The sequence below is a fragment of the Tiliqua scincoides genome, chromosome 2 (genome assembly GCF_035046505.1).
Source record: "Tiliqua scincoides isolate rTilSci1 chromosome 2, rTilSci1.hap2, whole genome shotgun sequence".
Lineage (NCBI taxonomy): Eukaryota > Metazoa > Chordata > Lepidosauria > Squamata > Scincidae > Tiliqua > Tiliqua scincoides.
The window spans coordinates 122,775,281-123,046,359 of NC_089822.1; the positions used below are offsets into that span (position 1 = coordinate 122,775,281).

Here is a 271,079-nt window from a genome sequence, read left to right on the forward strand (position 1 = left end):
ATGATTACGGGGCTGGGGCACCTTCCTTATGAGGAAAGGCTACGGCGTTTGGGCCTCTTCAGCCTAGAAAAGAGACGCTTGAGGGGGGACATGATTGAGACATACAAAATTATGCAGGGGATGGACAGAGTGGATAGGGAGATGCTCTTTACACTCTCACATAATACCAGAACCAGGGGACATCCACTAAAATTGAGTGTTGGGCGGGTTAGGACAGACAAAAGAAAATATTTCTTTACTCAGCGCGTGGTCGGTCTGTGGAACTCCTTGCCACAGGATGTGGTGCTGGCGTCTAGCCTAGACGCCTTTAAAAGGGGATTGGACGAGTTTCTGGAGGAAAAATCCATTATGGGGTACAAGCCATGATGTGTATGCGCAACCTCCTGATTTTAGGAATGGGTTAAGTCAGAATGCCAGATGTAGGGGAGAGCACCAGGATGAGGTCTCTTGTTATCTGGTGTGCTCCCTGGGGCATTTGGTGGGCCGCTGTGAGATACAGGAAGCTGGACTAGATGGGCCTATGGCCTGATCCAGTGGGGCTGTTCTTATGTTCTTATGGCTTACACTGTAAGCCTTACAGAGACAAAACTACGAACTTGAATTCTTTTTTAGGACCACTGCAGGCCGGGTGGATATATCTTTTTGGGACAATGAACCAGATAATTTCAGGTAGTGGACTGGAACTGGCCTGCAGGCCAAAGGTTGCCTACTCCTGCTCTCCATCTTCACACTTTGGTTTGGATTCGATTGTTGCTCCACCTGGATTGGGATGAAGTAAAAAAATAATAAAGATGCCAATGTTTTAAGACTGGTAGGAAATCACATCAATTGGACATAATGGCTTATCTAATTCCCAACACGTGTGGGCTAGCTGGGATTACTCAGACGTGCAAGTGTGATCTCAGAAAACAGCTTCCTGGTGAGCTATGAGTTCTGATCAAGTGCCAGCTGATAGGAAAGCATGCTGTCATTTTTCTCTTTTCCTTCCCCCTCCTGACCTCCTTAGCTCTGAACTTTGTACTTTGTAAGAGACATTGTAAGACATTGTAAGAGGAAACAGCATTAACAGCATTTGCTGTGATTATTTTTTTTCAGTCCCTTATCATACAAGAGCAGTGTTTCTCAGACTTTTGATAGCGGAGGCACACTTTTTTGCAACCTTCAGATAGGAGTCCCATGTCACTTATCTTCAGAATTTGTGGGAGTGAGAATTGCCTGTCCTCTCTAAGTTGTCCATCTGTTTTATTTCTGCATGAATCACTGACTTGGACATGTCCTCTGTTCAGAAGGAGGCAACCCCATAGCACTAATTCATGCAGAGATGGTTGGCAACCTTCAGTCTCGAAAGACTATGGTATAAGCCTACAGCACCCGGTATTCCCAGGCAGTCTCCCATCCAAGTACTAACCAGGCCTGACCCTGCTTAGCTTCCGAGATCAGACGAGCTCGGGCATGTGCAGGGTAACAGTTGCTGCCACCTGTCACCTGCAGAGATGAAGGAGAGTAATTTTACTACACCTCTGCATTGGGAATGACTGCCTGATCCAGTCACCCCCAGGAGGTTGGTAGATCAGTAACTCATAGAGAGACACAGCAAGCAACCTTCTCTGTGGCTGGACTCTTGGAGAGTGCCCCAGCACACAGTTTGGGAATTAATAAATTAGTGTTAAGATTATGAAGATAGGATTAAAGTTCTACCTTCCGTATTGTCCGTTGTGGGGATTCAGGGAGCATCCCCATCTTGCTGAAGCCCCAAGATGCCAAACACAGGAAGCTGCCTTGTACTGATTCAGGACCACTGGCTCTGCTCCACCAGAGACAGCCCATCCACAAGGCCCACTGAAGTGGCTGCTTTAGGCAACAAATTGGTGGGAAGCTGCTCACCTCTGCCCCCCCCCTTCTCTTCCACTGGTCCTCTTTCCATTCCCTGAACTGAAAAGGAAAGAAAGGAACAGAGTGAAAGACAAAGTGTGGAGGAAATGAAAATGGTTGGCTAGACAGTGTCTCCAGGATCAGAGACTGGTGCAACACCAAAGAAGGGAGGGGCACCATTTGGCATGGTGCCTCAGGTGCCAGGAGGTATTGGGCTGGTCCCACATCTAACACAATGTTGTCCAGTACTGTGCCGTTTATTTACTGGCAGAGGCTCTCCAGGGTTTCAGTCAAGGATTGTTTCCTGCTCAACCCTCAGATTGAACCCAGAACCCTTAACACATAAAGCAGGTGTTAATGAGCTACAACCCTCTCCCCTAAAGCAGAGGATGAAGGTTGAGAGAGGATAGGGGAAAAGATTACACAGGAGAAGTTGCAGATCTCCTGTAGAGACAGAGAGGTCTCTGCCTGTCCACTGTCTGCTTTCATCTTCAGATAGGCCTCCTGGTCAACAGTAGCCCACTTGTGAGCAAGGCCAGCAGCAACTAAGTAAATAGTTGGGAAAGGAGAGACACAAATAAAAGCCAGAGGAAAGGTGGGAAGGGAAAGAGGTGTATGGTATTTTCCTGACTAAAGAAAGCCACATAAGTTTTGGAAGAAAGTTCCCTTAAAGTTGAGGCCAAAAGGTCCCAAACCCCCCTTCCTTTCCTTACATTAAGTCAATCATGCATACCTGGTATGTAAATGTTTCTAATGGATCTAGGGCCATATCCACTCATGCAGACAACCAGTGAGTTGGCTAGAGATGTGTTTGGTGTTCCTGTGTAGTCTAAACACAGATGGTGTCTGAACAGTTGGAACGGAGGAGCCAGTGCCCAACTTGCCCTCCTTCAATGTCTCCCTTGCTAAGAGCGACTTGAGAAGGGAGGCTGTTCCAGGTGGGTGGGAGCAGAAGGTACAGAGAAAGAGCGAAGAGACAGGAGAGAAAGGAAATGTGCCAAACAGGAGAAGCGTGACACACAATGACAGCGGGGGGGGGGGGTATCTGGTTGGCAACCTTCAGTCTCGAAAGACTATGGTTTAAGCCTACAGCACCCAGTATTCCCCGGCGGTCTCCCACCCAAGTACTAACCATGCCTGACCCTGCTTAGCTTCCAAGATCAGATGAGATCAGGCATGTGCAGGGTAACAGTTGCTATTGAGCATTAAAAGCGTTAAAGTAGGACTAACAGGAATTTGATGATGAGAATGGCAGGGAGCCTGTGTAAAAGCATAATTGATTCATTTCAAGGTTTTTTCCATGATTTGAGCTGGAAATTCCTTCTGTAGAGAGGGTGGAGGTGAAATCGAAGAAGTTGTGCTGCTCCACTGAAAGAATTTTGGTGAGCATTCCCAAAACTAAGCCTGATACATATTTGGCAATGTATCCAGGCAACAGGGAATGGGAAGGATGAGGGTTAAGGCCTGCATCCTGGGCAGAATCCCAGTCAGGTGATCAAGGCTTTCCTTCCCTTCCTGGCCAAGGAATCAGGTGGAAGACAAGAAACTATGAGGGTTTCCCCTTCCCTTGTCACTCATTATAGCAAATTCGTATCTGACAGATCAGGCCTGGGGGAGATGCTTTCCCAAACAAGCCTGGCAAGCTGCTTCCTCACCTCCCCTGCCCATCTCTGGCAACAGTATCGGCAACAAGATGCAAGTGGGAGGTGGTGTCTGAGTGCCTGGCTTGGGGGTTGAAGGTGTGACTGCAAGTGGGTGCCTTGAGGAGGTGAGTGCTGTCTTCCCCAAGCCCAAAATGGTCTTGACAACACCTTCTCCGACTAGGCATCATGAGAAGCAGCTGGGGTATTTTTTTTTTTTTTTTTTTGAGGCTCAGGAATTAGAGTGCAACTGAGGACATGATTATTGCACTCTGTGTTTCTCAACTTGTGAAATGTTCATGGCAGCCCAGAGAAGCCTTCTGATGCCCATGATCTATATCAGTGGTTCCCAAACATTTTAGCATCAGGACCCACCTAAAACAAATGTTTCACATTACCAGCCGCTCAAGCCTCTGTGGCTTTAATGGTGATTGGGCAGCAGTGCTTCCCCCCCCCCCCCCATAGCAGGTTGTATAACCCTTGATGCACATAACCTAATCTACCCTGTCAGTTTCATGAACCATCCAAAATTGGGTCATGACCCACAGTTTGGGAACTTCTGCTGTACACTATTTGCACATGCAGTATTTTCAAAACTGTTCTGCAGATGCAAGAGCAAGCACACAGGGAGGCAGTACTTGCACCCAAGGAATAACAAACAGTCCAGGTCTCTCTCCCCACCATCATCATGTCCAACTCCCAAAATGCTGTTTCTGCTGTCCTGGTAGCAGAATTAGGACTGGACTAGGAATCCCTTCAATTGACTAGGTCTCAGTAACTGCATGTTGCTAGTTTTGGAGGCTCAGGGCCCAGTTCTATCCAACTTTCCAGCACCAGTGTAGCCATAATGCAGTCCCAAGGTAAGGAAACAAATGTTCCCTTACCTTGAGGAGACCTCTGTGATTGCCTCCCTACCACAGGATGCAGCACACGCCCCACTGGCATAGCAGAACCGACACTGAAAATTTGGATAGGATTTGGTCCTCAGTTGGCAGGAACAAAAGAAAGGGTCCTCTCTAGAGCAGTGCCACAATTATGGAACACCTTCCCTGTTGAATTAGAACTTAAATCTTCCCACTGCCCTTCTGGGTGGGTGGATTAAGACCTGTTTATTTCAGGTCACGTTTGCTCTTTAAAGGGCCCAATCCTATCCAATTTTCTAGCACTGAGACAGATGCAATGCAGCCCCGAGGTAAGGGAACAAGCATTCCCTTACCTCGAGGAGGCCTCCCGGACTGCCACCCCATCGTAAGATGCAGTCCATGCCCCATTGGCACCACTGCATCAGCCCTCGAAAGTTGGACAGGATTGGGCCCTAAGATTGTTATTTATAGAGACTGCTTTCTGTTGTTTTGTTTACTCTTTTGACTGTATGCCATGACTGTTGTTTTAGCTCTGATTGTAAGCTGCCTTGGGTCAGTGTACAAGAGAGAAAGAAAGAGAACAAATAAAGTCCCCAGGGCAAATCCAGCCCCAAGCACTATGCCAACTGTCTGACCCCAAACCAGTGGCCAGCCTAGAAGTGTGGAGAAAGTGACATCATCTCTGGCAAGAAAATATACCATGCTGTTGTTGAAGGCATAAGAGCAGGCCAGGCTATTTTTCCCCCCCCTAACTGTGATGGCTAATTAGCAATGCTGTGTTTATGACTCAAGGTGTCCTGGCAAAAAGCAACCCTGATTAACAACATGCAATTATTCACCCTAGGAAGGGCCAATTTGCACAACAGGACAGCATTTCTTACAATACTGCAACATAATGTCATCTTTACTGTATTCATTCTCATAGCAGCTGGGTGTTTGGGGGGCAGTAAGACTGAGAGAGAGACTTCTTTAAAATACCCAGTGGCTCAGTTCAGATGATGACCGTCTGGAAAACTGGAAACAAGTTAAAGGCTCCTGGGCTCCCTCCCTCCCAAGTAGTGTGTGGCTTCTCTCTCTATTTCTTGAGCAGCCCAAGCCACACTGTACCATGACACCCAGATTGACAAACCGTGGTTAGCATACTTCAAACCACGTTTTCCAATTCCACATCGGAGGGTAAACGCTGATTGTTTGCTGATTCAGATGTCACAGCAAAGTACAGCTAGCGCATTGTGGAACAGGAACTGGAGATGGAAGCCACAAGAGGGGAGAGGAGGGAGCATGGAAGCCAATTCTCATTCACAATCCTCCAAACCATGGTTGGAAGAATCATTTGAACTGGGCCAGTGAATTTAGGCTAAACCAGGATCTCAATCCATGTATCCCAGCTCCAGGCTTAACATCCTATTGAACCAATATTGAGGGAAGCTTCTTGCTTTAGCTTTGACATATTTTCTGTATCGCACTGCAGCATGAAGTGCTGAAGCCTGAGAATACTGAGTGCCATTTTTGCATCACTCCATAGACTCTTGTCATGCAAGAATTTTGCAACACTGTAGATGCTAATGAATTCCAGCTGGCTATCTAGCTGATCTCTGTCTTTTTCCAGGCATCTTAGAATTTACAGGGTAGTTACCGAGACAGGGTGGTTACTGAGCTCCTGATTTCCTTGCTTGCACCTTAGCTCGCTTTATGGACAACAAGATGAGGCAGAATCCCAGTGAGCCACTAGGGAAATGAAAGTCTAATCAGCACAGAGCATATCATTTAAAAAAAAAGAAGTCTTGATAGCAGCATGGTTCTATCTCACAAATAGATTCCTGCAAAAGGCTGGCATTATGGCAGCCATTCACTCTTATAGAGAAGATTATAGAATGCACTCAGGGACATTGTTGGAGCAAGGGCTAAACCTGCTCCTTGGCAATCCCAGTTTGGGATTTTGCCCCCTAGCAACAGTGAACAAAGCTGCCACCCAGTATGCCAAGGGGGGAGGAGGCATAAGGCAGTCACTTCCAAGTTCTCCCTGGAGGATGAGGTGCTGGCAGCTTTGTGCCCTCTGTTCCTTCTCCTGTGGAGGCTCCCCTTCAAGGGGGAGCCTCCACAAGAGAACTGAGGGCACCAAGCTTCCAGCGCCTTCCCCAGGGAGAATCGGAGATGCCTTGCACTGCTTACAGTTCCTCCAGAAAGGGAACACTTGCTATGGTGGCTTTGCCCCTCCCCCATTAAAACTTGCTTTCCTCCTAACTACCCTACTAATAATAGCTTTGAGGGACTAATGGAAAGATGGAAAATGGTAGGACAGGAATGGTAAATCCCTCTCCCCCAGCGCCATGACTCCATCCAAATCCTCACCCCACCCCGTTTGGCACTGTGCCAGAGAACGAACAGGGATAACTGGAAAGCTACTGTGGAAAGGGAAGGCAGCAATTCCCAACAGACTTTGCAAGCAAGCAGAGCTACAAGTCCTTTAAAAACATGGCATGGAGGAGGTCTTCAAAGGATACTTTTTGATAAGAACTGAGAAATGGAGCAGGAAAGCAACACCGAATAGTGAATGTGTGTGTGTGGGGGGGGGGGAAATTACCTACTGGCAGACTGGGACCAATGGGAAGCTGTATCCAGGTGATGGGAGCAAACTGGGGAGTCAACATGAATGGCAGTTGGCGCCATAGACCAATTTCACGCATTTGAATCTGTCTCTAGCTGGTGATGAGCATATTGAGAAAGAGAAAAATGCAGTTTTACTTGTATCCAGGTTTTTAATTGATTGGCCATGCAGGAAAGTGATTTACACTTGCCTTCTGCCTTTTCTGTATCACCTGCAGTCAGGTGCATTTCATCTGAAGTGCATTTTTAGTCCTCCCCCCACCATTTTATTTTTTTTAACTGAGTTGTGCACATTTGTTAATGGCTTTTTCCCATTCTTGATCTCTCCTCACTGATCACTATCAACTGGCACCGCATGTTAGAATTACTAGATTTTTCCTCTCTGGTCAATTAAGCCGACAAGGTTGGGCAACAGTGGGGGTTTTGTTGGCACGAACACTCCCCTTCAAAAGGACACATCATCCATTGGCAAAACTGACATGATTTTCTCCTGATCTCATCAGTTTCACCAGAGAGGCAATCTCAGTGAAGCAAAATAGTGACAGGTAGGGATCACAGAAAGGGGGAGTGGTTACCCATTACCAGGCTATCATCATGACAGAATTGCATCACAGTAGTTGCAGGACAGTATATCCTGGCATCCAGAATGGGTAAATAGTCTTCTGCATTAGGAGTGCAGTGCCATTTAAAATGGGAAAAGACACAACTAGTGAATGATGATAATGTGTGTTAACTGAATTGGAGGACGGTTCCTGAATGAACTTTAAAGCATTTGAAAGTATGTATGTGATTTCAACCAGGGTGTTGAAGAAGCCTACAGTGTGTTGAGTGCCTGTAGGCTACTGAATGCTGACCATGTTTATGTCCTGGGCTTTCTCTATCAGTATGTTTATTTATTACACATACACCATACCTTTCCTCCATCATGGTGGAGGTGGTGTGAAGGCCCTTGAGAAGTGGGTAAAGGGGTAATTTTGTACCCAGGCCCAGGGTCAAAAAGAAGGGAGCCCAGAAATTTTCTGGGATCTTACATTTTCTGACCTCGCTTGGACTTGCTGCCCACATGGGATTTTGGGGGGTGCGTGGCAGCGGCTACTGCCACCAGCCATATGCAGTGCGCCAAGGAATGCATACACGATACTCCTTAACACAATGTCAAATTTGGCAGGAAACTGACCTACTACAGTAGCTCTTCGGCTTGTGGACCCTCTAACCATGAAGGAGTGCGGGGCTACAGCTGCTATAGAGGTAAGTTTTGGTACACACAGGACACCCAAACTAGAACAGAGAGAGGACATGAAAGACACAGATTTCCAACACATTTCAAAGATTGCCTCATCAGTGACAGAACACAGGCTGTGAAAGTCCCAGCCTAAAGAGGCCTGTGTTACCTGCTCAGGACTGCCTTTGGGCATCAGGTGGAGGCTTCAATAATTAAATTGGATTTTTCTCTGTAGAGTCTTTCTGGCCAGTTGGATTCTGTTAAGTGGTTTATCATCTGTCTCATTGTATCTGGTATCACTCTCTCAAGTTTTAGTTGGTTTGATTATTTTAATTATTTTTGAATTGCTGCTTCACTTTTTTTTTGGGGGGGGGGAGCTATCTGAAACATTATCTTTACAGAGATATACATTTTTATAGTATAAAACAAATGGTTCTCAAACTTTTTACTACATTGACCCACTTCATTGGCCATGATGGCTATCCATGTCTTGCCCCCTTTCAGATCATACCCCAGAATGCAATGCCACAAGGCACTGCGTGGCACAATGGAGTCAATGAAGTGGGCCACCCACTTCCAAATGGGTGCTACCTGGAAGTCACAAGGCATTCTAGAGCACAGCATGGCCCAGAATGCCTTGTGGCTTCTGTGTTGCGCCAACCCTGCAACCCACCAAAAATTAGGTCACGACCCACTGAGAACCACTGGTATAATATATATAATGTTTGTACTTAAAAAATAATCAATTTCAGGGCAGTTGTCAAATATTGTATTCTGTTCCAAGTATAAGATCTACCTTGAGTGATGGGACCGACTTCTGGCAATTGGGAGAGAAAAGGGGCAGGACCCTACCATGCAGACACCCACCCACCCCTGCAGCCGATGACCACCAGTCCTGATGGGGCTAACCTTACAGAACAAATGGTGCTGCCTGGCACTTACAGAGACTGTGAATAGATTTTGCCATCGATTCCAAGCAAGAGGACAAGCTGTCCTGTTACATAACAAATAGAGCGCAGAGAAGCCATCAGCTTGCAGGGTGATTCCCATGCTCTATAGAGCCTCCAGGTGGAGGAGCAGCCCTTGTTGCTTATTCCTGGCACATCAGACAGATCAAAGTGGGTCCGGAGCCAAGATTCACTCCCCCTCCCACAAAAGCCAGGAGCTGCTCCTTACCAGTTGCTTTTGCAGGCAGGGAGTCAGACATACTGGGGAGCAGCTGAAAGCAGTAGATGTCTTTAGTTATAGACTGGGGGGGATGCTTGCCAGGATGACTCTGGCATAATGCCAGGCCGTATGTTTGCTGCCTGAGGAAGATACTACATAACAAACAGTGTACGGGGGAGGCATGTGGGGGAGGTGGCATGAGTAAGGACTGTGGGAGGACTCAGGGGACACTTGTGTGCATCACAGCTGAATCACACGCTGCCAGGCTGACCTGCGTGATCCCTCCTGTGCAATCACATTTTCTCTCGGGGCATGTGCTTCACGATGGGTCAAAGGGCATTTGCTCTGGGTTTCTACAGCACTTCAAAATGTCCATCACACTTCAACCATTTTCAGGGTTTTCACTTGAAAGACCTTTCAGGCAGTGGGAGAGGGAAGGGGGCGACTGCTGCAAAAAGTAACCAAATAAAACACCCAGACTGCATCGTTTCCCACTATCCCATCTCACCCTTTGCCTCTCTGTGGGGTCAGATTTCTAAAAGGTAACCTCCCTGCGGTAGCTAAGGTCAATTATATACATTCTGGATTGAGAGCTTTCGAGTCTCTCTTCTGTTGCACTGCATGTGTGAAAGACTGATGTGTGGCGTTGCATGAGCCATTATCAGGTTTTTTACTTGGTTGGTGATTGTGCAAGACGGTGGATTAACAATTGTATTTCACCCCTTCTATATTTTTTTTTGTGCCACCTGTGAACAGATGCATTACTTCTGAAGCGCATTGTTAATCCTCCCATTCAACATTTTTTCCCCATAGACATCTACCTATGGGGGTATGACTATCATCACATTGTAACCTGTACAGAAGGGTTGCTTTGGTCCCTAATAACAGGTGTGATTTCCTTTGCACAGTCCAGCAGATTTCTTTGATGACTCCCCATCCCATCTCCTTACCCATGGCCAGTGAAATTGACATGGTTGGGGGAAGAACTTTGTCACATTCGCCAGCTCTTCTCTCTCAGACAGTGGTGCACACAGTCAAACACTGGGACTGTGTGATTAAACATCCAGCAGGGAGCAATATATGCTGCTTGAAGCACTTTTGAGTCTGTGAGTTGGCATTTCCAAAATGCCCAGGGCCTTAATTATGTCACCAACTGTCAGGGACCAAAAGAGACTGGGGAGATTCTTTTGAATGTCTCTCAATTGTCAGGGGTACAGCCAGAGGGAATGCATCACAGGCCTTCGGGGTGGTGGACCTCTCTCCTGCAGAAAGGAGAGAGGTCTTGCGCACCCTCCTGCTTCTCCTTTAGGAAGCAGCTGAAGACCCTTGTGTTTTATCAAGCCTCCCCTGATTTGATTACCTGTTAATTTTTAAATCTCTCAATGTTTCACTGTTTTTATCTTTTTGGTATTTCCCCCCCCCCCCCCGTTAATTATGCTGTTAGCTGCCTCAGGTTCTTTGGGAAAGAGGCAGATACAAATCTCTTCGAATAACACAAACACCTCCACTTGCCTCTAATGCACAGTCTCTTTTGTAGGCTTTGATTGTAAATTGCTTTGAGAGTCAATCTTGGCTAAAAAGCAGCTTATCAATGAACAAAGAGTGTTTGCTGTTTATGCTGGAAACAGTGGAATGTGTACTTCCCTCTGAATTCCTAAGAACAAAATACGTTCAAGTACAGGAAATCAGGGCCTATGAGAGGGGGGTAAAGGGGGTAATTTGTACCTGTGCCCAGGGTCAAAAAGGGGGCCCAGGAGCCAAAGAATGGGGCCCGGAAATTTCCTGGGATCTTACATTTTCCAATCTCACCTAGACCCGCTGACCACGTGGGATGCTGGGGACGCTACTGCAGGTATGAGGGAGCAGCTACTATTGCAAGCTATATGCACTGGCCCAGGAATGCATACATTCCTGGTATCACATTGGGAGGAAACAGGCTTGTAGATCTGCTAGCTCTTGTGGATTCACAAGCTCTTAGGCTTGTGGATCTGCTACCATGAAGGAGTTCAGGGACACAGCTGCAGGACTGCTGCTGCAGAAGTAAGTTTTGGTGCACTCATGACACTTTCCATTCTAATGCGAGCCTAAATATGATGATGCTAATTTTCTGCAATGATTTCCTGTATTTAAAAGATTTTAAATAGACTTAGAAGTGGTGTTTGGTTTACTGTACCTAGCTGCCAATGCTGCACAGGCAGGTAAACCTGGGCTCCAAAGACTAATCTGGCTGTTGCCACCATTCCCCTGTCCAGTTTGGGAAGGGGCCCCCAATAAACTTTGTACCCACTGACAAAATTCCTCCCAGAGGCCCTGCAAGAGATATTTATAATGGGGGTTCCATTGAGATGCGAGCCCTAAGCTTTCAATTTTTTTCTAAAGGTAAATTTCCAGAAGTTCATAGTGGTTTACTAAAATGTGTAAACCCACTTCAGCTAAAGAAAACTAGGAAATCGGAATGGAACTGACAATGTCCAGTGGATGGGGCTTTCTTCACTAAACACAGTTATTTAAAATGCCTTATAACGAACTACCGTGGCATCTTTCTCCTTAGCGTTGTAGGAAAGCTGTTTGCCCAAGTTGCACTAAAGAGGCTCCAGGTACTTGCAGAGAGCGTCTATCCAGATCGCAGTGCGGATTCTGAGCCAACAGGTCCACCACTGATATGGTATTCTCCCTTAGACAACTGCAGGAGAAATGCAGGGAACAACGACAGCCACTCTATAGCCTTCATAGATCTCACGAAGGCTTTTGACCTGGTCAGCAGGGATGGCCTCTTCAAGATTCTCCCCAAGATCGGATGTCCACCCAGGCTCTTCAGCATCATCAGATCTTTCCACAAGGACATGAAGGGCACTGTTGTCTTTGATGGCTCCACATCAGACCCCTTTGACATCCAAAGCGGAGTGAAGCAGAGCTGTGTTCTTGCGCCAACCTTGTTTAGGATTATCTTCGCTGTCCTGCTGAAGCATGCCTTTGGAACTGCAACAGAAGGCATCTAACTCCTGACCAGATCAGATGGAAAGCTCTTCAACCTCTCCAGACTGAGAGCAAAGTCCAAAGTCCAGCTGAAATGTCTGCGTGACTTCCTCTTTGCCGACGATGCAGCTGTCGCTACCCACTCTACCAAAGATCTCCAGCAGCTCATGGATTGTTTTAGCAAGGCCTGCCAAGATTTTGGATTGATGATCAGCCTTAAGAAAACATAGGTCATGGTTTAGGATGTGGACTCTCCTCCCTGCATCAAAATCTCTGCGCATGAACTGGAGATTGTCCATGACTTTGTGTAACTTGGCTCAACGATCTCTGACAATCTTTCTCTCGATGCCAAGCTAAACAAATGCATCGGTAAAGCAGCTACCACGTTTTCCAGACTCACAAAGAGAGTCTGGTCCAACAAGAAGCTGACGGAACATACCAAGATCCAGGTCTACAGAGCTTGCGTCCTGACTACACTTCTGTACTGCAGCGAGTCATGGACTCTTCACTCACAACAGGAGAGGAAACTGAACGCTTTCCACATGCGCTGCCTCCAACACATCCTCGGCATCACCTGGCAGGACAAAGTTCCAAACAACACAGTCCTGGAATGAGCTGGAATCCCTAGCATGTATGCACTGCTGAAACAGAGACGCCTGCGTTGGCTCGGTCATGTCATGAGAATGGATGATGGCCGGATCCCAAAGGATCTCCTCTATGGAGAAATCGTGCAAGGAAAGTGCCCTACAGGTAGACCACAGCTGTGATACAAGGACATCTGCAAGAGGGATCTGAAGGCCTTAGGAGTGGACCTCAACAGGTGGGAAACCCTGGCCTCTGAGAGGCCCGCTTGGAGGCAGGCTGTGCAGCATGGCCTTTCCCAGTTTGAAGAGACACTTGGCCAACAGACTGAGGCAAAGAGGCAAAGAAGGAAGGCCCATAGCCAGGGAGACAGACCAGGGACAGGCTGCATTTGCTCCCAGTGTGGAAGGGATTGTCATTCCCGAATTGACCTTTTCAGCCACACCAGACGCTGTGCCAGAACCACCATTCAGAGCGTGATACCATAGTCTCTTGAGACTGAAGGTTGCCAACTACAGAACTACATAACGAACTAGGACATGTTCAGATATTGACTTTGCCAGCCCTCTACCACAGTGTATACGTGCAGTTGAGGCATCAATCAGTCTGTTTTGCTGGTGAAGCTGACATCACTAAGCACCCCAGACTGATACCGCAAACTAGCTCAGGGCCCAATCCGATTCAACTTTCCAGAGCCAATGCAGCAGCAATGCAGCCTTAGGTAAGTGAATGAACATTCCCTTACCTCGAGGAGGCCTCCATGATTGCCCCCCCCCCACTGCAGAATGCGGCACACGCCCCGTTGGCATGGCTGCATCAGTCCTGAAAAGTTTGAAGGATTGGGCCCTAAAACTTAACAAAAAATATGCATAACGTGGAACGAAATTTTTCTCCCTCTCTCACTATATTAGAAGCAGGGGTCATTCAGTGAAATGGATTGATGTAAAACTGTGGACAGATAAAAAGCAGTTCTACTTCACATAATTAGCCTGTGAAATTCATTGCCGCAAGATGTGGTGATGGCAATTTACTCGGCTTGAAAAGAGGACTGGGTTGAAAGTCATGGAGGATAGGTCTACCAAGGGCTACCATTTATAATGACTATGTGTTATCTCTGGATTCAGCAGCAATACGCCTCTGAATACAGTTGCAGGGGAACAACGGCAGGAGAGACCTGTCTTAGGGCCTAATCCTATCCAACTTTCCTGTGCAGATGCAGCCTCGAAGCAGTCCTGGGGTAAAGGAACAAACTTTCCCTTACCTTGAGGAGGCCTCCATGACTTTAGCACTGGAACATTGCAACAACAGCACTGGAACATTGCAACAACAGAGGCCTCCAGTGCATCAGCACTGGAACATTGGATAGGATTGGGCCCTTATTCTTCTGCTTGTGGGCTTCCCAGGGGCTCCTTGTGGGCCACCATGGGAAACAGATTGCTGGACTAGATGGTTCTGTGACCTGAACTAGGAAGGCTCTTCTTATCTTCTCAGGAACTACAATTTTTGTTTAAATTTGGAGAGGGGTGCACCATCTCTTCTTTGCTGGAGAATACATTCAGACAGGTTTTAATTGGGGGGGGGGGAGGATGGACAACAGCAGCAATATCCCTCCCTCTTGTTACAAGCTGGTATTTTGCCCTACTCATTGCTTTTGGAGCAAGTAAACCTTAGTACACCTTAAGTTCCAATCCTTTGTACCTGGATGCAAGACCAACTGAAAGCAATGGGATTTATTTCTGAGTTGAGATGGCTCAGATTGGACTGCAGGTCTTCAAATACAATGTTTTACAGTCCAGGCAGCTTGTACACTCAAGTAGTCAAGTGTAAAGAAAGCAAGAGATGAATGGAAATGTCTGAAATGTCAAAATAATATATATTTTGTGGCTCTCTATACACACTTTCCCCTCATAATCCTTTGTCTTCTGGATGTATCTTTTGTTTGAGAGAGAGAGAGTTTAACCTGTTTCTTCCAGTGCCTGTCTCTGCTCTGTCCCCTACAGCAGTGTTCTTCAACCTGTGGGTCATGACCCCAATGGGGTCATGAAGCCTCATATGGGGAGTTGTGGCAACCTTTCAAAGCCTGTGCAAGAGAGGGCTTGGATCCAATTCAATGATGGCAGTGCCTTATCAAAACTGTATAATCCTGCATTGGAGAGGACACTCTGTTCCAGAACCACCATTCAGAGCGTGATACCATAGTCTTCCAAGACTGAAGGATGCCAACAACAATAATCCTGCACAGCTGGCTATCTTGCCCAGCAGCTCTTATGGCCAGCCCTGCTCAGGGTGCTATCTCACAGGGTTGTCGTGAAGACACAAGAGGTAGGGGTTGTAATGGAAGATCAGAAGATCATCAGGTGGATGCTGTGGTGTTGACAGCGATTCCATGTTTTGACAGCTGGTTGACAGCTCTGGGAAGGGAAGGGCTGGCTCCACAGCTGTAATCAATCAAGACCAATGGGACTCTGATGGACACCTGAGCTTCATTTGACCTTGATGGGACTTTGAATGGACATGGACTGAAGAGATGGCTCTGCTGAGCCTAATTTGGACTTAACAAGGGGCTAGCAAGGTAGCTCACAGCTGAGCTGCATTTTGGATTATGAGACATCCAAGGATAAAAGGCAGCTTCAGAAGGACCAAAGGCTATCCTGACCCAGAGGGAGATGCTACTTGATCCAGAGGAGACCTGACTGGAGCTTGACCTTGGACTGGACTCTGACTTTTGCCTGCTGCACTTATGAGTTTTAACAAGGGAAGCTAATTAGCCTTAAGTGGACACAAGGCCCAGTGGATTGGGATTTGGCAGAACAGGGGTAAATGGGGTAGGTGGGCAGAACAGGTCCCAGCAGGGGGGCAAGATTGGCAGTGGGTCCCAAGGCTCATACTTTATTTCTTTATTTGGATGGCGGCACAAAAAAGATTGAAGACCCCTGCCCTGTTGCAGGTGTGATGTAAGTCTGTGTGTGTTCCAGGTGCTGTGTGTAGTTCTCCCAGGTGAGGTCTGTCTGTTCTTCTTTTTGGGTGCCCCCCAGATCCCATACACACTTTTCCCAGCTAGGCTTGCCAACTTAACAATAGGGGGGGTGAGTGGGTCAGTGGGCGGAGCAAAGGGCAGCTTTTGCTGAACTGCATTGGAGCCTGTCACCTTTGGGGCAGGCCAGGGGGCTAAAGCCTAGGTGGGGCAGGGGTCCTGGCCTCCTTGCATCAGGGGGTAGATCCGAGCAGTTCACTGGAGGGAGGGGATCAATTTATAAAAGGAACTTAGAACTCTGGCGCACAATGTCTGCCTTTGGCTACAATCCTGCCCACACTTTCCTGGGGGTAAGCCCCATTGATTATAATGGGACTGACTTCCGAGTAGACATGCATAGGACTGGGCTCTGCAATCCTAGCCACACTTTCCCGGGGGTGAGCCCCATTGAGTCTAATGGGACTTACTTCTGAGTAGACCTCACCTCAGCCGGGCAGGTGCCACACACCTGGTGCTGCGTTGGCTGCCCTTTGTTGGGCATCTCCCGGGGTGCTGCTGCTGCTGCGCGCGCCTGGGGGGGGCTCTCCTCGCCTTCCTCCTCCGCGGCGGCGCAGCTGTGCTTGTGTGTCGGCGGGAGTGGGAGGGAGAGCGGGCGGCGCGGCCAGCCAATGGCGGCAGCGCCACTCGCAGGACTGGGAGGGGGGCGCTGGGTGGGAAGGAGAGCGGCGGGGCGCCCGCAGAGTGGCCGGAGCAAGCTGAGCGCAAGCAGGAGGAGGAGAAGGCGAGCCGAGGTCTCCAGCGCGCCTTGCCTGGGGAGGGGGGCGTCGCGGGTTCCTGCCTGCCTCTGAGCGCCCCTGAGCCGGCATGGAGCCCAACAGTCCACGCAAGATCCAGTTCACCGTCCCGCTGCTAGAGCCGCATCTGGACCCGGAGGCGGCGGAGCAGGTAAGTGATCCAAGCAGCAGCTTCGGGGGACGTGCAGCCGGGGGAGTGTGCTCAAGAGTGCCTCTGGGCATGTGCAGAGGGCTTCCCCCCCCCCACGGAAGAACCAACGCACTGCTAGCTAGGGTTGTAGGTTACCTCCTCCTCCATTCAGAGCAGGTGATCTCAGGTGGGCTTGGACCACCACCACACACACCCCCCGCACCTCTGGGTCGGAAAATTATGCTGACCCACTTAGGAAGCTGCCCTCCTGGCACACCCCATATAGATGGGGGAAGCCAGAGGGGTTTAACTTTCTCCCTCTCCAGCATAGTCACCCAGCACCCTAAAATTGGGACCTCTTATATCAAGATCCCCCCCCCCCCAAATTAACCTGGGCTGGGAGGCGATGTCCACTGAAAATGTCCCAAGAATGGATTTTAGTATTAAAAAAACAGACTGGCCATCCATTCTGCTCCTGCCTTGCCACTGAGGGAAGGGTGGTAAGGGTCCATAGGGAAGGGTGACATCTCGTCTTGACTTACCATGGGGCATGGACTGGAGACTGGGTGCAGTTTGAAGGCACTGTGGGGCTGCTCAGGGGGACTAGAGGTTGAGTTGTGGGTGGGCACATGGTATAACCTTGGTGTTCGGCATGTATGCAAGTGGGATCAGTTGTCAGTTGGATGTAGGTCACTTAAGAAATGTGTAACATTTCTTAAGTGAGCTGGTAATTACCAGAGAGCTGGTAATTTGGGGCATATTTACCAGGTTCCACTACTAGTGAATGAAACTGTGTAGGAGCTCTGTGTTGTAAAGCAAGATCCTTTTGGGGGTTACTTATTGTTTAGGGTCTGCATTGTGAAACAGATTGAAAGGCTGTGGGGCTGTCGAAAGTTGGGGCACTGTGGGTGACTGAGCTGCTGGGGGAGGGTGGTTGTGTTTAGGAAGGTGTTTTGCCCGAAGGGGGGGGGGGAGTTGAATTGAGACATCTTGTGTTGTGCAGGCTGAGTTATTTTTATAGGCGCCTCTCCTATAAATGGACTGTGGGAGGATGGAAGGAGGTCAGTTGATTGCCATGTCAAGCCACTTTATTCTGAAAATGCTGAAAATGGGGCATATTACTGGAATCAGTCATAAGCCCTTGCAAAAGAGGTGTGAAAGCTGTAGTGGTTTGCTTTGAGCCATTGTGCAATGAGAACTATTCAGAGAGGCTGTAAACAGAGGGACTGGGTGCAAAAGAGGACACTGTGCCTGTGCTTTTTAATAGTTGCTGCACCTGCTGAAATTCACCAGCACAACTGGGATGGAAAGATGTTGGGAATCTCTGTCCTCTGTCCCATCTGTTTTTACGATTGGCAACTCCTTCTCTTTGATAGCAGCAAGATCTGCAGGCATTAGCAAGTGAGGACGTTCATCACTATGCCATGGAAAGCTTCACCTGCTGATCTCTGCAGATGGAGCTGCTGTTAAAGGCACAATAACAAGCCATGATTTGTTCTGGTCAGTTGGCAACCCTGCCTTAGCTTGAAAGCCTTTTGGGGGCAGTGGCCATGTTCCACCCTTGTGTACTGTATCTGGCATCCTGTTGCCTAAACCTTGTCTAACAGACAAGTTGCATTGTGATGTGCTTGGGTGGCTAGGCAGTGCAGACTGAGATCTGTGACTTATAGGGGTATAACAATTTCGTGCAGAGTAATGTATTTACTGTAGGTACTGTGGGGAGTAAGCAAGTCTGGCGCAATTGGTACAGTACACATGGCTTTCTGGGGTAGCAGTATGCCAAGGCTTCTAGGATAATGGGGGAAATCATCTAAGGGATTCCCCTCCCCACCCCTTGGGACAACATAGGATTCAAGTAAGTCCCATTAAGCATGTTCTTAGTTCTGTTATGTTTGATTTTTATTTCTGAAATAGCAGCTGTGGGGGAGGGGAATTATCTGGGTCAGGCCATAATATAGGGAAAAGAGACTTTTCCCCCTTATTCCTGCTGTGGTCCCAATTCAGATCCCCTCCTCCACCTACTATTTGCAGGGTCATCTATCCAACTGTTTCTCCCTCCCTTGCAGCCTCTTTTAGTGAATATCTGGAATTTAATTCCATGCATGAGAAACATTTCTTTCCTTTTGCTCCATTCATTCATATGGAAGATGGGGGGAGGGGAAATGGTCACTATAGGGAAGGTTCTTGGGGAGACAACATAATTGCCTGCCCTATCACTCCTTGCAAGAAAAAGTGTTGCCCAGGGCAACAAAATAGCTTGAAGCTGGCCCCTGAGAGAGAGAGAGAGAGAGAGAGAGTTAATATTTTGCTATGTACAAAATAGAACCTGTTAAGTCAGCACTGCCCCACAGCTTTCCAGCAGCTTCCTTGCAATGCCAAGTCATTTTCAACTACTGGTGAGGTCTAGTTCTGTGCTGCCTCTTCACTTCCAGAGGTGTCACAAAGTAGAGTTCTGAAGAGAAGCGAGCACACATGTGACTTATCATCATCCTGGGCATCAAGACAGACACAATCTCTTGAATGCTTGTCTTCAAAGTCTCTAGAGCTACAGGCTGGTCTGTCTGCCACTGGTGTCAATGGATTCTCTCTGGAGCAATCATGACTCCCAGAGGAAAGGCCTGCAGCTCAGTGATATGGCATGTTACCTGTGCAGAAAAGTCCTCCCATGTTTAATTCCTGGCACCTTCAGTGCAAGGATCTTGGAAGTAGACTGGAAAAGACATCTGGAGAGCTATGCTCAGAGGAGACTGCACTAGACTTGATGGACCTGACTGATCAGAATTTGTTTCATGGGTCCAAGACTGATGGAGAAGGGCCATAGCTCAGTGATAGATCCTATGTTTTGCATGCTGAACACCAGCTTCAGCACCTGGCATCTGCAGTTAAAGAACTTTGGGTAGCAGAAATGATAGACAGTCTCTGTCAAAGACTTTGGAGAACTACTGCCGGTTAGCAGAGACAGTGCTGGACTTTGTGGACCTGGCTGGTGTGACTTGATAGAGACAGTTCATATGATTTTGCTGCTGCCCACTGAGCTTGGTGACATCTTTTCATGCTCCTTGCATCTGTGGGAAGCAGGGACGTGCAGTGGTTGGGGAGGCAGGTGAGGCAGAGCATCGCCACTGGAGTCCTTCGAAAAGCACCACTACTGTGGGAGGTGTGCAAGCACACACAATCTACGTGCACTGCACACGGGTCATGAGTGCTTGCACACCTCCCACAGCGGCGGGGCTTTTAAAGGATTCCAATGGGGAGTCTGTACCTCACTTGCCTCCCCAACCACCACACATCCCTGGTGGAAAGCCTCATGTTTGGAGTTCTGAAGGGTCCTATTCTTAACTTGGCACAACGTCTGGTCCTAGTCCTTCTTCACCCAAACCTGAAATTGCTCAATTTTGTGTCTCGTTGGGAGGAGACTTCGGCCCCACACGTTCCTCTTGATGGCTGCGAGTGGTGATTTTCCTACTTTGTACTGTCTAACTTTGAGAATATGCTGGGAGCACTTGGGGGAAGGATGCAGAAGTAGGGCTGGCTCATGCAACTATGTGCCTCGCTTGCTTTATCTCGTACCTTATGAGTCAGTGCTTGATGAGTCACAGCTTGAATGTGTGAACTGCCTCCATTGGGAAGTATTGTGATAAACCTGTGTGCAATTTTGTAATCAGCAAAGGATGCATCTGTGAACTGGCCTACATTGCAGGTAAATTAAACCAAGCCCTTGGGGGGGGGGGTTTTTTGCAGCTAGTTCAGTTTTGAATCCACTAGTATGGTCAAACAGGCCAGTGTACAGAATAGGTATATTTTATGCATGGTTCACACTCTCCCAAGGGTGAGCCACGGACTCATCTTTTTCATTTAAAACTGCTGCATCTGCTAAACTCAGACGAAACAGAGTAAGCTGGAAGGCCCAGGAAGCAAAATAAAAATAGACTTCTAGGATTGCTATACAGTATGTTAAAGCACACCTGAGACAGGGACACCTGAAAGCATGATCAGGTAGATACAAAAAGAGACTTGCCCAGATGTTTTAGCAAATGATGGTGCATAAGGAAAGGACAGAATTCTCAAGGTGACTGCAGGGGACTGTAGAGAAGAGCAGAAGTATCACCCTGTACAGAAGGCATCCAGATCCTACAACTGGCATCAAATCTCTTTTGTGTCTGTTGTTCATTAGTTAGTTAATGAACTGATGGCCACATAGCATAATGTTAGCTGTATCGTTTTATCCCCCCCCCCCAGAATTGAGTTTTTAAAAAAATGTCCATCGTAAACAGTACCTATTTATTATGATGATCATGGCTGATATTTTCTAAATATCAATTCCTTCCCAAGGACCTAAGATACTTAAAAGTATTTGCATAATATATGTGTAGTTCTGAGTAAAGTTGCTTTTTCTAGCTGGTTTGTGGTTCTTTCACCTACATCTAACATGTGCAGGGATTTTTCCAAGTTTGGGGGTATCTCTCCTAAAGAACCCACTACTATTGGCACAATCTTCTCCTTGCAAAGTTGTTCAATCTGAAAAGTCTTTATACTGTATTTGATTACTCTTTCATGCTCTTTAATTCATTTGTGAATTCAAATCTTCAATTTGTGAATTCCCAGGTGTTGCCATATCTATGATCCAGATCATTTTCTTTCATACTTCTGTTAAATCTGGTATACTGTGCACCAGATATTTATGTATATGAAAACTTATATCCTGCTTTTCCCATGCTGAAGCAAATGCCCAAGGCAGCTTACAAAGTTCCACAGCAAAATGTACTATGTATCCAAACAATAAGTAAAAACATTAATAAAAAGATAAAACCACGAGGGTGGGCAAGCTATTTGGTCCAGAAAAGGGGCAGCAGATCAAAAACATGATTAAATATTTAATGAATTTTTACCCAACCTTTCTACCACCCAATGGGACATCCAAGGTGGCTTACAACATAAAAGGAACACACAATATGGTAAAAAAAATATTAAAAAATTAAAACCTAAAACAAATCAGAACCCAATGGATCATCAATTAAAACCACATTCATCAAAAAATGAATTATGCTTTTATACCACTATTACAGCGGCACAGAGTTCATCTGTTTAGATATGGCAATCCCACAGTATTTTGACTTCTTCAACAACTTTGTCTTGTTTGTAGTTCCACCATTATCTTTATGCCAAGATTTTGCCAAGTTTTTGGACTGACAGTCAGCCTTAAGAAAACACAGGTCATGGTTCAGGATGTGGACTCACCTCCCTGCATTACAATATCTGCGCATGAACTGGAGGTTGTCCATGACTTTGTGTACCTTGGCTCAATGATCTCCGACACTCTTTCTCTTGATACTGAGCTAAACAAACGCATTGGTAAAGCAGCTACCACGTTTTCCAGACTCACAAAGAGAGTCTGGTCCAACAAGAAGCTGACAGAACATACCAAGATCCAGGTCTACAGAGCTTGCGTCCTGAGTACACTTCTGTACTGCAGCGAGTCATGGACTCTCCGCTCACAACAGGAGAGGAAACTGAACGCTTTCCACATGTGCTGCCTCCGGCGCGTTCTCGGCATCACCTGGCAGGACAAAGTTCCTAACAACACAGTCCTGGAACGTGCTGGAATCCCTAGCATGTATGCACTGCTGAAACAGAGACACCTGCGTTGGCTCGGGCATGTCGTGAGAATGGATGATGGCCGGATCCCAAAGGATCTCCTCTATGGAGAACTTGTGCAAGGAAAGCGCCCTACAGGTAGACCACAGCTGCGATACAAGGACATCTGCAAGAGGGATCTGAAGGCCTTGGGGATGGACCTCAACAAGTGGGAAACCCTGGCCTCTGAGCGGCCCGCTTGGAGGCAGGCTGTGCAGCATGGCCTTTCCCAGTTTGAAGAGACACTTTGCCAGCAGTCTGAGGCAAAGAAGCAAAGAAGAAAGGCCCATAGCCAGGGAGACAGACCAGGGACAGACTGTACTTGCTCCTGGTGTGGAAGGGATTGTCACTCCGGGATTGGCCTTTTCAGCCACACTAGACGCTGTGCCAGAACCACCATTCAGAGCGCGATACCATAGTCTTTCGAGACTGAAGGTTGCCAATACATTATCTTTATACTGGTAGGAAACTTAGGTGCTTCAGTGCCTCTGTGGATATGAAATTGGGCCTCTGAATCATGAGGTAGTGGTTCTGATGTACATGGAAGACTTGCTAGGCTGTGGAAATGTATACGTTTGTAATTTAAAAGAATAGGCACGGGGGGGGGGGGCGGAAATAACCCTGTGGGATTCTAGAACAGCAATTTTCAACAAGTGTGCTGTGGCACATTGGTTGGTTGGCAACCTTCAGTCTCGAAAGACTATGGTATAAGCCTACAGCACCTGGTATTCCCAAGCGGTCTCCCATCCAAGTACTAACCAGGCCTGACCCTGCTTCGCTTCTGAGATCAGACGAGATTGGGCATGTGCTGGGTAACTGTTGCTGCCCCATTGGTGTGACCCAAATGGTCCAGAGGAGTGCCAAGGGAGTTTGGAGAGGGTAATATATTAATAGGGCCACTGGGGGGTTGTGAGCCAATGCAGGCAGCAGTGTGGTGTGCCTTGTCAAAAAACTGATGGTTGGCAATTTTAGCACATTGTTAGTGTGTTATGAGATGAAAAGGGTTGAAAATTGCTGCTTTAGAACTTTATAGAATGTTGCAGGCATATAGACAAAAAACAAAGGTAGAATGAGTTCACCTTGTCTGGTAGGAAGCAAGTTTTGTTTTTACTGCTGCCTTTTGGGGCAGGGTACAGTGAAGCGGATATGGTTCAACTTCGTCCACTGCTGCCCAAAGCTACCCTGACTTTCCACTGCTGTCTTTGCACACACCTCCCTTCCAAAAAAACCAACAGCTCCTCACCACACTTCATCCTTCTAGGATTTAGTTCAAATGAATGCATCCCCTTTAAATCCTATGCAAGGACAGAGTGCAGGGAGGGAAGCCAATGATCTGATTCCTGCTTGCTTTTAGCGAGCATAGAATGGAATCAATTATAGCATTGGCCTGCTCAGTTCCATGCAGTGTGGGGCAACTCGGTCTTGCCACTGCAACCCACAAGGGAGTTGTAGCGTCAGGTCAAAGTGCACACCTGAACGTTCAACCTGCCCTACTGTTTGTTGGAATATGGGGTGCTGCCTACACAGAGCTCTATGGTTAATCCTCTTTCTAAAGCTTAATTAGGTTTCGATGGGCAGGGAGGGGGGTTCCCTCTCTTTCATGTAATGAATAAGATTTCAACAAGCATTGATACTAAGTACAGCCACAATACAAATAGAAGTCAAACAGACACCACCAAGAGATTGAAGCTTTCACAATATAATGAGATAGGAATTACAACCTCCGAGAGGACACGACCTGCATGAGCAGGCCTCTTGGTAGTAAACAGAGCTTGACCTGAGTTTGGAAAAACAGTGTCCATAATTCATATTATGGTCCACTGATATACAACAAACCCTCAATTTAAGCCATTTCTGCCCAACGTTGCATATTCGCAATAGGGACCAAATGTGTGCACCTGTGGGCAGGGCAAAAATGGACTAATGGGGGCAAGAGGTTTCCATCCATTAATACCAAAAGTCCATTAAATCCAAATGCATTTAGGGCAGTGGAGATATACATTCTGCACGTGCATATGACTAGTTTTTAATGAAGCAGAAAACTTCCATTGTTTCTGAAATGAAGGTTCATTAAATCAAGGGTTCACTGTATATCAAGACTTCAGGAAAATAGTCCAGAATGCACTGTTACTGTCAGCAGGAAGAGCTGACTGAAGCTAGGATGTCTGGCATGAATTATAGGCTTTTGAGATACTGTCTGTTGCTCATGGGTTAATACAAAATAACATTAAAAAAATGCAACCGGTGACAGTTTCAGACAGGAGGAAAGGAAAAGGACACCTTTTTCCCCTTTCCTTCTCTACAGACCCCTTCCCCAGTTATATAGCAATAAAATGTTCAAATTCTGGGCTGGCAGCCAACCCCAGTCCTGACCTTTTAATGCTGTAATAGTGCATATCCTCAAGGGTATGAGGAAGAAAAGAGTTGTCCTTTTTCCCCTTCACTGTCCTGCATCACTTCTCTCCCTCCCCAAATAGTACTCCAATTCAGGATTCCAGATTGGCTGGAACCCTTAATCAGACCACTCCTGTTAGGGGCTAGGGAGGCACTCCACAGAGGTTTCCCAAGGGTGCACATCACTTGGTGTAGCACTTACCTGCTTATACATGGTGTTCCAGAAGTTTGGGGGTGATGTAGTGATGGAATTATGTCTCCCCCGACCTTCTGGTCTACTGCATTGCTTTTAATTTCCGCCTCCTGGCCACCTCCGTTCAGCAATCCTCAGCCCTCTGCAGACCACTTGCTTCATGTTCTCGTTGGCGTGTGGCAAAAACATGATCATTGTCTGGAGTGCGAGGCAACTAAGTCTGGAGAGGGCCAAAGATAGCTGAACAGGGGCTCACTCCCTTCTGAGGGTGACACTTGGTGTGGTCTGCACCAGCCCACATCAGCTGCATTGTGATGTCACCGGCACTGCGAATCCCACTAGTTTTTCTTTTGTTTTATATGGAGAACCATTTCTCCAAACCATTTCTCCATGCTTTGGAACATGGTAGAACAATGATTTTCAACCTTTTTCATCTCGCTGCACACTGGCAAGGCACTAAAATTGTCAAGGCACACCATCAGCTTTTTGACAATTGACAAGGCACACTGTGCTATCAATGGGGCCTCACATCCCCCAATGGTCCTATTGATAAATGACTCTTTCCCAAATTCCCGCAACACACCTGGGGACCATTCGCGGCACACTAGTGTGCCACGGCACACTGGTTGAAAATGGCTGTGGTAGAAGAAGCCATTGGATGGCATGTTTCCATTCCACAAATTTAATCTCGTTTCTAGCAAGTGTAACTGTCATAGCTTATCAACAAGCAAGGTTAACTGCCATAGCCTGGGAAATGTCACTTTCACAGAGCATATAGATCTATCCTTTTTCTAATAGCATCAGAATTCTGCCCAAGCTAGTCTTGTAATGAGATTTCACACACATTTCAAATGTGTCCAAATCTATGACTTTAAAGTTTAAACTCTTGGGGGGGGGGGGGGAAAGTCCCTTGATGGTTCCTTTTACCTCCTATTTGAAACCTGCATCCAGCCTGTGTCTGGGTAGGCACCTGATCCCAGCACTATAGAATTCAACTGGGTCCTCAGATTTTTTAGGGCAGTGGTTCTCAAACGTTTAGCACCAGGACCCACTTTTTAGAATGAGAATCTAGGACCCACTGGAAGTGATGTCATGACTGGAAGTGACATCATCAAGCAGGACAATTTTTAATGATCCTAGGCTGCAGTCCTACCCACACTTACCTAAGAGAAAGTCCCATTGACTGTCATTGGTAAAAGCATATACATAGTATCCTGTTAAAAGTACAGAGCTGCAACATTTCCCCAGATGCAGTCGCATACCATGGAAGCATCAAGTCTATTATAAATAAAATATTGAAATGAATGGGGACTCACCTGAAATTGGCTCATGACCCACCTAGTGGGCCCTGACCCACAGTTTGAGAAACACTGTTTTAGGGAATCATGGTCTCTGGTCCAAACCTTGCATTCCCTAATCTGTTCCCCAAATACGGACGCTTTATCCTTGTCTCTTCCAGCCCACAGTTAACACTTCCCCTTCAAAATCTGAGCTGTGAAACTCATTGCACATTCTTAATTTGTCTTTCCACTCATGGTGGGAGGCAACCATTCACACTGTCAGTCTAGGGTATGAACTGATAAGATTATATAGTTTCTGAGCTGCAGTTTGTGAAGAGTTGGAGGTTATGTAAGCTGCTGAAGTTCATATGCATTACGCAGTAGATGGCTTGACAGCTCATACAGTTCAAAAACACTGGCTAAGTCTAAATAACACTGGTAGTCTGAATATAATTATGTTTATTTTCCTTTTATCATGTCCTTTCTCCAAGAATTTCAGGGCAATGTGCATTGATATCCTCCCCCGCCCCATTTTATCCTTGCAACAGTGCTATGAGAGGAACTCAGACAGGTATGTACAGTGATAAACAGGTAACACAGGCAGGCTATTACTGATCATTTTTCTAGAAGGAATTTCCCTCATCACCATTTTACCTGAGGCTGCTACAGGTGAGTTCTTGCCATTATTGTTTGTAGGCCAGTGGCCTCATTGGGAGAAGGTGGTGTATAGATCTTTCAAAGCAATTAAAGAACTGTCCTGTGATCCTTTAGACTTAGAGAGAGTTGCCTTGTCCCTGCAATGGCCCAATCCTGTTTGGGTCTTGCAGTGTTGGAATGTGTACTCCGTCAGCACAAGATCCAGGCCACTGGCATGGCAGCCCTCACAACGGCTCATGAGCCAGGGCTGGTGTTCCCCCCCCCCCACATGAGTCAACAGGGTGCCAAGCTCCTGTCAGAGCAGGTATGTTGGTGGAGAGGTCCTTCTGAGGAATGATCAGGAGGCGATCAGGGCAGGCCAGGGGCATATTGTGGGTGGGCTTGGGATGGATAGCAGCAGCAGACGTGGCACAGATATCCTATGCCAGGGGTTCCCAACCTGTGTTGCAGTGCCTTAGGGCCCACTTACAGGCATCATGGGATGTCCCCAGTGACCCCCCCCTACCTGGGCGTCACCATCTTGGATCTCATGAGATTTGGGCACCGCCATGTTGGGTCTTGCGAGATCCAAGATGACAGTGCCCAGCTGAGCCAGGACCCCAATATGTTGGGAACCACTGCCTATGCCCTAGCCCAGACTCGGAACACACCCTTGAACCCACTCTGATTATGCCAGCCAGAGAGCTGGCAGAGATCCAAGTGGGGCCAAACAGCAGCGGACTAGCAAGCAAAAAAGTTTTTTACTTACCTGTCCATCACTGCCTGGTTCCTAACTGGTCCATAGCATGCAACAGAGGCTGTATCAGTGCCATTGCACACCCTGGGCTGGCGTAGGATAGGATTGGGCTGTTAGTTCATTTGTGTGAGACTTGGAGTTCTCTGCTCTGCAAGCATCATATTGCAGTGTGCCTTGTGAATGCATGTGCTCAGTGACGCATGAAAGTGCACCCACATAGATGCCAACCATGTATGTTCTAAGGATCCTTGGCTTGTGGTGCACTCCAAAGGGAGATTATGGCTCTGGAGTCACAATCTATTTAGTGGTTATTGCAATATTAGGAGGTGGAAATGGACACCAGAGAGGCAGGCAAATGTAAGGCTTTGATGCCAACATGAAACTGTTTGTAATTGGCAGGAGAGATAAAATTGACACTTTATCATGGGGGAAAAGTGCTATTTTTCTGACTAGCAGGTGCTTGTTTTCTTAGAGGAGGAGCGTGAAAGTGAAGGACAAAATTCCTGAGCTTAGCAATAAGAAGGAGATGACTCCAGAGTAACCAAACCTGGAAATATAGGAAGATGGATCATTGTGTTTCTTATATAGGGAGGTGTGTTCAGGAGATAGGAGGGGGAATAGGGGAACCAGAAAGGTTAGCCCAGGGCAGAGATATGGCAGCTGGGAAAGTGGGAAGAAAGTGCAACTGAATCTGTGGCCTACATACAAGAACATGGGAAGAAGGAGCCAAAGTTCAATGTTACTCTTCTCCCTCTCACATAACACCAGAACAAGGGGACATCCGCTAAAATTGAGTGTTGGGATAGTTAGGACAGACAAAAGAAAATATTTTTTACTCAGTGTGTGATTGGTCTGTGGAACTCCTTGCCACAGCATGTGTTGATGGCATCTGACCTGGATGCCTTTAAAAGGGGATTGGACAAAATTTATGGAGGAAAAGTCCATCGCAGGTTACAAGCCAGGATGGATATGTGCTACCTCCTGATTTTAGAAGTGGGTTACCTCAGGATGGCACCCAGAAGCGGGTCTCTTGTTGTCTTGTGTGTTCCCTGAGGCATCTGGTGGGCCACTGTGAGATACAGGAAGCTGGAGTAGATGGGCCTTTGGCCTGATCCAGCAGGGCTGTTCTTATGTTCTTACCTCTCTTTATTCTGCTGGGTCCGTTTCTAGGAGAGCTGGGGTGTGCGGGGGTAGCGCTGGTCCCCCTATGAGACCCCTTGAGGCAGTCACTTTGGACAGGAGATTGCTGGGAGAGCACTCACCTCTATTTGCCCACACGTTTCCACTGCTTTTCTTCCCATTCCCTCGATGGGAAAAAGAAGACGGGGATGAAGCAACAGAGCAACTGTGGTGAAGAGAAGTGTTGTGGGCTAGATCTTCTCCACACTTCTTCATATGCTCCATTTCCCTCTGCCCTTCCCACTGCCTGGACTTGAAAAGGAAGAGGCTGGAACATTGCCAGGAAAGACAGCAGCATCTGGCATGCTGTTTTAGGTGTCAGGAGGTCTTGGGCTAACCCTGGAGGGCAAGAGACTCTAAGTCAGGTGGCCAAGTCCCTGCCGTCTGCCAGCTGTCGATCGTGCCTATGAACTAAGATGTTGTATTTACAAACCTGGTAAACTCTGGGGATCTCAGTGAAGATCCCCACTGAGAAGTGTTTCACTGAGAGGTGCTTACAGCAGTGGGATGAATGGTGCTTGCTAGAGTGTCAGAGTCCATACCCAAACGGCATGGTTTGGGTAGTAGCTTACTGAACTGCAAAGAAATAGAAGTGAGAGAAAGTGATTGTAACAGATGAAAGAGGTCAGGGGGGCAGGGGACAAAATGCAGCAACACAGCATGATGAAGGCTTCATGTAATACAGTTAGGAATGGGGTGAAGAAGATGGAAGAACAACAGGTTCTTCAGCCTGATTATTTATAGGCTTTTTACACCAGGGGGAGAGGAATGATCCTCTGAGCCAGTGTTTCTCAAACTGTGGGGCGGGACCCACTAGGTGGGTCGCAAACCAATTTCAGGTTTGGTCCCCATTCATTTCAATATTTTATTTTTAATATTTTGTCTTGAAACTACCATGCTATGTGGCTGCATTTGGGGAAATGTAACAGATCTGCACTTTTAACAGGCTACTCTGTCTGTATATGCTTTAAACAATGATAGTCAGTGGGACTTACTCCTGGGAATATGTGGGTCGGATTGCAGCCTAAGATTGTGAAAATTTTTTCCTGCCTGATGATGTCGCTTCTGGTCATGACCACTTGTTGTAGGTCCTAACGGATTCTCATTCTAAAAAGTGGGTCCCGGCACTAAAAATGTGAGAACCACTGATCTGAGCCAGTAGGGGTTCATTCTCGACTTTCTTTTGTCTCCCAGAAATACACCTGTTTCCTACGGTTTGGTCCATTGATTGTTTTGAACTGGAGAAAGATAACTGAATTAATGGCAAATATCTCCAACCTGATGAAAGGACTCAAGTATTGCAGTTTTGTCAAAACTTAGATGAAATTGGTGAAGGATCCTAGAGGTACAAGTTCATTGTTTCTTTCTCAGCCTAAATAGCCTTGTTTTCCTGTGATGATAATATGTCCCCAGGTTTGAGTCTTGTCCTGCAGGATGAATTGGGCAAATAAAGCCACCTTTGGGGAAATTTGCACAAGGCTTTTCACACCAAGCAGGCAGAGGGGGGGACAATGTCCTTTTAAATCCAACCTGGTTCCATGCATTCCTAGGATCGACTCTGGACAAGAAGGCATGTGTTCTTGAAACTCCAGGATACAAGAGGGGTGGTTTGTAATAGCTGCTCTGTTTTTGGCACACTATGTAAGATATGAGATGTTGATACATGTCCCCATACTGCTGATGGGGGTTGGGCTGGATGGCCACCTGGTTTCTTACACTTCTATAACATGTGGTAGGGTGTATAACACCAGGGCACTGTTCAATCGCTATAAATTGATTTTGGGTGCAGAATTCAGCTGCTTCTTCAAGAAAAAAGGGGGACATGTTTCTGTTCCTCAAGGACAGGGGTCTCTAAACTTTTCAGTCGAAAGGCCACATCAAATATCTGGTACAGTCTCAAGGGCCCGGGAAAAAAAAATTTCAATAAATACATTAGCGGTGGAACTTAGATGAATAACTGGAATGAATGAATGAATGAATGAATGAATGAATGAATGAATGAATGGGCTCAAATGTCTAGGATTTCTCCAAGCACCAACACAGCCCAAGAAATAGAGCACACACACACTAAAATGGACCCCAATTCCCCCACCTCACAAGCACAACTCTGGTTGTGTTTGGTCAACTGGGCCAGAGGCTCTCAGGGGATCAGAGGCTGCTGCGGGCCAGACAGAGGGTCTCCGCGGGCCGCATCTGGCCCCCAGGCCAGGGTTTGGAGACCCCGCTCAAGGACATGGAGAGGAACTTAGAATACGTGAGCCATGCTTGGTGAAATCTTGGAATCTAAACAGGGTTGCTGACAGGGGTTTTCTGTGGAAAGGGTTGTGGAACTTCAGTGCCCTGTTGAGGTCTTTGCACCTCTCCATTATGCAAAATGAGCCATTGTATGCAAATAAGCAAAAGCAACACAGGCCATAGAATCAAGGACATTTAGGGTGCAATCCTAACCCCTTATGTCAGTGCAAGCACTGACATAAGGGCAGTGAAGCTTCGAGGTAAGGGAACAAACATTCCCTTACTGTGAGGAGACCTCCGTGAGTGATACCCAATTGCAGGATGCCACACATGTCCCATGGCACTGCTAGGGGTTAGGATTGCACCCATAGGGGAGGAAACAGCAGTGCAGAATTGTTGATGATTTTAGCACATGAGTGCACACACCCTTAAATGTATGCTTCTTGTTTACGCCTTCTAGGAAACTGCAGTGGAGATGAGAGTAATTGAGCTTCCAGAATAAGAACATCCAACTCTTGCAAAATATCTGGCACCCCCTTCCTCTGGCTTGGAATAGAAGGGAGATCATATTTCAGGTTTAGGTAATATCCTAGGAATGAAAGGGCAAGGAGTGGGTAGGTGGAAAGGTTGCCAACTATCATAAATATCTTAACCAGTCTCAGCAAAAAAATTGATTTAAAGAACTATCAGTATGGGTGGGGAATGCATCTCCTTGGTCCTTACGAACCCATTGTCTATGCATCACAATCAGAGAACACTCTTATCTACCATGAACCACGCAAGTGCCAGGAAGATCACGATGGTTATGGCAATATACGTAAACAGACTTTTTTTCCCCTCTTTCTGCTCAGGCCCCACTAATGTTACAGGAAAGCCGGATGAGGTCACTGATGTATTAGGTTCCACTGCTTATCTTTGTCCTTAGTCGTTTGCGTATGTTGTATTAGCTAAAGCCTTAGTGAGTAGAAAAGAAATATGGTAAAATCAGCACGAGCAGCATCCAATTTATCTTTAGCTGGATCTGTACTATGTGGTAAATCTTAGATCGAGAGCTACAGCAACAAGGGGAGAGAAAATGCTATCCACTCCAGGACTTTCTAACCTTGCCCTGAATTTTCAGCCAGTGCTTTTATATGGAAAAAGGCAAGCTTCTAGCCCAGTGATTTTCAACCTTTTTCATCTTGCAGCACACTGGCAAGGCACTAAAATGGTCAAGGCACACTATCAGCTTTTTGACAATTGACAAGGCACACTGTGCTGTCAGTGGGGGCTCACATCCCTTAGTGGTCCTATTGATAAATGAACCTCTCCCAAATTCCTGCAGTACACCTGAGGACCATTCGTGGCGCACCAGTGTGCCACAGCAGTGGTTGAAAATGGCAGTTCTAGCCCTTGTACTTCTCTGAGATACAAGAAATGTTCAGGCAATATTCCACTCAGGTCTTCAGTAAGAAGTAGACTTGCTCTTATTAGATTTATTTTATGATATATGTTCTTCAACCACAGATGCTTATAAAGCAAAAGCCCCTAGAACAATAGTTCTCACACATTTAGCACTGGGACCCACTTTTTAGAATGAGAATCTGTCAGGACCCACCAGAAGTGATGCCAGGACTGGAAGTGACATAATCAAGCAGGAAAATTTTAACAATCCTAGGCTGCAATCCTACCCGTACTAACCCAGGAGTAAGTCCTATTGACTATCATTGTTAAAAGCATATACAGAATAGCCTGTTAAAAGTATAGATTCCCCAAATGCCATACCATGGTAGCATCAAGTGTAATATATTAAAAATAAAATACTGAAATGAATGGGGACCCACCTGAAATTGGCTCATAACCCACCTCGTGTGTTGCTGCACTATGTTGTTATTTATATAACAAAAATGTTTTTCCCCATAGGATCCCATGTTATAATTTCCAATTGGTTCTTGAGCCCAGAAATGCTTCCTAAACATTGGCTCAAATACAACACAGAATGATTCCTAAGTATGAAAAATGAGACTCCTACTAACTATTTATGTGATTAAAACCCATTTTTGCCCAGCACACGGGTGTACACACTTAGTCCTTGTTGCGTATGTGCAACGTTGGGCAGAAATGGCTTAAAGAACCTTAGGGCACAATCCTAACCTGCACTGGAGCAGGCAAGCCAAGAGAGGCTTGCGCTGCATCCAATGCGGGATTGCAGCGAGCAGCGGCTCAGCCAGGGGCAAGGGGAAGCCCTTCCCCTTACCCCTGGGTAAGGGCTGCGCGCTCTTATGGGTCTCCTCGGACCCGTGCCACCTCCGGAGGTGGCACAAGTCCGAGGAGAGCGGAGCGGCTTGAAGCCGCTCCCCTCACCCCGAGGATGGGGGTTGGGATCTGGCATAACTGCTGGGTCCCAGCCCCGCCCCGGCTCCCTGCGCGCCCGCCCTCCCCCCGCCCAGTAACGCCCCTTCCCCACGCCCCCCACGCCTACCTATGCTGCTTGTGTTGGCACACTTGCATTGGCACAAGTGGCAGCGCGGGAGCCACGGCGGAGGCTTCTGCCTCCGTCCATGCGTCAGCGCATCTGGATGCGCCGATGCGGCTCCCGCCTAAGTAGGCGCAAATGTGTTTTATGGCACGTTTGCGACTCCTCCGGAGCACCTATACCTGCATAAGTGCCGGTTAGGATTGCTCCCTTAGTGTAACAGTGTAACTACTAGTCAATACTCACCAAATAGTACCAGGGATGTGCCAGAGTCACTTTGCCTGAGTCTATTCTTGAGTCTATAGCTCCATGACTCAACTCATTTGCAAGTCATAGCGTGCACCAGTTGCAACTCAACCTGAGCCATATTGTCTCGAGTCTGAGTCATTTTGAGAAACGGCTCAAGTTGCTGAGGTGGTGAAAAAAAGCAAGCACACACAAAAGCGAGTCTTGACTTGAGTCTATTCGAGTCATGGCTCTTTTCTGATTCACTGCCACAAGTCGTGAGTCAGCCCCAAGTCTTTGGCTTGCTGCTTGAGTTTCCCACAAGTCATGAAAACCTGCTTTTCGCGACTCAAGTCTGAGTACCAAACCCAAGTTCCCATCCCTGGTAAATACTTTGATTAGGCTGTGAATGCGTGGTGGCTGGTGGTATTTTCACTGAGCACAAGATGCAGTGCAAGATTGATACACACACTAAAGCAGTATGACATGCAGTTCCCTCATGCTACAAGGAAAATATGTGGCCATTCTGGTGCTTGAGAAGATGCAAGAAGTGTATCTTCTAGAGTGCCACCATGAGTTCTCAGCATGTTTCCTTCGTCTCACTTGAGAACTACACACCATAGCGTTTAGTGTGTATAAAGCAGCGCTTTACAAGCTGAAAACTTGCATAATTGAAATTCTGCTTCTGTAGTGAATTTATAGATATGAATTTGTATACCATAGTGAAATCTTGTGAAGTGATTGTATAACAAGGGATTGCTGTGCACAGATTCTCATCTATTTCAGTATATGAAATTAGATATTTGGATTCAGTAGATCTGATGTTGTACTTGTGTGCCTGGGCATCTGTTCCACAGCCTTACACAAAAAAGCGAACATTGGAGATTGAGCACTTGCTAGCTGGAAGAATCAGTTTCCAACAGTTAGCCCCTACTTAGGGAACAGACAATCATATGAGATATGAGACTGTTGAAGATCATAGCTTCCTGAAACGATGCATTGATGGAGCCAGACTAGGATGGAGCACCTGGAGGATAGAGCACCAGGACCAGGGATGGGGGGGGGGGGTGGAATCCAGATTCCAATCTCTGCTCAGCCTGAAGCTTATTGAATGACACTGGGCCAATTGCCATTTACCCGCTTCACCCACATCATAGGATTGTTGTGAGAATAAGATGGGCGGGGAAGATTCATAGTGTGCTATCCTGAGCTCCTTAAAGTAAGGATGTGATACAAACTCAAAATGCTTCCACATGCAACCCCTCTGACCTTCACCAGCCAGAAGGGGAAAGGCCCAGCTTGCAGCTGATGGAGCATCTTCTCAAACAAGCCCTCCAGGCTTGTAGGTTCTTAAAAAAAAACCTCCCCCTTGATCCGAATTCAGGATGCAGACAGTTTAACCATCTCATGTTGAACATGTGGTGGTGGCGGTGGTGGTTGTGATAGTGTGTTTTTGCTATGAAATAAATAGACAGTGGCCCAAATAATAGCATTTGCAGCTCTAGACAGAGTTGGGCTCTCTGTATATGGTCCTGTTCTATAGAGCGGCAGTTGCCACCTCAAATGTTCCTTGCCCCAAATGTTCCTTGCCCCATCCCTTGCCAGTCCTTAGTGTTTTCAAAGCTCTTGGTGCCTTAGTTGACCAATGTGCAACTCCCACCTCCACAGATGGGGAGAGTGGTCGTGCTGTTGAAGCAACCAGAAGCAAGGGGGGTTAAGTTGAGGACAGAATGAGATCTAGCTGGGACCAGCTTCGTTTCTCAGCTTTGGTGCAACTGTGCACAGTGTTCTCAGCAGCACCAAGGGGAACAAGCTCGCCTTTGCTTTAATAAATTCCCAGCTCATCTGCCCTTCTCCAGCTGGTCTCACAACTGCCTGGGTGTGATGGCGATGCCCTCTCCAGCAGGAGTCAGGGAAGGAACTGTGGCCTGCTGAGCTCCTCTTCCTCATCTCGCGCATTGTTGTTTGCTCTGCATCGCGCTGTGCAGAGAAGGGCATCTGAATGTCTCCTAGGAATGTGATGCAAATAGCTGATCTCATCATTATCCGGCTGCACTCTGGAGGCTCCTGCTGGTGTTTTCTTTTTGTTATGTGATTCCGTGTGCGGTTTTTTGTGTGCATGTTTTCGTTCTGAAGAATAATAAGGAAAGGCCAGCAGAGCTTCATCTGAGTCTGGGCTCACCAGTACTTAGTCCCCCAACAAGTGCAAACATTAATCTCTGGCGAGTTAGAATAAGAGGAATGCCTCTGAACATGTGCAGAGTTCTTTGCCATAACAACCAAGTATTCACAATCAGCCCTTGCAGGGTTGCCCAAACCAATCCAATGTTCAAAATGGCAACAAATTTCCCTGCCTGCCTGCCCCAAATTCTGCTGCTCATCCCTCTTTCAATGCACACACCAGCAGCACCACCACGCACATGCCAGCTTGTATGCCAGCACCTACCCACACATGCAAGCGTTGCCCTCCACTTCCTCCTCTTCAGCTGTCTTAGCTTTCCTGAGATGTCAGAAGGCTCCTGGGAGTGGAGCCTCTCTGCTTCTTGCATCCCCCCCCCCCACCAGCCACTTCACAAGAAATGGTGGGGAAGGAAACACAGCAGCCCTTTTCCTGAGAGCCCAGGAAAAGGATTGCGGTGGCAGTTAAACTGGTGGAGGAAGAGTCCCTTCCCTATTCTGGAGCAGTGAATGCAGACGGCAAGCCAGGGGATACAGTGGGCAGGTTCAGGTTATTGGGCAACCCCTGCTAATGTGCCACCTTCTCCAACCCCCTACCCCAGAGCTCTTTCCAATCTGGGCTTATTGAGGTCTCCCAGAGTTCGTGGTATTGCCTTCAAATTATCTGTCCTCCGAGGTTTCAACCACAGCACCTCTTCTTGTACGTATTTAGTAAACGTTGAGGACCAGGCCCCTGGTATCAGGGTTTCAGCCTGCAACACCCAGACTCACACTCCCAAGTCTAGAAGTGCATACAGGCTCACCCGTCTTTAAGTGATTTTTAGTAGAGGTCTGAAATGCAGTAATAGAAAAATTCAAGTTATATAAAAATGTGCAGCTAGGGCATAGGATTTAGGCGTATTTGGGAAAGACTGGGATGCCGTTGGAAATCTGGGCAGAAAGCAGGAACAGCCCTGTGGCAGCTATCTGGAGCTCCCCAAGCACCCCTTTATGAACCTGATGAGCTGCGAGCTGCCTGGAGTCTCCTTGTGTTTCCTAAATGTCTGATAGTCAAGCAAGGCCCACTTCCTTCTGAATTAAAATAGGAGATCTTACTTTATCTTACATCCACCAAGGTTCACCTAGTGTGAGAAAGTATGACCTGCTTTGAAAGGAGACCGACTTCGGGCATCCTGTCTGATGGGGCAAACCTGGAGCAGTGACTCATCCAGAGACACAACAAACAACCTCCACCGAGAGTGACTCTACTCTGGCGATCCAGTTGCACCTGATGCAGAGACATGGCAAAATTACCCAACCCCCAAAAGGGCTGATTGGAAGGAACCAAGCCACACAAGTGATTCGTGCAGAGATGCAGCAAGCAGTCTCACTTGTGGGTACTTTGGAGTGACAGGAACCTTGAATTTCACGCAGAACACAAGTTTACCCCAGCACATAGCTTAGGAAAATTACTGCTGTATTTTGTTTGTTTGAATTTCTGCTCAGCCCTATCTTGCACGCTCACAGAAGTTTATAATATTTTAATATTTCCTTGCCTATCTTTAATCCTATATTTTCTGCAGCCCCATCATTTTAAATATTTGCCGAAAAAGGAAAAAAAAATCCTCCCTGCTCAATGCTGGCTTCATGTTTGAAGACATTCTGAGCAAGAAGGTCCCTGGTGTGCCCACTCTTGCCTAAATTGAACCCCCCCCCTTTTTTTGGTTACCATCAAAGTGGATGGGTTTGTAGCAACAATGTTCCAGATCAGCCTTTCTCAAACATTTTACTGTCACAACCCACCCTGTTCGCCGCAGCAGCCACAATGCACCCCAAAATGCCTTGCAGCTTCTGGATCACATCCTGTAATGCAACGTTGCAAAGCATTCTGGGGCAAGATGTGACCCAAAATGCCTTGCGGTTTCCCGGCCATGCCAGTCCCGCAACCCACCAAAAATTGGGTTGTTGACCTACTTGTGGGTCACGACCCACCGTTTGAGGATTGCAGCTCTAGATAACGGGTATCACCTGCCCTGTTGCTTCCTCCACCCCCAGTGCCTTACATAGCATTGAAAAACTAAGGAGGAGGAGAATGGCAGGAAGTAGCCAGAGGTTACAACGTTGCTGCTGCTGATCTACAGAAAATGAAGGAAACTTGTCCCCACCACCATGAAAAAGAGAGGGGTGGCCACTTACTGATGGGCCTAATCCTCCCCAGGGAGAAAAGGGCAGTTGTTGCCATTAGCCCCCCCTCCAAGGTTCTGAGGTCTCAACACCTGCCGTTGGGTGCCCTATCTCTGCCACCCTATTCAAATTAACAAATGTGTGCACAAACACACACTTGTATATCCCCCAAGAATTCTCCCCAGATTCCATTTCCTTCTGTGTCCCTTCCTCATAGTGCCTTCAGTAGCCAATGGATGGCGTTGAACTACCCCTTTACAAGTGGCTGCAGGGCATCTCGAAGATAAAGAGTGCTAGGCTGGAGACAGACAAGGACTCTTATGAGTCAAACATTTAATGACAAAGGAATTGATACCCCTGGTGTGAGCTGTCATTTCTTTTGACTGGTCCTTGCCTTTGGTTGAACACAAGCAGCTCTGCTTAACCAAGAGGACTCTGAGACAGGTGTACACAGTGCTGGCAGCAATGCCTCTTCCTTTCCAACTCCCTGAAATAACTCGGTCTGTCTCCAACTGTAAATGGTTTTGGTTGGGATGTCTGCCAGTCAAAGCCAAATCTTAATGGATGAGCAAGGTGGCAGTCTGCTGGGCTGTTTTGCTCTCTACCACCCAACCCCCCACCTCATGCTGCAGCCAGAATAAATGGAATTGGGGCCAGGCCTGGCTGGTGCTCTTTCAAGGACAAGCAGCATTTGGAGTAGAACTTTGCTTGGGGGGGGGGGGGCAGGCAGGCTTCTCTGGTTGGTTGGCAAACTTCAGTCTCAGAAAGACTATGGTATATAAGCCTATAGCACCTGGTATTCCAAGGCGGTCTCCCATCCAAGTACTAACCAGGCCTGACCCTGCTTAGCTTCCGAGAGATCAGGCATGTGCAGGGTAACAGTTGCTGCGTTGTCTAGCAGCTAAGGTGGATGGTTGCCTGGTTCTTGCACTAATTCCCAAGAGTGAGTTTGCTTGCAAGGGAGTTTGCTTGCTTGTGATGTTGCTGAGGACTCTTAAGAGATGCTTCACGTGTTCCAGATTAATGGACACCCCACTTATACCAGTGTTGTACTCTGGAATGTGTGAAGCGGATTCATTTCTCTCTTCTTTCACAGAAGGGAGCTGCACGCAGCCAACCAGGTGGCACATCTTGGCACTGGTAGTAGTTCCCTTTCTGAGCACAAGGGGTCTTGCCTGTGTCAGTGGGTGGAGCCAACGTGACCCTTTAGCCCTAATTCCTGGTCAGCATGTGGCCCCTGCTGAAAAGCAGTTGCCCAGCAGGGATGTACACATGCCCTTCCTCAGCATGCCAGAAAATGTCCACCTGCCAGAACAAGCAAAGTTATCAACATGACCTGGAGGACTATGTGGATAATCTGAGCTTTCAAGCACTTTGCCTATGCCAGGGGGCTTCAAATTTTGATCTAGCAAAGCCGGCTAAGGCCAGAACACCACCATCTACAGGAGATCTGGGGCTCTGCCACACAGCTGTAAAGTGGCAGGGTGGAGAGATGATTTGATATGGAGGGTAGGAGGAGCTCTTGGCCCTTCCCACCCCCATCTGCCAGTCTTCCCCTGCAATACCTTCCCCTAGCTAAATTCCCCTACAATGCTTCAGACAAACACCCTGAATTGTAGCCTGGTGGAAGGAAGAGGGTTGTGGCAACAGGATGTAAAGAAGCAACAGTTAGGCCACATATTAAGTATCCCATCTCCCACCTTAATGTTTTTCCTCTACCCTTCATACAAATGTGTGCAAAAATGGGAGTTATCCTACGATGCCCCAATACAATAAATTCCTTACTGTGAAGTGTTTTTTGTCACAGATACCAGTGACTGGAGAGATCGTTACATGTAAAAATAAAGCAAGGTTTGGAATTTGGGCCAGAGGGAGGAGAAGATCCAAGAGAAGGTATGCCAATAAAGGTTATTGGATTGGTATTTTTAGATGTGCTGTAGATCTTCTTCCCATCCTCCTCCCTGTATTCCAGCTCGACTCATGCCCCTTCAGCTGGTACTTTGGTGCTGTGGACACGGCGGTGACACATGTGGGTGCCACAGGAAAGTGTAGGACCAAGCTAGGCATTACTCTAAATGTGCTCTCTAAATGTGCAGCACGTCCTTCCCTTTTCCCTTTCTATTGTATCGTTCTCCTGGGAGCCGTGGTATCAGGTGTCAGTTTGAGCCACCAGCTAAGGGCAAATGCCCACCAGGAGGCCCACCTAGCTGGGCCTCCTTCCTGAACATCCTCCCTCTAGTACCGGTCTGCTGCCATAGATTCCTCTGTTCATCTGTGGGGAGGATGGGAGGAGCCACACACTTCCACTGCTCCTAGTAAGATGGGGAGGGTGGTAGTGTGGACTCAGGATTGTAAGAACAGATAACAAATCCATCTAATCCAGCATCCCGTTTGTTTGTTTTTATCATATTTTTATCCTGCCTTTCTCCCCCTAGGACAGGGGTAGGCAACCTTAAACACTCAAACAGCCATTTGGACCCGTTTTCCGGAGAAAAGAAAACCTCGGGAGCCACAAAAACCTTTTGACATCTAAAATGAAGATTAAATGTTCTGTTTTCTTCAGAAACTTTTCTTTTCTTGAATTTATCCATAGTTGGCCTACAGAAGATCGAAAAGCTCTATAAATCATGTGCTGGCGGGTGTTGCATATGGGCAGTTGTAAAGCATATTTGGGGCAACTTACCCACCCCCCACACACTCACACTTACCCACACACACCCTTTCACACACACCCCGCACTCACTCACTCACACCACACTCAGACTTACCAGCCTTTCACACACACCCCGCACTCACTCATACACACTCAGACTTACCCACCCCCACACACACCCCCACACTCAGTTACCCACACCCACCCTTTCACACACAACCCACACTCACTCACACACACTCAGACTTACCCATCTCCACACACACCCCCACACTCACTCACACACACTCAGACTTAACCACCCCCACACAGCCCCCACAAACTCACACTTACCCACACCCACCCTTTCACACACAACCCACACTCACTCACACTCACTCACCCACCACCACACACACCCCACACACTCCTTCTCCCCCCCCCTCGTGCAATGAGCTGGCTGAGCCACGGCGAGGGGAGGGCACGAACAAAGGGGCAGGGAGAGCCTGCAGGCAGAGATCCCCTCCCCAAGCCCGCATTTCCGCTGCAAGCCAAACACACCAGCAGGCAGCAGCGTGTCATGCAACGTGGCAGGAAAGAAACACCCCGTGGCAGGCACTGGGGGGCAGCCTAGAAGCTCCATGTTGTGCCCCCCTCCAGCGCTGCAGCCCCCAGAGAGCAACCCCCTCGCAGCGCAGGCTGCACACCCTGGTACCGCTGCGCAGGGAGCGAGCCGGCTCTCCAAGCGCCCCCCGCCGCCTGCAGGGAGAGGCTCTCCACTGGCGCCAAACTCCCCAAGTGGGCAGCGTGCGCCTCACCTTGCTCCTGGGGGTCTCCAGGGTCGCGTGCTCTCCCTGCCCACCTGGGGGACCAGCACCTTCCTTGCAGGCTGCAGCTTGAACCAACCGCCCAGAGGCGTTTGGGCACGTGACATGGGCGCTGGAAGAGGGGAGCGCGGCAGTGCTTGGACTCCGGAGCCGCAGCAGACAGCTGTTAGAGCCGCATGCGGCTCCGGAGCCGTGGGTTGCCGACCCCAGCCCTAGGAGGACCCAAGGCAGCTTACAATTTAAATAAAAGAACAAAAATATTAAACATAATTAAAAATTGCAATATAATAATTTAGAAAACATTTGAAACAACCTAAGAACCAATGCCCACAGTCACCCACCAAGCGCCTTTGGGAAGTAACTAAAAGGCACGTAAGTGAAATAGCTATCTTCTACTGCTGATCCCCAACATCTGATATTCAGAAGTATATCACCTTTGAAACAAGAAACTTCATTTAGCCAGAATGATTAACAGCCACTGATATACGTAGCCACCATTAATTTCTCTAATCTTGTTTTGAAAACATCTAAGCCGGTGACGATTGCCACTTCTTTTGTCAGTGAGTTCCACAGATCAATTGTGCGTTGTGTGGGAGAAATATGGTGTCGTGAAATTCTGCATTTCCCACCCCACACTGCCAGTGGGGAAATATGGGGCATTCTGATATGATGATATGAGCTGAATTATTCTAGATGCTATTGGGGGGGAGGACCAGACATGTGGGCTGGTTATGTAGGCCACTGCGTGCATTTAGGACCACCACATCTAGCTTAGCTGTCAGAAATCTGGCAGGAATGCACAGTTCAGCAAACAGAGATTCTTGGCCAAAAAAAATTTTTTTCTTTACAAAGACTTCTTTTCCCTATGGAGGTGTGTAAAAAGGGAACTCTGCCAATGTTACTATTGCTACGTGAATAGTGAGAAGGAAGACGATAAGAGTGTTTTGTATGCCTCTCACGTGGGGGATCTCATTTCTGCCCCATGGGAGAAAGCGGTGGAGGCTTTAATTTGTTTGTTTTTGAATGGGTGATTATTATATTGGAGAGCTGATTAGGCTGAATTTGTTTAAATAATTATATCAGCCTTTTTTTGTGACGATTGCATCTAATTTGGAGTTGCATCTATATTGGGGGGGGGGGGTTTGACTCTCAGGGCTGCCAGTTTCCTATCCCTGTCTTATGACCCTGACTCTTTACAGGGGAGTTTCTCTCCCAGGGTTAATAGCCAGTGCTTGAATAACAGGGGAGCAGAGGGGGCCTAGCACAATTACCTTTTGTGATGGTAAGGGCCCCTCTACCTACTCCCCCAATTCATTCATTAAGGGCCCCTCTACCTACTCCCCCAATAATTCAAACTCTGCTAATGACATCTTCGCGGATGATTTTTCAAATACCCCCTCTTCATCCACTGCAGTCCCAATTCAGGTTCAGACCCCAGTAGTGCAATCCTGTGCACATATACTCAGAAGCAAGTCCCACTGTCTTCAATAGGGCTTACTCCCAGGAAAGTGCGCATAGTATTGCAGCCTTAGTCAATCCTTTCATTGAAAAAGATGGTAGCACAAATGACAAACTTAGCATCGCATCTGGTTTGACCCTTACTTTTAAGTTGTACTCTTATTCTGATACAACTCTTGTGTTGACAAGCAACCTTTGAACCCACTTCTGATGCCGGGTCCGATATGGTCTCAGGCTGTCAGCTTCCATCTTCCCTGTCACGCATGTGCGCACAGTGAAGAGAACTCCGGCAGTCTAGCAGCTCTGGCGCCCCTGTTGTGATGATGGGCCTCCATGGTAATTGCCAATCAATGTCGGAAAAGGGTCTAAAAATAGCAACAAATCTCAGCAGCAACACCACATTCCACTTGCCAAATGGGCTTGTTGCAGCTCTAGAATAGAGATGCATCAGAGAGTGGGGGAGACAGGGATAGAAAGGCAAGGTTATCACAGCAGCATGACTCCCTCCTCATGATAGAAAGATAAGGTGTTGAGGGCTCTCTGATTCTATCCCAGACTTGAAGAGCATAGTCAGGTATAATTGCAGGAGCGGAGTGTGTGTGTTCCAGTTTCATGAACACACTGTTCAAGCATGGAATTTTCACTTTAAACCTGGGATTCTGCATAAAGAGCATCACCTTTTCTTCTTTGTTTCAAGTGCCAGTTCAAGTTACTAGACCTTAAGGGTGCAGTCCTAACCCACTTTCCAGCACCAACGAAAGGGCTATGCAACTCCAAGGTAACATTCCCTTACTTTGAGGAGGCCTCCATGAATGCCACCCACCTGCAGGATGCAGCACATGCCCCACTACGACAGCTATGCCAGTGTTGAAAAGTTGGTTAGGATTTGGGCCTCAGATGGTTTAAAAACAAAAAAACCGGTGACACCTCAAAGCCGGCAATAGGTGAGGGATGACCCACGCAGGATCTCCAGTGGTCAGGGAGCTGGCCTTTAATGCCCTGTGTCGCAATTTTCCTTTCTGTATTTATACAGACGGACTTTGATACGTGTTGACATCTGGATGACTTGGGCAGGCTGCAGAATTCAACCTTTCATGCTGCAGAACTTGTGACTTCAATTTATTTAAGCACCGAGCAATCACATTTGTGAATATAAAGTAGAAACGGGTCCTTAGTTCAACACTGAAGGCCCCATCAAAGCACAGTTCAATTGCATATTGAGTTGCCTGCAATTAGCACTAATTTTGCCTATGATTTTTCATGAATCTAGCAGGCAGAGGAGAAGAATAGTAGCTTAGTGGTAGTTTGCATGCTTCCAGTCTCTGTAATTTCTACTGATCTCTTGTTACAGGACCCAGGAGAGTGCATGTTAATCAGGGTTGACGGTACTGAGGGAGATGAGTCCAGTCTAGCCATCTGACTCAGCGTCTCATGTCCGTTCACATAATCTTTGCATCGTTGGTGTGGCTACAGTGCACATCTTTTCTCATTAGCTCTGTCAGGTGTGAGGCCTGTCTGTCAATCCCCCAAATCATTTTGATGTCTGGACTTAAAAGGAAACATTGATAGCCCTGCAGTTAGTGGGTGTACCGGGGACAAGTGACCATTGCTTTAGAACAAGGAGCTGAGTGCTGTGAGCGTCTGTCAACTGTAAGAGAAGTTGCTGGTTGAAGTTGGGGGGGGGGAGCTTTAGGGCGCAATCCTTGCCAATCCTTTCCAGCACTAGCCTAGCGATGCCAATGGGACATGTGCTGCTTCCTGCAGTTGGGTGTCGCTCACAGAGGCCTCCTCAAAGTAAGGGAATGTTTGTTCCCTTACCCCAGAGCTGCATTGCCCTTAAGTCAGTGCTGGAAAGCACTGACATAAGGGGTTAGGATTGCGCCTTTAGTCAAAGTGGACCGGAATTGGGAGTGTAGCACTACCATGTCTGTCTGTGCTGTTCTTGCCTTTAGATTGAGCCCTAAACTGTCTAAAGACACAGTCCTATTGTGCCTCTGCGCTAATGGAGTGAGTGGTCCACTGGTCAAAACTATTTTAAATGTGCCATAAAGCACATTGCAACAGCACAGGAGTTAGTAGTGCTAGTGGGAAAGCCTGTGCTGTCCCCAGGTAGGACCCAGCTTGCATCAAAGCAGGTAAGCTCTGCGCCAAGACATGGAGGGGCAGAGGAAGGGTGGGAGAGGGGTGGAACAGAGTGGGGATGGGCAGATCAGGTCATGGGAGTGGGCGGGATCAGCAGCAGCGCGCACTGTATCCTATCCCCTTTCTCGAGCCAGATCTTCCGGCATAAATTCACTTGGATTTGTACCAGTGATTTATCAGGTACAAGTAGATGTTTGGGGGACAAACATCCCCTTACCTTGAGGAGACTTCCAGACTGCAAAATTCTCTTGCCAGATACAGCTTAAGCCATGCTGGCCCCACTGCATTGGCGCAGGGAGGTTAGGTAGCATTGGGCTATGTGTCATGCACACCTATGTGCCTCCCTTCTGCATGGCATTTTTTTCTTTTTCTTTACCAAGCTTAGAGCTATAAGAGCACACTGGTACCCACTTTTCCACTCTGGTACCCACAACTTGGGCCTCTGTGCTGGGGAAAATCCTCCTGGCTCCCTCTTCATGGGAGCTTCATTGTACCTCCTCCTCCATCGAACTTCCTTCCGATCCCTTCTTATAATTCAACCTTTCTGTGACACCTTTGACGTTAGCGAAAATCATGGAGGTTTGCCCTGTTTATGTCTGCCTCCATCCTCTCCCTTATGTCATTGCCCAGATTGTAAGTCCCTCAGGGCAGGGAGCTGCCATCTCTCATTCCTTGTAATGGGGATGGCAGTATATAAATTAATAACTGTTTTTTTGTTCTCAAGGGTGTTTGCTATTTTTTGTTCGTTGCTGGCAATATTTATTTAGACAGTGCTGCTTTTGCTGCACTGTTCACTGTTTCACTGTGTTGCTGCACTGTTTCACTGTTCACTGTTTCACTGTTCAGTGTTCATGGGTTTTTAATATCTATTATGTGCTGCGCGTCCCTTTGAGCAGTGTTGGTAAGGAGAAACACGGCTCCCAAATGTTATGAATATTGGACTCAGAGGGCTGAGCACACATAGTTTCTCCTTTCAAGAGTTTATTTTTATTTACAGTACTTAGAAGATTTAATAGCCTGCCCTTCTGCTGAAAATAAAACCTCCAGGACAACTTACAGTACATCAGCTAAAACGTTAATAGAAACAACTACTAAAAATAGCAGGGTGGCATTACAAAAAAAGATGTCATTCTCTGGTCTTCAAAATAAATAAATAAATAAAGTAGTGCTTGCGGGGTATTATAAAGCCATTGCCTGATACCACAAAGACAAGACCGTGTGCCCGGTCTGCTAGTCTGAGGGGAGGGTTCCAGAACTGAGGCACCACCACCAAGGAGACCCTGTTGCTGGCTGCCTCTAGCTCACTTCAGAAGATGTGGGCATGGGGTACCCCAGCCATTATGTCAGCTGAAGGGCGCACTGCAGACAGCAGTTTGGAGCAGGTGGCAAACTAGCATGCATGCTTTGGCCACATCCTTTGGCTGGCCCCATGTTCCGGCAACCACCCCATCTCCTCCTTGGTTGCTCTCTAGGCAATTTAGTGGGGGGAGAGGTATCTCGCCACAACCTCCAGAGTCACCACTTCTGTATGGTTGGGAGCAGAGAGGCTCTGCTTCCAGGATCCTCCCCACCACCAGTTTTGAAGAAGCAGGGCTTGAGGGAGACAAGGGCAGCAGTAATGGATGGGTGCTGAATGGGGCATGAGGTGTTGGCTGGACTCAACTGCTGGTGCTGAGGGGAGCTGGCTGGCACTCATGCTGCAGCACATTGGTGAAGCCAGCTGAACATGGCATCATCTTGGACCATCCCTAATGGGGGCAAACAAACAAGGGTTTCTGAAAGGTGCCCTGGAACTTGGCCAGTCCATGTGGGAGTAGACAATCCTCTCACCTGGATTCTAGAAAGAGGGGGTAGCAATTAGTGCACTCGCTATAACTATGCCACAGATTCCCCTTGAGCATCTAAACACAAGGCCAGATCTAATAACACCCTTACATTGAATACCATTTTCTTTAAAGGGCGCTAATCCAAAACAGGCTGAACATCAACTCCCAGGTCAGCGGGGTGATCTGGACTAGTCTTGTCTGGATAGGCTTAATTTTGTTTCCTTCTATCCAGACCATTGCTGATCCTAGTCATCTGTACATCCCATCCACAGCATTACCTGCATCACTTAGGCTGCAATCCTAACCACACTTTCCTGAGAGTACATTGAACAAAATAGGACTTACTTCTGAGTAGACCTGACTAGGATTGTGCCCTCAGTGCTAGCAGAAAGAGCCGGGCATTGTTGGCATACTGATGACATTACACTCCAAACTACTGGATGATCTCATTCAGCAGCTTCACGTAGATGTTAGTTTGGAAGACCAGACTAGATCCCTGTGGGACACCATAGCACAAGTGCCATAGAGAAGAGCAGTAGTTTCACAGCTAGGTAGGAATGGAACCTACCATTCCTACCTAGGAATGGAACCTACCTAGGAATGGAACCTACCATTCCAAAGGGGCTCCATCTGTCATCTTGGAAAGACTTGGTATACTATTGAGAGGGACACCATTGTTGATGGTGCCAGATTTCCAGAAGGATTAGCAGAGTTATACTCCCCTTGTTGTTCTCCCGATTTGCACCCCTCATTTCAACCTAGGCAGTTCTTGCAAGAATTGCAGGGAGTCTTGACTCCCATGATAATCTTGTGCATATGATCCAACCAGAAGCACGTTGTGACCCAGTGGTGGTTTCTGTTTCTTCTTTCTTTTGCTATAGGTGCAGTGGTGAAAATGGATAGCATTGAGCAGGCATTAAAAAAAGTTAAGGGGTAAATTAACTCAATTTCATAATTCAGTTTATAGTATCAGAGAAACATGATGAGAGTTCTGTCAAAACAATCTGTGGCTGTCACTAAAAATAGGAAAAACAGGCATTTTGAAATCCTATTTTTTAAATCTTTTTTTTTCATAAATTAGTGTAACTTTATACGCTAGAAATTCAGGGCTTTCTAAACTGTTTCAATTTCGACAATGCGAATTGCCAATACTTGGGAAACAATGATTTGCATTTGGTGGACAAACTAGACTCAGAAACTAGGGTTTGAAGTGGATTTGAATGCCGTGGTTAATGCTAGTTATTTGTTTGGTATGATAGCTCAATAGACAAGCTGTTCTAGTTACAAGTCTCACTCCAGTAGTATTTATTATGCATTATAGAAAGAAACAACAACCAAATATGAGAAAAAACAAACTTGGTTGTTGTTGGGTGTTGGTGAACACCCAGAACGTTGTGCCATGTCATCTTTGCTGTGCGTGTTGTAGGTTTGCCGTCACTGGTCTGTAGAAATTCCCATGCTTTTTTCCCTATCTGCCTTTGTATTCTGTGTGATTGAGTTCATGTAACTCCCCTACCTTTGTTTAGGTATACCGTATTAACAGACTCAGATCCCAGTCCTGTGCATGTCTACTTAGAAATAAATCCCACAGTAGTCAATGGAGCTTGCTCCCAGGTAAGTGTGGCTAGGATTGCAGCTTCAGCTGCTCCCCGTTTTAGTGGTATTTGCCAAGTATTGCTATGAAGTCTTTTGAGAACACTGTAAAGCATTGCTAGCTGGTTGGCAACCTTCAGTCTCGAAAGACTATGGTACAAGCCTACAGCACCCGGTATTCCCAAGCAGTCTCCCATCCAAGTACTAACCAGGCCTGACCCTACTTAGCTTCCGAGATCCGACAAGATTGGGCATGTGCAGGGTAACAGTTGCTAGCTACTGTTGAACATAAGAACAGCCCCACTGGATCAGGCCATAGGCCCATCTAGTCCAGCTTCCTGTATCTCACAGCGGCCCACCAAATGCCCCAGGGAGCACACCAGATAACAAGAGACCTCATCCTGGTGCCCTCCCTTGCATCTGGCATTCTGACATAGCCCATAGCCCATGTTGTGCCGCTTATGCCTTTTTCCTGGGTTTTATCTATCACTCGGGCCTCTTTCCCTCCCCTCAAATGTTAGCTCTTATGCAGAGTGTGATCACTGGACATTTCCTGGAAATTTCTGCAATTAGATCTGCTTAATCATCCTGGTCACAGAGAGAAGCTGATTAAAGGATCGAGCACAAAGCCTGGTTAACACTTGCAGCGGGATATGGTGGTAGAATCCTCAAGTGGTAGATTATGGCACTTGAAGCTGCAGGGGGAAAATGGATTTTTGATAGCTTGCTACATTAATAAGCCATTTCTGCCCAGTTGGCAACCTTCAGTCTCGAAAGACTATGGTATCGCGCTCTGAAAGGTGGTTCTGGAACAGCGTCTAGTGTGGCTGAAAAGGCCGATTCGGGAGTGACAATCCCTTCCACACTGGGAGCAAGTGCAGTCTGTCCCTGGCCTGTCTCCCTGGCTATGGGCCTTCCTTCTTTGCCTCTTAGCCTCAGACTGTTGGCCAAGTGTCTCTTCAAACTGGGAAAGGCCATGTTGCACAGCCTGCCTCCAAGCGGGCCGCTCAGAGGCCAGGGTTTCCCACTTGTTGAGGTCCACTCCTAAGGCCTTCAGATCCCTCTTGCAGATGTCCTTGTATCGCAGCTGTGGTCTACCTGTAGGGCACTTTCCTTGCACGAGTTCTCCATAGAGGAGATCCTTTGGGATCCGGCCATCATCCATTCTCACGACATGACCGAGCCAACGCAGGCGTCTCTGTTTCAGTAGTGCATACATGCTAGGGATTCCAGTACATTCCAGGACTGTGTTGTTTGGAACTTTGTCCTGCCAGGTGATGCCGAGAATACGTCGGAGGCAGCGCATGTGGAAAGCATTCAGTTTCCTCTCCTGTTGTGAGTGAAGAGTCCATGACTCGCTGCAGTACAGAAGTGTACTCAGGACGAAAGCTCTGTAGACCTGGATCTTGGTATGTTCCGTCAGCTTCTTGTTGGACCAGACTCTCTTTGTGAGTCTGGAAAATGTGGTAGCTGCTTTACCGATGCGTTTGTTTAGCTCGGTATCAAGAGAAAGAGTGTCGGAGATCGTTGAGCCAAGGTACACAAAGTCATGGACAACCTCCAGTTCATGCGCATTTCTGCCCAGCATTGCATATATGCAACAGGGACCAAATGTGCACTCCTGTGGGCTGGGTAAAAAAGGGTTAAGAAAAATATCTGCAAGTAGAAAATTAGCACAGCAGTGAGGCAGCTAGCCTAGAATTCTTCTTCTTAATATACTAGTTTCTTCATTGCTGGAAATTTAGGTTTATTTACATGGAGGAGCGTTCAGGGCTGCTATTCTACAGCCTGGAGTGGCCCAGTCCATTTTACTACCTCAGGATTTTGGCACCTTAGGGCCCAATCCTATCCAACTTTCCAAAGCTGATGCAAGGGAACAAATGTTCCCTTACCTTGAGGATACCTTTATGACTGCTCCCCCATGGTAGGATGAAGTGAATGCCCAATTGGCACAACTGCATCGGCGCTGAAAAGTTGGATAGGATTGGGTCCTTATTTGACTGCAGATGTGTAGAGTGGACATAAACAAGGGGAGCCAAGATGGTATAGTGGTTTGGGAATTGGATTTAGACCTGAAAGATCAGGTTCAGATCCCCACTCAGCCATGAAGTTTCCTGGGTGACCTTGGGCCAGTCACTCTCTCTCAGCCTTGCCAACCTCACAGGGTTGTTGTGGGAACAAAAGAAGGGAAAGAATTATATATACAACCCTTAGCTCCTTAAAGGATGGGCAGTGTAAAAATGTGAAAATAATAGTAATAATCCCAGCATGGAGGCATAAATAGTAATTGTTTTATTGTTTTTTTAATGTATAACCCACTTTGTAAGTAGTCTAAATAATAATGGTTTTTAAGGGTATCTTCCTATCACATCTATTTGGGGGCTGACCTTGCTGTACCATTAAACAGTGATGGAACAGGGAAGACCAACAACATGATAAACTTAGGCTGCAGTCCTAACCACACTTCCCTGAGAGTAAACCCCATTGAACAAAATAGGACTTCTGAGTAGACCTGGTTAGGATTGCGCCCTTAGTGACATCCAGCTGAGCAATGTGATTGAAGACTGGCATATACTCCAACTGCCCTGCCCTGTCCTGTCCCACTTTTTTTTTTATATAGCTAGGAACTAATATCTGTCCCTAGTAAAACATTGCCCCTGTTTTGACTTGTAGGGGAGATATTGGAGATGTCCTTATAAAGCGCATGCACACTGGAATTCTTCAGATTTCAGCCCCCTCTCCTGGGTTGCTGGTTGGCCTGGTGGCTGGCTGCAGGTCAGAGCTGTCACACACAGACCGGAAAGTAGCCAGTTTTAGCCCAGTTGCAGAAGTGTTAGAAGCTGCACCTTATGGGGATGAGGCCATAGCTCAGTGTTGGAGCATTTATCTGTAGAAAGTTCCAGGTTCAGTCCTCAGCATCTCCAGCTAGAAGAAAGATCCCTGTCTGAAGCCTTAAAGAACTGCTGCCACTTGGTATAGACTTGATTAGGTACAGCAACTGTTACCCTGCGCATGCCAGATCTCATCTGATCTCAGAAGCTAAGCAAGGTCAGGCTTGGTTAGTATTTGGATGGGAGACCGCTTGGGAATCCTGGGTGCTGTAGGGTTATACCATAGTCTTTCGAGACTGAAGATTGCCAACCATTAGGTAGAAAGTATCCTCACATTGGGGTGGGGGGACAGACATATACAGTGCAAGTGCACTGCTTCTCTGCCATCTATCTCCTAGCCACCCATCCAAGGAAGGAATGTTGCTAACTGTGTTTGAATTGGAAGCTCTACTACATGCACAGTCAGATTCGTTATACAACAGAAAAGTTAAGAGAGTGTTCCATTTAAAACAAAAACACAAAACACAAAAACATGTTGCTTTGTGAACCGGTGCAGGACAGGCAACTGCAGAGCAAATAAATAAAAACTACAGCATGCAAAGAAGCAACAGATGTGGGGGAGGGGGGAGAGAGATTTGTTTCTGGCTCAAACACTTAGGATGAGGAAAAGATGCTACAGAGACTACACAAGGGTCCCCCCTTTTCATATGTGAAGAGCTGGCATTCCTAGCATAATCTGCATTCAGACTACTTAGAAACCATAAGCCCTGCAGCAGGATGACTGAAACAAGTTTCAGCTCAAATTAATCCCTGATTTTTGACTTGGAGTGGGAGGAAGGGGCAAGGAGTGGATCCATTCCATCAAGTTCAGTGGCCTGATTGACAGGCACAGATTGAAGCAGACCTATAGATGCCATCAATGAGTAGGGGTTACCAGCATGATCCCCTCCAGATCAGAGACCCTCCTTGGAAATGAGTTGCATGATATCTTAATATAGAGAGTTGGACAATTGGTTCTTATAGCCCTTTATTTATTTTGCCTGGCAGCAACTCTCCAGGGTTACAAACAGGATGGGGTAGGGTTTTCCAGATGCGCTATTCGAGATCTTCTCTTGATGTGAAGATACTGATGTGAATTTAACCAGGGACCTTCGGTTTGCACCAGAAGCATTCTACTACTGCAGCCTCCCACAGTTCACACTTTGTGCAAAGATGTAGATTTGATTAAAAGTGTTTCACTACATTGTCAAATTAACAGTCCCCAATTTTACCTCTCTCATTTCATAGCCTACTGATCCCAGTCTGCACAACTCTGTGTGTGTGTGTGTATGTGTGTTGCAGCCCACTGCGGATGCATCTCATGAAGTGGATTGTGGTCCACAAAAGCTTATGCTGGAAATAAATGGATAGTCTCTAAAGTGCAGCAACACCCTCTGTGTTTTTTCAGATCACATCAAGCAGGACTCTAAATGCTTAATGAACTGTTGCACTTTCTTACACATAGGACTGTGTGTCTTCTGTGTAAGTAGGCACATGCTCTTATGATACTGGACATCCTGAGTCCTTCAACTTGGTGTTTTGTTTTCCTGCATGCAGGATGACCAAATTCCAGAAGGGAGATGATGCTTGGTCCTTTAAGAGCACTGAAGTCAAAATATTCTGTGGCCAGCATAGCTCCTTGCCCTTCCCTGTGATAAGCAAACCAGTACAAATTATGCAAAGGCATTATTGCAGAATAAATTGTGAACAAAGAAGAAATGCACAAACTAATTCAATGCGCATAACTTATAGAGGGTGTAGAATTCAGCTTGCGTTGGGTGCCAGACTTGGAAACCCTGGCTTTTATATTCTGGAGCAGGGGTGTCCAAAGTTTTTGGCAGGAGGGCCACATCAGCTCTCTGACACTGTGTCGGGGGCCGGGGAAAAAAAAGAATTAATTTACATTTAAAATTTGAATAAATTTACATAAGTTTACATAAATGAATATATTAAAGATGAATTTATATGAATGAATGAATGAAGGTCTTGCAATAGCTCAAGGCCTATAAAAGGCCTTGTACAAAGCAAGGCTGGCCTTTCCTTTGCTGCCACTACTGCATCACAGATGTGAAAGAGCAAGCAGTGAAGGGAGCCCTCATTCCACAGCTCACGCGAGAGGTCAAACAGTCGCCCTCATGCTGAGAGAAGTTGCGTTGGGCCAGTGCAGGCTTCAACAAATCTCCGGAGGGCCAGAGGCTCATTGGAGACTGGGGGCTCCCTGAGGGCCACATTGAGAGGCCTCGAGGGCCGCAAGTGGCCCCCGGGCCGGGGTTTGGGCACCCCTGTGGAGCATGCACAGCCCCGTCTCAGCCCCCCTCCCCCCAATGTGGGCTGTAGCTCTAGATCTGACTCCACATTAAAGGAATTGGAGGACAATGAATGAGAATGAGGCTTTATGTGATTTGCATACTCGACTAACAAGGACCTTAAGAAATCAAGTGGAAACCCACAAATGGAGTTATTTGTAAATTCCCAAGGGCTAGCCATGTTTACTGTTTTTGCTGTAACAAGCTAAATCTTGTGCCACCCTAAAGGTTGACAGATTAGTGCATGGCAACAGCTTCCATGGCACAAGGAGTCTCTTTGGCTTCTCTCCCTCCCCCTTGGGATGTATCAAAAGGCTTTTTCACATATGTGCCCAATTACTCTTGTCATTGATGTACCCTGTGCAGATAAATATGGGTGTCAAAGGCCATCTCTTAAGTGTCTGTGAAAGTTTCTAGGTTCCTGACCCTGCAGAGTTAATTGATTCAGATGCAGAAGTGGGGAGAAAGGGTTGCATGTCGAAAAAGGCCAGTTTACTTTAGTGTGTGTTTGCGCATGGGAGAGAGCCAAAAAGGGAATGGTTTAAAAGTAGAATCAAGTTCAGCAGATAAGAGCTTTCAGAGCTTTTTTCAGTGTGCGAAAGCAATATAATCTTTGCCTAAAATAATTAAACAAAAAAGTCTTCTTGTGTAGTCACCTGCTGAGACTTAGGTAGATTTACACATGTTTTTGCCCGAGTGAATACTGGCAAATCCTTGGTAGTGGCTAACTGAGACGCTGGGTAATCAGGACATAGTCATTGCTGTGCTCAGCTCCTCACCCTTGCTTTGATTGACTGAAGCTATGTAAACAATCCTAATGTTGCATCATTTAGTTAAGTCCCCCAAACCTGCTGTTCTTGGTGCATAATTCTTATTTATGTGTTTAAGGTACATTCTGCCCTAAACTTCCTGTCCTTGGCTTCTCCTTAACCCCCCCCCCCCCGTGCAAGTTCTACCACACTCACAAAACTCCACATTCTTTGAAAACCTGGATCTCTAAACCACAATATATTAAACCAAGTGAGAAATTCATGCAAAGTGTCGTTCAATTTCTGTAACATATACTGTCCGAAGAATGAATCTGGGCTACCTTGGTCCAGAATTTCTGTGTGTTTTGGCACTGTCTGTGACACAGTTCTGCATTGGGCCAGATAAGCCATCTGTTTTCCTTTGTGTGCTTGGATAACATAGGGCTGAGCTCCTACCAAAGAGATTTCCAAGAACTGGATTGTTAAGATGCTAGGAACATCCTTGGCTTCTGAACTCAAAAATAACGTCAGCAAGAAAGCAAGATGAGTAGGAAGGAGGAGCAGTGTGCAAGGGGTGGATCAGCTATCTTGCTCATACACCCAGCATGCAGATGCCACCCCTGTTTCCCCCAGGCAAGACGGGAGGGATGCAGGCTGGGGCGTTTGGACACACACACACCCCCCACTAGGAGCAGGCTGGCTTCTTCCTTCCCAAGCAGAGGAAAGCGCTGCACTGCCTGAACTTACTTTGAAGCCTGCCAGAAGTGCACCCTGTGCTGATGAGATGCAGCACCTCCGCACTCTTCTCTCCTCCAGCCTTGACCAATCCCAGGATGCCCAGGGCGAGGGGCACACTGGGAAATGTAGTCCTTGGGGCGAATTTGCACACAGAGAGAGCTCCGATGAGATGCAGCACCTCTGTCTGCCCAACCAGCCTTCTCTCCCACCTCCCCCCAGCATGTTTCACAGCCCCCCCAGCCTCACGCTGCCCCACCCACCTCGTACACAGCTGCAGAAAAGCAGCAAGTCAGCAGGCAGCACGTGCAGCTGAGCAGAGCAGCCTCTCTCCCCGAGATGCCTGGTGACACCCCTGGAGGCTAGCCACGCCTCACTAGGGAGGCGGGACGCACAGATTAAATACGTCAGGACTAATGCATTATTTGTGAACCTATTAGGCTTTTCTGGCACTAGTTTCTCCTTTTGTGCATCAGCGTCCTTTAGCTTACCAATTTAATTCTAATAGGCCACCTTGTGGAAGCAGAGCCCTCTTTCTTAATTTTTCCTTTAATTTTTCTTTATGTGGCACAAGTAAAGTGAGGAGCTAAGAGAGAGCCTCTAGTGGAAGGCAACACCCCCATTTTTCTGTTGCAGCTGTATTTTGCAGGTTGCTCCTTTGGCCAGGATGAAACCCAATCCCATGTCCCTTTTTTGGACCTTGCATTACTGAAGTGGCTGTAAGGAAAATGACACCAGTGGAAAGGCTAAGGCTTCCTTGGCTCATGGTGTTGTAAGCCACTCTTTGGAGAGGGAAGAAGCAAGGGAGTTTATTCATAGCACATCTTCGCCTTGTCCAAGCAACGGGTTGACGCAGGGCAGCCCTACTGGTCTGGTTTGTGCTATAAACGCACCGCTGTGGCACAAAAGTGAAGACTTGGTGGACAGATAGCATTGCGTACAGGCAATATGGGTGAGGGGACCTTGCAGTATTATGCAGACATATGACTCTCCATGACATTGAAGTGCAATTGCTGCACCCAACTCCTCCCTTTGTGCTTTGAACAGTGACAAGGAAATCCTGCTGCTTGGGGTGGGGTGGGGAATAAGAAACACACACCCAGCCAACTGAACACCCAGCTGCCAGGGGTGAGCCAGTAGCAATGGGATGGAAGGGGATATGTACAGCAGCAACAACTTTGACAGCAACCTGCCAAATGACAGGTTATGTGGATGGCATGTTTTTCCCTAGAGTGGCTTGTTTTTCTTTACTTGAAAGCAGGTGGGGCAGGGCAGGTGCGGTTCTGGATTTGGACACTGACATGGGGGGGGAGGATGAGGAGGGTTATCTTTGTCATGGTTCTGATCCAAATCAACCCTCCGTGTCTGCTATGAATGGACAAAAAATGAAGCAGGTCCGATCTCATCTGATCTCGGAAGCTAAGCAGGGTCAGGCCTGGTTAGTACTTGGATGGGAGACCGCCTGGGAATACCAGGTGCTGTAGGCTTATACCATAGTCTTTTGAGACTGAAGGTTGCCAACCAGCCAGGGTCATGCATGATGTGAGCCTGATTCCTTGGGCACATCACCAAGCCAAGTGCTCACTTGCTACGACTGGCAGCAGCTGTCCAAGAATGTCCCCCAGTCTTGCCGAAGAACCTTGTAACCAGAGGTACCAGGGATGGAACCCGGAGCTTTCTGCATGCAAATTAGGTGCTCTGCCGCTGGGTCGCAGCCCTCTCTCCTTATTTCAGAATAAGGGAGTTGCAATCCTAGAAAATTCTCCCTATGGCATCCAGGTAAAGTGCAAAGTGTAGGCAAAATGCATTCTGAAGGAACAATGTGACTGGCAAGTTAAGAAATGTGCATTTTCATCTTTCTGTTCTGACCTTTCTGTATTTACCCCATCCATTTCTGTCATTTCCTCTTGGACTTACAGGTCTGTGCGTCTTTCTTTCCACAATTTCACTGTACACCGATCGTAGTGGGGAGAAGAAGCACTTCTAACACTTTCCTTTAAAAATGGTAGTATCCGTGTTACACTCTCTTTCCATGTTATACTCTCTTTTTACTAGGGACATACTGATCTTTTTTTTTTCTTATTTCTGTGGGTTTTTCCACTGTTCCACCCCCTGGTGTCTCATGTTTATAGAAATTCCATGGAGCATTCTGGAGCTGATACAGCTTCAATGCAACCTCAAGACAAGGGAGCAGATGTTACCTTGAGAAAGCCTCCATGATTGCCCCCCCCCCCCGCATCACAAGATGCAATGCATGCCCCATTGGCACAGTTGTGTCAGTGCTGGAACATTGGATAGGAATGAGTCCTGTTGCTGTTTGCAGTTCAGAGCTTAAGGGATATATTGCACAGTGTAGTGCCCATGCAATGGACAGAAAGAGCTCAGTGACACCAACAAGACTGAGAAAACTGTTCACTGTAGAGGTGAAACATTCTTTGTTAATTTCACCTCTGCAGTAAAGGAACTTTTGACGTAGAGCAGGGGTACCCAAACCCCGGCCCTGGGGCCACATGCGGCCCTTGAGGCCTCTCAATGCGGCCCTCAGGAAGCCCCCAGTCTCCAATGAGCCTCTGGCCCTCCAGAAATTTATTGGAGCCAGCACTGGCCCTATGCAACTGCTCGCAGCGTGAGGACGACTGTTTGACCTCTCACATGAGCTGTGGGATGAGGGCTCTCTCCACTTCTTGCTGTTTCACGTCTGTGATGCAGTAGCGGCAGCAAAGGAAAGGCCAGCCTTGCTTTGTGCAAGGCCTTTTATAGGCCTTGAGCTATTGCAAGACCTTCATTCATTCATATAAGTTTGTCTTTAATATATTCATTTATGTAAACTTGTGTAAATTTATTCAAATTTTAAATGTAAATTGTTTCTTTTTTCCCCAGCCCCCCCCCCCCGACAGAGTGTCAGAGAGATGATGTGGCCCTCCTGCCAAAAACTTGGACACCCCTGACGTAGAGATTAGTTGACTAATTTATCAATCTTGCCCTTGCTTTTTGCAGCCTTTGTACACAGAACTCTGAATTGGTGCAAAATGTTGCATATCCAATTGCATCTATTTCCACACACCCCTTCTCCTGGGCAGCATCCCCAAGAGATCTACAAATTACATATTTTTTTCCCTGATGGAAAGTAAGTCAGACACAATAAGAGGGCATAGGAAGAACCTAGGATCCTCATCTGCACTAGAAGAACTATAATAACCACAGGAAACTTAGCCTGGCAAATTACTGCATTATCCTTTTTATTATAGGTTTTGTTTTCATTTATTGATCAGCTGCCACAGGAACCCTTACGGTCTGACTGGCAGGATACAGATGCTTAGATTGATACAGGAGCATCTATCTGTATATTTAAGTATTTCTGTGCTGCCTTTCCTCCCCAGAAGATGACCTCAAGGCAGCTTGTATTAAGATACGGCTCTTCCTCCTCCTATCCCACAAAGGCATTGGATGGCAGTTGGTGGTTCTCTGTGAGGGAGAGGAGCAAACCCTTTACATCTTTAAAAAGCAAGCAGGCAGTGCTGGCAATGGTAATCCCTGCCCTGCTGGTCTTTCTTCGCCTCCTCCCTGCCACAGAGGCAGTTGGTGGCTCTCTGGTGTGGAGTGCAGCATGTGTGCTTCTTTGCTCTTGAGGATATTTGCATTGCAGTACAGTCCATAGTAAGCATATAAAGTATCAATACAATAATCCAATTTAACCAGCACATCAACCACCATCTAATAATTAAAATTAGCTGTATGAAAGCCTTATTAGAGCAAAGTCTAATAATAATAATAATAATAATAATAATAATAATATAATAGTTATTAATCACATTTTTATACCGTCCTTCCTCCAAGGAGCTCAAGGTGGAGTATATAGTTCCATTCCTCTCTCTATCCTCACAACAACCTTGTGAGGTAGGTGAGGCTGAGTGACTAGCCCAGGGTCACCCAGGAAGCTTCATGGCAGAACAGGGATTTGAACCTGGTTATTCCAGGTCTTTACAACTCCTGAACCACATCACAATCCTGACTTTCATATTATCTAATATCTATTAATACTATACACGTGATCATCGCTTAGCGATGTTCCGATCAATGACGGACTGCACATGTAACAGTCTGTCGCTGATTCCTGTCCCCTGAGGACTTCCCTGGGCCTCAGAATGCCTTATAAGGTGTAAAAACGTCACTTCCGGTTTCCCTCTGGAAACCGAAACTTGCAATTTTTCAGACTTTTTGGCCATTCTGAGTGCCATAGAGGCCACGGGCGGATGCCTGTGGGCTCAGAAAAGCATCCAAAGGCAAGGGGAGCGTGGCTCCCCTTGGCTTCAGAGGCTTTCCGCAGGTGACGTCATTTACCGATGACATCACCTGATGACAGGCATGTGAGAACGCATGCCTATCATTAAGTGACACACACCTGTCACTTTATAATATTTTTGCACTTTACACTTTACTAGATATTTACTAATATCTAAAGTACCTGCAATTGTATAAGTACCTATCCAAAAATAAGCTGAAGCAATCCATGCCTGCAGGTGTACAGGGATTCTGACAAGTGCAAGGAACACAAATGAAGAGGATTTGCTGTCAGTTTTCGACTCCCTAAGAGAATTAGAATAAGGGCCAAATTGCACATCATGTTAAATGTGTCACTGAGTTGAGAACAAGCTGAATGAGGAGATTATAGAGAAAACAGCAAGGAAAGGTGAAGCACAGTAAGATCATGGAGAGACATGAAAGTGAGGAGGAAGCTGGCAGGTCTCTCTGAGTCAAAAGTTCCAAAAAATGTGACATTACTAAAAATTTAATTTGGTACAGGGTTTGCCGGCAGGATCTCAATGGATGTGATGCTCATGTGGAGAAAGATGTCCTATGAAATGGTTTTTATCTTCTCATCTTTTTTCTGAAGAAGACTCCACAGTGGAAGGAAGTAGGCAGAAACATTTGGGACTCTGTGACCTTAAATCAGGAATTGATTTTAGTGGGAGTGGTTTCTGCGGAGGGTAGCAAAAGTGATGAGCAGTCTGGAAACCAAGGAACAGTGAAAGCAAGGAATGGAACTTGGTTTGTCAAGAAAAGAGAAAACTAAAGGGAGGTATGATAGGTGTTTGTTATCTGAAGGGCTGTCATGCAGGAAAAGGGGAGGGCTTACTCTTGTGGCTCCTGAAGGCAAGTCTAGAATCAATGAGCTGCCAGTACATGGAAGCAGATTTAGGCTCAATGCAAGGAAGAATTTCCTAACTGTAAGAGCTCTCTGGAACTGAAAGGAAAGGCCTGGATGGCCACCTGCTAGGAATGATGTAGCTGTTGCCTACATTGAGCAGAGGGTTGAACTAGATGATCTCTAAGATTACCACCATCCCTAACATTCTATAAATAATAGGCTGCATCTTGTCTTGTCAGTGCTTTTTTGCTCTTTAGTTAATTATTAGGGTGAGTACATTCTTCACTGCTGTGGGTACCCTCATGGGAAGCAACCTGCCCACATCTTTGAACACTACTTAATGTGCATCAGGGAGCTCCAGCCTGATTGCAGGGCCATCGCTGGGGGGGGCCAGGGGGGTTGCCCCCCCCGAGCCAGCAGTTTGCCCCCCCTGGCATTTTTTCCACACTTGTCATGTAAATGTAGTTGAATGTCCTCCAGTTTAGCTCCTGTTCCTTGAGAGCTCAGCCCCTCCCTGCAGGCAGCCTCCTCCAATCAGCTCAGGCTGCTGAGGCTTAGTAACTCACCTTAGGGGCCAATCATAGCGACCTGCTGATAGTCACAGGACACCAGAGAGGCAGGCATGAAAAAGCTTGGAGGGAATGTGCTCAGTGCCTTCAATCACCTTCCTGGGAGCTGAGTGGCAGTGCAGGCACTTTGCAGGACCCTGGAGGCTGCTGCTGAGTGACTCTGGCATCATTTGGGGGTGAGCAGGCAGGAGATTTTGGATGGACCATTTCTGCTGTTTGGGTCAGATAGGGCCTTTCTCTTTGGGGGGGGGGGAGAGAAAAGCATGGCTCTGGCATCTGAGATTTTGGATGGGGCATTTCTGCTGTTTGGGTCTGGTAGGGCCTTTCTCTTTTTTTTTTGGGGGGGGGAGAGGAAAGCAAGGGTGTAGCCTCTAAGATTTTGAATCTTTCCTAGAGATCTCAGAGTTTTTTTCATGGTTATTGGATATATACACCACCAAAGAAACAGACATTTATTCTGAATAACCTGAGTGCAAAAGAATTAGTGTTGAAATCTTCCAACATGGACCGTTTTGTTGTCAGAACAAACCGAGCTTCAAACTTGTGCAATCAAGAAACTTTGGAAACAACAGGTGGAGACAAGAGATATCATTGCTTCTGCTAGCACCAGTAAGGCAATTAATGAGAAGATTCCTGATGATTTAGCACGAGTAGGAGAGCCTATTAAGCAAATTAAACTTGGTAAATATCCAAAGAACAAAGATGGCAGATCATTCAGATCAGAGTGGTTTCAACATTTTAAGTGGTTGGAATATTCTTCAAAACTAGATGCTGCGTTTTGCTATCCGTGTCATCAATGTGTTCCATTTACTAAAGAGCCAGCTTACATAAAAAAGGGAGTTAGCAGTTGGAAGGCTGCATTGGATAAAACTAAATCAGGATTTTTCAAGCATGCTTCATCTGAGACCCACATGCAGGCTAAGTTAATGTGGTCTGAAAGAAACCAAAGAACTGATTCAAACACATCTATTTCAACTCTAATTAATGACCGCTTTGTGAACTTTTTGTTGGACAGCGGTATATAAATACTGTTAATAATAATAATAATAATAATGACAATGTGCTTGAAAAACATAGGTATTACATTTCAAGCATTGTTGAAATCATTCAGTTTCTTATAGCTAATGAGCTTCCAATGAGGGGAATATACAGCACTGAAGAACATGTGGAGGAAAGTTTATTTAAAAACCTTTTCAAATATACCCTCAAAGAGGACCCAAAACTAGCTGAATCTTATGAAATTATTCCAAAGAATGCCACTTAGCAATCCCCAGAAATCCAAAATGAAATACCGCAGACACCTGCCTATAAGTCGACCCCACAGATAAGTCGAGGGCAGGTTTTGAGCCACTAATCATGGAATTTTCTATGACCCTCAGATAAGTCTAAACTTAGGGGGGTGTCTGACTATAGTTTTGTCTGATTTTACTGGAGGCCAGATCCTGAAAAATAACCTACCACTAATTGTAACCTAAGAACTGTAGTCTCTAATTTATTAAAAACAGTAAAAGATCATAAGATACATTTTTATTCTTTTTTAAATTCTAAATTTTGTAAGAGAAAAAGGTGTTTACCACCTTTTTGTAAACACTGTCAGAGTAAGTGCACTTTACATACCAGTAAAACAGTGGTTCCCAACCTGGTATTCACGTACTCCCAGGGACACTCAACAGGACCTTTAGGGGTAATTGAAAAAGAGTGAAATAATGGCAGAGAAAGGCAGGCCGTGCTCCAGAATGCCTTGCAAGGCAGGAATGCCTTGCAAGGACCAGCAAGGCAGGAAGGGAGGTAGCTAGCTGACTGTGAAAGCCCCACCAATAGCTAGTTTTTGGTCATCAATTCATCTATGAACCGGTGATTGAAAACCATCACAGTAAAAAAGCTGAAACATAATATGGAAAGTGATCAGTCACCCAGAATTTCTCAGCACACTTCTGGTGCAAAACAGTGCAAAGGCAGAGTCTTCTGTTCTTCAAACAGATGAAAGGGGAAAATATGTGATGAATACATGAAGTGTGATGAATACATGAAGCTTTCATATGGAGGAGATGAAGGCTTGTATTATTAATTACAAACATTTTGCTAATATGAAGGGTACAGTTTATGGAAATGGGCTGCCAAGGGATATGCAAGTGAAAAAGGTTGGGAACCACCATGAATCAAATCCACCTTTAAGGTGTCTGGTGTTTTAAGCCAGAAACTCTACATACAGGGTATAACACATAACTAGGAGTGTGCAAGTCAGTTCACAGCAGAGAGATGAGATATTTGCAACCCTTTTTACTCAGAAGTAGACTCACTGCTTTCCATGGGTGTTATTCTGAAGAAATGGTGCATTGAATTGTAGCCTGGGAAGGAGGGTCCCATCCTGGTGTTTCCAAAAACAGACCTGCTTTGCAAGCATTTGCCAAGCAGAACCAGGCTGCAACAGAAGGAAGGAAGAAAAGGTTAACTTTGACTGGAAAGTAACTGGATAGCAACTAAGGAGGCACCTACCGGAACTGAGCAACAGCTCAGCTGAGAAAGGAAACTGTTCAGAGTTGAAAGGCTCTGCCCTCTGATTGACCTGGAGATCAGTCGAAGTGATAATTGGAGCTTGATTACTTGGCAAAAATTTCAAAAATTTGACTGATCTCATTCAAGAGGAAGTTTCCAATGACATAAAGAATGCAGATGTCCCATTTTTTTCTGTCTTGGAGGATGGAACAAAAGACAAAAATCGAGGAGAAAATATAGCAATTAAAGATGATGAAATTTACGAATCCATGCTATCCATAGAGACAACAACTGTTTTGGATGCTGAGACTTTTACAAACACAACTTTAGATACGTTCTGAAGGCATGATTTAAATTCGAACAATCTGTTGAGCCAGTGTTACGATGGAGCATCAGTTATGAGTGGCAAGAAAGGTGGTGTCCAGGCATTAATAAAAAAAAAACTGAAGAAAGAAATTCCATACATCGATTGTTTTAACCGCAGGCTGCATTTAGTTGTAGTTAAAGCAGCTGAAGTTGTGCCAATGGTGAGAGAATTTTTTGGACAATGTGTGGAATTATACAACGTTTTGTCCCTTAGGGTAGTAGCTGCTGAGTAGCTGCTGAGTATGAAGCCAAAGCTCTTTCTTGTCTGCTGGAACAGAGATGGTCAGGACATCTTCAGGTGTGTAGGACAATTTTTGAAGAATACAAACATATATCAGAAACTCTTGAACTAATATCAATAAATATTGGAAAAAGATTTGCTGGGGAAGATGTGGTTCTTAGCACTGGTCTCCATCTTATAATGCGGAAGCAAGAGTTTAGATTTTGTCTAGTGGTAATGAAAAATATTTTGGAAATTCTTTCTCTAGTAGATGAGGGACTCCAAAGTCATGACATTTCCTTGGAGCAGGCCTATAACTTAATTCAAGCTATAGAAGGTTCACTAGAAGACTTGAAACAGTGAGACTGAAATCAGTTCTGCAGGAAACATCAAAACTGGCTAAAGAGGAAGAAGTAAAAATGCCAAGAAAAAGGAAATTTAATTCCTTACTTGATGATTATGTGGTGTCGGAAACAACAGGTAACAGCATGCTTCTGACTTTTTTGAAATTCTGGATGTAGTGCTAGCCAAAATAAAAAGAAGATTCCACGACAATGAAGAGATTCTTCAGGCAATAATTGCAGCAGATGATGAAAATGATGATGATGATGATGAATGAAAATGGTAGGCTTAATTATCTAAAAAATTTCAATATCACCATTCCAAGTAAAGAAGAAATGAAAGTAGTAAAACATTTCCTTGAGAAGAACAAAATTGAAAAGCGAAATTTCTTCAGTGAAATATACAAACACCAGAGTGCCTTTGAAGATTAACCCCTGCTAATTGGGTAAGAGGCACTTTTTCAAGTGGGTGCTCCTCTTTTTTTTTAGCAAGGGGAGAGTGCCTTTGAAGATTAACCCCTGCTAATTGGGTAAGAGGCACTTTTTCAAGTGGGTGCTCCTCTTTTTTTTTAGCAAGGGGAGAGTAACTGGCCCATCTCACTCCAGCAGTGTCTTTTCTAGTGGATGTCTGCTGGTATTCCTTTGTATCTTTTTAGATTGTGAGCCCTTTGGGGACAGGGAGCCATTAGTTGTTTGTTTGATTTTCTTTGTAAACCGCTTTGTGAACTTTTAGTTGAAAAGCGGTATATAAATACTGTTAATAATAATAAGATTGTTACAGTATGTTAGCGGCAGTAAGAACTTTTGCATGTAGCACAGCAGTTTGTGAATCGACCTTCTCAGTGCTTACATGAATTAACAAACCTCAAAGACTATCACTCAAGAATGGCTAATTTAGTATACCTAGCTTTTGAGCTAAAGAGAACCAAGAATTTAAGTGTGGAAAAGGTTTCTAAGAAGATTCAATTCTCAGAAAGATAGGAGAATTCAGCTGTACTAGGTAGTTTCAAATCTTCTGTACCTTGCTTTTTTAAAAGTAATGAATAATGTAAAAAACTAATGTTCCATGGCATTGCTGTATTTTACTTCAATATCTTTCCTCTTGCTTTTAGGTAAAGTAAATTTACTTTTGTCATCAGCAAATGAAAGGCTTTCAATACAAGTAAATACTACCTGTATCATAGTGATATGTTTTACTTTTGCAGTGTTGCAAGTCTGTGTATTGCACTGGTGTCCAAAATGAGAGGACGTTGCATGTTATTACTATGTAGACAAATAGGTTTTTCATTGCATACAGAGATGCATTTATTCTATGCAGATCATTGTTAGATTGCTTTACAGATAATGAATGCATCTTTAAAAAAAACAAAACCCAAAAATATTTCCTCCTATTGAAATTTGGGTTAGTTATGGATCTTTCATGTTTCTCCATACTTATCCTTCATTTTGCACACCAGTATAGATACCTAACATAATTGGCCCCCCCTGAAAAAATGGTTGCCCCCCCACCTCTAGAATCCTGGCTACGGACCTGCCTGATTGGGGTCTCCAGGCGGGTGGATGGGTATCTAAAGATGTGACTCTCACGTGTCTGCTGCTGGCAGTGCCAGTTTGTCCTCAGCAGTCGAGTCAGCTGCGTGAAGTGCAAGGTTGCCCTTCATGTGTATGTGTATGTGCTTGTATCGAGCCAAATACCATGTGGTTGTAATTAGTCTTTCCTGATTGGAGGGGGAGGGAGGGAAGAACTCTAGTTTTCCCTGGAAAAGGGTTTCCCTGTGAAGATTTGATGTGCTTTTCCAGTTGCCGAGAGGTCTGACATATGGCACGGACCATGACTGCAGCCGCCAGCTGTTTCCCGTAAAGGCAGCCAGGGAAGCAAGAACATCCCGTACCACATGGGACAAGGAGACGCCACTCTCTGTCTACAGCTTGTGGGGATGTGTGTGTATGTGCTGGTGGCTGTACCTGGAGTTGGAAGCCAGAGTGTTTGAAAAGCAAGACCTAACTCAATTACACATCCTTCCTGTGTTTCTCCTTCTTCATCCCAAATTTACTCATTACTATGTTCCAAGAGAGCTTGGATGGTCCCATTGGATTTGTCTCTGTTGTGGCTTTTTCTTTTCTTGAGAGGCCCTGTAAGGACACAGGGCTCTGCACCAGAACTACCCTGCTGCCCCTACTTCACCTTTTAAAAATGGAGTTTGTGGGACAGTCAATATCTCTGTCACCAAGTGGTGTTGGGGAAGATTCAGATAGGAAGAGGCAACCCTGAAGCAACCTCTCTTTCAGTGTGATGGGAACCCTCAAAATCCTGAGAGAGCCCCTTAAAAGCAGAGTAGCTGAAGGCTGATGGACTGAACGACAGGTGAATGGCGAGTGAACTTACCCAGACAGGTAAAGCAGGAAAGAAAGGGACACACACAAAAAGGGAAGTTTTTGCTAGCTTTTTTGGCTTTACGCTGGGGTACCATGGTGGAAGAATGTGGGTGAATGTAAGCTAGGAGGTTAAAATGCAAGCTGAAATGAAACCTAAAGCTAATGCATCTTTCTGGACACTTTTTCCCTACCTCAAGTACTCACACTATTTATAGGGACATAGAAAGCTGCCTTCATCTAAGAGAAGGAAACTCTGACCTCAAACCTCCACTGCCTTGTGGCTATATCCAGTTGTGGAAAAGAACTCGTGCAAGGAAAGCGCTCTACAGGTAGACCACAGCTGCGATACAAGGACATCTGCAAGAGGGATCTGAAGGTCTTAGGAGTAGACCTCAACAGGTGGGAAACCCTGGCCTCTGAGCGGCCCGCTTGGAGGCAGGCTGTGCAGCATGGCCTTTCCCAGTTTGAAGAGACACTTGGCCAACAGTCTGAGGCAAAGAAGGAAGGCCCATAGCCAGGGAGACAGACCAGGGACAGACTGCACTTGCTCCCGGTGTGGAAAGGATTGTCACTCCCGAATTGGCCTTTTCAGCCAACTAGATGCTGTTCCAGAACCACCATTCAGAGCATGATACCATAGTCTTTCGAGACTGAAGGTTGCCAACAATAACTCAGAAAGCTGCCTTGTACTGACTCAGTCCATTGGTCCATGTAGCACAGTATTTTCAACACTGACTGGCAGGGATTCAGACTTTCCTCTGAGTCTTTCCTTTCAGAGTCTTTCCTCTTTCCTACCTGTACATGCCAGGGATTGAACCTGGGACTTTCTGCATGCAAACCAGGTACAATACCACTGAGATAATCCAGAATCTTGATCTGTGTACCCACATCTCTGCCTCTGCAAAGGCATAGTGCTTCCAAAACTTTTGAGGAGAAGTTTGGAAACCACTGATCTAGAAACTTCTTGAAATCCAGCACTGCAAGAATCCGGTCTGTGGCTCCCAGAACCCACTAACATTTCCTTTGCTTAGGAGAGAACAGGAAATGTAAGGCATCCACAGTTGCCTGTCAGTCAGCCTGTTTGTTTTTTATTTTGTTCCTGCTGTTTTGGTGCCTTTGATCATGCATTAAGGTGCCAAGTGCACATCTAGAAGCTGTGAGGCATCAGTTCGATGGGTATGACACTGTGATAGCAGTTGGCCCTCCAAGAAATTTTATGTATTTGTTGAGCTTTTTCCAATGTGTTTGCTATCCTCCTGCCAAAAGTTTGTTTTCTTGGCAGGAATGATCAACAGGCCCAAGTGCATCTCCTGCTGAGAATGTTGTTCTTGGGGGCTTGAAACCAAGTCTTAAGTATGGCACTTGCATGCTGCATTGAGAACTTACCCTCCCATTGGCCCCAAATCAGAAAACTGTGCCATAGTCCTGTTGAAATTTGTTCCATTCTTCAAGCTCACCTGTGGACAAAATAGATTAAACCTGGTAGTAGCATTCTCAGGAGAGAATGAAAAGAAAGGCTATTGGGTGCATTTCTTCAACCCACTGATTGCCACTGGCAAATGTCCCCCCCCCCCCGGCCCTTTTGGTGTTGATGTTATGACACAAACATGCAGTTGGGAGCACTGAACTTCTCATAATTTGTAACTCTACTGTTGGGCAAAATAAGCTCACTGGATAACCTATGGGAAGCTACTGTCTTGGAGCTTCATCTTTTTATTTTGTTTGTGCACATACACGCAGTCCATGAAGGATACTGGTCCACCTTACAGGGTTGTTTGTAACCATTTCCGATAATCTTTGGTAAAGAGTTTTTCGGCAGTTAGGAAAATGCTTTATAAACACTGCGCACTGTTGTCGTAATTGGCTGCTGACGGACTTAGCTCTGCATTGCACTAATTCTGTGTTGACACTCATTCGAAATGTATGTGGGTGGGGGAAGCTGCTTCACCAAAAGGTGCTCCCCGTGATCCTAGCAGATTTTGCCCATGTTGTACATAATTCTCGAGTTTCTCCAGAAGGGAAGGCCCTGATGAATGTCTAGTCTGCTTTCTGTTTCCTGGTTGAAGTTACTTGACCTCCTGATTCCGGGTTTTGTCGGTGTTCTCTCTCAGATTGGCTTCCACATTCAGCTATTGTCACTTCAGCTGAGCTCATGGGGAATGCTCTGAGCAAATGCATTTCAGAAGCAAATTTAACGTGTGTTCCTTTTCTGGAACACCTTAAATTTTTGAACAGTAAATTGTAGGGGTCGGGACCTGCCCTCTCATTCTTGGTACGGTGCCATGTGTATGGTTGGCAACCTTCAGTCTCGAAAGACTATGGTATAAGCCTACAGCACCTGGTATTCCCAAGCGGTCTCCCATCCAAGTACTAACCAGGCCTGACCCTGCTTAGCTTCCCAGATCAGACGAGATCAGGCATGTGAAGGGTAACAGTTGCTGTATGGATGGTGCTATATCAATTTAATAGTAATTATAATAAAGAGACAGCTTGGCACACACACATGCATCCAGTGTATATTCATTGCCCAGAAAACAATCTCTGCATATGCAGTTTAAAAACTTGACATCAGCTTTGACCTCTGAAATCAGCTTGGCAGCGTCCCAGGTAGGGCACCATTGCAAGACGGAGCAACAGGCATAGGCTGACGGACCTGGAAGTGTCAGAAGAGAAATTTGGGTCCTTTGTTTTTTTCTTCATTTTGGGGTGCTAAAAGCAGCTGTGTGTTTGCTGGTGTGGTGCGCTGTTGGCAGACCTGTTGGAGTGGGAATTGTGGGGAGAGAATGGTTAAGCCTTAGAAGAGGTGCTGGGAAATGATGTGTATCAGGAGGGAGAGTCATCAGAGTTGAAGTAAGAGTTGGGTCTCTGCCCCTAAGTAGGAGAACTGGATCACTCCCCCCGACCCTGGCAGTGTCTGTCTTTACGAATGACCACAGACAGCAACCCAAGTGACGGCTGAGAGCGCATGACGGCAAAGGATCCCATTTCCAAATGAGAGAAAGACCTTCCCCTGTTCTCTATATCCTCTCTATATCCTCCCTTTCCCTTGCGGGGGGGGGGGGGGTTGTGGAAATAACAATAACTTTGTTCCTTTGTTCCTGATCCTTCCCCACTGCCTGCCCATGGGACCACCCTCCCCTGCCCCAAAACGCCTTCCCCCTGCCCCAAAACGCCTCCCCCCCCAGTTCTTCATCCTGGCCTGGAAAGTCTGGCACAAACTTATGGGACCTGGGGCCCTCATCGGTGCTTGCAGTCCTTGCGCCAGCCTTCCCATGTTGCTGCAAATGTGCCTCATGGCATGTTTGCAACAGTCCCAGGCCAGCACAAGGGTGCTGTAGAATTGCACTCTGAGGCAGTTACTGCAAATGTGGGAGGTTGGTGCAAGGTCAACAATTAGTTCATCACCAAGTAAAGACATCCCCAGTGTCATTTGGGAGGTTGTTTCATACACGCACACATGTGTGCATGCAAATTTTCTGTATGTTGAAAGATAGATATTGGGGAGAAAGCTTCTTGTCATGACAGTATTCCACACTAGGGCGTGGCTGTGCCTGTGTGTCTTTCCTGCAGAAGAACTTTCAAGCCTGGATTCTCTCTCCTGTAGTTTGAAGTGGTACAGGCAAGTCATGAGTCGGCCTGAACTAGCTTGCTAGATCTTGTTTCCTTTTCACTGGGCCCTGGAAACCCTAAAACCATTCATGATCTATGTTGTGTTATGTGTTTAAATCCCAGGTCATTTTAATTGCCAAACAAGGAAATGATCTGTTGGATAAATTTTTTTTATTTTGAGTGTAAATGTGTGCCTGACTGTATGTATATAATTATGGGGTGTGTGTGTCTGTCTGTCTGTCTGTTTGTCTGTCCACTATCTGTATTCATGATTCATTTCTGCCTGGGTTGATTTGATTTGCTTGCTCCGAGATTCTGGTGCGCACCTCAGGTTGGTTGGTTTATATGTTAGACAATAAACTGCTGTCTGTTCTTGTGCCCTTCTTGTCTTCTGCCGCTCACAGCTTGCTTACTTATTCATAAATATTGGTTTTTCTTCTTTATGTTTACACATACAGCAGGATCCTAACTGTCTCATTAGTATTGTGCAGGCAGCCTCAGGTGAGGTCACACACCAGGTGCCTGTGACCTTGCCTAGTGAAATTAGCATGTCGCTCTTCCTTACCGTAATTCCCAGTGCCTGGTGCGCATTTCCACTTTTTCTTTCGGTGATCTTTTTTCCCTCTTCATTTTCCGATTCTTCCCCCTCCCTGTTCCGAGCACTCCGGGCCCGATAAAGCCCAACTACTTGACACAATAGAACGGGCACTGAAAATGTTCCCAACCTGTTCCATTTCAGATTGGCCCATTAAAAGCCCCACAAAGTTCCATGCACATTTGCAGAAAGCTAGGGTGTCGAAGAAGAAATTCTAAGGGCCAAGTTTCTTTGCATTTACTCTCTCTCTCTTTCATTTCTGGTTGCAAGCCAGAAAGATTGAACCAGTGTCGATCCCCTGCAAGTTGACGATGTAGGCACACAGTCCTTCTTTCTCCTCCCCAACTTTCTGCTACTCCTCTAAACACAGCTACAGCAGGGAACAGGACTGAGTTGTGCCGAAGGTTTCATAGGAAAGTTGGGTTTTTTCTTCGACAGATGGAATGAATGACATCTGGTAAAGTGTGACCGGGAGCTACAACTGCTTTGAAAGGAGGAAGGCAACAAAACTGCATTTGACTGAATTCCACATGATTAGGTTTCAGTGACCATAGAATCAAGAGATTCATGCTATGCTTTTTGATCTGCGCCAACATGTTCCCCCCATGGAATGACGCAGCTCCTCACCAACTTCTTTAAAATCAGGATTTTTGGAAGCTAAAATATTGACTCTTAATGAGGTACGTGGGCTAATTACACGCTATAAGTCTAGACGCTCCTGGGATGGCTACATTTATTTATAATCTCCCATGTTAGCTGGAGTATGTACCAGGCCTCCATTCCCCAGCTTCTGTGGATTGCAGGAGCATTATTAATAGCTCTAATATAGCACACTTCATCTCCAAAGCACTCGAGAGCCAGAGAGTATAATTAATTAATCATTTAATGCTTAGCAGCACTTACTGCAGTTCGGCACGCACGCAGACACACGCACTTGCAGAAAGCATGGCATAGATGTTAAAACACTCCTGTGTATTTAACTCGGCAATCCTATCAAATGTAGCCTGGTGCCAGGAGAGAGAGGGGTGGAGAAGTGGCAGCTTCCTGAGCATCTGCATTATGGCTCTTCACTGCATCCAGCTGCAAAGGTACCGGCTTGATCTACATAATCCATTATTTTTCAGGTCAGGTGTGAGGTTTGCAGCTCCTTTGTGGAGCGCCGAGTAAGACTGTTGACTCGGTTCCACTCTGCAACACTAAACTAACTTCACTTCTCCAATTTGCTCCGATGTGCTCCTCTTCCCCTATAAAAGCATAGCTAGAACCACCACCTTCCACCAGTATCTCTAGTGCAAGAGGTGACAGGAGCTAAACTCTGCCTGAAAGTCATATAGGTAGGGCTGGGAATACCATGGTGGGGTTAAAAATTGAATTTCTACATCCTGGTAGCCCAGCTTCTCTCTGCGCCAAGAAAAGGTAAAATCTGCAGCACATGTAAATGTATATCTCTTGAGCAAGTATGTCCGCCTTGACTATTTTTCTTGACTTTATACTGGCTTTGCTAATCGAGGGAGGAAACCAAGCTTCTAACTATTGAAACCTATTGAAACCAAATGAAGGGCACTTGGCATTAAGCACTTTGTGAATGAATGCTGGCTGGCCAGTTCCCTGTGTTAAGAATTTGGGAGGCTGGAGTTTGCGAGGGGGAGTTTCTCTGAGCAGGACACCTCTATTAGGAAGCTGGTAAAAAATCAAGCTGGCACCAGCAGAGGAGCTAAGGTACAAGGCATAAGGTGACTCCTCCCCCTTCCCCCGCATGCCTGGGAGACAGTCTAACAGCCCAATCGTACGCATGTCTACTCAAAAGTAAGTCCCATTAGTGTCAATGGGGCTTACTCCCAGGAAAGTGTGAATAGGATTGGGCTGTAAGACAGCTAAGGGAGAGGGCAAGCCAAGGCACCTTTTGGACTCTGAATCTGCCAACTGGAGATGTAATCTGTTGTTCACAGGAGCACGCTGCCTCACTCCATCTAAATGCGCAAACCAGTGTACAGTATTTGTAATGAAAGCAAATAGTACAAAGGCACCATAGGGCTCCAGCGATCTCTTATTCAAAGGAAGCAGGAACTATGGTTGTGCTGCAGCCCTAGGTATGTCTTGGGGGGGGGATGGTGTGTGCACATGTCACAATATGAAGCTGCCTTATACAGTGTCAGACCATTGGTCCATTTGGCTCAGTATTGTCGATATCAGTTTGCAGGGAGTGCCCAGGTTTCAGGCTCAGGTGTCTTTTCCAACCCTACCTGGGGATGCCAAAGTCTGGACCTGGGACCTCTGCATGTGAAGCACATACACTTCATTTGAGCTATGGCCCCATTCCTGTTGCTATAGGGCAAGTCAGTGTTGTTCTTGACTGAAGCTGAGGAAGTGGTTCACCAAAAGCCACAGACTGAGTTTAGGGCAGTGGCAAAATTTGAACTTGGGACTTTCTGATGGTATAACACTTAGCCAGCATGCATCACCCTGCTAAAGAGAAACTTTTTCAGATGGTGCTCCTCTTATATTTAGCAGGGGGAGAGTAACTCTCTCTCTTTACCCCAGCACACTACCTTTTCTAGTGCCTGTTTTGCTGGTGTTCCTTCAGTATCTTTTTTTTTTTCTTTTAGATCATGAGCCCTTTTGGGACAAGGGACCATTTATTTATTTGATTTTCTCTGTAAATCGCTTTGTGAACTTTTTTGGGGTTGAAAAGCTGTATATAAATATTTTAATAATAATAATAATAATCCCCAACTCTTCTATGTAGACTGCTTGTTGCTTCTCCATTACCTTCTAATCTAAACAGAGCACAGCTACAGTTTTGGGTTCTTTGCCTGATAGCTTGTGGGTGCCGTTGGACCATCCTAGAGGCATTACTGGAGACCAGCTGCCTGCTGAAATCAGAGTCACTTAAATTAGGGTCACAGCTAAGCCAGTGAGAGTTGAGCTCTGTCGTCTTGAGGCAGGGAGAACCCATTTTCATAAACATTCATCTAGCTGCATATGAACCAGAAAAATATGAGCAGTTGTACAACCTGTGCAGGTACCCTTGGCTACTGGAATATCTTACCTGGGGAACCCCCCACCTATCAGGTGTTTATAGGTATTAACAGCACAGAAGATGGTTAGTAAATTTTGAGACTTTCATGCCATGTGAGTAGTCTGACTCGTGGCTATTGAGACCGAAGAGAAGCTGCCAGAGTAAAAGAGCATCAGGTGGCAGAGACAGAATTTTAGAGAGCTTGTCTGGCTCTGTCGTCAGAACTGTGTCAGGCACATGTGCGCAGCGTGGGCTGTCCCCAAAGGGTATTGTGCAATTTGCACCTCCTGGCAGTTGCAGAAGCGCACTTAATGGGAAAGCCGCAGTGATTCAGTGGGTGATAAGCGACGGGTGTGTTGGCTGCCCTGTACTTGGCGTTTACCTTTTTCACGTGCCAGACAACAGTGGCCAGCAATTTCTCGTAGACAGTGGGGAACACCTGCTCTGTTCTGTGGTGTCAAATGCAGAAGAAAGACAAAAGCTGATCTGAGCTTGCAGCCCCAAGCAAGAGCCTTGCGCTTCCATGTTCCATTTTCAAGATAGCTGTAGTTATTTGGTGAGGCCGCTGCAGCCCACCAGGACGTTGTGGAGAGGGGAGACAAAAAATACACAGTCCATGTGCCTGATCTTCCCGCACACTTTGGGTACCTCCTGGGTTGCTAAAAAAAGGGATAGATGTTGTCACTAGGAAGGAAAAGACTCAAAAGGCGGTGCTTTGGCTGATCCTCCCGCCCGTCTAGGGGTGAGCCCAAATGCTAGAAGAGTGATCCAGGAAACCAATTAACCTGGCAACCTCTAAGTCTTCTGCATCCACACTTGCTTTTCATAGCATTTACCCTGAGCAACTTGTCAGGGATCAAGGGGAAATAGCTCTGGCCCAGAAAGAAACAGATAAGTAACTTGTATAGATAACCAGAGTTTATTAAGAAAGGCAAAAATAAAAAAGGGCAAGGGGAAAGGTCATAGCGGCAAAAACTTTGTTCACCTCCAGTCCAGGAGAGGCATGTCTTTTGGTCTGGTTGGCAACCTTCAGTCTCGAATGACTATGGTATAAGCCTACAGCATCCGGTATTCCCAGGCGGTCTCCATTCAAGTACTAACCAGGCCTAACCCTGCTTAGTTTCTGAGATCAGGCATGTGCAGGGTAACAACCACAGGTTACTTCTGTATGTGCTGGAACTAAACTAGTTTGAACGAGCCAGCGACTTAGGTGGGGTGTGGGGAAATCAAGAATCTGCTGTTCTGATTGGTTACTGAAAGTTGGGGAAAGTAAGCCTTCTGTCCTGCATGTGGACTTTTCAGAGGCAGTTGTAGAAAACAGGATGCTTGGGCCTGCTCTCTGTGATGCTTTTGACACTTGGTGGCAGCAGAAGGGACAAAGCTTTAATCTATCTGGCTTTTTCTGGCCTGCCAGAATGATGTTCTCTTCCCTCCAGATGGTCCTCCTACTTGCTTGAAAGGACTTGCAGGTGGGATTGACAGTATGTGGTCACCCATGGTAATGTTGGTGGCTGTACCTGAAAACTGTGCCATCAACAGATTTTATTTTTTCCCCAACACCATCAACGTAGTAGCTGGGAACATCAGTCCCTGACCCTACTCCATATAGTCTCTAATTGAAAAGGTGGTTTTGAAGTGGCTCTCCAGTGGCTGTGTCTCATGTTTGGATAGAGAGGATTGACCAGCTGATTTCCACATGCAGATTACTTTTCCTTGTTTTTATAGATCCGAAGACGCCGTCCAACTCCCGCCACCTTGGTCCTGAGCAGCGACCAGTCATCACCAGGTGAGAACAGATGCATGAGGATATATCATTTGTGGGTTCTCCCTACTTGGAGAAATAGCTGACTGTTCAGTAATGGATGAAGCCACATCTGGAGAGACCTTTGCAGTGTAGTGGGTGAAGGAGGAAGGAAGAAGAGAAGAGCCCCTTCCTTTTGCTTGGGCAACCTTGTAACATTCTGGTGGCTCGGGGGCAACTCTATCCGTGGAACTTTCATTTGCAGGAGGTGGTGGTGATGATGATGATCACGATCACTTCCAGCTTTACTCTTCCCCCACTGTGTCATTCTAGGTGGGCATAAAGAGGGCTTTCTTTCCTCAGTCTGACGGGTGTCATTTTGTAGGGCTGAGTTGAAACTTCTCACAGAAATTCCCAGACACACCTGGCAGTATCGCTTTCGACTGCTTCTCAAAATGGTTGGCAACCTTCAGTCTTGAAAGACTATGGTATAAGCCTACAGCACCCGGTTTTCCCAGGCAGTCTCCCATCCAAGTACTAACCAGGCCTGACCCTGCTTAGCTTCCGGGATCAGACGAGATTGGGCATGTGCAGGGTAATACCTTGTAAAAATATTACTTACAGCCCAATCCTACCCACACTTTCCTGGGAGTAAGCCCCATTGGCTCTAATGGGACTTACTTCAGAGTAGACATGCATAGGATTTGGCTGTAGATGTACTTATTTTGGAAATGTGTACCTTGTCTTTCCATCATCAAAGTAACGCTCAAGGTGGCTTATTCCTCTTATTTATCTGTGATGCCCTCAACTGCCTTCATGCTCTTAGTGGAGTTATTGTATAACCAAAGCTGATTGACTATATGGTGTTGTGGCTTACTCTGTTTATTCCATGACCTCTGATTAGGAGAAATTGCCTGCTAGCTTAATCAAAGAGGCAATGCCCATTGAGTTATTGTTTTTGTGTCGCCTGATTGGCCATGAATTCCTGGTTGGCTGACTGGGTTTACTCATGTGACCAACCAGATAAAAATCAATGAATTTGAGGACTAAGGGCCCAGTCCTATCCAACTTTCCAGCACTGATGCAACCATGCCCACGGGATATATGCTGCATCCTGCAGTGGGAAGGCAGTCACAGATGCCTGCTCAAGGTAAGGGAACAATTTGTACCCTAATTTTGGGGCTGCATCGTTGCTGGAAAGTTGGATAGGCTTAGGCCCTAAATCAGCAGTCAATGGGGGAAACGAAGACATCAGAATTGGAAAAACTGAATATTTACAAAAGTTACTTTTTGTGGGAAAATTTTACTACTACCACCACCACCCTTGTATGTATTTTTGAACTGGGGAAAATTGAAACTGGAGCTGTGTCATATGCTAGCTCCATTTCCAAGGAACTTTCTCTTGCTACGTGCTGTCGTTCTAGCCCTTGGCTCTAATCCTACAGTATATCACTGGAAGAAGTTTCCATCATCCATGCAGCCCTTTCTTCCTCCCCCCCCCCATTTTTCAGTCCTGTCAATCTCCTGTAGCTGCCTCTACAGTTGACCTGCACAAGACTTGACAGTCCTAGTCCCAAGGTGCTCTTTGTCAGCTTTCCTTGCATGCTGGATAATTGACCACTCACCTGACCTGTTCATCTCCATGCTTCCTTGTCTGTCAGCATATTTAGGAAGTTGTTGGGGCAGATTGTTGATCTGGCAGATACCCTGGGGTCAGGGGATGCCAGCAAGTCAGGACTTATTGATGTCAAAAGACAAAACCCCTGTGCCAAAAATAAAGATCTGTAGTACAGCACCCAAATTTGGAAAAATTATAAAGTATTGGTAACAGGAAGTTCCAGGAATCTTGCCGGAACTGATCGAGTCATAAGAACAGCCCCACTGGATTAGGCCATAGACTCATCTAGTCCAGCTTCCTGTATCTCACAGCGGCCCACCAAATGCCCCAGGGAGAATCAGCATGGCTTCTGTAAGGGTAAGCCTTGCCTCACAAACCTTTTAGAATTCTTTGAAAAGGTCAACATGCATGTGGATATGGGAGAACTTGTGGACATTATATATCTGGACTTTCAGAAGGCGTTTGACACAGTCCCTCACCAAAGGCTGCTGAAAAAACTCCACAGTTAGGGAATTAGAGGGCAGGTCCTCTCCTGAATTGAGACCTGGTTGAAGACCAGGAAACAGAGAGTGGGTGTCAGTGGGCAATTTTCACAATGGAGAGAGGTGAAATGGAGAGAGCACCTGGGACCAGTGCTCTTCAACCTCTTCATAAATGACCTGGAGACAGGGTTGAGCAGTGAGGTGGCTAAGTTTGCAGACGACACCAAACTTTTCCGAGTGGTGAAGACCAGAAGTGATTGTGAGGAGCTCCAGAACGATCTCTCCAAACTGGCAAAATGGCAGATGTGTTTCAATGTAAGTAAGTGTAAAGTCATGCACATTGGGGCAAAAAATAAAAACTTCACATATAGGCTAATGGGTTCTGAGCTGTCTGTGACAGATCAGGAGAGAGATCTTGGGGTGGTGGTGGACAAGTCAATGAAAGTGTCGACCCAATGTGCGGCGGCAGTGAAGAAGGCCAATTCTATGCTTGGGATCATTAGAAAAGGTATTGAGAACAAAACGGCTAATATTATAATGCCGTTGTACAAATCAATGGTAAGGCCACACCTGGAGTATTGTGTCCAGTTCTGGTCACTGCATCTCAAAAAAGACATAGTGGAAATGGAAAAGGTGCAAAAGAGAGCGACTAAGATGATTACTGGGCTGGGGGACCTTCCTTATGAGGTAAGGATACGGCGTTTGGGCCTCTTCAGCCTAGAAAAGAGGCGCCTGAGGGGGAACATGATTGAGACATACAAAATTATGCATGGGAAGGATAAAGTGGATAGGGAGATGCTCTTTACACTCTCACATAACACCAGAACCAGGGGACATCCACTAAAATTGAGTCTTGGGAGGGTTAGGACAGACAAAAGAAAATATTGCTTTTTTCACCACTATTGTAATCGGGGCAAGACTGCAAGCAAACCTTAAGCTTATGCACACTCCCCTTCTCTTTAGAACAATGAGAAGTGAGCATCAATCCAAGGAGTTCTTGCATCTGTTTCAACTTGAGGTTTCAACATGAGGGTTTTCAAGACCCTGCAAAATAAAACCTGAAGTGAGATTCTGTCTTCTTATGAAAGGGAGAGTAAAACAGGGGTGCACAAACTCCAGACCCAATCCCAAATCTATCCCAGGATTTCTCAGGGAGGCAGTGGGCTTTGGTCCTGCAAAATCCTTTCAATTGAGCCATTGAGAGTTAAGTCTGCTCCTGTATGCACCCATTCTAGGTTCAATTTCTTATTTATGAGAGTGGATATGGAGCAGAACTTGAAGGCTAGGCTATGTGGGTTGTGTTTTTTTTAATCAGGCTGCTAATCATTGCTGTTGTGTAATTTCTTGTAGTAAACCTTTCGTTTTCTTTCTCTTTCCATGCCACTAACGATTTTAAAAGCCTCTATCATGTCTCCGTTGTTTTTTCGGAACTACCTCAGAAGCAATGGCCTGGTCGCCTGTGTTTGGGGGTGGCTCAATGCTCCTTGATCCAATCCATGCTGTGATGATTACACTGCTATCCCCATTTGGGATACTGGTTCTCTCCAGCAAGCTGACAAATGAGCAGTGACATTCTGCTGAGCATAACAGGCGTCTTAAAAGCAACTTTCCTTAGATGATCAAATATGAATGAGTCCCTCCATGGTTTCAAGGAAAGCTCCTTATGACACAGCACACTCGTGTTCTGGTTTTCCAAAATCTTCAGAGCTTGGCATGCCCCAAAGTAGTCAACAGGCAGCTCAATGAAAAGCCTTATGATACTTATTTGACTTGGGAAACCTAATTTTGACACCAGGTCCAGAGAGGGTGTAAGGGGTAATTTGTGCCTGGGACTGGGGGCGGTCAAAAAGTGGGCCCAGAAGCCAAAGGAGGGGGGTCCTCAAATTTCCTGGAATCTTACATTTTCCAGCCTCCTAGCCTGGATTGGATGCTGGGGTTGCTACCACAGGTGCATGGTAGCAGCGGCTGCCACAAGCCATATGTGCTGGACTGAGGAATGCATACATGACACTCCTTAACACAGTGTCAAATTTGAGAGGAAGTTGGCCTGCTATAGTAGCTCTTTGGCTTGTGGACCCACTTACAATGAAGGAGTATACAGGAGCTCAAATACACAGCTGTGGGACTACAGTGGCTGCAGAAGTATGTTTTGGTACACACATGCCACTTTCCAATTCTAGCGTGAGCCTAAAAATACCACGATGCTAATTTTCTGCAATGATTTTTTTATATTTAAAAGATTTTAGAGAGACTTAGGAATGTGTTGTTCTGTATTACTGTTTCTAGCTGCCACAGCCATGCAGGCAAGTAGACTGGATTAGGAAGCCCGGTAGACCTGGGCTCCAAGATTTTTCTGGCAGTTTTGCCCATCCCCTTTTGGGAAGGGGCGAAAGAGACTTCGTACTCCCTGATAAAGATCTTCTCCAAAGGTCTTGTTTGATACCCCCCCCCCCCCGCAAGGGAAAGGTTTATTTGAGCAGTCTACCCAAGCATACCACTTTCACATAAAGCTACTTTAGGTGTACAAACCATTATTCCCAAATAATGGGGATACTTTATTGTGTTGCCTTCATCATGGCAAAGGTTCTGACACCAGTTGGCTGAACTGGCATGTCCACAAACATGCTACCGTCATTCTTGGAATAATGGTGGGCAAGATATTTGCAGTCTAACTTCTAAACCCACAGAAGCTGTCGATTTGGGTGAGATTAAAATCTCACATTTTAATCTGAAATATGCTTCAGGCGGCAAATTAGGATCCTGTTCTCAGGGGTAGCAGGTATTAGGCCTGGGGATAGGTGAGGCTGTGCACAGTTGGCTGGATGTAAGTGGGCAGGAAAGGGAGATTGTGATCAGGGAGCCAAGAAGGCACAAGGTTTCTAGCTCTAGCTACTCTGTCTGGTTGTTTTTTTTAGATTTGTATTGTACCTTCCATTTAAAAAAAAAAAAAAAGGCTTGAAGGCAGCTCACAGTTGAAATGATAAAATAATAACCAATCTGTGAAATAGCAGCAATTTAAAATCAATCAGACACAATAGCTACAAATAGAGGAGGCAGACTTCAAATCCTTGCCACCTAGGGCTCAAGGGCCTCATGAAATAGAAATGTGTTTATGGCTGTCTTAGAAAGGGGCTGAGGCGGGCACAGATCTGGCTTTGGAGGGTTGTGTAGAAGGGGAATTCTGCCAGCTGCAGGCTCTCTTGTCTCTGCACTACTGTGATTTTGGCAACCATAAAGAGGATAATGAGGGCCAAGAAATGGCGGGGGCCAGGCGGGGGGGGGAGAAGGAGCAAGTTTCCTATATTGAATTAACCAGCCAGTTCCTTGGCCACAGGAGTCTTGTTTCCATTTGCACAATGAGCCTGTCTGTACAAAAAAATGAGAGATTGTTTCCCAAGCACAGATCCCACAGAGAGCTCAGCAAAATGTGCTGGACACTCCAGCGAGTACAGCCGCCGTCTGGTGGCAAGGGCTGGCCATGTTTCTCAAAGACAACCCAGATTGTGCCATGTGCCGAAGCCAGCTCAGATGGGCATCCTTTCATTTCGCTGCCTCACTACAAACAAGTTGGGTCATAACACTTTGCCTTTGGGGAGTGGTCTGCACATGCACCTGATATGCTCAGCGCTTGATGATGGGTCCTTGAATGTGTGAACCAATGCCATCTGTACTGTGCCGGGGGCAATTAGGCCTCAGACACTGACAGGATCATGCACATCCCAGCCACTCAGGCGGCAAAGCTCTTGGGCATAAAAGGATCCACTGCTATAAAAAAGAGGCATTTCTCAATTGCGCGAGGAATAAAGTCTAACAGGGTAGAAGGAGGAACCTGATGGTCAGGCTAAGGTTCTGGAGAGGCCCCAGGGGTCTGGGAGCCAAAAATGCAGAAACCCCAAAGGATCTCAGCATCAGATGCGCTAGCCAGATCCTATTTCCCTCTTCCTGGCCCTGACCCAGCACTTAGGTCTCTTCAGACTTGCAACAGCTAAAGAGCTGGCAAAAGTCCAAGGAGAGGCATTGAGGACCAGGTGGCCTATAGAAAGGTAAGTAAAAATATTCTTTACTTACCTCACTTGGGCTGTCTGGTTTCTTTCCGGCCCACAGCATGCAGCATGCACTCTGTGGTGCTGCACACTTCAGGCTGGCAGGGATAGGATTAGCCTGTAAATCCCTTTAGGACTGCATCCTGAAAGTCTAAGTGGATAAGAAACCTAATTGATCTGTTGAATCGTAGACCTCATGTATATCAGATATAAATATATGAAACAGCCTGTCACATCCGCCACTGGAATGGATGTCTCCCACAGGGAAGGAAGAGGGGTATCAAAGGGGTTACCTGTGGACATGATGGAGACTCAGTGTACAGACCGCAATGTCATAACAGTGCAAGAAAAGGTATTTATTGAACAAGGGGTCTCTTCCCCTGGTTACTTCACTTGGTAGGGCAGATCAGAAACAAAGGAGTTAAGGCCTCCTAGGCCTGACAGGTTCAGGGAGGAAGGGGCTTTGGCACCAATGTGAACAGTCCTTGGTCAGTCCAACTTAGTCCAGGTACAGGAGAGGGAAGGCAGTGGGGTCGGAGGGGTTGTATTCTCCCCTGGCGAACTTCCATGACAGATGAGTCAGAAGGTCCCCAGTGATTTCAGAATCAAAGGGTTCTCGGGGGCTTTCTGATTCTGTGTGACTTCCAGGCAGTCCACCTGTCTCTCTGGGGCCATGGCCAGTCCGGCACTTGAGGGGGTGGGGCAATGCAGGCAGACATGGTAGTGATCCCCACAGTGCTCTCTGATGCTCTTTTTCACCGCTGAGGGTTGATTATGGGGAAACTCCTCTCAGTCGAACCACCGTCTCCTCCCTAGTCTGGGACTTTTATGGTCACAGGGACCAGTGCATCTGAGTGGCCTGGCGCAGGTAGGGCTGATCACTCAGCCTGCTGGCTGCCTCTCCCCAGGATTAGTCCCAGTTCCTCGCAGGTCAGTCGACTTGGCCTGACATAGCCTTATATCAGATCAGGCCTATCTAATGCAGCATCATTCACACTGACGAGTATCAGCTATCCAAGATAACAGTCTTTTCCAGCCCACCCAGAGATGTCAGAGATTCAGCCTGGGACTCTTTGCGTGCAACACAGATGCTTTGTCACTGAGCTGTAGTCCTTCCCTACTATGAAAGAGAAAGCATTCTCTCTAAGCAGGGCATCTTCAAATGATCGTAAGGCTTGAGGGAGCCAGGTATCTGCCGGAAGTGTGTTTTGGACACTGGTCAGAAATGGACATTCTGATCATGCAGATTTTGTTTGCCTCCCAGTGCAAGATCATCTGCACAACCTAGGCAGGCCTGCTTTTAAATGCCTTCTTGCAACTATCGCGCTCCAAGAGAGACTGTTGAACATTTCCATGCATTGCATCAACAGAAATTATCTTTTTAAAATAAATCATATATATTACTTTAATGATTAGCAGTGGGAGTGCAGTGAAATACTTTTGGCTGCATAAATTTCCAGTGCTTTATTCCAGTCTGAGCAGCTTCTTGGAGCTGACGGGTGAACCCAGCTCATTTTGTTCATAATTGTTTGGTCTCATTTGAAGCCATAATGCTCTTTTAGAAACACAATGAAGAGGTATTTCGTGTGTGTGTGTGTGTGTGTGTGAGACTTTATTTTTAATCCCCTGGCAAGGAAGTCTCTGCACTCCCAAGTCTTAGCATGAAAAGAGAAAGCAGCCGCAACAGAAGATACACTTTGTCAGCAAAGCAAATATTTCCTTCTTGGAAAGATGGAAAGTGACACAAGTATTGGTTAGTGTGGCTAGAGCACCCGTACCCCTGAACTTCACTGGCTGCCTCAGTTGGGTCCCAAGAGACTGGGACTACTCATCTATGAGGCCAACTGAAGCTGTCACATCAGATAACAGATTGGTGGGGGGGGGGGGCACTGTTTTCCGTCCATCTTCTTGCCTCCTCTGTTCCTGCTCCTCCTCCCGTTCCCTGAACTGGAAAAAGAAGAGGAATGTGGAGGGGAGGGGAGTGCAGAGTCAAGACATTGTAGAGTGGTAGGAGTACAGGCTGGCGCATCATGAGAAAACGGAGGGTCAGCTTTTGGCATGCCACCTCAGATGTCAGAAGGTCTTGGGCTAGCTCTTCCAAGAGACTTCAGCTCCTCCCGGCCACTTTTTGAAACTGATTCTGGTTCCAAAGGGATCCACAGACACAGGAGTCAGCAAAGAAAATAACATCAGTAACTTCCAAAGCAATGTGTGATCTCCCCAGTGTTCCTGGATCCTCTCAGAGGGCAGAGCTCCTTTTGGATAGCTGATGGGGGCTTCAGTGAGGCTTGGGCTGGCTCACCTTGCTTAAATCAACTGGAGCGGTTTGCTTTGCAAAAATCGTTTTGGCGGCATGTCTCCTTGATTTTGTGGCCTACGTGGTTTGCGTCTGTGGTGGCCTACATGGATCTTTGAATACCTTTTAGGTGGCTGTGATCGCCAAACATCGGGTCAAGCTATATGGCCTGTTTTTTGCACTCCCAGTTTTGTTGCTCTGAGTGCTCCACTTCAAGGCCACTTTTGTGCCTTTAATTCTATATAGGCTGCTCAGAAATTTTGGGTACATTCACTATAGTAAGTTGCAACCTCCTCCTCCAGCTCTGTTAGCACCATAGCTCTTGCCAAAGAAGGCATCTGTAATCCTAAAAGGAGAGAGGATTGTGTACCTGGTGGAGATAGGTGATAAGGATAACATACGAGATGTTATCGTAAATGGATGTGGACAAGTGTTAAATGGGAACCTTACCAGTTGAGGAAGCTTGACTGGTTGGTATATTTTCATCCACGACAATCTTGGCATTAAAATTGCACTTTGGAATATCACCAGTCTCATAAATTGGATGATAGGAAAACGGTTGAATTTGATTCTGGTTTTTCTATAGATATATTATCTATTTTAAGACTGGTATTAACATCTTACTGCTTACGTCTTACTGCTCTGGTTTTAGTGAAAATTTGAAGTGCATTTCCAAGGCCTCTGGCAGACTTTGTAAAGACTTTTGAAGCTCAGGGAGGTGGTGCACGGCCTCAGAAAGGCACTCCCCTGATGCCCCCCCAGTCATGGCACCCGGGGCAGTTCCCCCCGCTCTCCCTTAGCTATGCTACTGGCTAAGTTAAAAGTTAGTTCACTGGTTTCAAAGGTAAGACAGAGGAAAAAGACAGAGACCCATGGTAGATATGCATACTTGCTGCAGAATTTAGCTAGTTACATTGTTTTTGTTTTAATTGCTTTGTTGGTTTCAAGGCTGTCAAACATTTGTGGCTGCCAATTGTCATGTGCTAGGCTGATATAATTTTTTTCCAGATGTATCAATTTGGAGAACAAAATTCTGCCTTGACTGAGTTTCAAATATACGTATTATAGAGCAGATCTCATCTATATCCTATCTAACGCCTCATAAGCAAAAGTCTCTGTGGCACAAATCTGGCTGCGTGACAAAAGTCACACGTGCGCACCACATATGCACCGGTATCGTGCTCTGATTGTGGTTGCAGCAATTTTTTTTAACATCATAGCCTGACACAAACCAGCCTCCCCCTCTCCTTCTGTTGGCAGGCACCGCATTTGATCTTCAAATGGAGCAGAGATAATTTAAGAGCCAAGGATTCTATATTTCTCTTTGTGCATTCCAAACCATCCCTTCCACCAGCCACCACAGTAGAGAAGAAGAAAATGTGTTTGTTAAATGGGGAGAAAATTAAGAGTACACCACCATACGCAGCTACCATCCCAGCATGTATGAATATTGAATGCTGCTCTGAGCCTCCTATATTAGCATAATATGAAGTTAGATCTCAGATGGAACATGCAGATAGGTGGAGGGTCTTGCTTTCTAAGCAGCAATTAACAACACAAAAGCTCAACGCAGATCACTGATGCTCAGAGGATGACGGCAAAGGCAGATATAACGTTTTTAGTGTAGTGAGGTTGCGTTGGATGTGCCCTTGCCCTGTTCAGTCCAAACGCAAGTTTTCTTCTTTAGGGCTGAGCTGGGGGGGGGAGCTATCCCAGTTCTGAAAGTATGCACAAAATATAGTCTGCAGTGCTAGGTAAACTAGCACTTGTGATATCACCAAAATGGCTTCCATCTCTGCCCACAATTTCTAGAGCAGTTTTACCACCATTAACAAAATGGTTTCCCTGCTTTTTAATGTTTGTTGTAATAAACTGAAGGATTAACGGATAAAGGGATTAACATAATCTTAAAAAGAAAAATTCAAAAGGCAGACAGCCCATCTGAAGTGTTGAGGGAGAGCCCAAACTGAAAATTTGGTTCACGGTTGGATTTGCTGTGGCACAAATCTATTGCGTTGGTCGCAAAGTTGTACAGAAGCCAGGTTCGCACTGCAGGGTAAAGTAGCGGCTGTCTCTTCTCTTTAAATATTGATAATTTGTCTTCACCTTCATGACTGACCTTCATAGGATAGGGCGGGAGTAAGACAGGGACTGTCCAGATAGCCAGAGTTGACCCAACTGCTACCTCTTAAAGCAGGAACCGCTCTCATCTCTCCGTTGTACACTGTATGTACAATCTCCGGGTGCCATTGTATGTATCAGAATTTAGTCTCTCTTCCCCTGGAAGGGATGAGATGATTCTGCTGCTTCCCTTGCAGGTTAGTGTAACAGCGCACTCTCAGCGTGTCCTAAGGAGCCCTGTTTGCCAGATGTTCAGGGTTGCAAAGACTGTGTTAAAATTCATTGATTCATAACAAGTCAGCCCGCGTCTCTCACCAAAGGTATATTTGCCATTGACTCTCTCTGCTGAAAGCTGACAGGGGAGCTGTTTTTGCTGAACCAAAAATGCGCAATTCAAATGGTTGTTAAATGGGTCATGCCAACTCCCAGTTTGGGTTAAACCCCTCCTTGTGTACTCTCCCTCTTCAGTTTGCAATCTATGTGAAGTTTAGTAGTTTGGTGAGCTACTGATGGAGAAAACCAGCAGTTGGAGCTGGGGGAAAAAAGAGGGCTTTTAGGGTATTTTTTGAATGGTGTCTGGCCTGCTGAAATCAAGGAGGGAGCCTGGTAGTCCAGGAGGATTCTAGTTCCCATAGCAACACCCTGTTATGTTTCCTGGGTGACAGAGATGCTCCAAATTAGGTACCCTTTGCAGAATGTGAAATACAGAGGTCTGTACCCAATGTTTGTCTGTTTAGTGTTTGAGAGAAAGTAGTGCTGGGGGGGGATATTTCCTGTGACCCTCTTAATGATGAGAATATTCACCATTTTTAAGCTTGTCCGTTGCTATGGTTTCCCTGCCACTTTGGCTCCATTCTATAAATTAGGTCATCTTCTCCCTGGGAAAGGTTAAATGGGGCAGTCCCAACCAATCTGGGGTCATGTCACAGATGTGATGAAAGTGGATTGATTCGTAGACAGTCAGAGTTGGGTATGTTTTGGCGTCACCAAAACATTTGGCAAATGAAACTGCTTTCATGCTCAGTGGCCGAGCACCTCTTTTGGCATGGCCTTAGAATATATGTAGCTGTAAAATTGCTTGGTCATAAAGAGGGAGAAGAAGCCTTTTGGTTTCTGTTGATCTTTGTTGGAAGCAAAAGCAATGCGTTGTCAGCTCTGTGGGTTGGCTTATCCACGGGTTCACAGTTATGTTTTATAACCGGTACTCTTTGCCCAAGAGGACTCCTGGAAAGGGTTACTTTGAATTGACCCCTGCTCAAGCGTCTTTAAAGGCAGCTTGGTTTGTAGAAATTAAGAGCCTATAATGCTTGTCTCCATGAAAGGAGTGGCTGGTTTCTGCAAGTCAAGCAGCTGTTAAAGGTACAGGAGCAGGCTAGCCTGTATTTGTTTGGTTGGTTGGCAACCCCATTTCTGAAACCGAAGCACAGCAAAATACAACAGTAAAAAATTGTAAAGGGTGCAATCTTAACTGCACCCTGGGCTGGCACAAGTCTCTTGTGCCGGCCCAGGAGGTTCGTAAATGTGCTGTAATGCGCATTTGCACCCCTGTGCAAGTCGGCTGGGTCAGCATGCCAGCCTACAGAGGCCACATCCAGCCTCCATGCCGATGGGATGCAGTAGGTCCGTGCCAGCCGAGCTTGACTGGTGTGGGGATCTGGGGTGTGTGTGGGGAGGGCAGGGAGGAGGCCTTCTGGCCCGGGGTGAGGGTGGGCAGTGGGTGTTCCGTGGGCGGGCAGGCAGGAAGCAGGCTCCTGGCCTGCCTGTTCCAGCGCTTTAGGATTGCACCCTTAATCTATTAAAAAGGAGTAATTACATCTGTTAGAAAGTCAAGGAGCCACTCCACTGTAACCAAAGAACAAAAGGATTCCACATGATGCTCCCTGACAGGCCTGGGAGGTCTCTAGAGCAAGGGTGCCCAAAGTTTTTGGCAGGAGGGCCACATCATCTCTCTGACACTCTGTCGGGTGCAGAATTCATTTACATTTCAAATTTGAATAAATTTACATAAATGAATATATTAAAGATGAACTTATATGAATGAATGACAGTCTTGCAATAGCTCAAGGCCTATAAAAGGCCTTGCACAAAGCAAGGCTGGCCTTTCCTTTGCTGCTGCTACTGCATCACAGACGTGAAACAACAAGCAGTGGAGGGAGCCCTCATCCCACAGTTCACGGCAGAGGCCAAACATTTCCCGTCATGCTGAGAGCAGTTGCATCGGGCCAGTGTGGGCTCCAACAAATCTACAGAGGGCCAGAGGCTCACTGGAGGCTAGGGGCTCCCTGAGGGCCGCATAGAAAGGCCTTAAGGGCCACAAGTGGCCCCAGCGCCGGGTTTTGGGCACCCTTGCTCTAGAGCATGTGATCTAATCTCTTCTTGTATAACACCAGAGCTACCTGGTGGTGATATTCCATGACCCCAGTGCCACATTATTAAGCTGCAGGATCACAAAAATGGCCTCAGGGAATATCTGAAGCTGCCTCTGTGGAGAATGTGTGAGTTACATGCTACAATTCTCTACAGAAATACTTTCCTGGGAGACAGTTGAACATGTTACAAAGAAGCTCCAAGCAAGACATTGAGCAGCCCTACATGCCACACTCCTCAGGAAAAGATTTCTGGGTTTTCCATAGTTGTGTGCAGGCACCACTTGTTTTACTTTATTATTATTATTATTATTGGCAGTATTTATATACCAATTTTCAATGAAAAGTTCACATAGGGGTTATGTTTGTAAAAATCAGTGCATATTTCAAAAACACACAAATTAAAAATCAAAAGGAACACATGGAAAGCTGCTGCACATTCAGCAACACCAGGAATTTATCACGTTATTTTGAACATTAGCACACATAAATTAGGTTTTAGCCCTAATTTTGAAAGTGCATTGTTTGAAAAAAGTGTAAATTAAACCCACATAAAATGAGAGGTGCCTGTTCATGCAGGTGTGAAATAGTGCAGACTCAGTGCTAACAAAATTCAGAGGGGGCTGAAACTTGGTGATGGGCACTTGCTTCGTATGCAGGAGATCCCAAGTTCCCTGGCATCTCCAGGTACAGGTAGGAAAGACTCCTGCCTGGAAGCCTGGAGAGCAACTGCCAGCCAGTGTAGACAGAGCACACAGAGCTCGATGAACCCATGTGCTGACTTGGTAGAAGGCAGCTTTCTGTGCTAAGCTAACAGAATTGATTACCATTACCTGGTTCGGGTAATGGTGAAGAATGAACATTTTTCATAAATCTCTTGTAACTTCTATTGATGGTTAGGATAAAGTAGCTTTCCTTGAGCTGCCCAAACCATTGATCGCATCAGAATGAGACCTGTGATGGTTCCCTTTGGTTAACCTGTTGCTGCTTTTCTTTGTCTCTCCGCATGTGAATCTCCTCCGCTCAGAAATTGACGAAGACCGGCTCCCCAACCCTCTGCTCAAGGTATGTGCCATGGCCCCATTTCTCACTGCAAACATCTTGTTTTATTCCTGGCCTGCCAAGATCCTGATTCAGCCTGGCGGAGCATTTCCTCCTTCAGTGCTTTGTATGGAACCTTCTTAGGATCTTCATCTTTTTTCCCCCTCTTTGCAGCCAGGTCTGACAATGTCTCCACGGCAGAGGAAGAAGGTCTCCCGCACCACCCCTACCATGAAAGGTAATAGCATGTCCAGAAAAGGCACACATTGATGATGTATAGGAGAAGGTGATCAACTCGCCAGTTCCCCACTAGCAAATGCATTTTAAAAAAATCTGTCAATAGCTACCAACCTTCTCTCTGGAGCCTGTAATAGAGTGAAGGCCCCCATTGACCTTGTGCCGACTTCAGAGTTGTTTAGAAGGCTATCTCGCTGCTTTCTGAGCCTTCAAAAGACTCCGTAAGATGTCAGGGAAATCCCGTTCTTTCCCATGCTCTAAAGAAGAGTGGGGACAAACCCAGAGAGGGAAGAAGGACAAGAGCTTTCCCCACAGTTGCAGTTGGCCTCAAAGGCACTTGAATCATCGCCAAAAGTGCCATATGACATTAAGGCAAGACTCCGATCCTGCTCCAGTATAGGGGATGGTGATGTCATTAAGCCATTTTTGCCCAACGTTGCATATACGCAACAGGGACCAAATGTGTACACCTATGGGCCAGACAGAAATGGGTTTAAAGACTGGTGTTTAATCTGAGCTAGACCTGTGTACAGTAGGGGCTCAATCCTAACCATGAGTTAGCTGGCGCAAGTCCCAAGCCTAGTAGGGTTGCAAGATTACGCCTCCTCGGGAGCAAGCCGCAGCAGCGCAGAGAAGTGCACTGGCTCACAGAGGTTGCATCCGGCCTCCGTGGTGGCTTGCAGGGCAAGCCTTGTGTTGGCCAAGCTGGGCTGATGCAAGGCTCTGGAGCGGGTGGGGAGGAGTGGGAGTGAGGGGTGGTTGGGCGGGTGGAGGGCGGTCCCAGGGGCAGGCAGGCAGGGAGCAGGAGGCGGGGCTGGGATCTGACATAACTGGATCCCACCCACCCTCCCCCATTCCCAAGCAGCGCAGAGTGGCTTCAAACCGCTGCGCTCTCCTCTGACTTGTGCCACCTCCTGAGGTGGTGCAAGTCCGAGGAGAGCCACAGGGGCTGCAGTGGCTTACCCAGTGGTAAGGGGAAGAGTTTTCCCTTATCTCTGGCTGAGTCACTTTGGCGCCCTATCTTGCGTTGGATATAGTGCAAACCTCCTGGCTCGCCTGTTCCAGCGCAAGATGGATTGTACTTGACAGTGAGGCTGCAATAATCTCTTGAGCAATGCTATCCAGTCATCTTACTTGAAAAGAAAGAATATGGAAAGAGGTCTTCTCAGTGGCTGCTCATAACTTTAGCCTGGACTTGTTACAGAACTAGATTCCAGGGCATTGTTCTGAGGGCAACTAGGTGAGGCCAATGTCTGGACGGGTGACCACTTGTGGGGATGGCCCAGTATGATTCACCATCCATCCCTGACTTGTTATCACACACATCCTCCCCACAAAAATAAAAGAAGATCACATAGAAGATGACAATTCCTAACTCCTCACTCCTTCGTGCGCAATCCTTTTCAGCTAAACAGGAAGTGCAGGATGCACTGAGCTCCCAACATGTCCTGCACTTCCTTTTTTAGTTAAAGGTACTAAGCAAGGAAGAAATGAGATGAGTGGACAAGGAAGCACCTTCTGTGTGATCTTTTTTTTTCATGTGTGAACAGTGGCAACGGTGATTAGAACAGTGTTCTAAATCCCAGCCTGCCTATGTAAACCGCCTTGGATTAAAGTCTGAGGAGAAATCTGATGACCAAAGAAAGGCAGTATATAAATACCTGTATAAATAAATAAATAAATTGCCCAACCTGCCCACTTTCACTTTCTTCCTTTTTTCAGTCTCTTTAGACAAATCAGGAAGCTTCTGTTTTGTCTATTGCAACTGTGTGAGGAAGGAGCAAGGGAAGTGGGTAGAGAAGCAAATCACTGCCTTCCAGTCTACTTCGGGAAATGAACTGCTGGGCTCCATCTGAGGCAGACTTGGAGTGCACCTCAAATTTGCTTGTCACTCCCCCCCCCCTTAGCACGAGCTGTATCATCTGCTTCATAGATGGGTTATCCATGCCACTTGGTATTCCCAAGGACGTCACCTTGAATTTCATGTTCAAAGTTGGGCTAGAAATGTAATAAATGAATAAAGCAATGTGACTCTTGCTTGTATCCCCTGCAAGTGACTTTGTCCTGTTTGCAATCTCCCCTGCCTCTTTAAAAAAACGAGATTCAACTCCATTTCCTCTGAAATGGCAGCCAGCGCATTTTCCTTTCACATTTATCTGCTAGGACTGCAATGCTTAATCGGTTGATTCACACTAGGACCTCAACCAAAGAATTCTCAGCAGCTTGGCAGAACTGTCACAGTTTCATCCAAGAAGCTCTGAAAAGTGACTGGATTGGTGTAGTGTAGGCACTTTACATCTGTGGTTTTTGACTGACCAATCCTATCCAACTTCACAGCACCTGTGCAGCTGCACTGCAGCCCCAAGGTAAAGGAACAAATGTTCCCATACCTTAAGGAGGCCTCTGTGACTGCCTCCCCACCACAGGATGCAGTGCACGCCCCATCGGCATGGCTGCACCGGCACTGGAAAATTGGATAGGATTGGGCCTGGAGGCCACAATCCCTCTTGGGTGTATACTGGCCATTACCAGGTAAGAGAGGTTAATAGCTGTTTTCCCCACGCAGTCTCCCCTCCAACTGAGGGGCCAGCACACAATTTACTTGAAGATCATGAAAATTCCTGGATGATGCCATTAGTTGGAGAGGATGGGGAAATGGATGGGTGCCAGCTCTTATTCTGGGTGATGGCCAGTAAACGTGCTGGAAAGGATCAGTCAGTGATTAGAGATGGTTGGCAATCTTCAGTCTCGAAAGACTATGGTATAAGCCTACAGCACCCGGTATTCCCAGGTGGTCTCCCATCCAAGTATTAACCAGGCCTGGCCCTGCTTAGCTTCATGAGGCACTGATGTATAAAACACCTGTGCTGTATCTGCAAACAACTGTGTAACAATCATAGTACTTTTTCTCTGTAATAATCGTCATGGTACAATGTGTGGGCACAAGCCAGAGAGAGCAAGGAGGAAGGATAACTGCATTGGGTCTTGTGGCAGTCCCACTGTGTACAGATGTGTTGACACTGGAAGGGATTAGCCTGAAGATGTATTTACTTTCTTTGTATCCCTCCCTCTTTCACCAAGCAGCATGGAGTGACATACATGAGAGGCACCCCATTTTATTGTCCCAGCCACTTGGTGATGTAGTTTTAGACTGAGGGATGCCCAAGGTCACCCACCAAGCTTCATGGCCTAGTGGAAATCTTAAGTCAAGTTTTCCTGTGGTCTTTACACCATGGAGGTTCTCCAAAATCCTAAATAAAGACTTTGAAAGCACCCCACAAAACAACCAATGTGCTCAAAGATTTTACGTTTAAGAACCTCTTTACTTCTAATAAGGCCGTCTCGTCAAAAAGGGACAAGTGGAGTTTATGGGCCAGAACTTAAGGCCCCTTCCTGTTAATGGCACTGAAGATCTACAGATGGATGGATTGCTTTAAAGGTACACACATTGCCATGTGTCTTACTTGGCAGTACACCAGAAATGCCATCCTGTGATTAATGACATGCTTATTAAAAAGGCTTAGGATTTATCTTTAAATGAGTACCGTAGAACGATTGGGCTGGGAGGTACCTTCAAAGGTCATCTAATCCATTCCATTCCCCAACTGGACTTAAGCAGGCCCAGCTGTACGGCAGAAGCCCCTGACAGATGTTTCTCCCAGCCTATTTTTGTCAACATCCAATCATGGCAGAGTTCCAGAATGTCCAACTCTTTCGGCTGATTGACTCACTTGAAAATAAAAGTAATGCATCTTTAGGACTGCACCAGTTTAGGCTGTAGGTGGGGATTGTGTATTTGAATGAAAAATCCTTGCATGCAGAAAAGTAGCTCAGCAGGCTCAAATCTAGTCTTTGTTCTGATATCTATATACAGTACAATGAGGATTTTTCATTTGCACAGAGATACAGTCCCCCATCTGCTGTCTAACATGGTCATTTACCATGTGATTATTCTGAATGTGTGGATTGGTCCAAGATGTCATAATTACAGTTTGCAACCTGTTCTCTTTTCCCCCAACCTGCTCTCTCCCACCATCTGACTTCTTCCATCATATTGAACATGTCCAGACAGTCCAGTCTTTCCTCATGAACCAGCATTAAACTGCTTTAACTTTTCTGTTGCTCCACATTATTTATGTATTTTATTTTTCACATTTTTATATCACGCTTTCTCTAAGGAGCTCTGGGTGATGTATATCATGCCCCCCTCCCTTTTGTCCTCACAACAACCCTGTGAGGTAGGTGAGGCTGAGAGATAGTAACTGGTCCAAAGTCACCCAAAACACTTCATGCCTAAGTGGGAATGCGAACCTGTTGGGACTGGCCTCTGGCACTTAGGCTGGATCCTAACCCCCCCCCCCATGTGAGCAGGCTAGTGCCATGCTATAGAGGGCTGCTCAGATTTGTGCCAGTGATTTTGCTGGCACAGATCTGAGTAGCCCCATTGAGGGGCTGCCGCAAGATATGGGGTAGAGGGAAATAAATCCCCTTCTTCCAAGTTCCGCAGGATCAGTCTCAAACCCTGCACCCCATACAGCACAGGCCAGCCGGCTTGCCTGTTCCATCACAGGATAGGATTGGCCTGTTAGTTGCATCATTGGCAAACGGGATCCCTCCCCCACCCAACACACACACACTATACATAGGAACAGAAGCAAAGCAAGGGTGCAGTTAAAGTCCCATCCGGTTTATTCCTTGTTTCCAAGTCACCTGCAGCTATTGCCTATAGGAAGTTGAATGTTTCTCAGTGAAGGAGAGCAACTATAAATTTACTACTGAACTTTCACTTTTGAAAACATGGGAGTTGTGCCCAAGGAGCTGCCCCTCTCATCAGCCCCAGGGCTTTTCATGCTCCTTTTTTCTTTCTTTCAGAGCTCCAGCTGATGGTCGAACACCATCTCTGCAAGCAACAGGGAGACGAGGAGGATGTGAGCACTGGGAGTCAGGAGCCACATAGTCCAAGCTGCTGTCCTCATGCCAACTCAGAACCAGGCCACAGTCCTGGAAGTTGCCCTTTGGCACAAGCCCATGCCCAGCTGGAGTCCCAGAAGGACGAGCACTCCAGCCTGGAGGAACGTGAGTTTGCACCCATCACTGTGGGGGAGGGAAATCTTTGCTAGCCAGGCTCTAGTTTGCAGAATAATCGCCCCAAATTAAGTTGAATATTTGTATTGCTCATGGTAGGTGACGACGACCCCACATATGTGTTCTACACTAGGGACTTTTTTTGCCTTGCATGATCATCACAATGTATAGCACAGTCCTTCAGATGTCATTGTGGCGGGGGGGGGGGGATTGCTGTGATGTTGGATCTGTGTGTACCATGCACCCTTCTTCCCATGCTGGGCTCTTGGGCTCATAAGGAGAGCAAACAGTGGCCTCCAGTGGCCATAGGTGACAATGACAGCAAAGCTGTTCTTGAGTAAAGTCAGCCGCTGAGGAAGGTTCATCAAGGAATTTCAAGCCTACCGCCTGCTTGCTGCTGCTAAGAACAGCCCAACTGGCCTGTGTGTATCTGTGCAGGACTTGCCTCAGAGGGAAGCATTTTGATCCCTTCTTCTCTTGATGAATAATTCATCTGGGACGGCCTTTTAACAAGCGCTGCCCAAGCCCCTTGTCAAATATTCATGGGGCGAGCATGTCCTGCAAAGTGGAGCACTCAGAAGATTGGCTCAGAGTAGCTACAGAAACCCCCTTTGATGTTTCACAGGAGGAGGAGGAAGGTGGGTGCTCTTGCTCTATGTGATTAAGAGAACAAAGGATTCCAAGTAGGTCAGTAGTGGGCCAAAAACGCAATGACCGAACTCCGCCAAAGGGGGTTTTGCAGGGCTGAGTTCAAATAATGCACCTTTTCTTCTTTTCTACATGGCTGTGACCCTCAGCAAGTTTGTTGTTGTTCAAGCAGGCATCCTAACAACAAAAACATTTCAGCGTGGCAGTTAAAATAGATGGAGGGCTGGCAAGCTAAGTGCTGACTAGGCTGCCAGTATGGCCTGCTTCCACCGCATTTTGGGAAGAGAGCTGCTACCTTCCTCTGTATGGAGGAAGCAACAGACACAAATGAATGGCTTATTGGCCAGGTTGATCTTCTCTGCATTCCAAGGGAACACCTGGCCACCAGCCACTCTTGTGAAGAAGAAGAAAGATGTGGCAGGCATTTGCACATGACTGATGGGGTGGCTTTTTCTGGCTTTGACTGGTTAGGGTTGGGCTGGAGGCAGGCCATGTATACATGAGTGGCTTAAGGTGGGTGGGTGTGCAAGACAGAATACAACCAAGCACCATTCTGTTTTAGCTCCCAGCTCCATGTGTCTCTTTGTCACAGCCAGATGTGCTATCAAGAAATTGTATTCTGCATAACAGGAGTGTATTGCATCACAGGGTGCACCTCCCCTTTCCCATCAGTTTAACCAAATGGCCAGGCTGCCATTTTAACTTTGATCTGAATAGATCTTGGGAGACGTGTTCTCAAAACGGTTAAGGAATGATGCACCCCAATGGTACATGGAGTGTCACCACTGTCAGTAGTACAGTTGGGATTGGCTTGACCTGGTGGGTCACTTGATGTACACGAGTCCTTGGCCAGTGCCTCACCTCTGACACTGCTCCTGTGCATTTGCACACACTTTCACACTCCTACTTTGACTCATGACCCTCGACATTCACCATTTCCACAAACAGCACACACATCTTCCTGCCCTTATACTTTAAGTAAGGTTTCTCTAAGCACCCTCAGACCCTGCTTCTCATCTCCTGCTCTTCATGTTTCTTCACAGATCCTCCACATTCCTACCATCTGTGTTTCTACACTCAGCCACCCGATTCCTTCCAACAATAAACAGGCTATGTCACTGTGCCTCAACCAAATCAACCTTAATTTGAAAGAGGGAACATTGAGTTTGAGACATGAGTGACTCACCCTTTCCAAACCTAGGGTGTCAGTCTTCCATGATCTTGCCAAAATTTGGTCAGTAGCTAGAGGAGGCAAGGAAACAACAAGCCAGCTTCTCGGCTACTATATAAAGCCAATGCGTGTGTCAGATTATATTATTTTAAATTGTATATATTGTATAGGACTATAAAGTTTATGATTAACATTAAGAGCCAGGCTAAATGTTATGCATACACGTTGTGTGTGTATGTTTTTGTGTATTTTTTTTCAAAATGGGGGAGGGGGAATGAGAGGATGAAACAGGGACTGTAGGAGGGCTTTAGTATTCTGTTCTAATCTCAGTTGAGCACCACAGGCATACCTTTTCCTTGGGGGGAGTTTCCATTGAAAACCAATGGAATTTTTTTTCTAATTTTAAAATAGTATGGGGGGGATGACAAAGTATTAAATACTTCCCTGCTCCCCACTGCAGTTCTGCCTCATTTTGTCCGTCCCCCCCACACACTATACTGAAAAAAATCCAAAAACGCACGAGGACACATTATAACATATAGTTCAACTTTGAGTATTAAATGTACCATTTCCTTTTTCACCCTCTCCATAACCACCTGCAATTCATTAAACCACTAACTCCCATATCATGTTTCAAAACCTAAAAACTTAGTAAGAGTGCTAACTAACCCATCTCACAGATGCACAGCTTAATTAACAAGATACTCTCCCTTATCTTTTTGGTCCACTTTTTTGTATTTACTCTTGTGGACACAGGTGTGGAGATTCCAGCACACACAGTGCCATTCCTCAAAGGCTTCCCTCTTACTTGAATGGAAGCTGAACATATACAAAGGAGGCATATTTGAAGCTGCCTCTGCCTAGGACATAAATGGGAGAGCACTCGCATGCTTAAGTTCTGAATGGGGAGGGTGCTTATGGATGATGATCATTTTCACAGTACTCTTGGGTACACATTGCTTGTGCCCTTCCTGTTATAGCCTCCAAAGCCTTCTTGAGCAATTACAACCAATTCCAAGCTTCTTGGTGCATATTCAGAGCTGGAAGTACTGTTTGCTTATTAAAAGTGACTCTCAAGTGGCATACTCTCCCCCAGTGACCCAGTTTAGGGAGCTTTCCCTAGAGTTCTTGACAGCCTTCCTTGGATTTATGAATATTGAATACTTGGGTATCTTCTGCTGTTGTCGCTGCTTCACTGTTCTTGTTGGAGAATAGATGGACCATCCCCCTGTCCTTCTCTCCCTATCTCCTCATGGACTTTTTGGTCTTTGTTTTGTGTAGAAGGAGGCGTCGTGGGCGCTTGCTGCACTGAGAGACCTGGGAATGCAAAGCCAGGCTTGACTTCAGAGGAGCAAGGGGTCCATATACCACCGGAGGACTCTGTGGGGAAGGAGAGGCTGGCGAAGGAGTAAGTCTGATTAAGCATCTTAAACTGAAACCTGAAGCACACTTAGTAAGAAGTAACCCTACTGAACTCTGCAGATGTTTCCTGGGTAAACAGGTATAGGATTAGGCTGCAAGGTAGATAAGGGAAAGGGGGAAAAGGGCAAGATCATTTCTAAGGAGTCAGACCACTGCAAGCACATTCCACTCCTCAAGGTTATAGCAGCCATATTGCAAAAGGAAGAAAGCCAGAGCCACAGTTGAATCAAATATTTGAAAGCAAAAGTAGTCAAATGTTTTTCCAGCTCTCCCCAAAATGCCCTCCCTCTGAGAACATTTACCTTAGCTGTATACAGGCCTGAGCTGCATTGGCTTCAATGCCTTTTTCCTTCACACCGTGATCCCAACCAGCCTGACTTCTATGTAGCAGATATATACTGAGACAATTGAGAAGAAAGGCAGTGCTTCCTGAATCAGTGTTGCCGTCACACTCAGTGGGGCTTCCAAACAGTTTGAGAACCACTACCTTACAGGATTCTGGCTGTGAGGTGGGTGATGAAGGAACTGCATGCGGCTTGACAGTCAATATGTTGCCCCCTCCCATCTAAAAAGGTAAACAGGCTCAAACCATAATGCAGTGCAGATCACCTGTGCATTAACAGGGATTCTTTCCATCTTCAAGGATGGGCCCACAGCAGTGGTAGAACATGCACTTAGCATGCAGAAGATCCCAGGTTCAATCTAGGTAGAGCTCCAAAAGATCTTTGTCTGAAGCAGAAACATGGCAGCCACCAGTGCTCTCTTATCACCCCTCTCACAATGGATGGATGGATGCAGCTGCGAGTCCTGAAGTGCTGCACCAGTGAAGCCCGTGCGTACATCTGTCAGTCAGTTATGCGAGTGTCTGTCTTCTTGGGTCAACGCTGGGTTGATAAAGTCTCCCCTGCGACTTCAATTAGTTTTCCTTTCAGCTCAAATTAGCTTATGTGAGATAGAACCGGGGAAGGGGAAAGTTCAGCTGCTTCACTCAGACCCCGATTAATTGAAGCTGAAAGCAATCGTCTTTGGCGGTGGCCTGCTGTCTAGAAAGAGAGCAGTGGCCCAGGCAAAGAAAGATACACAGAACTAGATATGGACCTGATGTGATCCTGGTACAACAGATGGATGGAGAGGGGCACACACAGTATTTTCATTGTGCATGAGAGCCAGGCATGCCTAGTCAGCTGTTTCCTGTACATAACCTTAACCTACGTCATCATGACCAGTATTCTCCAACCTCACAGTCTTGATGACTTTCTACACCTTTTCCTGTTCTAAGAGGGCCTTGTTTTAATGCTTGAGCATTGCACCAAGTATTTGGCTAGGTCTTCCCGGGGGGGGGGGGATCAGATGTGGCAAACAACCTTGACATTAAGCCATCCTTAGGTTACAACAAAGCCACTCCTGCAGAGTCCCCTTTTTCTATACAGCCGACTTTACTGGGGGTGCATGACTTTACCTCAATAAATGTCCTGGGGGGAACCTCTTCAAAGAACTCATTGGTTTGTTTTTTGTTCTCAGGTGACACTCAACAGCAGACATCAAGGTTGCATCCAAACACAGGCAGGGCTGATGCCTTCTTGATGGAATATCACACAGCTCTTTTTCTTTTTTTTAGATGATTGTGTTTTTTTAAGATTTCAATGGCTGTTCAGATGTTTGTAATGTATTCTTCCTCTCTTGTTTTTTTTCAAAGTTAAAAATGGCCCAAGGCTAGGGGTGGGGGGTGGGAAAGGGGTGTCTAGTCAACTGTGGATTTGGAATTAAGTCATAGCAAGGCTATATGAAGGAATGTTTTCAATTGAGTTGCTAAGGTCCTCCATCAGAGGTAGAGGAACCCCATCCATAGTTCTCCTACAGAACACAACCTGTGTTACTAGAGAGTGCAGGCTAGTGGCTCATGGAATTGAATACCTCTCTGTACTCTTCCCTATGCCCCAAAACCTTTTTAAAAAAAATCTAGTGTATTGGCATGGCTTTCTTCTTAACATGCCATTTTTCTATTGGGAGGGGAATTTTTGCCTTTGCATGAAGGGGTATTCAGTTCTATGCCCCCATGCCCTGCCTTCTAAAGTGGTGCAAGTCCAAAATAAGGTTATAACCTCACGAGGTGTGAGTAATCTAGTCCATGTGGACTGGAGGAATAGTTGTACCTACTTGGCCTCATTTTCTATACTGTTTGATGAGTCACCCCCCCCCCAACCTGTCTACTAATTTCTGAACCTTATATTTTTCCCCCACTGTAGGCACATGACCTACATTGGCTTGGGAGTCCATGCTGAGGAAAACCATCCCCCTTCCCCAGCATGCCTCAGAAATAAGGGCGGAAAGAGAAGGTGCAGATAGCACCCTAGCGCAGTGCACTCTGGGAACAGCTGCACCCAGAGGTGCCAGAGTTTTCTCTGGCCTTTTTCAGGTACAGTGAGGTAGACATTAGGGTGGTTGTTTCCCCCCTTGAAAACTACCAGTTCATTTCAGTTCCAGAAGACAGGCAGGATTGTAAAACTTTCCTCCTAGTTAAACAGAGGCTGGACAAATGAGAGATGGTGCTTGCCCTTTTCAGCCCCCCTCCAGCTGAGCAGCCACTCACTTTGTGAGTGGTGCCATAACAGCAGTGCCTTCCAGGAGCAAGCAACAGGGTTCCCTCCCTCCAAAGCAACCCATAGGCCTCAGCAGCGTGTGCACAATTGCCAACAGTTGTCGCACATGGAAAAATGGGTACACTGGTTTTTCTGGGATATGGGAGTAGCAGCCCTTTATAACATGGAAATGAGTGCCTGAACTATCTGCCTCTCTCTCTCTCTTCATGCTGGCCATGCTACCAGCATTCTCTCCTACAACAGAAGACATGATCAACACAGCTTAGATGAGAAAGGAAGGTGGAGTGGTGATGTAAGGGCTGCGTGAGAAATAGTTGCCCAGTGGCTTTTAAGCCGAAACTCTAATCTACGCCATTATGTCAATAATAATCATCCAGCCCTGGCTGCGTGAGAGAACAGAGGTCACCTACCTGGGCTTGTTAGTCAAATAATGTATCGCTGCATCATTGACACAGTTTTACATATCTGGACCACAATTCATGCCCATCACCACATGTGAACTCTGCTTCTTTATTAAATGGGTCATCTTTGCTTGGTTTGCGAGTTTCCCCAATGTTTGCCCAACCCCATTTTGAATAGTGCTGCTAAAGCTTTGGTGAAAACACCTCAGAGATGTTCAGTCTCTGCATTCAAAATGCTGTCCAGTATGTTCCTACTTTCTCGTTTGCAACTCTAGGTCAGCATCACATACTTCACTCTGTACTGCCGCACATCAGAGTTTGATCTGTATCATATATCGGAAGATGATTCATAAAGGCCACACATTGCTGAGACCAATGAATTTGGAGAAAACACCGTCTAGGCCTACACTCCTATCCCCACTTACCTGGGAGTAGGGCCCACTGCATTCAGTGGTACTTACATCTGAGTAGAAATGGTATTGTACACCTGGAGAATTATGACTCCATGCCCCAATATTCAGTGACTGAACATTGGCAGCGACTCAAGACTGACTCTTCCTCCATGACCATCACACCTCCAGCAGTGCTTGCTTGCAGTGGCCATTACCTTGTGTATCATACACTGTCCCTGGGAGCTACCAGCAGTCAAGACCACTTCATTCAAAACACACACACTTATTCTGGTCTGATGGCCTATGATAGCATTTTTCAACTAGTGTGCCACGGCCTACTGGTGTGTTGCAGGAATTTTTTGCTTTGGGGGGGGGGGGTGTCATTTATTAGTAGGACCATTGATGCATGCAAGTTCCCCATCAGCAACACAGTGTACCTTGTCAAAAAGCTGATGTCAATTTTACTGCCTTGTCAGTGTGCTCTGAGATGAAAAAAGGTTGAAAGTTCCTGGCCTATCATCCATTGCCTCATCACACCTGCTTCTTCCTATCATGTTTTATGAAACCCCAATACCATAAAGTTAAGAGTTTCCCCATCCCGAGATGAATTCTGTCCCAAGATTCATCCATTATGGATTAGGCATATGCATGTAGCATTAAGATACCCAAGCTATTCCCCATGGGCAGAATTTGCACTTCTTGGTGCCATAATTTGAATCTCATAATACTATATTCTAGGCCTCTTGGGCAAACACAATAAAAAGAGGAAGAGAGCTATTAATATATCAGAAATATCCCGAGCTGAAATCAGTTGCTCCTGAAAGCTGTGTGTGAAACTAGATATGCCAGTCATATGCCTCTATAATAGAGCCATGCAAACCGTGACCTGGGGGCCAGATCCAGCATTTGTGCGGATCTGTCTGCCCAGTGAGCAGACCTTTCAGTTCCACTCAGGTACCACACAAAGTCCCCCTCGATCAGGAAATGGTCTGGGCAGTTAAATCGTCTGACTGGTTTCGAAGAAGGCCACATGATAGGATGTCCGGGCAGACACGACTGCCCAGAGCATCCCTGTCCCTTGATCGAGGGGGACTTAATGCAGCACCCAAGCAAATGCCTATCCAGACAGGGACTGCATTCCAGGCGCGCAGTGGTTGCAACTTTGAGCACCGCTGCTCTGTAATCACAATCTGAGCCATGCTCATGCAGAAGCAATGAAAAAAGTAAAATCTGGACAAATTTTCACAATTTGAAGCTTGAGCGTTGACATTTGAGTTTCCACATATGAATTTGAAATTCAGGTATTTAAAAGTTGAAGCGTTTTCCATAAAACGACTCCATTTGGGAAGCAATATTGGACCTCAAAATCACTTTGCACTGAGATCTTAATATTGTTTCTGGGTACAAAATTCGATCCCAAGCTCTCTTCCTTGCTTTAATCAGCCACCTGTAGTCCATTGCTGCTACAGAGCACAGATATTCAAGTAATTGAGGATTCTCTCTTATGCACCACACTCTGAAAATTCATTTAGTATTGGAGAACTATCCTCAAAAAACCAATTTCCAAACCAAACTTTGAGCCAATAATGGATTTTTTGTACATAAAAAAGCACCCTGCAAGGGTAAGCGTGTGCAAAGTAGCCAGGGCTAGACATGCTTTGTTTTATTATTTTTTACATTTATATGCAGTCCATCATGGAACTCTGTGACTTCCATGAAATTCCCAGGTGGTCACACAAATCAGCACTGACCAGACCAAGACTTTGCTTAGTTTCAGCATAGCGGCTGCATTATATTCCCTGGGACACCTTTCAAAATAGCTACAATCCTACCGATCTGCTCTTTGGATTCTGTCCTCCATATGCCTCACCTTCCACCAGACTCCCTGTTCTGCACATTCCCAGTCATGAACAGCTGGTTGGCAGATCTGTAGCATTCTTAAAAGGCTCTGTGTGCACAACCCAGCTGCTGGATCAGAGAGAACTGCCTTTGTGCAGTTGTGCATTTACCATTCCTAGCTAAATTAGGGCAAAGTTCCCCCAATTGGAAAGAATATTCATAATGTAAAGAGAAAGCATTTGAGTGGAATATTCATTTTGCCCCTAAGATGACTGGGCATCCAATCTGTTTCCTACAGAGGGCTATAACTCAGAAGGGCTGGTTCAACTTCTGTTTCATTCCAGCCACAAGACACACCAGCTGCTGTTTTAAGACCTCTCCTCCTCTGTGTTCACCCTTGTTTTACACAGCACCTCCAACAAGGCCTTTGTGTGGTGTTTCAGACAAACACAAACCAGCACTCAAAAGGATTGGTCTCATTTTTTGCCTCCTTTTATTTGTTTTTGCTATTCGTTCCTTTCCTTTTATGCGTTAGGAAAACATGCGCAATAGTTTGGATTCTGCACTGGAGTATGGAGCTGTTATAATCAGAATTTGAATCCAAAAACAAAAAACAAAAAAAGTTACTGCATGGTAGAAAAATTATGCCCAAGGTACAAACACATACAGAGTTTCATGGACCAAATGTGTTGACAAAGGGTGTATTTACAAATGGTGGGCCCTGGATTGGGAAGAGGGGCAGGGAGTCTGGAGAGGAGAACAACAAGTTATTTCCAGGTTGGTCACTTGGAAAAAATGGCGAAGGCAGAACTAAGAGAGCTCCAACCCTTGACAATCCCTGTTCAGCCACGTCAGTCTCAGGGGAAAGCACTTAAAGCACTGGACAAGGCGTCGTAGCTGAAGACACAGGGAATGAGTTCTCAGCCATGTCCCCACCCTAGGTGGGCACAAGGAAGGCAGGAAGAAGCTGAGGCCTGAATCACAAAAGTCATGGTATGACTTGAACAGAGTTCAGGCAGGGGCAGACATTCATTCTGAAGAAATGGAGAGGGACGTCCTGTCCTGCTCCAGCTTCCAGAACCTTCCATTTTTCCTCCCTCACCTTCAACAGCTCCAAACTGACCTCCCCTCTTACTCAAGAGCCCCAATTCACCAGTGTCTCCAACATGCTTTCTCAAAACCTCAGTGCAAATGCATGCATTCATGCAGCTACCACATTTAAGGGCTGCTCTTAAAAGGAATCAAAACAGCTTGCCTCACCTGTTTTATTCTAAGAACACCTGAATCTGCAAAGGCAAAGATATCCTTTTTTCTTTGTGCGCTAACCCTGGTACCTTAAGAACTGCATTAAAAAAAAAAATACTTGCCACAACCAAATTGGAACAACCAATTTGTCCAACAATAGAAACTTTCACTTTTTCTACAATTCTCATAGTGGAAGACCTTCTCCAGTCCTGGGATGGTCTTAGAACCAATCTACACACAAGACTATACTTCAAATTGTAGGAGAGGGGGGAAATCACATATTTCAATAGCTCCCCCGAATTGAAACTGGTGGCACTTAGAAAATGAACTTGTTAGGAAGAAGGCTAGGTCAGAACTCTTTCCCCTGATATTACTCGTTTACCAGGGGAGGGGATGATGATATGGGGAGCATTCAGTTGTGTTATTCTCCCAGCTTCATTCAAAAGTGGAAACTGTGCCAGATGCTTTGTCTGAATGTGTAGATTAGCCAGGGAGAACTTCTATAAGTCATTTATTGTCATAACTTCAAAAAAATCACCCAACCCAGCTGCCTTGGTGAGAATGTGAACTGACTGGCTCCTGTAGAGCAAACAAGTCACAATGCATCATACAACTGCTTCTCCATGCAACCAGCTTGCCTCTCAACCCATTGGGTCATCATCCAAGCTTAGCCACGGTGGCCACGACTGTTTTTATTGCTGCTTCCAATGCTCCAGTACTGGTCCCTACATTGCCTTAAGCTGTGCATGCTTAACCATAAAGAGATTGGCAGCTAGACTGGCAACCACTGGGAGCAGCAAGTGGATCAAACATTATATAACAGAGGAGAATCCCAGGCTAAGAACTCTCAGGTGTTTGAGAATCAGCTGTGGTTCAAGAGAAAGAGAATCTGCACTTGCTGAGAGGTATAGTGAGCGTTAGCACTAAGCTCTGGTCTAGGAGCTCAGCCCCGGTTCTGACCTGCAAAGCCTCACTCTCTAGTTTCTCCAATAACCTTCCTGAAGCTCTGCTCCCTATCCTAAATCCAAGCCTGCAATGGATTGCCCCTCTATACCCCTGATCATGTACACAGAAACACACACCAGCCATGCAAGGAGACAAGAGCCCTGAGCAAGAAACATCCAAGCCCACATTCAGTGGGAAAGAGAACACTTCCAGCTGTCAGGAACACACAGGTCAGGAAACTACGTATTTCCTTAGAAAACCGCTTACAGGAAGCGCAACCAAGGCTGAGTTTCTTATTCCAAACGCTGCAGCTGCAAAACAACTCATTTAAGCACAAGACGGCCTGCCATCCACACTGCAAATCATCCGCAGGCAGGCTGTAGAGATTCAGCCACAGAAGGAAGTGCAATCCCACTCCCAGTCCATGCCCAAAGAGGTGACGGGCGAGAGGATACCTGCCCCTTCCCAACAGGAGCTTAATCTCACAAACAGTGCTGTGGTTGCCAGGACTGGACCATGGTGAGTGGTAGTGATCACCGAGAGGGGGACTTGTGTGAAGCACCTGGTCATCGTATCAGTATTGCTTGGGAGGGACGCAGCAGATCCAAGCCATTTTGCCACAGCAAAAAAGAGGTTGGCTGGTCTGAATGAGGCCTATACATACAGCGAAAAGAGAGGCCTATGCATACAGAGAAACACAGTAATCATGCATGGGGCTGGGAGAGACATTAACAAGCTGCCCCAGGAAGAGAACTGCAGTTGTAACCTGGGGGGGGGGGGTGCACAGAGGAAGAAATTCCTGGATACACTTGGTTTGGCTCACCACCAAGGCCAGCTGGATTCCATGCTGATCATACAGGAGCGAGATTCTCCCCCTACAACCATTCCCTCACCCCATCCGCCAGCCAAAGTACACTTTCAAGCAACAGTTTTAAAAACCAGCAATGGCAATTGCCTTGGCAGTCACTTTGCTTATTTGGCAGTGAGAAGCCTTACCTAGGCGATTCGACACACAGGAAGTGGGGGGGGGGGGTTTCAGTCCCCGATGCCACTATGGCCATTTGCTCACTGGTGCTTGGTAATGGGGAGTTAAAACAGGGAATGGTTGTCTCTCATTCTCTGCATCTCAGGGATGGGGCAGGCAGTGGGTGCTGTGTGATGTCGACATCGCTGACTCATTAACGATTGCATTTATCATTATTAAGATTATTACTAGTAGTTATTGATGGTCGCATTCATGTCACACCCTTCGAGCCTGGGGAGGCTCCCTCCCTCTGTGGATGGTGCTGAGTCGATGGTATCGAAGACTTTGGAGTAAACCGCGTTGGGGACCTGCTGGTTTAAATAAAAACAGAATCAGAGGCGGGCCTGTGTGACGGGGGGGGGGGGCGGGACGGGACACAATCAAATCTCACACCAAGAAGAATTCAATTATGTGACTTGAATAAATCATGCAAATTACACACACCTGCAAACTCTTCTCTCTTTGGAAATAAAGGAACCTGCCTTTGCCCCGAGTCAGACCTGGATCCTTTTAGCTCAGTATTGTCTACACTGGTTGGCAGAAGCTCTTTGTGTTTCAGGTAGTGGGGAGGGGCTCAACTTCAACCACTTCCCCAGCATTAGATGACAAAGAAAGGGAGAGCTGGGTATTGTCCACATAGTAGTGACACCCAACTTCAAACCCTTGGATAACCTCCCTTGGTGGTTTCATACAGATATTAAAACAAGATGGAAGAGAAGACAAAACCTGAAGCATCCATACACCAAGGGCCTACTGGTCAAATAGAAATCCCCCAGTAACTCCTTCTGGGACCTGTTGGCCAAGAAGAACTGGAAACACTGCAAAACAGTGCCCCTCAGGCCCAGCCCAACCAAACATCCCAGAAGGACACCATAGACTATGCCAACTCTCCAGGAGTTTGAAAACTGCTGTAAATCCTTGTGGGGGTAAGGGGGAGGTAGGGGGAAGGCAGTGGTGCGATCCTGGGGATCACGCCGCTGCCTCCTCCCTACCCCTGCCCCTTAAGGGGGCAGAGGCCAGGGACCACAAGCTGGAGCGTCATGACGCCCCGGTTTGAAAAGCCCTGGAGATGCTCTTGAATGTCGCTGAGAGGCCCAACATGCATGCACTCTCCCTGTACGGTCTGCAGCGTAGATCTCCCACCAAGGTGAGCAGAGTAGCTTAAGTCTCAAAGCCTGGCCTGAAGCCAGATTGAAAACTGAAAACGTTTGCCACCTGGCTGCTCGGAATTGTTCAGTGGCTCCTCATTCTACTTGTGAGGGTTACTGCAGTGACCCAAAAGGCCTAGTTCTCACTGAGGTGGCAAAACTATGTTTGGGCTGCACCACTTCAGATTGCAGGTGGAGGCTCACGTGATGGAAAAGGCTTACCAAAAAAAAAAAACCTCCATGTTTTTGTTTAAAAGTGGAGCTAATCAATACAGGTTGAGTTTCAGTGTCCATGATGGTTCTGTTCCCAGAACCCCCATGGATGCCAAAAATTGCATTAAAGGAAATCCATTTTTAAAAAAAATTGTCCCCTTGATCAGCGATTTAAAAACAACTTTGCTTATCTTTGTAATGCACAAGACTGGCAGCAGCCAGACAATTAATCAGTCTCTCTCCAGGTGTTTAGAAAGGCTTCACTCAGAGGCAAGCCAACCCTCTCTTCACGTCACTGAAAGCTCGGGAAAGAATGCAAAGCAGAGGTGATAATCACTTCTGCTTTGCATTTTCACACGCTCTAGGGGAAGGGAGGGGTGGCTTGTCTAGGAGTGAAGCCTTTCTAAGTGACTGGAGAGATTGTCTGACTACTACCAGCTCTCCCCCATTACAATGGTATGCGAGACTGTTTTTAAAGAGGACATTTTCCCTTTAATTTCTCATCATGTTGAGATAAAACCACCGGTGAAAAATCCATGGATAATTAGGTTATACCTGTATATTTGTGAAGCTTTGCCGCAGGATAATGTTCAACCTTATGTCTTCGGCTCAATACAAGGCGAGAGCGAAATGAAACACTGCCTGAATTAATATCACTACTACATTAGGTATTTTAATATGGGTTGTATGTATTTCTCTTTTATTTTGCTTTTTGAAACTCCCAGCTTCATTTTTACGTAAAAACAACATAAGCAAAAATAAATAAAAAATCTCCCACGTGCAGAAAACCAGCATGTCAGGCAGAAGATAGAAATTGCCTGAGTGGGGTGGGGGAACAACGACAACATTGGTGTGTTTCCTTCTGCCTGCCCATTGGCTTGGATTGTTTATATACCCTAACAAGCCAGCCAATGGTTAAGGAGTGCTCACCTTGCTCCTATATAGGCAATGCTATTCCACGTTGCCATTCTGATTGTGCTGGTTTTCAGGCGTGCTTGCCTCCTCCTCACATGGTGACAGCTCATCAATAGATGTCTGGTTGGTGATTCCTTAGGAGGGAACACAGCTATTAGAAGTAGAGGATGATGGGCAGACACCAAAGTTTTTAGGTCAAGGGGCAGCAAAGATGTAGGTAAGACAAGACAAAAGTGGTCTATGGAGAATTAAAGCTTGAAAAGGGATCTAGAAGACAGGAGAGGAAAGCCTAATGAACACAGAATGGGGATCATGCCAGCACTACGGGAGACACAGCAGGGTCAGGCCATTTTCAGAGGCACTTTCTTCTTTTTGTGAGCTGCCTTGAAGGCTCTGCCAGGGACATCAAGCAAAATATTAAATTTATTTTGAAATAAGAAAGATGTGAAGAGGCTGGAAGCTGGCTGATCTGTCTCAAATAAGGGCAAAAAGAAAGAAGGGGGAAATTGTCAGAGAGGAGGATAATGTGGGGGGCGCTCTGCTCAGTAATGACTTTTTGGAAACCCAAAAAGCAAAATGCCAACCACCAACTCAGCTCATTGCTCTATATCAGTGTTTCTCAAACTGTGGGTTGGGACCCACTAGGTGGGTCGCGAGCCGTTTTCAGGTGGGTCCCCATTCATTTCAATATTTTATTTTTAATATATTAGATTTGATGTTCCCATAGTAGGAGGCTGCATTTGGGGAAATGTTATAGACCTGTACTTTGAACAAGCTACTTACTATGTATATTCTTTTAACAATGATAGTCAATAGAACTTACTCCTGGGTAAGTGTGGGTAGGATTGCAGCCTAGGATTTTTAAAAATTTTCCTGCTTGAGGATGTTACTTCAAGTCATGACATCACTTCTGGTGGGTCCTGGCAGATTCTCATTCTACAAAGTGGGTCCTGGTGCTAAATATGTGAGAACCACTGCTCTATATTATAGTGTTTCAGGCTCCCCCTATTGCGCCCGCCAGGCAATGGGTGGGGAATGTTGGAACTCAGTTCCAAGTGATTGAAAGTCTTGAGTGGGAGGGTTTCTCAGAGTTAGCCACATCTCCCCAAGCCCTACCCCACCACCCATCCATACCACTAGCAGCTCGCTCCTTCCACTTTTGCTTGTTCTCTTGGATGTACTTTGTCCAGGTGGAGCGGAAGCTGTTGATGTCAGCATTGATGTCTCCCAGCTCACCGTGGTCATCCACAGACTGTTGGCGCCAGTGTGAACTGTGGGCAGAGGGATACATAAGCAAAGCATGCTGCAAATCCCTAGAATGACCACTAGAGACACCAAAGAGAGGTTGCTGGGATGTGCCACCAATCCTCCCCTCCTTTCCATACTTGAGCTCCCCTACATGCGTATCAATATGCATTTGATGGGCTTGGAGCCAATGAGAGATTCCTACACCTCACACGTATGAAGCATCAAAATCAGCTTTCAGTTAAACAGAAGGATCCCTGCCAAAATTTATGCAGCTGATGCCAACAAGTGGGGAAATTCGTTCCTATTCCAAAATACTATAATCCATCAGGCCCGAGCATCAGCAAATCATGCTCATCAAGTCTTTCCAGAGATTTATTGGGTGCAATTCTATATCACCCAGTTTACTGTCTCTACATGCAGAAAGGTGGGAGACTGAAATAGTCCCATATGAAATAGACACACTATGGTAAAGGGGTGTGTCTTACAAAGTATGACAAACCAATCACACAAAGACGTTAATATCTGACTTATAAGGCCTTATCTACATGTTCACTGATATCTGGGCAAAAAGGCACTTTGGTTCTCTAATGGTGGTTCTTGTTTTTTAGCAGGGAGAGAGAAGCCACACTATAGAAAAGTCCTTAAGGAACAATAATGTCCAGCAAACCTGCAAGGTCAAGTCCTTTCTGAAAGGACTTTCTGAAATCAGACTGCAGGTGGAGTCTGTGTTTCCAAATGCTCTCTGATCTTGTCATTTTTCAATAAAACCCTGCAAATGGAAAAGTTGAACAACAGGGAGAGGACTTTGCTAGAACTTTCTCCCTCATAGGCTACTTTTCTACATGCAGGGCATCCCCTCCCCCTTATAGGAGGAATTATTCAAAAAAATGTTATCCCGCTCACCCCCAGCAGCAGACTAAAGAGGTACAGTGATGTAGGACTAACAAATGATTTTTGTTGATTGAGTAGCTTGGCCTAGCTAGAATACTGAGAGTGAAACAAGTGATAGACCACACTCCAGGGAGGTTAACAGCAAGGAAAGACTAGACAAAGGCAGAAGAGGAAGCAAAGGTGACTGGCAAAAGAAGAACTTCTAGCCGCCCAGACCAAATATAAACTGACTCAAGGTGCCTTTCCCTAGAGGCTTTCTTGTGGTGTCCCACCTGAGCTTTGTGGTGGTGTACATAAGAACATATAAGAACATAAGAACAGCCCCACTGGATCAGGCCATAGGCCCATCTAGTCCAGCTTCCTGTATCTCACAGCGGCCCACCAAGTGCCCCAGAGAGCACACCAGATAACAAGAGACCTCATCCTGGTGCCCTCCCTTGCATCTGGCATTCTGACATAACCCATTTCTAAAATCAGGAGGTTGCGCATACACATCATGGGGTGTATAGGCAGAGCTCCTGCCACCGACTGAAGAATGGAGTCCCAACACTCAAGAACTAGCTTCCTTCATTTTAATTGATGCAGCCCTGCCTTGTCAGCCCTGCCTTGTCAGGCTAAACAGGCAGCTCAACTCATTTCTTAGTTGCTGTTTCGCATTGTTTGTGAAACAGCAGGGAAGTTCTCAGGAAAGCCCCCTTTCAGGCTGGATGGCGAGGTAAGATCCATCCCTCTCCACTCCTTTGATGAGAGTCTGATCCCTTTGTTCTCAAGCTTTTCAGCATTTAACTATTTCAATAATTTGGTGCTTTAATTTTTGACTAAAAGAAGCAGGTGCCCCATCTTATTCAAAGAACTCTCCCAGCCTCAGGAAGAGACATCAAAGAGGAAAAAAACACCATCCACTGCCTGGGAATTGGTAGTTCTTTGCAGAGGGCTTGACAGACGGTTCCTCCCTTGGGGATCTCCAAGCAAGGCCAGGGCCTTGCACAGAGCAAAGAGAAACAGCCTCCACACTGAGCTATGCCAAAGTATTTCCCAGCAACAAAGGAAGCCGTTTTCTACAAAGCTCGCCTTTGCTGCTGGCTCTGTGGCTTGCCTCCTGGGAGTCTGGGGACACAGGTCTGTCAGCCCTGGCACCTTGAAAGGTTCTGTTTGTTCCTGCAGACTGACACCGGCTCCCTTTAGTCTTCACTTCCTTCCCCGACAAGCAGGCGACATGCAATCAGGGAACCATTCCGCAGTGCCTCTGACTCACAGGGGCGGCTGGAGATGAAGGCCCCAAAGGGAGCTGCAACCACCCCAGCTTTCTTTGCTTTCAAAGAGCAACCAGCATACAAAACCCTTGACCTCCAACTCTCCCTGCTGCAAGCTGATCTGAAAGTCAATCTCCCAGTTTAAACACACAGCCACCAAAACACCCACTGTGATGATACGGGGTCTGTTAGAGAAGTGACGGAGTTGTCATTCAGTGCAATGGAGCGTCTGCATGCAGATGGTCCCTGGGCCAATCCCCATTGTCTCTTAAGACCCGGTCTTACATTTTTAAGAAACACGATTGTATTGGTGATTTTGCAGAAAAGCAGCTTAGACATTTTAGAATAAATTCAGGATAATTGCTGAGAACTTGTAACAATAATGAGGGCAGTAACAAGCCTGATCTCTCTCTTGGGAGTAGCTCTCACTACACTACCCAGGCCAGTGCTCTCCTTTTCCATCACCTCATTACAAACCTGCTCTGCTGCCCGGAGGATTTGTTCTTGGAGCCTTCCTCCACCAGGGGAATGACCATCTTCTCTGCCACATCCGTCAGAACTTGAAAAGTGGGCTCCACAATGAAGTCAATGAAACCTGCATGAGAGAAGGAGCATCAGTAACAGACCTGTGGATGCTGAACCCCCAGCACCACTGAGGGATTATGTTATGCTTCCCAAACTGTGGACCAAGGGCTGGCGCCAGCTAAGGCACAAAAAGGTGCTACCTGGCTGCCACAAGGCATTCTAGGGTGCTCACTGGACGATGATTGGGTTGCAGGCCGGTGGTAGCTATGGCGCCATAAGGCATTATGGGGCACTACTTGGCCACTAGTGGCTGACAAAGTGGGTTGTAGCACTAAAAAGATGGGAAAGCACTGAAGTAGTGAGCAGGGAAAACAGTGCAGCAGGGCATGGAATATACCAGGTTAACAGGAAAGGTGGCAGAGGGCAGCAGGAGTCATGACTAGAAGACTCAGGCAGGGACAGGCCTCACTCAGCCTCGTATTGTACGACTCACCAATCTGTGACTGGGCCACCAGCGTGGATGTACGGTCACACAACGGGGAGAAAGGCAGTCCCAGCTCAGCCTCCTTGTCCCCCTGGAGATAGTAGGAGGATATTAGGGTGAGTTTTTTGAATGGGTGATCTGACTGAAGGCAACACTGAAGCATGGAGTGGAACACTGCACTAGAAAAGGCCCTGGCTGCATTTATGCCGAGGAGCACAGGGTTAGGACTACTTGTGGAAAATACTGCAGCTGCTGGTGATCTCTGAGAATCCCTCTTCTATTTCTTGAGCTTTTAGTTCTCATGGCTACGGGGAGGGGGGGAAGAGGAACACAAACGGAGTATTTCTCCTAACATAGGACCTGAAGATTGCCCAAGAGTAGCTTGCAATAGCCAAGATTTGATGATTCTTTATTCCCAGTCTCTGCTCCAGAATCCTGGCTACTTGCTCCCCTCAACATTCTCTAAGAGATGCCACTCAAAGAACACATTTTGCGCTCTCTATTTCAAAACACACGTACACTGCACTTGGCATAAAGAGGCATGGCCCAAGCCCATTTCATAGGCTTCCCTGTAAGAATGCTTGCATGTGAGAAGGCCCACTCCTTCCTGCCTGCAAATACTTCAAAGGGAGCTGTGCCCGCTTCCTACTTGAGAGTAAGTGTGCGCATCTGGCAACCGAATGACTACCCAAGCTTCAGCATTCTCATGGGAAGCCACCCTCGGATGACCACAGAGATCCCCATACCTGTCGGAAGAATTCTTCCATGAGGGCCTTGGTCCATCGACAGTGCACAGTCCATTGTTTGGTGGGGTGGCTGATGTCGGCTGCGTGCAGCAACAAGGAAAGGGCTTTTGACTTATCGATCCTGGAAAAACAGCACCGTCAGAACAGTGAGAACTGAGTAGCTCCAGCATCTCCAGCATGATGGGGCTCGTTTTAACCAATGAGGGCCACTCAGTAACCACAAGGAGCCAATCAAAGAATGAGACACCGGGCAAGCCACAACCACCTTCCACAGCAATCCCACCAGAAAGCTGGAGCAGCACATCAGCTAGAGACCAAGTTGCGAACCAGGACTTTCCTGGTTCCGTTCTCGCCTCTGCTATCAAACTAACTGCAAGCCTTTTCCTCTCGGCCTCCTCTGCAGATGGGCTTAGTACTTACTCACCTCCTAGCATAATAAACGTCACGTCAAGATAAGAGACTGGCAGGGCTTTGAATAGTTGAAAGTACTACGACATAATTGAAAGTATTATTCATATTATTATTAGGCCCACAGGCTCCTACCACTTCCTTGCTCATTGTTGGCGAGAGAATTCTGTGGAAGCCAAATCCAAGTCCCAACATCTTTCAGATGTGGAATTGGCCTCTCCTGTGTCCTGCTCACTGCTGGGCCAGAGAACTCTGGGGAAGCTGAAGGTGCCTGCAGACAACTCTTGGACTTGGCACCTCACTGTTGAGCAGTGGGAAAGGGCACTTCACATTTTCAGACCCCCAACCAACTCTGCTCAGTCATTACACATGTGACCTTTTGGAAGCAGACGGTTGGGCGCCTAATGCCTACCGACTGCTATTTCTGATCTTGACAATCGCAGATCTTCTGGAATGTCAGAAAAGAAACTGAAGGCTCAAATCCACCTCTCCCCAAGACACCTCTATCCATGTTGCATTGTCCCCTTTCTCCACTGTAAGACCTGCCTGTCAATTAATCCAACCTTTTCTGCACACCCTTCCCCCAGCTCCTTTACACCCAAATCCCACCCCCACCTTTCTGCCACTTACCTCTCCAGCTGCTGCAAGGAGGTTTTCATAGACTTGACTTGCTGGAAGTGACAGGACATGTCTGTAGCCAGAACCATTTCAATCACAAGTGACCGGAGTTCCCTGTGCCCCACAGAAAGAGAAATGTTCACGTTCATGCACCAGCATTTCCTTCTTGGCTGTCTCTTGGGGATACTCTTGAGAGGGGATATGACACTGAGATGAGGAGAACGCATCCAACTTGGGAAAGAGTTACCACTGCCATCGCCATTACCACTGCAGAATCTTAAGGGATAGCCAATTTATTTCAGCATAAGCTCTTGTGGGCCCAAAGATCACCTCATGCATCTGACAACAGGGAGACTGCTGTCCACAAAAGCTTGGCTGAAACAAACAGGTTCATCTTTAAGACTCTACAAAACTCTTTGCTGTTTTTTTCTGTAGCAGACTTACATGGTTGCTTCCCCCTCTCATCCCATCCACCCAGCACCAAAGCAGTCATATGCCGCAAGGGATCAAGAGATTTGCAATTCCTGACTGCAAACAACTCCATAGCCAAGAAGAGGATCTGCATGCAGAACACAGTATATGCACACACACCTGCTGAGGGCACTCAAGATTGCTGTTTGCCTTCCTCTTTAAATCTCTCTATTGAAACCATTGGTTATTCCATTCTTCTCCAGTTCAGATCACCTTGAACAGAGACTTATGTCTCTGTCCAATTCAAGAGGGAGATTTATTCTGAGCTGGAGAAGAATTCAGGGACTACTAACACTTGCCTCTCCTTCCACAAACTTACTGTACTAGGTGTGGGGCTGGCAGTCAGACCAAGAGGAAAATGCAAGGTTCCTATTCTGAGATCCTCTGCTACATAGCTAACTAGGAAAGAAGTGAGGCTTTTAAGCACAGAAATCTGCAGGTTAAGCTTGACTGGAGACAAAGTCTGTAGAAATCTAGCCCCTTGTCTGTTTCATCTCTGGTGCAGCGCCCAGCTAAACATCCACCTTTATGCTAACAGAAAATTTTGCTAACAGTTGCCCAATTCTTGGCCAAGTTCTGGGACACCACATCTCCCCAGCCCAAAGCAATGCTTTCTTCAGCTAGACTAGAGTGAACGCTGTTGTCATGGGGATGTCAAAAGACAAGAGGACAAGGTCTCACGCAAATTCGTCTTTGGTCAAGTTGACGAGGATATTCATCTCATCGTCCTGCATCATTCGGAAGACGGCGCTGATATGGTGGTTCTCCAGCACTGAGCGGTCATTGTACAAAATGGCCGTATCTGATCTGTTACAGGGAGACAGAGCCACTGGCGTCACTAGGATTCGCGTCACCCAATGCGGGAGGCCTGTGCGTCACCCCATGCAGTGGGCGGGGCAACGCCCCAGGTGGGCATGGTGATGTGCCATCGCCCCACCCCCACCGGTTTTTTGGCTGTACCTTTTGTTAGAACACAGATATTTCAATGTGGTTTGTTTCATTGCATTCTGCATGAAATTATGCATTGATTGGAGGAATAAGACCATCATGTTATATATCAAACTCTGATTCTAGTGATTTTGAAAACTTGTAGAGTCTCTCTCTCTCTCTCTCTCTCTCTCTCTCACACACACACACACACACACACACACACACACACCCCGTGTCAATTTACTAACACCTTATTGCAGCAGTTCTCAAACTTTTAGCACTTGGACCCACTTTTTAGAATGACAGTCTGTCCAGGACCCATTGGAAGTGATGTCATGGCCAGAAGTGACATCATCAGGCAAATTAAAATAAATAATTATAAATAATTAAATTAAAATAAAATAAATAAGGGAGAGCCAGTCCTATTCCACCAAGTGAATCTACTCTGAAGTAAGTCCTACTGTGGTCAATGGGGCTTACTCTCAGGCAAGTGTGGGTAGGATTGCAGCCTGTGAGCCCAAGCCTATGCATGTCTACTCTGAAGTAAGTCCCACAGTGGACAATGGGGCTTACTCTGTAGTCAGCCTGCAACAACAACCCCCCAAAAAGAATCAGTGAGATTTCCAGCCCTCCCAGTGCCCAGTTTAAAGTTCTTCTATTTCAGGCACATCAGAATAAAGGCCCTCCTGGCTTTGCAAGTGCAAAATAGAAAAATTTCCCCTTACCATTCAAGCCTCTTTTTTGTTCTTTTGGGGGGGGGGGGGGGAGGCTGCCTTCTGGAGCAGCTCAATCGGATCAGGACCCTTCTGGTATCCTCACATTCCCCTTTGCCTGGCCTGACCACCAGCCAAGACATGTCTGCCTACTTGCGAGTAAACGTGACTGTGAGGCTGCTTTGCTTTCCATAGGACTCCATAGACTGGGAGGGAAGCAGCTGGGAGGGAGGAACCTCCTTCTCCGGTGTTTTTGGGGGCTGCACTCATTGGATGAGGACCATTTTGACATCCTTGGAGCCTCTCAGCCTGCCTCGACTAAGGTAAGTCCGCCTACTCATGAGTAAACGTAGTCACATGGCTTCGTTTTGGCTTAGACTCGCAGCTGGGAGGGGAGAGCTTCTTGGGTGTTTTTGGGGGGGCTGCATTCATTGGATCGGGACCATTCTAGTGTCGTTGGATTCCTCTCAGCCTGCCCTTTCCGACGGACTATGACATGTATGCCTACTTGCAAGTAAACACGCGATACGGCTCACTTTCACTTTCCATAGGGCTCCATGCATTTTTTTCCTTCCGGTTTTTTGGCCATAACTTTTGAACGAAAGGAGCAATTTCAATTCTGTTTTTTGCACTGCACTCCGCTGGCCATTCCGCATCCAACGGTACATGGCATGATGCAGTAGCTCCTAACCCCGCAATGTTAGCGCGTCCTCCCCAGGACGTGTCACCCCCCGAGGCGCATCGCCTGGTGTGGCCTGCACCCCCTGCACCCCCTAGCAATGCCAGTGGACAGAGCAAAGCAGTTCTGATCAGTAGCAATTTCGGCAACACAGAACACAGTCTTATTTAAGGGATTAAATGCACGATCCAACACCAGGTCTGCCCATCTCAGAAGTCCACAACTTAATAATAATAATAATAATAGTAATAATAATAATAATAATAATAATAATAATAATAATAATAATACAAGTTTTTATATACCGCCTTTCTTGGTCTTTATTCAAGACTTTATTCAAGGCGGTTTACACAGGCAGGCTATTTAAATCCCCGTAGGGATTTTTACAATTGAAAGGGGTGTGTGCTGACCCATGCAGGTCTGCACTAAATTGTATGTGAGGAAAGGACCACCAGAGGGAATTCAGAGGCCATGTGGCACACATGGCTGACTGGCAGCTGTAGCTCAGTGGCAGGGCACCTGTTTTGAATGAAGAAGGTCCCAGGTTCAATACCTAGCATATCCAGATAGGGCTGGGAAAGACCTCCATTTGAAACCTGGGACAGCTGTTACCAGTCATTGTAGACAACACAAGGATGAGCCAAGGGTCTGACTTGGTGGAAGGCAGTGACATTTATTTAAGATGAAAGCCGCAGTGATACAGATGAAGCAATGATACTAACTAAATAACAGGTACCTTCATATATTCATGACAAATGCCATGCACTTCCTTATGGTTATATGAACTTCTCAATTTGTTTACCACTTACTGCCCCCACCAGGGGGAAAATGTGGGCAAATGGGATGGCGGAATTACAAAGTTTCTTTCCTCCAATAAGCAGCAATAAGAGTATGCTGCTAAAGAAAGGAAAGTAATGGCAGGAGAATTACCAATTGCTTGCAGCTTCTAAAACCAGAGCAAGGGTTGATGTGGAAGTAACCTGGAAACACTATTAGGAAGATCTGAAGAATGTGATTGGGGTGAGCACTGTTTTTCCCTAGTGAGGCCCACTTTGGTAACTAAATTCAAAAAGCTAAACCTTTTGATCATGTACACACCTGAACCTCTGGACACTCTCCACCAATTAAGATGCATACAGTCTCTCTCTCTCTCTCTCTCTCTCTCACACACACACACACACACACACACACACACACACACACACACAGAGCATTCCCTATATGTATTCTACAATCCTTATGAGGAAAGGCTACGGCGTTTGGGCCTCTTCAGCCTAGAAAAGAGATGCCTGAGGGAGGACATGATTGAGACATACAAAATTATGCAGGGGATGGACAGAGTGGATAGGGAGATGCTCTTTACACTCTCACATAATACCAGAACCAGGGGACATCCACTAAAATTGAGTGTTGGGCGGGTTAAGATAGACAAAAGAAAATATTTCTTTACTCAGCATGTGGTTGGTCTGTGGAACTCCTTGCCACAGGATGTGGTGATGGCGTCTAGCCTAGACGCCTTTAAAAGGGGATTGGACAAGTTTTTGGAGGAAAAATCCATTATGGGGTACAAGCCATGATGTGTATGCACAACCTCCTGATTTTAGAAATGGGTTATGTCAGAATGCCAGATGCAAGGGAGGGCACCAGGATGAGGTCTCTTGTTATCTGGTGTGCTCCCTGGGGCATTTGGTGGGCCGCTGTGAGATACAGGAAGCTGGACTAGATGGGCCTATGGCCTGATCCAGTGGGGCTGTTCTTATGTTCTTGTGTACAATGCCATTATTACTCACTTTGTCTGAATGTGAAAGCTGTTGGTGGTACCCGTGTGCTCATAGTCGTGGATGGCGGCCGCAAAGATAATGGCCAAGGCTTCAATCTCTGTCAGGCAGTGCTGGGTAAGAAGCAGAGACAAGAGACACTATCAGCCTTTGTGGGACACTGTGGGGTGCCAGAGTGCAACTTCCTTATCAAGCTGCATGCAGTGGAGGAAAAATCTGCACCAGGTCCTGCAATATTGGGGGGGGACACCCCTTCCAGTTTCTCCTCTCTTGCCCGACTCCTGCAAATAGGATGAGCCTTGATTCAAAGCCTTGCTTCAGAATCAAATAACCAGGAATAAAGAGAGGTAACAACAAAGAGGAATTCTTCCTTAGGAAACTGTGTTCCTTCCACTTCTTTCCCAGCTCTCGGTATTGTACAACACCAGGGGAGACCACTAGGGGTCACTGTGTTGACTGTGCCAATGATTCATGTATGAATTTTCAGCAGTTTCTGTAACGAGGATTTGGGGCCTGAAACTATATATTTTTGTGTTTTTGTGTCTGTGCATTTCTCTTTCCTGATGAATGTGGTTTGCCACAGCCCAATGAAAAGCCATACGTTGTGGAGCACTAAATTAACAGCCCAGGCTTCTGCAGAGATTTCTGCTTAGATCTCAAACATCAAACCATCATTCCGGCTGTGCTACACAGATGCTGAAGCGGCTAGACCCACACGGTGACCTTACCACCATGCCGGTGCGAAGCAGGAAGCAGTGTACAGTCTGGGTGACGTCAGCAGCATGGATCTGGTTGTGGTAAGGGTTCTTGTATTTCCCATAGCCAGCCTCCAGTGCATCCAGGAAAGTCATGAGGTACACCGTGGGGATCTGGAAGAGGAGGAGAAGGACCAAGCAGAAGCAACAAGAGTTGGAGATAGGAATGATCCTGGTCTAAAAGAAATATAGAAGAGCTCCATTTAACCCTATGGCTTCACCAAACACAATGACAAACCATCTATAGCTTAGAGGAGCCCAGGTTGTGTTCCTCATTCATTACAGGTAACACTAGATTAAAATGTACATGAGGAGAGATCTATTGGAGATGGTCTGAAATGAGAAACAACACTTGTTCTCTGCTAGTCTGACAATCAGGGCATCTGTTGTGTTTTACGGGACAGTGAAATCCCTTGGAATACCAACAGTATCTCTCAGGAATATTTTTAGCTTGAAAGAAGCCAGCAGGGGTTGCTTCACATACTTTTCGAGTGCCTGCTTGCCACTCTTTTCCCTATGATGAAATCTTCAGGATGTATTCATAGTATTGACTTTTGGGAGAGGAAAAATATTAAGGAGCAAACTACATGTTATCCAGTAGGAGCTCTGCTCCAGGATAAACAGAAACTTGATCAGGACGATAGCATGGGACATAGTTCAAAGCCCTCATGCCACACATATCCAGCATGGACTACATGCTACCATGGCTCATAAAGAGAAGTGATACTAATGACACATTTATTGCAGTATGTTGTTTGGCCCTTAGTAACAGCAATCTCAGGAAGGGCAAGCAAAACATGACTGGCCCCTTCCAAAAGTAGAGGTCTTCAAATTAGAGACAGGTAACTCTAAACCCCACCATCAAGGTTGCATCTTCACTACAAGTCTATGACCCATTTTAAATTGCTCTCTACTGTCATGAACTTTCCCCAAGGAGCCCTGGGAAGTGAATGTAACTCCTTATGTCAGTACTTTCCAGCACTGGCATAGTGCTGGGACATGTCAATGGGAGATGTGCTGCATCCTGCAGTTGGGTGTCACTCACGGAAGCCTCCTCAAAGTAAGGGAATGTTTGTTCTGTTCCCTTGCAGCTTCACTGCCCTTATGTCAGTGCTGGAAAGCACTGACGTAAGGGGTTAGGATTGCGCCCTTAAGCTGTCATGTCAACATAGTTGGGCAAGTGCTGCAGCTACCCACCATTTCTACAAGACTTACACCACACAATCTCTTACCTTGAAGCGGCTGTTGAGGTTGTGGCGAGTGAGCAGTTCAAAGACAATTGTGCGCAAGGCATGGTCCTCACTCACCCTATTCAGCGCAAATACGTCAAAAAACCAGAGGTCTAGCGTCTAAACAAGAAAGCAAACAACGGTTGTTCTTATCCCCTGTTACAATGAAGCAAAAGCCTGGACTCGGCAGGCAATAGCTTGGATTCGGTGGAGAAAGGAGGAGCATTCCTCTCCAGATAGACAGCATCAGAAGAGTAGAAGACAGTGCAGACTGGACTGAACCTGAGCCAGGAAATTGGCTTCCAGTGTCATAATTCAACCCTGCTGCAGGTGCGGAGCTCAGCACCCAGAAGTAGCAATGATGTCACTGCCAATTACTTCCGGGTTCTGAGCACGCAACATGGTAAGAGGTTCTGGGCAGGGTGAGTGGGCTTTTCATGCAGTGACAACATAATGCATGGAGCTCTGCCTGTCGAACCTCTCTTCTCCTCTGCAGCCTTCAGCGTTGCATTGGGTGCCCGCTGCCAGGCAGCTTGGGCGGCAATAGACCCACACCGCCCCTGCACATTTGCTACGCCACCCCAAGGGGTCACATGTCCCAGTTTGGGGACCTATGGACTAGGGTATGGGCAACCATCTTCTTGAGAAGGCCAGGGGGATACAACACCTCAGCTTCAGGATAGATGAGAAAGCAAAGGAAGCCAAGCCAAGCATCTTCCCACACAGGGCTGTTACCTTCAGGCAATTAATGACCGAGGGAGAATAGTTGGGCCCCACAGCTGTGTACGTCCGACGGAACATCCTGGAGAACATAGAAAAGCTAGTGAGGCTTACCCTGAAGCCTCTGAATTCCTTCCCCATGGAGTCATATCCGATTGAGTAGATTGCATTCAACCTTCTCAGAGCTGAACTTAGGTTTTTGTCATTGTGGGCCCCCACACTCCCCCCACCCCATCTACTAGGCTCAGAGATCTTTAGTCTTCCAAACTCAGGACCACCTGAAATCCAGCCAGCAGCATAGAGAACTCTCTTGGTTTTTGTATGTCAGTTGTTATCCTTTTCTAGATCTACTGAGATCTGCATGTCCATCTATTCCCCTCCCCTCTCCTCTCTCTTTCTGCCTTATCACTCTCCTTCTCCAGTACCCTGCTGCAATACATGTTAGGCAAGGTTATAAGCATAATCCCATCAAGGTGCTTGAACCACCAATAAAGAACGATGCAAGCAAGGGACCGCCTCCAACTCCTAGGATGCTGCAACATCCCCCCATTCATTCCATCCCACATCACCCCGGTTCTCTGCACTCGGAATTAAGGGACAGCTGAACCCTGAATCAAGGGATACCTCTCCACAAAGATGCCAGCTTGGACAGCATGGACAATGCTGCGAAACTTGGGTTTCTCCTCCGAACGGCGTCCCTTGGCACGAGTCTGCTGGGTGAATGTGGAGGCCAGCCAGTCCCGCACCTCAGAAGGAACTGCATCTGACTTAATCTCCTGGAGTTCATCTTCTGTGTCCAAGATCTGCCTGAAACAGAAACAGTGCCAGTGGAGAGGGGAAAGAGAAGCAGTAAGATTTCAGTGTGAATGGCACAGCAGCAGAAAAAGAGAACTGAAATTAAATTTGGAAAATGTTGGGCTAAGTCTCACAGGACCCAGCACCTTCTTCTGAAGAGTATTCAACTTTCAAAGCAGTATCCCTGGACCAGCAGACTCCCTGTGACTAACCAACGATTACTTCAATGCTCCTTTTTGCTTTCTTTCCTTAGATGAGATTGGGAAAGACGCACAGACCCATCGCCCAAGCTCCACTGCCTTACCTGGTCTCGTCAATGTAGACAGCTTCAAGCAGTGAGGCAGTATATTCCAAGTTCTTCTTTAGCTCCTCAATATCCACTTCTCCAGTCTCCAGCTGCTTCACCATGTAACGCAGCCTGCAAATCACAGCAAGGGAAAATGAGCAAGGAGATGGGGGGAAAGGACCAGGTGCCAGTCCCACAGGACACACACACAACAAAAACCCAATCACCATCGTCTGTAATTGAGCTGATAGGAATGGAGCCATTTCAACCTTGTGCCACTTACACCAGAGCTTCAAGGAGCTGGTCACCTTGAAAGCTGCAGAGAATCAAATACCAAGGTCATAATAATCTTCAGCACATGAAGGGGAAGCCAGTGGTTCAAGGCAACTGGTTAACATGATGCTGCCAAATTGCTCACTATGGAGATGAAAAACCCACAAACCAAAGTACTACTTCAAACCCTTCAGACATGAAACAAGTAAATAGCCCTTGTAGTCAATCAGGTCTGGAGACCCTCAGAACCCAAGCTTGTGGCTGATCTTGAACCGATGATATGGGGTATGTCAGGTAGGAGAACTGCCTGTGCATGACCCCTGGTTAAAAGCTCTGGTTAAAAGAAGGAATTGCAAGTGGAGACCACGCCAACCAAAGAAGCTTTGCACTAGCCAGATCTGGGATACTTCTTAACTTCCACAAAAGCCTCCGTGTTAAGCCCTCTCATGGATCAGAGAAACTCGGAGATACTGCTCTCGCTGGTTGGAGAAGACTTTGGCTTTGTGCAGCCTCAACAACACAGGAGCCAAGGATTTAAAAACACTTCAAACTTTCAGGATGGCAGAGGATGAACAATAGCACAGATCTAAACCACAGTTTCTAAACCTGAGTAACTTGAACCGAGCCACGCTGTTGGTCCCAAGTAACCATTGAGTAGATCACATCCTGGCAAAGTCTGTAATTGGCTGTTTTTTAAATAATATATGCACATATGCATAATGTTATGTTTGTATGTATTTGTGTGTACATTTATGTGTGTACAATATATCTGTGTATTGCCTAGGTCTCTATTCACAGTATGGTATCTGTTCACAGACCTTATTTACCAAACATTTATGCCAAATAAAGGTTGAACGAACAAACGAGCACAGATCTGATCAATACAACAATAAGTGTTCTTATCACACACACACACATACACACACACACACACACACACACACACACACACACACACACACACACTCTATGCCACTGGTCACACTCAAATTCTGAAACATTGCACCCCCTGTCCTGCAGGGGTCTCTCTTATATTGAAAGCCTGACAGTAGCAAGAGAGATGTCAGATAATGCATCTCTGGCCAGCTGTTACACTGATGCATATGTCCTTAATAATAGGCTACAGGCAATCAAGCTCCCCCGCTGGGCATTTGATCCATGATGTTTCATTGCTGATAAATCAGCACTATTGTTCCACATGAAAGGCATAACACCAAAACACCTTGCAATCCTTCAAAAGGAGTAAAATGTACAGATCGTCAAAGAATGATTATACTTCCAGCGAAATGGCAAAACCGCACATGCTGTGTTGTTTACCAAGAATGGAAACTACAAGGTCACAAGAAATACGGGGCTGCCACCAGAAACTGAAGCCCCAAGTCGAGTATTTCCCTCTTTTTAACTTTTCCTACAACTTAACCTGTTGTTCTGACATCACCACCTTGCGCATTTCCCTACCCTCGTCAATGACGACCCACGACGTGCAGTGGGAGAATGAAAAAATATAGCTCCTGTTGTTCTGACATCAGGATGAAGTCGTACTGCATGTTGCAGAAGGGGAGAGAGATCTCTGACCCAGGGCTGCCATTTTTGGCAGTGGCCCAAACCCTTTACAAAACAGGATAAACCATTCAGGAAACCGAGGAGAGGAGAGAGCACCAGTGAGGCCTGTCCCCAGACACTGCCCAGGGAAAGCAAATTAATTCTGAGACTATACTTCTGTATTATCCTCAAACTCAAATTGCTCAAGGCCAAACTTTCCTCCCCATTCTTCCTCTCTTTGAGCTCTCTTTATCCAGTGACAGCGACAGCATTCACACTTCTGAACAGACACAAAGTCTTGGCTTTTTGTAACCCCCCGCCCTTCGTCTTCCGTACTGTCATGCCACTTCTCCCATTACAACATGGTACTAACATGGCCCTTCCTCTCTGCCCCCTTAGCAGAAACTCTAGTTCACGTTCAGGTCACCTTTCACTTTGTCTACTGCAACCTGCTCCTCCCTGGTGGGCCTTTGTCTCACCTCAGCCTCCCCACAGCACTCTGCTGCAAAAGTCATTCACCTCTCTCATTGCTCAAAGCATATCATGATTCTCTGTAAGTCCCTACACTGGATTCCTCTCCACACCCAGACTAAGCACGAGGACCTCACCTTCAAAGACTTCAGGGTCTTAACTCTCCTTAACTTCCAGGTCTCACATATTCCATCTCCACCAGTGGCCTTTGCTCCTCTAGTTCTGAGGAGCCCTCCTGGAGATATCTTGCTCCCTTGAGATGACTCCACCATTTCTCTCTTAAGGATCTTTCAGACATAAGAGGCAACATCTGTGTGATGAATCCTCCTCCTGCCTTTAAAACACTCCTACTACATCATCTTTTCCATGAAAGGTTTAGCATAACCCCCTACTGCTATATATACTACTGCAACAGAGTTTAAGTAAGTATTACTGATACAAGACTCTATTCTTTCCCTATCCGCTGCTAACCTCCACATGCCTCCTTTGTTTTCTCTCTTGTGCCAAACTTTAGATTGTAAACTCCTCGGGGCAGGGACTTATCCTCTTAAATATTTTTCACATTTTTATACCATTCTTCCTTTTAACCTTTTTCACAACACACTGACAACGCAGTAAAACTGTCAATTGTCTCACACCTTCAGTTTTCTTGACAATTGACAATGCACACCATGCTGCTGGTGGGGGGGGGGCCATATCCCCCAATGGCTCTACTAATAAATGACTCTCATGCAGGCTCCCACAGCACACTTGCAGAACACTGCACACTGTTGAAAATTGCTGCACGACACCATCCTGGCTCTGTAAAGTACCACATGCACCGATGGTACATAAATTTATTATTCTCCTCATCAAAACTGGACTTTTATTCTATTTATTTTTTACATTTTTATACCACTCTTCCTCCAAAGAGCTCAGGGCAGTATACACAGCTGCTCCCCTCTTTTGTCCTCACAACAACCCTGTGAGGTAGGTGAGGCTGAGAGAAAGTGACTGGCCCAAGGTCACCCAGGAAGCTTCAAGGCTGAGGGGGGATTTGAACCTCGATCTCCCAGGTCTAAGCCCACCTCCCAAACCACTACACCACCCTGGCTCTTTATGATATCATAATAAAATTCACCAGAGGGGCCGAGTTTGATCTCCGTTGGTTACTTGTTAAGGAAGGTAGAAAGATGAGGGAATCGTGACAGGACTGGATTAGGTTTCAGAGAAGGCGGCTGCAGCGCTATTAGCGCAAAAATACATTTTATATGCATCATATGTTTGTTCATCTTTTGTTTCTGCTATTAAAAGTTAATTGCATTTTTAGAGAGTGCGCAAACAGCCGTTGCTCTGCCAGATTATTACAAGTCTATTGAGTTTCAAATGCCATAGGAATTAAGTAACCGGGGAGAGGAGATTGTAAACAGACCTTCATCTAACATGATGGATATTTTAAGAACTGCGTCAAGGATCCTACAAATGCTTTTCTGTGTGTGATTCTCACAGTTAGGGTATTGTTTAAAAGACCCGGACACTTCAGCAGGACTGATCCTGCAGGATCTCACCATGGAATTGGCTTCTGTTATTGAAAACCATACTGCAACTCCCCCTCCCGCCATGTCAACTTTGCCCCAATATCGGCCCCAGTGGGGCTGATGGCAGAATGAGGAAGTGGTGCTGCAAAGCTTCCTGTGCACGGCCTTGAGCTTCTCCTTCAATGTGAGGAAAAGACTTCAAGAAGGGAGAAATCCATATCAATTCCATTTCAAGTTTCATGTCTAATTATCCACATGCTGATAGGAATTAGATTTGTTTATTAGATTTCATTGCTGCATCCCACCTACCCACTGATAATCGTGCCAAATGGAGACTCGATAAGAGTGCATCAGGGTTCATACACAACTAGATCTATATGGAAAAATACAGATATAGAATGAAAGAGTGTTTCAACCATAATTCAGGCTATGAACTGGGAGTCAAGATAAGGTGGATTTATTTCCAAAATGGACTGGAGACTCACCACATTCTGTAAGATTCCAGGTGCACACTAGAACAGTCTCAGGAATACTAGACCTCATGTTCCACGGACAGAGGCCTCAGACCCAACCATGACAACAATTTTTTTCTTTTCATTTGTTACTATTTAGAACATTTATGTAATAGATTACATGCATGACTATGTAATTTTGTTGTGTTTTACTTTCACGTATCTGTTCAAACTAATGATGACAAGCTTAACCTGTATACATACATACATACCCCAGGGCAGCTATAGAAGAAGCACACTCCCATGCCCTGCATTTGCACACACAGAAGCATGTGAAAAAGGTGCATGGAGAGTGGACTCCACAACCTGGTTCCTCTGTGCACATAGATGGTTACACAGTTCAAGCCTGAACACTACATGAAAACGAGGTTGCTGGTCACTGTTCAACACGTTCCGTCACTGATAATGATCTGGCAAACCAGTTCAGAGGTCATGCACGTGGAAGGTAATTCAATGGAAGAAGTGACAGACGATTCCACAAACACAGCCACAGCTTTCTATGGCCAATTCATACAAGTAGCGCAGGGCTTATAAGTGTGCTGCTGCCCTGGCCACAAAAGCTGCTGGCAGAAAGCTGTAGCTGGGGATGTGCCAGGTCACATGTAGCATCTTGGACACAATGATGGGCCTATTCCGGTTGAAGGATTGCATCAGTCACAACGCAAGGAGAGTTTCTGACAACAGAAAAGCAGGCAGCACAACATGCTGCAAGGCGATACCCATCACTGGGAAAAGAAAACAACTTCTGATAGTGACCCATAGCCCTGTTTTATTGGCCTGGTTTTAATAATAAAACTGGTTGGCCAATATGGGAGATAATAAACTTGTGTCTGGGCTGTACCGCTTCGGATTGCAAAGTCCCATGACCAGATGTTCTTCCATACCCAAAAAAAAAAAAAAAGCGCTTTCTCCCATGTGATAACCTAAAATTCAAAGAGCAGCATTCTAGCCTAGCCTTCTCTTGGACATGCTTGTATAGAGAATTAAAGCCAAACTAGCATTCATATGCAGTCTGAACTAGTACAGCCCAGCAGAGTGGTCCCTAGAAGGGGGCAGGTCTGGGGCAACTCAAAAGGGCCTGCTTATTACAGTCGTACATCAGTCATGAAAGCATCATGAGAGCCAGGGTGGTGTAGTGGTTTGGGAGGTGGACTTAGACCTGGATGATCCAGGTTCAAATCCCCCCTCAGCCTTGAAGCTTCCTGGGTGACCTTGGGCCAGTCACTTCCTCTCAGCCTCACCTACCTCACAGGGTTGTTGTGAGGACAAGAAAGAGGGGGAGGAGCAGCTGTGTAAACCGCCCTGAGCTCTTTGAAGGAAGGGTGGTATAAAAATGTGAAAAATAAATAAATAAATCATGCCCATGGACGCTGCCCCAAGTTGCCCTACTCTAGGAATGGCTCTGCAACCCAGACACAGATTTACCATCAATGAGAACCAGGTCTCTGTTTTGCTGTCTATTGAGCGATATAATGAACTGTTCTCTACTGGGATGCTATAGCCACAGGGTCCCCATGAAACAGTACATGAAAGATAATCTAATTTCTGTCTACCTCGCCTTAAAGGAAAGTTGCCTTTTGCATCTAGACACATCCTATTCCCCCTCCTCTCAGACAGGGACATCTGCACCTGCGTAAACCATCTCCCTCCTGGATGAAGCACTGCCAAATTGCTTTCGTCTCCGACAAGTTAAAGCCTTCCCTTTGTGCACCTGAAAGCCCATGCACGTGTCTTATATACTGGCTTTCTTCCTTGCAGCAAAGGCTGGGTTTGTATTGCACAAACAGAGACCAGCTGAGCTTTTATTGCTTCTTGAAAGGACCGGCCCGTGCCTTGGCTGGCGATGGGAATAGCAACGGCACACTAATAGTCACTTAGCCAATTCCCAGGGTTGGCTCTCCAAAGCCAACAGATCTGCGCTGCAGGCTAGGCTGGGACAAGGAACAGGGGAAGACAGAAGGGAAGTCAAAACTGGCAGCTTTCCCCTCGCTTCCCAAAAAACTCATCACTCATCTCAGAGGCCAAGGAGCCAACGATGTTCTCACAGGCAGATGGGGCTGAATTTGCTTTGCATACACCTTGCATCAGTGATTTATTTTTAATAAAACTCATTCTTGCTTCAAAACGTAGCTCACTCAGGTTGCAATTCTATCCACACTTATCTGGGTGTAAGCCCTACAGACCAGTGGTTCTCTCACACGTAGCAACGGAACCCGCTTTTTAGAATGAGAATCTGTCAGAAGTGACCCACCAGAAGAGATGTCATGACCGGAAATAACATCCTCAAGCAGAAAATTTTTTAACAATCCTAGGCTGCAATTCTACCCACTTACCCAGGAGTAAGTCCCATTTACTAACATTGTTAAAAGCATATCCACTGTCACCAAATGCAGTCACATACCATGGTAGCATCAAGTCTAATATACCGTATTTTTCGCTCCATAAAACGCACCTAACCATAAGACACACCTATTTTTTAGAGGAGGAAAACAGGAAAAAAAATATTCTGAACCAAATAGTGTAATAAAATATTTAATAAACTATAACAGAATAACATTTGAACCATCCCCCCCTTATTAGGGTGAATGGGATCATAAACTGGCATGAAGATCCCTCCCTTTATTAGGATGAATGGGTTCATAAACTGGCATGAAGATCCCTCCCTTTATTAGGGTGAATGGGATCATAAACTGGCATGAAGATCCCCCCTTCATTAAGGTCCCCAACGTACACTCTTTTTTGCAGTATTCGCTCCATAAGACGCACACACTTCCCCCCCCCCACTTTTTTGGGGGGGAAAAGTGCGTCTTATGGAGCAAAAAATACGGTATTTAAAATAAAATACTGAAATAAATGGGGACCCCCAGGAATTGGCTCGCAACCCACCTAGTCGGTCCCAACCCACAGTTTCAGCAATACTGCCATAGACTATACTGGAACTTACTTCCAAGTAGACATGCATAGGATTGGCCTCTCAGGGCCCAATCCTATCCAATTTTCCAGTGCTGGTGCAACTGTGCCAATGGGGCATGCACTGCATCCTGTGGTGGGGCGGCAGTCACAGAGGCCTCCTCAAGGTACCAGAACATTTGTTCCCTTACCTTGGGGCTACATTGTAACTGCACTGGTGCTGGAAAGTTGGCTAGGATTGGGCCCTCAGTTGATTAACTCTTTCAAGAGCATAGTTTCATGGCCAATTTATCCCTACAGTGATGCTTGGAGAAGGCTGGAAGAAAGCCACAGCGCGCACATATCAGCGAGTCTGCTTAGGTCGCCACAAGGACAGTGCATGGGTGGGATGGGTGGGGACAGGGGAGACAGATGCTCATTTCTTGGAAGCATGAAAGAAGTGCCTTCCCCATGCACAAACGTGCTGCCCTTCGCCCTGAATCAAGTCCCCCTGCACGAACAAAGGGGGATGGTTTTCAGAGGGATTCCATTCCAGTTGGCTGAGTTCTTATAGTAGGATTTTATGAGCTCTTCTGGGCTTTGCTACAGTGTTCTATTGCCATGGCAACAGCCAGAGAGACTGAAGTTACCAAACAGAGATGGACAGATGCAGAGAGACTGGCTGCATTCTGATAACGTCCAAAGCTCTTAAAAGTCAAACTGGGCAGGCCAGGAACACCCGTATTCAGAAGGCATATCTGCAAAGACAAGGAGGTGCTCGCTCACTGCATCTAATCCCCAACAACTGCACACCAGTGCTGTCAGAGGGCTGGAGCAAGTTGCAGTCTCCACTGCTTGAATTACTGGACAGAGATTCCTTCTGCATTTCCAGTTTAGCAGAAGTGACTCCTGGCTCTGATTTTTTTATTTTTTATTTTTTTGGTTGCTAAAAAAAAGATTTTGGAGGCAGAGGAGGAGGGTAGCACTACCCATGAACTTCATGGCACTTCAGACCTGTCAAATTCACGATCTAAACTTCTTGCTTACAAGCCACCTGGAAATCAGTGCACGGAATGGGGCAGTGGCTACTATCTGATGACCAGAAAGGCGGTATATAAATACCCAGTTGTCGTCGTCATCATCACCATCATCGTCATCATCACTTGACAAATGCCACAAGAGGTGAGGCCCTCTAGTTTGGGTGGCTTTCAAAGGAAATTGGATAAATTCAGTGGCTACTATTCATCAACAAATGCATAAAGGTCTGTTAGTAGCTTTTGGCCATCATGTGCTATGGGGAACATCCTTTGGAATACAGTTTCTAGGGAGGAAGCAACAGTAGAATAAGGCCCATTTGTGAGTTTCCTACAGGCAGCTGGTTGGCCATTATGGGAAACAGAATGCTGGACTTGATAGATCTTTGGCCTAATCCCACCAGGTTCTTTAAACGTGTTTCAAAGACTGCAAAGTTGTATCTGACCAAGATACACATGCATACCTGTGCAGGGTCCTGAATGCACACTTTGAGAGTGCATGGCCAGGTCACATTTGTGAGGGTTTCAATGAGGCTGATGTCAGGAGAACATCAAGCCCACTGGCCTCTGAGTAAAAAGCAAACTTTGGTTCAGTAGAACAACACCCCCTCCATGCCCCAACTTGGGAGAAGCTTCCCTGGAAAATACCAGCAGTTGCCACACCTTGCCCTGCCATCATATTCAGACCTACAACAATGACACAATCCTAGTCACTTTCCAGCCTTAGGCATTTGAAGGGTCACCTCTGGCCCCCTAGCTTCTCCTTTCCAACTTCACTGGCAATTAAATTGGACAAACGACCCCTGTGCAATGTTCGGCCATCAACTAACACATGAGAGAAAGTCTGGCAATAGATTTCTTCTCCCCCCAAACTCTTTTTCTGCCTGATGTAGTTCATCCGCTGGTGCTGCCTCAAGCACCTCTATCTCATTCAGCAACTTAGGAAGCTCTGTGACATCAAACACCCAGGGCAGATAAGCCTTTCTGCTCCCCTTCTTCCTCAGGCCTCCCTTTCTGAACTGTTTTGGTGGGCACTTGCCGAGTGCCCATCAACACCCTCCTCTGAGAAAGTGCCCTCAACTTCCTTGCTTTGCTTTCCCTTCCTAAAACTGAGCAAGCTACTCCATCACAAACTGTCGGGTTCATCTACTGGACCTCTATCATTCTTCTGCCTCTTGGTCCTTTTCCGGCAATGAGAGACCTTGCAGTTATCTCAATCGTCTTCTAAGCTCATGGCTCCTGCCTCACTATTCACCTTAACAAAACCATCCCAGAAGAAACAGGTAGGTAACTTTGGCCATCGGCATTGCTGTGCTACTTTCTCATGCACAGCCAAATTGCCCAAAGACTGTCCCTTTCACCTCCTCCTTCATCCTGTGTGTGCATGAGTCTAGGACACAGGTTCTACTCACTGGTATTTTATCCTTGATTTCCCCTCACTTTAACTGCATTCCCCCTCCCCCCCAACACACTACATTGTGCCCATATCTTTATCTTGGTAAATGGTATTGGAAAATACCATGTTCCACTGAGGTGTGCTGTGAGCCATCTGCACAATGGTCCTTGCACATGTGTTTCAGTTCCCCTGCATGCACACGGCACATGTGTCCAAGAGCACATCTAAGAGCGACTCATCAGAGACCAGGGATGAAAAGGACATTGACCTCATCTGGCCTGAGCAATTTTCTAAGGTAACTTACAAGAAGATGCTGTGAACTTTGCCTTGCTCAGAGCTGGTTAAGGTTTCAGAGGACTGACCTGATTTGACTGTGGAATCAGAACTCCCAGTTTGCTGCTGCACCTCCACTCCAAGTACCCGCCCCATCTATAAAGAGATTACCATGTAGAAGGCATCGTCTTCTCCTCCAAAGGGAAAGGGGATTGATGGAGAAAAGTTGTGGGAGGGTCCCATGTGAATGTGTGTATGCAAACGCTAAGCCGCTATGGCCTTTTTTTCAACTAAATTCACTCCTTTCACACATCTCTAGAAGCATGCCTGCCGAAGTGCCACACTGCAGCATTTTAAAGTGTTTCCTTCTCCTTCCCCAAAGCCAGCTGCACTCTGAGTCACTCCCAGGCAACACAGCAATATAGAGGGCAGAAAATTAGGTGCATTCCCTTAGTCAACTACAAGTCTGAAATGTGACTGAGGAGGAGCCCCTAATGCTATTGCAGGGCTTTGAGCATGTTTAACCAGGATCTGACAATCCTATTAGCGACGGCAAATTCAATCATAGGGCCCAGGCGTAGGCATTTGAGCAATTATTGCTGCCTCCGGTCACATCACATGAATCCAGCTGGAAACAGGTCACGCAGAAGACGGCACAGGGAGACCAATGACATCACTACACACGTGATATCGTCCATCGGTAGTGGAACAGCACAGAAACAGTGCCAAATCTCTAAAGAAAGCAAAGCAGGCTGCATCGGAGCCTTCACCGCAGAATTTAAGGCGAGAGTGTTCTTTCAAAGGGCAGACCAAGGACTTCTGAACTGAAAAATTAATTGGAAGTCAGTAGCATCATTTCGGGGGAAGATGGAAAATATTCAGCTCCAAACTGAAAAACAAAATATACTTGAAGTCTGCAGACAAATAACAGGTTTGTTAATTCAAGTTATATGCCACAGTTATCCCCACTCTTCCCTAGCCCTTGCAGTCCCCTTAGGTCACACTGCAGCAGCAACTGTAAAATTCACAATTGGCAGCAGATCTCCAACACTGCCCAGACTCCATATTTAGTACCTCAGTTTCCCATGTCGCCCTGACCCAGCAGCCTGCCACTGGCAGCCCCACACATAAAGCAGTAGTCTAACTCGGAGGTCACCACTGCATGGATAGTTACGACCAGGATCAAGCTGTTCAGGAAATCAAAACAAGGGCATATTAGAGACTTGGGAGTCCATACTTAGCATTTACCTTGCTGTGGAGAGAAAAATCATTTGTTTTCTCAGCAAAGTACCTCCAATCAACACAACACAGTCCTGGAACGTGCTGGAATCCCTAGCATGTATGCACTGCTGAAACAGAGCCTGCGTTGGCTCAGTCATGTCGTGAGAATGGATGATGGCTGGATCCCAAAGGATCTCCTCTATGGAGAACTCGTGCAAGGAAAGCGCCCTACAGGTAGACCACAGCTGCGATACAAGGACATCTGCAAGAGGGATCTGAAGGCCTTAGGAGTGGACCTCAACAGGTGGGAAACCCTGGCCTCTGAGCAGCCCGCTTGGAGGCAGGCTGTGCAGCATGGCCTTTCCCAGTTTGAAGAGACATTTGGCCAACAGACTGAGGTAAAGAGGCAAGGAAGGAAGGCCCATAGCCAGGGAGACAGACCAGGGACAAACTGCACTTGCTCCCAGTGTGGAAGGGATTGTCACTCCCGAAACGGCCTTTTCAGCCACACTAGACGCTGTTCCAGAACCACCATCCAGAGCTCGATACCATAGTCTTTCGAGACTGCAGGTTGCCAACAACAACCTCCAATCATCTTTTGTCCCCTATTTGCTGCTCTTTGCATTGGCAACCTATTTCATCCTGTAATCAATAAACGTTTCTCCATCTCAACTTTAACTCATTACATGCTCTCACTCCTCTCTGTCTCCCTGATCTCTCATCATTACCCAGTTTCTCCTCCCCTCTATATTGATTCTGTCTTATTTACTGAGCCATGAAGGTATCTCTACTTCACTTCCTGAGTTGTGCCCATTCCCCCTTGTTTTCCCTTACAGCTGGAATGCTTTGACTTCTCACATATGTCCTGCTGTTGCTGCTGCAGTCTCAAAACCTGGAGAGAGCAACATTTGGACCTGGAAGAAAAACCACAAATATTCAGCAGACGTGATGCTGTCACCAAATTCAAATGGAATCTGGCCTGAGCTTTCATAATTCCAAATCCTGATAATTTCCCCACTTCATTTTGCTTTCCCTTCCGCCTCTCTCCATTTTTTCCCCCTCTATCTTCCTTACATTTTCTGGTTTTGAGTCTACAACAGTGGTTCCCAAACTCGTGGGTCATGATCCACCAGGGGAACCAGAAAAGGGTCAGAAATTGGCAGCAACACGATTGGGACAATCGTGCTGCAGCCGAGGAGGGAGGGGGTTTTCCACTTACCTGGCAGTTGGTAAGGCTCTCTGGGGGGGTCTGGGGAGCCTGCAACCCCCTCTGCAGCCCTCTCCTGTAGCTTCAAACTTCTACGAAAAAGGTTTAACTTGGGCAATGAAAACAGGAAGTGTTTTTTTTTTTTTCCAACAGGAGTTTGAAACTGCTGGGGGGCTGCAGAGTGGCTCGCAGGCTCCCCAGACCCTCCAGAGAGCCTTAGCAACCCCAGGTGAGTTGCAAAACCTCCTCCCTGACAGCTGCCCTTCCCTTTCCTTCCTCTGCGACCCACAGTTTGAGAAACACTGCTCTAGAAGATGGCACATCCACTCTGGTAGACTTGCTCATTTATACCAGTAGTGGCAACCTTAGGCACACACAAAATAGCCATATATTTTTGAAAAACATATAAATGTCAAAGAAAGCACCACAGCAAAACCCAAGATTTGTGTGTATGTTTATGGATTGGGGTTGCTTTAATGGAGATGCTTAATCTGAGCATCTTTGACTTTAAGGCTATGTGTCTCCAGTTGCTGGGGGGGGGGGGGGAGAGAGTGTTCTGTCAATATTGCTATGTGCTTCTCAGTTCCCCCAGCAGTGGGTAATTTCAGGCCTAATGCTTCTTGGGTTTAATTTCTTTTGGATTTGCAAGAGCACAGAGACTTGCGGAGACTTTGTAACATTGGCTTTCTTCGCAAATGGACAAGCATATAGAACAGGGGTGTCCAAACCTTTTGGCAGGAGGGCCACATCATCTCTCTGACACTGTGTTTGGGACTGGGGAAAAAAGAATTAATTTATATTTAAAATTTGAATAAATGTACATAGATGAATATATTAGAGGTGGAACTTATATGAATGAATGTCTCGTGATAGCTCAAAGTCTATGGAAGACTGCGCAAAGCAAGGCTGGCCTTTCTTTTGCTTCTGCTACTACTTCACAGACGTGGAACAGCAAGCAGTGGAGGAAGCCCTCGGCCCACAAGCCACACGAGAGGTCAAACAGTCAACCATTGCACTATTAGTCATGTCAGGCCACTGCAGGCTCCAGAAAGTCTCTGGAGGACCAGTGGGTCATTGGAGACTGGGGGTACCAAGAGCCACAAATAGCCCATGCCGGGGTTTGGGCACCCCTGATATAGAGAGAGTGAGCCAACAGTTCTCAGAGTCCTAGAAAGTAAGTTGTCCCCTAGTTTCAGCCAGGGATGGGCAAGTTCAGGGCAAGACTTGAGTTGTCGTGAGGCATGAAGGAGTTTTTACCTGCTTCCCTCCTCTCCCCCTCCCTTGTGGAACTGACTTGGCTGGGAGTCTTGTGAGATGCGTGGCCCTGACTTTGCCCAGGTTAGGACACACGAGGTGGTGCCTCATCCTAAAGAGCTTCAGACCAAGCGACTCTCAAGCGGTCCCACCTCTGCAAAAGGCAATGAGAGGCTGCTGCTGAAGCCTGAAGAGTTCAGCTGGGCTGCTCAGCCCAGGTGTGCAAGTATAGAGGGGGAACGTGACTGAGACATACACAATTATGCAGCGGGTGGATAGAGGGATGTTCTTTTCCCTCTCACACAACACCAGAGCCAGGGGACATCCACTAACATTGAGTGTTGGGAGAGTTAGAACAGACAATGAAGATATTTCTTTACCCACCATGTAATTAGTCTGTGTAACTCCTTGCCACAGGATGTTGGCCTAGATGCCTTTAAAAAGGGATTGGACAGATTTCCAGAGGAAAACTCCATCACAGGTTACAAGTCATGATGGGTATGTACAGTGTGAGATCAGCTGGTCGCTCATCATGAGTGCCGGGTAGGAATTTTTTTCTGTCATCTGAATTGGCCGTGGATGGGAGTTGTTTTTTTGCCTACCCTAGAGTGAAGTGAGGCGAGGGAGGGAAAGTGTGTTCCGTAGGTTCCATGTGCTAAAAATGTGTCACTTGTGTTTAATAAAGTGGCCCAAGTTAAACCCAAGTGCAGTCTAGTTGGGGGGGGGGTGTGTGTGCAAGGGTAAACAGAATGCCAGATTCAGGAGAGTGGCAGTGAGAAGCAAGTATCTTATCGTTCATGTGCTCTCTGAGGCATGTAGTGGGTCACTGTGAGATGCAGGAAGCTGGACTAGATGGGCCCGATCCAGCAGGATTCTTCTTATGAATCAAGTCACGAGCCTCCAACCCCGCGAGTCAAAAACAAGTCCTAACAAACCGACTTTCGGAGTCATCCAGAGTGTTTCCACGACTCAAAAAGACTTGAATCATGAGTCTTCTGCTTTAAAAAGCAAGTCACAACTCCATGGGGGGAAAAAACAGAGCTGCTGCCAGGGTGTGTGTGTGTTTGTGTGTGTGTGTGTGTGTGTGTGTGTTGGAGTTCTCCTTAAAAACACCCCTGATGACCCCATCCCATCTGTAAACAAGGTGGGAGGGGGTGGGATGAACTGCATGAGAGAGGGATAAAAGCAGCAAGAGGAAGGAAGATCACATGCAGCAGCTGGGAGGCTTACCAGTATTACCCAATCCTTTGCAGCTCTACTCAAAAGTAGTTCCATTTGTGCTGGTTGTTCAGTGAGGCTCCCTCCTCCCAATGGAGCCCAAAGGAGCCATACAGTTGGAAAGCGTGATCACTACAAACTGCCACTCCCTGGCTTCCCTGCCCCCCTTCCTGCACTTCTCCAGTCAATTCTAAGGCAAGACCCCCTTGGGCTTCTCCTTCTGCCTTCCCTTATCCAATGGGAAAAATCAAACCGCCCATCCTTCATCCAATGACCATTGGTTACTTCAGAGATGGACAAGAGAGCCTGGTCCTGCCTCCCCCCTCCTGCTCGATGCAAAAACAAAACATTAACCCTTCCCTGCTTCCTGGCTGGAACTTCCCTGCTGCTCGTCTGGTCTGAATGATGGCCCCACAAGGTTTTTCACACCATGAAAAAAGTAAGCAAGCACACCCAGACACAGAAAGATTCCAGTTTGCACACGTGGGGACCGAATGCCAAGTCAGTGGCCTCAGACTCGAGTCAGAGCTGGGGTAATCAACGCAGGTGACTCGAGTGCACACGAGTCAGCAAAAAACACATGTTCTTGCTACTCTGACTCAAACCTCCCGACTCAAGTTGCCATTCCTGGTTTCAGCCAACTCCACTGCACTTGGGTACTTTCTCTGTGCAGTAAAAGTGCAAACAAAACTGTTGTGTGTGTGCATTTTGGGGCTTTTTTGGCAGTTTCTTTGCTGCCTCCATTCCTCTTTCCTTCTCCAAGCAGGTAGCTCCCCAAACACCCAGAGAGATTCCCAGTGACCAAAGGACCATCTCCCAAGGTTATCTCCCATTGTTGAAAAAATTGGCCTTTATTCTAGAGGAGCAATTTGCCTAACAATGAAACAGCCAGCAATCATAGCACCTTATTGCCCCTGAAATCTTAGCAAGAAAAGAAATACAACAAAGGGCACCGGGTTGGGGGGGGGGGAAGATAACTTTTCATTGCAGTACTGGTAAAAAAAGTACATGTTGTCCGAGAGCAAAATAACCTGTTACAAGAACCATTGTCCCTCCTCAGATGTCATAAAATGTGGATAGTGCTGGCAAGCCCTGCGTTGATGTGCCCCTGAAACATAGCAATGCTCATGACAGCGCGAGTTACGCGGCATCACATATTCAAACCAGTTTGCGCTGTATATGAATAATCGCCTTGGCTAGGTCCAGTGAGGTGGATCAGGCAATGTTGCCCGGAGTTCCACTTTCCAGCTTTGCGGCCTCATGATTGATTCGTTGGCCGGAGCATCTCCCTCGCTGGCTGTCAAATCAGTCTCCCATTCTGAGCAATTTACACAGCAAGACTGTAATCTGGGCCCGCTATCTTTTCAATTAGCTGGAAAGGTGGCAGGCGCGCCGCGATGCCGTTGGAGGGGTGGAAAAAAAAGGACGGACATTTAAAGTGCTTCAAAGCCGACAGCAAGGGCAAAGTCAAGGAGAGGTTTGTCTGAGACGTGCTCCACGCGGAGGAGGGAGATGCGCTCCCAAAGTGCAGCCCACCCAGTTCCTTCCCTTTTCATGCAGTAAATCATCAATGTCCTGGAACAGCAGTGGAACACACGGCTTCTGGTTGGGACCACATTCAGCCATCAGTCACACTGATTAATTCAGTGAACGATTCCGCTGCAGTCAAAGGGCTCCATTTTCTTCCGTGCTACTAGGGTGCTAGAGGAAGCAATACTGTCTCTGTCCACAAGACTTATCAGGGCTTGATATACAATCACTCCACAAGAGAATGTGGTATGCAGTACAGAATTAAAGCTTCCCGAGAAGCTCAGCTGCTTCTTTTTTAAAGCAACCTTTGAGCCTTTACACTGTGAAAACAATGGTTGAGAACTGTCAGCCACATCGTAATGGGTTGGAAATAAGTCAAACTATTCCCAAAAAAAATAAACTCGGAATGGATGTAGCTCAGTTGATTTTTTCCTCAAATTCACCCTGATCAATTCCGAGCCTGATCTCCCAACCCCTTTGCCTCTCAGGTCACGTTTCAGGGCATTTTGTCTCAACGCTCTCATGTGCTACAGCATCAGAACTAAATGCCCCATGAACCCTGGGAAATGTAGTCTTCCCAAGGGCTGCCCCCACTGAAGTAGTAAAAAGGCTACATTCCCAAGGGCTACCAAGCCTGTTTGTCCTGACATATGAACAGCATTCTAAAAAAGGGAAACCTAATCATAATATATTGCATATCTTTGTATATTTATATATATGCTTACATATTTTGACATTCTATATGTGGCTGGTCTTATGACCATAATAAAGATTTACTACTAAAAAAGGGAACGAGGAAAAGATCTGCCTCCTTTCCTTTCCTCTTCTTGAGGCCAAAGTGAAATCACAGCAGTCCAATTACTATGGGGGGGGGGGGAGGAAGAGTGGGAATTTTCATCAAACACCAGAAACAAATTCAAGGGCTTGTAAGTTCACCTCTCCTTTGCATCAAGCATTTCAAGCCCCTGAAGTTAGTTTCTGGGTTCAAGCTAATAGCAAGCAAGGAAGAAGTGCTTGGTGCAATCTCAGAAGCCAGGAAGTCGTTTTCAGTGCAATCCTATACTTGCCTACTCAGAAGCAAGCCCACTGCTCAGTGGAGCTTACTCCTAGGTAAGCGTTTTTAGGATTGCAGCCTTAGTGTTTATACAGTACTCCTGAGCATTCAAAACCTTTTGCACATATCTTGTAATCCTTACAAATAATCCTGCACAGCAGGCCAGTATTAACCCTGGAAGGCCATATTGGCAGATGAGGCTGAGAGAGTTACTTGCCCAAGGCCATCTAATTAGTCTGTGGCAGGGACTCGCATTCAAACTAGGGACTTCCAGATCCAAAACCCAATCTATTAATCACTTTGCTAAACAGCTCTTTTCCCAAAGTTAGTGAAATAAGACTTCTGGTGGTTAGGGCCAGAGTTAGGGGGTACCCATTTCCCATGACTAGCAGAATCAGAATACATTGCCTGCAGATGCTTCTGAAACTCCCTTCCAGAAAGCCTAGATGGTGCTATAACTGCATGAGGCAGATGCATAGCAAATCATGCATTCCAGCAGCAGCTGATTTCAAGGTGGCAAAAGCAGAGCAGGCAATCATGCAGAGATCTGGTGGGCAGTTTTTTTGGGCTCACACAAGCACTCCATTATTAATATATTGTCTAAAGCAGTGATTCTCAAACTTTTAGCACCAGGACCCACTTTTTAGAATGAGAATCTGACACGGCCCACCAGAAGTGATGCGAATCTGGAAGTAATATCATCAAGCAGGAAAATGATGTGATGCGAATCTGGAAGTAACATCATCAAGCAGGAAAATTTTAACAACCCTAGGCTGCAATCCTACTCACACTTACCCCAGGAGTAAGTCCAATTTTCCATCCTTGTTAAAAGCATATAGTAGCTTTATAAAGGTACAGATCTGTAACATTTACCCAAATATAATCACAGACCCTAGCAGAGCGCAATACCATAGTCTTTCGAGACTGAAGGTTGCCAACGTACAACGTAAATCACAGACCATGGTAGCATCAAATCTAACATATTAAAAATATAATATTGAAATGGAGACCCACCTGACCCACTTGTGACCCACTTAGTCCCACTTTGAGAAACAGTGGTCTAAAGGTTTAGGAGGCACTGACGGAAGCAAATGCTGCCCTGGGCTTTGAAAAGCTTATTATACAAAGACACTCCTTCACTCTACATTTCCTATCAATCAGACAATCAGACCAGATGAGCATGTGGACTAGAAAAGAAATCTTAGCAAGAAAAACAGTGAAATTTGACATTACAGCCAGTGTTGCAAGTGTCTATGACTCTATGGATTTTCCAGAAGGCTCAGATTCCAGCATCATTAAAAACCCTTTCTCCATAAAAAGAAAATATATCTAAAAAAGGAGAAAAGCTCCTAGCTCTCATGTTTACACAAAAGAACTTTGGAAAGTTTCTGCCTTTTTCTCTCTGTTCATTTGCAGTTGAAGATGTAAACACAGGAGTGCAATCATCATTGTTATTAATAATGCCATGAAAATGGTGCTTTCCAGAATAACTTAAGCAAAAGAAACTGTAATGCTATGCCTGCCCCCAAAAGCTTGCAGTCTAGATTCAGACAGAGGAATGATTTCAGAAGATGCAGTCAAAAATAACAAATGAATGCCCATTACACATACTTAGACGATTTCTGTCAAGGGCAAGAGGTGGAGAGTTAAACCAGAGGTTTTGCAGGAATTGTGGGAGGGGAAGGGAAAAAAGAGAAGTTGTTTATGTGATGCTGTCTGGGAGGATGTTCCAGGCACAAAAGGCCGCTTAATGACAGTTATTTTTCCTAATTCCAGGAGCACTACAATTCTGACTTTGGAGATCTAAGTGGTAAAAAGGAATAATAATAATAATAATAAAACTTTATTTATATCCCGCCCTTCTCCCTAAAAGGGACCCAGGGCGGCTAACAACATGTAAAAAAAACACATTTAAAAACATAAATTCAGACAAATTGCAGATAAAAACATTAAAAATACATTAACAGAGACCTTAAAAAACAGTAGTCAGATTAAAAGACAGAATAAAAAGAGTACAAAAGAGCAAGTCACCGAGGAGTCGGGCCTGTAAAAACTACAAAATGTGTAAAAAATGTTTAAAAGGCCAAAGAATCAGAAGGCTTGTGTAAACAGCAGTGTCTTCAGGCCTCGCCGGAAACTCTCAAGAGAGGGAGCCATTCTCAAGTCAAGGGGAAAGGAGTTCCATAATGTTGGTGCCACTACCAAGAAGGCCCTATTTCTTGCAGCCGCCCCCCCGGACCTCCTTGGGTGGCGGCACTTGTAAAAAGGCCTTCTCTGATGACCTGAGAGGGCGAGCCGGATTGTACGGGAGTAGGCGGTCTCTGAGATATCCTGGCCCAGAGCAGTATAGGGCTTTAAAGGTCAAAACCAGCACCTTGAATTGGGCCCGGAAACGAATGGGCAGCCAATGTAGTCCCCGGAGAAGCGGACTGACAGAGTCGAACCGCCTGGCTCCAGTGACCACACGGGCTGCCGCATTCTGCACTAGTTGCAGTTTCCGAACCATCTTCAGGGGCAGCCCCACATAGAGCGCGTTACAATAATCTAACCTCGATGTCACCGTGGCATGGATCACCGTGGCCAGGTCTGCACGATCCAAGTACGGCCGCAGCTGGCGCACCAGCCGAAGCTGAGCAAAGGCCCCCCTAGCCACAGCCGCCACCTGGGAATCCAGGAGCAGCTGCGAGTCCAGGAGGACCCCCAAGCTGCGAACCTGCTCCTTCAGAGGGAGTGCAACCCCATTCAGAGCAAGCCGATAATCCAGCACCTGCATCGAGGATTTCTGAACCAGGAGAGCCTATGTCTTATCTGGATTTAATTTCAGCTTGTTAGCCCCCATCCAGATCCTTACTGCTCTCCAGTAAGATCCAGACAGCGCTCCAGGCCCTCAACCGCCACCCTGGAATCTGGAGGAAAGGAGAGATAGAGCTGGGTGTCATCAGCATATTGATGGAACCTCACTCCAAACCCCCGGATGACCTCTCCCAGCGGTTTCATGTAGATATTAAATAGCATGGGGGACAGAATTGAACCCTGCGGCACCCCGCACCTCAAAGGCCAGGGTGTCGAACAGGCATCCCCCAGCACCACCATCTGGGACCGACCCTCCAAGTAGGAGCGGAACCACCGCAAAACAGTGCCTCCAACTCCCAACTCGGCCAGTTGGCCCAGGATACCATGGTCGATGGTATCGAAAGCCGCCGAGAGGTCCAGCAGGACCAACAGGGACGCACTCCCCCTGTCCAGTCCCCAGGATAGGTCATCCACCAAGGCGACCAAGGCAGTTTCCGTTCCGAAGCCCGGCCTGAAACCAGATTGAAAAGGATCCAGATAATCCACTTCATCCAAGACCCTCTGGAGTTGGGTCGCCACCACCAGCTCAATTACCTTGCCCAGAAACGGGATGTTGGAGACTGACCGGTAGTTATTCAACACAGTGGAATCCAGGGAGGGCTTTTTCAGGAGGGGGCAAACCACCGCCCGCTTCAAGGCGAGCGGCAACATCCCCTCCCCCAAAGAAGAGTTGACCACCCTCCCCATCCACTCAGTCAGTCCCCCCCAGGCAGCTCTAATCAGCCAAGCTAGGCAAGGGTCAAACAGGCAGGCAGACGGCCTCACACTCCAAAGGAGTCTGTCCACATCCTCAGGCTGCACAAGCTGAAAAGAATCCCACAACACTGGACAAGCTGTTGCCAAGGGGACATCATCAGACATTGTCAATGTGGCATCCAAGTCGCGACGAATACGATCGATTTTATCTGCAAAGTGTTGGGCAAACACGTCACAGCGGCTGACCATGTATTCCTCCTGGACTACCGGAGGGGCCTGATGAAGGAGGCTCTGCACCACACAGAACAGCTCTGCCAGATGGCTATCTGCAGACGCAATGGTAGCAGAGAAGAATGATCTCTTTGCTACTACCACCGCCACGGAGTAGGCTCTGTAATGAGCTCTACTCCGTGTTTGATCGGATTCATCGCGAGTTTTCTGCCACCATCGCTCTAGACGCCTGCCCTGCCGCTTCATCATTCGCAGCTCCTCAGTGAACCAAGGAGCCGCTCCGAGTCTGCGACGTGGCAGAGGTCGCTCCAGAGCAATCTCATCCAGAGCCCTGGCCATTTCCCTGTTCCAGAGGTCGACCAGGGCCACAGATGAGGCGCCAGTCTTGGCAGTGGGAAAATCCCCCAGGGCCCTCAGGAAACCTTCAGGATCCATTAGTCTCCGGGGGCGGACCATAGAAAACAGCCCCCCGCCTCTGCGGAGGAAGGAAGTCGCAACAAGCCTAAACCCTACCAGGAAGTGATCTGTCCATGACAACGGAGTGATCTTGATCTCCTCTACATCCAGATCGCTGCCCCCGTGCCCAGTTGTGAACACCAGGTCCAATACATGTCCTGCTGTATGTGTTGGGGCCCAGATCTTCTGGGACAGGCCCATGGCTGTCATGGCAGCCATGAAATCCTGAGCTGCACCTGCCGCAGGGGCCTCGGCATGAATATTGAAGTCCCCCAGCACTAACAGGCGGGGAGCCTTCAATGCCACCCCCGAGATCGCCCCAGTCAGCTCAGGCAGGGAGACTGTTGGGCAGCAGGGCGGGCGGTACACCAACAGAATCCCAAACCTGTCCGGCCCTCTCAACACAACATGCAAGCGCTCAAACCCAGGAGACTGCTGGACAGGGCACCTGGTAAGGGAGATGGACTCACAATAGACCACTGCAACTGCCCCTCCCCGTCCCTGCAATCTTGGCTGCTGCAACACCTGGAAACCTGGCGGACAAAGTTCAGAGAGACTAACGCCTCCCTCCACGTCCAACCAGGTCTCCATAATGCATACCAGAGAACAGAGAACATATGCAGTGTGCTCCTCTCTTACCACTGATCTCATATATCAAGATTGAAGGGAGGATAGCAGAACTTCCAGGAAGCCTGGACATGACTCGGTTGTCACGCAGATTATTCTGTTGCTAGCTTTGGGACTCCCAGGGGAGAGTAACGTAATTGTGCAAATTAAACTGCTATTTCCCTGGACTGCACAATTCCTTTGGATAGTGACTGATCAGCAGCTTCTGCAAAATGCAAGGGATTTTAATTGTTTGATCGCCAGGCTGCTCTATCCCAAAAGTTATAGGCTACCGACAACATGCGAAGTGTCCATCTCACAATAAAACCATTTTTTTTAAAGCCCTGAATGTACTGAGGGTCATACTTTGATGCAATATTAATATAACCACGAAGATGAGAGAGCCTCAGAGTCCATTTTTTTTTTAAAAGACTACATACAGGGTGCCCACAAAAACACTCCCTGATTTGCAAGTTATACCTGTTTGAAATCAGGGAGTGTTTTTCTGGAAACCCTGTACATTCATAGATGATAGTGCTGACTTTTTGCTATGTCAACTGGGAATGGAAGTTTCATGTTCAAGGCAGTGGTTTCTCTAATTACAGTGGCCCCTTGGCATGGGATTCTGTTCCCGGACCTCTCGTGGATGCCAAAATTCATGGATGGTCAAATTCGCTTTAAAAACATTTTAAAAAGTAAAACAAAAGTTTTAATTGTGTTCCCTACCAAACCACACTGGTCCCAGGGCTGCAGGACAGTCTCTGATGCTCTCAGAAGCTACTTCAGGGTCACACCAAGGCTCACAACCCCCTTCCTTGGCCCTAGCACTCCCCAGAATGCATCACAGAGGCATTTCCAAACATTTCCATTGGGCATGCATGCCACCATGCATATATTCTTTACATTGATTGGGGAGCTGCTTCCTGCGCCTTCTACCTAATTAGTGCGCATTCAGTGTACTTCCACCATACAGTTTGGCACATTACTTCTGTCATTATTTCTAGACTTTGTCCAGGTATCGCTTTTGGGCAAAAACACAGTGATAGGCCCATTCACCAGCAATGTATTTATTTATTACCGCTATTTATATGCTGCTTTTCAGCAACAAAAATAGTTCACAAAAGCAGCTGACACAGCAAATGATTCTTTGACCTCCAAAGGATCACAAACTAAGAAAGAAGCAAAAGAAATAACAGCAGCAATAGCCACTGGAAAAGGTGCCAAGCTAGGGTGAAGAGAGACAGTTGCTCTCCCCTTAGCAAGTATAAGAGGGAACCACTTTAAAAGGCACCCTTTGCCCAGTCAGCCAGGGTTAGCAATTAGGCACCAAACCGACAAAAAACATTCATATGAACATAGGGACACTGCGTACTTGTAATGTCCATATTCTTACATCAAGGATCCTTACAGACAGAGGTGTACAGCGAGTCCAATATTATTACTCCTTATAATTAGTAAATGATAATTAGAAAAAAGCCTTGGGACGGGAGGATAAGAACATTGTGTTGGTTGATTGGAAAAGTGAGCTGTGCTTCCTTTTCCATTCAACCAACATGAGTAACTGCCAGGAGGTCCAAAGCTGGGTCCTTCCATGCACCACTAGTTCCCTGAAACCAGATCTGTTCAAAAGCAAAGGCAACCTGTCCTTTGGCCACCATAAGGATTCCAAGTAGACTACAAAGATGCAAACTCTGATGCGCATCCTCAGGGTTCAAACCTCCCCCGTTCTCCCCATACGCACCCCTAAATGATCCTTTTGGCCAAGAAAGGAGTCTGAACCCCTGTCATCACTGAAAAGGTTGGATAATGGGGGCAGTGGACTTTAAGGCCACTTGCCATCAGATGCACAACTTTGCTGCCCAATTGGATCCCTCCCTCCATCAAAGATTCTTTGGTTTCTAGGGATATTTGCTATGGAAGGGGGGGGAAGGTGACCCAACACACTGCAAGGTCCCAAGCTTGAAACATTGCTATGGCAACCTCAATTCCCTCCCAGGAGTGTTACTAGGTAACCAGAGAAAGTTGGCTTTCAGCACTAGTCCAAGGAACATGTTTGCAACAGGAGACAGAGTTCCCTTTGTGTTTGGAATGAGCTGTTCATTCCTCCCCACGCCCACCTGGGTCCCTGTACTTGTCACACTCCTGTGGCAGTCACCTCGTGTGGGCACCAGTCACGATCATGATCAGCTATATTGTTCTAGCGGAGCTGAAGGAAGTTGATCTACGCTCCTGCTCTCTCTGGAAGCTCAGTGCAAGCATCCCATTCAGCGGCCCACAGGAACAGGCTGAAGCTTCCGAGCAAGAAGTTTCGCCTTTGTCCTCCTATTACAAGAATCCTAACTCAGAAAAAGCCGTCTGCAAGAGCCCCCAATGCTTCTCAGCCCCAGCCAACTGCCCTGAACTGCCTCCCACCCCCTCCTCTCCCAGAACCCCCTCTGCAGCCTTGTCATCATAACAAATCATTATGCAAAAGTCAGTACCTGAATGCATTTATTTTCCCCTTGCATTCTACACTGCGTCTTAGGCGATACTCTGTTATTTAAAAGATTCTGGACCCCCTATCAGTCCAACTGCACATATGTAAAGACTGCTCCCTAGTTAAGTCACTGAGATGGGACACAGTTTCCCTGTGTCTCTTTGAGATGGTAAGCCCTTTGGGATAGGGAATCATCTTGTGCCTTTCTTTGAGAGCCTTGTTTAAAAGAAGTAGAAGAGTGCACTGAACAGAGACAAAAATAGCACCAACCACTTCTCAGTAGCACTGCCAGTATCGCAATCACAATCCCTGCTGAAGACCTAAGAATCACCATCCCACTTCATAACGCACTCCAGTTGCGCAGCAGCCTCCAGTTTATAAAATGTCATTTGAAGACACTCATGAAAGAGCATACTGACCCCAAGATCAAAGACAGAGAAAATCCTGGGAAACTGGAACGCCCCCACTGGCAGCTGAAAGTTCACACTTTCTAATGGGAGCAAAGCCTCATCAATTACTAAGCAACACGCACACACTCTCCGCTTCACATTGTTTCATACAGTGTTTGATGTGATTAATGATTTGCGCTTAGGCAAGTTAATAAAGTATTACTTGAAGCAACTACTTTGGCAGTACTATTTGACTGTTTCCCCTCATTTTGTTCTTAAAAATCATACCCTATCAGTTTTTGATTTTTTTAAAAATGTTCATTAAGTGTAAGTTTGAAATTCAAATAAAAACACTATCCTTCTGTGATCTATAATCGGTTTACGATGACACAAAACTGGCAATATCTGTACACATACATTTTTCTCAAGGATAATTCCTCCTGGCTGGCATCCACTTCCCATCAATCCCAGGCATCTTGAGGGAAGCAAAAAACAAACCAAACAATTCAAATGACAAACACAAATGATGAAGAGCCAACAAGTGATCTCTATCCCCTGGAACCAAAAACTTACATTCTCAGGGATCAAGGCTCACCCATCCATTGATTAACTAGGTGAGCCTTCAAGGATAGGCCCTGCCAGAACAGGTGTACTGTTCACAGAAGCCCACCATTCACCTTCACTATAGACACTACCCCCAATAAAAATTGCTCCCTAAAAAGCTCCAGAGGGGTGACATGTAGTCTCTTGCATCAGTAACAAGGAGCAGCGCAGCACTGGGAAGTTCAACGTATTTATTGTGGCATCATGGAAAGGGGACCCTAAGTCCACCAACAGTTCATAAATCTGTCCATTTTAAAGATGCCATAAGTCCCTCTCTTGGTTTTTAAAGTACAGTTCCGTAGTATGGAAATTAACAACAATCAGCAATCAAGGACAAACATTAGAAGCAGATCAGAGAGGAGTTCCAAGCACATTCTCAGGGAAAACCCCGTTGTAATCCTCTGCCCTGAAAAGCTTAGTGTGGACCCCAGAAATAACCAACATAAAAATACAGAATTGCCAATTCCCAACAGTGAACCTAAACTGCTATCCTATACACACACTCACATAGGAGGAAGTCCCACTCATCTGAATAGGACTAACCCCTGCATACACATGTACGTGATTCTGCTGTTAGCCAAAGGAAGGAAGGAAATGAGCGTTCCCAAGGATCCAGCTCTTACCTTCGGATGGGGCCGTGCATATGAGCCCGCTGGACCTGAACCACCTCTGCCATGGAAGAGAGGAGCAGGGACTTCAGTGTCCACAAAAGGCTTCAGGTTTCATCCTCTCAGTCCAGAAGGGGCTCAGTTCTCCTAGCCAGGGCCTAGTCGACCAGCTTTCCAGCAACATCACGAGTTCTTTCTTGACCGCAGCAAAGGAACTTTCTCACTGCTTCAAAGTTGGGTAACTTCTCAGGAACTAATGTGGTGGAAGGCCTGTACCGGTCAGAGCCTGTCGACTATTGTGGGGAGAAGGGAACCAGGTTTGCAGCAGTTATAGGCAAAGGGGGAAACCCACAGGAACCATTTAAGGCAACCACCGGAGGAAAAAATACGTGCTTTGAAATACGCAGGCAGGCTTCAAGTTGCTGGCTCTGCAGCCCATCGGACACAGCACCATTGGCTATTTTTGCTTGTAAAAAGCAATTTATCATTTCTATCTCAGCAGAATCAACTGGCAGCCAATGGAGGCCAAGGGGGAGGGGAGCGTTGGGCGAAATGTTCTCTGGGGAGGGGAGGGAGCACGGCCTGTTTGTTTTGGAAGAGGTAGAAAAAGCAATTCAGAATGGCTTGTATAAAAATGACTGCAGTTTGGGAAACACAGCGACCCTTTTAAGTACGGCGAGATGTAGGCTGATCAAAGTGCCATAGGAATTCAGACTTCAGGTGGACAACTGGCCATAATTTTATCCTCTTATCTGGTGTCCACAATAGAAAACAAAGCCAGGAAGATGGGTGAATTGGTGCTCTCTCTGTTGCCTACTTTTTCAGCAAGGGGGAAAAGTAGTACCTTAAAAAAAAATCATTATATCTTTTAATCACTTCACAGCGTGAGCTAAGTTAGTGTTGCCATTAAGTTGTCATCCACGCCCCCATGCTTATCCTGTATAGTTTTAAGCTTGTCACAAGAGCAGGCCATATTCATTTCCTGTCATCCGATACCCTTGGTTTCCATCTTCCCCCCCTATACTCATATGCATTTTATATAAGATATAGATCTAAACACACAGACACACCCTTGACTACTGAAGATTACACTTCAGGCATCTGATGAAATAGCTGGCTGCAGTTAACAAAAATTTATGCTACAAGAAATGTATTCGTTTTTAAAAGGTATCACAAGCCTACTGGCTGTCATTCAAAGGAAACCACTCTGTACATACTCAAGCACTTTGTCTTAAAGTCCATTTTCCAGATAGATAAGCCCCACTATTTTTCCCCAAAGGGTCAGAGAGACCACCTGAAGTGCCAACATTTTTGAGAACAGAACCTGGAAACCCAGATGACCCAGGGTAGGACTGCTTCCCCTGCACACTTCAGAATCCCAACACAGTACAATGTTTCTAGTGACAATAAAACACGGGTGACCTGCAATCTGCCAAACACATATGTAATAGGAGTGCTGAGCCTCAAAGCTCCATTTCCTGCTGTGATCTGTGCCTCCAACCAGCAAAGAGTGGGGGAGGCCTTGTTGGAGGGAGGAGAGGTTGTTAAAAGAAGGAAACTGGATGACCTGGAATGGGGAAAGAGAGTTGCAGCCTGGAAGTAGACCCATGGAGGGCTGGCAAAGGCCCTGTGAGGAAGACCTTTGATTGGAGAGGTTGCCAGCCCTCTAGACTGTGCTAGAGAAGTTCGTGGCCTGATCGTGCCAAACAAGAGCCAAAGAACAAGGTTTTTTTGGTGGTGGTGCCTCATTTTTTGAATTCCCTTTTTGGGGATATTCCTTAAGCCCCAAATTCTCTTTCTGATTTTAAGTTTACAGTAAAAAGCTTTCTGCTCCATAAAGCTTTTAATCACTGCCTTTAGCCAATACGTTTTACTGCTGTTTTAAACATTTTATTTGTTGCTGACTGCCCTAAAAGGACTTGTCTTAAAGCAACAGAGCACAGACAAGTTAAATTAATTGCTATCTGGAAAATAAGATCTCTTCTTTTAACAACAAAAGGGGTGTTGGTGCCTCATCTCTGCAGTTGTTGAATAACCAACTTTTTATGATTGTCCACAGTTTCCAAGCCGTTTGATGAAATTAACATATTAAAATCTGAGATTTTCTAGAGCTGCTCTTCAAGTTGCGTGTTAAGAAGAATGGAAATGGAGGGGGCCAAGGAAGAAAACAAATTTGAGTATAATGGAAGAGAGGGGTGTTAAACAATGGTCTGCCCAGGACCGTCAAATATGCCACTGGTACCCTGTATGACTAGGGAGGAAGCACCTAGATCAGGGATGTCCAAACTTTTTGACAGGAGGGCCACATCATCTCTCTGACACTGTGTCGGGGGCCGGGAAGAAAAAAGAATTAATCTACATTTCAAATTTGAATAAATTTACAGAAATCAATTTATTAGAGCTGGAACTTATATGAATGAATGAAGGTCTTGCAATAGCTCAAGGCCTATAAAAGGTCTTGCACAAAGCAAGGCCAGCTGCCACTGCTGCATCACAGATGTGAAACAGCAAGCAGTGGAGGGAGCCCTCATCCCACAGCTCACGCAAGAGGTTGAAGAGTTGGCCGTCATGCTGAGAGCAGTTGCATCAGGCCAGTGCAGGTTGCAGCAAGTCACTGGAGGGCCAGAGGCTCATTGGAGACTGGGCGCTCCCTGAGGGCCAGATTGGGAGTCTTCGAGGGCCGCAAGTGGCCCCAGGGCCGGGGTTTGGGCACCCTTGACCTAGATGCTAGAGACCAGAACCGGCAGCCTAATAGCAGCCTGAAAAACATGCTTCCTACCAGCTTCTGCTCTCTCATGCAAATTATGGGATGGGACAAGCAAAAGACTCATGAGCTCTATCGGGGTCAATGTGTCTACCTGAATATTCACTGTTTTCTTGGGGGGGGGGGCAGTAGTAGCAAATTTGGATGACCCAATTTTTAAAACCAAAAACCTGGACACAGCATGCAGTTGTGGTACCTTCAAGCAGCCACTTCAGGTCGAGGTCACTGAGGTTTGCCAGGCTCAGGGACAGAAGAGTTATTCATTGAGATTATCTTCCTTCTAGTTTTGATGACCAAGTTGAAGTAGCATGGTCTATGGATCAGGGCTGCTGCTTTCCTAGGCAGTCCTGCACTCACTCACACACACCAGGCTACTAGTACTGCTATGGGTTAGCTGGTCGGGTTAGCGGGCCAATTTGTGTTCTGGTCACGAAAAGGAGACCGGATTCCTTGACATGCTAAATGACTGTGGCTTAGAGCAGCTAGTCATGGAGCCCACCAGAGGACAGGTGACTCTGGATTTAATATTGTGCGGTACACAGGACCTGGTTAGAGATGCAAATGTTACTGAGCCATTGGGGAGCAGTGATCATGCTGCGATCCATTTTGACATGCACGTCGGGGGAAGAATACCGGGTAAATCTCTCACAAAAACCCTTGACTTCCGACGGGCGGACTTCCCTCAAATGAGGAGGCTGGTTAGAGGGAGATTGAAAGTGAAGGTAAAAAGAGTCCAATCTCTCCAGACTGCATGGAGGCTGCTTAAAACAACAGTAATAGAGGCCCAGCAGAGGTGTATACCGCAAAGAAAGAAGGGTTCCACTAAATCCAGGAGGGTGTCCGCATGGCTAACCAGCCAAGTTAGAGAGGCTGTAAAGGGCAAGGAAGTTTCCTTCCTTAAATGGAAGTCTTGCCCTAATGAGGAGAATAAAAAGGAACATAAACTGTGGCAAAAGAAATGTAAGAAGGTGATATGGGAGGCCAAGCGAGACTATGAGGAACGCATGGCCAGCAACATTAAGGGGAATAATAAAAGCTTCTTCAAAAATGTTAGAAGCAGGAAACCCACCAGAGAAGCCGTTGGCCCTCTGGGTGGTGGGAGGGAGGGAAAGGGGAGATAAAAGGAGACTTAGAGATGGCAGAGAAACTAAATGAGTTCTTTGCATTTGTCTTCACAGCAGAAGACCTCGGGCAGATACCGCTGCCTGAACGGCCCCTCCTGACTAAGGAATTAAGTCAGATAGAAGTTAAAAGAGAAGCTGTTTTAGACCTAATTGATAAGTTAAAGATCAATAAGTCACCGGGCCCTGATGGCATCCACCCAAGAGTTATTAAGGACTTGAAGAATGAAGTTGCTGATCTCTTGACTAAGATATGCAACTTGTCCCTCAAAACGGCCACGGTGCCAGAAGATTGGAGGATAGCAAATGTCATGCCGATCTTTAAAGAGGAAAAGAGGGGGGACCCGGGAAACTGTAGGCCGGTCAGCCTAACATCTATACCAAGCAAGATGGTGGAATGCCTCATCAAAGATAGGATCTCAAAACACAAAGACGAACAGGCCTTGCTGAGGGAGAATCAGCATGGCTTCTCTAAGGGTAAGTCTTGCCTCACAAACCTTATGGAATTCTTTGAAAAGGTCAACAGGCATGCGGATGCAGGAGAACCTGTGGACATTATATATCTGGACTTTCAGAAAGCGTTCGACACGGTCCCTCACCAAAGGCTACTGAAAAACTCCACAGTCAGGGAATTAGAGGACAGGTCCTCTCATGAATTGAGAACTGGTTGAAGACCAGGAAACAGAGAGTGGGTGTCAATGGGCAATTTTCACAATGGAGAGAGGTGAAAAGCGGTGTGCCCCAAGGATCTGTCCTGGGACTGGTGCTTTTCAACCTCTTCATAAATGACCTGGAGACAGGGGTGAGCAGTGAGGTGGCTAAGTTTGCAGATGACACCAAACTTTTCTGAGTGGTGAAGACCAGAAGCGATTGTGAGGAACTCTAGAAGGATCTCTTCAAACTGGCAGAATGGGCAGCAAAATGGCAGATGCGTTTCAATGTAAGTAAGTGTAAAATCATGCACACTGGGGCAAAAAATCAAAACTTCACATACAGGTTAATGGGTTCTGAACTGTCTGTGACAGATCAGGAGAGAAATCTTGGGGTGGAGGTGGAAAGCTCGATGAAAGTGTCGACCCAATGTGCAGTGGCAGTGAAGAAGGCCAATTCTATGCTTGGGATCATTAGAAAAGGTATTGAGAACAAAACGGCTATTATTATAATGCTGTTGTACAAATCGATGGTAAGGCCACACCTGGAGTATTGCGTCCAGTTCTGGTCACCACATATCAAAAAAGACATAGTGGAAATGGAAAAGGTGCAAGAGAGAGCGACTAAGATGATTACTGGCTGGGGCACCTTCCTTATGAGGAAAGGCTACAGCATTTGGGCCTCTTCAACCTAGAAAAGAGACGCCTGAGGGGGGACATGATTGAGACATACAAAATTATGCATGGGAAAGATAAAGTGGATAGAGAGATGCTCTTTACACTCTCACGTAACACCAGAACCAGAGGACATCCACTAAAATTGAGTGTTGGGAGAGTTAGGACAGACAAAAGACAATATTTCTTTACGCAGCGTGTGGTTGGTCTTTGGAACGCCTTGCCACAGGATGTAGTGCTGGCATCTGGCCTGGATGCCTTTAAAAGGGGATTGGGCAAGTTTCTGGAGGAAAAATCCATTATGGGTTACAAGCCATGATGTGTATGTGCCACCTCCTGATTTTAGAAATGGGCTGTCAGAATGCCAGATGCAAGGGAGGGCACCAGGATGAGGTCTCTGGTTATCTGGTGTGCTTCCTGGGGCATTTGGTGGGCCACTGTGAGATTCAGGAAGCTGGACTACATGGGCCTATGGCCTGATCCAGTGGGGCTGTTCTTATGTTGGGTCACATTCTATGCAGAATCAGATGAACAGAAGCTGCTTCGGGCAGAGGTGGTGCCACATGACTCCACTGGTATCATCCAGGGCATCACTAGGATTTGCGTCACCCAGTGCAAGAGCTCACTGCGTCACTCCCATTATGGACATCCTTCAATACCAGACCATACAGGAAAAAGTTACAATATCATATGCACAACCTAAATACAGTGACATCACTAGGGTTGGTGTAACCCTCATTAACTTTATTTTAATGTATAACAAAACAATTCAGGTCACCCAACAATCTGTCACCAACCAAAAACCACTAGCCAACTTGATGGCACAACTGAATAGGAGTTCTAATATTAGCTCTGAGACATGGAAATGAGAGCTGACATACTAACACCTTACTGGTTCTCCGCTGTGTCATAACACCACCTCATTGAGTCTCGGAGCAATCAGTCTCACTGGTCAGTTCTGAGTTAAAGAAATCCACTTTTTCTTACATAAGGCAGTTGTGATTTCCTTTTTTGGCTTTTTGGGCTATAACATTTGATAGAATACAGGTATTGTTTCATTGCGTTCTGCATTAAATTACGCATCAAATGATTTATAACATGATGGTATTTATTCAAAAATACAAAGATTTCACAATTTTTGCCAGTAGTGGCATCATCTGCTGCGGTCCACAACCTGCAACCCCCTATCGACGCCACTGGTACCATCACTCTCCCTTCTCCTCTACTTCCAGGCTGATGTGACAATTTTAACAATTGGTTTCAAATACAGAGCAAGGCCAGGCTCACCTTCCCACTCCTCCACATATGAAAGTTCAATTTAATAATGGCTAATATCCACCAACATGAAATCCTGGCATGAATTTGTCTAATCCCCCTGCTAATTGACATATCTAAGCTGGCGGCCATCAACACATCTTTTGTGGCAGTGAATATAATAAAACTTTATGAAATGAGAAAAAAAAAATCTATTGAAGCCCCTGTCTAGTTCAGTTCAGTTATGTCATAACATAACAGTTATGTTGTTATGTCAGACTAGTTATGTCTAGTTCAGCCCCAATCATCTTGGAAAGATAACACAATAGGAGAAATGATGGAAATGGATTTGAAGTGGCATAATTTAGCAAGTTGTACGACTGCAGTGGGTAGGTGGTTGCATTTGGATGCAACAGCCAAACAGATTTTGTAAAATTGATTCACTTGCAGCTGTATTTGGCCTCCTTGATCACAGAGTGCTGGGTTTCGATTTGCAGTTAAACCTGCATCCTTGACTTGGATGGAGGTAACATTTCCAGACAGAAGTGCCAAGACTCAAATGTGCTTGGAAACCATAGCCGGAAGCCCACCTCAACTGTGTAGTAGTCAAAGTGGTGAGACACTTCGCATGTGCTTATAGACATCTTTTTCTCCTTCACTGCTTTACGCAGCTCAGGGCTCAGTTTCAACACTGAACTCTGAAATTAAAAACAGAACATGTGCATTTGTGAGTCATGCTTTCAGTGTACCATTAAAACACAATATTGTGCATACACAGTGAAACTGTTAGCAGGAGATTGTTAAGGACCATCTTAACACAGCCCGTGTTTTTATGTGAGCAAACCCCATTTTTTCTCCCTGGGGAGTACTGTTTATAAAGGCTGCTGAGGTAGATAACAGAGTTGGTGGATTCATTAAAATCCATTCAACTCTTGCAAAACATTACATGAAAATAGCTACTTCCCTCCATTTGAGAACATTCTCCCACACCCTAATTAAAGAAAAAGCATTTCTCAGGGTTCCCTGGTTGCTGGAGAAACCAAGCTTCATACTAATCCAGCTGGGATCCACAGAAGCAGGACTTAATGCTCAACCCCAAAGCAATCCTCAACTTTCACTGCTAGTCTTTGACCTGTCCCATTCTTAACCCAGCCTGTCCATTCCAAATGTAAATCCTAAAGTCACACCACCCATTGAGCATCCTCTCTTTAAAATCATGCCCTTACCTCTCTAGGCCAGGAGAGCATAATTTGCAACAGGAGAAGTAGGATGAGCGGCAAAAAAAGCATCAAACCCAGGGGTGTCAAACATATGGCCCAGTCTGCAGAAGCTCTTTATCTCTCCCCCCCCCCCCCAATAACTGGGCTCTCACTTCTGCTGAGGCTCAGGGAGTGAGAGACAGAAGGACATCTCAGAAGGCAAGAAACAGGATGGGGGAAGGTGCAGACCAAGACGAAGAGAAAGGGAGATGATGCCAAGGCACTGGAAGCACCAATTGTCACAAGGGCCGCCCTTTCAGCAGTAGTGCTTCTGTTGTAAGCTTTTGGGGGCAGGGACTTGTTTTGCTTGCACATTGATGGACCAACATTTATTTATTTTAAGGGAGAGACATTGAAAGTTGCCTTTCTCCAGTCAAAATTAAGTCGGTGTGGCTCTCTCCAAGGGCTTCATATCTAGGACCCATGATGCCAGAACATTTCATGGCCATTACCAAGCAAATGAGGCTTTCAAAAGGCATGTTTGCAAAATCACTGGGCTGCCGAGATTTAAGTAGACAGCTTCCTAATGCCCACTTAGGGAGGCAGCACCACTCATGCCAGAGGGCGACTTAATTGCACGTTGTCAGTCACTCGCTCCCCATCTGCAGCTGGTGTGGAAAGGAAGTGGGCGAAAACACGAAAGGCTGGTGGAATTCAGAAGAGGAAGGAGAAATGCCTGCAAATTGGTCTCTGTGGGACAAGCATGTTTCTTCACAGAGTCTCCCCCCATGGTTGGCTGAAACCAGCTCCACAGCAGAATGAGGTGGTAGTGTCCTGAGATGGTAAGACAGACTATATCACTTCAGATGGCAGGTGGTGGGAAACTTTAATTTGTTTTATTAAAAATAAAACACGCTTTGCTAGTAGGCGTAGGAGTAGGCTGGGCTACAATTCTCTGCCTAATGTGCTAGCTGTGTGTTTGCTTGCCTTACAGGGAAGTCCTTTTCCTAGAACATTCAAAATGGTGATCTCCCACCTGGAGTTGCGCAGAACACCTCATTATACTGCCTGTGGAAACCAGGTCTGATGCAGGGGCAGTCAGTGCTGGCAGCTCTCCAGTGGGTTACTTTTCAGTGCCGCCCCCTTAACTTGAAAGTGGCAGGGCAGAGAGAGAATTCTCTCATGAGCATAAGTGCTTTATGCAAAGCAAGAGTGGTGGTATTCTTGAAGTGGTGGGTCCTTGGCTGGCTGCGGGGGCCCAGCCAACACGTGACCTTGCAGTCTTTTGGAGACAGCCCCTAGAAGCAGTAACGTACTTATTCTTTGAATCACCATATTTCAGACAGGGATCATAGAAAGTAGCCGGCAGCTAGAAGAGCCAATACTGCATGATCTGACAGAGTATAAGGCAGCTCCTTAGATCCAACAAACTTGCACGTTTTTTTTTTTCCTTCCAACACAAGCTTAAGAACATGTATTTCTGATGAATTGGGGCAGGCATCTGATTAAAGAAAGTTGATTAACCTTCCTTAGAGCACAGCCCTAACCCACTTTCCAGCACCAACATAAGGGCAATGCAGCTCCTAGATAAGGAAACAAACACTCCTGTACCTTGAGGAGGCCTCCGTGAGTGCCCCCCAACTGCAGGATGCAGCACACGTCCCATTGGCACCACTATGCCAGTGCTGAAAAGTGGGTTAGAATCTGGGCCTTAGTTGATTAACCCATTAGTTTCTACTGATTAATCAGCCAATTACATTTGCATACAACTACAAACGATCACGTGAAGCAAAAAAATGCCTACTTTTAGAGGGCGAATGTATTTGTCATGGCACACACAGGCTTTTGAAAAGGAATGCCTCTTAAGATGGGGCTTGCGCAGGACAGATCCAAGACTTCCTGACAACTGAGGCAGTGTGCCAAATGCTGCCCATCTTTACCTGATGATGTGCCAGCCTCTGATCTGCTCCAATGTTCTATCTCAGCACTCCCCTCTCCTTCACGTTCCTTATTCTTCTCTGTTCCCCTCCTTCCTTCTCCAATTCAGGGAACAGAAGGAGAAAGACGAGCAATAGAGGTAAGTGGACAGAGATGGATGCACCCCCAATCAAATCTGCCGCCTGAGGTGGCCACACAGATGTTCAGCCCTAGGCATGCCCTCTGTTTTTAACACTTGTATTGAAAACGGTAGCTTTAAAGGAAAAAAAAAAACTGCTGCTTTATTAATTGGAGGTGCCTTTTAAGTCAACCAGTACACTCTGAGAACCATTGAATTAACCAATTTGAACTTTCAGCGCCGGGACCCACTTTTTAGAATGAAATTCTGTCAGGACTCACCAGAAGTGATGTCATGACCAGAAGTGACCTCATCAAGAGAGAAGAGTTTTAACAATTCTAGGCTGCAATCCTACCCACACTTACCCAGGTGTAAGTCCCATTTACTATCATTGTTAAAAGCGTATACAGCAGGGGTGCTCACACTTTTTTGGCTCGAGAGCTACTTTGAAACCGAGCAAGGCCCGGAGATCTACCAGAGTTTTTTTACAATGTTCGTGCCATCATAACATATAACATTTATGTGTACAATGTATGTTGGTGTACCTTGCATAACCGCATGAGCCAATATTGCACAACACAACATAATTAACTATAAACATTTTTTGTAATTACTTGAGTTTACTTTGATGACTTGCACTGAAGTGAATCAGCCAAGGATGCATAGTTCGGACAGTAGCTGCTGACAGCCAGCCTCAAGCACACTTCCAAATGTTCATCAGTCATGATGGAACTTAATGATCTTCATGTAGGAAAAGGCTGACTCACATATATAAGTGGAGCCCTTCCTGCCTCAGGTGCTCTTATATCCCTGAGGGCCCTATTGCCTTCAAGTGGCTACAGCTGTGCAGCATACTCTGCTGGATGCCCAGGCCTTACCCTTAAAGGGGCCACTGCTGACACCACATCTACCTCCTCACCAGATCTTCCTTGATTCCAATACAAGTGGGGGGGGGAGCAGATCTCTATACAGACCAGTGCAAAAACAAGGGAAAGGTGTGGGGGAGCAAAGATCTCTATATAGACATCACAGCAAGACCAGTGCAAAACCTCTTGCACACAGAACCAACAGATGGAAGTTGGGGGGGGGGGGCAGATCTCCATACATACCAGTGCAAAAACAGGGGAAAGGTGTGGGGGAGGGAAGATCTCTATATAGACATCACAGCAAGACCAGTGCAAAACCCCTTGCACACAGAACCAACAGATGGAAGTTGGGGAGGGCAGATCTCCATACATACCAGTGCAAAAACAGGGGAAAGGTAAGTCAGCCCCAGTAGAGTCAACGGGGCTCACTCCCAGGGATGCGTGGACGGGAGAGAAGCCTGCCAGCGGCTCCTCTCCAGGTCTACTCACGAGTCAGCCCCAGTAGAGTCAACGGGGCTCACTCCCAGGGATGCGTGGACAGGAGCTCACTCCCAGGGATGCGTCACTCCCAGGGAGCTCACTCCCAGGGATGCATGGACAGGAGAGAAGCCTGCGATCGACCGCTAGATCGCGATCGACGTATTGAGCACGCCTGGTATACAGAGTAACCTATTAAAAGTACAGATCTGTAACGTTTCTCCAAATTCAGTCACATGCCATGGTAACATCAAGTCTATTAAAAAGAAATTATTGAAATGAATGGGGACCCACCTGAAATTGGCCTACGAGCCACCTAGTGAGTCAGGACCCACAGTCTGAGAAACACTGGGTTAATTTACCCAATGAATTGATTAAATGTTGCAGCCCTACTGCAGGGTACAGACTCAGACCCGTCTCTTTTCTCTCCTTCCTGCTGTTCAGTTCTCCTACCTCTATAACTAACCAGTGCCACATGGGAAGGGGGGGGTGAAAACACTCAATGTGCACATTTAAATGAATCTCACATGCAAGCAACTTCAGAAACACAAAGTTACATTCTCTCAACACTTCAATTTTGATTCCCCCCAATTCACAATTCCAGAAGGACCAAAAGCATCTCAGGAGATGCCAAAGCATTACATTTGAAAATGTGACACTTAACACATTGCTGCTTCAATATTCACCACTATAAGAGTAGAGCTTCTCAAAATTTTAGAGTGACAGACAGACCAAGTGGAATATAAAAAGGTTTGACATTCAAAATGGCACATTTGAAGCCTGAAATGCTGCCATATTTCAAATCTGTGCAAAAATAAACATTCAACCCTTGTTAGAAAAGTACATGCAATATTTCTGGGGTTGCAAGCAAAAGTAGCTTTTGCTATGGAAACTATTAGAAAGCATCTCCACCGGACTTAAACTGGGTAAGCAGTCATCAATTTTCAGACAAATAAATAAAAATATCCCCAGGGAAGCCTGGGAACTGTAGTTCTTGGGAGGGACAAGGACAGACTTTAAGAATCTCTAAGAATGTGGAAATATTTTTAGAGCAGTAGAGCTGCTCTGAAAGTGCCCTGTATTTGATCCAAATCTTTCCTCTCCTGTAAAATCTGTTTTACCTGAGATGAGTGAAAACGAAACATACATACATATACATATACGCATGCAGACTAAAGGCAACATGCCTCTTTCATATTACCTTCAACCCAATTAAAAAAATATCCTCTATCTCGAGCCCTTCATTACAGCAAGCTGAGAAAATTTCTCTAGTTGGAATGCTTTCACCTCTCTCTCTTTCCCACCCCCTCCCAACTCCAACATAAATGTGCACTGGGGAATTAAACCACATCTCATCTCAGCAAAATGCATGGGACTCTTGTTCACAAGGTGAGCAGTGCTCAATTAACAGAAGGAACTTCCCCCAGAGCACCACAGATTATTAATCATGTTTCATATGATCCTCAAAGGAGCTGTAGTGTCTATACCTTTAGGGCCCACTGAAAGCCACCAAACAGTGCGTTGTCTTTCATGTTTCACTGAACTTCCTCATGCTGAAGTTCAACAGATATCTGCAAGATAATCTCTCGAAAGACAAGCACAAAAAAAAAGTGGTTGTCCTTACATTAGCAAAACAGGACCATTCCCAGGGCATCATTTCAGGACCAAATGGCACATTGTGCTCAGGATGTCATGTGGCCCCAAGTATGTGGTTGTTCTTAAATAGTAGCTGCAGGTGGGGAGAAGAATCAGAATTGGGACTGCAGCACATGGAGCATATTTAAGCATATTTAACCCTCTCTCCTTTTCAGCTAAAATTGTTCCAGCCACCCACCCTCATGTCACAAAAGAGGCATCAAAACAATCCCAAATCAATCATATCAACCATAATATCCAGAGTACCAACATAGACAAAGGAGGACCAAAAAAACTGCAGCATCCAAAGAATTAACTAGCCCAATCCCCTTTTAAAGGCACCCAGGCCAGACGACATCACCACATCCTGTGGCAAGGAGTTCCACAGACCAACCACACGTTGAGTAAAGAAATATTTTCTTTTGTCTGTCCTAACTCTCCCAACACTCAGTTTTAGTGGATGTCCCCTGGTTCTGGTGTTACGTGAGAGTGTAAAGAGCATCTCTGTATCCACTCTGTCCATCCCCTGCATAATTTTGTTTGTCTCAATCATGTCCCCCCTCAAGCGCCTCTTTTCTAGGCTGAAGAGGCCCAAACGCCGTAGCCTTTCCTCATAAGGAAGGTGCCCCAGCCCAGTAATCATCTTAGTCGCTCTCTTTTGCACCTTTTCCATTTCCACTATGTCTTTTTTGAGATGCGGCAACCAGCAAGAACACGATCACAAATTTCAATGCCCTGCTTCCATGCAGTACTACATCCTCTCCCTTCCAAAATAGAAAATATTATTCACTTTTTAAAAATACTTATGGCTGGTTTATTAACACACTCTGCTTTCAAAGTAATGGGCTAAATCAGGGGTCTCCAAACCCCGGCCCAGGGGCCAGATGCAGCCTGCAGCGAGCCTCTATCCAGCCTGTGATCTCCTGAGAGCCTCTGGCCCAACTGACCAAAGACAGCCGGAGTTGTGCTTGTGGGGTGAGGGAATGGGGGTCCATTTAAGTGTGTGCTTTATTTCTTGGGCCATGTTGGTGCTTGGAGAAACCCTGGATATTTGAGCCCATTCATTCATCTAAGTTCCATGTGTATTTATTTAAATTTTTTATTTAATTTTTTTTCCAGCCCTCAACATTGTGCCAGATATCTGATGTGGCCCTTTGGTCGAAAAGTTTAGACACCCCTGGGCTAAATGAATACAGCACACTGCACAGGAAGATGATTTTTCAGTAACAGAAGGGGGGCAGAGGTTCAGCAGTGATCCTTTAAAAAAAAAGAAAAAGAAAAAAAGAGGTAGTCTATGTCCATAAGAGTAGCCCTATATTTATTTGTAAAACATAGAAAGGCATGCAGTTGCACAGAATGAGGTCTCTTGTTATCTGGTGTGCTCCCTGGGGCATTTGGTGGGCCGCTGTGAGATACAGGAAGCTGGACTAGATGGGCCTATGGCCTGATCCAGTGGGGCTGTTCTTATGTTCAGGGATAGGAAATTATAGATCTTATCAAGACATTCTCCCTCCCACCCGAAGTCCATTTTTCACAGCCATGGCTCAGCTCTGGACTGTGTGAAATAAAAGGCTACCTCTGAGTACATGCAGAGTGCCTTCCTCTCATCACTGCCTGACTACAACCAGGCTGCATGTATCTGAGTGCAAGATGCTTCCTGGGCATTTTTGTGTAGTTCTTCAGCACCTCTTGTTCTGGAAATATGGAATTTGGGAGTGCTGACTAGTAGATTTAAGGAGACTTTCCCAAGAATTGTATGCAAAACAAGGCACAAGGGCAGCATTTGTTTTCATTTTTTTTTTCCCAGGAAAGAAGGCAAGTCTAGCAATCAAGGGTTTGTGTTGCTATTCAGTGACTCAGCCTCACCAATGAGAATCAAGCCTCCTTCTCCCACTGGGGACAGATTCCAGCTGTCAGAAGTAGACTCAAGGTCTCTCACCACCAGGACATTTCATTGCTCAGATCTGGCCTCCAGCTGCGGGTAGCTCGACATCACAACAGCTGTGCCGAGAAGTCTGCAGTGGCTACTTCCTGTCACGGAGCGTTCAGGGAGTTCTCACGGACTGAAGTGACCCCAACATTCAGGCAATGGTATTAAGGCTGCCGCATCAGGGTGTGGAAAAGGAAATGGGGGGCCACATTATAGAAGCAAGGCCTAACCACAGAGGAAGAAAGCTATCTGCAAAGCATCGTCTTCGTGCATGAGGCTTTTGAAGAAAAGAAAAAAAAAAGACATTTCATTAACTGTGAAGCTCCGGAACAATACCAAAGTCGAATTCACACAACCACTTTCCCAACTTGCTCTTCTCTCCCCCTTGCTTTTAAGAACTAGGACTTTACTGATTAAACCCAAAAATTTCTCTCGAAGCACAGTAACAAGAAAGCAGCTCCGGGCTGCTGCCACAGAAGCCCAGAGAAGGCTCTGAAAATTTTACAAGGCACATAACTTGTTTTCCCTTTATAAAGAATGAAGCTCAAGTTTCTAGTCCTTATTACTGCAAAGACAGGTTTTAAAGTTCCGTATATGCACAATCCCTCGTAAGGTTGCAGAAGCCAGTGAGATAGCAAAATTAGGTTTTCAGCAGTCAGAGGCTTTACCAGCTAGCACAGCTTTCTTGCTTTCCTCCAAGGCTAGCAGAAAAAATAAAATAGAGGGCAAAAGTTCAAAGGTATGCAAAACATGACTCATTAAAATTAGCTTCACAGAACTTGCGTTATCTTGGCTCAGAATGATTTCTGTTGCGATGAACTTCCCTTATTATCTCTACGTTACTTCTTTGCCTTTGACCTGGTAAGATGTTTACTGCCATTACTCCAGTCCTAGAACTTCCTTTCCCCCAGAACCTCACTTGGCATTGTTGACCTTTTTTTGCTACGTCAGGGATTGGTTCTGTTTTACAACTCCGTCACATTTTCTCAGAGCTAGAGGTCTGGGACTTCAAGCATCCCTGAGCAGCTCAGTTTCTGATAAACGGATCAGACCAGGTCAGAACCAGAAGCAGTACCCTATAAAGCTGCAGTACCCCCTCTGATCAGCTGCAGTGATGGTGCTATAGTGCCACAACATTAAGGCCAGCAATCTTTTCTGCTCACCAACTGGTGATACAGGGAATAAGGTCAGAGTTGTTAGTTTTGAGACCATCCACACTTTAGATATTTTAGCTGCCAGAACATTAACTGCTTTAGGGCACCCTTTCACATTAAACTTAATTAGTATCTCTGGGATGTAACGGCAGCAAAAAATAGGCTGTATTGTGAATTAAAATGCAGAACCTGTAATTTACATGTTGTTTTGGATTTGCCACTACAACAGACCAGCCCGTTTCATGTACTGGAGTAGAGGTCCTAAAATAGGAAGTTAAGTTATTCTGGACTGCTCACATTCTGTGTTAGAGCCAAGAATTTCAGAAGCAGCATGCAATCCAGCCTTCCCAGGACTGTACCTTTACAGAATGCTTTTCCATTTTACATAGAATTGCCCCCTCCAAAAATTGCCCCCCCATAAAATTGCTTAGAAAACTAGCATCATCAGAAAGAAGGTTAATCGAGTCCCCTCCAGCCTGACATGCTACTTTTGTCAAGTAAACAAATAATTTCCTGTGAAGCGAACACACGTGTGTGGGCATGCACATGTCCCCCTTCATTCTAAAGTGGTATAATCCCAAAACAGTTGCACCACGTGATACTCCTTTGAACACACAGACCAGCTTTTAATCAACGTCTTTTTGTTCCTATTGGGGGGGGGGGAAATACAGAGACTGGGGATCATGCTCCTTGCTTGGCGGCCGGCTGATGCAATGTTTTCATCTAGGAGTAAACCATTCAAAAGCATCTTCCTTTAACTCCAAGACCCTTGGCAGGCATTATCCGGTTGCCCATCAACAGTGTTGTTACATAGGGAGATTTCAAACCTAATGAAGAGATTATTAGGAAATAAAGAGCATTTTTTTTCCAGAGGCAGCTTCCTGCCAGCTCCTCCGGTTTACAGCTCCCTGGCACGGCTCCCTCCTATTAGCACTAATCAGAATTGTCAGTCGCATGCAATAAACTTGCAATGCCATTTAGTTAACTGCATCTCGGGCCCAAATGAGAGCTAATAGCATCGCACAGCAGAAACCCAAGTGCCGTGCCAAAGCCAGATGTGTGATGCGGTTGGGTACACTCACTTTCAGTGGGCGCCGTTTAGAGGGCATCAAGACCTCACATTGCACAATTCAAAACAAGCCTGATTTAAAAAATACACATACATCTTGCTGAAGAAGAAATCAGCATGGTTTTTTTTTTTTTTCAAAGGAAGTCCTGCCTCACTAATCTGGTAGATTCTTAGGGAGCGATAGTGAAGAGAAGTCTGCCTTCTTCTCCTGCTTGTGGGCTCAGGCAGCCAGGGGGCCACTGTAGGAAACAGTAGACTAGATGGGCCTTCCACCTGATCCAGCAGGGCTCTTCCTACGTTCTTATAACATGTCAACACTGTTCCAAATAAAGCTGAATTTTGCCATTTGTAAACATTTGCTTGATTGAGCAGACTTGAACGCGTTTGTTTTGCACAATTCATTCTACTCTGCCCTGTCTTAAAGAGGGGCAAAGAGCTATGCAGGCACCAGAGCTCTGCTCCTGACCACTTTCTGAGTTTTCACTCAGGTATTGCCCACACACTTTCTAGCCTCTCCGTTTTAGGGCATACAAAAGTAAGAGCTAAGAATTTTACGATACCAAGTTCTGCCCCAGGCATTACCAATCACTGGGATCGCGTAACACATGGAATACACACAGAACCTGAAACATACACTGTACAGTAGTTGAGCCAGGGCTCAGATTTCAATCCATAGTCTGAGTCTCGGAATCTACAAAAACTTCAATATGTGAGAAAATTCAGAACTCTCACATAGCTTGTTTAAATTCTAGGCAGGAACAGGCTCCCCTAATGCACACAGTGGGAGCCAAGAATGAGCTGGCTGCTTCCATACCTCAGATCGTTCCCTCTTAGCACGCTGAAGATTTTCAGGCCATGCATGAACAAGAAACTGACTAGACATTTGCGGGGCCCAAGCTTGGTAATGGGTTGACTGTCCCAACAGCACTGTCACCGTTTCTTTAGATGCATCCAAGATAGAGATAATGTGGGGGGGGGGAGTATTTATTTAGGACTGAACCAGAAGTTCTCAAGTGGAGAATTTTGTAGGGAGTGGGATCAGGGGAGAAAGGGGCAAAAATGGTTGGCAACATTCAGTCTCGAAAGACTATGGTATAAGCCTACAGCACCCGGTATTCCTAAGTGGTCTCCCATCCAAGTACTAACCAGGCCTGACCCTGCTTAGCTTCTGAGATGACAAGATCGGTCATGTGCAGGGTAACAGGGGCAAAACTGGCTTTACTTTTCTACTTATATTTTTCCCCCAGAATGCTCCTGTGAACGGTACAACAACATCACATAATGTTATTCCCAGGGGCATTCTGGGGAAAAAAAAAAAACCAACACCGCAAGCACACCCTCAATCACATAATTCGTCATATGTGAATGGGGAGGCAAAAACTGAGGAAGGGTATTTCAGCTCTGATCTTAGATACTCTGCTTACTAGCCTGCTCTTTAGTTCACAAGGACTCACAGATCATCTTACAAGAAAATCAATACAAACAATGTAGAAGCAGAGCAGATACACGTTCAGCTGTAAAATAGCATTAAACAATACCACCAGACCACCAACTCCACCTGAAAAAAATGTATGGACCAAAAGAATTTTTAAAAAAAGTGTTCACCTGGCCCAAAACACAAAATTTTCACCTTACTGTGGAACGATGACATGAACATTTTGAAACTTATGACAAATTGCTACAGGTAAATCATTCATTCATTCAACAATTATTCTCTTTGGCTTTCAACCCAGAGCACTAAGGTCAATCTACAGCTACACATTTTTTTAAAAATGCAATTAACACAAGGACTGCTTGGGTTCCTATTCAGACAGGCCTACAGTTCTAGCAAGAGGCCAGTAGGAGGAGCTTTGCCAGGCTGTTAGGTTTGCCCATCACTACTACAGAGCTGCAGAGGGGGAGGGAAGCAGCAGGAAACTGCAGCATAATGGTATAAAAACAGTTGGTATAAATGGTATAAAAACAGACCAAGCCTGCGTTGGCTTGGTCATGTCGTGAGAATGGATGATGGCCGGATCCCAAAGGATCTCCTCTATGGAGAACTCGTGCAAGGAAAGCGCCCTACAGGTAGACCACAGCTGCGATACAAGGACATCTGCAAGAGGGATCTGAAGGCCTTAGGAGTGGACCTCAACAAGTGGGAAACCCTGGCCTCTGAGCGGCCCGCTTGGAGGCAGGCTGTGCAGCATGGCCTTTCCCAGTTTGAAGAGACACTTGGCCAACAGTCTGAGGCTAAGAGGCAAAGAAGGAAGGCCCATAGCCAGGGAGACAGACCAGGGACAGACTGCACTTGCTCCCGGTGTGGAAGGGATTGTCACTCCCGGATTGGCCTTTTCAGCCACACTAGACGCTGTGCCAGAACCACCTTTCAGAGCGCGATACCATAGTCTTTCGAGACTGAAGGTTGCCAATACAAAAATACTACAGAGCTGCAGAGGGGGAGGGAAGCAGCAGGAAACTGCAGCATAATGGTATAAAAACAGTAAGCTACTGTCTACACAGTGGAATTTTTGACTTCATGGGAATAACTTGTCAGCATGCCAACCACATCCAGCCATATTCTTGCACACACAAACCCCCTTCATTTCTACAAGGCTTCCCCAGGAGAATTTCCCAGTAGATGGAATTTAAGCAGCATCAAAGTGCAGGGTTAGTATCAAGGGTCAGCCAGGCCAGGCATTGGCCAAGAAAGAGGATGCTTTTGGATTTTACCCCTTCAGCAGTGCACTCAAATGCCTTCAAGCCATCCTTTAGCATCACTGACCACAAGACCCCATTTATAACAGCATACCCTTTACCAAGCTCAACTTCCACACAAGGTCCAAACATACATACCTATTTTCATCAAACCAACAGTGAAGGCATTGACCGTGACACACTTGTACTCATGTCAACAACTCAGTTAACAGGAAGAATTTTTGCATTTGTGCAGCACTATCTGAGTGTACAAAGCGTTTCACATGCATTACATCGCTACAGCAACTCTGTTCAGAGTATTAAGCCCATACTGCAGCTGGAGAGCTAAGGCTCAAAGCAACTGGACTCAATTTATGGCAGAGGTGAGGTCAGAAGTGGGGAAGTCCCAGAAGTGGGTAGGAGGTCTAGCTCAGTAGTAGAGCTGCCACCTTGTATGCCTGAAGATCTGAGGCTGCCTTTTGGAAACAACCAGAAGTATCTGAGAACTTGACGACACGCTGATATACTGACGAGCTGACCCTCAGTGGCAGAGTGGAGTTGCTATCAAGTTAAGCGTGGGAGGTGAAGCAGCCAGAGAGAGGCCAGACCAGGAAGGAATCCAGCTGGACTGAGGAGCTCTATGAAAGAACTATTCTATTGTAAAAATCCCTATGGGGGGTTTGGAAGAACCTGCCTATGTAAACCACCTTGGATTGAAGTCTGAGGAGAAATCTGACAACCAAGAAAGGGGGCATATAAATACCTGTATCATCATCATCTCCTCCTCAGTTTTCTTAGGGTGCAATCCTAACCCAGTTTCCAGCATTGACATGAGGGCAATGCAGCTCCGAGGTAAGGAAACACACATTCCGTTACTTTAAGGAGGCCTCCGTGAGTGCCCCCCAACTGCAGGATGCAGCACACGTCCCATTGGCACAGCTATGCCAGTGCTGGAAAGTGGGTAGGGATTTGGGCCTTAGATGCTACAAGAGCCCAGCTATCCTGGGCTTGGCTCCTGAAGAAGAGCTCCTGAAAGGGCTGTGGATAGTAACAGTATCCTCCATCAACCCAGGTTGTGCAGGATTGGTCCACGGCACCAAACACAAGATTTGACCTTGGAAAGCAACTATCCTCAACTTTAGTTATTGACTTCCTTGTTGATTCCCCCTCCCCTCCCCAAACATGCCATCAATAGTTCCTCACTCCATGTAATTGCGATAGATTTTTCAACAGCCTTTTGGACTCTTGCAAAAGCTGCAGGAATTGGATTTTTTTTCCTTGCTGTGGATGGCTTTGCTGTGAATTGCTCATCTGTAGACGATGACTTAGCTGCTCTGAAGGCCCATCTCAGGGCCAAAGGTGCTGGATATAAATCCGCTTATAAAAAAAAGTAAACTTGTTGCCAAAGTAGAACATACACCAAGTCCAACATCAATTCATAAACAGAAACAAGTCATAAGACAAATGGGGGGGAAAGCCAGGGGCAGCTTGGGATGCAGTTTAAACAGATGGGAAAAATAATACAGCAAACTTACCCAAATACGCACTGCCCTGTCACCCTTGCATTTAGTTGTGCCAGTGACCAGCACAGTTGCTGGGGAAGGCAAAGAGCAGAGGAAGATGATGGTCTTCCTGCCTTACTGGTGTTGCAAGCATTTTGGAGCTGTCTGGTTGTGGACAGCAGGACTAGATGGACCTGTGGTCTGTACCCCCGGGGCTGCTCTTAAATCTTAAGCAATTTCTCAACTGTGACCCTTCCTGGTCCTCTCCATCCCCAACTCTATTACAGCTGCAACAACTTGACCACGTCCAAGGGTGCCCTGATCCTTAGCCCTGCATCTCAGCTGAAGAGTATAGAGGTCTCATGTTCCCTCCATGCACACTCTCCCACCGGATTCCCATGGCCAGGCGCAGACTGTCCCTATTCAACAGCACACACCATGCCAGCCTGCCTCCAAGACCCAAAGCAATTTGCAATGAAACCCAATTGGCTGGAAAATAAAGAACAACAGGTTGGCAGGTGGAGTAGTGCGAACAGTCCAGTTCACTCACAAGCAGCACTCCTGGGGTGGAGGAAAGAGGAAGATGGGGTTGCTAAATTTGCAGTAAGGCAATGTTTCTCAAACTGTGGGTTGGGACCCACTAGGTGGGTCACAAGCCAATTTCATATGGGTCCCCATTCATTACAATATTTTATTTTTAATATATTGGACTTGATGCTACCATGGTATGCAACTGCATCTGGGGGAATGTTACAGCTCTGTACTTTTAACAAGCTACTGTGTATATACTTTTACCAGTGAAAATAAATGGGGCTTACTACTGGGTAAGTGTGGATAGGATTGCAGCCTAGGATTGTTAAAAATTTTCCTGCCTGATGATGTCACTTCCAGTCATAAGAACATAAGAAGAGCCCCGCTGGATCAGGCCATAGGCCCATCTAGTCCAGCTTCCTGTATCTCACAGCGGCCCACCAAATGCCCCAGGGAGCACACCAGATAACAAGAGACCTCATCCTGGTGCCCTCCCTTGCATCTGGCATTCTGACAAAACCCATATCAGTCATATCACTTCTGGTGGGTCCCAACAAATTCTGATTCTAAAAAGTAGGTCCCGATGCTAAAAGTTTGAGAACCACTGCAGTAAGGGAATATTAAGGAGTAGGCCAACTCCTAGGTTCTATATGAAGGGTAGGCTTCAGATCAAAGATAAAAGTGACATCTTGTGTCTTCAGTTCTTGGGTATATGATTACACAAGTCAACAGAGAGGAAGCAAACAAAGTCCTGTAGTGAACTCTGCAGCAGCATTAAGAAAACACCACAGGGATGAGGCTCCCATGTCACTAAAGGGAATGTGCAAATCAGCCCTCAGACTTATAGGATCTGATCTGCTTCTTGAGGATCCAGGAACAGGCTAAACAGCTACAACACTATGAGGGGAGAAGAAGATCTGATTTGCATTAAAACAAATGATAGAAAGCGGAGAGGTCTTTTACCCTTCCTCCTCCAGCTTCCATTTTCCAAATTAAACCATTTACATCAGATCCACTCTGCACTGGATAAACAGAGGCCAATTCCCATCATTTGTGCACACCTGTCCAGTCAGACAGCTGTTTCCTTGTAGTGATATCAGTGTAACATGCACCCTCCTTCACTCTTGAACACTGGCCCTGTTAAAAAGGTCACCTTCTATCCACAAGTTATTACTCTACAACATCTCTTCTCTCCCCCGCCCCCCCTTCAAGACATCTGCAGTGTCCCAGTCTGCATACCACTGAACTCTCTGCTCTGTAGTTTCCTTTTGTGGCCCACATTAGGCATTCAACACTCATGGTACCACCACAAGCTTACGGTTGATTGCAGCCCTAATAGGTTTATAATATCACAGACATCAGGGAAACCAATCCAATTAACAGAGGAAAATAAGCATGCTCTTAGTCAAGCTACTGGAACTCTGAATTCCCTTCTCTATTTTATGCTGTTCCCATTTCCTATCTCAGTTGCCTTCATTCCCAAATAAATAGCTTTTAAGGGCTAGCTGGGAAGACAAACATCACTATTAGAAATCCTAGGCCATGTGGCAAGTGCCTTGAATCCACGTGAATCCCCTCTGACACACACCCCCAACTAGCACAAGCAAGCATAAACCAGGCACAAACCAGGTTCAAGAGGGAGACCCTCCAGGTTTCAAGAGGGTGTTGGGCTGCATGGGTTGGCCCCAAGAACAGGGGTGGTGTCATGAGCTAACCAAGGGTTCATGCCCATCAGACACTCGCGGTCAGCTGGGCTTAACCTCAAATCCTCACTACTGGAATCAATAGTAGAACCCCATACACCAGTGTTATTCAAACTGTGAGGCGCGGCTCGTGAGGGAGGCGCCAGGAACTGAAAGGGGAGGTGTGGGATGTCCTCTCGCAGCGATACAGTCACATACAGAATACGAGCCTGTCTTCTGCCTGTCGCTGCGCTTTTTTTTTAAAGCAGGAGTTGCTCAGCTGCTCCCTCCGAGAGTGACTGCGAGAGTGGCTGCTGCCGCCTTCCGTGTTCGCTGCATGTTGTTTCCAAAGCTCTTTGACTCCAACCCCCATCTGGCAAGTACCAAGCATGCTCATTTTGCAGTCCTTGTCCTTGCTGACCGTCAGAAAGAAACCCTCCTTGATTCTTGTCTGGTTGGTTCCTAGTTCCCAGCCTGGGATCGCTTCTCATCAAAGTGAAATCTCTCTTTTCAACCCCTCCCTCTTCCACTCCCCCCTTTCAATCTCCAAACCTTCCCACTTTTCAACCCCTCCCCAAATAAAACGCTTCCTATTTTACCAGTCACCAGGGGTCTTAAAGTTGTTTCCATGTAGTTGGCAAAGGGGGGGGAGGGGAGAGAGAGAGAAGCACACACTTTACTTGGCCAGGAGCAGAAAAAGGGGACAGTTTTTAAAGTGATTTATTAACCTTGTTGTTTGACTGAAGAGGAAAGGCTGTATTTTTAAAGTGAGGAATCTTGCTATTTGAAGGGAATACTTATCAGCCATTGATGAAGTGATTGCCAGCCCAATCCTATTCACACTTTCCTGGGAGTAAGCCCCATTGACTCTAATGGGACTTACTTCTGAGTAGGCATGCGTAGAATTGGGCTCTGCATCTCCTAGTATAGGAGACATATCAGCTTCCTAACCAAACCTTTATCAGTTCTGAAATATTTTCATGGTCTATTTTTGTTTTCCCCACCAGCTGCTGGAAAAAATTAATTTAATTAAATAAAGGGTTCAATCCTATCCAATGAGAATGGAAGAAATGACTAGTTGGATTGGGGTCCACAGGGGTGGGTGTGTGTAATGTTGGTCAGACTGGTTGTTCACAAAGTTCATTTGATAAAACAATTCTATTGGTATGCTTACAAAGTTAAAAAAAAAAAAAGAGTCTTCCTGGACCAGACAAAATCTACCTACTCCAGCATCCTGTCTCCAACAGTGATCAGCAGCTGATCATTTATAAAGCATGTATATCGCTGTGTATTAATAATATATTTTTAAGATCTGCATTTAATTAATGCTATGATTAATATAATTAATATTACTATAGTTTAATATTTCTGGCCACTTCCTGTTTAATGATGTCACTTCCAACCCTCAGGAACATGAAGGGGAGTCATGGCCAACAGCCACGGGGGGTCAAGGGAGCCACTGGTCGGAAAAGTTTGAGTACCACTGCCATATGCCATCATCAGGGGGTGCCAAGGAGAGTCCTGTACAGAACTTTGCCTCAAGGTCCCCAGAAACCTGACACCATCGTCCGCAAAAAGAAAGTCACTCTATCACCATTCGGTGAAAACTATGGGTACAGAGACAGTCTAAGATCGGCAGCAGGTCCTCCTATGCCAATTCTTGATGTCAGCATCTCCATAAACAATCTTCTTTCAGAGCTTCACTATCTGCTCTTTATTCCTCCGGGGATTAAGAGTAGTGGCTGCTCCAACCTCAAGGTGGTGAGATTTACAATAGGGACACCACCTATTGGAAGATTTACACCTAATCTCACCTATTGTGAAACTCACTTCAATGACTGGGTGCAGACAGCTCTGTGGATCTGGCATTGTGATAGCAAAAGGGGCATACTTTTATCTGGATATGGAGCATAATCGTCTCAGTGCATGGTCTGATGTCACGTGAGGCACCAACCTTGCTGAAGCTAAGCAGGCCTTGAGTCAAGTCAGTGCCTGGATGGGAGACTGTTAGCTTCTAAGATAAGGCAAGTGTTTGGAGACTGCTGAAAGAAACACGCCTCATGTAGGATGGCATGCCAGGTGGTGATTTGGGTTCCCTTCTAGGTGATTCCTCTGAGCAGTGTGTTGATTTTCTTTAGCGGTGTGTTTTTTTTTTTTTCAAACCACTTTATCCCATGTTCCTTAACTGCAATAAATGGTTTTACTATTTTGGAGGATGAGGAGTTGTCTTGCGGGATGAGGAATGGAGGAAAGCTGTTCATGTCTGGGATAGGGGGGTCCCACTCCTTGCAAAGATGGTGAGATTTACAATAGGGACACCACCGTTGCAGGTGTAAATCTAACAGTCTCCCATCCAGGCACTGACTTGACTCAAGGCCTGCTTAGCACCAGCAAGGTTGGTGCATCACGTGACATCAGACCAGACACTGAGACGATTATGCTCCATACCCAGATAAAAGTATGCCCCTTCTGCTATCACAAGGCCAGATCCACAGAGCTGTCTGCACCCAGTCATTGCAGTGAGTTCCCCATCCTCTATTCTAGTTGTAGTACCTGACAGAAATAATGGAACCCTTTACCCAGCAAGCACTGGTGTTCAGTCACCTGGCAACAATATCACGTTCAGTCTCCCGACAACAACATGATGATGGGCATTGATTAAAGAGCAAAGAAATCCAGTTCGATGGCTGCAAAGATGAGAATCGATTGAAACAAATTCAGGGCAATCTGACAGGAGCAGCAGGAACTGGGAAGGGGCTCATTTTTTAATCTGCAGATATTCTAGTGGGATCTAGCCAAGGAAGTATCCCAAAAGGGAACATTTCTTTTAATTTTTAGAGGGGAAAAAAAATACATTAAGAACACAACATGAATACAAACAACTGCAAACAGAAATTGAGATAAAGTGGACCCTCTGCACCCATAGGTTCTGTATCTGAGGATTTAACCATCCATGGAGACAGAAGGTCCACATGGGTACATTGGGAGTCTCCCCAAATTTACTGACCTGGAGCTCCAGGAGGCCTCTCCTGGGTCCTTTTCAGAAATCTCCGGAAACCAAGTCCAGTTTTTGGAGACAACTTCTGGTTTGACCAGAAATCACTTCTGGAGGCTTCTGCGGGGCTATTCCAAGGCCCACAGAGGCTAAAAGAGTGGGTCACTGGTCTGGCACAACCCAGGAGAGGCCTGGAGACTTCAGGTAAGTAATTGTATGAGCTTCAGGAGTTGACCCCAGCATCCACAAAATTCTTTACCTGTGGGGTGGGACCAAACCCCATGAATAAGAAGGGCCTCCCATATATGTTTTTAAAGACCATTAGAAAGAGAAACTAAGATGTATCTGTTCACATGCAAAAAAAGGACAGGGGGGGTAAGGGGATATAAGGATATTTAAGCCATCTATAGATTATTGCATATTTCACATTCTATGTGTATTCATCTAGGAAAGGCTTCCAAATATCCACAAATATATCTGTTTGTGATTGCCGTCTGTAAGCCATTTGCTTGAAAGTTGATAATGTCAAAAAGCCTTCAGTCCATTGACTAATAGTAGAGGGGACACTTATCCTTCCACTTTTTCAATTTCAGTCTTTTTGCTACCATAAGTGCGCAGAGAGTCCATTTCTACTATCCCACTATTAATTTCCATGATGTAAGTAGTTCAAAAGGCTATAGGTATCAGCAAATGTCAGTGATTGTTGTAATACAACATTAATACCAATAATAACTTCTTCCCCCCAAAAAGACGTATCTCTAGACATGAGCAAAGCGTATGAATAAGAGGGGCATCCAAGATGCTACAATGCTAGCATTTAGATTCTTTAATTAATCCTTTATTATAAAGATACTGCAGTGTCCAATAAACCCTAAAAATATCTCAACAGGGTACACAGCAAAGCAAGAAAGCAGATGGCTAGCCACAGTTTGATCTGCTTATCTAGGCCCATTCATAAAAGCACCACTTCAGTATATAAACCCATAACGTTTAATCTCACCATTGATATATCTAGCTCAGTATTGTCTCCTAAATCCTTAGAGAGCTATTGCTTTCCCAAAGCAGATGCCCTGCCATGCAAAATCCTTTAAGCAGAAGCTCAGAACTAGAACCTGGAATCTTGGGCATTCAAAGTATATGCTCTGCCACAGGGCTATGCAGGACCAAGCCAAGCCAACACCCAAAGTAGCACTCAAATTCCATCCCTCCTCCTTTCCGATGCCAGCAGAGTGAATGCTGTGCCAATGAGTCAGGTTGATTTTTTTGGCTGCATGTCTTGTAATAACCAGCTCTACAGACATGGTTTAAAAAAGCTGCCCAGGCATGCTGGTGACCCACTGAGCACAGGATGACTTGCCAAAAGTCACCACACCGAGCCAGTTAAAGTGGCCTCTGCATAAAGCCACAATGTTTAAACTGCCCGTTAATCTACCTCCAAAAGTCCAGCTTTTCAAAGAAATTGGTGTGCTTTGAAAAGGAAGGATGAAAGAATGTGTTGGGAGAGACACTGTAAACCAGTGGCTGGGAGCACAAGTGGGGGGGGGGGAAGAGGAGGGAAGGGTTGATCAGCATTGGAATCAAGTCACGAGGAAAGGGGAACCTTTGGTTAGATCTAGAAGGGCACTTCCTATGATCAGAAGTAAGGATGATAAGGAGATTCAAACACTTGCTCAGTCACGAAGCTCACTGGGTAGTCCTGAAGCAAATCTTGAAGCTTAAAATCTAACAATGGCAAAAGCACTTTATACACTGAAAGAGACTTTTTTTAAAGCAACCACCCTAAAAAAATTACATCCCTTCAAGTACGTGACATCCAGCAAAATCTAACTAGACCTGTGGTGTCTATTTTAAGGCATCCTAATGTACAGTGAAAAAGTCAGACAAAGGCAACAGATGCAAAATAGACTTACTGGCAGGCTGATTTTCAAATTTTCCAATACATTTCCATCAAATACATTCTTCCTCAGAGGAGTCTACTCTTAATGATTTATTGAAATTATCTCAAAAGTCCCTCAACTCCAACTTAGATAAACTTGTTAACGGTAGGGAGGGGAAAACACCCCTACCTTTCAATCCAAGGGCCCAATCCTGTCCAATTTTCCAGTGCTGGTGCAACTGCACCAATGGGACGTGCACTCCATTCTGTGGTGGGGAGGCAGTCACAGAGGCCTTCTTAAGTTATGGGAACATTTGTTCCTTTACCTCGGGGCTGCACTGGAGCTGCACTGGAGCTGGAAAGTTGGATAGGATTGGGCCCTAAGTTAGCTGATTCTAACCAAATTGTGTTCTTAAAGCCATAGGTAAAGGTGAGTGACAATGGTTTTATTTTTTCACCAATTTCAATGTTTTCCAAAGTTAGAAGTGCAGAAAGCGGTGTTATGTGTTTTTATTTAGTTATCACTGTTTTCACCCACCTCTAGTCACAGGGGACTGAATTTTATCAGAACACTGTTTTCACAATGTAATTGTTGTTACCACTGGGAGGGGGGAAGCATGCCCGTGTTTGGAACACACTGGGAAATTCGGAAGTCAGCTTGACAATAAATCTTCCTTACACCCCCTGGCTTTGTTTTTGTATCATTCTACAGTGCAGTTTTCCTTCTGGCTACAACACAAATATAAAAAGACATAAACCATAAAAAATGTATGTATCTTTTCTAGACTTAAATGTAATAATAGTTTTGCTGCACAACAAACACTTTAAAAAAATCTTAAGGGAAATATCAAAAACAGAAGCCAGGAGTAGACATTTCAGTTAAAACCAGAGAAAGAATTAACCCAAATTCACTTGTAGTCTATTAGTGCAACAAAGCCTACCTGGAGTCAAACCTTTCAGAGCCCACTGTATGCTTTCTAGATTTGCCCAGGCATTCCATCACATTTTGTAACCAATTTTAAGTTTATGATTATCACCCTGTGGAATTACATTTATTTTATGGCTGTCATTTCTGTGCTTTTACTTTCACTGTTGTTTTTATGCAGTTGTATTATAATTGTATGCTGCTCTGGGAGTTTTATACTGATGGTTAGTCTAAACTGGATTTAAATTTCCAAATCAAAGTTTGATTCTCTCAGAACTGGTTTCTGCAGCCATAAGGGCTAAAAACTTGCTATTCCTTTTTAAAAAGAAACGCAGAAAGAATGCTGAAATTGATCTTGCCAGTACATTTCTGAACTTTTCTGCATTTCCACAGAATCGCAGCACGCATGCAGCCCTGGTGCATAGGTTAACCAAGCGCTGGCTGAAGAACAAGAAAACAATAATATATTGCACTGCCAAAAAGCCAAGTACACATCTGTATGTGAACATGCATGGTTATGCACAATTAATAGCTACTTAGTGTGCATGGGGAGGCAAGAAGGTTGTGCATATATGTGTCAGAAAGGCTGGTGCTGAATTAAAGGACATACGATGTCACCCGGGGCCTGCCCTTTTCCAAAATTAATGGGTCATTCATTTGATTTCCTCTTGACAAGCCCTTTATTTTCCACCTCAGTCAGACTGACAGCAATTCTGGCTGGTAGAGCTGGTGCAAGGACAAGAGCCAAGCAGAGCCGGGCAGCCAGTTCAGAGAACCACTCAAAGCTGCAAGTATTCCAGCACCCATGGGAGGCTTTTATCTGGGTACACTCCCTTTTAATCACTTGGCCAAGGCCTAGTGATTAAAGTATTGTTCCACTGTGGCTGGAGCAGCCAGGGGCTGGCTGTTAACTTGACTAGAGATAAACAGCTCAGCAGCGAAGCTATTTCACCTCTCACCTGACAAATGCTTGTTTCCTAGAAGGGTATGAAAAAGTGAGCACCACAAAACGTACCAAAGAGAAGCAGAACTTTCTCCTCAATAAGAAGAGGGCTTTGGCGGCAGGGACATTCCTTTTCCTTTGCAGGCTTCTTCATACATAGAAAGATTCCTTTCCACATCATACCTGTTTCCCAGAGAGGTTCCAAATTCCTGATTATACACCGTGCAAGAATCAGACAAAGTCCACTTTGGAGAGACCTGTGTTTGTGCATTTTTTAAATGCAGGTTCCTTCGCAAAGAACATAGAGGTCAGGACTTAGCAGCTATGGAAATGATCTGTACACTCAGCACAATGCGTAGAGGTGCTTGAAAACAGTGTTATTTACCATACTCAAACAAGCCCATTGTTTTTTCGTAAGACCTAGGCTGTAATCCTGTCTCACTCACTGGAAATAAACACTTCTGATAATGGATCAACCTGCTTTTCATATTCTGTGTTTTACAGAATTATTACTTAAAGCCGCACCTGTGATTAGTTGTTAGTACTTCATTTCCATCCCTTATGAATCGTGTTGATGGCCGGTTGTACACAGAATTTTAAAAGACAAAACCAAACAGATGGCTCTGCAAAGCTATTTGATTGAACTTCCAAACCTCACCTGTCTCTTGGGCTTGAGACAGGTTGAATGGTAAAATGCACACCGGTTTTTTTAAAATCAGATTAATATACGCCACACACCTCCATGTTCAATTCAAAGCTCCAAGTTTCTAGATCGCAACTAAGGGCAGAGCCATCACTCAGTGGCAGAGTGCCTATTTTGCACGCAGAAGTCCCAGATGTCAATTTTTGACCTACACACCCAAGTCTGAAACCCTGGTGAACCACTAATGATTAGCACACACACAAGCTAGTGAAAGTCCGACTCCATATGAGACACCTTCCTTTGTGCCTAAGAATCTGAAAGCAGACAGGTTAAGAGGACGGGGCAGCCTCTTTCCTCCTCTTGTTCCTAAGGACTAGATGCGCAATCCTTAAAGGGTGGAGGGGATGCAAAGACAAGAGGGCTAAGAGCCAAAAATCACAAAAGCTTCACATTAATCCTTGTGAAGACCATCAGGGCGAAGACAGCTTATGACCCCACATTTGCCCTGGTTCCAATGCAGGCTTAACAGGAAGAGTGCAAGAAGTTTCCATTGAGCTCAGACACTCTGCTGGCACTGCCCATGCGATGCATTGCCATGGAAGAAAAAGAAATAGCCACCTTCCCCAGACGTATCTCCCATACAGCCAGCTGTACGTACAACAGCATTGAGGCGGCGCCCACGACATGGGTCCGTCCTCCCCTCACAAGTGCTGCCGCTCTTCCAGCATTCCTGGCAACAACATGGTGACTCTGAACACAGAATGAATGCCTTTAATAGACTTCAGCTTATTTCCCTGCTCCTTCCCCCCACACACACACTTTTCACAGGCGCCCAGCAGGTGCGTGCTCAGCATGTATCAAATTAGAGCCAAGAAGAGCTGCTTTCATGAGAGGAAATTAGGCTTGAGAGAGGGAGTGGGGAGGGAAGCACTCAGCGGCTCAGGCCTGAGAAGCAGGTGTGGGAGGGGGCGGGCAGGCAGGGGGTGAAGAAAGCCAATCAGGGCATGGAGGGATGAGAATGGGCTGCCAGTTGATGGGCCACATTTTTCTAGAGAGAGGAAGTTTGGTGGGCCGCTGTGAGATACAGGAAGCTGGACTAGATGGGCCTATGGCCTGATCCAGTGGGGCTGTTCTTATGTCCTTAAGTGATCACTCCTGCACCACACAAGCATCTTCCCTGAGAACTCAATGCAGCAAAGTGTAGCAGAGCACAGAAAGACCTACAGGAGAACCAGGGGAAGCATTTTAAATATGATTCACCAACCTTCTTTGCACAGTGCAACCTGCTCACGTGGCACTTTACAAAACAATGAGAAGACAGGTCTCTGCCCTGAGGCGCTTACCATCTAAAAATCAACACAAGGGAGTCAACAGAGGAAGAGGAGATGGGGTAGACAGGGGAAAAATAGCTCCTTGCTTGTTTTCCCCACAGAAAAAGAAATAAATCTAGAGTCGCACACAGCACACACCCCATCTTAAAATCAACAGTCACCCCTGCATGACTTATTGATGCTTGTTGCTTCCGCCTCTTTGAGGAAAGCCCTATTACAAATGGGCAATCACGAGCCGCAAAAAGTACTGTTTAATACCAGAAGTGGCAGAAAGGATGATAGTAATCACATCTGCACCCCCTAGGTACGCAACCAACCAAACTGGTAGTTTTGCACATGACCTACTATCAAAACTTATGGGAGCAGATGGTACAGTTTTCATGAGACCTGGAACACCCACCATGCCCAAGTAGCCCTTTATTCTTGACTGTCTCTTGCTGCCGCTCAAAAGTTTGCATACCTCAAAAGGTTTGCAGGACCTTCCCTAAACTGATTTGAACTGATCAAAGATTTTAACGCAACAGAAACATGGAGGTCCGGAAGTTACAGGAACACAAAGAACATCTGGAAGATAGGGCAGAGCTGTGTGAAGCTGTTGCGTCTGCACCATACAAGGGTAGATTTCCGAAGCAGAGAATTCCACATCCTGAGCATCCCAGGATTGATTCAGACACACATGCATGACACCCAGTTCTACTACATTGATGGCTGATGGCTGAATATGTGAAGCAATTCCACAGGAAAGCATCATAGTAGAGATGCTGTGAGGAGATATGAAAGCCCTCGCTGCAGCATCAGATATACGTAGCAGCAACCCATTCACACACACCATGCATCAATTGAGAGCCATCAGTGTGCCCCAAACAAACGAACAAAAAACCTTAGTCTCTTCCATGCCTCAGAACGCCTGCAAGAGCCTTTTAGCAAGTACTTCCGGATTTTGCGCACAAGCCCCCCCTCCCAACGCTTCAGAAAACAGGTCAGATCACAAATTTGATTGTCCGCAGTTTTCGACATCCATGGAGGTTCTGGAAATAGAACCCCCACAGCTGCTGTGGACCAACCTGTATTCCTCACCAGATGCAAGGCAGAGGCAACAGGATACGGGTATCTTGAGTGCTCTCTGAGGCATTTTGTGGGCCACTTTGAGAGGTGGAAGTGGACTAGACAGGCCCTTGCCTGAACCAGCAGAGCTCTTCTTATATTCTTAATATTTCTCACATTTACACACAGCCTTCCTCCAAGAGCGTTGGGGCAGTGTCCAGGGCCTAGGAGAGAGGGGTAAAGGGGGTAATTTGTTCCTGGGCCCAGGGTCAATAAGGGGGCCCAAGAGCCAAAGGTGGGGATCCCAGAAATCTCCTGGGATCTTACATTTTCCTATCTATTCAGACTTGTTGCCTGCATGAGATGCTGGGAACATGACCACAAGTGCGCAGCTGCAGCTACAGGCAAGCCATATATCCTTAAGAGTGTGTTTGGTTTTTCATATCACTTTATTTATCTTCCAGTGCCACATGGGTGGGTAGACCAGGGCTCAGAAGACTTTTCCAGCCGTCTCCACCCTCCCCCCATCCTGTTTTGCCCCTCCCTGCCCCCATTCCGCCTGCCCATCATCACCCTCCCCCACTCTGTTTCACCCTTTGCCCAAAAGAAACTTTGTACCCCCTGATAAAATTCCTCTCAGAAGCTCTGGCAGTGTCACTTCCCCACCTGATCCTGACAACATCCTTGTTAGGTGGGTTAGGCCAGGAGACAGCAGTTAGTTCAACGGAAACATGAGAACTAAGCAGGGATTTGAACCTGAGTCACTCAAGTCCAGTTTGATTTCAAGATTAGTAATATTTGAACTTTGGCACACCAAAAGGCTTATCCTCTGGTTCTTAGTTTAGGAAGGCTATACATGGCCTAACAGATGGTTGGCAACCTTCAGTATAGAAAGACTATGGTATAAGCCTACAGCACCCAGTATTCCGAGGTGGTCTCCCATCCAAGTACTAACCAGGCCTGACCCTGCTTAGCTTCCGAGATCAGACGAGATCAGGCATGTGCAGGGTAACAGTTGCTGATTTCCCCTAGAAAGGACTCAGCACTTCCAGCCCCAGCTGATCCAGTCCAGAATCTCCCATTTCCTCTGAGCTCATCAAGAGGGATTGTTACTAATGGTCGCTTGATGTATTTAACCCCATGGCCCCAATTATCAGCCCCCAACAGCTGTGACCTTTTCCTGTAAAAATGTGCTCAGCAAGGCCTGAAATGGCTTGTTACTCATTGCCAAGCCTGGCCATTCATCTTACCTTTTTTTTTTTTTTTTAAATTTTCCTCCACTATCCTTATTGGGCAAAATATTTCTTTCCAGGCTTTAATGCATTCAGTAAAAATTAGCCCTTTTAAAAAAGATTTATTAGGCAATTAGCAAGCTTGGAGAGATAATCATTTCATGTCAACAGCAAGACTGACTTCCTCTTTTAAAAAAAGAATCTTAGGCAATGGATATTAAGCTTTGCAAAGAAAAAAAACACACCTATACACTCTGTCCTCAGACAAACAGCATGATGCATCTTAAAAAAAACAAACGATAGAAATTACCTCAGGGGTGCTTTTCATGTTATTTTCTGTGCTCCAGTGCTGTGTGAGCATCAACAATCATAGTTAAGCTTTTCTCATTATCAGGCTACTAACAACCCAGTCCTATCCCCTTCCTGGAGCCCAGAGGAACAGTGGTACCAAAATGGTGACTGCTGTATCCCATGGGAAACCGCCAGAGGACTACTCCGGGAAAGTGTCAGGCCCCACAATGGGGTTTCTCATGTCTGCACCGTCTATTTTGCCAGCGCACACGAGAGAGCCTCCATGTTGGGCTTTTCAACCTGACATGGAGGATAGAATCCAGTGAAGCAGGGCTCCACCAGTCCCAGCCCCTTCCCAGGTCAGTTCGTACCCCACACTGCCCCCACCTTGGAATGCCTTCCTCAAAAGCCCACACCGGCACCCAGAGCTCTTACCTTCCTCTGGCACTGAGCCCAGTACTTTACAGCACATTTACAACACCTATTGCTGGAGCTCAGTGCCAGTGCTATGGCCCATTAAGACTGGGCCCTAAAAGGTCTTCACCTCACTCAGGTCTGAGGGCATATGATACAACCAACTTGCTGAAACTGAGCAGGCCAAGGTCAGTATCTGGAGGGGTGACCCTACCTCCCCATAGGGTTCCCCTAACTTTCCATCTTGAGTTCCATGATGGATGAAAAATTAAACACAAATATACAGATGAGAGCCTGGTCACTGCTTCCTGTTCTTACCTTCCAGAAATATTATGTACTAGATTGATATTCCACCCTTATTCAAGGAGCAAAGGGTGGCAGACACAGTCGTTATCATCGTCGTCCTCACTACAACATTATGAGGTAGGGGAAACACAGTCTGGTCCACAATCGCCCTGGGAGCCTGTGTTGGAGTGGGAATATGAACCCAAGTCTCCCTGCTCCTAGTCCAACACTCTAAACCAGGGGTGCCCAAACCCCAGCCCTGGGGCCACATGCAGCCCTCAAGGTCTCTCAATGTGGCCCTCAGGGAGCTCCCAGTCTCCAATGAGCCTCTGGCCCTCCACAGAGATTTGTTGGAGCCCGCACTGGCCCAACACAACTACTCTGAGCATGAGGGTGACTGTTTGACCTCTTGCGTGAGCTGTGAAATGACGGCTTCCTACACTGCTTGCTGTTTCATGTCTGTGATGCAGTAGCGGCAGCAAAGGAAAGGCCAGCCTTGCTTTGTGCAAGGCCTTTTATAGGCCTTGAGCTATTACAAGACCTTAATTCATTCATATAAGTTCATCTTTAATATATTCATTTATGTAAACTTATGTAAATTTATTCAAATTTTAAAATGTAAATTAATTCTTTTTTCCGCTCCCCCCCCCCCCGACACAGTGTCAGAGAGATGATGTGGCCCTCCTGCCAAAAACTTTGGACACCCCTGCTCTAAACCAGTGATTTTCAACCTTTTACACTGGCACACTGATAAGGTGTTAAAATGATCAAAGTACAACATCAGTATTTTTATAATTGACAAGGCACACCATGCAGCTGGCAGGGCTCACACCCCCAATGCCCCTACCAATAAATGACCCTCTCCAAATTACTGTGGAACACCTGTGGCCCATTCCCAGCACAGTGGTTGAAAATCGCTGCTCTAACCACTACCCTGCCCTGACTTTTAATGGGAAGATAAAAAAGCAATTAAATGACTGTTAAGCATTGTGATTAGGGAAAAAATGATCCCTCCAGATACAACAATTGATTGGTGTACAGGAGAGGGAGAACATTTTCTAAAAAGCTGTAAAATGTATCCACAAAATAACCTCAATATGAGGCTCTCCCCCCCCAATTTTGATTCCTGCGTTTTTCAGTCTTTCTGTAATGGGGGTGGCAGGTCTCAGGCAGCAGCATGCTTCAGGATTGTTTGGGGCGAAGCAGTTCTACTCTGGAATAGCGCTTTACAGCACAGATGACAATTGGGTATACTTAACAGCTTACAAAATGGTGATGGGACGGATGGGGGGTAGAATAATAATAATACAGGTATTAGAACAAATACAGGTATACAGGTATACAGAACAAAACCATGCCCCGCAGTGAAAGTAGTTGGTAGAGGTACGGCAGAGGAGTGGATCTCTCAAGTCACAGCTATGGGACTGATGAACGATGGCCAAGAGAAGCAGTAGGAACATGCTTCTGTATGTTAGGGAAAGGGAAGTGATAGGAGTGCTATGCAAGAACACCTCATGCAAAGGGACAGAGACCCTGCACTGGTGGTAATACAAGAAAATTAGCAGGGGGGTGCATTTGGAAAAAGCTAAGGCAGTAAGCTAAGAACACTGGAAATTTCTGCAAGAATTTTTTTCTTATTAATCTATTCTGGGTAGAAAATGTAAAGCACTGGCAGTAGTTCTCCTTCTCTTGGGATTCTGTTTTTAAAACTGTAATGTGCTTTGAACCTTTGAGATAAAGCAAGCTAAACAAATTAATAAGACCTGTGACTGGTAAACATCATTTCTTGCTTCCTTGTTCTGGTCAGCTTGAGCTCATATTTCACAGAAAGTGGGAAGGGAATGGACTTCTTTAGATTGTTGAAGACAGCAAAGTAGACAGCAGGATTTGTGTGGCTGATCAGCATTCCATGTATGAAAGATCCCATTAACTTCTACTCTAGAGCAGTGCTTCTCAACCAGTGGTATGGGAACCACCAGTGGAACTTGAAGTGGTGTCTGGTGATACTTGCGAGACACCCAGACATCTGCTGCCTGGCAGCAAGATGAGTGATGTAGCAAACAGTGGATGGCTTGACTCAGTGGGCAGAGTTCCACAGAGCGCATTTCACATGCTCTAAAAAGTCCTCCTCTCCACCCTGAGAGTCTTACTGGTGTCACATCACATCTGACCTATCAAACCAAAAATAAACTGGCAATGACATCATCACCAGATATTTCCAGTGGTCCTTCCAATAGGTGGATCATGCAAAATGGTACAGCAGGGGGATAGACGTTGAGAAACGCTGGTCAGTTTCTCCCTGGAGCCACAGAACCTGTTCCAGTACCATGGACAGCTCCCAACACATAGAACCTTGGGAACTCCATAGAAAATCAGCCAAGGAATTCCATTTGATGTCTGCTCTCCCAGAGGCACTGAAAATCCATACACTGTGATTTTAGGGCATGTGCATGTTTAATTTTTCCCCAGTCACCTTAACCAACCCTCATGACCCTTTAACTGCAATACTCAAATTAAACCACACATGTACAGACAGATGGTTGGCAATGTCCACATACAACCTTTATAATTATAGAATACATGGACTATATAGTAGTATCGGTGTGGGGGGGGGGGTTTCCCATTATTTTTCTAATTCCCCTGAGTTGGTTAAGACCTAAATAAAAGAGAGGAGGAGGAGCCAACAGTGGACAAACAGACATGTCCCTAGGAGCTCCTGGGAGACAGTTTGTTTTCCCCCAAATACTGCAGGTCTGAAGAGGACCTGGAGATCTTTGTTAGGAGAGACAAGATCTTCATCGGTGCAGGTATCTGGGAAACTGAAAGCCCGACCGGGGGGGGGGCTTTCTTCTCAGAGAAATCTAACCGTTTGTGACAGTATTGGGGGAGGTGCAGTGATCTGCAATGAAACTGCTGGCTCGGTGCTGAGATGCCATAAGGAGGAAGGAAAAAAAGTGTGGTGTAAAGTTTAAGCTGGAAATTTAAGATAAGCAAGTGTTAATATTGTCCCCAGCTCTGATTGACTGATTTGACTAAAAGCCCTGGGTATATTGGAGGCATTAATGAGAGACTTTTTAAGGAGGTTGAAAGTGCTCTTTTTCTCTGTCCTGGAATAAATTGGTGGTGGATTATAATTACAACAACCATAACTTGGGTGTGACCTAAAATCCAGAATTATTCTTAGACATAATTGGATATAAATATAATTCTCATTAGATTTGAGAGAGCTTTGTTTTCTCTGCACAAGAGACGATGAGACTGTTTTCTTGCATAAGAACAGCCCCATTGGATCAGGCCATAGGCCCATCTAGTCCAGCTTCCTGTATCTCACAGCGGCCCACCAAATGCCCCAAGGAGCACACCAGATAACATATGCTGTGTTATATGCTGAGATGCCATATGGAAGAAGAAGAAAAAGCATGAAGTGCAAAGTTTAAGCTGGAAATTTTGGATAAGTAAGTGTTAATATTGTCCCCGGCTCTGATTGACTGATTTGGCTAAAAGCCCTGGATATATTGGAGGCATTAACGAGAGACTTTTTAAGGAGGTTGAAAGTGCTCTTTTTCTCTATTGTGGAATAAATTGGTAGTGGATTATAATTACAACTATAACTTGGGTGTGAACTAAAATCCAGAATTATTCTTGGATATAATTGGATATAAATATAATTCTCATTAGATTTGAAAGAGCTTTACTTTCTCTGCACCAGAGACGGTGAGATTGTTTCCTTGCGTTTTGTTTCTCTCTCCGTTAACCGTACTGGACTGTTATTTGCAAGAAGTATGTAAGGAATACGGATGGCGGAGTAGTAATGATGTGGTGGAAGTAAGGAGAATAATACCTTGTAGACATCTAGTGAACTAAAGAGAAATTGCAAAATGGACTCTGTTCCAGAAATGTGGGTATAGAAAATCCTGATTAATACGGAGAGATTGCTTGTTATGGAGCGACAACGGCTGCGTTCATCCTCGCAGATTCAAGCCAGTCTGGAGACTCTTTCCCAACAGATAGAAGTGTGTAAGGAATAATTGGAATATGTGAAGAAACAAGCAGAAGATAAACAAGGGAATGAAAAAGCAGACAAGGAGGAAAATCAACAGGATTATCAACAGGACGAAGAAGAGGTGCTTTCTTATCAAGAAAGATAAGATGGACAGAGTAACAGGAGTGCACAAATCACAAAATTTGTTGGAACAAGAAGGAGGAAATATATCCCAGTTAACTGGAAGAATGAACACACCCTATATAAGAAAGTGTGGATTTATCAGATTCTGTTATAGAGATAAATTATTAAAGATATTACAGGAGAAAAAATGGAAAGTGAGAAAAGAAAAAGAACCCTGAGGGGTAATCTGAGGGTTAAAGAAAATCGGAGGATTTATTCAGCTAATAACAATGGTCCAAATTTATTTGAAGAAAAAAAAAAGAATATGTATGAAATTGATAAATATGAATTAGAATGTATTAAAAAATATAGCTGGAAATGTAAACGTGTAGAAGAATTGTTTTATATGTGGTTATGTCAAAGGAAAAAAGTGTAATTAGATTGGAGTTGAAATAGCTGAGGTGATAATTTTGGTAATTAGATTATTTTGTTTTAATATTAATGAGCAATTGAAGTTAGTTTATGCTTGGTAGAAAGTGAATATTTAGAAAATATAGTATAGGGCATTAGGAAAAACTGTTTATTTTTTATTATATAAATAAATGGATAAATCAATAAGAGGTAGAAATAAATGAGTAAGTAGATTAGGAGATAGTATGATTAATTAGTAATGGTATATAGTATTTAGCACTCCTAAATGTATGTTATATGTTTGTATGTTTGTGTGTGTTAATTAAAAAAAATGAAAAAGACCTAAATAAACATAAGAGGTTTGGTCAAATCTCAGTAAAACCCTAACTAGGTAGAACCAGTGGTTAGATTTATTCAACCTGTCTTAAATGTCTCGCTACCTAGATTTTGGTTTACCCAACCACCAGGCACGGACGCACCCAACAATAGCTTTCAGCTGGCTGAGACAGGCAAGGGGGCATCCATTTTCCCATCTACTTAGGCCCAGAGCATTGTAATCAGAGTGTGTGTTTTTTTTCCCCACGAGCACTACAGGTCAACTATGCTTTTGTGCACACAAGCTATAATAAGAGAAGTGCTGCTTTCTCTGCCTTTGTTGACTCCTGTTGCCTATTCACTAAATCATATGCTTTTCCCTAGCTCTGGTTTCTACCCAATGCAGCACCCCTACTACTATCTAGGTCCTCTAAGTGTACAAAACAGAGACCTTGGTCCAGCAGAGGTAAAGTCAGCAAGAACCATCCTAAAGCTCAACTTCATCTTGGAGGAAAATGTACAGCATTGTTAGACAAGCAGGCTTTATCACACACAGGCAGAAATGTTATGTATTCCACAATTCCACTGTCACAGCATGCAAGCATAGAAATTCACAGCAGGCACTGAATCCAGCACCCTGATAAACGGACTTTTTTCCCATGTCCAAGATTGAAGACAGAGCGGGCCGTGTCTGCTGAAGTATCAAGAGCTGCTTTGCACTTTTGCAAGGAACTGCAGATAAATTGCCTTTCTGCCTGCTGTGCTACTGGGGTAATGCACATTTCCCCCCTGCTCAATGAGATGCATGAGCTGTTCCCTGCATCACTATGTGGAAAGAGATTGTGTCTTCTGTTTTTAGGACATAGATCACTCAGGACAAAACCAGCACTTTAAAAACCTGGATTTTTGAGGCAAGAGGTACTAAGTTCTGATTCAGGAAAAGACCAAATCCAGTTCCAATGAGCTGCCAATGCTGACATCAGGCCACTAAGTTCTGCGGCAGCCAAGGTGTCACTTGCCAAAGGCACTCTTTGCATAAAGCATGAGGACACATATACAAATTCTCTTAACATAGATTAAAATATGCTAACCTACTTACCCCACTTGTGTGCACACAGCCAGGCTGGGTAAACACTGAAAACAATGAATGTTTGCTCCATTTCAGAGCCGAGTCAAGGGATAAAACAGCAGGCTAACAAAGGGTTAAGGATCCCTCTCACCTGCAGCTTGCCTGATGTGAACTGTACCCTTCCCCCATCAATCTGCAGATGTTCAGCAGCCAAACATCCAGTCGAGACCCAGGTTTATAGCCATGACCTGGTCTCCTATGGCACTGAAACTGTACCTGCCCAAACTGATACCCCGTCCAAATATGCAGAGAACCAAAGCCTCAGTCCTCCATCTGGGACATCTTCCACCATGGGCAGAGGGCAGCCAGACACACAACAGGGAGAGTCTACCTAAAAAGCATACAAGTACATTCCTAAGCACCTGTTACAGAGCTTTGCTCAACAGAACATTTGTGAGGTTGCAAGCAGAAAGCTTTCCACCTTCTGTGAAGCAGCTGGTCCCTTCCAGTCAAGTTGCCATGATTTGTATAGTCCCACAGGGGTGGCAGAGAGCACAGAATACTCTTGAGCAAGTATGAAAGAGGCTGCATAGTAAGAGGAGCACCAGAATCTCACAGCTGCATTATCTCTAGCGTGGATCAGCAGCACTGAAATTTCAAGATCCTCTTGTTTCCCAAGATGCCAGGTTTCCTACATATCAGAATCCAAAATCCCATTACACGGGAGGCAGAGTTGTGTTCTTGTTCATTGTGAAAAGGTCAAAATTATGCAAAAGTTATTCAGTATAGGGGTTCCAATCTGGATGCTCTTCAGCATTGTAGATGGAGGCAGGGAAGAAAGGGATCTGTGGTTTTCAGATCATTCAAGTAAAGGTCAAATGCTGGAAAGCCAGCCCACATTAACCGATGCAGTAATCATTACACCATAGATATAGCCCATGTCCATCATTCTGTCTGAGGTCTGTGCACTTGCTACGGAAAAGTTATGCAGCATTTACTCTAGCCTTGAATGATTTATTGCTTCTTTACCAATTGTAATCGAGAATCACCTCCAGGCAATCAAGAAGAAAATTTTAGATTCCAAACTCATTGAGGGCAGAGACCCATTCATTCTTTGCTGCGCAACTATGCAAGGGCCATGTACCTTACGGAGTTGTGATATACATTGTTACTTTTCATAAACTGGAAAAGCTGTAGGAGGACAGGCAAGTAAAACGGGGACCATTGTTGGAACAGGGCCACTAATCAGTTGTTCTCAAACATTTTTGCATTGGGACCCACTTTTTAGAGTAACAATCTGTCGAGACCCACCAGAAGTGATGTCATTAACCTGGAAGTGATGTCATGATTGGAAGTGACATCGTCAAGCAGGAAAAATTTTTAACACCACCCGTATTACGAAAATCAAATCAATTAAGTAAGTAAATTAAAAGTTGACAGTAAGTACAAGTTTAAAAATTTGTTTAAAATAAAAAAGAACCCTCCTAAGCTTCCCAACCACTTACTAATCTGCTTTTTAAAAATTCCTCAAATATTCCAAAAACTGCAATCCTATCCACACTTACCTGGGAGTAAGCATTGTTAAAAGCAGATACATACTGTAGAGTCTGCTAAAAATACAGGTCTATCACATTTCCCCAAATGCAGTCACATACCATGGCAGCATAAAGTCTAATATATTAAAAATAAAATACACCTTGAAATAAATGAGGTCCTACTTTATTGGCTCATGATCCACCTAGTGGGTTCCAATCCACACTAGCTCAAAGGTGCAGTATCTTGCTATGCATGCAAAAGATTCTGGGTTCAATCCCTAGCATTTTCAAACAGGACTAGAAAAGACTCACCCTCCCCCCCTCCAGTCTGAAATCCTGGGAAGCTTTTGCTGGCCAATACAGATAATGCAATGCAAAGTTGGATGGACCTATATATAAGGCAGCTTCCTATATTCAAAAAACTGCAGGGGGGATACTGCTCAATTACGTGGACTAGGCTTGCAAGACTGATTGAATAAAGATTTCTAACACACCTTTCCCTTCCCCCGCCCAAGAGCCCCATCCAGGCAATGCTCCTATAAAACAGTTCCAACAAAACAAGAACTCAAATGACAAGTAAGCCTCTTAAAAGAACTCCAAGGTGACCCAGGATAGCAACACCACTGAACAAAACTTGTAGTTTGTACTTGACAACTTATGGCACAATCGTGCACAGGTTTACTCAGAAGTAAGGCTTCATTTCAATGGGACTGACTCATGTAAGCGTATATAGCCATGCTTCTCAACCAGTGGTACTCGTACAACCAGTGGTATTTGCAGAATCTGCAGACCCCCATCTGGCAGCGAGACCAGCAACACAACACAACAAGCACCAGGAGGAGGCTCACATCAAATGCTCCAGCATGCACTTTTCACGCACTCAAAAAAGCCCTGCTGCCCTCCCTGAGCCTCTTACAAGTGTTTATCATGTTGTGTCTGGCCTCCCAATCAGAAAGTGACTGCCAATGACATCATCACCAGTAACTTCCAGTGGTACTGCCAACAGGTGGACAGTGCAAAGTGGTACGGTGGGGGACAAACTTTGTGAGATGCTGGTACATACGATTGTAGCTCTAATACAGAAAGAAGACATATTCAGCTGGGGCCCCTTGTAGGTCTAAGATCCCAGAGAGGGTCACAGAAAAGATAGCATTCCCTATATTAATCAGGGTCAAAATTAATGGGCTTTAAAAGGCCTAAGCCAGAACCTGGGATTCAGAAATGGACCAGAATTACTAGGTTAGATTTACAGCACCTCAAATACAGATTTACGGTAGCAGGCATGAGCTTTTGTTGACTACAGCCAACTTCACCAGATGCACACACAGACAGGGGTATAGAGCAAAAAACTCTGCAAGTGCATGCATGAGAGTTTCTCTATGCCTGCATGTGGTTTGCGGTGCATGTATAATGTATATATCTCCCAGCTGAGGATAACATATTTTATGCATCTAATGAAGTAGGCTTTAGACTGCGAAAGCTTCTGCTACAATAAATCTTTAAGGAGCTTTACAATCTTCATCTTTAAGGAGTTGCAAGACTCTTTTTCTCTGTGTTTGGTGTAAAAGACTAAACACCACTACCCTGCAGGAACTCGACAGCACAGAATATGGAACAATTTGCTCCCTGCAGCTAGCCCCAGGTAACAGCCAGCCTATTAACAGCAGAGAGAGCATATTGAAGGAACTGGACCCTACAGACATGGGAGCATGTGTCTCCCAGACATTTCCTCACTGCTAAGTAACCGCAGCCTGCCGGCACATGTCTGGGATGAGGTGGAGAATGCAATCTCAGAAAGTATAACTTCTAGATTACTTAAGTATTACTGCCACCTCACTCTTTCGAAATTAACCACTTCAGCTGGTAGTTGAGTTAATTTGGCAGTAGCTAAACAGATATACACATTTATGCATGCATACAGCATGACTTTGGCTTCCAGAAGAATGCAGAAATTTTGTTTCTAAAAGCCAGCAAAACCAATAAATTTAGGCTGCGGGAAATGTGATCAAGGGCACTGACAGCAGCAGCATGACACGCTCCAATTCATGGCAACTTGGAAGCACGACCACACCAAACACCCACCTCTGTTCATACAGGCCATTTGAATAATGCACCTCTGTCTTCGTGACAGAGCACATCTTTTCTTCCTGCCCTCTTTTAAGTGCAAAATTGCAAAACACTTGTATCACCTGTTCTCATCCCTGAGGAAGCACACAATAGAATTTTTAAATAACTGAATTTTTTGGGTAGTGTTCTTTTGCTCCCTGTGCCTGCATCTCTCTTTTTATTACTTGCTTTGAGGCTTACAGATAGACAGGCTACATATTTAAAATTTAATTGGACTATTAAATAATGTCTAAAGTGATTAGCATCAACATTTTTAAAAACCTCACTGCCCAAGTCTTTTAAAAAGCAGCAAGATGGTCATATTTGTGTTCCCATTGTCATTTCCCCTCTCACACCTTCTCTCCAAGCATTTCCTTCTGCTCTGAAAAAGTTGGGAAGGGAATGAAATAGGTGTTCCCCTCCCCTTCTTCCAAAGCGAGCTACAATTTAATTGAGTTTAGAAGCCTCTCTTATAATAATTCTCTCTCTTCCCCAAAATACCTTCCGTTGGCAGGTTATGTGGGAGGCAATGCACTCATTCTGCAAGATCCATTAGATATTTTTTTATTTAATTCAACCAGATAACATTAGCCTAAAAGCTGGCTGGGATCCAGCAGAGTTGAGTTAAAATAGTTATGAACAGAGAACAGTTGAAGTCACTTGTAATAAACCTGCAATTTAATTTTGACTATGGAGACCTTGCAGGTAGATGTACAGCTCAAAGAGATCTTGCAACAGTAAAGAGCACATCCGTTTGCCATTCTTGAGAGAACGGTGTGATCAGTGAGGTGAACAACTGCTGAGTCAAATGGGGAGAGGTAGCTGGGGGAGTTGCAGGCAGAAAGCAGAAATGAACAAGGGTTGAAGTGTGTGGGACAGTCATTTTCAACCACTGTGCCACGGCACACTGGTGTGCCGTGAGTGGTGTGCAGGTGTGCCATGGAATTTGGGAAAAGGTGATTTTTAGTAGGCCATTTGGTAATTGGAGCCCCTCACCAGCAGTGCAGAGTGCCTTGTCAACTGACAAAACACTGATGGTGTGCAAATTTCCCCCTCCCCATTGTCACTTGGCAACTAACTGGCAGCTGGGATTTCAAATCCCAAGCTAGACACTGTGTGGGAATTCTTGACTGGAATTCCCAGCATCTTCTTCAATGGGCAGCTGGGGGCGAAGGAGGCACTATCTGTATTGGAGCCACAGTGCAGGAGGGAGTATTAACCCCTGCCCTCCATATTGTTCCCCAGACTTAAAATTGTGCCTTCAAAGCAGCAACTCATTGCAGTGGGAATATTTAAAGACACAAAAAATTGTGCTCATAAATTTTTTATGCTCATTTTTTGTGCTCATTGCAGTGGGAATATTTAAAGACACAAAAAATTGTGCTCATAAATTTTCCCCTTCTACATTTATCAACAGCTTCATGATGGGTTGACTGGATCAGGATCACAAAAATGGGGGAAAGAGATACACCTCCCTACTTTCCCAGACCATGGCTCCAATCCAAATCTCTGTCACACCTTACAGCTGCTTTTCAGAGGGGATCCACTAAGAACTTCAGGCTGGGAACTCCTAATTCAATTTTAGTTCAGCCCTCAGGCACACTGGACATTTGCCCTGGGCTGCTATCCAAGGTGCTGAAGAGTCTGGGCTCTCAACATGTGGAGGTGCACATTGCATATGAGCTATAGAGCTCCTCTGGTCTGCCCCCTGCTTCGGTATTTCATTTTCACCATCCTTTATGCTTTGATTAAGGCAAGAAGTGAGAAAATAACTGACCTCCAATTGCATTCAACATCAAACACTTCCACACATGTATGGATTGATTAGTGAAATTTCCTCCTCCATCATAATGATAAGTAGTAGTTGGCAACCTTCAGTCTCGAAAGACTATGGTATCGCACTCTGAAAGGTGGTTCTGGAACAGCGTCTAGTGTGACTGAAAAGGCCGATTCGGGAGTGACAATCCCTTCCACACCGGGAGCAAGTGCAGTCTGTCCCTGGTCTGTCTCCCTGGCTATGGGCCTTCCTTCTTTGCCTCTTAGCAATGATAAGTTACTTAATGATTCCCTTACTTAATGATAAGTAAGGGAATGCATATATATTGCATGGACCACTGAGAAAGTAATCATTTTTGTAGGATCTGTGCACAGGCATACACTGCGACACCAATGATCTCTCATCTTAAAGAAAATTAAGGGCCCAATCCCATTCAATTTTCCAGAGCCTATGCCACTGCAATGCAGTCCTGCAGAAAGCAAAAAAATTTTCCCTTACCTTGAAGAGGCCTCTGTGACTGCCCCCCTCCCCCACTGCAGGATTTTGGCATGGCTGTATCAGTGCTGAAAAGCTGGATAGGATTGGGCCCTAAGCCTTGTAGCACTGCCCCTCTCTAAAGAGCTCACAGCAGTTTACAGACTTGCAGTAGTCTCCCATCCAGAAGCAGATCCCCAAACCTTTGGCACTTGAAGAATACCATATGCTTTCAATCCATTTTCCAGAATTGCCCACATGCCACACCCTGACATGTGCCGGATTAAGGGCATACCCCTGAGCCTAATGTACCACAAACAGAGGCTAGGTTCAAAGAAATCAGCCAGCAATTCTGAACCAAGACAAATCCTCTTCATTAAATAACCTCAGCATAACAGCTGTTCGGAGATACTGGGGTGTTTAGCTGTGCCAGTTAATAAGAGAGATTCATCATTTATGAGCTAGACAGTTCATCAGAATAATTAAAAAGAAAATTCTTAATGAGCAAGCAGAAGGATGGACTCTACATCCAAAAGGAACATGGGCCCTTTGAGAATATCTTCAACAGCCTTTGTTGGGGTGCAATGGGTGTGTGAGCATGGAAGGGAGTTCTGCATTTTATCTTGGGCAGTGCTGCTGTTTCTAATGCTTCACATCCGTTATCTCTCCTCCGCACACTGTAGCATGGTGCACCTTTGTGTTGCATGAATGTTCTCTCCCAGGATTTCTGCAGCTTAAGCAAGTTCTCGGAAGGATGCCCCTTTCCTATTCCAAGCTCATCTTTAAGTACCCTCCTATTCTCTCCCCTCCCACCCCCACCCCCATTTATTCCTGCTATCAAGCCAGAGAGAATGCTCTGAAGGAACCCAAGGTATGGGTGTTACAGGAGATAAGTAGGATCTTCAAACATTCTGGGCAAGGGCCAAGCCCAGCAATGAATAAGTGCAAGTGTTGATAGAGGGCCAGAACAAAAAAAAAATTACCAGAGAGAAAAATAACCAGTAGGGCAGCCAGAGGAGGATATGCTTTTACAGACACAGGAAATGGCAAGGACCCTTGGAAAAAGTCCAGCCACAACTGAACAGTTAATTTCAATTTCTCTTCTCGCTGCCCTGATGCACCTGACCACCTCCAGCAGGATTCATTATGTAAATCACAGACAAAATGGGCTATTCCAGCTTTATCTTCCTTTGCTCTCCGGTTCCAGTCAAGCTGCATTTGAAATGCAAAATTGCCCCAGGCTACAAAAGTTAATCTCAGGAAAGTTTCTCAAGAGCCAGTTCACCTGACAAAGAGAATGGTAGCTTCAAGGGACTGGATTTGACCCACAAACCCCAGCCCAATGAGCCTTGCCCTGAAAGCCACCTACTCAAGCTCAGGAGGAAACTCAGGTGAGGAAGTGATGTAAGCCAGCATGAGAGGCACCAGGAGCTCTCTTTCCAGTTACTCAGACTAGCAAATAGGCCCGACCTCAAAGCTTTCCAACCCAGGTCAAGGAGTATCACATCACCCACTTTGGCCTACTGTTGAAAGGTGTCTCCTCATCCCCCTGCAGTGCCATCATGCTTTGACAACAGCTGGACAGTGACAGCTGGACAGTTTGACAGCCTTAAGTTAGGAAACAGACAGGATGATCAAGAATGGATTAGCTGTGAATGACCTCCTGCTTACTGGCCACTGAGAGCACTGTCCTCTCGCTGGAGAAACATTATTATTATTATTATTATTATTATTATTAGCAGTATTTATATACCGCTTTTCAACTAAAAGTTCACAAAGTGGTTTACAGAGAAAAATCAAATAACTAAATGGCTCCCTGTCCCAAAAGGGCTCACAATCTAAAAAGATGCCAAGGAATACCAGCAGACAGCCACTAGAACATTCTTCCCAGATACACTCACTAAGGTCTGAGGGTGGTCATGTTCTGGAAGCACACTCTTCCTGGTTTGGCAGGCATTTAATCAGATTGGGAGAAAACATTCTTTGAATCTAATAGTCAACGTTTTAATCTGCAAGTTAGCTAGGGGTTATATCGGGCTGTTCATTATTTTATTTTTCACATTTTTATACTACCCTTCCTCCAAGAAGCTCAGGGTAGTATACATGGTTCTTTCCTTTCTTTTTTCCCCTCACAACAACCCTGCAAGGTAGGTTAGGCTGAGAGAGTGCGATTGGCCCATGGTCACCCACGAAGCTTCATGGCCTAGTTGATCTGAACCTAAATCTTCCAGGTCTAAGTCCAACTCCAGAACCACTAGTATACCATCCTGGTCAAACCAGCTGGTCACATAGTGAAGTGGTAGTCTCCGTTCCTTTTCTCAACCAGAACGACTGCTTGATTTTGACACATGAGATTTACAGAGTCCTTTGTCACCCCACTCCTTTCTTTACATTTCCTGCCAAGAGGGAATTATATCTCCTGTGGTTTCTCTTGGGAGCATATAGGGATACTCTTGAAATAAGCATTTCTTTGATGAAGAGATGTCAGCTTTCAAACTTTTTGGGACCGTGAAGGCTGTGGAAAAAGAAATAGCTTTTCTGAGACTGTGCTTCACTGTCTTAATATCTGTAATATTCTGTCTGTGTGGCTACATAGACTAATTAGATGCATGATGAGGATAGCAATTTCCACAAATACATTTGTCAGCAAGTAATCTGGCTACACAATGGAGCAAGCAGATGATCCTCCTTCACTGCACAGCAAGCAATAAAGCACTTTTTAAATGATGGTTAATTTCTTTTATTTAAGTGTCATTATCAGATACTAAGTATATGCATGCAAACGGAGGTGCAACTTGCCTAAAATGTACCATTATAAACCAGGAAAAGAGGCATAAAAATTAACCCATTTCTGCCCAGCCCACAGGTGTACACATTTGATCCCTGTTGTGTATATGCAACGTTGGGCAGAAATGGCTTAAAGAAGAACTGGCAAGAGATCCAGGGCTCAGCTAGTATAATACAGAGAAGTCTTAGGGATTGTAGGCTACAGACACTGATGCAGCATGTCCTGGGGGGATATCCTTTATGAAGTCAGGGTAGACTGGATGTCAGCTGACCTCTGTAGGCATGGTCTGAAAAGGACGAAGACCAAATACTGATAGCTTTATAACCTCCGCTGTTCCAAGGACTTGAGGTCATTCAAAGCCAGGATGGTGTAGTGGTTTGGGAGTTGGGCCTAGACCTGGAAGATCCAGGTTCAAATCCCCACTCAGCTGTGAAGCTGCCTGGTGAACTTAGGCCAGTCACTATCTCTCAGCCTAACCTACCTCACAGGGTTGTTGTGAGAAAAGAAAGGAAGAAAGGAACCACATATACTACCCTGAGCTCCTTGGAAGAAGGCCGGTATAAAATGTGAAAAATAAAAATAATGAACAGCCCAATATAACCCCTATGTAACTTGCAGATTAAAATGTTGACTACTGGATTCAAACAATATTTTCGCCCAACCTGATTAAATGCCAGCCAAAACAGGAAGAGGGTGCTGTGCAGGAAACTGAAGTGCTGTTATTGGACCACTGGCCAGTCAATTCAGCATCTTATTCTCCTCTCCTGCACCTAACCCATGCCTGCATTGTCCATGCATTTTTACTAGTCTTAAGACCAGTAACATGCTACTTAAAAAAACAGTATTTCCAAATGATGATGAATTCTGTATGCTAGCTGTTGCTACCCCTGGACAACCATCACTTCTGGCTCAGGTTCACATGTGCCCAAGCCCCTGTCACCAATACTGAGGCCCACAAGCAGTAAGGGAACAAAGCATCCTTTCTGGCTACTACGGCACCCTTCTCCCTTTTTCTCCAGTCAACAAGAACTGCTGACAATATTGAAAGGGAGACATTTCAAGGAGCAGCCAGAGAGGGGCTTCCCCCATTATGAAGAATATGTGGAAAACCCCAGCTCATTGCCTCTTGTCTCCTCCTTGCACAACAAAGAGAACAGTATTTTCCCAGCCTATCAGATGCTTGTCCACTGCTACAAGGCACATAACCATACTGCATAATGCCAACACACTGGTAGACCCAGTATCCTGCACACTAGAGACTACAACCCTCCTGTTAACAGGTCCATCAGGGAGCCATCAAGCGCATTCAACCCCACACCCAAGAGGTGCGCAGAACAGGAACAAGACTCACATAGGAGTTGGCTGTTGGCTCCGTTATGAACAGTTGAGATTATCTGCAGCCTCCGAGCAGACAGCGGTGAGTTAACGTCAGAGATTAGCAAGGCAGTCATCTAGCTTTCCTTGGCCAGCTGGACTTGCTCCAATTGTTCTGAAGCAGCGGCTCCAGGTGATCTATCGAGGAGCAGAGCCTAGAAAGCAGCAGCTAAAGGTGGGCTCAAGACTCACATGCACCAGTCTGCTATTCTGGTTTTTTTTTTTGTTCCAGTAGAACAAAGTCACCATTTTCTGTTTAGTGTTTTTCAAACTGTGTTCTTGGAACAAGAAAGGCCTATAGCTCAGGGTTAGAGAGTTCTCTTTGAGCGCTGAAGGTCCTACATTCAAGTTCCAGCCTCTCCAGGTAGGCTTCCAAAGACTTGGAGAGCCATTGCTGTCCTGTCACGGAACAGGACAGTCCAATGGTCTGACTCCGTGTAAGAAAGGTTCAGATGCTCACCTATGAACCCTGGGGTTCCTCAGAAGCTTATCAAAGGTTTCCCAAAGGGAAGACCAGTAATGGCAGATAATCTTCCTGGGACAGCGCTATCACTATTGATCTTCCCCAGAAACACATAGCCAGGGGGTAGTGCTGAGCATGTCCAGGACAAATTCTCAGTTTGCATGGAGCAACTGCAGAGACTGAAAAACACTATTTTTATTTTTCACATTTTTATACCGCCCTTCCTCCAAAGAGCTCAGGGCGGTTTACACAGGTGCTCCTCCCCTCTTTCTTGTCCTCACAACAACCCTGTGAGGTAGGTGAGGCTGAGAGAAAGTGACTGGCCCAAGGTCACCCAGGAAGCTTTGTGGCTGAGGGGGGTATTGAACCTGGATCATCCAGGTCTAAGCCCACCTCCCAAACCACTACACCACCCTGGCTCTAGAGAGCTCCAGGCAATCTGAACTGTCACGATTATACCAAACACTGTCATTACAGTGAATAAATGCCAGTGTGGGCATCAGTCTTCTCCTGCATCTCTATGGTAAAAGCCCTCTCTAGGGCTGAGAGGATAAGCAGCTTGCTCGAGTTCACAGCTGAGGGGAAGTTGACTGCCACTCTGCACTGCAGCAGATACAATTTCGTCTCTTATTTGCAATAATTTATCACTTTAGAAGGCATTTGGTTTATTTAGAATGCAGGATAAAGGAGTGCTTGCCATCTGGGCTGGGAGCAACCTTCAGAGAACCTGAGCCCTGGCATGTGCCAACTTCCCCAGGGCTCTGTCACCTGTCACCAAGGCTTTCTGGGACGGTTGATCCCCCTCTGAGGCTGTTCGATGCTATAAACATTCACCGGGCACGTACACGGCTCTTTCTGTTCAAGAGCTTTGCTCTTGGGAGGCAAGAAGGATCTTGAAGCAGCTCTGGTGCTTTCAAGCTCTGCTCAGAGGTTGCAGGAATGACCTTGCCAGGTCTCTCCTCAAATTTAGCTCCATCCAAATTAATAAGCCACTTCAGCCACCACAAGAAGCCACTTCGGCCACCAGCCAAAGAGGGCAGGCAGGCAGAGTCTTCCAGAGACACTATTACTATACCAAGCAGCCAGGTCAGAGAACATCCATCCTCACTTGAGTGAAAAGAACATTGGACTGCCTACACTGTTTACAAATAAGCAAAACAGCCTTACAATCATACCAAAAATAATCTGTGCCCCTTGAGTATTAACGCGAAATGCTCCGGAAACCTTCAGGGGCTCTCTGAGCATTCCAACAGAGGGTTCAGATACCAGCCTTTCACCAGCTGCTAGCCCATCCTGATTCGCCCAATGTTTTGATTTAAAAAAAACAAAACCTCAACTATGGAAAAAAGGAATAGGTTGCAGCCAGTGAAGAGCTCCAAAAACTATAGGAGACATGAGCAGAACAGGAGAAAGAAGCCTGCCTGCGGTGGATTCTGCTCATCTCAGGTCTGCAAACAGCAACTTCAGGATAATAATAATAATTATTATTATTATTATTATTAGGATCCCTGCACCAAATACTCATCTTACTTCCACTGCACACTGAGGAAATCTTAGAGATCTCTGATCATGGTTCTTTCTCTCGTGTTGCCCTAGGCTGGCTGCCTACCAGGATGGAAGTGATCTGTCCCCCAGCTGGCACAGGAAGGGGATTGCAGAGGTGGAGCTACACAAAAACCCTGTGAGCCAGTCCTACTCTAACCTATGCAAACAAGCCCAAAAAGAATGACGCATGCAAACAGGCTTATTCAAACATGCAGGAACATCACTTTGTTTCCCTACCCTTAATTTAACCTTACTTGAAGATTAACAGCTAAATGTGTGAATGGCTTCCATTAAAACAAAAAGCCTTTGAGTGCCACTTTTAAATTTTGACTTACCATCTTGTGAGGAGCATGAATGTGAGAACCAGCCCTTCACTGTTCCTCCAACAGCATCACAGCTTTGGTTATTTATAGTCACACAAAATCCCTTTAGTTATGCAGAGTTCCCATGCTGGAACTCGAGGCCAAGGAGCAGTTGGGTTATTTGCAAATGGAAAAGGAAAAGCAGAACAAATAGAAAATCAATTTAAGGACGATTCAACCCCGCAGTGGGAGTCAAGCTGTTGCAAAATGTATTCCTGGAAAGCAAAGCAGATGTATTCAGCAACATGATATCCAACAGAAGATGGACTCACGACACACTTGGATGTGTCTAGGGAGTTACAAAACACAACATTTACAATGGTGCCCTAAAAGTTGTGGAAATTGCCTTCAAAAAGTGGGGATGCGATCCGTCATAGCATTACGCCTGGTGTGGATACAGAGAAGTTTTTATCCCTCTCTCAATCAGTACCGCAGCTCAGAAGCATTCAATGACAGGAGATTCAGGACAGACAAAAGAAAAATAGGCCCTCAACACAATGCACAACTGATTTACGGAAATCACTGCCACAAGATTTGGTGATGACCTTTGGTTGAAATGGCTTTAAAAGAGGGATTAGACATGTTTATGGAGGCAAGACTATCAATGGCTATCAGTCATGATGGCAATACAGAAACTGCATGGTTAGAATACTTCACATACAAGATACTATGTCTTGTTTAAGACCTCTAGCCTAAAAGAGAGGCTACATGCCTCTAGCCTAAAAGAGACGTACATGCCACAGGCACCTTCACAGGGCAGCTTTCATTTCGCTGGCATGAATATTCCCGTTTGATGCCACTATTACCCCTTCTTCTCCCTTCCATGCCATTAGTCCTTGAGCAATTCCAGTCCGTCAGGAACTATACCATGAATGGGATGATGTCACTGCTTCAAATGGTCATTAAATTTGATTAGTGAGGACATCAACGAGGGCAAATGAAATCAACTGAGATGGAGTGTAAATGAACCAAAAAAAGTAAACAAAAAAAATTAGTAGTTTTGGCTTGGCCCTGATTGCACCAAGAGGTGCAAAGTATAATGTAGGTTTCCCAACTTTAAAAAAAAAAAAAACAACACAGATGGAAATAACACTGAGCCCTGTGCTGTGACTGCGGATGTCCATTCACTTAGCAACAGAGCGGCAAATGGGAGCATTTTCTCACCCCTCACATCACTGCCTGGCACAAGACCTGAACTGTAAGGCAGTCGCCACAGCCTTCTAAAATTTCCAGTATGAAACACACTGTGGGCATTTCAGACTCAAAGCAAACAAATATGGCAAAGTACAGAAAAGATATCAAGAAGCTGTCAACACCAGCAGCCTGGGAACAGTAGGAACGTCAGAGAATGACAGCCAAAAGCCGGGGTGGGCTTTGGGGCATAGGAGCGGGGAGTGCAGTTACCGAGTCCAGCCCAGGCAAGGCTGCACCAAGCTCTCCCAGTCAGAGTGACCTATGGAAAAAATCAGCTGGGGAAAGAGGATGAATGCCGTCAGGTTGCAGACAAACGTGCTTTTGCTGGGGCTTCTCTGTCCTGTGGACAGCTTGAATGCAGCCAGCCTACATAGCTTGCCCCTTTTCCGGAGCCGTTGCCAGATGGATTCCGTGGGCAGAGGAGCACAGTGGGGAGGCAGGAATAAGGAGATCTCTCTCTCTCTCTCTCTCTCTCTCTCTCACGCACAAAGTAGACCGCTCAAGAAAGGAGGCAGGAAGCCAAACAACCCACCACCAGAGCCCTTGTACCCAATTCGGTCAGTAACATTTCAGATCCCAGCATTCACAGGCACAGTGGCTGGGAACATCAGCCGAAAAACCCAGGCCTGACAGACTGAGGCATGCGCAGGATGGTGGCGGCCCATTTATTTCCCTGCCCCCAACTCAGGTTTCTGCACAGAACTTCACGTGAGCCAGAGCTCAGCTCAGGAACCCCTTTTCCGGGCCAGGATCTCACTACAGAACACGTGAGCACCTTCGTGCACACGTCTCACCAACTCCACTCCCACAGACACGTTGCTTATCAACTGACTTAAGACATGTACAGACTGCCCTTCGTTCTGTAAGGGCTCTCAGGGTTGCACGCAGAGTTTAAAAGTCCAAATATTAAAACACCACCGCACAAAAGAAGAAAGAACAGCAAATGAAACTAAGCTACCACAGCTTTAAAGAATTAGAAGGACTGAAAAACTTAAGAGGTCTTCGTCCAAATGACATCTGAGAAGGCACCAGGTAAGTCTTCAGGGACAAAACAACCCGCAGCCAAGTGCCACATCTCCTCAGCCACCATTCACCATTCCTTCAGGCAACAAGAGCTTTGGACAAGAGCTTCCAACAAAGAGTCCAGGCAGGCCTGAAGGGGGCCCAGGCCCATCACTTCTATCATACTTTTACACCAGGAGCCTTAATTCAAGGCAGGGTTCAGTCTCAATCTTCCCCCCCCCCTTTCTTAAACTGCATGGGCTGGCCCTGGAACATGTGAAATTTTTTTTAAGGCAGTGGTTCTGAGCACATGCTGAGGACATTTCCCCCACCAGTGAGTAACCACAGCAAACCCCAACACATCTGGAAATGGGAGGCATGGCTTTCCAGAAATAGAATACCTCTTTTAATGAAGACCCAGCCCCAGCACCTTTGTTTCTAGAAACTGAACTGCCATTTTTCTTCTTCTCCTAAGCATCAGAGATTGATACAAAGCAATGATTTCCAGGCTTTCTAACATACCTTCCCACCCACCAGGAGTGCCGTGGGGGGGGGGGGGTGGAAGGAAGCTGCCTACCAGGGCCTTATTCCCATACCCTAATGGAGAATTAGTAGGCGGAAAATGCTGAAACACAATCAGGCATTCTCCTCCCGTTTCAAAGGCAACAGCCCATCATGGGTGCACATCACGAGCGCATACATTCAGGCAAAGATTAAAGGGAGGGAAATCATTTGCTTCACAACCTCCGGTGTAAAGATTCTGTTAACTTTTAATGCCTCCCTTTACCAAAAAAAAAAAAATTGTATACCGTTTGATGCCAAATAGTTTTTGATGCCTAAAGCGGGTGCTGTACACAATAAATGAAAGCTTCTCTCCCAGGCAGGTCCATTAGCTAGGACAGCACCACAGCGGGCCAGGGAGGTGGAGAGGGAGAGACACAGGCGGCATGATGGAAGGACAGCAGGAATTACACTGCCATCATCTCACTGCAGTCTAGAGAATTGCTTAACAAAAATAAATGGAGAAGATTAAACATATTTAGGTGACGGAGCAATTAGACTGGTCAATGGTCCAGCACGGACATTATTGCTGGCGCCCTGCAAACTATGATTTACAAATCAGTAGCCAGCTAATGAATGCACACTCCCGACTCTTCCCTCCGTTCCCTTCCCGGCATCAACCATGGCTCCTCACTCTTATGTGCCAACACTAACTATGGTTAATGCTAATCAAAGTTCCAAGTCTGGAAAACCAGAAGTGAGCTGGCAAACCATAGCTATGAGGGAAGCTGGTTTGTACGGGTGCATGAGTGTCCCAATATCATGGGAACAAGAGGAAAGGAGGCCGGGAAATGCACTGGAGAGAGAAGGAAGGGGGGGAGTGATTATCACTGTTTCCCTGGTCTGCAGTCAACGGTCCAATAAATGGTGCAAAAGCAGGTGCAGAATTCCTACAGTGGGTCTTGTTTTTTTCGGAAACAAATCTAGTCATTCAGGCTAATCATGTTGGGCAGCCCTATGGGGAATGTACTACATCAGACAACAAGTGGGAGCCTGACATGAGTCAATCACAAACCAACGACATTTGGATTTATTTATTTTTCTAAAGCCACAAACCACATTCCTGACTTGCATCAAAACGCTTGCATGACTGCCTCCCCACTGTAAAACAGAACTTGCACAAGTGGTCACATGTGACTCAACCTGGTTTGCCTTAACCACTAGAGAGCACAGCCTGGAAGGACTCTACTCAAGTACCTGCACTGGTTTCTCATAGCCGGGCAGGCACAAATCAAGTTGCACTACATCCCACCATGCCTACATACCTTGGGAGTCACCTAGCCTGCCATGCCTCTTCATTTTGCCTAAGTCAGAACACCTTTCCAAAAGCCGCTTTGGAAACAACATGTGGGGAGGGGGTGGGAGGATGGAAAAGAAAACATGAATTCCATACCACTCCTGGGCTGGCCCAAGACAAAAGTTTTCCCCACACGGTTCCTTCTGGCTTAGAAGATGCAAATGTTCCTGATTCAGGGGCAGCACATGCATTGGGTTTGGGGGAGCACATCAGAGCAAGGCCTGGCAGCACTTCCTGTCCCCTGCCACAATATGGTCACATCCCAAAGGCGCTCATAGGTCCAGCCTGCAAGGATGAAATACCTATTGTTGGACTGTACCATTTCAAATAATGGGGGGGGGGGAATCAAATGTTTGAGCAAGAGAGCCAGGGAGGTGCTGTGGCTGGATTTTAGAAAGGGAGATCAGCATTCAAATTTCCACAAAGTGGCATTCTTAGCCTCACCTAAATCACAAGGTACATTCACATAATAGTCATTGAGTTCAACAGAGGAAAGGTGGGGTGTAAACAGGAACAACTGTAACATAATAAATTTCCCCATACATTAAAACACACATAACATGAAAACATACATTTCCACACATGCAAAACTAGCGTAGCAGACAAGTTCTAACCCAGCTTGTCTCTAAAGTGCTAATTCTGAATGCACCGAACTTTTAAGTGAGGAAAATGCCAATATTCAGTCCCTCACCTGCAGTCTGAAGAATGTCCTGCAGGAAGCTAAAATGTAAGCAGTGGCCCTTGTGCAAATTACATTGCCAGTTTCCCCACTGAAAGGATACCAGCGGAGGACAAACAGTTCAGCATCGCTCACCAACGCTGCCACCTACAGGCTACATACCCTATTTGCAGGGGGAGCACACACACAATTCATTTTGGGCTGCCAAATATAGATGCTTTCATGCCTTGATATGGGTTTCTTCGAAGCTGGCTGGACCAGGTCTGAGCCACACTGCACCTGTTTAAGATTTGCTTATGCTTTTGTTATGCAGGAATTCTAAATCAACCTTTGCCCTCACCCCAAAAGCCTGCAACAAAACCTGAAACACACTACAAACCACAGCACAGAACACCTGGTTAATCACACACACAAAAGTGTAGTTTGCTCCCACCCTTTTATATTTTTGCTACATGTTTATCCTGCCCTTCCTGCACAGGGCACAGGACAATGCACGTGGTCCAACCCAATTTCATCCTAACAACCCTGCAGAGTAGGACAGGTTGGGACATGCAACAGGCCTGTAATCACTTAGTGAGTTCCGTGACTGAGTGGGAATTTTAACTCTGCTCTCCTTGATCCAAGTCCAATAAACTAACCACAACATAACACAGTCTCTCATATTCCACCCACCCCTGGTGGTTCTGGTATTTTTTAAATTTAAAATAAAATTTAAAAGAAAAAAGAAAATATTTTAACATTGCTTTTCTAGTCGAGTCCTTAGGGGGAAAAACAATGCTTACGGGGGGGGGAATCCAAGAAGAAGCTACTGCCCCCCTATCTTCCTCCTCTCCAGATGCTTCACCACTGAGCAATAGCCCTATCCCAGGCCCGGCCCAGCTCAGGTGATCCATGTACAAAAAAAAAGGTTTTCTGAGCATGAGTCTCCTTAGCTGCATCAGGACCAATCAGATGCACATCCACATATGCACTAAGCCACATGCCACTTCACAATGCATTGTTTTCAGTGGATCACATCCAGAGATGTGCATTTCATTGCAAGCAATACAGTGCAAGCAGACCCCTGTGCTCAGGTACGCATTCCATTTATGGCAACTCTGGTCCAACTGAGCTTCATGCTTGAAAACCTGTTTCCACATGCAGATCTCCTTAGTTGCATCTAAGAATGGCTGGCTCCATAGATCAAGCTTTTATGGTGCTGGGGAGAGGGAAGAGGCAGACCATGATACACTAAGTCCCCAACATACATACCAGTTCTGTTCTGGGGGTCTGTCTGGAAATTGGAAAGTACGTACCTCGAAATGGCCAGCTTTAGCCAGCTCAGCACTACTGCACCTGTGCAAAAAGCACCACAAAGGATGTACTACGGCTGCAAGAAAGCACTGACGCAGCCCTCCGTGACTTGCACATCTGTAGTCAGGGAGCCAGTGTCATTACGTTACAGACTAGAGGCCTTCATTGTGGCATAAGCTATATTATTGTGGACTAGAACCCACAATAATATCAGATGCACAAAATGAAAACGCTGACAGTGACCAAGAATGTGCTTATAGACTTGTGGGGGGAGGGGGGGAAAGTGTCATCCAAATAACAACTTACACAAATTGGAACCCGGAGCTGACTCACTGCTCGCCTACACATTCTGTACATGCACCGTGGAACACAGCTGCGGGCAATGCTAGCAAGTTGCAGGCTATTTCGGCAGGATAGAAACAGCCGTGGCCTTCAGGCAGCCTGGGGCAAGCCTCTCTCGAACCATAAGCTCCTAATTTGAGACATAATCATGGCCCATCCCGCTGGATTTTTGCAAGTGTCAGGATGTATGAGAGTGAAAACAAAATGCTGCCTGCCTTGAATTTAGAACTGCCCAGCTTCCCATTCTAGAAAGAAACACACACACACACAGAACAATCACTTCCCCCTTCTTTTCCTGATAACAGAAAAAAAGGATGGGGAGGAATGTATTTTCCTCTGATTGATTAGATCTCATGAGGTACAGGAGACTGTAATGATGACGGTAAGCTATTGGGGAGAGCCTTATTCCTCACACTCTTATAAGGCACCTATCATCTCAAGTCATCTGCTAAGTCCCAATGACTTTAACATGCACATGCAGGAGGAAGTTGGCTTGGTTCGTGGAACAAACCTAGGAGGATCAGTGTCAATGTACAAATAGTTATTGTTACTACTACCAGTGATAAATCTCAGAAGTCTGCCAAGTCCTCCAGGCAGCTTTGGCAATAGTCTGCTGAACCAACCAACACGTTTCACTTGCAGCCATATAGTTTCATAACCTCAGCCATTTTGACTGGGAGTAAAGTATAGCAGCCACTCTCATGGAAAGAGTCAAGGGAAAGCCCAAGCTGTAATTTCCAGCACCACTAATAGCACTTGTTCATTAAGTGAACCTTGTTCAGCCAGAGTGCTGATAAGAGTCCAACATGTTACAGTCAGTCATTCTTTAAGACAGCAAAAAAACCTTGCTGATGTTGCTGCAACAAGCTTAATGTAGTGACCCATCTGGACTTTGTCATCATGCCTTTGATGGAATTGGCTCTAGCCCAGAAAAGTTTGTGTCACAATAAATTTTTTTAATAGTTCAGGCATAGCGCCAAGCTACCGTTTACCAGAGTGTGTCAATCAGTAACATCCAATAAACCATGGTTTGCAAATAACCACTAAACCAGGGTCCAAAACCACAATTTGAAACTGGCTTGCTGACTACCATTTGGGCAAACTGTGTTTTACATCTGAGCTGATGAACCACTGGTGGTGTCTCTTTCTTCACCTGCAACTGCCCTCCCCAATGCCCTGTTTGCCATTTCAAGAGGTAGAAAGGGTGGGGGAGGGAAGTGGGAAGAAGAACTGCTCAGTGTCATCAAACACTCTCCCTTTTCCCCACTCCCTCCTTCCCTTCTCCACCCTCTCTACTTTTTGTAGGGAACCAGGAAGAGGAAGAGATGGTACACAAGTTGCAGGGCAGATGGAGAGGTGATAGGAAAACTACACAATCAGTAGCACAATCACACCTTGACATTTGTTTGAACCACCCTTTAATCGTTAAGGCATCCTTAGATGCTCTGTTTTTTGCAGGGCAACAAACAGTTATCCCTCTAGAGTACTCCTTGCCATCCGTTATTTTAAAAAAAAGACGTTGATAGGGCATGCAGGGAGATTGTTATCATATGTGGAGTTGGTCCCCAAGGCATTCCACTTGATCACACCTCATGATGGGCCAATACCAGTTAGCAGAACCTAGGGTAAGCATGGAAGAAGGAGAGGAAATCAAGACCCCTCCAAAATCCAATCCCCCTATGACTACATCACCAAGTTCCTTCCCAAGAAATACAGTGGTGTGTGCAAAGATAGGTATGTACGTATGCACCCCTGCGCACAGCCATTTATTGGTTTGTGGAATCTTCTCCCCTTGCGCTGTTCCAATAGCATAACAGTGCTCACCAGTGCTGGTCTGGCCCACCAAGCAAGCCCTCACCATATCCCAAGGTATTTCACAATTATTTTAATGGGTGCTGGCAGCCAACACTACTCCACAATAGAGCTACTCCACTACAGCCTGATTTGGTGGGTGAGATGAGGGCTCAACCTGAGCCAACCAGCTGTTGAATCAATAAATGGCTTTGGCCAAACCACTCTCTTAGCTTCAGCTCCCTGTATTCAAATCTGGAATTTCAGTCCCATACTCCATCAGTCTGTTGTGTGACCAACAATCAGTACTTGTAGGAAGACAATACACAAATAGACTGGCTGTAATTTAGGACAGCATTTGGGACTGTGGTCCTACCCCACACATAAGTAAACAGCTTCCACTTACTCCTATAGAACTTAACTACCATGCTTAAACAATGTTGCAATGGTGCCCACTACCCATAGCAGTGAATGACTTGATCATCAACAAGAACAAAGGAAAAGAATCCTAGCCTAGCTCAAAAGACTATATCCAAAAGAACTCCATGCTAAGCTAACACACAGAAAATATACTAACAACCCCGCAATATGAAAGTAATCAACACAGCAATAAGCCGAATGTTCTCTTAAAGCCAAAAGCTTTACAGCAATCATGCCATTAAATTCACATTTTCATTCACATCGCAGAACTATCGAGCTAACGTGCTGTTAACCCTTACCAGGAGGGCTGTCCATGCCTCCTTGCTGCCCAAATCTGCCCAATCTTGTCACACCTGCACATCCAGCCACCCAGTGAATGAGAGGGCAGGCCAAGTGAGCAAGGGCCCACCATCCCCATAGATAAGGAGAAATGGAGAGAGGTGCCCTGCTCATACCCTCCCTCCTCAATATTACTGCTGCCCCCCAAAACACACACCCTTTCTCTCTCCACACGTGCCCTTGAATCAAAACAGGAAATGCAAAGCATGCTGGGATCACATTCCCTGCTTTGCTCAAAGAGCCTGCGCAGAGCAAAGAGCAACCTTGCTCCTTCCCATACCAGGTTCTTTAAAACAGCAGTCTCCAAACTGGAGACCACTGTGTACCAGGAATGCTTTCCCCAGTACAAACTACACTTACTGTTCCACCACACTGTGGCTTCTCTGGGCACCAGACAATGCAATGCTCTGGGCAGTCGCTTCTATGGTCCAATATCCTGGCAGGCATAGCACCTGGGTTTTCGGGCAGACGCGACTGCCTAGAGCATCACATCTTCCAGATCTGGTGCCCAGAATTCCAGCGCAGTGGAATGATAAGCACCGCTCATTAGGGGTGAAGGATTCTCAAAAACACTGGATTCAGCCTGTGGGCTGGGGTTTGGAGGGATCTGCTTTAAACAATAGGAAATGCAAAACACACTGGAGCAATTCCAGTGTGCTTCACATTTCCTGCCTTGAGCCAAGAGCTGGAGGAAGGAGCCAGGTAAGTGAGCAGGATTGTTGCATTCCAGTCCTCAGAGTGCAGTGGTCTGGCCTCTTGTTGACATCTCACATTGTTCCTTCAGGCTGAAGAGCCTGGTGGAGGAAGCAGCAGGCTGAGGGAACTAGATCACTGCACTCCAAGGATCAGCGCATGGCAATCTCACTCCTTAATCCACATGGGCTCTTTACACACAGCAGGAAACAAGGGGCACTTTGGGAGGAATTCCAGTGCTCCACATTTCCTGCTTTGATTACGGAGCCCACTCAAAGGAAGGGGCAGCTTAGGAGGCCAGCTCTGTGTAGAGAGGGGCAGTGGCGGTATGCATCTGTTCACCCTTTTCACCATTCCCCTCACCATCTGCCACCTGATACAAATGGCATCATCAGGGTCATGGTTGGGCTGGATCTGTAAGAGAACTATGCTAGCATTCAAGGTCAGAGAGGGCTAGTGTGATCCTGCTCACATGATACCAACCTCTCCAATTGCCTCAGAAGCCCAGCTTCTCAGAGAACCCTCCTCTTCTTCATGCAATCCCGTGTCATGGTGAACATGTGCACTAAATCCCAGAATGGCCTGGGAAGGACCAAACATGTATGTCTTCTCTGATCTGTCATCAGGCAGCTCGTAGGGGTGGAGCGCCGGGGGGGGGGGGAATAAGAGTCCCACAATGTTTTACTAAGCTTTATTTCCACTTCCCCAGATTTTTTTTTTAATTATGACAAAGCTGCCTGAAGTACAATAACCGCAAACTATTCAAATCAAAGAAACAAACATGAAAAGCATAACAACCATCATTAAAAATACAAAGAATTAACTGCAGTCAAGTCAGCAGAAAGCAGCTCAGGCTCAATTATTTAAATAGTGCCGTGGGCCAAGCAAAAAAGAACGTCTTACTTTGCCTCCGAAATGCAAAGAGAGAACACCACGCTGATGGTGCTGCCCACCTGGGTCTGGTAATCACGTACCTAATATTGCAGCATGAGATTGCCCCAGGCAGGAAGTGGTTCCCACAACCATTTATGTGCATCACTGCCTGTCCAAGGGCAGACACTGGTTTGTTTCAGAGACATCACTTCCCCATCCTGCACACACACGTTTCTTTCATCACATTGTCAAAGCACAAAAGGAAACCCTGCACAACCCATGTCCAAGCAGCAAATGGAACCTAGGTACTCCTGGCAAGCAGTGATCACTTCTGAAGACAGACCTCAACTCTGAAGAAAAAAATATATCCCACTGGTTTCAAGTCCTGAAATCATTCCCAGTCATTGCTCTCCTCTGTCACTGGGCTTTGTGCGACCCAGCCACTTGTTCAGCAATGATCTTCTCCTTGACGCTATATTTCAAGCACTTCAGCAAATCCCTTCTCCAAGCCCCAGTTCGGTGCCTGCCAACCATATCTGCACCTGCTCCTCCACTATTGTTTGACTGATCCCCTACCACATTGCTTCACAGCAGAACTGCTTGTTGTGCCAACAAGTCCTGGATTCCTAAACACACATCAACCAATTAACACAGCAAATGCAAGGGCACTGCTCAACACCAACCCCTGGGAGTCAGTGGGAGGCAGCCTGGGAGAAAAATAGAGGAAGGATTTCTATGGAAAAAATGATCGGGGGAGGGGATGGGTTCAGCACTGCCCATGAGTTCTTCCTTGCAAATGACACAGTCCCATTCCCCTCCACACACTAACATTGCAAAGGAAATACAGAGCTGGGAACCTCCCGTTTTCTTCCGAATGTACAGAAGGAACATTCCCCCCCATACAGGAGGAACATTCCCCCATGGACATTCTCTGGCCTTCTCTCCCATCCACTCCTTCGTGTCTCATCCATATGGGCAGGGATCATATCATACTATTTCCTATATACCGTATACAGCACCTAGCAAATCTGCCAACGCCTAGCATTCAGGCAGTAGCAACTCGAGCAGAAGCTCTTCATCATAGTCCGGATTGGCTGTTACTTAGGTGACATTTTTAAAATGCGTCATCAGAGTAACAGTGACAACAGCATATCATTGAATCTCATTGGCTGCATACTCTGAAGGGAGCTGCTGATTTTTTAAGACAAAAAAAAATGGCACCATCAACAAAGCAGCCTGTAAAGACCACCAACATGAGTGAAGTAGCACACAAACTTAAACACATAAAGCTTAGGGAGGTTTATCAGGAAAGTTCTTTTTTCATGGCAAAGACGTTCACTCCTGAACATTCAGCTCGCAAAACTCTTCCTACAGCTAGCATAATAATAATAATAATGCAAGTAAAGAAAGGTACTGAACTGCACTGAGTACCAAGGGTACTGAACTGCACTGAGTACCAGATGAAACAAAAAATCATAACTGCCTTCTGGTATTTATACAATGTACAAAGCAGGCAAAAAACTTCATAGGCTATCATAGAAAACACTTCTCCTCAAAGCCAAAATCAAACTAAGGCCCAAATCCAAACCCACTTTCCAGCACTGGCACAGTTGTGTCAATGGGTCGTGTGCTGCATCCTGCAGTTGGGGGGCACTCACGGAGGCCTCCTCAAAGTCAGGGAATGCTTGTTCCCTTACCTGGGAGCTGCATTGCCCTTATGTCGGTGCTGGAAAGTGGATTAAGATTCCACCCTAAGAGTGTAACCCAGAGCTGCAGATGGGCCAGCGCAAGTCCTTTGCACCAACTCAGGAGTGTCATAAACATGACTAAAAGCATGTTTGAGCCTCCTTGCAAGTGAGATTGGCCAGCGCCAGGATGCATGCTGACATCTTGGCAGCAGATTCAGACCTGGCAAGTTCATGCCAGTATAGGAAGGATGGTGCAGGAGCTGGAGAGGGTGGCAGGAGGGTGGGCAGATTGAGCCTGGGAGAAGCGTGAGATCTACCTGGGCAACTTAGGCCAAATCCTAACCCCCTTCCCAGCCAGCACAGCATTAAACCAGGCTACTTGGATTTGCATCAGTGATTTAGGGCACAATACTAACCAGGTCTACTCAGAAGTACAGGTGGAGCCTATTTATCCGCATTAGTTCCGTTCCATGACTCGCCACGATTAACAAAAAAAATTAGCATTGTGCTAAATTCCATAGAGTTATGCAAATACGCTGCAGCCTGACACTTCCGGATGGAAGGAAACTAAGGCATCAATCCCCCTCCCTTCCGTACTCAGCCCTCCCCATTGCCAGCTGCCCAGCTTCTTTCACATGGGATGCTGATATTTTAAGAGTCCAGCCCAATGCATTTCTACTCAGAAGTAAGCCCCATTGTAGTCAATGGGGCTTACTCCCAGGAAAGTGTGGAGAGGATTGTAGGCTAAATCTCATGCTTTGCTTGGTAGGAAGGCTTGCTTGTGTCTGTGATAGCCTGCACCATGGGGGGGGGGGGTTGCTTGTGTCGGTGATTGCCTGCACCATCTCAATGGGGGGGGGAATTTGGCAAACACTCCCTGGGTTTTTTAAAGCAATCCCATCTGTTGCTACCACACTGCCCCTGTGTGAGTGAGAGTGAGTGAGAGAGAGAGAGAGCACTCCACCTTGCTGCATGTGTTCTGGCTACAGAGATTTTCGGTTCCCCCTTCCCATCTTCAGTCTCTTTGCTGGCTCAGGGGCTCCAGGAGTGTTACTGTTCCTTTGCAAGGGGAACCTCTTCCAGGGCTATTTCCCTGCCTTTTTGCAGTGTTTTGGGCTGCCTGGAAATGGAGCGATAAGCCAGCACAGGGCAAAGGAGGCAAAGGTGTGTGTGACTTTCGATTCCCCCACCCCATTCACCCCATTGAGACAAATCTGCAAATAAAAAAATCCGTGGATAAATAGTCTGCACCTGTAAGTCCTATTTTGTTCAATGGGGCTTGCTCTCAGGAAAGTGTGGTTAGGACTGCAGCCTTAGCTGGCACAGATCAGGGTAGCCCCATAGAGGTGGCTGGTACGTGACACTGGATAAGTCGGCCTGCCTGTTCCAGCGTAGGTTAGGATTGGGCTGCCCCTTTCAAAATGGAGGAACTGGGGAGATGGACAAGGAGCTGGGTCCCACCAGCAAAGGCTTCAGGAATCATGAACAAAAGCGTGTTCCCTTACAGGCTCTGGAGGGCAATAATTCCCATACCGTGTACCATTCAATTACTGCAATTTTCCAATACTGGACCACAAGCCATGCATCTGAATACACACAAGTTCTCCTGCGGGGGGGGGGGGGAGTGAGAAAAAGCCTGAAATGTGGTTAACAGGGCTTTCCAGTACACTATGCAGCAGCCACAAACTGCACACACTGCAAAAAGAAGCGCATATCCCATAGCAACCCCAAAATAACAGCAAATTGAAACGTGCCTCTCTCCAAAGCGGTTACAAGTTTTCTACCTTCTATGCCTGTTTCACCAACTATTAGAAAAATAGGACTCGAGCATAATAGTCACTCAAGCTTTCACTGGGAGAAGACCAAGCCAATGGGAACGAGTTACAAAAATTAAAGGCAGTAGGTGCAATGCTATTTCAAATCCCGTGCAGCTGGACTGCAGCAACTGTCTTGGCCACTGCGCAGTATTTTGACTGTTCTCTCTCTCACACACACACACACACAGTTTCCCATTCATGCAAAAGAAAAGCTGTCAATACATTTCTGAGCCAGAAGTATTCAGGCATTCTTAACAAACCATCATCCCACCCACCTCAGAATTATCCAAGAACTCACGAACTGGCTAAAGGGGATTTGATTTTTGCTTTCCAGATTTTGCTTCCCCCTCCTTTTCTGAAGAAGGCTTTTCAAGATACCAAGATAAAATTTTAAAAAAAGAAAGACAGCACCAAGTGGAACTTGAAATGACAGGCAGCAAGTCCCCAAAAGGTGCTGAAAATTACATTTATTTTATAACACATCCTAAGTCTCATTAATGCATTTCAAGTCAATTCTCTCTCCCTCAGAGGACACAGTGTCTTCAGATTTTCTATGTGCAAACATTCTCAAAGAAAAAACAATAGTGCGATGCAGATGTTGAACTTCTTGCCAGTACGGCACAGTACGTAGAGCAGGGGATGGCCAACCTTAGGGCTCCTGGACCTTTACAGCCGTGTAGAAATTTCAGCAGGCACAGCTTGTCATCTGACAAGCTGCACCTGCTGAAATTTCCTCCTCTACACAAATGTTAAAGGTTCAGGAGTCCTAATGTTGAAAGGTTGGCCACCCCTGGCTTACAGGGTGATCAAAGTTCAAATTCCTGCTCAGCCATGAAACTTACTAGATGTCAAGAACCTCCCTACCAGACTAACCTACCTCACAAAGCAGTTGTGAGGATACAATGGAACAGGTGAAGACACACTGCCGCCAAGCTCCTTGGAGGATAAGCAATGTGATGAACCAACTTTCTGAGCACCTTTGGGGTTTGCCTCCTCTTTCCACTAAACTTTCACCTCCCCCTTTTTAAACCACACACACCACTCAGCAAGGACAACCCATATTTTCTATGCAAACTTCCTTGGGACTTCTCCGCATCCCAAGCACCTTGCCCTCGCACACAACTTGCATCTCATTTCAGAAGCCTATCTATCCCAGAAGAAATCTGACCAGCTGTGGCTCCACTGTTGCACCCTCCCCGGCCTCTTCCAGCGTTCTGCCTCACCCCACTTATTGCAGTTGCCATTGCCAGTATAACCCAGCAGGCCAAGATGCTAGATGGGAGACTGCTCAGTTCAGGCATCAGTCCAACTACAGGCTGGGGTGGGCTCCACACTTTATGAGGCAGATGTGACAGCTGTGGGTCCACCATTGTTTTTCCACAGCAAGCAGATAAAAAGGACGGAAACGACGCTCATATATTCAAACATCCATGAGCAATCCAAGCTGAAGATACAAGAATTGAAAGATGCCAGTACGTCATCGCTGCAGTAAACACGGGCATAATTTCAGCACCTCTGCAGCAATCGTAGCCTGGTTCTCATTGAGGTGGTAAGCTTGTGGCCAATCTGTGCCACTTCACTAGGCTAAACCAGACACATGGGAGTCTCCTCTGACAGTATTTGGCTTTTTAGTTTGCTGCAGTCCCCCCCCCCCCAAGTTTCCAACCCAAAGGGGAAAGGATACAGGGTCCATGCATCTTTCCCCTACAGGGAAAAAACAACTAGAGAGGATATGATAGAGAAAATGGCCTATGGGCCCAATCCTATCCAATTTTCTAGTGCCAGTGCAGCCATGCCAATGGGGCATGCACTGCACCCTGTGGTGGGGAGGCAGTCACAGAGGCCTCCTTAAGATATGGGAACACTTGTTCCCTTACCTTGGGGCTGCACCGCAGATGCACCAGTGCTGGAAAATTGGATAGAATTGGGCCCTATGTCAACCGTTTAAACACCCTCTTTCCCCACATTGACCAAATTCAGAGCCCTCCCCTCCAGGGGCAGAGTAAAAAAATTTTTAAAAAGTCAAGAGACACTCCATGTGTCTTCAAAACATACCTAGTGTGGCCTTCAGACTGCAGATGAGAGCTCCTCCACAAAATCTCACGACCACATAATCCTTGCACATAGAAAATTAACACATCAGGGAAACACAAAGGCTAAAACCTTTCTAATATCCTAGTGTTCTACATAGAAGAATATTTCTGGATGTGTGAGGGAGTCCCTACCTGCAGTCTGAAATGGTACAGTCCAGACACAGGTTTACCACCTCAGTGAGAACTAGGATCACACATTACGCAAGTGCAATCCTAAGTTTGCCACACGCTAGGAAGCTGTGGACAAACCCAGCTCATTGTACTACACATGGTTTGTCACATTCACACTTCACATTTTTAGCTGTGCAACTGAATAACTAGTGTTTGAAAAAGTCCCAAGTAGCCTTTCAGCCTGAATTTCTCCAGCTCCAACAGCAACCTATTCCACCAGAATGATTCAGAGGATAAATGAGACATTGTTATATGTTACCGGACTTGGGAAGAGGGATCCTGGGCGAGAAAATATTACTTAGAGATTTTTCCCATCCTTTCATGGATTGCAAATTTAACCACATCTAAATGTTAACATAACTAACCAAGAAAGCAAAAGAAACAAAGAATCGGCTTACCCATTGGCCTCCCACGTTTGTTTCAAAGGTGAGCAGAGCACTTTGAACTTGGGCAGTCCCTCATCACAATTATTATTAACAATATTGTTATTAATTATTATCATCATCATCCAAGGAGCTCAAGGCAGCATAGATGTTTTCCCTATCCCCATTTCATCCCAAGAACACAACTGCAAGGAAGATGAGCGAGTAATAGTGAGTGGCCCAAAATCACCCAGAGAGCTTCATGACTGAATAGGGGATCCAAATCTGGGGTATCCCAGTCCTAGACCAGTTCTCTAAACATTACATCACACTGTCTCAAAACCCAACATTATCCAGCCACTCCAGTCTACCAACATGTAGTTTTCTTACAAGGAAGCTTTCCAAGCAGAACAAGCTTTTGTAGCTTCTGATGCCTTCCAACAGGGTCACATTATTACCACTCTACAAGGGCTCTCCCCTCCTTAAACACTCTTGATTAATTACACTCAGACTTGTTGACAGGTGAACAAGCTCATCCCACCGAGTCCTTTGAAGGTGTTGGGTACTTGCTGCTAGGTGTTAATTCTGCGTTCTGGTTGTTGAAACATGGCTCTGACATAACACACTGCATCCGTGGGAAGGCTTTCGGAGAAATTCCTACAGAACTCATTTGCAAAGTATCCCATGGGGCTCACACCAGATCCCTAGTGAGCTAGGTTCCACATGGTAACCAGAGCACAAATTTAATGGATGGGCCAACTATCTGATCCATGGGCTCACTTATGTTGCAATTTGTTTGCTCAAGTCCTCCATGTGCAATGCACGTCAGGTAAGATGACATTAGTGAACTGGGTGGCCACTATGGTATGAAGGTGTGCCTCCTTAGTGGGGGAGGGAGGCAAATCTAAATGGTGATCATCTAGCAGCATTGAACTTTAAGAAGGCTTGAAAAATGGTTGAATGGACATATGCAGGAGAGCTTCATTGGAGACTGATTATTGGCGCAACACAGCGACCAGCCTTAAGTTGTTTCATGCTATTCCTTCACCCCCTCCAAAAAGAAGACTCTTTGAGAATATAATCCCCCACCCCTGTATTCCCAAAGAGCCCTCACAACCTTCATGTGGCTACGAAATAAGAGGCAAGTGTTCAGTCAGAAATTGAGTCCCTGCAACCAAATGTAGCGGACTATGGCCCACTCCCTACTAATAGCAACATTTGCATGCAATGCAAGTCAAAGAAATGTCACTTTTAAAGAGCATAAAGATGCTTCTCAGTCACAGGTCTCTTGGGTAACAGTCCTACTCATGTTACACAGAAGTTGGTCCTGCTGAACCCAAAGGCTCTCCTCCAGGATTGCAGCCATAGCACATCCTCCACTTCCAACCACACAAGGGCTTTGCTGCTACTTTGTACATTCAGAGCATTCAAAGTGCTTCATGTATATTATATTATCAATCCCTACAAACACCCTGCAAGGTAGGTCAAATCTTCTCCATGTTATGGAGTGGGAGGGGGTGAGGTTAAGAAAACGTAGGCTCAGCCAAGGCAGCCTGTGGGCTGAACCTTGGAGAGACACGAACCAAAGATTCTCTCATTCATTGCTCAGTTTCTTAACCACTTTGCACACAAGAGGGGACACAGACGGAAAAAAGGACAGACCCCCTTACAAACTTAAGCAGCATTCCATGCTTTTCCTTCAGTTACAATATTACTTCTTGTGCTTTGGATGAAGCACTAAGCCATGCGAATAATGGGGCCGAGAATGGCTGCCCACACGCCTCTCAAGTTTCTAGACCCCATGAGATGCAAAAAGGACAACAGCAACAATCAACAAAGCTTTAAATGCATGCTCCTTCCGCGAACATACAAATTACATTCTTCTCATGCTAACGGAATTTTTAAAAAATCAATCAGCACCCCTGGTGGCAGGAAACAGGGGGTCATACCATGCTAACTGGAGACTGTTCATCAAATGCTATTAATTGCTGCGGCAAAAAAAATGCCCTCCCAGTGGTGAGGGCTGGCAGTACCCAAGGACAGCAACACACAGAAAATTCAGCACCATAAAACTTGCCAGGGCACACAAAAAGCTTGATCAGATTGGGGGGGGGGGGTGGATCCAGGCAGCCACTGATACACACAACCCTGACCAGAGTCTAGAAAGCCCAGTGGGGGTAGAGGAGGAAAGTGTGCCATCCATCCACCCAGCCATCCACCGTCCTCCCCCTCCCATCAGCAACAATGCTCCGTGGTTCAGAGGTATTCTTCCCCCCTGCCCCAGCCCCAGCCCATAGGTGGACATTGGAGCATGAAAGGTGGTGCAAGGAACCTGGAAAGGCTTGGGATGAAGCGGAGGAGGAGGAGGAGTGCAGGCCCATGACCAGAGAGGCGTACTCACAGTGCCCGCAGCTTGACCCACATCTTCTTACTGGGGGCAGACTTGAGCTCCAGGGGGGAGGGGCAGCCCTCGGGGGACTCCAGCAGGTCCAGGTGGGGCACTTCCATGGTGGGCTCTCCTGCGCCAGGCGGGGAGAAGAGAGAGAAAGACGATGAGCCCCCAGAGAGGAGGCACCTGCTGCCTGCCCTCCCCCAGCCCTTCCCCCGAGCCCTGTTGCCCTCCCTCCTGCCAGCCAGCCAGTCGTGCTCCTCTCCGGCTGCCGCCTGCCTGCCTGCCCTTTGCGCGCTAGTTACCCCGCGTCACCGGGCGGCTCTCTGCGCTCAGCCCTGCCTCGGGGACTGGCTGGGGCTTGTGCGAAGAGAGGGGCGGGCTCCGCCTGAGCGGCAGCCAATCCCCCCGCCCCGCCGCCAGTCTCTGCGCGCTCCCCCCATGATGGCCTCCCCGAGACCCCCCTCCCCAGCCAGGCTCCCGCACTGCCGCAGCACCCACGGGGGGGGGGGCTCTTGCATGCATGGCCCCCTTTCTCTCCCCCACCCCCCTGGAGGAGGAGGGTCTGCTTCAGGCTCTCCAAGCCTGCAATCCTATTCACACTTTCCTGGGAGTAAGCCCCATTGACTAGAATGGGATTTACTTCTGAGTAGACAAGCCTAGGCTTGGGCTCCAAATCCGGCCGCCTGCACAGGTGCCCACAACCGGCCCGGGGCTGCGCATCGACGCCAACGCAGCCCCCCCCGCAGGGTGCCAGAGGCGCCCGCTGCCGCCTTCCTCCCCCACAGCTCGCATACTGAGCCCGAGTGAGGGCCGGCCTTGCCTTGAGCCCCAGCCACTTGGAGCCCAAGCCTATGCCTGCCTACTCAGAAGTAAGTCTCCTTGTAGTCAATGGGGCTTACTCCCAGGTAAGAGTGGATAGGATGGCAGCCTCAGAGCCCAGTCCTATGCCTGCCTACTCAGAAGTAAGTCTCATTGTAGTCCATGGGGCTTACTCCCAGGTAAGTGTGGCTAGGATGGCAGCCTCAGAGCCCAGTCCTATGCCTGCCTACTCAGAAGTAAGTCTCATTGTAGTCCATGGGGCTTACTCCCAGGTAAGTGTGGCTAGGATGGCAGCCTCAGAGCCCAGTCCTATGCCTGCCTACTCAGAAGTAAGTCTCATTGTAGTCCATGGGGCTTACTCCCAGGTAAGTGTGGCTAGGATGGCAGCCTCAGAGCCCAGTCCTATGCCTGCCTACTCAGAAGTAAGTCTCATTGTAGTCCATGGGGCTTACTCCCAGGTAAGTGTGGCTAGGATGGCAGCCTCAGAGCCCAGTCCTATGCCTGCCTACTCAGAAGTAAGTCTCACTGTAGTCCATGGGGCTTACTCCCAGGTAGGTGTGGCGAGGATGGCAGCCTCGGTCTTTACCCGGATCCACTCGCCGCTTCTGCCTGGGGAGCCCCCTGTGCTGCGCGCCAGCGCGGGGCAATCCTGCCAGCCCGGGCGGCGCTGCTGCTGGTGGCGCCGCTGCCTCCTCGGAGCGCATCCGGATTCCCAGGGAGGGAAGCTTCGATCCCCGCCACGCAACTTTCAGCAAGTGGCTCTTGCTGCGACGGAGCCTGGTGTGCGGCTGCTGCAGGGAGAGGCTGGCCGAAGAAGACGGAGAGAGGGGAGGGCAGCGCACCGCAGCCAACCGCGCGCCAGGGCTGCGGGTTTCTCTGCCTGGAGGTGGCCAACGAGAGCCCCAGGGCTGAACCCCGCACGATGCGCCCTCTTCCCACTCCCAGCGCTCAGGACCTCTGAGCAGGTGCAGATGGAAGCCTTTGGGTGGCTGCAGTCCCCTCCAGCACACTGAATGGCCAAGCAAGGGCCCGATCCGGTCCAACTTTCCAGCTCTGGTGCAGCCACAATGCAGCCCTGGGGTCAGAGGGTTAACATACCTTGAGAAGGCCCCAGTGGCTGCCCCTCCAGCACACCCCACTGGCACAACTTCCAGCCCGAGCCTGTGCATGTCTACTCAGAAGTAAGTCCCATTTGAGTCAATGGGGCTTACTCCCAGGAAAGTGTGGAGAGGACTGGGCTGTTCATCAGCACGGGAAAATTGGATAGGATTAGGACCTAAGCCCTGTTGGAACACTGTGGAAAAATGCCTAGGATAGCGCATGGCTTTTGCAATTAGAGTGATACCTTTAATGAGAGGCTGTGTGGTGTAGTGGTTAGAGTACTCAATGGCCAGGCCCCAGTTCAAATTCCCACTCAGCCCTGATGCTGGTTTAGGGCCCAATCCTATCCAATTTTCCAGCACCGGTGCAGCCGCAATGCAGCCCCAAAGTAAGGGAACAAATGCTCCCATACTTTCTGGAGGCCTCTGTGACTGCCTCCCCACCACAGGATGCAGAGCATGCCCCATGGGCACAGCTGCACAGCACTGGAAAATCAGATAAGATTGGGCCCTTAGGTTGCAATCCTATCCAACTTTCCAGCACCAATGCATCCCTGAGATAAGGGAGCAAATGTTCCCATACCTTGAGGAGGCCTCTGGGACGCAGCACAGGCCCCAGTGGCATAGTTGCTTTGGCACTGGAAAGTTGTACAAGACTGAGTCCTGAGGCTGCAATCTATACACACTTTACTGGGAGTAGTTACAGGGCCAACCTTCAATCTCGAAAGACTATGGTATCGCGCTCTGAATGGTGGTTCTGGAACAGCGTCTAGTGTGGCTGAAAAGGCCAATTCGGGAGTCACAATCCCTTCCACACTGGGAGCAAGTGCAGTCTGTCCCTGGTCTGTCTCCCTGGCTATGGGCCTTCCTTCTTTGCCTCTTTGCCTCAGTCTGTTGGCCAAGTGTCTATTCAAACTGGGAAAGGCCATGTTGCACAGCCTGCTTCCAAGCGGGCCACTCAGAGGCCAGGGTTTCCCACTTGTTGAGGTCCACTCCTAAGGCCTTCAGATCCCTCTTGCAGATGTCCTTGTATCACAGCTGTGGTCTACCTGTAGGGCACTTTCCTTGCACGAGTTCTCCATAGAGGAGATCCATAGAGGAGATCCTGGGAGTAGGCCCCATTGAAAACTATAGGACTTACTTCCAAGTAGACATGCATAGGCTTGCACTGTGAGTGACTTTGTCATCATCATCTCTCAGTCCTATCTACCTCACAAGGTCGTTGTAAGAAATAAAAGGGGAGGGGAAAGCATGTTGCTCTGAGCCTCTCAAGAAGAAAAGTGAGAATAAACAATGGTTCTGAAGAAAGGGGGCTGTTTTATCTGGGCTTGTCCAGGCACCATGCCTGCAGGAATGAGAACATGCTGCACCTGCTCAGATTGCCCAAATACATTGACTATTACTATTCAAGATACAAGATCTATAATGGATGATCGGAAGTGCCATTGCTAAGTCAGTTCATCAACAGTCATCTGATCCTTTGCTTTGTGCACTGCCAGTGACCAGTAGGGAAGTTCACAAGCAGAACATATTAGGGACAACTGTCTCGTTTTTTGTTTTTAGCACTTGAGCACCCAAGATGCAAATATGTATGTTCTCTGGTCTGATCCCACCTGATCTATAGAGGCTCAATGCAAAGAACAGCAGGAGGCAAAATTTTCTCTTCTGCACAACAGTTAAGGGTACAGAACACGGGGATCCAGATTGTATACTGTACATTCTAAACTTCTTTCACACTAGTCTCAAAGAGTGATCATGGGCAGCACAGAACCATCATGTGAAAAATTCTGCTTTTACTATCCATTATCTCCTCAGTGGGTAATCAGAGCCTACCTCTGGGGTACCTGCAAGAATAAAAGTAGAACCCAGCAATACATCAAGGACTTCTAGACAAATTTAAGAGCCGCCTGTCATCTCTTTAAAAAGAAAGAAATCAGTTGCTAGAGCTTGTTTTACTGTCTTGGGAGCAAGGATAGAGATCAGAGTATAATTAATTAATTAATTAATTAATTAATTAATTAATTAATTAATTAATTAATTAATTAATTAATTAATTAATTAATTAATTAATTAATTAATTATTAACACAAACATATAACATATATTTAGGAGTGCTAAATACCATATACCATTACTAATTAATCATGCTATATCTCCTAATCTATTTCTCATCTATTTCTACCTCTTATTGATTTATCCATTTATATAATATACAATAAATTTTCCCTAATGCCCTATACTATATTTTCTAAATATTCACTTTCTACCAAGCGTAAACTAACTTCAATTGCTCATTAATATTAAAACAAAATAATCTAATTACCAAAATTATCACCTCAGCTATTTCAACTCCAGTCTAATTAGAATTTTTTCCTTTGACATCATAACATATAAAAGAATTCTTCCACATGTTTACATTTCCAGCTATACTTTAATACATTCTAATTCATATTTATCCATATTCTTTTTTTTCTTCAAATAAATTTGGGCCATTGTTATTAGCTGAATAAATCCTCCAATTTTCTTTAACCCTCAGATTACCCCTCAGGGTTCTTTTTCTTTCTTACTTTCCATTTTTTCTCCTGTAATATCTTTAATAATTTGTCTCTATAACAGAATCTGATAAATCCACACTTTCTTATATAGGGTGTGTTCATTCTTCCAGTTAACTGGGATATATTTTCTCCTTCTTGTTCTAACAAATTTTGTGATTTGTGCACTCCTGTTACTCTGTCCATCTTATCTTTCTTAATCTTCATCAGCACCTCTTCTTTGTCCTGTTTTCCTCCTTGTCTGCTTTTTCACTCCCTTGTTTATCTTCAGCTTGTTTCTTCATATCTTCCAATTGTTCCTTACACACATCTATCTGTTAGGAAAGAGTCTCCAGACTGGCTTGAATCTGCGAGGACCAATTCAGCTGTTGTCACTCCAGAACAAGTAATCTCTCTGTATTAATCAAGATTTTCTGTATCCACATTTCTGGAACAGAGTCCATTTTGCAATTTCTCTCTAGTCCACTAGATGTCCACAACATATTATTCTCCTCACTTTCACCACTGTCATTACTATTCTGCCATCCGCATTCCTTACATACCTCTTGTAGATAACAGTCCAGTGCGATTAACAGAGAGAGAAACAACGGGGTACAAGCCATGATGTATGCGCAACCTCCTGATTTTAGGAATGGGTTATGTCAGAATGCCAGATGCAAGGGAGGGCACCAGGATGATGTCTCTTGTTATCTGGTGTGCTCCTTGGGGCATTTGGTGGGCCGCTGTGAGATACAGGAAGCTGGACTAGATGGGCCTATGGCCTGATCCAGTGGGGCTGTTCTTATGCAAGAAAACAGTCTCACCGTCTCTTGTGCAGAGAAAACAAAGCTCTCTCAAATCTAATGAGAATTATATTTATATCCAATTATGTCTAAGAATAATTCTGGATTTTAGGTCACACCCAAGTTATGGTTGTTGTAATTATAATCCACCACCAATTTATTCCAGGACAGAGAAAAAGAGCACTTTCAACCTCCTTAAAAAGTCTCTCGTTAATGCCTCCAATATACCCAGAGCTTTTACCCAAATCAGTCAATCAGAGCTGGGGACAATATTAACACTTGCTTATCTTAAATTTCCAGCTTAAACTTTACACTTCACGCTTTTTTTCCTTCCTCCTTATGGCATCTCAGCATGGAGCCAGCAGCTTCATTGCAGATCACTGCACCTCCCCCAATACTGTCACAAATGGTTAGATTCCTCTGAGAAGAAAGCCTCCCCCCCCCCCCCGGTCGGGCTTTCAGTTTCCCAGATACCTGCACCGATGAAGATCTTGTCTCTCCTAACAGAGATCTTCAGGTCCTCTTCAGACCTGCAGTATTTGGGGGAAAACAAACTGTCTCCCAGGAGCTCCTGGGACATGTCTGTTCCTCCACTGTTGGCTCCTCCTCCCCAGATCAGAGTATAATCTGTAGTGATCTAAAATTCAGCAAGAGGTAAGGCTGTGGTTCAATGCACATGTGCAGGAGCTGCATATCCCTGTTTGTTTCCTCTGAAGTTTAGTCCCACAATTTCAATTGCATATCATTCAAACCTGGAAATGTCGCACTGATTTCAGTCTCGTATGGCCGTGTCCCACAAATCCCAAACTTCCAGAAGAATAAAATAGCCTCATCTGTTAATAGCACCATCACTCATCAATGTCCACGTATCAAGCACAAGCAAGGTATCAGTAAAATATCTAGCAACACTAAATTAAAGAAACTTTTATCCCATCCTCCCGCCCCACAGGGTTCACCAGGTGGCTCACAACAATAAATATTTCAGTTTATATCTTGCTGTATCCCATGGAATCAGAACAGGCTACAATATTTTCCTCTTCCTCAGAGACAGTTGGTTTTCTGGGTGGGTGAGGGAACTGAGGTGGAATGCTAGTTCCAAATTGTCTAGCTATGCTGACTGATAGAGGCTCTCCAAGGTCCCAGGGAGGGAACTTTTCCAAGCCCTTCCTGGAGACAGTGGCAGTCCTAAGTATGCGCATATTCACCTGTCACTCACTAAGCTTCAGCTGGCTTCCAACCTAACTTGGGAAGTTTCCAGGAAAACTTTGGGTGGACATCATCTCTAAAGAATAAGGGCGCAATCCTAACCAACTTTCCAGCACTGACCTAGCCACAGTGCAGCCCCAAGGTAAGGGAACAAATATGCCCTTACCTTGAGGAAGCCCCCTTGACTGCCTCCCCACTGCAAGACGCAGTGCATGCCACATTGATACAGCTATGTCAGTGCTGGAAAGTTGGTTAGGATTGCGCCCCAAGACATTAACCACCAGAGGCAGGCAAGTCACTCCACCAAAGGTACACGTGGAAGCTGGCTGCAATTGTATTGCAAATTGTAATGCGCAAGAAATTATTATGCAAGAAATAAGAGTGGTTAGAGAAAATTGTATCTGGATTTATTAAGCAGCCCTGGGTGAGAGCCTAAATGGATCTGACCTAGAATAACATTTCCACACTGATCTTATGGCTAGAAGTGTTTGAAAATGATGTTATTTATTTTCCGAAGAAGTAAGCCCATTATGTTCAGTAAAGCGTAGGCTGCAATCCTATCTTACTCACTGGAAACAAACACCTCTACATATAGCCTTAGAAGACAAAGAGATAGCAATAGAACAGCATTATTGTCAACCACCATAAAAACTACAACCTTTACACCATTCAGTGTCATGTCTGCATAAGTCAAAACACTCCTCCAAGAAACTTGAACAAATGCAGAATCTAACCCCATGGCCTTCACATTCCACATTCTACATTCACATACCAAAGGAGTTTTTTTTAATGATAGGGCATCCTGTTATAGCAATAATTCAGGGCTATTTGGGTAAGCGACTCTTTCACATAGAGGAAATGATTGATCTTATAAAGGAAATGATAGAGTCTGAGACCTGTATTTTTACACACAGGCAATGGGACTATATATAAGACAAAATGCAACTTACAGCCCAATCCTAACTTGTACTTGTGCTGGGCACTAGTCCATGTTTACGCCAACTTGCGACCCAGCAGCACTGGTGCAAGGATGTGCGCTGACCTGCAAGCACCAGAACCAGGGCCAAATCCTATCGAATTTCCACTGCTGGTGCACCTGTGCCAACAGGGTGTGTGCTGCATCCTGTGGGGGAGGGGGGAATCATGGTGGCCTCCTCCAGGTAAGGGAACATTTGTTCCCTTTCCTCAAGGCTGCACTGTGGCTGCCCCGGCACTGAAAAGTTGGACAGGATTGGGCCCTCAGTCCCTAGCTGGCTGGAGCAGGTAAGATTGCACTGGGTTGCACAGGGGGTAGGAGAGGGTGTTTCTGGGCCGGGAAGGGCAGACCAGAGGGAGGATCGAGTCTGGGAGGTGCGGGATCAGTGGTGGCAGTGCACACTATATCCTTCACCAGGCAGCCCTATATGGGCTGCTCAGATTTTTGCCAGCTAAGGGCCCAATCCTATCCAACTTTCCAGAACCAGTGCAGACACAGTGCAGCCCCCAGGTAAGGGAACAAATGTTGCCATACCTTGAGAAGCCTCTGTGACTGCATCCCCAACACAGGAAGCAGTGCATACCCCATTGGCATAGCAGCACCAGCACTGGAAAATCGGATAGGATTGGGTCCTAAATAGCTGGTGCAGATTCAAGTAGCCCCATAGGGCAGGCTGAGGAGTTACATGGAGTAAGGGGGAAAATATCCCCTTCCCCAAGGTGACCTCCAGCAGCCTCCTACCCTGTGTAGGATACAGCAGAGGCCATTATGGCCTGGCTATACTGGCACAGGTTAGGATGGTACTGTTAATTAAGCAAAGATCAAGATTTCAGTAGGAAACCCTAGGGTCACTAATGGGGAGTGGGATTGCCTCTCTTGTACTGGCTCTGGAGTTGTGTTTTTAACAGCAGCCTGTCCCACAGGAAATGGAATAATAATGGTAATAATAATGAGAGATTTAGCACACTTTCTGCAATCCACAACATAAAATGGCATAACATGAAATTAAACAAGCCAAAAAAAAAAAAAAAATAGCAGCAGTTTGCTCAACAAAAAACCCGAATAATACGGTCACTTTCTCCGGCTAGCATAGAGGCAGGTGGCTGGCAACTGCACCTCTCTCTCTTACCAGAGGTACAATAAGCCATTAGAAATCCACATTTTGGATCTCCTTGCCAGGAAAATTTGCCAGCTTTTTCAACATCCCTGCCTGATCCTAGGTTTTTGATAGAAGCAGGAGCTGCAGGCGTCAACAAGCGAACATGTTTCTCTTCATTCTCAGAAATATTTCACCACTGATTGCTGCAGATTACGTGGCTTTAAACGCACAGGAGGCGGGGCAGGCTTCTGGTCAGTTTGCCACCATGTTTTGAAATTATCGAAGTGGCAGCCAGTTTCACACCAAATAAAGATCTGGCCCCAAAATTACATCCAGTTAACATTAAATGCTAGCACTTGGTTGCTGGGCCTCCCATGGCACCTCCCCCTCCCCCCCAAATAGCACACTGGGTGCTACCACTGTCACTACCACTGTCACTGTCACTGCTACCACTGTCACTGGTACTGATGGTTCAGCAGTCAGCCCAGTTAGGTGCCCCTCTGATGATCCTTGGCCAGTTGCCCAACCTTGCCAATTTCTGAGGCCACCCCGGTCCTATCTAATCATTTCACAGGCTTTTGTTTCATACACAGGATTGTCCTAATTTTCTGTCTCTGCTCTTGCACTATTCAGAAACAAAGCAGGTGGATGAGATGGAGATAAAGTGATGGCAAAATGCTTCAGGGCCCAATCCTATTCAACTTTCCAGCACCAGTGCAGCCATTCCCCACCACAGGATGCAATGCACGCCCCATTGGCATGGCTACACCATGGCACTGGAAAATTGGATAGGATTGGGCCCTCACCTCAATCTATTAGAGACCAAGAGCAGAGCTGGGGGAGGAGACATGGAAACCAGTGGTGTAACTGGGGTGGAGTGATAGAATCAACTGCCCTAGATGCAACCTGGGCAGTGCTGTGTTTTGCCATCCAGTCCCCCAAGCGCCACCCACCTTTCAAGGCCCCCTGGGGCCAAATGGAGGGCTGCTCCTAGGAATTTTTCTTCCAATAGAAGGAGATTGGAGTTTTGCAGCCATCAGGAAATTTGTGACCTTTTTCATACATATTTTTTAAAACATGGTGCAATGGTTCTGATGTTAGATCTAGAAAATCAAGGTTCAAATCCCTACTCAGCCATGAAGTTTCCTGGGTGACCTTGGGCCAGTCAGGGTTGTTGTGAGGACAAAAGGAGAGAAGATCTCATGTACACCACCCTGAGCTCCTTGGAGAAAGGGTGGTATAAAAATGCATGTGCGTGAGCAGGAGTGAGCGAGCGAGAGGGAACACATATCAAGTTTCTGCTATATTTCTATATCTGTTGATGTCCCTAGAGTGTGTTGTAAAATGGGCATTGAGCAGGTCACATTTTGTGAGGAATTAATATATTGTAATGTCAAATGGTAATGTCAAATTAATATATTGTAATGTCAAATGTCAAACCTACTGTGGGAAGTGAAAGAATTTTGTCCCTGCAGCTCCAGTCATCAGCAGGACCTATCACTCTCATCAGTGCTTATGCACCGACTCTGTCGTCTCCAGCAGAAGCCAAAGACAAATTCTATGATGACCTGGCCACCACTGTCAAGAAAATCCCTGTAAAAGAGCCATTGTTCATCCTCGGCGATTTCAATGCTAGAGTTGGTGCTGATAACAGTTCATGGCCCACTTGCTTAGGTCAGTTTGGCACTGGGAGGATGAACGAAAATGGCCAACGCCTGCTAGAGTTTTGCTGTCATCACGGTCTCTGTGTCAGCAACACGTTCTTCAACACAAAGCCCCAACATAGAGTCTCTTGGAGACATCCAAGATCAAAGCACTGGCACCAGCTCGACCTGATCCTCACCAGACGCTCCAGCCTTCCCAGCATCAAGATCACACGCAGTTATCATGGTGCTGCCTGCGACACTGACCACTCCCTGGTGTGCAGCAGAGTGAAACTGCAAACAAAGCGACTGTATCACACGAAAAAGGAAGGAAGACCTCGCATTGATACCAGCAAGACCCGGGATCAGAGAAAAGTGGAGGAATTTGCACAAGCGCTTGAGGAATCTCTTCCAGGCCCAGCCGACGCAAACGCATCCAACAGATGGGAACATTTCAAGAATACCGTTTACAACACCGCCTTGTCCATATTCGGCAAGAAGACCAACAAGGCGGCAGACTGGTTTGAAGCCCACTCTGAGGAGTTGACACCAGTCATTGAGGAAAAGAGGAGAGCTCAAGCAGCATACAAGGCCTGTCCCAGTGAGCGCAACCTGCAGGTCCTCCGAACTGCTCGCAGCAAAGTCCAACAGACTGCCAGGAGATGTGCTAACGACTACTGGCTCCAGCTCTGTTCCGAGATACAGATAGCAGCTGACACGGGCAACATCAAGGGGATGTATGATGGTATCAAGCAGGCCCTAGGTCCAACACAGAAGAAAATTGCCCCTCTGAAGTCTGCCACAGGCGAGGTCATCCAGGATCGGGCGCAGCAGATGGAACGCTGGGTGCAGCACTACTCTGAGCTATATTCCAGAGAAAATGTAGTCACCGAAGAAGCACTGAACAACATTGAGTGCCTGCCTGTGCTGGAAGAGCTTGACAGTGAACCAACCCTAGAAGAACTTCACGTGGCCCTGGACTCCCTTGCCTTTGGCAAGGCACCTGGAAAAGACAGCATCCCTGCTGAAGTCCTAAAATGCTGCAAAGAGATCATCGTCACTGAGCTGCATGAAATCCTCTGTCTCTGCTGGAGAGAAGGTGGAGTACCTCAAGACATGAGGGATGCAAACATCATCACGCTGTACAAGAACAAAGGTGACAGGGGTGACTGCAACAACTACCGCGGCATCTCTCTCCTTAGCGTTGTAGGAAAGCTGTTTGCCCGAGTTGTACTAAAGAGGCTCCAGGTACTTGCAGAGAGCGTCTATCCAGAATCGCAGTGTGGATTCCGAGCCAACAGGTCCACCACTGATATGGTATTCTCCCTTAGACAACTGCAGGAGAAATGCAGGGAACAACGACAGCCACTCTTTATAGCCTTCATAGATCTCACAAAGGCTTTCGACCTGGTCAGCAGAGACGGCCTCTTCAAGATTCTCCCCAAGATTGGATGTCCACCCAGGCTCCTCAGCATCATCAGATCTTTCCACAAGGACATGAAGGGCACTGTTGTCTTCGATGGCTCCACATCAGACCCTTTTGACATCCGAAGCGGAGTGAAGCAGGGCTGTGTTCTTGCACCAACCTTGTTTGGGATTTTCTTCGCTGTCCTGCTGAAGCAGGCCTTTGGAACTGCAACAGAAGGCATCTATCTCCGGACCAGATCAGACGGAAAGCTCTTCAACCTCTCCAGACTGAGAGCAAAATCCAAAGTCCAGCTGAAATGTCTGCGTGACTTCCTCTTTGCCGACGATGCAGCTGTCACTACCCACTCTGCCAAAGATCTCCAGCAGCTCATGGATCGTTTTAGCAAGGCCTGCCAAGATTTTGGACTGACAATCAGCCTGAAGAAAACACAGGTCATGGTTCAGGATGTGGACTCACCTCCCTGCATTACAATCTCTGAGCATGAACTGGAGGTTGTCCATGACTTTGTGTACCTTGGCTCAACGATCTCCGACACTCATTCTCTCGATACCGAGCTAAACAAGCGCATCGGTAAAGCAGCTACCACGTTTTCCAGACTCACAAAGAGAGTCTGGTCCAACAAGAAGCTGACGGAACATACCAAGATCCAGGTCTACAGAGCTTGCGTCCTGAGTACACTTCTGTACTGCAGCGAGTCATGGACTCTCCGCTCACAACAGGAGAGGAAACTGAGCGCTTTCCACATGCGCTGCCTCCGACGCATCCTCGGCATCACCTGGCAGGACAAAGTTCCAAACAACACAGTCCTGGAACGTGCTGGAATCCCTAGCATGTATTCACTGCTGAAACAGAGACGCCTGCGTTGGCTTGGTCATGTCGTGAGAATGGATGATGGCCGGATCCCAAAGGATCTCCTCTATGGAGAACTCGTGCAAGGAAAGCGCCCTACAGGCAGACCACAGCTGCGATACAAGGACATCTGCAAGAGGGATCTGAAGGCCTTAGGGATGGACCTCAACAAGTGGGAAACCCTGGCCTCTGAGCGGCCCGCTTGGAGGCAGGCTGTGCAGCATGGCCTTTCCCAGTTTGAAGAGACACTTTGCCAACAGTCTGAGGCTAAGAGGCAAAGAAGGAAGGCCCATAGTCAGGGAGACAGACCAGGGACAGACTGCACTTGCTCCCGGTGTGGAAGGGATTGTCACTCCCGGATTGGCCTTTTCAGCCACACTAGACGCTGTGCCAGAACCACCATTCAGAGCGCGATACCATAGTCTTTCGAGACTGAAGGTTGCCAATACCTAATGTCAAATGGTGCCGTTTTCCCTCCTCCTGAATAAATCAGGTGTATGTTCAAGACAGTAGAAGACAAGCCAGATATCAGCTGACTCAGAGGCTTGGCAAGAACAGCAGGCCAGGCAGAGTGACACCCTTGCAGTTCTTCCATTTTACTGAATTTATATTTAAACTTCTTTGCTAACTTTCTGCCAAAAAGACAACACAATTAACAACAACAACATTCAGACAGCAGTCTAGCAACCTAACGCAGAAAAAATGCACTCATAGCATAAGAACATAAGAACAGCCCCACTGGATCAGGCCATAGGCCCATCTAGTCCAGCTTCCTGTATCTCACAGCGGCCCACCAAATGCCCCAGGGAGCACACCAGATAACAAGAGACCTCATCCTGGTGCTCTCCCCTACATCTGGCATTCTGACTTAACCCATTCCTAAAATCAGGCTAAAACCATTAGCCTGATCCTATGCATGTCTACTCAGAAGTAAGTCCCATTGTGTTCAATAAGACTTATTCCTAGGGAAGTGTGGTTAGGATTGCAGCCCAGGCAGGTGGTGTAAAGGAAATCATAGGTGAGTGTGTTTGGCCAGCTGCTGCTTGGACAACTGAAGTATCACACACTCCTTCCTGAGCAGCAGCCATTTATCTGAACCCTGAAAATTGTGCATTTCAGTAGCTTCCACAACTATTCTTAATTGCTCCACCTCCCCATGTTACCAGTCACTCTCTATAGGTGGTGGTTCAAGACTGATTCATGTTTTATACATTTTTAACTTGTTGATAAAGTCTTCCAGGTGAGCTTTTTGAATTTATGTGGAGCCAGTTCTTGGGCACAAGGGTGTCATAGAATGATGAACCTGCCCCCATGTAGAAATGGCTGGCAACCTTCAGTCTCGAAAGACTATGGTATAAGCCTACAGCACCCGGCATTCCCAAGCAGTCTCCCATCCAAGTACTAACCAGGCCTGACCCTGCTTAGCTTCCAAGATCAGACAAGATCGGGAATCAAATGGCTAATTGCAATGCCAGTGGAAAATTGGGGGGGGGGGAGTGGAAGTATCTATCAATATGTGTTGAAAATAGTGTTACCTTTTTTTTGTTGTTTTAAACAGGCCTTGCTCCTATGCCTTTACCAGCAGCAAACTTGCCAAACATTCTGAATGGGGCCTGAGGTTGAACCCTCAGGATTAGAACCAACTAGTTCTTGGTGGATCCAGAGGAACACAGTCCAATGCAAAAGCTGTCTATTCAGCTAAGGGGTAGCGGTGGGGGTGAAACAGGGGATGTGGGAATTGATCTTGTCCCATACTTTTCTCGCAACTGACCCCAAAGCAAAAACACTGTTGAGGGTATAGAGATATCCAACTGTATGCAGCCTACAGAGAGGATAGGATGAGGTCCAAAGCAATTATTTTCAAGCTGGATGAACTTCACACACTGAATCAGCCAAAAAGAAAAGAAAATTCAAGTTCTTCTACCTCTGTGTTTTGCAAAGCATCTCTAGCAAGACAAATTAACAGCAGCTGTGTGTGGTAGCATTCAGTATCAAACTGTTATAAGACCTGCAGTTCATTTCCCTCTGGTGAATTCACCATTCTGTCTTCGGTTGTATCTGGACCTGGAGTTTACGTAACTTGTTTATGTAACACGTGGGTGGGTGGCTTGTTGCTTCATGTCACAATTGTGCTGCAGTGAGAGTGGCCCACAACGTGGCTGCTGCCTTCTCAGAGCTGTTTCGGAACTGAAGAAGAAATGAAGGATCTGAAAGGATCATTTTGGATATTTCCCAAAGGGAAACAGAAAAGCACAAAAAAAAAAAAAAACAGGAAAGGCCACAGAAAACAGCATTGCCTATTTGAAACCTGGAGAATTTCCTTTAACCTTTATATCTGTCAATGAATAAGGAGAGGAGATGGTGGCAGCGGCAGGTTCTCTTGCCTGCTTTCTACCCACGATTGCCACTAGGGTTGCCAACTCTTAAACTGGCCCCTGTAAGTGTTCCTTTAACAGCAGCTCAGATCTCCCACAGTTAGCAGGGAATCATGTTTGGCTCCATGTCACAGGAAATGTCACCTGCTGCAAATCAAATCTCTATTAAAGAGCAGTTTTTTTTCCTTCCTAGCCAGTTGGCAACCCTATTTCCCTACCACTGCAAATGTGGGAAGGGGCAAATATCAGGGCCAAGTGAAAATAGGTTGGAGGAGCTCATCTCCAGATTCAGCAGCAGGTTTAAATACAGAGGAGGAATGTTTGGTTGCAACCTTGCAATGCTAAACCAATGAACATCACCACAATGTTCCCCCTCCCCCCCTTTCTCACACCTTTAACACCTGATGACAAGGAGAAATTCAATAATAAAAATCTGAGCGCCAAGAAAAAATTCACAGCTGATGTTTTGTTTTTGCACATCAAAGGCACAGTAGTTCTTCCAGAAAAAAAGTTGGCAACCCTTCCTTCCTACCTATTGGAACACACATGATCCTTGTGTTTGCCTTCCTGCAGGCATGAGGGAATGGCCAGCTAAGCCGGAGCACAGGTCCCCTTTACCAGCTGTAGATCTATGAAATGAGTGGATGTAATCTCCAGGTTGTTGCAAATTTATTGAGCAACACATTTGAATTCAGCTTCCTATAGTTCAAGTCTACCTCTTGAGGCAGCCAACTTCTTACCAGCACCTGCTTGCTCTGCAGGCATTAATAGGCAAAACTGTTTCACCAGCTCCTCCTGCTGATACTGGCAAAACTAGCAACTTTCATTAATGGCACAGAAGCAGGCCAGGCCATTTTTCTGGTCAGTTGGCAACCTTCCTAATACTCTGTGTTCTATCCCACACAAGCTCTTAAGAATGTTGCTGATAACAATTACAAAAATGCACAGGCTCCAGGCCTGAAGCTATCAGAAGTTTTCAGGGCTTGAGAGAAAATTCTTTTTTTCAGTTTTGTGCCTCATTACTATTTCCAAGTGGGAAAGAAAGCTCAGACTCCCAAAAACAATTTGTCCTCTTTGTCAGGTACATTACCTCCCCCTGTATTTGTGTTACTTCCTAACAGAGCTTGAAATTAGCAGATTCTCTCGCCTGGATATTATTAGTTATTGTAGCAACACACTGGGGAATAGCCACCTCAAATAAGGCAATCCCTCCCCCCCCCTTTTGTGGATGTACAATTCAAGCTATACCAGGCCTGTGCAAACAGAAGCCATTCTTCCTATTGTTATTTATTAACAGCCAGTGGAAGAAATATCAAAATGTTCTATTGAGAGTTCAAAAAGCTGTTCGGCAGAAGAAAAAGAAATCCCAAGCCAGTGTTCCAGCTCAGTTAAAGAAAGATCTAGGAGAGGTCATAGGGAGAATTTCATAGCCCCTGTTAGAAATAGCCAAGGGCTTTAAAGGGCAGCTCACTTTTGAACAAAGAACCGGCAGCAGGTGTGAGCTGAAGTTAAACAGCCCACTGGGTCCCATCCTTCGTAACAGGAGCCTAGGTTAGCCACAATCTGGCATCAAGCCTATAGCATCTAACATTTCTTAGACAGCTATTCTATATACACTAACCTTGGAGTACGTTCCACTGAACTCAATAGGACTTACTTCTGAATAGATATGAATAGAATTGTGCTGTTAATGTCAGATCCTGGATCGACATTATGTCCAACAGAGGCACTTCATATATTCCGATATTTTCCCAGGTACAGGACTGTCTTTAACTTGCATTTTGGGGGAGATGGGGAAGGGTGCCTTGTTTAAAAAATGGCACTGATATGCATTCAACTACATTGCCTCTTTAAAATCCCCCTCAGGTGCCTATCCAGCTAATAAATGTGGCTAGGTATGTTAAAGCTGCAGCTATTCTATAAAGAATAAGTAGATCTGCTACCAGATTAAACATTCTATTAAACATGCTTGAGTTCTAAAAGACTTAACCCTCTAGTGGGATGAAAAACAAGGCATACATTTAAAGATATGTAAGACAGATAGATAAAGCAAAAAAGAAAAGAAGCCATTAAGGTCAGTCTATTATCATGCTCTGCTTCAGACACCAGCATAGGACAAGCTATTTCAGAGAAGTAAATGAATAGTGTACAACAGTCAGACAAGAGCCGTTTTCCAATAATGGGTAATAGTTCAGGGAGAAGATTGAGGCTGTGATCCTTAGTTCGTGAATACAAGTGCATCTTATAAATCCACACAAACACCCCTCTTTTCATCTGTGAAATGTTGGAGAGCCTGGTCAGAGAGAGGCATGTCAGATATACCTGTCATTTTAGACATGTTACCCTGCACATGCCTGATCTTGTCTGATCTTGGAAGCTAAGCAGGGTCAGGCCTGGTTAGTACTTAGATGGGAGACTGCCTGGGAATACCGGGTGCTGTAGGCTTATACCATAGTCTTTCGAGACTGAAGGTTGCCAACCATTTAGACTGCAATCCTGCATATGCTTAACTGAGGCTGCAGTACTATGCACATGTAACTGGAAGTAAGCCCCCCTCAATGCCAGTGGACTGACCTGTGAGAAGCTACACATAAGATTGCACTATATGCGTAGATGTCACCCAACTCACAGTGCATGACTACTCAGACGTTCCACTGAATTCAATTCAATACTTACTTCCAAGTACTTGTGCAATGGATTACAACATCAGTGGGTCAAATACCCAAGTATAGTATAGGACTGGGCTGCTATTCAAATATGTTAGTTTTCAGATTCCATTCCTTCCAGTCAGGGGCAGCCCATATTCAGACTTGTACTAAGGAAAGAAAGCCATACCATTGGCGCCTTGGGTCACTTCAGGGAGAAAAACGGGATAGAAATATAGTAAATAAGTACATACCACAGCTGTTGCTAATAATAATAATAATAATAATAATAAACTTTATTTATATCCCGCCCTTCTACCTAAAGGGACCCAGGGCGGCTAACAACATATAAAAACACATTTAAAACATAAATTAAAACAAATAGCAGATAAAAACATTAAAAACACATTAACAGCGACCTTAAAAAACAGTAGTCAGATTAAAAGACAGAATAAAAAGAGTACAAAAGAGCAAGTTACAGAGGAATCAGACCTGTAAAAGCTACAAAATGTGTAAAAAATGTTAAAAAGGCCAAAGAATCAGAAGGTTTGTGTAAATAGCAGTGTCTTCAGGCCTCACCGGAAACTCTCAAGAGAGGGAGTCATTCTCAAGTCAAGGGGAAGGGAGTTCCATAATGTTGGTGCCACTACCGAGAAGGCCCTATTTCTTGCAGCCGCCCCCCCGGACCTCCTTGGGTGGCGGCACTTGTAAAAAGGCCTTCTCTGATTACTTGAGAGGGCGAGCTGGATTGTACAGGAGTAGGCGGTCTCTAAGATATCCTGGCCCAGAGCAGTATAGGGCTTTAAAGGTCAAAACCAGCACCTTGAATTGGGCCCGAAAACGAATGGGCAGCCAATGTAGCCCCCGGAGAAGCGGACTGACAGAGTCAAACCGCCTAGCTCCAGTGACCACATGGGCTACCGCATTCTGCACTATTTGCAGTTTCCGAACCGTCTTCAGGGGCAGCCCCACATAGAGCACATTACAATAATCTAACCTCAATGTCACCGTGGCATGGATCACCATGGCCAGGTCTGCATGATCCAAGTATGGCCGCAGCTGGTGCACCAGCCGAAGCTGAGCAAAGGCCCCCCTAGCCACAGCCACCACCTGGGAATCCAGGAGCAGCTGCGAGTCCAGGAGGACCCCCAAGCTGCGAACCTGCTCCTTCAGAGGGAGTGCAACCCCATTCAGAGCAAGCTGATAATCCAGCACCTGCATCGAGGATTTCCGAACCAGGAGAGCCTCTGTCTTATCTGGATTTAATTTCAGCTTGTTAGCCCCCATCCAGATCCTTACTGCTTCCAGACAGCGCTCCAGGCCCTCAACCGCCACCCTGGAATCTGGAGGAAAGGAGAGATAGAGCTGGGTGTCATCAGCATATTGATGGCACCTCACTTCAAACCCCCGGATGACCTCTCCCAGCGGTTTCATGTAGATATTAAATAGCATGGGGGATAGAATTGAACCCTGCGGCACCCCGCACCTCAAAGGCCGGGGTGTCGAACAGGCATCCCCCAGCACCACCATCTGGGACCGACCCTCCAAGTAGGAGCGGAACCACCGCAAAACAGTGCCTCCAACTCCCAACTCAGCCAGTCGGCCCAGAAGGATACCATGGTCGATGGTATCGAAAGCCACCAAGAGGTCCAGCAGGACCAACAGGGACACACTCGCCCTGTCCAGTCCCCGGCGTAGGTCATCCACCAAGGCGACCAAGGCAGTTTCCATTCCGAAGCCCAGCCTGAAACCAGATTGAAAAGGATCCAGATAATCCGCTTCATCCAAGACCCTCTGGAGTTGGGTCGCCACCACCCGCTCAATTACCTTGCCCAGAAACAGGATGTTGGAGACTGGCCAGTAGTTATTCAACACAGTGGAATCCAGAGAGGGCTTTTTCAGGAGGGCCTTTTCAGTTATGTTGCTGCTTACATAACTACTATACTCTATAGCAGCATTTCTCAACAAGCGGTACTTGAAGTGGTATCATTGGACCCCCAGATCCCTGTCAGCAAAACCAGCAACACAACACAGCAAGCAGCACTAAGAGGCTCGGCAGGGCAGGCAAGAGATGGATAGAAGGATGTTCTTTTCCCTCTCACACAACACCAGAACCAGGGGACATCCACTCAAGAGTGTTGGGAGAGTTAGGACAGACAAAAGAAAATATTTCTTTACCCAGCATGTAATTAGTCTGTGGAACTCCTTATCACAGGATGGGGTGATGGCATCCGGCGTAGATGCCTTTAAAAGGGGATTGGACAGATTTCTGGAGGAAAAGTCCATCACTGGTGACCAGCCATGATAGGTAATGTGCAACCTCCTGATTTTAGAAATAGACTGTCTCTGAATGCCAGGTGCAAGGGAGGGCACCAGGATGCAGGTCAGGGTGCACATGTCTTGTGAGGCATCTGGTGGGCCACTGTGAGATACAAGAAGCTGGACTAGATGGGCCTTTGACCTGAACCAGTGGAGCTCTTCTTATGTTCAGGAACAGCTCCATCATGTGTTTTTCACACACTCAAAAAAGCAGTCCTCCCTGAGCATCTTACCCCTATATGTTGTTTTGTGCCTGGCCTCCCAATCCAGAATTAATTGACATTTTATTTATTTATTTATTAGACTTGTAATCCACCTTTCTCCCCAAAGGGCAGCCAAAGCAGCTATGACATTGTTAACAGTTACTTCCAGTGACACTTCCAATAGGTGAATCACATGAAGTTATATAGTGGGTGACAAATGTTGAGAAACACTGCCTACAGTCTTCTAGCACTTTCTCAAGAGTTCAAAGGGTTCTCAAGAAAACCGCACAACAATGCTTTTAGGAACATCAGAAGCTTTTATGGTCTGTGGAGTGAGACCATTATGGTCGGCACAGGCTGGTAGCAGCTCTTCAGGGCTTCAGAGGGGCATTTTTCTCTGTTCTACCTTGAGCTACCAGAGATTGCACCTGGGACTTACTGCACACAAAGCAAGTGTTATGTCACTGCTCAACAGCCCTTTCTATACAAGAAGAAAGGGGCTGAGGTTACAGGTGAACAGCTTACCTGTCTAAAGTTGCAATCATATGCACACTTCCCTGTGAGTAAACCCAATTGAATTTAACAGGACTTCAGAGTAGACACATACAGGATTGTGCTGTAGCCTCACTTAGAGCAGTGGTTCTCAAACCAGTGGGTCAAAACCCACCAGTTCGTGTAACACTTCCCCATCCCTTTTAGGGGCAGGGGAAGGAAGGGAGGCAGGGGATCCCATCACTGCCCTAACCACTCCCCCACAAGAACCTACTGAGGGAGTAATGCTCCCTCAAAGTTTGAGAACCTCTGACTTAGAGAATCTATGCCCACTTTAAGCCAATTAGCTCCCCTTCTTTCAACAACAATGGCTTTATTTCTGCCCTGCAGCAATGCTGGACACCACCACCAGGGTAGCTTGCCTGTTCAACCTGCAGAAGTCTTCCTTGCTCCCCTCTCCTGCCAGCAGCTCCTCCCACCGCTACAGCAGCACATTGGTCCTCCACAGGTCTTAGGCATGGCAGCCAAACACCAATCTCAGTGTCTCCAGCAGTCTGTTCCAGTAACCTCCAAAGTTTGTTCACCCATCAGTTCCATTAGCCATCAGTCTCCCCTCCTTCTACTACCCACACCCAACTCTCCCTTCATCATGTGCTTTTATGCCTGAGAGCCCTATTGCCTTCAAATGGCTGCAGCTGCACAGGAGACAGGGGCAGGAGGTCTGGTCTAGAGGGCAGAGCCTCCGTCTGCCTGAAGATAACATCCACAAGGTCGCCAGTTCGAGGCCACCGGCACCGTGCGACCTTGAAGCAGCTGACAAGCTGAGCCGAGTCATTCCATCTGCTCTGAGCGTGGGAGGATGGAGGCCAGAATGTGAAGCCAGATTGGAATGAAACACCTGAATGTAGTGGTTCTTGAAAGAGAGAACCTTCTTTCAATCATAAAAATCCCTATTTAATAAGGGATTTAAATAAAGCCTGCCTATGTAAACCGCCTTGAATAAAGTCTTGAATAAAGACCAAGAAAGTTGGTATATAAATACCTGTTGTTGTTGCACAGCACATGCTCTGCTGAATGCCCAGGCCTTAATCCTTAAAGGGGCCACTGCTGACACCACATCCTACCTCCTTGCCAGATCTTCCGCGATTCCAACACATAAGACCATCTCTTGAGCCCATGGCATTTAGATACAGCTTGACTAGATGACTGATCTCCCGTTGAAGAACTTCTCTGCTAGAAAGATGCCAAGAAGGATGAGGCTGTTGCTTGATTGTATTTGGCGGCTGTTGGCAGGATTGTGGTGATGTTTGTCTCTCCTTTCATGACAGTGTTATGTCCTTGTGCCCCCCACCTCTCAGCGTGCACAGAGTTCCAAGAATGCAGTGTTGCCTGGTTCAGGTTTCCTTGAGAAAATGCATGGAGACTTACAGTATCTTTGGAATAGTAAGTTGCTTTATTAACAAACATGCAGGTGGAGCTTTGGATGGGGTCAGACAGAACATCTCTGCAAGCAACAACAATGTGTTGCAGGCATTTTTGGCACCTTCTACTTGTAGCTTTCATTGTCTCTTTCAGAAACTGCCAGCTCATGTTGCCTTAGTTATTTCATTGACCATCTGAGACAGGAAGGGGTAGTGGGTCACCTTAGACTCTTAAACCTAGCTCCTCCTCTCAGGTAGAAGTTACCTGGGGTCATGCCAACCTTTCCAGGGGAGACTCTGGCTCAGAGAGATGTCCTTGTGCTTCTGGAACAATCTGCAATATAGTACTATATTCAATTTAATCCAAGACTGGGCCCCAATGGCCATGAAGGATAGCAACGAGCTAGCAACTGGTCAGCTGAATTCATAGCTTAAATTTCTGCCCATCCCACAAGTGTACACGTTTGATCCCAGTTGCGTATATGCAATGTTGGGCAGAAATGGCTTTTAACAAAAAAGCTGCAAGAGATCTGACTGGCTAGCTTGCCTGCTACACCCTTTAGAGCAGCCATTTTCAACCACTGTGCTGTGGCACTCTGGTGTGCCGTGAGTGGTCCACAGGTGTGCCATGGGAATTTGGGGGAAGGTTATTTAGTAATAGGGCCAATGGGAGATGTGAGCCCCACTGGCAGCATGGTGTGCCTTTTCAATTGTCAACAACCTGGTGGTGTGCCTTGACCATTTTAGTTCCTTGTCAGTGTGCCCTGTGATTAAAAAGACTGAAAATCACTGCTTTGGAGGCTGATTCAAGTCACTAAAACCTCCTAAACTTCATCTGTTGATCTTCCAAACTGCAGATTGTTGGGGAATTTACAATGGAGTGGTGGGTTTTGTTTCTAATGAATGAGCACAGTTTAACTTGTGAGAAGCAGGAAGAGAAGTAGCCAGTGAGTCATAATCTCTCCCCTTGCAAACCTTTTCTGTTGTGGTGATTTCCCATTGATTTTTCTGGAAGCCTTGTTAGCTGAAGAGCAGGGTACAAATGCTTTAAATAAAGATGTAAAACTGAAGGAGATGAGAGACTGCTGGAAAAGAATTGGCTTGCAATGCAAGTCCTACTGTGATGATTGAGCTCCCTCATTCTCTTCTTTTCTTCATCTGGTTCCCTTATGGGAAGCCCCAGCATCAGGTAAACCAGGGCAGAGGCCTCTCTGAGGCACTTTGAAATTGCTGCCATTAAAGAATTGCATGGTCAGGCAAGTCAGGCTATATTGTGTATTAGCCATCTGGGCTGTCTGGTTCATGGTAAGCAACAGATCCTAGGTTGTTCCTCTTGATTGGGCATCCAAGACCACCTGATTAGAACAAAGTGTGGGATGGGGTGGCCAGTTAGTCCTACAACATCCAATCAGAGAGAGCACTGTCTTCACTGAACCTGTCACCTAAGTTCAAGTCCAAGGATGCTCACACATGTTCCAACTTGGACTACCTCAAAGTTCAGAGTACATCTGTGTGTGGTCGAGTTCACCTACCTTTCCAGGTGAGAGGTGTAATAGTGTCTGGAAGGTTGGGGTTCTGGGTCACTACAGCGATAGATAGATAGATATATAGATTCATTCATTTATTCCTCCTTGGATTCTCCTACTTGCCCCCTTCATTATGTTTTAATAAATTCTCTTTATGTTTTGCCCTTTTGCCCACCTCTTGCTGGTAGAACTCACAGCCTTTCTCAAGCCTTTCTCCTAGTCCCTTGGCTACATACGCCAGCCAAGCTTTTAGGGATCCTCCACATAACTGAGAGGGAGGCTTCAGAGGACAGTCTCTCTCTTCTTGGTCTTGGTCATTATGGTGACAGAATGGCGTGACATTTTTGGCCTTTGGCAAAGGACAGATTTGGGGAAAGGAAGGAAGCACTGGCACAAGGGTTTGCAGCCGCCACACAATCACATAAGGCTTTTTTTTTTTTTACTAAAACTAAAAATGTGTTGAGTTTTCCGGTTTCATTGTTCGCGTTTTAAACGGAGCGTTTGAAATGTGATTTTGTTTAAACCCTCTAAATTCAAATGCTTTCAGCTTGGCACTGCTGGTTGGCAAGCTTTAAAGATGAAATCTCAAAACGGTTCACTGTTTAATTCTTAATGCTGTTGCATATTGCATATTGTCTATCAAATGTTATTGAATAAACACCACAACATGTAATGCGGCTACCACAGGGAAATGGTGGCCGGGTGCCAGGTCATACTCTCAGTTTACAACAGAAAATGCTGCGGCCCAACTATTTTCCACCTGAACTGAATGTGAGCCCTCTAAAATGTCCCAGGATCCTCTGACAAAACCACTAATGGCTCTCAAACTATGGGTCTGGGACCTGCCAGGGGGTCCTTACTCACTTTTGGTGGTTCATGAAACTGACAGGGCAGGTTAGGCTATGTGCATCAAGGATTAAACCAGCTGCTACTTGAGGGGGGGGCAGCACTGCTGCCCAATCACCATTATAGCCACACTCCTAGGCATTTCTGTTACCCTGCACATGCCCAATCTTGTCTGATCAGGAAGCTAAGCAGGGTTAGGCCTGGTTAGTACTTGGATGGGAGACCGTCTGGGAATACATGTAGGCTTATACCATAGTCTTTCGAGACTGAAGGTTGCCAACCACCAGGCATTTCTAAATCAGGTAGCCTCTAGGGCCTCTAAAAGGTTTGGGAATCACTGCACTAAGACATACTATTTCATATCAGGTAGCTACTATCAAATCCTACATACTACTGCACATCTACTGTCTGATTCTGTTAATTGTCAGATGTCAAATATTGAGATAAATATATCTCTGGGTGTCAAATTCAGGCATCACGGATTTGGAGACTATTCAGCACATATGCGAGCTTCCACAGGATGTGTGATATCAAAGTTCACAAAAGAGAATGTGGAAGCAAAATTTTTAGAGCAAGCAGGGTTTCCGCTGTTTTTTTTTTTTTTTTACAGTGTGGCAAGAGTTGTAAAAGAATGGTGGAAGGAGCAAATCTGAGGCAGCTCTCTGAGCCTCAGATCTTTTAATTGCCAGAGGTCTTGAAAAGTGGTCTTGAATTTAAATGCGAGAAAAGGAGCTGAGTGGGAGAGATGGAGTGGGAGAACTGAACGGCAATAATAACACAGTGGGGGACAGCCACAAAGCCATGATTGACAGCTGTCACTAAAATCATATGGATAAACAAAATGCAAGAGGTGTGGGGGGTGGAGGGGGAACAACCAACATTGTGTTAGCTTGAATGCTGTCAGCTTCAGAAATAGCAGACAAGGGAAATCGGACTTCATCTGTTGCCCTTGAGGGTTTGTGGCAAGGAAATTAATTGCACTAGTACCCCCTTGTGCAAGCAGGGGCGATGAGGACTGCTAATAATAATAAAAAAACTGTGAACACAACTGTAGGCAGGCTCCGGTACTGATCCCATGCAGGTCTGCAAATTAGAAACATGGAAATGCTGAACACAGGGAACAGGTACTAAATTGTTCTGTTGACGGTGAGGTCTGTGTGCTTTCTGTACAATATTCAGAAGAAGAAAAGAAGAAATATTCAGAAGAAGAAAAGGCTGTGCCGGACTGACGGCCCAATCCTATCCAAATTTCCAGCACCGGTGCAGCCACAATGCAGCCTCGAGATAAGGAAACAAATGTTCCCATACCTTGAGGAGGCCTCTGTGACTATCTCCCCACCGCAGGATGCAGTGCATGCCCCATGGGCACAGCTGCACCAGCAGTGGAAAATTGGATAGGATTAGACCCTTGGGATATTTTGCAGTGTACCAATGATGGGAAAGATACTCACAAGCAAGGCATGAAGACAACACTCACCCTCCCCCCCCACTGTTTGCCCCACCCTCTAGGAACTAGAAGATGGGCAAACAGAAGTATATCCTGCCCCTGATCATGAAGGTTCCATTCAAGCATTTTAGCTAATAGATGTTGATAGGCCATGAGTTGCTCTAATCCTTTTAAAAAGCCGTCAAGGCCTGTTACCCCATTTTGTGACAGTGAATTGTGTGTTCGTTATTATGATGACAACAACGATGACACGTTGTTTGAGAAAGTATTTCTTTTGGAATTGCACTGGCAGTGCCCAACAAAATCCCTCCACAGAGAGAAAGGAGTACACTTGTTATACACTAAGGGTTAAATGTCGGGGCTGAAGTTCTGTCAAACCATTTCATATTTTCAAATTCTGATTCAGATGACACCAATGGAAAGCACCACATCCACCCAGCTCATCTTGCATGGTCCAAAATCTTTTCAGTCCAACAACATATATGCTCGGGGATGTTGGATGGTATTCAGAGTTTGAGGGCAAAGTCAAATTGGGTTGGAAAATTTTTTCTGGCAGAGCTCCTATGCTTTCATTAGCTACCTGCTGGGCAGAAGTTCAGATGGTGAAGCATCCCCCAATTACAATGCCCTCGTGCTTGGAAATGCTTCATCATTTTGGCTTTCAATGTGTTGGACTGCTGGGAAGACCGTTCTACTAATAGTTGCATTCAACTGTCACTTTCAATCTGTCTTAAACTGGAGGCATACATGCCCCCTCAGCCGAAGGCAAATGATGTTCAGGACGATGAAGGGTGAAATCCCCCAAAGGGTTCCCCCTACTCAAACCCTGCTGAAAAGAACAGGGTCTATGGACATAGTTGCTAGCACAGCAATGAAAGCCAATCCAGAGGAACTGGTTGTACAAGAATGAAGCCATGAGAGATTTAGCAATCTGTTCTGTGTACAATTGCCAGCTGTGATTTACTAAAGCCAATTGTCTCCTACTGGAAAATATTACAGTTCTTGCAGAATAGAACAGATATCCCTCTCTAAAGACTATCGCTCCCTAGGAGTCCACAGAACAAGCATCATACCACATTTCTGATCTGAGCCAATCAGGTCAGAAGGTTCAGCACTGTGCCTTGCACCAAGCAACACAGAGATAGATATGAGGGGGACAAAACCACACCTAATTATAGTTTGCACACTTAGGGGCAGAGCACAAAAACTGAACAATTGATCCTCAGCGCGCCATTGTTGTCTACAGCAGTCCTTGAATCACACAGAAGAGGAAGATCCAAGAATAGAGAGCAAATGAGGTGATAGGAATAGTAGGCCGAGGCTGGCATTGTTCACAAGAATTCAGGTAGTTTGGCAAACGGCAAGGGAGGATAACCTTGGCTGGGCAGTTTAATGGGTTCCTGTATTCTGCTGGGAGTAAACTGACTAGATCTGCTCATTCAAAAGAGAACAGCAGCTATATTTCGGCAGACAAACTGGAGGTACGATCCCACTGCCCTTATTTACGAGGAACCATCAGTGTTTTCTAGAACCTGTAAATCACTCTCCCTGTTTTTCTATTTGGGGATGGGTTGGTTAGCATTTTTACACTGTTAGTTGCTAAAGATGCCAATTCATGGGTATTGGGGGGGGGCAATAACCCTCCCGGATAAGCAGTATGCCCCACTACACTGCTCATTCCTGGACCTTGATAGCAAGTTGAAGGAAATATACTGTTCATGTAATTTATCCTCAGAAGAAAGAAGATCATGGATGTGAAATACGGAATTATTTTCCTTTTGGAAATCTAACTTGTGGGATAAAACTGTCCTCCCTTTCCTTCCCTGCCCCATATATATATATATATATATATATATATATATATATATATATATATATATATATATATATATATATATATATATGGATAACAGTGCATAACAGATAGTAAGAACAAGATGTATTTCTCTAGCAGATCTTTAACTTTTAATGTTGTCAGCTGCCGTGGGTGCCCCAATGTGTGGTAGAAAGGTGGAGTAAAAATGATTGAAACAAATAAATGAAAGACGAAGCACCCCTTTGCCTGAGGAGAGGCTATCGCTGGGTCAGTGAATGTAGCAGACAACAGACAAACAGGCCAATCCTATCCATTCCCTCCCCACCCACCCAACCCCGCCGATGCAGCGACACCAAAACAGTGATCACTGCATCCTATAGTGTGTGTGGGGGGGGGGGGCTGTGTGGAGGTCTCCTTTGGGTGATGATTGTTCCTTTACCCGGGAGTAAGCATATGCAGCATGAAGTAATAAACACAAAGTAGCTGGTGCAGGTCTGCTTGGGATCATGGGACTGTGTCCAGCAAGGGGGATAGGATATCAAGAGTGCTGCTGATCATCCCATGCCCCCTGCCCCTCCCCGCCCTCCCTACTCTTCCTGCCTCCCCCACAGATTTACCTAAGCCAGTGAGCAGGGTGGGGGGAGGTGGGGGGGAGCATTGACATGGGCAGGAAGGCATAGGCTGAGTGGCACACTGTCTGAGTGCCTTTTATGACTGGTACTTGTTGGAAGGTATCAAGGACTGTTAGTTATGGTATAGAATGCTTACCTGAACAGCATGGTTTTTGATCCCTCTCTCTGAACGTCCAAGCAAGTTCAACCTGAGTCTCACAAGCATTTGGCTGGAATTGGGCAGCCTGACACAAGATGTTCTCTTAGAACAATGTTGATACATTTGAATGAAGTCTTTGTTTTCAGAGCACAGAAAAAAAAATCTAGCAGTTTGAATTTGGCTTGAAGTTTTAACATTGCTTTAACGTCCAGTTTGAAGACTTCTAGAGCACTAAGCTGTGCACACACATGCTAGAAAGCAAATATTCACACCAGCTCTCATAGAAGAACACTAGTAAGCTTCGCTTTCTTATATTTTCTTGTTTTTCATTTTGAAATCAGTTTTGGGGTACACATAAGTGTGACTAACAAATAGTAATATTTTAACTGAGTTTTAGTGGACTAACTGCATTCTAGAGTTTTAAAAGACATGATATCAAAGCACTTCCGGATTAACACATTGCAAAGGTCAGATTCCCACAGAAAACCATTTCGCAGCAGGTTTTTAGATGAACACACACACCGTGACGTCAATAGCAAGTATGTTGCATTTCACAGGTTGCCTTACGAAGGCCACAGAACATCATCCGATGGTTATGGATGAGGTCAGGTTTGTGTGCAGTGCCATTGGCTAACTGCTGGGGGTATATTGTATATGATGGATGTTTAAGATGTCCTATTATAAAACAACGGATGTTTTGAACCCACCAATGAATTGTCTCCAAATGTGTTTCAAGGAGAGAACCCCAGATTGTAATAAAAGTCAGCTAAAGGAGGCGTTACACGCTTCTCTTCTTCACACTTCCTATGCAAGCAGTCTCCTTTGAGGTTTCTCTTCTTCCCACTTCTGGTGCAAGCAGTCTCCTTTGGGGTTTCTCTTCTCCCCATTTCTGATGCACACAGTCTCCTTTGGAGATGTGGCTGGATTTACAATATTTTGCTGATAGATTTACAATAAAGGCCTAGATTTGATCACTTTTGTCTACTGAGTTTGCTTTGGTACCTGGGATTACTCTCTGCAGACGCGTGTGGCCTCTGGGAACCAAGTGCCTCTGGGAACTAAGTGCCAGGTAAGGCACAAGAGTTTAGCATCTGGGCGAGGAGAAGGCAAGGAGACCTCTGAGTTTTGGAGAAGGAGAGGAGGAGGAGCAGGAGGAGGAGGTAAGTGTACTCATTCTAACGCTTTGTCTTTCTAACTCCCTGTCTTCTAACCTTAACCTTACCTTTAAAGCAACCTTAAATCAAAATTGAAAGTTAGCACCTAAGGGAGGTACATAGGGCTACTCTGAGCAGGAGCAGAGTCCTACTCGTGAGTAAGTGCCCAAGGGTCAGGCATTTAAATCAAAATTGAAAGTTAGCTGCACCTAAGGTAGCACTTAATCGAAGAAAGGGAGGAGGATAAAGTGAAAAGCAGGTTTTCTACTTGCTTAAATTAAACCTATACTTAACCCAGGTGAAACCTAATCTAAGTTAGAACATAACCTAAACAGGTCAGTAAATTGGGACACAGGATCTAGAGAGCAATAAATAATTAAACAAACCCAAATAAAAACTAGCTTGAGGTTACAAAAACAGTCCAGCCTAAGAGAACAGAACTAGGAGGGAAAGGACCTAGGAAGGGCCAATTCCCAACCCATTAAGAGCCCCAGTAGGCTAATTCAAGCAGTCCATTCAGGAGCCTGCAGAGTAGGTCACGCCCATCAGCAGCCATTTGCCTTCCTGAGCTTTTGTAAACTCACCTGGGAAGGCCAGCCCCCTTTCAATCAGGAAGGAAGGAGGGGGGAGGAGCCAGCCAGGAGTATAAAGCTAGGCAGGCCATCGCGTGAGGCTCTCTGCAGACGCGTGTGGCCTCTGGGACACCCAGTGCCTCTGGGAACTAAGTGCCAGGTAAGGCACAAGAGTTTAGCATCTGGGCGAGTTCAGCAGCAGGGCGAGGAGGCCAGGGCCCCATACACTGCCCTTCCTCTTCCCTTGAGAAGAGGGCTGCTATCCAGTGTACGGTTTTTAAAAGGACCCCTACATAAAACAACAACAAAAAAGCTATGCAGTCAGACAGCCAGCAGCAGGGTGGGGGCTATCCAGTGTTCTGCATCGAGTGCCACATGTATGATTATATGCCTCTGGGGCATAAGTCATGGGTGTGTCCTCGGTGCAAGGAGCTCCAGGCTCTCAGGGAACGCGTCCGCTCCCTTGAAGCCTTGGTGGCCGACCTGGAGAAGCGCAGGCAGCCAGAGGAGGACCGTGGGGAGACTTCCGGGGACAATCAGGCTTCGTCCCGACCTCAGGCGTGCAGCTCCTCGGCTGCCCGGGTGGGAAGTCTCGGGACTGGAGGACGTCATCCTAGAGAGGAGGGAAACAATCCCCTAGGGGGGATCCCTTCTCCAGGGGATGGGCCCGTATCCGAGCGCACTCGGGATACTCCTCGGCGGGAGGGGGGTCGGGGGCTTCTTGTAGTGGGGGATTCGATTATTAGAAACATAGAGAGGGGGGTTTGCGACGGATGTGAGGACCGCATGGTGACTTGCCTGCCTGGTGCGAAGGTTGCGGACATCACTTCTTGTCTAGACAGGCTAGTAGACAGTGCTGGGGGAGAGGTAGCGGCTGTGGTGCATGTCGGCACCAACGACGTGGGCAAGTGTAGCTGGGAGGTCCTGGAGGCCAAATTTAGGCTTTTAGGCAGGAAGCTGAAAGCCAGGACCTCAAAGGTAGCGTTCTCTGAAGTGCTACCTGTTCCACGCGCAGGGCCAGCTAGGCAGGCGGAGATCAGGGGTCTCAATGCGTGGATGAGACGGTGGTGTAGGGAGGAGGGGTTTAGATTCGTTAGGCACTGGGGAACGTTTTGGGACAAGCGGGGCCTGTACAAGAGGGACGGGCTCCATTTGAACCAGAATGGAACCAGACTGCTGGCGCATAACATTAAAAAGGTGGCAGAGCAGCTTTTAAACTGATCCCTGGGGGAAGGCCGACAGGAGCCGAGGGGCATCCGGTTCGGGACTCCTCATCCCTATGGGATGAGGATGGGGAGGTTAGAGAACAACAAGACAAAGGCAGGGTAGGAGAAGAAATTGGGAAAGGTAGGGAGATGGGATGTGATAGACGGTTTGGCACACTGAGAGGATGCGGGGACAAAGGAGCGAATAAGCAGCCCATCCTGGGGCATTCCGTGTATAAATGCTTTTATGCGAATGCCCGAAGTCTACGAGCAAAGGTGGGAGAACTGGAATGTCTGGTGACAAGGGAAAATATTGACATAGTGGGCATAACGGAAACCTGGTGGAATGCGGAGAATCAGTGGGATACCGCAATCCCGGGCTATAAACTCTACAGGAGGGACAGGCAGGGGCGTGTTGGAGGTGGGGTGGCCCTTTATGTTAAGGAAGGGATAGAATCCAGCAAAGTAGAGATTGAAGGTGGGTCCAACTCCACCGTAGAATCTCTGTGGGTTAAATTACCAGGCTTGAGCAGCGATGTAATACTGGGGGTGTGCTATCGTCCTCCAGACCAGAAATCTGATGGGGACCTTGAAATGAGGAAACAGATCAGGGAGGTGACAAGGAAGGACAGGGTTGTAATCATGGGGGACTTCAATTATCCTCATATTGACTGGGTCAATTTGTGTTCTGGTCACGATAAGGAAACCGGATTTCTTGACGTGCTAAATGACTGTGGCTTAGATCAGCTAGTCACGGAGCCCACCAGAGGACAGGTGACTCTGGATTTAATTTTGTGCGGTACGCAGGACCTGGTTAGAGATGTAAACGTTACTGAGCCATTGGGGAACAGTGATCATGCTGCGATCCGTTTTGACGTGCACGTTGGGGGAAGAATACCAGGCAAATCTCTAACAAAAACCCTTGACTTCCGATGGGCGGACTTCCCTCAAATGAGGAGGCTGGTTAGAAGGAGGTTGAAAGGGAGGGTAAAAAGAGTCCAGTCTCTCCAGAGTGCATGGAGGCTGCTTAAAACAACAGTAATAGAGGCCCAGCAGAGGTGTATACCGCAAAGAAAGAAGGGTTCCACTAAATCCAGGAGAGTGCCCGCATGGCTAACCAGCCAAGTTAGAGAGGCTGTGAAGGGCAAGGAAGCTTCCTTCCGTAAATGGAAGTCTTGCCCTAATGAAGAGAATAAAAAGGAACATAAACTGTGGCAAAAGAAATGTAAGAAGGTGATAGGGGAGGCCAAGCGAGACTATGAGGAACGCATGGCCAGCAACATTAAGGGGAATAATAAAAGCTTCTTCAAATATGTTAGAAGCAGGAAACCCGCCAGAGAAGCGGTTGGCCCTCTGGATGGTGAGGGAGGGAAAGGGGAGATAAAAGGAGACTTAGAGATGGCAGAGAAATTAAATGAGTTCTTTGCATCTGTCTTCACGGCAGAAGACCTTGGGCAGATACCGCTGCCCGAACGGCCCCTCCTGACCGAGGAGTTAAGTCAGATAGAGGTTAAAAGAGAAGATGTTTCAGACCTCATTGATAAATTAAAGATCAATAAGTCACCGGGCCCTGATGGCATACACCCAAGGGTTATTAAGGAATTGAAGAATGAAGTTGCAGATCTCTTGACTAAGGTATGCAACTTGTCCCTCAAAACAGCCACAGTACCAGAAGATTGGAGGATAGCAAATGTCACGCCTATTTTTAAAAAGGGAAAGAGGGGGGACCCGGGAAACTATAGGCCGGTCAGCCTAACATCTATACCGGGTAAGATGGTGGAATGCCTCATCAAAGATAGGATCTCAAAACACATAGACGAACAGGCCTTGCTGAGGGAGAGTCAGCATGGCTTCTGTAAGGGTAAGTCTTGCCTCACAAACCTTATAGAATTCTTTGAAAAGGTCAACAGGCATGTGGATGCGGGAGAACCCGTGGACATTATATATCTGGACTTTCAGAAGGCGTTTGACACGGTCCCTCACCAAAGGCTACTGAAAAAACTCCACAGTCAGGGAATTAGAGGACAGGTCCTCTCCTGGATTGAGAACTGGTTGGAGGCCAGGAAGCAGAGAGTGGGTGTCAATGGGCAATTTTCACAATGGAGAGAGGTGAAAAGCGGTGTGCCCCAAGGATCTGTCCTGGGACCGGTGCTTTTCAACCTCTTCATAAATGACCTGGAGACAGGGTTGAGCAGTGAAGTGGCTAAGTTTGCAGATGACACCAAACTTTTCCGAGTGGTAAAGACCAGAAGTGATTGTGAGGAGCTCCAGAAGGATCTCTCCAGACTGGCAGAATGGGCAGCAAAATGGCAGATGCGCTTCAATGTCAGTAAGTGTAAAGTCATGCACATTGGGGCAAAAAATCAAAACTTTAGATATAGGCTGATGGGTTCTGAGCTGTCTGTGACAGATCAGGAGAGAGATCTTGGGGTGGTGGTGGACAGGTCGATGAAAGTGTCGACCCAATGTGCGGCAGCAGTGAAGAAGGCCAATTCTATGCTTGGGATCATTAGGAAGGGTATTGAGAACAAAACGGTTAATATTATAATGCCGTTGTACAAATCAATGGTAAGGCCACACCTGGAGTATTGTGTCCAGTTCTGGTCGCCGCATCTCAAAAAAGACATAGTGGAAATGGAAAAGGTGCAAAAGAGAGCGACTAAGATGATTACGGGGCTGGGGCACCTTCCTTATGAGGAAAGGCTACGGCGTTTGGGCCTCTTCAGCCTAGAAAAGAGACGCTTGAGGGGGGACATAATTGAGACATACAAAATTATGCAGGGGATGGACAGAGTGGATAGGGAGATGCTCTTTACACTCTCACATAATACCAGAACCAGGGGACATCCACTAAAATTGAGTGTTGGGCGGGTTAGGACAGACAAAAGAAAACATTTCTTTACTCAGCGCGTGGTCGGTCTGTGGAACTCCTTGCCACAGGATGTGGTGCTGGCGTCTAGCCTAGACGCCTTTAAAAGGGGATTGGACGAGTTTCTGGAGGAAAAATCCATTATGGGGTACAAGCCATGATGTGTATGCGCAACCTCCTGATTTTAGGAATGGGTTAAGTCAGAATGCCAGATGTAGGGGAGAGCACCAGGATGAGGTCTCTTGTTATCTGGTGTGCTCCCTGGGGCATTTGGTGGGCCGCTGTGAGATACAGGAAGCTGGACTAGATGGGCCTATGGCCTGATCCAGTGGGGCTGTTCTTATGTTTTTATGTTCTTATGATTACAGTGCAACATCTGAGATCTCTTGTAACATCTAGGATCCCTTGTAACATCTTGGTTTTTGCACCTTGCAACAGTACTGACTGTTTTACAGCAGAACCCCAGAGGAGTCACAACCAGTGGGCAGTGCACATAATTAGTTAGTTAGTTGGCAACCTTCAGTCTCAAAAGACAGTCCCTTTACAGCAGAATTCCAGAGGAGGAGTCACCACCAGTGGGCAGTGCACATAAGTTTGATCCAAAAGATTCTAAAGCAGGATGTGCCTTAGCAAACCAGTCATCAAGGTTTTCTATGAATGCATAAATGCATTAGGCCAGTGGTTCTCACACATTTAGCACCAGGACCCACTTTTTTTAGAATGAGAACCTGTCAGGACCCACCGGAAGTGATGTCATGACCGGAAGTGACATAATCAAGCAGGAAATTTTTTAACTATCCTAGGCTGCAATGGAGTAAATCCCATTGACTATCATTGTTCAAAGAATATACAGAGTAGCTTGTTAAAAATACAGGTCTGTCACATTTTCCCATATGCAGTCACATATCATGGCAGCATCAAGTCTAATATATTAAAAATAAATTATTGAAATGAATGGGGACCCACCTGAAATTGGCTCGTGACCCACCTAGTGGGTCCTGACCCACAGTTTGAGAAACACTGCATTAGGCTATCTAACAAAAGAAGCGGTGATTGTTGCTGTAGTACTCATTCTAGGGATGCTGGTGGGGCATCACCCCAGCAGCGGCTGCAAATTGGACCTGAACTTGTCCCTGCCTCCTGCTTGATTCACCCTGCCAAAGCCAGTGGTGATCGTAACATAACATGGTAAAATAACTAAGTGATGGAGCCAGCAGAGAAACAGTGGTATCAATTAATGATGAAGTCATAGGTAACAAGGAGAGGTGATCTGTGTAATCACCTGCGATTCACAAAGCATTTGCCTGCAAGCCACTTGGTAATATGTATATACAGTACTACAATTCAACCAGAAAACAAAAAACAAATAACCCTTATAGGTGGTTTGCATAGTAAAATAAACAGGGGAAAAATGGTTCCCTGTCCCAAAGGGGTTTACAATCTGAAAATAAACACTAGAGAGACACCATCCATCAGCCACTGGCAATAATGCTATGCTGGGATCCATAGGGGCAGGTGATCTCCCTGTGCTCTAGGAAGAGAGCCATCAAATCAAAGGGTGCCTCTTGATCCAGTTGACAGGGGCTGGAGCAGGGGCAGTTATTTGTTATTTTCTGCTGGTTTTGTTTTTGCTCCGTGAATTTCATTTTCAGCCGTTTCTGCCCAACGTTGCATATACGCAACGGGGACCAAACGTGTTCACCTGTGGGCGGGGAAAAATTGATTTTGCTGTTTTTTGAGGGGTTTTTTTGCTTGTTTTCTGTGTAAGTTGCCTTTTAAATGACGCAGAGGGTACATATTTTTTTTTAGCTAATAAATGACAGTCCACATCTCACATTGCAAGGAACGCTGGACTCTCAGCAATAGATGGAGGAGTGAGTGGAATCACCACCAGGAGGATATGTCCCCTTTGGTCCTCTTAGGGGGAGAAAGGCAGGACAGAAATAAGGTAAGCAAATAAATAAGTTAGTGTGGAGGTACCCTTTGTTTCATGCGTCCATTGTTTCTCCCCATTGCTCCAGTAATGAAAACTAGGCTTATATGTGCAAAATGAAGAAAAGGAGCCAATGGCAGGAACATACTTTAAAAATGAACCAACCTTGCCCCCAGCAGCTTACCCATCTCCTGCAAGGCAGGAGATCAACCCTTAAGTTACCACATCCACAGACTCCTGTAACCCTTTGCACAGTTTAATCCTCTGCTTCTTTTACTCAGAAATCGGTCCTGCTGCATCAAACAAGGCTGACTCCCAAGGACAAACAAATAGGTCACAACAGTGCAGTGAACACATTAGACCAGTGTTTCTCAAACTGTGGGTCGGGACCCACTAGGTGGGTCACCAGCCAATTTCAAGTGGGTCCCCATTCATTTCTTTGTGTTTTATTTTTAATACATTAGACTTGATGCTACCCTGGTAAGTGACTGCAGTTGGGGAAATCTCACAGATCTGTACATTTAACAGGTTACTATGAAGTTGCTTTTAACAGTGTCAATGGGACTTACTCCTGGGTAAGATTGCAGCCTAGCATTTTTAAAAATTGCCCTGCTTGATGATGTCACTTCTGGTCATGACATCACTTCCGGTGGGTCCTGACAGTTTCTCATTTTAAAAAGTGGGTCCCAGTGCTAAAAGTTTGGGAACCACCACATTAGACCATTTTGATCTGAAGTTCCCCCATTGTTTCTACGTTGTCCGCCAGCGCACTGGCACATCACACAAACACAAAGGAATGTCTCCTCTGCGCTGGCAGCAGTGCGCACAGCTCGCTATGCAATGGATCATTCATCTCAGAGATTGGAAAGGAGAGGAGGCGGGGGGGGAAGCTAGTTCTGGATCTCTGAAGTGCAATGGCAAGGCAGGAATTCCACATGGCATGATTCCCTGACTCATGCCCAGGTTGCACTCCCACACCGCTGCCCATTTAAAGATGGGAAACGCACAATGACGGCTTGGAGCAATGTTGTGCAGCTGTGCAAGAAAAGAGGCAGCAGAACCATCCTGGACACAATCGATACCATTCCCCAGGTAGTGAGACGGAAGAGTGTTGCTATCTATACAGACTGCTTGCTCTGCCTCTTCTGAAGGGCTTCTTTGTTGAGCAAATTCTGGGAGAAGGAAGCATGCAAAGCTAATCTAGATAATGAATGTGCCGTTGCACCAGCAGCGGGACGCATTGGAAGCTTATTATTGCTTAATGCTATGATTGATGAGCTCGAAAATAGAGCAGTGCACGAATCTGGCATAATAAAGAGCTTCTTGGTGCTAATTCCTGGATGTGCACGGGTGGTAGGGTGGCAGAGGGAAGACTCTGATGGAGGAGGACTAGCAGGGGTACCACATCCAAGACCTTGGGAAGAGAGAGCACTGGGGAAAGAACCGATGGCTACCCTTGAAAATGTCCATGGCAAACAGAGGCAAGAAAAACATAGTGTGGCTCTCAGCATGAATGTATGTATCAAACCACTCATAGGACAGTAATGATGAATATACAGCCTTCTAACCTGAGTGAAAACATGGTTTCTTGCTGAACAAAATGGTGGATATGCTGTTTCATGTCTCCTAGAGGTAGAAAGTTCCATGTCAACTTAAAACAGAAAGGGAAAAAACAAAGCAAGTTTTGAGGAAACCCTGCATAGGCCTTGTAAGCTACCAGACGCTGCAGTCACTTGAACCCTCTTCAGACATTTGCTTCCTGTGTAGAGCGAATGCATGAGGGACCTCTGGAATGGAGTCACACAGCCCCATCCTGAGGTATCCCTTTCCCTCCACTCATTCAGTGGCAACCAGAGGGAGAAATTCTACCCAAGTTCAGGATTTGTCTCAACAGACAGACACCGAATGTGCAGAAGGCCAAGACAGGGCCGGTTCGCACACCTCTTTGATATGGGTGGTGGGGTCAGTTTCTGCCCAGCATTGTCATTGGCAGGGCTAAGCTGTACAGTCCCAAGGCCTTCCTGTATTCCCACTCCTCGGAGGACAACTGACTGAAGAGGGGTCCAGATACCTCTGGGCACCTGGTGATTGGTTTGCAGGCTGCTAGGTCAGCCAGTTTCATGAAATCCACATCCACTCTGAACCAAGACTCTTGGGGGCTATAACGATTCTATATGGAGAAGACAAGGCACTCTGCATGTGTTCTAGAATAATCTTCTTCCTGTTACCCTGCACATGCCCAATCTCATCTGATCTTGGAAGCTAAGCAGGGTCAGACCTGGTTAGTACTTGGATGGGAGACTGCCTGGGAATACCAGGTGCTGTAGGCTTATACCATAGCCTTTCGAGACTGAAGGTTGCCAACCATTTTCTTCCTAGAGAGCTTGCAGGTTCCATTACCAAAAGGGCTGTTTTGTTTAGGGGGATTATGACAGTGCCCTATTGGAACATGGGACTTTAAGATTGGATGCAAACCAGTGTTCTGCAGAAATTCCTTTTACTTAAAGAAGAGACTGAGAGAAATATTACAAAAAATGATTACAGCTTTATTAAAAGGGACACAAAATAGATATCCAAAAGAATTAAAAAAAAGAACTATTGTAATACCCTAACCAGAGTGTCCTATAGTGGTGAGTGCAGTGTTGTGGGAGTGTATTTGGTGCATCCGGAGAAATCAGAAAAAAGGGGAATTGTATGGAAGGATTTCAGGGATCCCTGCTCCGCCAACCCCAGCTGCTGGCTAAAGATGGGGATGGAAGGGAAAATGGGAGGGGGTGAGAGAAGTGAAAGGATTCAAAGCGCAAAGTGTAAGCTTCCTTTCTGGGTGTCTGATCCATGAGCAGCAGTTTCTGTGAGCAAGGTGTTTGGACACCCCGGAGAGTGACAAAATTTCAGGTCAAACCCACTTAGTATTTAAGGATATTGAAAAGTTGCTTACATGTAAGCAAAACGTTTGGGGACAATTGGAGTGTTCTGTCTTTCACGTTTGCATGGATAACTTGGGTATGAAACGAAGGGATCAGGATGTCGGTATCCGCTCAGAATGTAAATGTCAGCTAAAATACAGATTAGCACCCGGGTGCCAGAGGATGCCTGGCAATTTAAAATGAGGTTTACATAAATCAGTGTAAAATACAGGTATAATCTGACGTTTTGGCACAAAATACAAAAGTTACTGGAATTGCATTCAGAAGAGTAAACACAAATGGTAGTTATGATGGATAGCAGCATGTCAGGATTAGCAAGTTGCATTATCCTAGTGCAGGGGTGGGCAAACCCCAGTTTATGGGCCATTTGCGGCCCTCGGGGACCCTCTATCCAGCCCACAGAGAGCCCCCCATCTCTAATGAACCTCCCACCCATCGGTTGGAGCCCACGCTGGCCTGTGACTGCTAGTCGCGTCCGCCAGACACAAACTGCAGGCCAAATTAGAGGCCAAGGCCTTTTATAGTCTCCATGCGTTTTCTGCTTTTCCCTGGGCAATATTTTACCCCCCTCTGAACAACTTGTATCTGCATGTGTTTCTGGCTTGGCCTATACGTTTTCACTGTGCAAGAGGTGTGTGGCAAACAGTTCATAGTTCTCATATGGTTCTACATGCCTGTATTATAGTTCTCTTGTGTATTACAAATAAGCTCAGTAAAATTCATTCATTCATATAAGTTCCATCGCTAATGCATTTATGTAAATTTATTCAAATTTGAAATGTAAATTAATTCTTTTTTTCCCTGACACAGTGTCAGAGAGATGATGTGGTCCTCCTGCCAAAATGTTTGCCCAGCCCTATCCTAGAGACACAAAGTGAGATTACCATTTTCCAGGATGTGTGATTGTGGGGGGGAAAGATGCAAACAAACAACCAACAGTCCGAGGCCTGTATGTCAGAGTTCATCTTGTGCTGGCATCTATATTTGAAGGCCTGTAAAATGTTTCTTGATGTCAAAGTAGCATAACCAAAAATATATATATATATAATGGAGGGTAGTTTTTTTTCTTGTAACAGTTCATGTACAAGGACATCTGCAAGAGGGATCTGAAGGCCTTAGGAGTGAACCTCAACAGGTGGGAATCCCTGGCCTCTGAGCGGCCCGCTTGGAGGCAGGCTGTGCAGCATGGCCTTTCCCAGTTTGAAGAGACACTTGGCCAACAGTCTGAGGCTAAGAGGCAAAGAAGGAAGGCCCATAGCCAGGAAGACAGACCAGGGACAGACTGCACTTGCTCCCAGTGTGGAAGGGATTGTCACTCCCGAATTGGCCTTTTCAGCCACACTAGACGCTGTTCCAGAACCACCTTTCAGAGCGCGATGCCATAGTCTTTCGAGACTGAAGGTTGCCAACATCATGTACAAAAAATCACCCAGGCTCTTTCATATTCAGTTGCAAATACCTGTATCTTTTCCAGGATCACAGCTTAATAATGCTTCATTAAAAAAAAAAAAATCACCATTCTAAAATCAGATTTCTCTATATCCCCTGCACTCTTGTCATGGGGATAAAAACACCCACAAGAATTCCCAGTAGGGAAGCGATGAATAAGTAGGCAATCACTGGCTGTAAATCTCTAGGCAAGGCCCAGAGGAGGTGGACAGCAGGCAAGGAAGGACATCTGTTGCTAAATGCCTGTCACTGTGACAGGTGGCGCATATGTGCGGAGGCTTGTAAATGGCAAAGACACCTGGTGAGGCGAGTGCAGTGTGTCCTTGTGTGTGTTGCATAACAAGGTACGGTGCACCCCCTGCGGATCCCTCTCACCGCATGAATTTTGGGAGCAGCAGAGGGGGCCCAGTCTCTTTATGTAACAGTCCCTTTTATAATGCTCATGGGGAACATCATTTGGCTATTACTGGGAGAATAAGAAGGTGGAACTTGGGGATTTTATTCAGGGAGCCATTTATTCCCCCTCTGATGGTCAGGAGCTAGTCCTCCTTGCTCAGGGCCATTAGATGGGTTTCACCCAACCTCAGCATTCTCCCCAAATGCATCATTTTACTTTTTCCCCAAGGAATGAAAGACAGCCCTTTAGTGATATGAGAGATTGTGAAGGACCTTGTAAATTCAAGATAATTCAGGTGTGGGCTAAACCACCAACTCATCACGGGCAGGGGCTCCAGACCCACCAGAAGACCAATAGCCGATCTCTGAGACACTGCCTGTCTAGAGTTTGCAGCAGTGGCATGACTTGCTGAGCTGGCCCAGTTCCCCTTGTCCCTGCTGTCTCCCACCCCCGACATCCGTGAATGGGCTTCTGCTGCCCATTTGCATGTGTGGAGGACTGGAAAAGATTATGGCAGAGCAGCTCAGCCTGTATCAGGGCAAAGCACAGAATATTTGAATGGTGCCACCGCTGTGAGGAGGAACCTCACTGCTACTGCCCACCATTGCTAGGTGAACCAAGGCCCAACAGGGAGACTTAGCAGGGGCTAGTGGGCAGCAAACACTTCCAGGAGTTTGCTAACTGAGCCTGGGCCAGTAAGCCCATGTGGTATGCCCCACCTGACTGCCACTTCTGCTGATCGAACTATTAGATCAGCAGATTGTTTTAAAAAACAACAATACTCTTTTTCACAATTAGATCAAAATGATTGTTTTATAAACATTGGGGTATATCTTTAAAAAGCTAGCTATGACCAAGCACCACTGCAATCAATGAAGCAAGCTAGTCAAGACTAACTTAAGCTCCATTCATTTTAATGGGACTTCTATGACTAATGTTATCAGGATACAACCCACTGTTGCCTATTCTTTGCCTATGTGTGTAATTATATATAATATGTAAACCCAGAAAAAGAATATATCTGCTGAGATGGTAAGCTCTTTGGGGCAGAGAGCTGTCTTTGCACTGTTACTCTGTTAAGTGCCGTGTTGATGACCCTATATAAATAGATTAAAAGGTGGGGTCTTTCTTTCTTTCTTTCTTTCTTTCTTTCTTTCTTTCTTTCTTTCTTTCTTTCTTTCTTTCTTTCTTTCTTTCTTTCTTTCTTTCTTTCTTTCTTTCTTTCTTTCTTTCTTTCTTTGTATTTTCAAAAGTGGAAAATCATGACTATTTATGCTCTCTCCACTCCCATTGTACCTCTCTGGGGCACAAAGGAGGATTTAAGACACAGAATTTTAAGCCATGTACCTGATCAATGAAAGAGCCACACTGTTGCTGACAACCGGCAATCATGAGAAAACACAAACAAGGCAGCAAGTTCCACAAACATTCATGGAGTGAACTTACTCACCTGACGTGGGAGGAGGGGAACCTGAAAGTAAAGGCTGGAGCAAAGGTTAATGGACTCCTACAAACCAACATGGATAACTTGGGCTCCCTGACAGGTTCAGTTTGGCTTGACATGTTTCGACTGAGACACGCCACAGCAGGAGTCCAGACAGGAAGGGCCAGGAAACTGTCAGCACAAGCACTGCGTGTGCAATGGGCAGAAAACGCTGTGTCAAGCTTGCAGGCGGGAGGGCCATGGCAAGGTCACAGCTTCAGCCGGGGCAAATCCTAGCCAAGCGGAAGCAGCCTCTTCTAAAATCAGGAATTGCTAGGGTTCACATTGAGACCAAGGCTGTGTCCACAAAATTCAGCATTGCTAGAAAAATCTCCAGAACCAGATGTGTGGCTATGGGCCACTGAAAACCATCTGGTGCCTTCACATAGTGCCCTTAGGCGCCCTTAGGTAGAAATGGGGTTTCATGTATGTGTGCTTGTGTGCAAAAGAGGGGAGAACCAATGCAAAATAGCCAGAACCCAAATACAGACAACTTTATGTCATTAGAGGTAACTAATGAATGAATTGGGGGCTGGCCCAGTGATGAGTTCTCTGAAGCAGTCATTTCAAGAGGGGAGGGAGAGCAATGAACCAATGAGAGGTGTCCTCTGTCCCACATCTGCCTGCCACTCCCCCCCACCCCAAGCCCTCTGCCTACTGAGCCATTTCAATCACCTCTCTGGTCTCTTCCCATTCGCTCTAGATCAGGGCAGTGGCAGCCCACCTTTCCTGCTGGAGGAAGAAGGAGAAAGAAAAAACCCTGCATGCTTTGCTGCACCTCCACCTCCTGGCTGCTTAGGAAAGCAGCCAGTGAAGTAGGGCAGAAAGGGGAGGTGGAGCCAGCCCAGCCTCTTTACCTTTTATTCCAGCACCTTGCTCTTCTTCTGAACAGGCCTGTTTAAAATAAATCAGAAGAGTAAAGCATGCTGGGAGTGCGCTCAGCATGCTTCTCTCTTCCTCTTTTTTTTCTAAACAGTACTTCGTGGAGGATGAGTGAGGAGGTGGTGCTGGATCTGAAGGCTGGGGGGCTTCACCTCTCCTTGCCCCTCCCTATATTTGCCTGCTGTTCTCCTAATTCACTATTCCATCAACATACAGTGCATGTACATTACACTTTACCATGGTGAGAAGTCAAATCCTTGCCCCGAGGGGCTCACAGTTGGGCAGAATGGAGGCAACAGAAGAAGGGGAGGGTAGTGGAGCCTGGGTAGATGAGGTAAGAAGAGTGATTATTTCATGTATATGGAGTTAAACTTAGTTACAGTACAGTAGAGAAAACTGGATTGCCAACTAACCAGAAAAAAGGCAGCTTGGCTTGGTCCTTTGCCTTTAAGGGCAGCTGGTTTGCAGAAGTCTGCAGGTGATACATCACTGTAAGCATTGTCAGTAGCTAATGTTTGCAAATGAAGCTGCTTTAAAAGGCCCTGGAGGAGGAGATGGTAAAAAAAGTTAACTGTATATGCAAAAAAAAAAAAGTTTTTTTACTGCACTAGGTGCTCATGAATTTGCCTTCCTTTCCTCCTCCCATCCCACACTGTGGTCAAGGGAAATCAAGACAGAAGGTTTCTGTAATGCAACCTGAGATCCATGTGTCAATTAAAAGTAGTGAAGCAGCCGCCCTATGAATTTTCATTAACTTCTGAGTTCCCTTGGCTGATTAGCTTATAGTCATCCCTTTGATACCGGAGCTATTCCACCCACCTCTCCTGCCAGGTGTTTTTTTCCTCCACTGCTTTCTATTGCAAATGCACAGCTGCTGGGGTGCATCCCGGAGGGACAAGGCGCAACCAGCAGCATGAAAGCACCGCGTGCATGCCAGAAAAACCCATCTGGCTCAGGACAATGGAGGAGCTGAGCGCTACACCTAATTGCCAGCTGCTTCTGAGGCTGCTTTGTGCCTGATTAAGCTCCTGTGCAGAAGTGCACCAATGTCAATATTGCAGATTACATGGGCAATGAAATGAGCTCCATCCTCTACTGGCCTCCTATGCAGCTGTGACACATTCCAGAAGGAAGGCCATGTGAGCCAGTTGCAGCAGAAGTCCCTGAAAGGCAAATACATTTATAAAGGATCAATACTGTATATAGATTTATACATATAAATATTTTAAAATTATTCCATGAAACATGCATTTATTTATGACGTGTTTGTTCTTTTTCACTGATGGAATTCAACGTGGTCAACAGGTTAGCAATACAAAATAATCAAATTATTACTAAAGCAATGTAATCAAATACTACAATGATAGAAACACTAATCAGAACAGATGAACATAAAGTAGCAACATCCTCCAAAGGCCTTTCATCTAATGATGTCAGGCATCATCAGGCACTCATGACATCATGACATCATCAGACATCATGGCAAGGTCCAGCGGGGCTTGACTTGAGTCGAGTCTAGAGTCTCCGCCCCCTGCAACTCGACTCAAAAAAGAGTCATAACGGGGGCACTTTATGAGTTGCCGAGTCAGCCTTTAGTGACTCTAAAGGACTTGAGTCAAGGCAACCCCTTTAAAAAGCCAGCCATGGAAAAAATGGGGCTGCTGCCTGGGGGTGTGTGTGTGTGTGTGTGTGTCAGAGTTCTCTTTAACTACTCCCCTGCTGCCCCTGTAAACAGGGCAGGAGGGGGTGGGAGGGACTGCGTGAGAGCCGGGACAGAAGAAACAAGAGGGAGGAGGGTCACTCACAGTAACTCCGAGGCTTATCAGGATGACCCAATCCTTTGCAGCCCTACTCAGAAGTAGTTCCAGTGTAGCTGGTCATTCAGTGAGAGTTCTTCTTCCCCACCAGCAGTGCGGTGCAAAGTGTGATCGCTATGATCTCCCTCCCCACCTTCCCTGCCTCCTCCCCCTCCCTGGGCTTCTCAAATCAATCATAAGGCAAGAACCCCCTTGGCTCCTCCTCCTGCCCTCCCTCAGCCAATGAAAATATCAGAATGCCCATCCTTTGTCCAATGATCATCCTTCCTTCCCATCAGAGACTGGAAAAGAGAGTCCAGTCCCACCTCTCCCATTCATTGCAAGAGGAAAACATTAACCTTTCCTGCTTCCCAGCTGGAACTTTCCTGCTGCTCGCCTGGTCAGAATACTGCCCCCACGAGGTGTTTCATGCCGCGAAAACAGTAAGCAAGCACACCCAGACACAGGCAGACTCGAGTCTGCACATATGGGGATGAGTGCCGATTCAGGAGGTCCTGCCTTGAGTGTTTTTCAGAGTCTTCCACGTGCGTGACTCACAAGTCAACCCCAAATCATGCATTTTTGCAACTCAAGACCAAGTCACTGACTCGAGTTCCCAACCCTGGGCATCATCATCATCATCATCATCATCATCATTCCACACTACATGCAACACAGTTGCTAAATGGTACTGAGCAGTTGATACAAGGCTCAGCCTGAGACCTAAGCGTGAACTAGGTATCGGTGCAGTATGGACGATGTTCCTAGAAGTGCGGGTTTTTTTTTGCAGATCTGATGATGCCATTTCAGCAAGCTGCAGCTGTTTAAAAGTAATTCACAAAACTTTTCCAGATTGTTCCACGTGCTCCGATGACAATGGGGACCACTCTGGCAAGTATTGTCCAGAGTCATGTGACTTCAATGGCCAGGACTCACTTTTTCCTGGTTCTTTTTCATCGACTCCGGCATCTCCAGGAAATGCAATATCAACTGGCCGGATGTTTCAATTTTCTGTTATTGTTATACCAGGTGTATTATGTTCAAAGTTTCGGTCCATTTGAATTTTATTATTGTTGTTCTTCTCAGTGGTGCCACAGCCCACCAGATGTTTGGACTGGGATTTTTGGGTGCTCACTCGTTTGAATTCTACGCAAGAACTGGGATGGTATCACCATATTGATGTTCCTAGCACTGCAGCTCATTGCACTTGTTCAAGTATTACCTTGTCAGTGCCTATACTGGTGAGATATTTCTTCAGGGCCTTGGGGATTGCGCCTAGTGCACTGATGACAATAGGGATGCTTGTTGTTTTCTTTCCCCAAAGGCACTGTATTTCAATTTCCAGGTCTTGTGATCTTTTCCAATTGTTTCTTCTCAATTTGATTATCTCCTGGAGTGGCCACATCAATAGGCATCACTGGCTTCTTCTCAAGCACCATTATACCTGGCGTGCCCTGTTCCAATTTGGTATCTGTCTGGATTTTGAAGTCCCACAAGATTTTGACCTGCTCATTTTCTACCTCCTTTTCAGGCATATTCTCCCACCATTTCTTTACTGATGTTATTCCATATTTCTTGCACAGGTTCCAGTGGAGCAGGAGTCTTTTAAACCAAAGGTCCACGTCAGATATCTGGCATGGTGCTGAGGGCCGGAAAAAGAAATAAATTTTAAATATAAAATTTAAATAAATACATCTGAAAGCCTCAGAAAGCCAAAGGCCTTCAGATGGGCCAAAAATGTCACTTCTGATTTTTCAGGAAAAACAGGAAGTTTTTAGGTCTTTAGAAGGCATTCTAAACCCCTGCTAATTGGGTAACAGGCACTTTTTCAAGTGGGTGCTCCTTTTTTAGCAGGGGGAGAGTAACTGGCCCATCTCACCCCAGCAGTGTCTGTTCTAGTGGCTGTCTGCTGGTATTCCTTTGCATCTTTTTAGATTGTGAGCCCTTTTGAGACAGGGAGCCATTTAGTTATTCGATTTTTCTCTGTAAACCACTTTGTGAACTTTAGTTGAAAAGTGGTATATAAATACTGTTAATAATAATAATAATTCTGAAGGGGGTGCATGGCCTCCCTGGCACTCAGAACACCCTCCAGATGCAATTGGAGCACAGCTCTGGTCACATTTGGTTGAGCGGGCCAGAGGCTTTCAAGAGACCACAGGCTTGTCACGGGCCGCATCTGGTCCCTGGGCCAGGGTTTGGAGAACCCTGCCAGTGGAGCAGAGCAGGAAAATTATTGTGGTGATTTTGGTAACAATGCGGTACTGTTTTGCTGCCTCCACTTACAATGTGATCAATTGTTTCATCTTTTTCTTTACAGAGCCTACATCTGGCATCGAGATCTTTCTACTTTTGCCTTCATGACATTTGTTTGCAATGCCTGGTCTCGTGCAGCAAACATCAGTCCCTCTGTTTCTTTCTTCAGGTTTCCATGGTGCCTGTTGTTAATGTTTTTATGCCCCTTGACACCATTTTGTCAGATGGATCTGATGAAGTAGGCTCTTATCCACAAAAGCTTATGCCCACATAATTGGGTTAATCTTTAGGGGGTGAAAAACCTATTTGTGATTTTACTGCCCAGTGAGTTATTTCACATGGTCAGTTTCCTTAAGAGGAAAGAATCCAAGAATTGTATACTCCTTCTGCGATATATCTATTTATAAATAGGCTAGCTAAGGAAAAGGGAGCAACAGGGCGGTCCGGAAAAAGACTTATAGGGATGGTGGCAGTGGATATATCTAACAATTCTCTCCTGTTCAGCAGCTGACCTAGTAAAACACTGAATAGCAGGAAGGAGTGCAGAGTGTTAACTACTAGACCTTCTTCCCCTGATCAGCTTCCCTAACAACAGGGGTTCGCAAACTTCTTGGGAGTAAACCTCCCAAGATAAGTCTTTATGGGGGTGGAGAAAAAGGCAGCAACATGATCCCAGGACCATGCCACTGCAGGAGCAGGGGGAATTTTTAAAAACATAACTTGCCTCCTGCCGGGGTCTCGAGGGGTGCGGGAGCCCTGCAGAGCACTCTGCAGGTTTTCCCAGAGCTTGTAAAAAGTGAAATTAGTGATCGCAACCCACTTCTGATTTCCTTAAGGGGGCAGAAGCCAGGGCTCTCAAGGTGGGACATCACAACGCCCCAGTTTGAGAGCCACTGCCTAACAACATCATGGGGGGGGGGGAATCTCCAGGAAGTGCTTCAATCAGATTTGACAACTGTTCTGCCAGATTCCCAATCCAAGCCTCACTTAGGGAACTTATGCCCACTCTAAGCTAATTAGCTCCCCTTTCGTCCCCCAACAATGGCCCCAGTTCTCTACAGCAGTACTGCTAGACTCCACCACCAGGGTAGCTTGCCTGTTTAAACTGCAGGGACCCCTCCTCCCCGTTCCTAAGGCAGCAGTCCTTCTGGGTATAGCAGCACACCTCAGCTCTCCGCAGCCTGTTTGAGTAGTCCATTCGTCAGTCCGTTAGTCAATTGCCAGAAGGTCAGTCCACAAGGCAGAGTATCCAAGTCAAAGTCCAAAGTCAATAAGCCGAGTCACAGTCCGAGGTCAGATTCCAGGTAAGTCAGTCAAAGTGTCAAAGTCAATAAGCCATGTCAGTCTTCTCTCCAACCTGCACTCCTTCTCCAACCCACACCCCCCTTCCTGCCTCAGGTGCTCATATCCCTGAGGGCCCTATT

At 46.2% G+C, this 271,079-nt stretch overlaps 2 protein-coding genes and 4 pseudogenes across 4 annotated transcripts; 2 read left to right on the plus strand and 4 right to left on the minus strand.

Annotated features, from left to right (window-relative positions):
- Positions 1-1,359: 1,359 nt before the first annotated feature.
- Positions 1,360-1,479, minus strand: LOC136642525 (5S ribosomal RNA; annotated as a pseudogene).
- A 15,175-nt stretch (positions 1,480-16,654) lies between these two features.
- PPP1R1A (protein phosphatase 1 regulatory inhibitor subunit 1A) lies at positions 16,655-100,006 on the plus strand. 2 transcript variants are annotated; one of them, XM_066617798.1, is made up of 7 exons: positions 16,655-16,848; positions 75,760-75,820; positions 89,729-89,766; positions 89,917-89,980; positions 94,852-95,055; positions 98,165-98,291; positions 99,827-100,006. In XM_066617798.1, the coding sequence occupies exons 1-7, from the start codon at positions 16,768-16,770 to the stop codon at positions 99,828-99,830; spliced, it is 579 nt and encodes a 192-aa protein (XP_066473895.1). In that variant the 5' UTR covers positions 16,655-16,767; the 3' UTR covers positions 99,831-100,006. The 2 variants fall into 2 exon arrangements, with proteins under 2 accessions (XP_066473895.1, XP_066473896.1); XM_066617799.1 differs by lacking the exon at positions 99,827-100,006 and having other exon boundaries at positions 98,165-98,295.
- Positions 69,138-69,257, minus strand: LOC136642679 (5S ribosomal RNA; annotated as a pseudogene).
- A 4,007-nt stretch (positions 100,007-104,013) lies between the features above and the next one.
- PDE1B (phosphodiesterase 1B) lies at positions 104,014-222,535 on the minus strand. Of its 2 annotated transcripts, none has more exons than XM_066613648.1 (15): positions 222,426-222,535; positions 123,575-123,688; positions 123,100-123,282; positions 122,491-122,557; positions 121,759-121,875; positions 120,500-120,640; positions 119,784-119,884; positions 116,353-116,478; positions 115,213-115,314; positions 114,175-114,295; positions 113,438-113,519; positions 112,897-113,014; positions 110,162-110,298; positions 109,043-109,161; positions 104,014-107,062 (listed from the first exon to the last, which is right to left on the minus strand). In XM_066613648.1, the coding sequence occupies exons 1-14, from the start codon at positions 222,530-222,532 to the stop codon at positions 109,064-109,066; spliced, it is 1,614 nt and encodes a 537-aa protein (XP_066469745.1). In that variant the 5' UTR covers positions 222,533-222,535; the 3' UTR covers positions 104,014-107,062; positions 109,043-109,063. The 2 variants fall into 2 exon arrangements, with proteins under 2 accessions (XP_066469745.1, XP_066469746.1); XM_066613649.1 differs by lacking the exon at positions 222,426-222,535 and adding an exon at positions 149,881-150,079.
- LOC136642761 (5S ribosomal RNA) lies at positions 183,770-183,886 on the minus strand (annotated as a pseudogene).
- Positions 222,536-260,677: 38,142 nt separating the features above from the next.
- LOC136642621 (5S ribosomal RNA) lies at positions 260,678-260,795 on the plus strand (annotated as a pseudogene).
- The last annotated feature ends 10,284 nt before the right edge of the window (positions 260,796-271,079 follow it).

Bases quoted from the DNA above. Each gene is read 5' to 3' on its own strand.
- PPP1R1A (XM_066617798.1), top strand. From the start codon at position 16,768: ATGGAGCCCAACAGTCCACGCAAGATCCAGTTCACCGTCCCGCTGCTA. The intron at 75,821-89,728 runs GTGAGAACAGAT...TCCTCCGCTCAG, and splicing joins CAGCGACCAGTCATCACCAG to AAATTGACGAAGACCGGCTC. The intron at 89,767-89,916 runs GTATGTGCCATG...CCCTCTTTGCAG, and splicing joins TCCCCAACCCTCTGCTCAAG to CCAGGTCTGACAATGTCTCC.
- PDE1B (XM_066613648.1), bottom strand. From the start codon at position 222,532: ATGGAAGTGCCCCACCTGGACCTGCTGGAGTCCCCCGAGGGCTGCCCC. The intron at 123,689-222,425 runs GTGAGTACGCCT...TGTGATTTGCAG, and splicing joins TGGGTCAAGCTGCGGGCACT to GCTGCGTTACATGGTGAAGC. The intron at 120,641-121,758 runs GTAAGAGATTGT...CTCCTCTTCCAG, and splicing joins ACCTCAACAGCCGCTTCAAG to ATCCCCACGGTGTACCTCAT.